The 248,062-nt window shown below is 59.0% G+C and overlaps 10 protein-coding genes across 24 annotated transcripts; 7 read left to right on the forward strand and 3 right to left on the reverse strand.

Moving 5' to 3' along the window:
- Positions 1–4,488: 4,488 nt before the first annotated feature.
- GADD45B (growth arrest and DNA damage inducible beta) lies at positions 4,489–7,639 on the reverse strand. Its single transcript, XM_005278922.5, has 4 exons — positions 6,441–7,639; positions 6,211–6,312; positions 5,731–5,947; positions 4,489–5,291 (listed from the first exon to the last, which is right to left on the reverse strand). Exons 1-4 carry the CDS (start codon positions 6,482–6,484, stop codon positions 5,178–5,180), a joined length of 477 nt encoding a protein of 158 aa, XP_005278979.1. The 5' UTR covers positions 6,485–7,639; the 3' UTR covers positions 4,489–5,177.
- Positions 7,640–23,027: 15,388 nt separating this feature from the next.
- Positions 23,028–30,057, forward strand: LOC101935840 (survival motor neuron protein-like). Of its 2 annotated transcripts, XM_024108110.3 has the most exons (10): positions 23,028–23,194; positions 24,714–24,785; positions 25,147–25,272; positions 25,749–25,946; positions 26,481–26,675; positions 27,182–27,307; positions 28,101–28,169; positions 28,739–28,861; positions 29,255–29,344; positions 29,768–30,057. In XM_024108110.3, the coding sequence occupies exons 1-9, from the start codon at positions 23,147–23,149 to the stop codon at positions 29,336–29,338; spliced, it is 1,041 nt and encodes a 346-aa protein (XP_023963878.2). In that variant the 5' UTR covers positions 23,028–23,146; the 3' UTR covers positions 29,339–29,344; positions 29,768–30,057. The 2 variants fall into 2 exon arrangements, with proteins under 2 accessions (XP_023963878.2, XP_065434593.1); XM_065578521.1 differs by lacking the exon at positions 28,101–28,169 and having other exon boundaries at positions 23,032–23,194.
- A 5,936-nt stretch (positions 30,058–35,993) lies between these two features.
- On the forward strand, positions 35,994–41,890 carry LOC101945477 (cocaine- and amphetamine-regulated transcript protein-like). Its single transcript, XM_005278923.4, has 3 exons — positions 35,994–36,253; positions 38,873–38,956; positions 39,852–41,890. Exons 1-3 carry the CDS (start codon positions 36,131–36,133, stop codon positions 39,957–39,959), a joined length of 315 nt encoding a protein of 104 aa, XP_005278980.1. The 5' UTR covers positions 35,994–36,130; the 3' UTR covers positions 39,960–41,890.
- A 3,367-nt stretch (positions 41,891–45,257) lies between these two features.
- Positions 45,258–53,572, reverse strand: LOC101936114 (zona pellucida sperm-binding protein 4-like). The gene is made up of 12 exons (XM_065578299.1): positions 53,344–53,572; positions 52,261–52,382; positions 51,093–51,177; positions 50,085–50,240; positions 49,567–49,754; positions 48,625–48,722; positions 48,176–48,303; positions 47,537–47,726; positions 47,307–47,454; positions 46,726–46,813; positions 46,033–46,152; positions 45,258–45,437 (listed from the first exon to the last, which is right to left on the reverse strand). The coding sequence occupies exons 1-12, from the start codon at positions 53,516–53,518 to the stop codon at positions 45,283–45,285; spliced, it is 1,653 nt and encodes a 550-aa protein (XP_065434371.1). The 5' UTR covers positions 53,519–53,572; the 3' UTR covers positions 45,258–45,282.
- A 6,208-nt stretch (positions 53,573–59,780) lies between these two features.
- On the forward strand, positions 59,781–84,448 carry MAP1S (microtubule associated protein 1S). 3 transcript variants are annotated; one of them, XR_010594906.1, is made up of 7 exons: positions 59,781–59,985; positions 67,197–67,298; positions 72,898–72,980; positions 73,322–73,462; positions 74,569–77,932; positions 78,791–79,261; positions 80,005–84,448. XR_010594906.1 is itself a non-coding variant. In XM_005278925.4 (7 exons), the coding sequence occupies exons 1-7, from the start codon at positions 59,832–59,834 to the stop codon at positions 80,158–80,160; spliced, it is 4,218 nt and encodes a 1,405-aa protein (XP_005278982.3). In that variant the 5' UTR covers positions 59,781–59,831; the 3' UTR covers positions 80,161–84,448. The 3 variants fall into 3 exon arrangements, 2 of the variants coding, with proteins under 2 accessions (XP_005278982.3, XP_005278981.3); XM_005278925.4 differs by having other exon boundaries at positions 78,791–79,008; XM_005278924.4 differs by having other exon boundaries at positions 78,815–79,008.
- Positions 84,449–84,865: 417 nt separating this feature from the next.
- FCHO1 (FCH and mu domain containing endocytic adaptor 1) lies at positions 84,866–116,402 on the forward strand. 6 transcript variants are annotated; one of them, XM_065578301.1, is made up of 29 exons: positions 84,866–89,700; positions 96,109–96,178; positions 97,947–98,031; positions 101,486–101,577; positions 101,746–101,820; positions 102,137–102,278; positions 102,574–102,726; positions 102,947–103,051; positions 103,287–103,385; positions 103,973–104,069; positions 104,260–104,304; positions 104,593–104,665; positions 104,775–104,796; positions 105,235–105,292; positions 106,739–106,920; positions 107,401–107,425; positions 108,066–108,128; positions 108,569–108,620; positions 108,939–109,030; positions 109,322–109,906; positions 110,714–110,826; positions 111,541–111,646; positions 111,837–111,948; positions 113,116–113,271; positions 113,381–113,513; positions 114,196–114,395; positions 114,941–115,005; positions 115,421–115,585; positions 115,935–116,402. In XM_065578301.1, exons 3-29 carry the CDS (start codon positions 98,005–98,007, stop codon positions 115,955–115,957), a joined length of 3,060 nt encoding a protein of 1,019 aa, XP_065434373.1. In that variant the 5' UTR covers positions 84,866–89,700; positions 96,109–96,178; positions 97,947–98,004; the 3' UTR covers positions 115,958–116,402. The 6 variants fall into 6 exon arrangements, with proteins under 6 accessions (XP_065434373.1, XP_065434374.1, XP_065434377.1 ...); XM_065578302.1 differs by having other exon boundaries at positions 96,112–96,178; XM_065578303.1 differs by lacking the exon at positions 84,866–89,700 and adding an exon at positions 89,756–91,237.
- Positions 116,403–116,544: 142 nt separating this feature from the next.
- B3GNT3 (UDP-GlcNAc:betaGal beta-1,3-N-acetylglucosaminyltransferase 3) lies at positions 116,545–146,938 on the forward strand. 6 transcript variants are annotated; one of them, XM_065578309.1, is made up of 2 exons: positions 116,545–121,482; positions 133,898–135,821. In XM_065578309.1, the coding sequence occupies exon 2, from the start codon at positions 133,904–133,906 to the stop codon at positions 135,050–135,052; it is 1,149 nt and encodes a 382-aa protein (XP_065434381.1). In that variant the 5' UTR covers positions 116,545–121,482; positions 133,898–133,903; the 3' UTR covers positions 135,053–135,821. The 6 variants fall into 6 exon arrangements, with proteins under 6 accessions (XP_065434381.1, XP_065434384.1, XP_042717873.2 ...); XM_065578312.1 differs by lacking the exon at positions 116,545–121,482 and adding an exon at positions 121,508–122,009; XM_042861939.2 differs by lacking the exon at positions 116,545–121,482 and adding an exon at positions 123,313–123,448.
- JAK3 (Janus kinase 3) lies at positions 146,525–171,146 on the reverse strand. Its single transcript, XM_005278926.5, is given in 25 exon segments — positions 146,525–148,432; positions 148,533–148,553; positions 148,555–148,644; positions 149,805–149,922; positions 150,754–150,926; positions 151,280–151,404; positions 153,914–154,103; positions 154,813–154,952; positions 155,346–155,496; positions 156,668–156,819; positions 157,272–157,410; positions 158,202–158,335; positions 159,189–159,273; positions 159,422–159,553; positions 160,292–160,413; positions 160,910–161,096; positions 161,691–161,796; positions 162,819–162,976; positions 164,125–164,247; positions 164,998–165,295; positions 165,667–165,812; positions 166,519–166,630; positions 167,445–167,568; positions 168,396–168,610; positions 170,929–171,146. Coding segments are annotated over 25 exon segments (3,465 nt in total). The 5' UTR covers positions 171,036–171,146; the 3' UTR covers positions 146,525–148,315.
- A 14,830-nt stretch (positions 171,147–185,976) lies between these two features.
- Positions 185,977–203,129, forward strand: SLC5A5 (solute carrier family 5 member 5). Its single transcript, XM_005279065.4, has 15 exons — positions 185,977–188,084; positions 190,819–190,884; positions 191,287–191,338; positions 191,842–191,909; positions 192,518–192,672; positions 193,162–193,302; positions 196,154–196,283; positions 196,910–196,998; positions 197,574–197,686; positions 197,973–198,043; positions 198,902–198,988; positions 199,315–199,520; positions 200,250–200,353; positions 200,967–201,076; positions 201,585–203,129. The coding sequence occupies exons 1-15, from the start codon at positions 187,713–187,715 to the stop codon at positions 201,798–201,800; spliced, it is 1,980 nt and encodes a 659-aa protein (XP_005279122.2). The 5' UTR covers positions 185,977–187,712; the 3' UTR covers positions 201,801–203,129.
- A 10,338-nt stretch (positions 203,130–213,467) lies between these two features.
- On the forward strand, positions 213,468–236,353 carry CCDC124 (coiled-coil domain containing 124). 2 transcript variants are annotated; one of them, XM_042861941.2, is made up of 6 exons: positions 213,539–213,669; positions 214,602–214,752; positions 216,882–217,053; positions 231,288–231,474; positions 231,946–232,060; positions 233,863–236,353. In XM_042861941.2, the coding sequence occupies exons 3-6, from the start codon at positions 216,895–216,897 to the stop codon at positions 234,065–234,067; spliced, it is 666 nt and encodes a 221-aa protein (XP_042717875.1). In that variant the 5' UTR covers positions 213,539–213,669; positions 214,602–214,752; positions 216,882–216,894; the 3' UTR covers positions 234,068–236,353. The 2 variants fall into 2 exon arrangements, with proteins under 2 accessions (XP_065434595.1, XP_042717875.1); XM_065578523.1 differs by lacking the exon at positions 214,602–214,752 and having other exon boundaries at positions 213,468–213,669.
- Positions 236,354–248,062: the final 11,709 nt, after the last annotated feature.

Here is a 248,062-nt window from a genome sequence, read left to right on the forward strand (position 1 = left end):
CCCTGGAGTAGACGATGACCCTGCCTGTAGCAGGGCTAGGAGCATGAGTGAGCAGCGCTATCAGATGTGCTGGCTGCGTGGCCACTGGGCCTCCCCAGAGACCTAGCTTCTGAGCTGCTATCCTAGGCCCCACCCTGGGCTTCCCGCTGCACCTCACTCCTGACCTACCCACCCTGGGATTGTCCAGTCCCGGGCTCCCCGCTGCACCTCACTCCTGACCCTGCTCCCAGGATAGTCCCAGGGGGAGCTGGCTAATCAGGCCAGATGCTGTGGGCCTGTGTCAGCCAGAGGGGATAGGCTGAGACCCACCAAACCGAGTTACACGTGTGAGGCTTTAGGGGCTGAACAGAAAGAGTGGGGCTCGACCCCCAGAAGGGCCTCCTGGGTGAGGGCTAAGCCGGAATCAGCTGCATCACTTCCTTATTGGCTTGTTTGGCCACCTGGCTCTATTTGCGTAGCCCTTGCCACCTGTTCGGCAGCTGCTGCCAGGCCAGGCACAGAATGCTTCACGGCTTTGCGTGTCATCCTCTCCCTGTTGCTTCTCCCAGGGGAATCCCCAGCTCTCCCTCCCTTCCTGAATGCTTCCAGCCCAGCCTTGGTCATGGAGTTTGTGCTGGGGAAACCGGCAGCACTGGTGCCTGAGTCATGAAATAGCTACACTGCACCGCCGGCGTCTTGCGACTGAGGCACTCAGAGCACCATGTAGCCTTTGCTCCTTCCCCAGGAAGAAGGGAGGGTGTGTGGGGAAGGTAGGGTTATCGCGCCCATTTCAGCGATGGGGAAACTGAGGCACGGAGCAGGGCTGGGACATCCCCAGGGTTACGCAGTGAGTCAGTGGCAGAGCGGCGACTGGAGCCCAGGAGTCCTGACTCCCAGGCCCTTGCTCTGACCACTAGACAATGCTCTCCCCTCCCCCGCAAACCCTCTCCTTAGGCCCTGAATGGGTGCAGCAAAGGCTGATGTCCCTCATAGCCTGCTCTATGCTGGTGGATCTCAGCCCTGCGTGGCAGCCCTCTACCTGCCGTAGGGCCAGGAGGGGGCTTTGTCTCCAGGGCTCAACTCCCCACCCCGCAACACAGAAGAGCAAAGCCGTGCCCCATACACTCATTCCTCTGTGCCACCCGGTCCCCTCGGTCTGCGAGCGCGGACACACCTCGCCGCCCTGTTTCTAACCAGCCTCAGGGCAGGGCAGGAAGAGGTGGGCACGGCTCCTGAGTGGCTGCTTCTCTTAGGGGGCCTGATCCAGGGCGGAAAGATTCCTGTCGGCTGCCGTGGGTTCGGGGTCAGGTCCCCAGGGAGGGCATAAGGCTGCGGGGACGTGTCTCTGGTAATGGGGGTGTGGACACCCCCTCTCCTCCATCCCTCCCTCCCTTGGCCCCTGGGGATCAGATGGTGTCAGCCTCCGTCTCCCCTCCGTCCCTCCGGGCTGGGAGCATCACTCGCTGCTCAGCTGCCTCCGGTGTGGTTGGTGGTTGTGGTGACTTCATCACGGAGACACTGGGCTCCGAGTCCCTCCGTCTGGAGGCGGCGCAGGGGATTTCTGCTGAGCCCATGTGGCTGGGAGAAGCCCTCCCAAGCACAGAGCGTGGGCGCGGAGGGGGCGGGCATGTGGGTGCCGAGCAGCCAGCAGGTCTGCCAGGAGCTTGGGGGGGGTTCCCTGGCCCGGGGAGGATGAGGCAGCCTGCTACTGGCAGGGCTCAGAACCACCCCCTGCCCACACAGCCTGGGGGAGTTGTGCTCAAAGGGCGGCTTCCTGCATGGCAGTGCCCGCCACGCCACCCCCTCGTTCCCCACGCCCACGAGCCGGGGCCTGCCCAGCCGGGGAGACGGGCGGATCTCTGGATGGGAGGGGTCACCCCCTGGAGTCCCCCTGGCTGGAGTCTAACCACAGGCTAACTGGGGGAGCAAGGCTTCATTGCCCATTCCCAGCCGCCGGGGAGGGGGTGGAGCTGGGAGTACATACTGGGGCCTTAATGACAGGAGTGCAGGGGCAGTGGCGACTGCAGGCCAATACACACAAGACGAGCACACGCCCATGGACACCCACACGCACGCATGCCCACGGGAACACGCGTGGGCTAGCACGCACGGAGCTGCACACCTACGGGATGGGCTCACCCTCAGGCTGCAAACAGGTGCTCAAGTGCCCTTGCCACTGCTGCATGTGCAAAAGTGTGTGTGTGGGGTGGGGGGGTGGTGCACACAATGACCCCCTCATCTACCTGTGCAACTGCATATGTATTTTATACACCTAGCCTTTTTTCCCCAAACAGCCCCCACCCCATTTTCTTCCATATTATTTATTTAGGTTCTTCCAGTTTGGGGAGATTTGTCAGTTTCATGTTTGTTTCTTGCGAGTCCCACTCGGTTGCATTTCCTGATTTTCAAGCTCTGGCACAAAGCTGCAAGGATTGGGGGGGGGGGGCTGCAAATCTTGCAGGTTGGGGGGGGCAGGGGGAGTATTTTTGTGCAGAGGAACCCGGACTCCATTAGATTCTCTCAGGTCGGCTTCCTAGAAACCCTCCTCTTGTCTTAGCTCTTCACAAACACTTTGTTCCCTGCAGAAGCACCAGGGTTTCCCCTCAAGCCTGACTCCCTGCCCCAGGGAAGCAGCTGTTCAGTCTGGATTTCGCTTTCTAGATGCAGGTCACACTCCAGAATTGAAAGCGATGCTGTGCCCAGGGTCGGCTTCACCGCAGTCCGAGAGGGGACACGGGAATTGAAGGCAGCTCTCACCGGCGGGGGCACAACTTCTCCTCAGTGCTGGGTGTCCAGGGCATGGCCCTAGTGCATGGGCTCCCTATGCCCATGGAAAGATGCAGGCCCACCTATCAGTGTGTGTCTCTTCCCTGCAGCCCCGGTGGGCTTGCGAGTGTAAACCATCGCGGACTGGCTGCCAAGGGGACTAGCTGCAGCAGTGGAGAAAGGCAGATGCCGCTGGGCAGCCAACCCTAGCATCCCCTCCCCCCACTAACCCCTGGGTCAAACAAGCCCCCAAACCATGGGGCAGCTCACTGCTGTATTTCCTCCTGACCCATTACCTCAGCCAGTCAGGAGGAACCAGCATGAGGCTCAGGAGACCCAGGCTCCACTTACCCCAGTCTTGCCCCCCCTCTGTGCCTCAGTTTCCCCCCTGCAAAATGGGGACACCAGCAGTGGAATAGATTTAAAGCACTAGAGCGTGATCTTGATTGGGTGGGACAGGCCCCCCCATTACACTGATGCAGCAGGGGAGGTTAGGCCAGATCTCCCATTAGCTGAGCCTGCGTGCACGGCTTGTTCAAATTAAAGGCTATTTTTGCCAGCCAGTCACTGCTGCCTGTAGCCCACAATTGGGGCTGGTGCCCTTTTAAATACCGGCAACTAAAAAAACCCCAGTGGCTAGTTCCCTGTTTATGCTGCACAGGTAGGGGCTGGTTTAGCTGCCCCCACCCTGCAGCAGAGCCATGGGGGGGAAGAGGGGAGAGACTTTTCTGCCCACAAGGCTCAAAGCAGGAGGAGAGAAGTGTATTTTCCCCTCTCAATCTGCACGCAACACTGGGCTAGGAATGCCCCAGCACAGGCAAACCACAGGTATAAGGACTCTACCTGCATGCGGTGGGGGGGGGGGGGGTAGGACCAACCCTGCCCCATACTTGGGGCCCCATCTAACCCTGCTCCATGAGGCCCCAGAGCAGGGTCTGGACCCGCTGCCATGGCCCAGCTAGCCTGTGCTAAGCCAAGGGCTGGGTGTGCCTGCCCCCGTTGACCAGCTGCTTTGCCAGGAAGGGGCTAGCACGAGTTAGGGGCTTGTTCTGTAGCTGCTCCGTGCTTCCCAAGCTGCCAGGAGTCAGTGGCCGCCCCGTGGAACCAGGCTGCTGTAGAAAGAACTGGAGGCAGAAATACATCTGCAGCAGCTGTGGGGGCAAACCCTGCACAGGAAACATACAGCCAGCAAGGGCTGCTTCCAGCTCAGCCGTGCGTTGTGGGGTGCACGCTCATTGACAGGGAGGGGCTGGGAGAGAAACTTCTGTGCACCTCAGGAAGTCGAGTCAAACCTACAAGCGGATGATCTCAGATCCCACTTTAGGGGGGGGGGGCAAGGGGGGAGAAAAGGAGGCTTTGAGTGTCAATTTAAGGACCTAATTAGCACTTGGCTTGTGCTCCTTCCTCCACACCCTGAAACCAGACAAAATCCTGTTTCGCTGCAGACTAGGCAGGAGGCTGCACCAGCCAGGCGCTCACATGGCATTTTGCAACAGGCCAGCCCTTAATTGCTGCTTGTTTAAGCCTCTTTGTCAATTTACAGAAGTGGTGGCGCCTCGCAGCCAGAAAGCCGCAGTGTTTTGCAAAGAGTGAGAACAGGGCTGGCTCCTGGAAGCTGCGTTAAGAACACAACTACATCCTGATCCGATCACCGAGTACAGGACATGCTGCTCTGATGCAACATGCAGAGACCGGGAAGTGTCACAGCTGGGGGGGGGAGGAAAAATGCAAGAGGAAGTGATATTTAGATTTCAGAAAATTTATTGCAAGTTCATCGTACAAGAATATATAGAATCAGACTCTTTTAGTGGCTTGAGTGCAAAGAAAAAAATTGCAATCTTGAGTTTATAAATATAAGACATTCTGTCCATTGAAAAATAAAGAGTTCATTTGCAACTGTCCTTTTCAGTCCTCACATCTTCCATCCACAACACAAAGCAGATGCAAAAAAATAAAAATCCAGTCTCTTCCCCACCCTGCCACATTAAGTCCTTGGCAAAAACGTGGCCATGCCCGCTCCCGCTGCAGAGAAAGGGAGCGGAGGGAACGCCAGTCCCTTGCCATGGATCAGTGGCATCCACGCCCCACGCAGTCAGAGAAACACGTCGTGCCTTGCGTACAGGATTCAAGCGCTCCTCACATCCAAGGAGCGAGTCGCCTTGATTCAGTCATTCCCCCAAGCGCATCTCCTGCCAGCCTGCTCCAGCGAGCTGCTCCTTTAACGGTCTCGACGCAGTCACAGCCCCTTTGCTATGGCCAGTCGCCCGGCGCACCTCCCTTTCCACGCACACCATCGCTGCCGGCCCATGCTCGCTCCTCTCCGGTACTCCTTAGCTTTGATTTTGATGGGGTGGTTTTTTATTTTTTAAAATGTTGTTTTTTTTGGTTAAAAAAACAGGAATTCAGCACAAAACGAGAAGGCGGTGCCCAGCTCAACGCTCCAGCAGCGGGACGTAGGGGACCCACTGGTTATTGCCACGGCTTTCTTCACAGTAACTGGCCACTTCCTCCAGCCCTTGGCTCTTCCAGGAATCAGTGTGGGGATTCTGGTGGGAGAGAACACAGATCCAACCGTTAGCAACAAACACAAACTTCCTGGACGTCACCCCAGCCCATTCACGAGACATATTTGAGCGGTGACCCACACCACTGGCTGTTCGGGAATACACACACATCACTGAAGCAACTTGGCTCAGCCCCAGGTCACGTGGCTGCCAATTTTAGCCCTGCATCAGCACCACTGCACAATACAAGCGCTCCCCTACAGGCGGTGGAATTGGCTCCCAGGTGATGGACACCCACCCTGCTCGGCAACCTCTGGCACCCAGCAACACAGGTAGGGTGACCGCACAGCAAATGTGAAAAACCGGGACAAGGGGTGGTGGTGGTGGGGATAATAGGAGCCTATATAAGAAAAAGGCCCCAAAATCGGGACTGTCCCTATAAAATCAGGACATCTGGTCACCCGAACCACCGGGGACTCACCGTCACTAAGATGCAGTGCAGGTCCCGGGGTTCGCTGTTGTCCTCCGAGCTCTCCCCGAGGACCTTGGCCAGCCGCTGCATGCCGGACACCCGCAGGATGTTGATGTCGTTGTCGCAGCAGAAGGCCTGGATGAGGGTGAAGTGGATTTGCAAGGCGATGTCACCCTCGTCTTCTTCATCAATGGCGAGGAGGCAAAGCACCACGCTATCTGGATCCCTGCAGGCAAGGGGAAGAAGCAGACGGGTCAGGATATGGGGGAGACAGACCCCACAAACGGTCCATCTAAGGAAATGAGTCTCATACACCCCCCCAGCTGTTCCTGAACCACCACCAATGCCAGAGCTTGTTCTCTCGCATCTTTCACACCCAGATCCCTCCCTCCGCAGCAGCTCCAACAAGGCACAACCCTCCCCCCCCCCTCTTTCCACCAGCCACGTCAGCTGATCAGACCGGCACACGCCGGGGCCAGAGATACTCACACATTCATCAGCTTGGCCGACTCATAGACGCCGACTGTCAGGCAGGCTTGCCTCTGAGCCGCCACCAGCAGCTGTTCCACCGCCTCGCTCACCGTCTGCATCCTGGGGAGAGAGGGGGGCAGAACCGAATTAAGACCGGGCGGCTCGGGAAAGGCCCGCGGGCGGAGAGACCTGAAGGAGGGTTTGGGGCATCCGCACGCCCCGGCTTTGCAAAGGAGGGAGCCACTTACTTTTTGGCGGTGTTGTCGCAAGCAACGAGCTCTTCCAGGGTCATGGTGCAATTATAATCCACAATGGCTTGAAGTCGGGAGGGAGAAGCGGCCACCCTTAGCTCCCCCGCAGCCCCCCAGAAGGCAGGAACCGTGCAATAATCCACTGGAGGAACCAGGCTGGCTCAGTCTTCCCCGCGAGGTCAGAAACGCCACCTGCGAGTCAATCCGGTGCCACTCCGAATCAAACACCCCGGCTCCCCGAAACAGTCTTAGAGACAGCACCCGCTGAAGGCGCCTTTTATTGCCTTGCCGAAGGGGGCGTGGCCTCTCCTTTCCCATTGGTTCTTCGGCCACAAAGGAAAAAAACCCGGTGCCCGCTGATTGGTTCTCGCTCTGGGGAAAATAGCAAGTGGCCCCCACGTGGGGCGGGGAAGTTTTGCAAGGGTTGGATTTGCTTAAAAAAAAAAACAACACGAGAGAGAGAGAGAGAGTTTCGATTGAAATTTCCCAGCAGTTTTTGTTCCTGTGCTGGGCAGAGGCATGGGATTTCCACAGAGCTCTGGGCTTGCAGCCGAGGGGGCAGGTCTGCAAGCTGTTTTGTCCAGGGGAAAACAAACCTAGGCGAGATCCCTCGCTGGAGAATTTGGATGGGCTATTTTGAGAGGAAATAAATATCCCAAGTGTTTGAATTCAAATGCATGCCCATGGAAATCCCCCCCACCCCCCGCCATCCTTCCCCGGGCTTGCTCTGCAGCTGTTCGGGGGCAAAAATCACCTCCAGGCGAGGATGCATTTTGCAAAGGAAAAGCAGGGACGTTTTATGCAAAGGGAGAGTCGTTATTCTCTTCCACTCCGGAGCAAATTCCGAGCTGCTGGAGTCGAGTGTGTGTGTGTGTGTAGGACTGAGCTCTGGGGCTGCAAACAGCAAACTTGTCCAGTGCATTCCCTGCTCTGCAAGGGTCCTTTGCCTCCCCTCTCCCCCATTTGAGCAGGGCGATACCCGTTCCACCTCGTAGGCAGAAAACGAACAGCACCCAGCTGTGTGTTGTGTTGTGTAGGCGGCGGAGGGGAAAGGATGAGTTAATCATGAGATTTTTCGAGCCCGTCATGGTTTCTGCAGCTTGCAAAAACGTTGTGACTCGTTTCACAACAACCCCTGCAGCGTGCATCATGTTTCCTTGGCTGGGACCTTTCTAGGTTGTCCTCTCTTTTCCCCCTCTGCAGCGCGGCTCAGACCCCAGGTGCGGGGCTGTGCAGACAGACGTTATTGGCGCTGCCAGCCGCAGACCAGGCTCGCTTCGGGCTCGCGCTCACGATGGGCGCCGCTTGGGTGGCAAGATTTATTTCAGGCAGAGAATGAACCAACCTCCAAATCCCTCACAAACCCGGGAACTCAAACAAGACACCGTGTACTTTCCCGAGCAGCGGAGCTGCCAGGAGACTTGCAGGGAGCGCTGCTGGCCTTGGGGGGGGTTGCGAGGTTCGCATAACATTCCGCTCTGCAAAGCAGGTGGGAGGTCGGGCTCGGAGCCTGAACTTTTGCAGAGGTAAAAGGTCCCCGGTGCAAAACAGCGCATGTTGCAATAGGCTCGAGGCTAACTGGGGGGAGATTAGCCCCAGCTGGATTTGCAAAAAAACTCAGAAAGTGCACAGGGCAGGTGGGCGCGTCCCCTGGCTCCAAGGACCGCCCGGGGGTTGCAATGAATGACATTGATGTGGTGCTGGGAGGGGGGGGGCGCTGGGGGCCTGGGGTTCAGGCTGCAGAGGGGCGAGTTTCTCCCACCTCTGACCCTTCCTGCCTGGGGCGCCCGGGGGTGGCTGCTCGGCGCCCTGCGGTTGGGTGTTGTCATTGCAAACCGGGCCGGGCGCTGAGCAAACCCGCCGGGCCGCTGACTTCGCGCCCAGCAGTGCCAGGCCTGCAGCTGCCACACCACCCGGCGGAGGGAGCTCGCGACGGGCAAGGCCGCCACCTAGCGGGCACGGCGCGCAGAGCAGGCTGGCGGATCGGCTTGGGACTAGTGCAAACAGCTCTGGGGGGTTGCGCCCCCCCAGCCCCCTCCTTTGATCTCAGTGGGAGTTCCGTGGGCATCGGCCCAGATCCCCCAGGCTGGGGAGGTACCCAGGCTCTGGGCCTGAGAGACAGCTGGGATGGGAACTCTAGAGGTCTGACAGAGGGATAGCAGGGTGTGTAGGGGGATGGATGGGTAGACGGATGGGTGTGGAGGGATAGATAGAGGGGTGCGTATGGAGATCAATGGATGGTTATGCACGGGTGCGTATGGAGATCAATGGATGGATGCATAGACAGAGGGGTGTCTATGGGGATCAATGGGTGCGGATGGGGTGATGGATGGATAGAGGGGTGTGTATAGGGATAGATAGATGGGTGTATATGGAGATCAATGGATGGATGCATAGACAGAGGGGTGTCTATGGGGATCAATGGGTGCGGATGGGGTGATGGATGGATAGAGGGGTGTGTATAGGGATAGATAGTGGGGTGCATGTGGGGCTGGATGGATAGACAGTGGGAAGTGTATGGGGATGGATAGATAAGGTATCTAAACACCGTGATAGATCCAGACTCCGTAGTAACCCTATTGCTGCAATTATAACAATAAGTTAATCACATGTAGTAGCCCTTCCATGGGGCTTTTATTCTGAAAGTGCCTTCAGACATTGACTCATCAACCCCTCCCTCGGTGGGGTATAGGGTGACCAGATATCCCGATTTTATAGGGACCGTCCCGATATTTGGGGTTTTGTCTTATGTAGGCGCCTATTACCCCCCACCCCCATCCCGATTTTTCCCACTTCCTGTCTGGTCACCCTAGTGCTGCCCCCGGGGAAGCTGAGGCGGTGAGATCCTGGGCAGGGGTGAGTGACCCTCGCTGAATGCTGTAGCGTTTTGGGTCATGTGAATAAGGAGGTTGCAAAGATAGGAGCTAACAGCAGGTCCCGAGGGACTCACGCTGGCCATCCCCGGCCCTGCAGACAGCCCCGCTGGTAGGCCGGGCTGTAGTGGGCGTAGGGGGAGTCACCCTCCGTCCTGGCTCGGGGATGGCTACCCCTGCTGATGAGCCATGCTCCTCGTTAGCAACCTTCCTCTGCTTTCCTTGCGGGATCGTGGCACTTCAAAGTGACTTTCCTGAGCCAGGCCTGGTGCTGGACAGACACAGAGTACTGCCGTCCCCAAGCGTCCCAAAATCTGGAGTCGTCCCCCACCCCCTCCAAATCACGAGATTGACTTAAAAAATCACAAGATCCTTTTCGTTTGGCTCCTGGTCTGCGAGCCTGCAGGGGCCACGCGTTTGAGTTTTTTTCTGCCACGGGGTGGGCTACAAAGGTCCGAGCTGAGACGCTCAGGCGATAGCTATCGAAACGCTCCCCCCTGCCCCGAGCATGACAAACCTTTGCGTAGCTAAGGGGTGATTCGATCACAGTCTGCGAGTACCAACCCAGGGAACAAACCTTTGCTAATGGGCTTCCCCCCAGCAGACAATGGTGTAGCAAGGTCACATGACTGTCAGGTGACGCTGGATAGTCTCGGACTGGACATAAGACGTGCATCTCGTACCGGGAGCGTAGCCATCAGAGCAATTTGTGAAGCGTCCATCGCTGGCCACTTTAAAATCCAGCCTGGCTGTTTTCCTAAAAGATCTGCTCTGGTTCCAACAGGAATTATTTGGGGGCGGTTGCAGGTGTGGGCGGGCGAGGTTCTGTGCCCTGCGATGTGCAGGAGCTCAGACTAGGTGATCATGCCGGTCCTTCCTAACCCTGGGATCTGTGCATCTCTGAGTCTTCATGCCCCAGCTCTATTAAGCGGCGAAGGCTCCGGGCCGTGTTCCAGTTAAAACCTCCTGTTGTTTCCATGCACTGTTAGTTTGCCACGCGTCTCCCCGTGTCGGTCCCCCCCGACAGCGCCATCCTCTGCAGTGGGGGGCTGGATGCCCGGGTAGGGCATGTCACCGGGATGGAACTGTGGTTGGTTGCTGCCACCTGCTGACCCAGCGTGGTGACAGCTCACAGACTCACGGCAAGATAAGGGGACAGAAAGTGGGTGCTGATTTTGGGAGTGCAACTTGAGACCTCTGGAAGGGGCCTGGTTTTCAGAGGTGCCCCTCTTCAAGGTGTCTTGAGGTGAGAGCTCCAGAACTGAGGGACTTGGCCTCCCCTTTGCTCTCTGTGCAGCTCTCTTCTGTGTAGGTTTGGGTACTGCACGGCTTGCCGTATGGCAGGGCCTTCCCCCGCTGTGCAATGGGGCAGCTCTGGTGGTGGAACAAGCGAAGGGCTTGGCTCGAGCCGTGTTCGTCGGGCTGTATTATCTAGTTAATACGAGCCGCCGGCAGGCAGCGACCCACCGAAACCGCCTCTACTTGCACGCCCCAGGCGGATCCGATTTCCCTCTCTGCTCGGCTTGTTTTTAAGGCCCGGCCTCCCCATCCTGTTGTTCTCCGTTCCCTCCGGCTGCAGTCAGAGAACGTTCTGTGTCGGCCCAGGGTAGGAGCAGGGCAGCCTGCCAGCTCCATGCTCGCTGCCACAGGCCAGCCGCGCTCTGGTTTGGCCAGCGCAGTGTTTTTCTTTAAGCTGATCGGGATTTATCCTGCAGTAAACTCGGCCCGGGAGTTGCAGAGAGGCAGCAGTCTGAGCCCAGAGACGGGGCTGGGGACGCAGTTTGCAGCTGGCATGTTTCTGGGGCTGCAGGAAGTGCGTGTGTCTGATGTCAGCCGGAGGTTCCCCAAGATGCCAGGGGCGCAGCGTGGCCCCGTGGCGAGGGCCCAGCGTTGGGTGCAGAGGGATGGCGGGGGCGGGGTAGTGGTGGGTGCAGGCATGCTGCACCGTGCCCGTGGACACTGGGACGTCAGCGCATGCAGCTGCTATCAACAGCCAGGTGGGGACCACGTGAGCAGGGGACTTTGCCCGCGGCACAGCCGGCAGGAGGCACTCAGCCCTCCCTGGGAGGTGCCATCTGGCGCCAGAGCCCAGTTCCTGCAAGGAGGCAGCTCTGGGGAGCCGCTTCCCCAGGCTTGGGGGGGCTGCGACAGACCCTGATCCCCCAAACCCTTAGCTCTTCCCAGGCCTCGGCCTGGCTCCCACCAGCCCTGCCTGGGGCCCGCTCTGCAGGGCCTGCTCCCCTGGTGCCGGAGCCCCGGTGCTTCCTGGGTGGGGCGCTCAGGGGACATCTGGGGCTCCTACCTGGTTGCCAGGGTGACAGAGTTTCCATTCACCTGCTTTCCCCGTGGGAGGCTGCAGGGCTTGGTCTGGGCAGCCAGATGGGGCTGGAGGCAGCTGGTGTGATAGCAAAGCTGTGGGAGGAGGTAATTACTGACAGACACCCCCAGCTCCAGCCACGTCCTCTCCGGGTCAGGACAGAGGCCGGAGCACGTCACCCCTCTCTCTATCCCTGTCCAGCCCCCCCCCATTTACCTCTTCATATACACCCCACCCTCTCTCTAGCCCCCACCGTTCTTGCTATCTCTGATCACTGCAGTACCCCCAGAAACCTTGCCCTCGCCTTCAGGAGATCACGCATGCAAAAGCCCCGGAGCTTTGCCAGCCACGGTGCAAGCAGAGCCGGCGTGAATGTGCCTGGCTGGCAGGTGAAGGTGGGCTGGACCGCAGGACAGCCCTTGCCCAGCTCAGCCGGGGGGCAGCCCAGGGCTGGCTCCGCTCTAGGTGCAGGTGGGGCTTGGCGAGGGAAGGGGAGTCCTGGAACCTGTCAGTTCCCTGCGTCAGTTCCTGGCTTGCCCAGAGCGGCAAACACCTTAGAGCCAGCGGCCCCCGGAGGTTAACAGAGGGGACTTCGGAGCCATCTGGGAACATCTGGGGGACCGGAGCCAGGCTGGCTGACCCCAGCTGCGGATCCAGCCCCGGGGCCCTTCACTTGGCTTTGGTCCAGCTGCAGGGGTTGATTAGCAGCATGTGTGTCTGGGTGAGTGGCAGCTGGTGCTGTCTGAGTGACCCCATTGTGCCGGGCATGTGTCGGTCCCAGCTGCAGTGTGTGCGGGGCCAGGTGATGTGTGGGGCATGTGGGGGAAGCCCCCCCCTTCTACCCTGCCCTCCTCTTGACCCCCGCCCAGGTTTTCTAGGCAACCGGCTGTGCTGTGGCTGCTTCATTCTTGTTCTTAATCCCTGGACTTGAGGTGCCTGCCGGAAACACATGTCTCTGGGCTGCCAGGTGGCACCCATGTGGGCTGCTAGGGCCCGGGACTGAGGGGCTGAGCTGGGGAATGGTTAGGGAGGTGGGGGGGCAGGCAGTGTGTACTTGCATGCACGTGGGTGGGTGGGTGAGCGTGCACACTTGCGTGCACGGTTGGCGTGGGCACTTGCTGAGTAGGCACGCGTGTGTGTTACGTGCACTCAGGGCTGTGTGCACATTGGGTGGGCAGCTGAGTGTGGGGTGCACGGGTGGCAGCAAGTGTATGTGTTGCGGGCCCTCACGCGTGTGTGTGTGTGTGTGCTCAGGTGGGCGTGAGTGTTGTCCGTGTGTATGGGCGTATGTGTTGTTTGTGGGTAAGGGTGCAGCTGTGTGTGTTGTGTCTGCTCTTGCGGGTGGCTGGCCATCCATTCCTGGATGGACACGTGTTACCTGTCTGCAGATCCTGGCATCAGGGAACGTCTCCACCTGGGAGTCTGACCCTGGCTCCCCACTGGCTGCCCGGCTCAGTGCTGAGATGAGCACAAAGGATGAGCAGCTGCAGTGGCCATCCTGCCGAGGAGTCGTCACAGGCCAGCCAGACCCCACACAGATCCTATTCCTATTCACCAGCTCAGCGCGGTTCCTAGCAGCCAGACCCCGCGGGCACCAGCTCACCCTTCTGACAGTGACCTCGGGCTGGGAGATCAGGCCCGGCCCATTTAGCTGGTGTTACAGGAAGAGGAGTTTGGCACAAACAGATGCTAGGCCCGGGAGGAACTTGTGTCTGCCACCCCACAACCCGGAGTGAAAGGCCACCTGGCCACTCGGCCAAGCGGGGCGCAGGAAAGAAACAAGCCGCTCCCAGCAGGCTGCCCCCATCTTGACCCCAGGTGGATCGTGACTTTCAGCCCCGTGCTGTTGCTTTCATCTGTGGAACTCACTGCCACAGGGGTTGAGCCAGGCAAACAGCCCTGGAGAAGCGGGGTCCTTGGTGGGGGGCCAGGATGTTGGCAGCTGTGGGCTCTCGGTGCTCACCAATCAGGGTGTGAGATGGGGGCGGGCAGGGCTCAGGAAGGAACCACCCCCCGCCCATCAGCATATAGAGCTGCAGAATTAGGGGCTTTATGGGGAGGCGAGCGTTGGAGATGGGATTCCAGGCCAGATTGGCTGGAGAAGGGATTGGCAGCAGCTGCATGAACCAGTTACCTCTTGCTATGGAGACAGACAGCGTCATCCCCCCCCATCCACCTGAGCCCTTTGCTCTGAGCCAGGTCTCCCACCCTGGGGGAGGGAGGGGGCGCTGGGGTCACGTGGCCGGCCATGCTTGCTGCCATGTGCCAGAAGGGACAAAGAAGCACATGGGCTCCACGGGCAGCTACAGGTAGCTATTAGCTACACGCAGCTGCTCACTCCCCAGTGCTTCCCAGCAGCGTGGCAGGAGTGTGAGCAGCTGGGGGGAAAGGGGGGGGGCTGCCGGGCTGGGTGTGTGCGTCCAGCACGGACACGAGGCACAGACGTGCTCCATTGTGTGGGAAGCACCTGCCCACAAAGCACAGGTTATGAGCCGTGGGTATTTATAGGTGCCTGGGGGAGGTGGCAGAGCTGGTTCACTGGTTACATGTATGTGTGTGTGGTGTGCAAGGGGAGAGCATGTGGTGGAGGATGGGGGGGGGCTTGCAAGTGTGCAAGGGCGCGCTGTGTGAGGGTTTGGAGTGTGCAGGTGAGAAAGTGCGAGAATGGGAGGACTGAGGGTGGGAGGATTGTAGATGTGTTTCTGCAGCGTGTGGGATGTGTGTCTGGAGGGTGTGCTGATGGTGCATAGCCTGAGTGCGAGGGGCTGTGCTGGGCCAGGCTGCACGGGGTGAGTATGTGCGGTGTGGTGGTGCACAGCGTGAGCGTGTGAGGGACGTGCCAGGGGATGGTGCACACCTTGAGTGTGCAAGGGGGTGTGGTGTGAGTGTGGCAGGAAGGCACGTCGTTTTGACTGTTATATTTATTTCATTTACACATCACAAAGGTCCCCGCTGGTTAATATGGGGCCCGTTTTAGAGCCAATTTTCTGACTGCAGCTCCACCTTAAAGTCTCTTCTTGTAACCACGTCTCTCCCTCTCGGTCTCTGCTCCGCTCTCACAGCCACCGGCTCCTCCACATGCGCCTTCTCCACAGCACATCACGCTATGCCCCCATCTCCGAGTGCACACCCTGCCATTCATAAAGCTGTCCCATGGCCGGGCAAGCAGATGAATCCTGGGCCCAGAAGAACACATGGAATGGAAAAACCCCGGCACTTTTAAAAAGAATAGAGCTGAGGGGTTTTCCAGGTTCTCAGACTTATGTGCTTCAATTTTGACTTTGGTTTCCAAGGGAAAGGGACTTTCTGACTCATAAGAACATAAGAGCTCCTGTACTGGGTCAGACCCATGCTCCATCGAGCCCAGTTTCCTGTTTCCTAGAGCGGCTGGTCAGAGCTTCCTGGGGAATGCACAGAATAGGGCAATTCTGGAGCCATCCACCCCTGAGTTCCCCTCCTGATTTCGGGCAGTCAGAGGTTTAGGGTCATCCCCCCCTTGGCTAGTAGCCATTGATGGAGCACTTGTTTGAACCCTGTTATACTTTAACCATCACAATATCCCACTGACAAATGGGAAAAGACATCCCGATTATGGTGAGGGTGAGGATCAATTGTTCTCTATGTCCACCGAGAACAGGACAAGAAGTAACTGGTTTATTTTGCCGCAAGGGAGATTTAGGTTAGCTCTGAAGAAAATCTTTCTAGCTAGAAGGCTAGTCAAGCATTAGGGAGGTTGTGGAATCGCCGTCATTGGAGGATTTTAAGCCCAGGTTGGACAAACACCCGTCAGGGATGGTCTAGGTTTCCTTGGTCCTGCCTCAGCGCCGGTGGCTGGATTTGATGATGTTTTGAGGTCCCTTCCAGCCCGGCATGTCTATGATTCTGTTCTGTGACGTGGATGCAAATCATTTCCATCTCGTTGCAAGGGCAGCCGGGGAAATGGACCAATCAGTGCAAACCCCCAGCATAGCAACGTTGACACCCCCAGAGTGCTGGCGAATTCCCCCCGCGGTGGAGCCTGCCCGGGATTTTTAAAAGCAGCAGCTGGTCTCTTGTGTTTTGCGAGAGCTGATTGGGACCCACGTGTCCAAGCTTCTCACCCTAAGCTTTCCAAGTGGGTCTGAAATCCAGCAGAACTGTCGTCTCGCTCCCCTGGCTGTCGACTGTGGAACGGGCCAGCGCCCCAGGTGGCATTTTCAGCACATGTCAAAGTTTCAGTTGTTTGTATTAGAGCTGGGTGGAGAGGCCCCGATTGGGACCAGGGTCCCGGTGTGCCCGGCCCTACACAGATCCATGGTAAGAGACAGTTCCTGCCCTGAGGAGTTTGTGATCTAACTAGCCAAGACAGACAAAGCGCGGGAGGAAAGGATGGATTATTAATCCAGTTCCAAGCAGGGAAGCTGAGACAAAGAGACTTGGCCAAAGTCAAGTAACCAGAAAGGGAACCCAGCTATCCCATAGCCATAGCCGGAGCCACCCTCTCTGCGTTCAGTTCAGCTTTGCACAAAGAACAGTCTGCCTGCAGCAGGGGGCTGGCTCAGTTCTAGTTCCCGACTGCATCTGACAGAAAGCGTCCGCATTTCTTCCAGAAAAGACGGGCCGGTTCCACACCTCATCCAGACCCTGCTGAGCCGAACAACCATTGTTCAGAGAGGAACTGAAAATCTCATTCACGGCTCGCATGGCAGCTTGGTAAAGGGCTGGAGGCCGATCTCAGTTACCCCGGTGCAAAGCCGGAGTCACCCCCGTGACCCCCCCCCAGAGGGAGTCATTAGTGCAATTGCATTGTTATGAAATATCCATGATCAGAATCCTGAGCCGTTGTTTCCTGGTTTGTGGTTACTTCGGGCAATCACAAGTTTATAAGCAGAAATTGCTCAAGGCCTCAACATAAAAATCTCACTTTGTGCCCGTGCTGCTCCTGGGTTCGTTGGATCAACCCCTCACTCCTCACGGCAGCACCAAGCACTAAGTATTTTAATCTCAACTAACATTCCCACCGCATTCAGTTCAAATAAGTCTTCAAAATTTACATGGATTCTCACCTTTCCTCCATGGCCGATATCATCCAGCCCGGTGTAGTCGATAGGTTTTCGAATGTACCTTACAGGACGCTCCATGTTCGCCGGCACTATAATTTTATGAGTTCTTGATGTGGTCTTACTGGTTGTCAAAATACCTGTCTCTCTGCGAGCCGCTTTCTCTTTATGGATGTCCACAGCCTTAACTCTTTGCTGACTGTGGACATCCACGGGGGGAGGCATAGCTCAGTGGTTTGGCCTGCTAAACCCAGGGTTGTGAGTTCAATCCTTGAGGGGGCCATTTAGGGATCTGGGGCAAAAATCTGTCTGGGGATTGGTCCTGCTTTGAGCAGGGGTTTGGACTAGAATCTCCTGAGATCCCTTCCAACCCTGATCTTCTATGAGTCCAGTCTAACTGAGATTAGCCTCTGGCCCGAAAGGGAGCCAATCAACATGGCTGTCTGTGGATTCCATTTCAAACCCAGACGGGCACAGCCAGCTGTGAGACCACTGGGAACAACCTGCAGCTGCCTTGGGAGGATCACGCGGAGGACCTTGGGCAGCAGGCCAGGAACTTCAGCGAGTCCTTGGAACATTGGGACAATCCAACTCCTGCCAGTCAGTTGAAAACCAGACACACCGAGCGAGGCACGGTGCAGTATTGCTGATCACTTGTGTTTTTAACTCTGATTTAAAGGGAGGGACGGACGGACGTGTCTCCTGGGATGGTTTATTGGTCTATATAAGATCAGGTTTTTGGTGCTAGATGCAGCAATGAGGATAAAGACAACAGAGCCTGATTCTTTTCTCACTGGCTTTGTGACTGCGTTGGCTTCAGGGAAGTTACCCTGGCTTTACTCCGAGGAGGGGGGTGAGACTGGAATCAAGGTGTCTCATGCAAAGGCCGTGGGGGCAGCTCGGCTGAGGGGTTGGAATTTCAGAAACGATCACTCCAAAATGTGCCTAAAATGAATAGGCATTTAAGGCTGGAGTTGGGTGCCCAGATCCCCCGGGTGCTGAGTAGCGAATTCCTTTAGGCGCCTTTGAGACTAGATTTAGGGATTGAGAGAAGTAGGCTGATTTTAAAAGGTGCTGCTCACCACGATTTCACTGAGGTCGCTTCTAAAGGACCTCCCCAGATCCAGCCACTTATTCAGGTGCCCAAATATGGACTTAGAAAAATATCACCACCGTCACTTTTCAGTCCTTGTGTCTTTTTCTTTCCAGGGTGAAAGCCTGGGACAGCGGCATCTGCTCCATACCCCGTCTCCTGGCTGTATCTGCAGTTATTTTGATTGCTCAGAACCTGGCAGGCAAGGATAAAATCATGACTCCAATCAATTACACTTGAAATAAATATTTATGACTTATTATTTTTTGGCAGGGAAGAGTAAAAAGCCTGTCCCCGGCTCGTTAAAGGAAATTAGTTGTTGATTAGTATTTAGATTAGCACATGGAGCGGAGTTTAATGAAGAGCAGTCATTTCAAATGTTGCAGTTTCTGTGCGTGTATGGAAAGCTCATCTAAAATATGGGCTCGTGGGGAGGCAGGAGGCCAAACAAACCAGAGCTATTGGGTCTGGTTCTCCGTTGACCTGCCCCGTGGGTGGGTATTTACACTATTGCAAAACGGAGGTGACACGCTGCCAGTGAGCCAGTTTGCACTAATATAAGTGACTACACCAGGTGCAAGGACATTGAGAAGGAGGCCCAATCTAGCTAGCGATCCCCAGTGTTTTCGGATTTCTGGGAGCCAAATTGAGACACCGTTCAGGGTTTGGGGGGGATTGTCCCGTTTTGACCCCCACAACCCTCTCTCCTGGTTGAAGCAGAACATTTCCCGCATTAAGCTTGCTGCATTAAAGTAGAATCAGTTACTATGAGGGAACGAAAATACAATTCAAACTGAGTGTGCAAGCATAGCCGCAAAGCAGTATTTCACTTGTGCAAAGTCACAACTCCACGTGTTTCTCCTGGGCGGTGTGACGAAGTGGGGGATGTTCTTAATGTTTTCTCTGAATACTGTGTGGGTGCCTCGGTTTCCCCTATGCATTGCTTAAGTATCTAGGTGGTGGGATAAGGGGGTGTGATTGTTGCAGAGCCCTAGAGGGCCAGTGTGATGGTGTCTGCACAGAGAATGGCCAACGCCCTGTCTCCTGGTAACTGATGGCCTGGGCCCCTCCCCTGCGAAGGTGCCAACTGAAGGTGTTGGAGAACAAAGAGATCAGGTGATCTCCTGGCCCGGGAAGGAGACAAAGGCCAGAGGAGGGGCTGGAGAGTTTCAGTTTGGAGCTGGCTGGGGAAATGGAGGGGGGCCAGATGGGGCTCTGGCCTCCCTGGCCCCAAGATGGACCTGACTGAGGGGTCCTGTTGTCTGTACCTACAAGCTCGGTTTTGGACTGTTTTCCTGTCATCTAATAAACCTTCTGTCTTACTGGCTGGCAGAGAGTCAGGTCTGACTGCGGAATTGGGGTGCAGGCCCACTGGCTGCCCCAGGATCCCCGCCTGTGCGGACTCGCTGCGGGAAGCGCACGGAGGGGCAGGGGAGGCTGAATGCTCCGAGGCCAGACCCAGGAAGGTCGAAGCGGCCTAAGCTTCTTGCCCTGAAGACAGTCTGCTCAGAGAGAGAGGAGGCTCCCCCAGAGTCTGGCTGGCTTCATATGGAGCAGCTCCAGAGCATTGCCTGGTGACTCCATGACAGGTGGTCACGCTCATGGGTTTTTTTATGACTCTCACCCTCTGTGTGTCATTAACCCCCCACTTCCGCCGGGAACGCCATGCCCAGGAGGAGTGGAGTTGTAATTTGAGAAGGAATTCAGAAAGCCACAACCGGCCGCATCGCACGAGCATTAAAATGGGATTGGGTTATCGTATCGGTAGCGGAGTCTCACATGATTAAAAATGAAACTTGAGCACAGGCCAGAAATTGCAGGATTATCAAATAAATAAATCAAAATAAAATTACCCCCCACCCCCCCGAAAGACTCCGCAACAGCCATGACTGATGAAGACACTGAGGGTTGGTCCAAGACAGAAGTGAAAGTCTTTGTCCGTTTCAAGACACTTGGCAGGCCCAGCACCATTTTCTACAATACTCAAGGGGAGGGCGAACGTCTGCTTTTCATGAGCGTTGCAGAGCTGATTTTAGTGCTAGTCACGGCGAATACAAAGATACTTCAAGACATATCGCTATGGAGAAACGTGCGAGCGGTGCCAAGGCTGCGACAGTCAAAACCATGGGCAACTTTGTTCCCATCTGCTGGGTCAAAACTGAGTGATAACATAACCAAAGCTGCAGTCTGATTTACAGAATGTCTTTTGGAGCATAACGTCCCTTGTGCTAGCAGCGATCGTGTTAGTCCTGTGTTTAAACCAATGCTCCCAGACTCCCAAATTGCCAAGAGCTATGGATGGGCTTCCACAAAAGTGACCCCTGTTATACAAGGGACAATCGCACCTAAAGCACTTGCAAATGAACATCGTGTGATTGACGGCCTTGAATGATATTTTCCTTTGGATGCTAGTTTGGACGAGGTCGGGAAGTATTTTCCATTCTTGGTTACATGCAAACACCCAGAAACATACAGTCTCACAGCTACGGAGTTTATAGATATGGTTACTTTGCACATCAAATAAATCTCAGGATTGTTTCGGAGGGAACCAACCGTGTGCTATCAAAACACAACGTTGCCTGGAATAAACGTTCCACATATTTGGCAGATAATGCTGCAGACATGTCCGGTAAGCACCACAGTGTATTATCTCGAATGAGAACTAAGCGAACAATGAACCAAGGCGCGTATGCCCCTGCCATCTCGTGCACTTAATGGCAGAGCACGCGTTGAAAATCATTGGCGAGGAAAGTTGAGGGTTCGATCATTGACATTTACGGTCACTGTCAGGGAAGTGTCAAAATGGTAGCCTCGCTGAATAAATACACGGCATTTTGCAATGCCAGCCTGAAGATCATTGTGAAGCGTGTGGAAATGCCCTGGTGGGCGTTGGGGAGATTTGAACGTACCTTGGCTACTTGGGATATGCGGGACTCCTCCTTTGTCAGTACCTTGGATGAGGAAGAGCAGAGAGCTGCTGCAGGACCACGGGAACATTGGTGAGCATCTAGGGTCCTTTGATGCAGGTGCATTTATTGTTTTGCCTGCAGTGTGGCCCATGATTAACAGGTTCACTGTACTTCTCCAAACCGAATCACTGGAGATCCGCCTTTGGCCCCAGCGATGATGATGCTATACAGAGATATGTGGGCAACGCTCTGGCATAGCTGCACGTGAAAATGTTAGAACTAAATGACAAGGGCTCTTCTGGGCAGTGGCTGGCATCTGAAGTGGTTATATGGGCTTTGGGACACGTAACTCGGCAAGAAAGGAAAACACGATCCATCCAAGCCCATATCAAACATTCTTGGTTGAAGCTGTGCAGTTATTTTTGCAAAGCACTAGGTTACATGACAAAGATGGCAATGTTGTTAGAAGACCCTGAATTTAAGAGCCTGGCTTTTGTGAATCCAACCAGTCGTTTATCAGCATCTTTCTGCGAAATAGAGGTGATAACTGATCGATTTCCTGATGTGATCAGTGCGCACCACATTTCCGAATTTAGAATGCTCAGATCTGTGATGCACTTCTGGAATATGCACTATGAGAACAGATGAATTTTGGCATAAAATATCTCCAGTGAATGACTTAGTAAATGGCCAGGCAAGATTCTCTGTGATTCCAGAACATGTAAAATTCCTGTTTGATCCCCCACAACCATGCTGTATTCAGCATTGGATGGGAAATAATAACTGACATGAGAAGTTATCTGGGAAAAAATCCTCTCGCCTAGCAACCTGGCCCCCTGTGTATGAAGCGGCGTGGATGGTGAGGAATGCACACTCGGTGCCAAACCAATATCTTTTCCCACATGAAGTGCCAGCCGCACCTGAACCGCAAAAAGGCAAAGCCTGCCACATCGCTCCGTTTGTCCAGCCACCGGGAACACTCTGCAGAGGAACGGAAGCTGCTGTTTCGCTGGGGAGAATACTTACTTTTGTTCTAGCCAAAATGGGCTGTAAAATTCATGAACGAAATAAATCTGGGTGCTGACAGTCGTTTCAGAATTGGTCAGGGGTGAAGACAGACAGAGAGCCATTGGTTGGGCTTAGTTTCTTTTGTTATTTTGAACATGTTGTAATAATAGCGGCTATACCAAACCTTCCCCAGAACGTAATTACTTGATAAACGCATCCTGCTTTAGCCACTTGAAATGTTGGAAGCTCTCAGGCACCTGGGGCCTGATTTTCATCAGGGCTGTGGACCTTTCACTCCTGATGAATTCAGAGCTCAGCGATTGCTCAGAATAGACTACCGAGATGTACAGCCATCTGGGAGCCCCATCCATGGCCCGCCCATAGCAGGCGATGCTGCTCGGACAAGGAGAAAGGGAGGCACCCCCTCCTCTCCGGCACAAACCTTCCCAGGGAGCAGTTGACTGAAGGCCACACAGAGGTGCCTTAGCTTCCCGGAGAAATTGTCCACGCAGCCTTGGGTGTTGGGGAGTTCTGGCAGCTTGCTTGACCAGGGCCAGAGCTTTCTCTTCTCCTTGCAGAGAGGGGCTGCGGTGGTCACGGCTGCAGGTTATTACATCGCCGTCGTGTTTCATGGCAGCTAGAATTTGTTTCCTATTTGTATTTACATTTCCAGGAGGGTCTAGAGAGCCCAGTCTCTGCCCCAAAGAGTTTGCTATCTAACTAGGGTGACCAGACAGCAAGTGTGAAAAATCGGGATAGGGGGTGGGGGTAATAGGATCCTATATAAGAAAAAGACCCAAAAATCGGGACTGTCCCTATAAAATCGGGACATCTGGTCACCCTATATCTAACTAGCCAAGACAGGGTCATTATCCCCGCTTTACAGATGGGGAACTGAGGCACAAAGAGATGCAGTGACTCGCCTAGCATGGCCCAGGAAATCTGCAGCAGACCTGGGCCCCAGTCTCTTGGGTTCCATCTAGTCCCCGAGCCACAGGGAAGCCTTCTTCCCAGGGGGAACTCTGTTTTTTAGCCTCCCTGTGTGGAGCCTGAGATCACGTCCTAATCCTGAGAACCCCGCCTGAGCTGAGCACCGACACAGCTCGTTACACCGATGGACGCCCTCTCCCTCCCCCACCCAGCACAGGCTGTGAACATTTCCCATCCCTAGACGGCGCCGTGTACCTCCGACCTACAGGGGGCGCTGTGCAGAACAGACCGGCGCTCCGCCTGCCTGCCCCCACTCTGTGGCGGGAGAGCAATGCTCTCTGGGGGCTGTAGTCCAAGCCTCCCCGGCTGCGCTATAGAACGCGGCCAGGGGTGAGGGTGAAGAAAACTACATTTCCCAGGGAGCCTTGAGGCAGTCCCTGCATGCATGCATGGACTCTTTGCAAGAAGTTGTGGGCTGGGGGCAGGCTGCTCCTGCCCTGAGATGGTGCATTAGGGGTGCAGGTTTCCATTGCAATGGCTGAGTGTGCGGGGGAGATAGTGTATCAGAAGGAGGGGCACCAGGTAAGTGATGGGGGGCAGGTTGCAACCCAGATGCGTCAGACTCTGGAACTGCTGGAGATCCCCACTGGGCTTCAGGCCCCTAGAGTTTGGCCTCTAAAATCCTAGGGGAGGTGGGTTCCTCCCCAGACTTTTTTTTTGTTGGGGGTGGGGGAGCTCACAGATCGGACTCAGTGTGGCGCCCCCTCCCCCTTGCAAAACAAGGTGAAGAATCTGCACTTGAAAAAGTTGGAGTCATTTATTTTGCTGCTTTACCCTAAGTTCAAAAGGGGGAAATGAGAGAGCTGGGTCTGCCCCCTCCCCAGAAGGGATTTTAGCTGCTGGGGGCTGGTTAGAATACCCTGGAATCCAGCCCTAGCTGTGGGGTGCAGTGGGGTGGTTGCACCCCCTGGAGAAGTGGGACACCAGCGGATGCAGAAGTCTGGTGGCTATTATTAGCATCAGTATAGTATTTATTTCCTACCCTGGGGATTGTACCCGATGGAGAAATGCCAATAGACTTCTTGGTTTGAATATTACAGCAGTGACACGGATTGGTTTGTTACAAAGGTTTCAGCAGTGCCAAACCTTTTTACTTGTGGGGTTTTTCTTGGCTGGGGTTTTAGAGGAGTGAATGAGCCCCTGGCCCATGTTATTGGGGAAGGGTCGGGGGGGGGGAGAAGACTGCTTCCCAGCTTGCTTTGGGATTTGTTTACAAGGGGCCCTGATCCTGCACAGAACTAAGCAGGTGCTTAACTTTAAGCCTGTGAGTAGCCCTGCTGAGTTCAGGCAGCACTCGTATTTACAGTATGGCCTAGGGGTAGAGCAGTGGCCTGGGTTTTTATTCCCAGCTCTGCCGGTTTCACGCTGCGTGGCTTTGGACTTTTCCCATCTGTAAAAAGGGAAACGCATACCTGCCTTGTACTGCATGGCAAAGCCTGAAGTGTCATTAATCTCCAGGGGGGACGGTTTAACGTGTCCAGGCTAATCAGGACTGTAGCTTTTCAGGGTAAGACTCGGGGGAGGTGCCGGCTGCTCTGGGTGAACTCCCACTGGCATGCCTTTACTTTCTTATCTCAGCATCACCAACCCCCAGCATACACAATCATGAATCAGAAAACGTGAGATTGCCTTAAAAATACTAAGATTTGGGGTCCTTTTTTTTGTTTGGCTTTCTGAGGCTTGAGATTTCTGGGCTCATGCTTTCAAGCTTTCCTCTGCAACTCGGTGGGCTAGAAACAGTTTGGATTTTTAAATGGAAGCCGAGATTCTCTTGTGATCCCGGGATCTCAAGAGCTTGGGAACTTTCAAACCAGACATGTGAGTTGGCTGGGAATAAAGAGAACGTTCCTACTTGCAAGTGCTAAGGGCTCGATTCTGCGGGAGTTGGCGTTACCAGGTCCCGGTACAGGATCGGGGCATGCGGTTGCCTCTCTGCCTGCCAGCGTATGTCATACTCTCTCTGGGGAGCTGATTCTGGTGGCTGGACGCAGCCCCGTGTTATGTAGGCGATCCTCTGTGACGAGGTGTGTGCTGTTTTCAGATTGCAGACTGCGCCGCGTCCGACGACCGGGCTCTGATCTGCTCCTACGACCGAGCCGTCCGCTCCTATAAGGTGAGGCACTCGGGGTCTCCAAACCAAACTTCTGGGGATGCTTCCCCCCCCCTCCTTGTTGGATGTGCCCCCCAAGCTGCCTGCTCCAGGTCTCGCTGACCCCAGTCCCCATAGGATTGGGGCAGAGGCTGCAGTCTGTGCTCCCTATGGGGCAGTGACCTGGCTGCTTGCCGAGGTCTGAGAGCTGCCTTTGCCCGCCTGCTCTGGGATGTCACCTCCCTCTCCATAGCTGATGCTCCCCCAGCCCAGCGGGGAAAGGTTGGTCCTTCCATCCTGTCTCAGGAGGGCGGGGAGACAGAGCAGCTGCTCCTCCCAAATCCCCATCCTTCTCTCAGCTGCCACAGTATCTCCACCATTGCAGGACACCCTGGGTGCTGGCGACAAGGACCAGGCATCCAAGAGCTCCGAGTCCTCAGCCTCCAGTGGGGCCGAGAGCGAGGGAGATGTGGAGGAGGAGGAGGAGGAGAAAGAGGAGGAAAGCTCCCAGGTGAGTACAGAACAAGAAGCGATCTGTTACCTGCTGTAGAACGAGCCCATCCTACTTCTGTTGGCTCCACCAGGACAGGAGAAACCATTGGCATCAGGTAGCAAACTCAGCTTTGGGGGTGCTGGTTTCTGTCCCTTTAAGGGGAGGGACTCCTCTTGGCTCCGCCCCCATGGTGAGTGAGGCTCTCTCATGTGCCCTCTCCTGGCCACACAGACTGTGCACACCCAGAGGGGAAGGGGCCTGTGGGAATCTGGAGAGGGGTGAGGGCAAGGAGTTATCCCTGGGGTTCTGCAGGAGGCTGCAGGATCCAGCACTGGGGTGGGGGCAGAACGTGGAATAGAGCAAATGCTGCACTAGCGTGTGCATTGCACAAGGATGGTTCATGCTGGGTAGTGTGGGCTACCGCCCATCCGTTACCTGTGCTGACGCGCGTCCCTGCCGCGGCCCTGAGGCCCTGTCCCTGTGTCTCCCCGCAGTGGAAGGTGGGTGACACCTGCTGTGCTGTCTGGTCCGGAGACGGGCTGCTCTACCCGGCCCGCGTCGTCTCCCTGAGCGAGGACGGGGACGCCTGCGTGGTGGAGTACGAGCACTACGGCAATCGGGAGGAGCAGAGGCTGCGGGACCTGTTCCCCCCCGATGGGAGTCCGGACAACTCGCTGGAGCCCCGGAGAACGGTGAGATGCTGCAGGGTGGGGCTGCGCGGAGCCACCTGGCATGGGGGGGACACTGGCGGGGTTAGCCAGGGCGGCCTGGTTCACCCCCCTTAACCTGGGCACTTTGCCCACCCTACGGGGGAACTATCTGCTCACAGATTCACCCATCTCAATGGGAGGGGGTGTGGTGTGGTGGTTAGAGCACAGGACTGGGAGCCAGGACTATTCTCGGGGGTGGGGGGAGTGTGGTTGAATGGTTAGAGCAGGGGAGAGTGTCAGGACGCCTGGGTTCTGTTCCCAGTGCAGCAAGGGGGATGGGGCCTCGTGACCAGAGCCCGGGTCTGGGATTCAGGACACCTGGGTCCGATTCCCGACACACCGCAGAGCTCTGCCTCCCTCTGACGCTGCAGGGGGAGGTGGAAGGTGCTGTCCTGAGCTGGGGTTTGGCCGGGACCCTGAGGCAGACACAGACTCTGGGGCCCCGGGGGGTCCCTAGCAGCCAGGCTGTCTGTGTGATGGGCTCTCGGGTGAGCCCCGGTTGGTGCCGCTCCCCAGTGGAAGACGGGCGACACCTGCAGCGCCATCTGGTCAGAGGACGGGCTGCTCTACCCGGCCACGGTGCGGTCGGTGGATGCCGCGGCAGGGACGTGCCTGGTGGAGTTTGTCGGCTACGGGAACAAGGAACAGCAGGCGCTGGAGGAGCTGCTGCCCCCGTGCGGGGCCGTGGATGGGGACCTGGGCAGCTGGAGGGTGAGTGGCCCCCCTTGGGAAGGGGAGTGAGGGCCATTAAAGGAGCGGCTGGGGTGTGTGTGAAGGGGGCTCTGTTAGTGAGGGACTGATTTGGGGGAGGGGAGATCTTGGCTGTAATCACTGCAGCAGCCCCGAGTCCCCCATTAACTTCCCTTCCCCTTAACTCTGCCCACTCATGCGCCCTCCCCCACCCCGTTTTTCTCTTCATTTCCCTTTGTCCCCCCGATTGCCCCCAAAGCTCAGTGCTAGCAGGTGCTGTGCTGCAGGGGGCAGGGTGGGGGGCTCAGTAGGGGGCGCTCTCCCCTGCAGTCAGTATCCCCGTTTCTCTCCCTTGTCTGATCCCCTGCCAGCTCTGTGCCTCCCCCCTTCTCTGTGGGATCCCCTGGGGCTGGTGAGGGGGGTCGCAGGTCTGGCACTGTCCCTGCTGGGTGCTGGTGGCAGTGCCAGACCTGGCACCGGGCACGGCAGGGGGCACTCTGCTCTGATCCTTGTGTCTCCTTGGCAAGGCTGAAGTGGACACCCCCGGAGTGCCCAGGGGACGCAGCCCCAGCTTCCCCCGCGAGCTGCCCCACGGCTGGAGGAGGCAGAGCACGAAAGGGGAGTGGGCGCATTCCTTCCCCCGGCTGCCCAAGGTGAGTGCCTGGGATTGCCCCCGCAGGACAGTGACCTGGGGGAGCTTAAACCGCAGCCCCCTCCCCACATGTCCCCGCCCCCCTCGCAGGGAGACGAGCGCAAGCTGCAACCTCAGAGCCCTGCAGCTAAGCAGGGTTTGGTCTGCACGGGACTCGAATGGGAGACTGGGGGAGTCTGGGGGGAAGCCCTGGCTGCTGCTTGGGAACGAGGTGTCTCAGAGAGGGGAGCTCTCCCTGGGGGGGGTCAGTGCTGGGCTGCAGGAAGTAGGGCAGGGGACCCAATAGGGGGCACGGTCCGTTTAGAGTGGGTGCTAACTCCAGTGCCCACCATGGCACTAGGGGGCGCTCTCCCATGGCAGTCAGTGCTGCCCCAGTACCCCAGGGTGGAGTTGGGGGGTGCTGTGCTGCTGGGAGCAGGTTGGGGGGGGGATGTCAGTTCTGTACCCGTGCCGTAGGGGCGCTGTGTCAGTGTTGCCATCACACGGGCGCAGTGCGCTGGAGGGCCTGGGCCCATGGCCCTTCGAGCAGGGGCTTAGCCCCTTCTCCTGCCCTGGCCACGTTCCATCCCCTGTACCAGGGCCCCCTCCCCACCTAGCCCAGACCCAGGGGGAGGGGAGGGGAAGGATGGGGCAGCCCATTAGGGTCTGGCAGCCCCACTGGGGTTTTGGAACGGCTGACGGGAGATGCTGGGATCACACCGTGGGGCCCTCTCCATCCCTGGCTCGCTGGGGTCGCATCCCTGTCCTCTCTCTGGGCTCACGCCCGCTGGGCGCACTCTCTGCCTCCCTTTCAGAGCGGCTCCTGGTGGCCCGGTCCCTTGCTGCCCTTTGGCCCCCCGCCCCGCAGATCCGCCTGCCCCCCGGTGAGTGTACGCGCTCCTCCTTGGGGGCCCGTTTCTACGGCAAACTGCGAATCCCGCCCTGCGGGAAAGGGCCTGGGCTGGAGGAGGGGGCAAACCAGTGCAGAACCCAAAGCCTGGGGGCTGTTAAAGGGCAGTATTGGTAGTCCACGGCCGTCTCTGGTAGTCCACGCTCTGGCCAGACTTCCAGGGCCAGCTGCCATCCTGCAGCATCTGATCTCGGGGTTGCCAGCCCCCCCGAGCTATGAAGCCAGTGACCACCCCCCTGAGCTTGCCATGAACCGCCAGCTTTGCCCAGGCTGTCGCTACCCTCTGTGGGACATGAGGGGGGAGCCCTCCCCCCGCAGGCTGGAGCACAAAGAAGCCACTAGGTGGTGCCAGTGGGCTGATGATTTGTGGTCACTGGGGGGGGGAAATCCTGGCAGGCGAGAGGGGGGCCCAGAGCCGCCACTCTGGAGCCACTCGTGCAGGAGGGATCCGGTGAAGCTCCCGGGGTGAGCGACTCCCCTAGGGGACGGGGGATCTCTGCAAGGGCAGGTCCCTGACCAGGAACTCTGCTGTGGCTTTTCCAGATCGTCCCTCCCCCTCCGCCACTGCTTCTGGACCCACTGTGCGCAGAGGACGAAGAGGGGGGCGCCCTGGCCTGCATGCTCCTGGCCTGGTACATGAGCGGGTACCACACTGGCTTCTACATGGTAAGGCCTGGCCGGGTGGGGATCTGCCCCCTTGGCGGTGGGGCTGTCTTGCCCCTCTCCCCGGTGCTGCAGGGGGGGAGCCAGGGCTGCACCGGCCCCTGGCGGTACCACCACCCCCTTGCTGCGGAGGGTGGCTGGCGGTGCTGGGCGTGAGCCGTGCTGCCTGCAGCTCTGAGTTTAGCCTCGTGGGATGGAGCTAAATGGGGGAGGGGCTCGCTGGGACATGGGCTGGATGTCCTGAGGGGCTCCCCTCACTGTAGGGGGCTTGTTGGCCGGGGCGCTAGTGGGCAGAGGAATGGGGGTGCATCCAGGCACTGAGCTGGCACGTGCCTGGGGCTGGATTTGAACTGGCAGCCTTTGAGTGCTACGCGTTAACCCTTTCGTGCCTTGCAGGGACTCAGACAAGGCCGGGCGGAGGCGGCGACCCCCCCGCCAAAGCAGGGACCACGGTGGAAGAAGTCGTCCCCACACAGTTAGGGGCAGGTTGGTTTGCACCGTGTGGATATGGGGGTGGGGTGGAGGGAGATGAGATGCTGGGGGTGTTTACTGGGCGCTGGCTCCCGGCTGTGGGGCAGGAAGTGATCGGGTCCGTGTGGCACAGGGCTCTTCCTCGCCCCCAGATCCGCCAGTGCCCCTCAGTCTTTATTCCCCCCCCCCCCCCCCCCAGCTATTCCACCAGGTGCCTGTGGACGTGGCCAGTTGTGCCAAGCTGCGCCGTGATGTGGCTAACCCTCCACTGAGACCCTTGGGAGCGGATGAGTGCCCCCCACCCCAGGGATCTCTAGGGCAACCCACCCTCTGCTACCTCCACAGCCTCCTCCCCTGTCTGAGCGGGGAAGCTCTGGGGGAGCCCCCCAGCAGGGGGCAGCGGCGTCACCTCGTCTCCTCCCCCGTTCCTCCTTGCAGCTGGGTCTGGCTCCTTGCTCCCCCTGGCGGGCTTGAGGCAGCGGCACCGTCGGCCAGAGGTCTCCGCACTGGCGCCGGCGCTCATGCTTCGAGGACTGGGACTCTGCAGTGCCGGGTACCCGCTCACCGGGCACCCCGGGGAGGGAGAGGACGGAAGCAGCCTTCGTCCCGCGCTGGCTCCGAGCCCGGCTGCAGTCCTGGGGGTGGAGGCATCGCTCCCCAGCGGCCGGCGTGGGCAGACGGGATGGCTGGCACCCATCGGCGGTTTCCAATAAAAGGGGTTTGTCAGACCCTGTGCTCCAGGGAGGTTATTGCTCTGGACGGGTGGAGTGGGAGGGGGGATGGCGGTGGGCTCCCGTGTTTGAAACATGCTCACTGGGTCCGAGATGGGTTAAGGCGCTGGGCTGTGCCCTACACCCGTAGGAGTTCACACCCCTCCAAGGCTGGGTGGCTTTTCAGGGTAGCGGCCATGGGTGGGGGTCACTAGGTGCAGTTCTCGAGCCTGTGACACACGGAAGGAGCAGGCTAGACGATTGGATGGTCCCTGTGAGTCCTGGGTTCGAGTCCTGGCTCTGCCACAAACTCCCTGGGTGGCCTTGATCAAGTCGCTGCATCTCTCCGGGCCTCTGTAAAATGGGCAGAATGCTTCGTGCTGTGTCTGGGCAGCCCCCAGTGCTGCGGTGCCTCAAGGAGCTGCCGGGGTGCAACGCCGCATCAGCCCCTCGCCCCGCTCGGGCCTGTGAGCATAGGCCTGGGCTGCACGCTCTCTGCACATGGCCTGAAGGGGAAGCCAAAGTCCTGCCTGTACAATCATGAGCCCTTTGTAAATGCAAGGGTTTGCCCTGGGGCCTTAAATCTCCCTGTTGCCAGCTTTTCCCGTAACTTTGGGGCACGCTCATGGGGTTACTCTTCTGGGGTGGGAGGGGTCTGTAATTCTCTCAATGTGCTGCTTGTGTCACTTGTGTTCTCCAGTGGAGCTCTCCTGCAGGCCCTAGGTTGACACACACACGTTAACAGAGCGTGTCTGAGCGGACTGGGTCAGGCAGCACTCCCACGCTGACCCCTTATGCCCCTGGACTCAGCGGGCTGGGTCGAGCAGCTCTTCCCAGCTGTCACCCTCCTATGCCCCAGGTTCAGCACGTCCCTGTCCCCTTTCACATTACAATTGTTCGGGTCGTAACCCACTTGATGAGCAAACCCCACAGGATTTTTGGGGCGCTGCAGGGGTCTTTAGCTCAGGTAGGAGAAGCGTCGCTGTAGAGTAAAACACAAAAGAGAGAGAGGGAGGGAAGCAACCAGCTTAACCATAAAAGTGATTTAGTGCCAGGAATAACCATACAAGGGGAGCCAAACAAACAAAGCAGCGACAATAGTAAATCTAGTTTAGATGTGATTACAAAAATCAAGTTTAGAAAACTACACCTAGAGTAGGAAAGAAAAGAGAGCGGGAGAGAGAGCTGGGTTCTCACCGCTCCGTGAAGCTTGGATCGAGCGGGGGTCCCAGGTGGTGGTGGTAGCTGGGGGTGCGGAGTGCTGGAGACAGGCCGAGCCCCCAGCACGATCAGTCAGGAGAAGATGAAGTCCCCATGGAACTGATGCAGAGTTTGGATCCAGGTGTCAGAGCACTTACTGGAGCGTGGGTCGGGGTGTTTGTAGCGAAAGAACAGTGGTTCAAGGGAGAACACTGGATTTGTTTGTGGGTAAACTGATGACTGAGAGGAGTAGATCGAAGTTGTTTTGTTCAGGCTAGACAATGGGAACTGCTCATTTCTGGCTGTGGATGGTGTTCCGTCCAGGGAGCTCACGAAGCAATCTGGCAGCTTCAGTAGTTTGGATCCCAATAACGGATTTATTACTAGACTCGGTCTGATAACTACTGAGCTGGGCGTGTGCAGGCGGGTTCATTGACATCTGGAGCAGAGATCCCCCATCATGCACTGCTTCTCTGCTTTTCTGGTCCCAGAGTTCTGGGCGGTTCTTGCCTTGGAATCTCTGTTCTCCATTCTGTATGCTAAGGGGCATGCCTCCCTGTCCCCTCTTTGATGCAAACGAGGCTAATCCGGGGTTTAGGCGTCTCCCACGGCCTTTTCATTGCTTTTTGTAAGTCTGTCTTCGGATCGGTTTTGGTCCAAGCAGAGGCTGGGAGGGGGATGTCCTTTGTGAGCCAGACAGGTTGGATGCTGCGCCCTGGTGCCCCGAGAACACAGAGCTGACAGGTAACTTCCTCCGCACTCCCAGCCCCACATCCTCACCGGGACGCAGTAGCCTTGGGTTGCTCCCCATCACTGCTGCTCTAGCTTGGGGCCCCAGCGGGGACTCTGCCCTCAGCCCCTGCTTGCTCCCCCCGGATCCTTCAGCCACAGCACGGGGCGGGAGCCGGGAGAGGCTGACGGAGCCGCCCCCTCGGGGACGGCCAGTTGATTCCTCCGGCACTCAGCGGCTAACTGCTGCCAGGATTTATGGCTCGGGGCCCGGCTGCAGGTGCCAATAAGGACTCAGCAAAACAAATCGTGTTTACAGCCAGCGCTGATCTCAGCCGGCCGGGGGGCTGGGGACGCCTGCCCGTGACGCACGGGGCCTGGCCCTACGGGAGCCTGCTCCGCACTCAGGCCTTGTAACCCCAGCCGCTAGTGCCCCGCCCCTGCCCCCAAATCTATTGCAAAGGAACCGAAACCCCAAGCTGCTTGGGTGTCACCAGCTCCCCCCTTGGAAGATGCCCACACGGGCCCACTTGCAAAGCAACTGTCCTAGCTACACAAAGGGCTGCCTTGCTCTCTGGCCGGCCTTCCCCGAACGCTGGCCCGGGTGAAACCCTCTGGGTGTGGGGAACTCCCTGCCACTAGATTGGGCTGATCTGCCCAGCCAGAGCAGAGTGCCAGGCCCAGCTCTTGGCATGGGGCTCCCTGGGGCAGGGGAGATGAGGCCGTGCTGCCGGCATCTGACAAAGTTACTCACCCGCGGTCTCCCTCGCTGCAGCAGGGCTGAAGCTTGCAACCATCTGCTGGGCTCAGCTCTGGGGCTGCTGGCGAGGGGGCAGGAGGCTGAGAAGTCGCAGGGCGGTGGCGGGGGGAAGTAATGTTTGCTCAGTGAATTGGCTGCCCCTGCCCTGGGAGGGTGACGGCTGAGGGGGCGTGCGCAGACCTCGCTGCTCCCGCGGGTGCTGGCTGCGCAGAAAGCCTGCGTCACTGTTTGCTCGCTCCTGGGAGGATGTTCTGGGGAGGGGGAGTCTGGCTGGTTCGTTTCATTGCAGCGCCGGGGCCCTTTGCTGGGGCGACCTGCTCGGTGGCCGCACACGGGCGTTCACATCCATCCTCAGCGCCTGCGAGGCGTGATCGGAACATGGAGAGCCCAGCGACAGCTGGCACCAGCTGCGGCAGCAGAACGTTCCTCCTCCCGCCAGGCAGCCGGGCCTCGTCTTCACCCGCCGTGGGAACGACACGAGGCAAAGTTCTAGTGAGGCCTGAGCAGTTTGTAGTTCCTCGGGTAGCAGGTCTAGGCCGACGCACGGCTCCCTGGCAGCCCCAGGACAAGCCCCGTGTGCACAGAACCGACTTCCCGGCCTGCACCCGCTTGGCGCTTCCCTGGTCTCACCCGTGGCCCAGGTGGCTCAGGCGCTGTCTACACTACGGCGTGATCCCCCTGCTCGTGTGCAGGTGCAGGGGAGTGAACAGCCATGTAGCGGCCCTGGGGGCACAGCTGAGCCCATGACAGGTACAAGTCCCCCTGGCACCGGTAGGTACCTGCTCAGCGATGCAGCTATTTATACTCACGCTAGCTCATCGGCTTGTGTGATCAGCGCGGCGAGAGCACGTGCCCCTGGGCAGGGGACTCGCCCCCTCGCTCGTTGTCACAGAGGACCTGGGCGATGCTCTGGAACTGCTCCCCACAAAGCCAGTCAGGACTCTGGGGAGCCTCCTCTCCCTCGGAGCAGACTGTCTTCAAGGCAAGAAGCTCACACGGCTTCACCTCCTGGGTCTGACCTTGGAGATTCAGCATATGCCCCTCGGTGCGCTTCCCACAGCGCGTCCGCCCTGGCGGGGTCCTGGGGAAGCCAGAGGGTCCTGCCCCCCCACTTCGCAGTCAGACGTGACTCTTAGCCAGCCAGTAAAACAGAGGTTTATTAGATGACAGGAACACGGTCTAAAACAGAGCTTGTAGGTCTAGAGAACCGGACTCCTCAGCCGGGTCCATTTTGGGGGGCAGTGAGCCAGACACCCCCATCTGCACTTCTCTCCTCTGTCCCAGCTAGCTCCAAACTGAAACTCCCCAGCTCCTCCTCTCTGGCCTTTGTCTCTTTCCCAGGCCAGGAGGTCACCCGATCTCTTTGTTCACCTTTAACTATCCCCTTGCAGGGGAGAAGGGCCCCAGCCATTAGTTGCCAGGAGACAGAGTGTCGGCCATTTATGCACACTGGCCTTTATCCTACCTCCTAGAGACTTAAGAAATGCATAGGGGAAACTGAGGCACCCACACAGTATTCAGAGGAAACATTAAGAACAGTCCCATTTCGTCACAGTCGTAGTGTAGACGGAGCGCTGGAGTGCCCGGAAGGGATGGACTGGCTGCCCACTCTGGCAGCTCAGCTCTCCAGCCAAATCCGGCCCCACAGCTCCCCTCCGCAGCCAGCCCGTGATACCCGGCTTCCTCCTGAGGCCTCTGCCCAGCATCGGCTGGGCTGATCACCTGCCCTGAGGCCCTGCCCTCCCCCAGTGTCTGTACTTCAACCTATTCATTCATGTGAAAACTATAACCTGCCTCATTGGCCCCGGGATTTTACCTTGCAGGTGTTACTGTGAGTCCTGCAAGCCCATTTTCCCCCTAGCGAAGATGCACCTATTGTGGTCCAAGCAGGAGTATGTCTAGCCCTGGGGCCCAGGATGTCCCAGCCCCTAGATCCCGGGCTCATGGGACTGCCTACAAGGGCGTGTAGCCAATCAGCGACTGCTAGCAGCAAATATCTCCCACGGTCGGAAACGGGGCACTAGCTGGGGAGGGCTCTGAGTTACTACAGGGAATTCTTTCCCAGGTGTCTGGGACTTGCCCACATGCTCATGGTCTAACTATGTGGGCTTGGGCAGGAATGTCCCCCTGGTCAGATTGGCAGAGACCCTGGGGGCTTTTCACCTTCCTCTGCAGTACGGAGCAGGGGTCACTTGCAGGTTTAAACCAGTGTAAATGGTGGATTCTCTGTAAGTTGAAGTCTTTAACCCGTGATTTGAGGACGTCGGTGACTCAGCCAGAGGTCAGGGGTCTATTACAGCAGTGGGTGGGTGAGGTTCTGGGGCCTGCGAGGTGCAGGAGGTCAGACCAGATGATCACGATGGGCCCTCCTGACCTTACCGTCTGTGAGCCCCTGAAGGGCGACGTCACACAGCCAGAGCCCCATCACTCTGCACCGAGGGATGAGCCAGGATGTAGCCTTCAAAGAGAAATCCCTTCCCTGGCCTGTCTGCCACTTTCCAGCCCCCGCCACGCGCCCAGGAAATCCCGTGCTCCAGCCTCAGGGGCTGGCTGGTCCCCGCAGGCCCATTAGTGTGTGTGGGCTGGACAGCTCCAGTGATTTACCGTCGGGGACACAGCGTCCTGGTGGATCAGCCCTGATGCTTCTTGACAAGGTGGAATCGCTTTGCGATGAGGCTCTGGGGGTCCCAGCCCTGGCCCGTTTCATCCATTGATTTTCCACCCTTTGGAGTTAAGCCGCTAAGCGTAGCACCTGGGCCTCGTCTCCACCTACTTAAGACTCGCTGAGCCAGGCGGGCTGAGTTACGGCCTGTCTCTCAAGCAGCCTTGGCCCCATCCGTCCGGGTTCCTCGCAGAGCTTAGCGCCGAAATGAAACAGGGGTTTCACCTCCCCTCAACAGGCTCCAGCAGTCGGAGTCCCCGGCTCTTTGCAAGCATCAGTAACTATTGTACAGCCTGGGGAAACTGAGGCAGGAACGGTGAGACTGGCAGCGTTAGCTGGCGGCAATGGGATTAGAACCCAGCTGGTCCCGAGCCCCTTGGCTTGCGCTGCACCCCCTGAGCCAGGCCTACTCACCCTGCTGCCAGGGCTTGCTTCAGCCCCCGGCAGGGCCCGTGCCCAGCGCCGTGCCCGGGGCCCAGCGGCAGGGTGCTCCTGGCACATGGTCACCGCGCCCCACGGGAAGCCGGATGGAGGGGCGGCGCCCTGGGGCCAGGAGGCTAAAATCCATCACAGGTGGCCTGGTGCTACCAGACAGCCCCGGCCGCCCCCGCCCCCGGAGGAGCCGTTTCCACCAATCCGGCGCCTGAGGAGGTGTCGCTCCGCATTCAAAGTGCCGGCGAGACGCGGTATAAAGCCGAGCGCCGGTGGAGCCAAGGGGGTCACGCCGGAGCATCAGGACCATGGCCAGCTCCCGCCTCTGCCGGCTCTGTCTGGGCTACTCGCTGCTCGTCCTGCTGGCCGCCGGCCAGGAGCCCCTGGGGCCCAGGGCTGCAGACAGCAAAACCCAAGAAGAAAAGGACCTGGTAAGGGGGCGAAGGAGCCAAGGGACGGGGGCGGCGTGCAAGGGGCTGCCCTTCTCCTCAAGGGCGAGGTGGGAGATGGGGCGTGTGGCTCAGGCGCTGAGCTGGGCCTCCGGGGTCGTTTCCCGGCCCTGCCACTGGCACCAGGTGCCCTTGGGCAAGTCGCTTAGGCTGAGATTTTTGTCTACGGCCGTGCCCAGCGCCCATTGAAAACCCCTGGCAGCGGGTCCCTTCACCGCCGCCCCTGGAGGTGTGATTTCCAGCCCACGCAAGTGCTGATCAGGCCAGCCCTGGGGCTAGCTGCCCCGAGCACAACCCTGCCAGGGACTCTAGGTCGATACTGCTGGTTTTAGCATGCTGGGTCTGTCAGTGCTTGCCTGCGCACCTCTACCCCGGCTGGCAATCACAGCGCCAGCTCAAAGGGTAGATGTACTCTGGTCTCTTTCCGGCCCCCGTTCAATAGCATGGGCTCAAGTCCTTTGCTGAACCAGGGTAATGCTTGGGTCTGGCAAGGATAAAGTTGATGCTCGGGAGGCACTTGCATGCTACTGCGATCGGATCAGATAGCTAGAAAGGGGCTTCCTATGTCCAGGACAAACAGGCTGGCAAGTGTCTAGGGACGTAACAGTGACAACTGGACTCTCCTCTCTCCCAGACAGAAATCAGTCACGGCTGTTGGTTTGCTAAAGGTTTTTCCGATGAAAACCAGGCACTTTCTTTAAAAAGCGGATTGGTTTTTATTGCACTGATTTGTAGCCGTTGTTTGGTTAAAACCAACATGAAACAAATAGTAAATATGCCATTATAGTTAGATTAAAACACACACAGCCTCCTGGTACAGACGGTAGCATAAAGACAATGAATGGATCCCACTGCTTTAGTGTCACTTTCATTTCTTGACCCTGGATGCAAATGTATTAGAGTGGGTGATTTTTCTGGAGCTAGTGTTTTAAACTTTTTAACTAGACTTTCAGTGCTCGAGGCGGGCTATTGGCAAAAGAAATATGGCTCAGGGCTCTGAATTTCTGAGCTTTCATGCTGTTTATTTGGTCTCCGTTTTTAAAGTTTGTCAGCAAATGGCTGTTCTAGTGCATGTAACGCTCCTTTTGTGCCACATTTTATCCAGGGTCTCAATACCAACAGGCCGTAGAGCTTCAAGGAGTTAAGGTAACAAGAGTTGATAGGGCCAGAAAGATACAAAGATACCTTCTCCCAGCCTGAGAGAGATCTACAGAGATCCCTGCTGCTCCTGGTAATAGAATGGGAAATAATACTTCAAGAGGCACTTAAATACTGCAGTAATAGGGACCATCAATACTGAGCGAGAGGGAGAGTATTTACTGTGTTGTCATAGCAGCTGGAATCCTGAACTCAGGTCAGGGCGCATTGTGCCAGGCGCTGCACAGATGCGCAGTGAGAACAGTCCTTGCTTTAAAGAGTTCCTGGTCTAAGCAGCCAAGGCCGAGAACAGGGAGGTGAAAACAAGAGGCATCACCCCCCTTTTACAAAGGCAGGCCCAGCTTTGGAAAGGTGCAGACAGGGACACGTGGGATTTTCAAAATCACCTATAGCTGCATCCTCCGTCTGGGCCTTGCCACGCCGCTTGCCCAAGGTTGCAGATACATGAGCTGCCCAGCAGGTGTTTAAGGGGTAGCAGAGGGTGGCAGATGGAACTGAGCGAGCGAACACCCTCTCTCCGTAACAGACCCCAGCACCCAGTCCGATTACACGCCCTCCAGCGTCCTCCTTCGCGGAGTGATGGCTAAAATCCTAAGCAACAGGAAAACACCAGTGCAGCTGCAGAATAAACATGCCTCCCTGCTGGGACGGGGGGTTTGAGGCTAAAGCACCAGGAGAACGCAGGAAGCACCAGTCCTGGTTTGTTGGTGCCACTGGCTGCTCCAGTCACCCAAACGACCCCCTAGAGATACTGATTCAGGGGCTTTGAAAGTCAAGTGGTTGGGCTTGTGGCTAAGGCGCAGGGCTGGCACTTTGGGGTCAGTTCCTTGGGGGAGTCACTGAATCGCTCGGAGTGCAATAATTCTGCCTTGCAGTGTGTATACTCTTTGGGGCGGGGACCATCTCTCGCTCAGGGTACAGCTATACTGCCAGTAAAATGTGATTACAGCGCAGGGCGGCACACCCGGACTAGCCTTGATCCAGCTAGCATGGGTCACAACAGGAGGGTAGCCGGGGCAGCTAGACTACAGACCCAGGCTCGCTGGTGGGCTTGTACTCTGGTTCCCAGCCCATGCCGCCATGTCCACACTCCCGCTGTTACCAGCATGAGCTAGATTTAAGCTGGCGCAGATAGGCCAAGCCGTGCTGTCCGGACAGATGTTCCCTGCGTGTCTGGGCAGCCCCAGGCGGGGTGAAGCTTTCCAGCCCACTTCAGTCACCTAAGACCCACTGACAATTCTTAGCACCCTAGCTCCATCGCTCAGGGTCGTGAGAAATTCACACCCAAGAGGACCTTCCCCCACCTCGACACTGCTAGGGGGGTGGGCGAATTCTTCCATCGACCAGGCTACTGCGGCTCGGGCAGGTGGAAGGGAAACCCTGCAGTGCTGGCAGGAGATGAGGACCCTGGCGCCCGCCCCACTCGCTCTCTCTCGCCCGCAGATTGACGCTCTCCAAGAGGTGCTGGAGAAACTGAAGACGGAGCGGCTGCCCTCCATAGAGAAGAAGCTGGGCTCAGTGGCCTCGGTAAGGAGCCTTTATTTCGGGCCCTCGCAGCTCGCTCCGCCCATGTCTGGCTCAGGGCTGAGGCTTTAACGAAGCCCTGGGGGTAAACGTGACCTGGCCGCTTTGCCCTGGGGAGGTGGTGAGTAAATCTCCCTGCAGCTGCGAGTGCCACCTCGGCACAGCCCCTGCCAGATTGCTGCGCCCAGCTCCCACGCGGGAGCCTGAATGAAGACGCCAAATCTTCTGTAGTGCCCAACCCCCAGCAGCCCCTATGGCGAGCAATGGAGACATCCCGTGTGCCCCTGCCAGTGAGAGAAGGGGGGGGGGCTCCCCTAGCCCTGCGTCCCCCCGCCAGTATGAGCAATGGGGGCTCTCCCAGCCCCCATGTTTGCCTCCTTGAATGATACGATGAACCCCCCCATTCTGCCCTGCCAGCGGTTACGCAGGCAGGTCTCCCAAGCTCTGGAAGCAGGCCAGCCATCTCCCAGCTCTCTGCAAACACAGTCCACCGTCCAGAAGGCCCCCCCATTCTTAAAGGGACAACACCCAGTAACCAAAATGCAAACAATGCAACATCCAACGTGGCTCCTGAGACAAGGTTTTGCCATATAAACTCCCTGTTTGGCCGCCGTAGATTTGTAGTTTCTCAGGCCAGCAGGGGCCATGGTGATCCTCTAGTCTCACAGATCCGGTTACTCCAAGGGCCTGACACGACAGTCGCAGCTGCGGTGTTGCTGGGAGTTGAGCGTGAGCTCTCGGGGGTGGCAGCCGTGTCCCATGCATATTTGCAGCTCTCTATAAGCCCTGAGAGAACGGATCAGTGCCTGGGAATGAGCTGTGGGCCAGGCGGGCGGCAGCTTTGAGCCAGGGGCATCCGCCCGGCTGTTCCAACCCGCGTGGCCCTTCTCTCCCCTAGTGCGATGCCGGAGAGCCGTGTGCCGTGAGGAAAGGAGCCCGGATCGGGAGACTCTGCAGCTGCCCCCGCGGGACGGCCTGCAACTTCTACATCCTCAAGTGCTTGTGAGGAGGACAGGACAGGGCGGGGGGACGGGGGCCTGTGGAGCAGCTTCTGGTCCTAATCTCTCCACCTTGCCTGTTTGGCAGCTGGCAGGAGGTGGGGTTGGTTTTTCTCCTGTGCTCATCACTTCCCCCACGGCCCTGAAGGCTCCCTCCCCATCCGAGTGCCTGCGATGGAAGGAGCTCTTTGTGCAAAGTGCGCCATTGCTTTGCTCCCATGCTGCCCTGAGGGATGCTAGGAGAAGCCAGCCTGGCCTGCTTTTCCACGGTGCCAAGCCGCTGATCTCAGTGGGGCCAGCAGCTCTGAGAATCAGCTCCCATGTCCCTTCTCCCCGCTTTCCCTGCCTGGAGATCTGGGGACAACGGTTCTCTGCTCAGTGCAGAGGGAGAGGCTGCTGGCTGCAGCCTCTCGTGTCTCTGCTTGGTCCCTGGCTGTGGGTAGAGTAGCCTGGGGGTTGCTCTAACATGGCCCCGAGGTACCAGCTGCCAGCACGCTGCTCTCTAGCCCCATCTCACCCTGCCGTGGCTCCTGCACAAGAGGCCATGAGGAGGCTAGCATAGGAGCCAGCCACAGAGACTTCAGTGCCTCCTGGGAATCTCTCATGCCAGGGGAAGGGAAGCAGGTGGACGAGCTTTGCTCCCAGGGGCTGGCAGCTGAGGCCTGGTCTCCGAGTTCTCGGTTATCTGAGCACCAGGGGCATCCCTGCAGTGCCAGTAGGGGTGGCTTTGGATTATCTCTCCCGGGGAGGAAGGAGCAGCAGGAAGAGGGGACCTGAGCAAACTATGCCACATGCAAACACCGGAGATGAGCAGAACATCCCCCCAGCCAATCATTCTCCCTGCTCCCTAGCGCCAGTTCCCTGGCTGCTGCATGGAACCTGCTTCCCCTGACACTGGGCAAAGAGCCAGGCTGTGCAGAATGGCAGGGGAGGGGAGGGGAGGGGAGGGGAGGGAGTGCTGGAGGCAATAGGTACTGAGAGGAAGGCTAGCCTGGGGGGTTAAGGCACAGGGCTGGGATCCAGGTTCAAGCCCCTGTTCTGCTATGGACTCCTGGTGTGACCGGGGCAACCTCACGGGCCGCTAACATGGATAATAATGCTTCCTTGGCCCATCGTGTCTGTTTAGACTGTGAGCTCCCCGGGGCAGGGACCATCTCTGACTCTGTGTTTGTGCAGCACCCGGACAACAGGGCCCCCATCGCAGCTGGGACCTCTGGGCATAGAGAATCAGACTTGGTTCCAGATAATCTTCTAGCATTCCCCACAGACAGCAGTCCCCGTGGGGGGGGGATTTTCTCTTGTTTCCAGATCGTATCGGCTTTAGCCCATCCCTGCAATTCAAACGGTCACCGGGAAATAACCAGAGACCAAGGCAGACCACAGCAGCAGCCTGCACCCACGGAGATACAGGGGGTGTTTGCACGGTCTGTGCTCTCAGCTGGTAGCAGCAGCAAAGAAACCTGCCCCCCGAGATACAGCATGAAGTGTGCACATTGACCACCCCTTGCAGTGAGCATCAGAGCTCCCCGTGCTGGAGCAGGAGGGCAGCTCGAGCTGCTGGTGCAACAGGAAAATGGTCACATTGAAGGCCCTGATTCTCCAGGTGTTTATTAGCTCCGGTGCCAGATGGGTACGAGAAATGTTCCCGAAGCAGCCTGGTAAAACAGCTGCTGTGCACTTTGCCTAGTTGTGCAAATGGCTGAACAAGGGGCAGGCCCAGGGAGGAGCAGCCCCCGGTGGGCAGGGAGCGTAAAGGAGATGGGAAAAAAATAGTGACATGGGCCCTTGTAGGGGTCGGTTTCTTTCAAAAGCTGCATCTGCCCTGAAATCCCACCCCTGTCCCGATTCATTTCCCAGAACACATTCAGCCTGTGGTGAGCCCACACAGTCATGGACGAGGGTGCTAACGCCAGGCCCCTATTAAATGATTTGTACTCAACCCTGTGGCTCACGCCTGCTCTTTTCAGCGATGCGCCGTTTCCACTTCCCTGCCTGCCAGCATCCCAGGGGACCCTCATCCTGCTCTGAAGGTTTCCCAGAACTCCCAGGCCTGCTCAATGCAGAGTTTGTCCCTGTGAAACAGCATCAGTTTGGGAAAACCGACAGTTCTAGCAGAGACCAGGTGGGGCCAACGCAGCATACAACATACAGGACCAGCCCCACTTCCACCCTGGGGGGTTGGACTGGTGGCTACCAAGCAGGACAGCGTGTATTTAGACCAGCCCCAGGGGTGCCTCTTTGCATCAGCGCTGGAGGCACCGTGAGGAGCTTTGCAGAGGTGTGGGCCCACGGTACCTAAATGCCCCTTGAAAGCATCTGTTGAGTTCTTCCTGGGTCAGCTGGTGTTTACGGCAGCACCTACGGGGACTGCTCAGGACCAGGGCAAACCCAGCCCATGGAGAGGTTCCAAGTGACCCCCGCAGGATGGGGAGGGTCTAGCCCCATCAGTACATGACTGTGTCCCCAGTCAGACTGGCCACACGCTGGGAAACACAGTTAGAGAAACAAGGAGCTTGTCAGAGCCTTGCCTGGGAGGAGAGTGTGGGTAACAAACGGTGCAGGTGCAACCTGCCCCTCCCAGCTCCCCCCCTCCGGCAGGGCTCACTTCCCTCCACAGAGCCAGCCCCTGACTTGCTACACAGCCTAGCCCTGGTCCAACGGCCCCTTCCATTGAATGCCCCCACCCAGGCAATTAGCAGATCAGTGAGTCACCTGAGACACACACCAGGCTCCCACCCAGTAACCACACGCTCAGCAGAGGTGTGGTGAAGCTGGAAGGGTGATAGCCGGCCCTCCCTGCTGGCGTCACTGCAGCCAGGCTCCCGGCCAAGGCCATCACTGCGTGGAGAGGCTGCTTCCCGCCTGGCCAGGGCGAGTGGCCCCTAGCTCAGAGCTGCCACCAGCCCAGGTGGCTTTGGCTGAGTGCAGGCCCTGGCAGTATATGAGCAGCACCCCCAAGGAGCCGGCACAGACCCGCTCTGCTCAGGGGCTAGGCACCAGCTGGCCTGAGCAGGAAATGCTAATGATCCTCTCCCCCCAGGCACTCTGCAACTTGTTAGAGATCCCTGCCCTCACCAGCTCCATTCCCTCCATAATGGAATAGACCCTGCAAATACCAGATGCACATGGTCAGTGCACTGCTCCAGCTCTAGAATATTAGAGGGGGAGAGAACTTCCCTTCTCCCGAGGCCACAGCCTCACGTCTGAGCCCAGAATCAAGGTCAGCAAAGGGAATTCAAACGCTCCTGCAGCAGTGTCACCCCAGGCTTCAGTCTTCTCTGGGAGCAGCCACTTCTGGCCACGTTCTCCTCCCTCTGCAGCCCAGGCCCTGCTGTCTGTCATGCCACCAGAGGACCCAGCACACCCCACAGCTGACCTAATGCACCCAGGGGGAAGAAACTGAAACCCGCTGTTTTGCCATGCAGGCCAGTTGCTGCAATTCTCTGTCACATGCCAGAGAGCAGCTGGGTGCGTTAGCCAGGCCAGGAGGCAGAGTCCCACCACAGGCCTGCTGGAAACCCCACAGCCTGAGGGAAGGGGCTGGGCTGAGAGACTAGGTCACACTGGTCCTAAGAGTCTCACGAGGCAGAGCAGCTGGAGCCCTTTCCCCACCAGCATGTGGCCCTTGGAGTGGACAGACCCCTGCCCAGCCAGTGCTTTGGTTCCCCCAGTAACAGCGTTACCAGTGAGCCTCTGCTGCCCTCACCCATGTTAATTAGCACCTGTAAGGCTCAACCTGCCCCAGGTAGCAGGTGTGCCAGAGAAGCCACCACTTACCTGCCCCTTAGCTTGCAGGGAGGGGCAGCAGAGGCCAGTCTGGCCCTGCCCCACCTGTTTATTCCAGGCCAAGTGGGATATTTACCCTAGGCCAGGTCACTTGAGCAACTTCACTCTGACTGACAAGCCTGGGCCTGGAGTAACTAAGGGGAATGGCTTCCCCCTTTGAAAGGAGGATACAAGAGACACTCCCCACTTGAGCTACAGAACAGGGTGTAGCCTTGAACCAGCCCAAAGAGACTCCCTCTTGGGGACCTGGTCCCCCTCCTCTCAGCACCCAGCAGCAGAGTGCCTGGGTGCCCTTGCTGAAGGAGGAACTGTGGGAGTTGCTTGGTGCCATGGTGGATGATGGGTTACAGCGGAAGGTCTGGCTAGAGCCTTGGCTACAGTTATTTTACTCACGGTGCCCACACCTAGCTGAGGTACTGCCCTGCTCCACGGGGAGCCCACCACAGCTGGAGGATCAGGCCTGCCTGATCCGCCACCTTCCCTGCAGCTACTCACAGGCAGTTCGATGACCAACTTCTCCCTTCCCAGACTGGGCCAGTGTTTGGATCCCTTCTCACGGGACAGGCAAGGCCCCAGCTGTCACCAGGAGCTTAGAGGTAAGTGGTACTAGAGTTCACCTCACTGTAGTGGCTCAAGGTGGAGTTTACACCATGGACAGCCTCTTTCTACAGTGGAGTCCAACCTCCCCCCCCCCCCCCCCCCCCCCCCCCCGGACTGGGCCCCAGAATAAGCCTATAGGTGAGTCTAGAGCACACATCCCATCCACCCCAGAGACAGCCAGAGTCCACTTGTTCCAACAGTGGAAATCACAACAGCAGAATGTGGCTCACAGAGCTGTAAGACCAGCCCCATAACAGAGCCCCTGTACCAGAGCCAGGCCTGCTGTGCCTTAGAGCTCATGTGTTCCTGCCAGCAGGAAGAGCGAGATATCAGGGTTGGCCAGTGACTCAGCCAGTGCAGAAGCCCCTGTTTGTCTTTCTGTAGGCGGAGGGTTTAATTTCCGCCAGAGAGCCCTGTCCATTAACCTTCCCCATGTAGCAGCTGATGAGTGTGTTCAACTGAGGGAGGACCCGCTGGGAGGGCACCAGGCCAAGGCTACTGAGCAAGTTTCAGACACCAGCTTGCAGGAATCAGGGTCTGTCTGCTGCCCCCCCGTGCCCCTCCCCCATTCATACAGGGGCCTGAGCCCAGGGTATGGGAGATTCAGCAGAGCTCTGGAACCAGCTGCCTTGGCAAGACAAGACTTTGATGAGAGGCCCACCCTGCTCTCCCTATGGGTCTTTGCCTTCTAGGTGCAGGGTCTTTGCCTCCTTTAAGCACTAGCTGCTGCCAGCCCTGCAGGTCCCCCTCCGCACCACTCCCCTAGTCAGCAAGGCCATTAGCCTTGAGCTGCCTCTTGGTGCAATGAGCCAGGCCTGCCTGGTGCTATGGGTCCCCAGTGCCAGGATTCCTTGCTTCTCCCCTGCCCCAGACCCACACTGCCGAGCAGGCTTCCCCACACACCAGTAAGGACAGGAGGCATCAGTCACTTGATCTGTTTATTCCTTAAGCACGTGTGGTCCCATTGGCACGTCCTCGCCTGCCCCAGAGCTTCCTCAGGCCCAGAGCCACCAGGACAGCAACTGCAACAGCGGCAACAGCCCCCGCCAGTGGCACCAGCACCTCTCCCCACTCCACCGGGGGCCTGAGTCCATGGGAACCTGTGGAGGGAGGGGCTGGTTAGGAGCCAGGACACAGCTGGTCACTGCCAGATCCTGCCCTAGTCCTCCCCACTGCCCTGCAGCAGCCTCCCCCCCCCCTGCAGTTCCTAGGCCTGCCAAGGCTTGGCAGAGCTCAGCCACCCCTCCACTGAAGGAGGTGCACTGCTTTGAGTCCAAGGGGCTCCCTCAGACTGATACACCTGCCCCCCCCCCCCCCCCCCGAGATTGACTGGCTGGTAGGGAGCCACTGAAGCATTAAGCAGCTTTATGCTAGGCCCTGATGGGAAGCAAGGGGCTCCTCACATCTCTGGCCTCATTGTGCCACCAGCAGCCTGGGGGCTGTTCTGTGTCCCCTCCCCTGGCTCAGCAGCCCGGCCACCACTGGAGGGAGGGACAAGCCCCTCCTTATACTATGCCCATTGCCCCTCACCCTCCTCCAGGAGAGGGGACCTGGGAGGTTCTGAGCTGGCCATTCCCAGAGTACCCAGCCCCCCAGTTTAATACTGAACACCTGCCTGGTGAGGTAGGTGGATGCTATGGTCCCATTCCACCCCTAGGAACCATTCCCTCCACCCCCCAGGGCCTGCTCCATTACCTTCTTCCTGGACAAGGTCTTCCTCCACTTCCTGGCCAGCACGGAAGTCCACAGGCCCGTCAGCGGTCACCAGGCTCAGGGGCTCCTCCCGCCATGCTTGGCTCTGGGAGTCTCTTCTTGCTGAAAGAGTAAAGTGGTGTCAAGACAGTTCTCTTCCCAGTCCCTGAAGAACTGACCCCCCGCCCAGGGCTTTGCAGACAAGGCCTATGGGGCAGCAGCCCAGTTCCAGCCCCCATGGGAAAGTCCTGAGAAAGTGAAGATGTCACTTCAGAGGTGCTCAGGGTCACAGTTGGGGCAGAGGAGGCTCCACAGAAGTGGTCGTTGTGCACCCAGGAAGGGGAGATCCATGGTCTCCCTTCAAGCCCCTTGGCTAGTGCCTGGGTGTCTTGCCAGAGGCCTATGGCCAGTCTAAGTGTGTGTGTGTGTGTGTGGGGGGGGGTGTCTTAGAGGTCCCCTGAAGGGGTAGCTTGCAGGAGGCCTGACAAGACAGCTTCAATCTAGCAAGAGCCATGACTGCTTGTAGCCAAGCCTTCATGGCCTGTCTTAACCCAGCACCCCAGATACACGGATCTGAAGGCCCAGCAGTCTGCTAAGGGAAGGGGTGAAGGGGACAGAATGGGAAAGGCCCAAGTGTTTGGCTCTCAACAGGCCTGAGAGGTCCAAGAGGCAGATGCCAAGAAGGAACAGACTTACTCCTCCCCTGTAGGCTCGTGGGGCATTGGACTACACAGCGTTCCAGCCCAGAGGGCATGCAGGCAGAGGCACTGCAGTGGAAATATACCTGGAAGCAGAGAGAATTCATGCTTGGCAAGGATGGATTAAGGGGGGGGGGGGGGATCTGCATCAGAGGGTCACTGGCCTCCCTCCACCCTAAGAACTTCCAGCTCATGACAGCCACAGGAGAGACATCCAGCCAGCTACAGTAATGGGATTCTTTGCCTCCTGCAGAGCTCTTCAGAGCAGAAACTTTTGTCATGCAGTTGCACAAAGCATGGGGCTTTGCAGCGAAGGCCAGGAGACTGGCCTGCAGGGTCATGATCGGCTCCAGACCCTGGATGGGGTCGGCTTTAGGCCAGGCAAGCCAGTGCTGGTCACACTAGGCTAAATTAAGATCTTCTGTCCACTCAGGTGCTCCCCACCCAGCTGCCAGGAGAGGGGCAGGCAGCAAGATAGCTTCAGGTCAGTCTCTGCTCCATTTGCGGGAGGATCCCTGACCCACCGGCTTGGCCAGGGCAAGTCCCAGGACTAATCCCTTCCCGGGAGTGGGACCATACCGGGCCTGAGAGCGCTCGCTGGGAGGTGGCGTCCACAAAGGTGAAAGTGCTGACAATGAAGCGCTGATGGTGAGATGGGAACTGCAGCCCTGAGGCCTCGCTCACAGGTACCAGCTGGGTCTGGTAGTTGTCACCTTCATAAGGGCACCTGGAAGGGCACAAGCAGGGATGGGTTGAGGCTTCTCACTTGGCAGTCACTGCCCTGCTCCCATCCCTGCCCACTCACTCACCCATCCACAAGGATCGGCCAGTCTGGCTGCTGCAGGGGGTTGGTGCTCGGGGTGGCCCAGCACTGGTGCAGGACTAGAGCCAGGCTCGGGTCTGTTCTCTGGAGGATACGGACCTCCACATGCACAGGGTCCCGGAGAAACTTCACCACTGGGTACTCACGGTCTGCGTAGTAGGTGCTGTAATACTCATCTGCAGCAAGAATGAAGTGAGATGACCACGTCCTGCAGTGACCGGATCACTGATTTCATGGAGGGCTTGGCAGGGCAAGTGCTGGGGCAGAATCACCCACTTCCCCTGGTTCCTATTCTCCTCCTGGTGACCAGATCCCACTGGTATTGGTCAAGTGTCTGAACCATGCCCTGGGGCCTAGCTGGGACACTGGGAGGCAGACCAGGAAAGTCATCTCCCTGAAGGGAGAGAGACCAGTGCAGCTGTGCCAAGAGACCATCCAGGCTGGCTTGGCCAGGACCTAGATTTCCTTCCCTCCCAGTGGGTACAGGAGCTCTGGGAGCAGAGCCACCCCCACCATCCAGGCAGGTGGGTCTCTGCCACCCCCCAAGGAGCAGTGATCCAAGTGGGCCAGACACTTAAATGTTTCAACAGCCTCTCAAGTGCTTGGCAGGCCTACATGCAGTCACCTGTAGCAAGCCTCATCTCCAAGGCTAGGGGTCCCTGCCCAACCGCAGGGGGCGGTGGAGGAAGGGTGGAGACCACGACATTCACAGGGAGGAAGTCCTCAGCCGAGTAGCTGCAGCGGATGGTCAGCCTGGGTGGGGAAAGAAGCTAGACAGCTGGTCCCCTCTGGACTCTCCCAGAGAGCACGCTCAGATGACAGGCTGAGACCTTGTCATCAGTGAGTGGTTAGTGCCTGCCCCCCTCCCTTTAATTGCAGGGGATCAGGTGGCCTCCCCCAGCAGGATGAGATCCAGGCAGGGAGCTCAGCAGTGGGTTGAGCATGCCAGTGCACATCCCCTAGCCCTCCCTGGGAGGGGAGGTTCCCCCTAGGCAGGGGACCCAAACTCTGCTTGGCTGACAAGGGACCCCACCCTTTCCAGCAGAGGCCTCCAAGCTTTGCCAGGCCTGTTACCTGAAGGTGCTGTCCCGAGTGATGGAGCCAGAACGGGAGGTGAGCACTTGGCGGTCTGCTACCAGCTCATTCTCATACACCCGCTGGTCTCCAGATGCCTGCAAAGGGAGGAGGAGAAGAGAGGCTGGACACACAAGAAAGGCCTTCCCATGGGAGAGCTTCTCAGAGCTGCTGAGTTCTTGTGCAAGGGAGAATTCACATGTGGGAGCCAGCTCAAACCTCCACAGCCAACAGGTCCAAGATCTAATGGCCCAGGCTGTGCCCCCCACTACCCTTCTTTTGCAGGAGAAAAGTCTTGAGGGGATGTGACTGGAGCCAGTCTGCATAGTAGAGGCCCAGCCCAACTTCGCTCATGTTCTCAAGTTGACCAGAAACTTGTCAATATACTAGGCCCTCCCCCTGACCTAGAATCTCAGGTGGCATTCCAGGACTAGTACACCCCAGTGTTCACATGCCACTAGACCACCAGCTACACCAAACAGGCTGTTTTCATGGCCAGCACAGCTTCCAGAGACACTAAGCTCATTCCATGTAGGGACCCAGACAGAGCAATGGGCACCATGTCCCCTCTTTTCCTGCCCATAGGTCCCTTTGCCTCAAGGCGATTTGGCCTTTCCATGAACCACTTTCACAAGCATTAGCAGCTGCTAGGGAGCAGGGTCTGTAGGCTGCTTGTGTTTCATCACAGCTCCGCATTAGCGGAGCTTGTAGGGCCCAAACCTTGGGAGACCACCTGTAAGCAGAGGCTGTAGGCTCAGAACCCCAGGCTGCAAGGGGCAAGTCTAATAGTCTCAGGACATATCAGATACAGCCTCATGGTGACTGTTAGCGACACTCTCCCCCGACCCATAACCTCAAGGACAATCAGGTGGCATCAGAGAGTGATGAGTTCAGGAAGTGCCTTGCCCAGCAGAGGGAGGACTGACTGGTGCCCTCCTTTACCTGGACAGTGGTCCCGCAGGCCGAGAGTGGGAAGCGATACACAACAAAGGCTTCATTCCTAGACACCGGGGCACATCTGCTGCCATGAGCGCTGACCAGGTGCACTGAGCTCAGGTCCAGGGGTGGCACGGTCACATCCCTTGAGATCGCAACTGAGAACTGGCCATCTGGGGTGCACTGCGCAGTCACTGGGGAAGAGCCATGCAGCATCTCAGCAGGGAGCGGCAGCCTCTGCTGGAGCCATTTGCCTGGGGACCCCTGCCCACCCCCACCGTGAAGCAGGAGCCTCTAGACAGGGGAGAAGACCAGCTAGAACTAGTCCTGCCCCCTGACAGTCACTGGGATGAGAGTGACAGGACAGGCCTGGGCTCAAAGGGGCAGACTCCATCACTGGGTCCTAAAGCCCACCCAGGCCCTGGTCCCCAAGCCCCAACTGGTTTCTTCCTCCCAGACACCCTCCAGAATCTGCTACAGAGATGCCCCAAGGCTCCCTGCGGCAGAGGAAAGCCTTTGCTCACCCTTGTCTCCATAGTAGCAGGGAGTCAGCCTGTCACCGGGCTGGTAGCAGCAGCCCAGCTCTTCACAGTCGCCTTGTGTGGTGGGTGGGGCAGCACACGGCAGCCGAGCTGAGGCCTGGACGGCAGAGCACACGCTAGGGCTCGGGGCATCCCGGGCTAGGGAGAGGGGCAAAGATGGGTGCTTGCTCAGACAGCCCTCCCTGTTATTCACCCTAAAGGGAGGACCAGGAAACAGCATCTCCCATGGCCGAGTCCCTCCTCAGGGAGGTGTCTAACTCCTGGCAGCTGGTACAGCAAGCCCAGAGACAAGGTGTGACTGTTCTTAATGTTTCCTCTGAATACTGTGTGGGTGCCTCAGTTTCCCCTATGCATTTTGTAAGTCTCCAGCGTGCATACATGGCTGACATGGTCTCCTGGCAACTAATGGCTGGGGCCCTTCCCCCCTGCAAGGGGATAGCTAAAGGTGAACCAAGATCAGGTGACATCCCAGCCCAGGAAAGCCACAAAACCCAGAGAGGAGGGGCTGGGGAGTTTCAGTTTGTGCAGAGGGGGTTATCTGGCTCACTGCCCCCCAAAATGGACCCAGCTGAGGGGTCCCCTTCTCTGTACCTACAAGCTCTGTTTTAGACCATGTTCCTGTCATTTAATAAGCCTCTGTTTTACTGGCTGGCTAAGAATCACATCTGACTGCAAAGTGGGGGTGCAGGACCCCCTGGCTTCCCCAGAGCCCCACCTGGGCAGACTCGCTGGGGGAAGCGCACGGAGGGGCATATGCTGAATGCTCCCAGGAGAGACCCAGGAGCTGAAGCCATGTGAGCTTCTTGCCCTGAAGACAGTCTGCTCCGAGGGAGAGGAGGCTCCCCAAAGTCCTGACTGGCTTTGTGGGGAGCAGTTCCAGAGCATTGCCCAGGGACTCCATGACACAAGGCCTCCAGCTACACCAAGCAGCATCCTTCAGGAAGATCCTAGAGACAGTGCAGTCCCATCCCTGGCCCCAGAGCCCCTTACCTAGAAGGTGGTTTGGGCACCTCAGCTCCTCCTTGTAGGAAGCCACAGGGCCTTCAATCTGGACTGTCATCACAAAGCTGCCATCCTAGGCGGGAAGCAGAGGATACACCACAGTGATGGTTCAAGCCACCCAGAGTCTCTCCCCAGCACCATGTGCTCAAGGAGAGCCAGGGGGCACGAATGATTTAAGGGGGACAGCAGGATTCACAACCACCCCCAGCCCATGCCCTGGGTGGGCCCATGGACCCATGAGTCAGTCCCACCAGGGGACAAGCAGGCAGCTGGGAGTCCTGGAGAGCAAAGATCACCCTCCCCCCAGCCTTGATACTCTGCCTTCGGTGCCATGTTCTCCCCTTGAAGAGCCAGTGGCATTAGCCAATGTCACAGACCCTAGCCCTAGTTGGCCTGGATGGATTGAGCATCTCAGGGGCAGAACAGACAAGAAACCAAGATTTGACTTTCACTCCCTGACCTAGCAGCTAGGCCAGATCACTCCCCGCACAGGCAGGCCCTGAGCCACAGGCTAACCAAGGGACAGAGCCAGCTTTACTGGGAGAGAAGAAACGAGGTGGAGGATTTCAGGCCTCCCCACACAGACTGGGGTCATCCTCCTCCCTGCATTGCTGCGGCCAAACTCTCCCTCTGCGCGGTGGACTCCACCCTCTGAGCTGGGCCAGCAGAGCAACCGATGGCCAGAGCAGCAGATCGAGGGGGCCAGACAAGTCAGCTGCAGTGACATCACTCTGAAGCAATGAGATCACTAGCTCCAGGGACAGAAGCCAGGTCAGTGCAAGTGTTTCCAAGGCAGGGGTGGGGAAAGGAGTAGAGCGAACACATGTCGAGTCCTCCCCGGCTAGTAATGCTGCATGTTCGCAGCGCTGGTCAGCCTAGGCTCTCAGGACGCGGTGCAGACAGTGGCCGTGCCTCAGCCTTCCTGAAGCTCCGGAGCAGGCTTGGACACATGGAAACTGAGGCACAGATGTGAAGAGACTTGCCCCCCATGGGAAGTTAGTGGCAGGGGCAGGATTAGAACTCAGGTCTCCTGACTCCCAGCTCCATGCACTAATGGCTAAATGCAGACAGATCCAAGCATGGTCCCCTCACACCCCCTTCATAAGCACTGCTACCCATCCCATTCACACCGAGGGGGTCCCAGACAGGGCCTTACTCTCTCGTTGACATAACACCCAGTGTAGAACGCCTCGACCACCACGGAGCCATTGGCGTGCTGCTCGACACGCGTCCCGCAGGCAGGGTTGCTCTGCAGAGCCTGGGGCCTGCCCTCTGCATCTGGAGGCCAAGAGGGGCAACAGATGAAGCACCATCAGCCCTGTTCCTCCTAGTCCCAGAGCTACTGCCTCCCCCATTGCCAGACCCGGAGCAGGGAGGCGCTGCAGAGGAGTCCCGCTGTCGGTCACGCCAGCCTGGAGGGGCCACTGACCCCTCCCTTCCACCACAGACATTTGAAGCGTGGCCAGTTAAGGTCAGCAGTGGTGATGGAGTAGGAACCTTCCTTACAGGGTACAGACTGTTCAGAGACAGGCCAGTGCCATGGACCAGCCCACATGGTTTAGGGCTGGTTTCACTCCATTTCCTCCCCTTTAGCCTCACAAAGGCCACCCCCCCCCCCTCTTTGCACCACCTCAGCAGCTTGGCATTTCTCTGCTGTATTTGGGGTTAGTTCTCCCCCTACAGCTGTAACTGAGGTATAACCTTAGCCAAGTCATTCAGCATCCAGTGCACCTCACCCCAGAGCCAGGTCTCCAGCAGAGACAGGGGATGGGTCACCAGATGATTCCCTGTTCTGTTCATTCCCTCTGGGGCACCTGGCACTGGCCGCTGTCAGAAGACAGGATACTGGGCTAGATGGACCTTTGGGCTGACCCTGTATAGCTTATGTTCACATGCATTACTGGATTAGTTAGTACACCAGCAATCAGGGGAGAGGGGGGGAGTTGACCCACTTCAGACAACTTGCCAGTTTCTGCCAAGTAACAGGGCCAATGGCTCCCAAGGTATTCCCTGGTCTAGCACCTTTTATCTGAGGAGCTCAAAGCTTTGGGGACAGTCAATATGCATTGACTTTGTACCCTCATTGGAGGCAAGCAGACAAGACCCAACACCCCAGGAAGTTACTTATAGTCAGAGACCCCACAGCACCTCCTCAGCTTTACCTGCTAGGGGATACTGCCTCCCAAAATCCCAGCAACACCTTAGAGAGACCAAAGAAGTTTCACTTTGCTCAACTTACCCAGAGCTCTCAGCACAAGGGGAGCCACCTCAGTCTGGTTTGGGAGCAGGCTGAAGACCAAGCTTCTCTGCCCACAGGTCAGCCAGCTAATATCCCAAAGAGCCCCCCCATTCCTAAAGCCACCCTGAGCCCCCCCACTCAGAAAAAATAGGCTAAAAAAGAGCCAAAACATCATGGCAGTCTCACTTCCCAGGATAACCCACCACTGCTGCTACTCACAACTTTCTGAGCCCTTCGCACGGGTCTTATACCTTTCAAGGAGCTGTGATTGGCCAGCACTGAGGTCTAAATTCCTATATGGACCAGGTGTGACGCCAACAGGCCAGCAGTCCGTTTACACCTTCCAATGGGCCTTGATTTGAAACTCACTGCACTTACTCCAAATTGATCAAAACCTTCCCACCCACCCACCCTTCTAAAGTGTTCTGTTGATTCTTGCTCATCCCCAAACCCTTGTTAAGACCCTACAGGTTTTGCTAATGCAACAGGAAACATTTTAAAAGGGGGGGAAAGTATTTGAAGGCTGAGGGGGCACCTAGGGGGCAAGGGGCTATTTATTGGCTGGAAAAAACAAGTGTGGAAAAGGAAGCAAGCCGGAATGCTTTGGAGATTGAGAACTCCTTTTGTCAGACGACTGTAAAGTGCTAGGAGGGTTTATTATTTATAGAGGGGTAAACTGAGCCCCGGTCTTATCCCCCCTCCCCCCATGTGAGTAGTATCTGTGCAAATTAATCCAATTGCAGCTTCCCCAGGCCTAGCCTCTCCTTCCCCCCTGGATCACTTTTCTCATCTCATCCCATCCCCCCACAGGTTACGTCTGCAGTGCAATCCAGGGAGGTGACTGCAGCACAGGTAGGTGTACTCCAGCTCGCTCGGGGGTGGGAACAGCGAAGCCACACGGCATGGGCTGTCCAAGCCTGCCTGGGCCCCTGGGTTCTTACTCAGGGGTTAGCCTGCGCTGAGACCCGTGCTGCTGCAGCTTCGCTGCTGTTGGTACCCACGTTAGCTAGATCAAAGCTAGCTCTGGTATGTGGAGACATGCCCTCCGTGGGCCCCGCGCTTTGCCCCTCCCTGTACGTGCGCCTGCGTCTCTAGACCCACAGTGCAGAGCAGCAAATCCGAAAAAGGAGCGGTGCCAACATATGAAGTGAAAAAGGCAGTTCTTGCTGGGGAGTCCTTTATATCCCTTCTTCACCCATGGGTCACCACCAACCACCATGGCAACTATGGAAGGTTCTCACGCCAACTTTTCATGAGCATCAGGGCCTTGACTTGCCTGGAAAACAGGCATGTTTCCTGTAGGCTGGGCTGGACCTGCCAGAGCTGCTCAAAAATGTCCCCCCCCCCTGTAAAAATTTCAATGTTTTGGTGAAAAATCAAATACTGAAAATTTCGGCCAAAACTCAAAATCTTGGAAAGGAGAGGCAGCATGGGACTCCATAGCCATGGTGCATTGTGGGAGATGCAGTGCAGCCAGGGAGCCTGGCCCATAGAGGAGAATGGGGATTTGGGGTAACCGAACTACAGTTCCCATGAGGCATTGCAGCAGCAGCAGCGCCAAACTGAAATATTTCGGTTGTCAGGTGTTTGGAGGGTTTTTGGAGCCCCCATCTCGGCACCTCAGTATTCAACTATGGAAATCCACACGGATTATGCATTTTATGCAAAGTTGCATACATTTAATGCCAGTAAAAATACACTGGGTTTTGCCTTACTGGTATGGTTCTGTCTCTGAAAAGGAGGCTAATGATGTTGAGCTACATCCTAGGGTTAGCTGGTGTTTGACTCGTGCTGTGGGTTAGACAAGTGTGGGGAAATGCCTAAAATCCACAGCAGGAAACATTTTCATTCACTTCTGAAATGAAGCAGTGGGGCCTATGGGTGAAAGCAGATGCTCGGCCGCCAGGAGGCCTGGGGGTCTATCCCATTCTGGGAGAACTTAGGCAAATCACATCCCCACGCTGTGATTCAGTTTTGCCATCTGTAAAATGGGAAGGATCATACAGGGATAGCGCACACCAAATTCCCTCGGCAGTTGGGCAGCTGAGTGAGAGTGTGTGTGTGAGTGTGTGTGTGCACGCACACACACACGAGGGCATGAGTGTACTAGAGATCCAATCTTGCACTTCATTTCTCAGTCAGATCAGCAGGTGGCAGCTGTCAATTGTATTTTCCCACTGAAGGGCTCTAGCATGCAGTGGTGAAATCAGTTTCACTTCAGCAAAGACCTTTAGATGTTAGTTGTGGAGTGTAACTACCTATAGCCCTCGTCACCCCAGTCCTCAGTTTCACTGCCCAGGGGCAAGTCGCCTTCCCGGGGATAATGGCTACAAGGCCCTTCTCCCAGTTGCTAGATTTTAAAATAGAATTGCGCAGAATGTGGCCAAGGTCTCTCGCAGAGGGGACTCGCGTGGCGCTGACTTTCCCAAGGAATGCTCCGTTCATTTCCCCCAGCACCTTCCCTGTGCCATGGCTTCTCCCCAGAGCCAGAGGAAAGAGTCTAACTCCATGGCCCATTTCACCCTCACCTCTCTGCTGAGCCTGCCGTCAAAGGGCCGTGTGTCATGGGTGCCCACCTGGACCAAGGCCCACCTAACCCACCAAAGAGCCACTGGATGGTCACAAGTTTTGGCCACTGCCAGCCTGACCTTGCGGGTTGCAACTTTTCAAACGTCATCCCCTGGGACAAGGATGTCACGTCGTGACAACACCTGCATCACAACGTCACATTGGCCCCTCCCAAGGCCACGGCTGTGGTTTATATTCCAGCAGCACCTCCAGGCCCCTTCTGAACTCAAGGAGCAGTTGTGCTAGGTGCTGGATATTCACACAGTGAGAGACGCTCCTGCCAGCACAAGAGACAAATCCCCATTGGGCGGGTGGGGAACTGAAACACACAGCGGTTCAGTGAGTGGCCTGAGGGGACACAGTCGGGGAGACGGCAGAAGCAGGAGTTGACCCCAGGTCTCCAGGCTCCCAAACCAGAAGGCCACACTCTCAAAACCAGAGAGGGCTGCATTAGCCCCAAAGGTATATCAGTTCTGTGGGTGTGTTTCCATGCAGTGTTTAATGGCTCCCGTGATTAGGGCTGGGGCTGTAGGATAACCAAATCCATATTGGGAGCATCTAACCTAATCCACCAATTGCCACGGGGCAGAAACCCACACAGGCTCCTGGCGGTGCCCGCTGGAGAATGCACCAGAGCAGCAGCAGGTGTGGGGTAAGGTTTGATAACCTGCTTTCAGCCCCGCTTCTGCAAACATGTTGTGGTTTGGGTGCCACTGGAAATGCAGAAGTGGCCAAGGAGCAGGTGACCTTTGACAGCAGACGGTCTTGCACCCCTAGCACGCACACACACACAGACACAGACACACACACACACACTCTGGTGGTTTGTTTTCAGACTGGCTTTTCTCCACCTTTCACACCCAGCAGAGCGTGGGGCTGGCTGCCAGCCAGGTAAGCTGTCTCCTGTCCTCGGCCAGCCTGTGCAGGGTGATGCAAACCGGCCTGGGCATGGGAAGCAGGGCCAGCCTGGAGGGAGTGGCAGTTCAACTGTCCTGATTGCAAAAAGCCTAACGAGCAGAACACGGGGGAAGTGGCAGCTGCAGCTGTCTGCCTGTCCTGATGCCGCTGTCTAGTGCTCTGAGTGAAGCAACGGGGAATTAGGGTGTGTGTGGGGGTGGGTGCTCACCCGGGCTGCACCCCCCTCCGGGGGAAATGCTCAGAGCCAGGCGGGGGAGTGTGCAGTTCCCAGTGCTGGGGCGTCCTCGCCAGGCAAGGTGATAACAGGGTGGGGGGAAGCTCTTGGCGGATGGCCTTTGCTGTAGCTCTTCGAACAGAGTCGTGGCAAGTCGGATGCTCCAACTTCCTTCCTTCCCTTGCAAATGGGCCCAGAAAAGAGGCCGATAGGGGAATCCATCCCCAACATAGCAGACTCCCACTCAGATGGCCCTCCCACGGCCAGGCTGCAACCCCCAGCAGCGGAGGAGAAATAGTCACCCTCATGGATGCAGCCCTGGCAGATCCACCTCGCTCCAATACTGAAAGTATTCAACCAGCATTGAGCCATACACCGAATATCCCATGCCACACAGATAGTCACCACACAGATACAAGCAGCTACAACCAGGCAAACTGCAAGCACATCAAGACACATGGAGAGCAGGATCCCAGCCCTGTTACTACAGGCCCTGTCATTTGTCCTCTAAAATATGAACACTGGCAAAAATGACCCCAGCTAAATTCCTCTGGTTCCTGAAAGGGGAAGATCAGCAAAAGACCAGCATTAAAACATAGAGCAAAGCGTTTGTCCTACAAACCTGTGCTTAACCCTGCAAGACATTTTAAGATACAGCTGTCCTGCGGCTTTTTACTTTAAGCCCCTTCTCTAGTTCTTTTTTTTTTTTTTTAATTAAAGGAGAGTTGCGGCTGTAAACTGAGGCTGTAATGTATTATTATGAATGACATGTGATTAATAAAGGGGGTAGTTTCGCTTGGTGGGAGTTTTATATCCTGTTAAACAGAAGGTGTTGAAATGCCCCCTTTAAACGAAGGTTTGGTTGGGAGAATGTCAAGCCAAAACCTTTAATCTTTAGTCAGATTTGGAGTCTGTAAATATGGCTCTGTATTCAACACCCTGGTGGATTACTCAATGCAAGGCTCTGAAGGGATGGTAGAGAAATCACTCCGCCTGTATGTTTCCTAGCTTCACTTGACAATGGGGCCGGCCTTGTGCAGCATGTCCTGCTCCTTCCCCAGAGGTGGCTGCACTTTGGTGGGGCTGTGATTAGACAGTCAGGATGTATGGGAATGAAAGATGCTATGGGAGGGTCAGAGGTCATTGGGGATAGACACAGTGGGGAGTACTGCTCTTTGCAAATGTCCCTGCCATGATGCCTCCCCCCAGCGTCCTGCTCTGATGCCCTCACTGCTCCCTACCGTGTGTTCACCTGTATGTAAGTACACTTGTATTAAGTGCACACTTAAGTATTTAAAGTACTCCACATGCTTGTACTTAAGTACCTGACATATTCTGTACTTCGTGCTTGTATTTCAATACATTCTAAAAGTACCTAAAGGATAATTTTCTTTGATCTAGGAGTACCTTTTCAAAATAGTTTTTTGAAACAATCACCTGCCTCTCCAATCTCCTGTATTCTGTTTGGTCCCTAGAACCTGGCTTGGGAGCTTCAGGCCCTGAGTTCTGCCTGCCAGAGCTTTTTCTTGCTTGGTAGAAAATGGGAAGGCGGGACTTAGAAACCGGTTTCGGAATATTTTGAGCTGTGATACAGCTGCAAGTAACAGAAGTACAAAGTCATTTGCTGCTGCTTCTGTATCCCAGTCATTTTTTAAGTTGCGTTGGCTGCAGAATCAGGATTAGAGAAAAAATGCAAAGGAACTTTTTTTTTTTTTTTTTATAAGATCTGGATTTTTGTGACAACCTCAAGCTACAGCATCCAAAGGTATACAGCTATATACACTGGAAAGGAAATGTAGACATTTATTTACATTGCTAAGAGATTTGTTCATTGTTATTCCATGCTGCCTTGTGTAGATGAATAAAAAGTCATCGCTGCTCTTTTTCTTTCTCTTCCACTATGTGCTTTTATTATTTATGTAGTTGTCCATATATTGACCAGACAATCGCAGGGAATACGGGAGTTGAGAACACTTGCACATGTACTTTTAAATACATAAGTACTGTCTCCACAACATACTTGTACTCCGATGTACTTCTGTAACGGTGTACTTGGCACCTAGACTTAAGTGCTTTTTATGGCAACACTGCAGGAGCAGCCCTGCTTCCTCCCCAGTTCCCAGCCCTGATAGTCCCCAAACTCCAGCCCTGATGCCCCCCAGTCTCCATAAGTCCTGATGCCCCCATACCCCCCAGGTCCCCCAAGCCCCGATGCCCCCCAGCCCCAATGCCTCCTGATCTCCCAGCCCCGATGCCCCGCAGTCTCCATAAGTCCTGATGCCCCCCATAGCTCCCCAGGTCCTCCAAGCTCTGATGCCCCCTAGCCCCAATGCCCCCTGATCTCCCAGCCCCGATGTCCTCCAGTCTCCATAAGTCCTGATGCCTCCCGTACCTCATCCCAATGCCCCCAGGTCCCCCAAACCCTGATGCCCCCTAGCCCCAATGCCCCCAGACTCCATATGTCCTGATGCCCCCCATACCCCATCCCAATGCCCCCCAGGTCCCCCAAGCCCTGATGCCCCCCGCCCTGAAGCCCCCCAGCCCCCAATCTATGCTGTCCCCATCCCCATCCCCTCTGGTCCCTGGGCTTTCCCCTCTGACACCCCCACCCCCATTGTCCCCTCCTAGTGGCCGGCCCCTTTAAGAGCCCCGCCCAGCCGGTCTCCCCTTCGTGCCCCCTGATTGGCCGGCGATGACATCAGCGGGGCGGGGTGTTCGCCGCGGTGACGTAAAAGCGGGAAGGGGCGGGGCCAGCCACCGCACGTCGTGCTGGAGCCCGAGCCGGAAGATGGCGGCGGCGGGAGCCGCCGAGCGCGCGAGCCGGGGGGAGGCGCCGCCCCGCGAGCCCGCCGGGCCCCGCCGCTACTCGCTGCTGGTGATCGTGGGCGGCGGCTGCCACCGGCCCGGCCTGCTGGGCGCCGTGCTGGCCGCGCTGGAGAGAGGTGAGCAGGGCCCCGCCCGCGCAGCGCCGTGCACACCCCCCCCCCCGCCGGGCCCGTGCAGCGCCGTGCACCCCTCGGCCGAGTGCCGCTGCAGCCCCGGGCAGCACGGGCCGAGGCGCTGCGGGCCCCATTCATCGCCCTGCTTGCACCCAGTGCACCGGTGCATGCAGCTCCTCTGTCCGGGACATCTCCCCGCCCTTCCCCCCCCGGCTTTCCCGGGGCTCCCCCTGGCACCGTGCACCTCCTGTGTCCGGGGCTCCCCCATGCACCGGTGCATGCAGCTCCTGTGTCCGGGACATCTCCCCGCCCTTCCCCCCGGCTTTCCCGGGGCTCCCCCATGCACCGGTGCATGCAGCTCCTCTGTCCGGGACATCTCCCCGCCCTTCCCCCCGGCTTTCCCCATGCAGGCGCCTGTGGGAGGCGTTGATACTTCAGACTGGGTGGGGGAAGGGCGTGCAAAGTCCAGTTGTGGTGGTCTAGTGCAGCCCTCCCACCCAGTTATTGCTTATGTTTAAAGGGAGTCTCTCCTATTGGGGGGGGCAGTTTATGGTGCTTTTAACCTGGGTGGGGGTGACAGCAGGGCTGGCCCCAGCTCCGTGAATCCTGGACTCTTGTATTGCTTAGCGCTCCCTTTGCCTAGGTGTAGTTCCATCCCATTTCCCCCTCTCGACTTCTGGTTGCACCTGGGCACCCTGGGCATGGAGACCCACGGTGCGGCGTGTAGCAGCAGCAGACAAAGGTTGGGGGTGGCTTTGTTAACGCTGGGATGGGCTGCGACCCGTTTGCAACTCAAGAAATGAGAGCGGGGCGGGGGAGCATCCGACATGATGGATGGGGGGCAGCTGGCCCGCGCTGGGCCTCGGGAGAGCCGTCCGCCTGGAGAAGCTTGTCTCCACTCGGGAAGCGGTCTGGAGCGCTGGTCTGTCCGGGTGTGTTCGGGCTTAGTGGGGCAGCGTGGTTTGAGGAAACGGCCAGCTAAAACTAGGAAGGGCTGAGTTGTAATGAACCCTGCTTCAGAGCTTCCTCCAAGGACTTGCTGGGGAGCTGCATTTACTGTTCCCGAGCCGGTGATGGAAACCGTCGCCTGGAGCGGGATGTCTGAACGTTGGCCGGCTGCGGGGGGTTCCGTGTTCTTAGCCTGGCACTGGCATTATGGTATTAATGGGGGGGGCCTAGAGGTGCTGTGAGCACTGAGCTAGTGTCTCCTTCTGCCGGAGGGGCTTTCAAGGCCTGGAAGGGGCACAAATTTGGAAGTGATCTTTTAAAAAAAATTCATCCACCACGCGTGAACTGAGTAAGCAGCCTGAGAAGGCTAAAACTGTTACGTTGAGCAAGGTTTATGCAACTCTGCATTTTCTTGCCCCCCCCCCCCCAATCGCTTCTAATACCCTAATCTTGCACCATCTCCCTTTGGTTGGAAGATCGTTAACCGTTCCACAGACTGGGGGATGGTGGAGGAAAAATACCGATGGATTCGTTCCCTATGATGGGCATGAGGCCGGCCTGCTAAGCTGGTTTGTAAATCACTAGACGTGACGGGAGTGAAACAGGCTGCGTCTCTGTAATCCCCGCACAGTGGCTGTACGGGGGCCTGGGGTTTGTTGATGAGCTGGGGTTAGAATTCCTGACGCATTAGTGGGCTCAGGGAGCAAACCCACTCTCCTGGAGTGGGGAGAGGAGCCCAGTTGGCTGGTGTGACTGGCCAGCGTGGGACAGGAATGAACAGATGGCTGCTGTATAAGGGCGTACGGTAACTGGGGAGGCAGAAGGCAGAGAGACGCAGCGGCTGTCGTTCGCTTTCGGAACAGCGTTTCTAATGCAGCTGATGGCTGTACGTGTTGCCTCTTGAAGGCTGCGCTCCTGTAGCCGGAGGGAACGCTCTTCTGTCTGGCTGAGCCTGGCGCGGCTGAGTCACTCCTGCAAGGTGCGTGCCTCCAGGGGAAGCAAGCGTGCACCTGTCTTCAGTGGTGAACATCAAGGAACCTGTAACGTGTTTGGAACCTGAAGGCACGTCTTTGGTGCTGCCTTTAAAGACGCTCCTGACCCCGCTCTGTTAACATCCCGTATGAGGCAGGCATGTCCCAGCCAGGCCTGCGGAGTGGCTCTGTTCTCCCCAGGAGGTGGCTGCCCAGATGTGTGGGAAGCTGCGAAGGACGAGTTGGGGCACATGGACGGGCTTCTCACACGAGAGCGGAGACTGAACCTCAGGCCGTTACGGCTGCAAAGAAACCGTCAGCATGTGGAGTGTATCGGAGCTTGGGGAGAACGTGAAGCAGTAGCTGGGGAGTGTTCATTTCGCCGGGGGCTGACTCAGAGGCCGTCAACAGTTAAAGCTGTAAGGAAGGGGGCAGAAGTGTCATTGTGAAGATTTCCACCAGCCGTCTGGGGCAGGGAGTGTGCAGCTATAAACCAAGGTTCATTGAACTCGCAGGGGAGGCTGTGAGGGGGAACGCGGCTGGTTTCCTTTCCCCGAGGAGCCGCTCGGCGAGCGTCAGGAGTTCGAAAGCCCTGGGATAAAGCTGTCTGTGGGTAGCAGGGGCGTTTGATCCTGTTGTCTTCGAGCTGACTCATCGGGAGCGTTCTGGAGCCAGTGACTGGAGGGAGTTGGGCTGTGACCCCTTCTGACCTTTCGTTTTCAAACCCGAATTGTAGAAGGATGTTACTCAGCCAGGGGTGGGGGGTCAGCTGAGGCATCAGCATGTGTCACCGGGTCCCAGTGTCTAGGAAATGCGGCAAATGCCATAGATGCTCTGACTCTGTGCGCCTAATTAAGCCTATTCCGGAGCGTAATTATCCTTTAGAGTTTTTCCTAATATCGAACCTAAATCTCCTTTGCAGCAGATTAAGCTCATCACCTCCCATCCTACCTTCAGTGGTCATGGTGCACAGTTGATCACCATCATCTTTATAACAGCCCTTAGCTGTCTCCAGATATGTTATCCGGTCCCCCTTTGTCTTCGGGGTGAGCATATTGGACCTAGTCTCCCCACCACGCTGCCCCGGGGGCCCTGATCACCCTGCGTCTGACCCACACCTCAGAACTGTCCGAATTGCCCTGGACTTTTCCCCTGCTGGTGTCCTGTCTCCTGCCCGCGCGGGACCAACAGGGTTCAAAAGCACTAGATAAGTTCATGGAGGATATGTCCATCAATGGCTATTAGCCAGGCTGGGCTGGGACGGTGTCTCTAGCCTCCGTTTGCCAGAAGCTGGGAATGGGTGACAGGGGATGGATCACTTGATGATTCCCTGTTCTGTTCATTCCCTCTGGGGCACCTTGCACTGGCCACTGCTGGAAGACAGGATACTGGGCTAGATGGACCTTTGGGCTGACCCAGTCTGGCAGATCCGCCTCCAGCCCTGTCTTCACTCAGCAAAATCCTCCCAGTGGGTTCTGTTCCCACACTAGAGGGGTGGGGGAGTCTGCTGCTTAGAGCAGGGGTCTGGGAGTCAGGGCCCCTGGGCTGTATTGCTGGCTTTGCCAGGAACTGACCTTCACATCCCAAGTGCATGTCACTGCACAGCTGTGCCTCAGTTTTCCTTCAGTGTAATAGTCTGTGAAATCATCGACCCTATTTACAAGCCTCGAGACTCAGTTCCGTGGACAGAAGTCGCAGGGACAGGGTTGGGGCAGGCTCCTGATCTCGTCTCTGTTGCCAGCACATTGATACCACTCCTGGCTAGCATCGCGTCCTGTGCCGGCGGTCCAGCTGTCCCTCTCTTGGCCTGCTGGGCAGTCACCCGGCCTGCAGCCAGTAGCTCTAATGCAAACTTGGGGGGAAGCCTCTTAAGGTACTTAAAAGCCTGGATGACCCGATTCGTGCTGGCTCTGTTCTTATCTGGCTTGCTGTGGATGTTCCTTTCCGTTTTCCAGGGCCCCATGATGAGCTCAGCCTCCGGCTGACACACTGCCCTGTCATGCAGGCCTCTCTCCTGACACCAAACAGGAAGCGAGCCACAAAGGGATCGTAGTCAAGTGGTGTGTACAGCCAAGGTGGCGACGGTTCCTGCCACGTTGGGCTGTTGCTACAGTCTGTTGGCTGAGTTGACATAGCAGTGGGGAGTGTTTTGTTTTGCTGCTGAGAGTTTTGGGCCGGGCGCTGTCCTAGCAAACTCTCCGCTTGGAATTCCGCTGGCGCTCTGCGGCCGGCTCATCCCCGGCTTGTGCAGGTCTTGGCAGCGTAAGCGCTCATTGGGAAAGGCAGGGCAGTCCTGGTACTGGGCCCCCAAGGGGCCTCTTCAATCGCAGGTGCTGAATGAGGCAGCCTGGCTCGGCTGCCTTGTGCAGGAGATCGGAGCAGTTCCAGTAAGTCTCCGAGCAGTACGGAGCTGGGGGAGAAGAGAGATGGCAGGTCGGCTGGGTTGGTAAGTGCAGAGCCCCGCTGGATGGGGCCTGGCCTGCAGACTCCGCTCGAAGGAGGTGTGGGAGCCACTGCAAACGTCTAGAGGCAGTGCAGTGACCCTGCTTTGCAGCAGGGTGTGACTTGAATTGGTTGCAAGAGACCCAGGTTAACCCAGTCAGTGCATGTGAGCAGGGACTAGTCAGTGACTCCAAATGCAGGTGAAGTGACACCCATCGCCACTGAGCTGTACTTAGCCGCAGCTGGTCAGTGACAGCTTCCCTATACGGGGGGAGGGATAGCTCAGTGGTTTGAGCGTTGGCCTGCTAAACCCAGGGTTGTGAGTTCAATCCTTGAGGGGGCCATTTAGGGATCTGGGACAAAAATCTGTCTGGGGATTGCTCCTGCTTTGAGCAGGGGGTTGGACTAGATGACCTCCTGAGGTCCCTTCCAACCTGATATTCTATGATACTGCCCTGGTAGCACCCCTTAGCCCTGCTCAGCAAAGGGGGGGCTCCTTTGCAGAGGCCAAGGACTGAACGGGCCAAGGGCGCTGTGAAGTGAACAGCTGTCCCAGGGGAGCTTGCCTGTGAGCACCTGAACTCCTCCCACGGGGGCCACCAAACAGCGCATGGTCACGACCGAGCATCTGCCCATCTGGGCCGGGGTTTGAACCTGTGACCACCAGGAAGGAAACCGAGGGACCATCTGTTTGGAAGAAGGCTGCGAAAGTGACTCCAGCCTGGAACGCCGCTGGAGCTGGTTGGTCGGGCTCCCTTGCCACTCATGTCTCTAGTTCTGGGTTGCGAGGAAGAATCGGTTTGGGAATCTGACACGGGCAGCTGCAGGTTAGGGGGCAAGAGGCGCCCTGAGCTGGACTAGAGGGGAGGTCAGTGCAGACATGGAAGAGGCTGTGTCTTGTGCCAGCCAGCCCCGTAGTCTTGTGGCCGTGGGGGGCAGGAGGGAAGGCTAGAAGTGCCTTAGCTCACTACCTCTTTTCTGCCAGACAGGTTCTGCAGAGATACTGTCCCTCCAACTTCACCCCCGTTTCCTTCCCCTCCCTCCCTCGTCGCAGGCCCGTTAAACCAGGACAGCGTTGGAGCAAGGCTGCTAAAGGCCAGGCTCGCTGGGTTGCCTTTAGCAGCCTTGCTGCTGGGTTGCTGGGCATGGGCCCCTTCTCTCTCTGGCAAGGGTTCAGGGCAGCACTCGACTCCATGCTCCCTCGATCAGCACGGGGAGCTCCTGCTCCCTTGGCGCTGCGCTGACCTCCCCTCGTGAGGCTGGGAGCGGCTCTCGCTGCCCTGTCTCGCGCTAGCCTGGCCCCCGCGGGTGTCCGCGGGCGCTTGCCCTTTCCCTGGCCAAGCAGCAGAGGGAAACGGCCTGTTGTTGCCGCAGCCGGAAGCCCTTTCCTTCCCCCATGGTTCGTAGTCCCTCAGACGTCCTTGTGTCTGTCCCAGGACACGTCCTGCCAGGTAGGAGGAAGGCTGAGGAACCTGCCGGTCTTCAGCAGTTGCGGGGCCAGTGGCAGCAGCTTGTGCCCTGGGCTGGGGCAGCGTCGCGGAGCTGTCAGGGCGCCCGGATCACGCTGTAGTTTATTGAAGGAACTCTCTCGTCTCCTAGCAGCTGCTCGTGTTTATAGGCCAGGCTTGCAGGGCTGGGCACTAGGCAGAAGAGGCGTGGGCCCTGCCTGGGAAGGCTTGGCTTGCACGTGGGAATGAGGACAGGGGTGAGGCTGGGGGGAGGTTCAGCACAAGCCTTTAGGGCCACTCCCTCTGCTCAGCCCTGGAGGGCAGGCCTAGCACGGGAGCTGTGGCTTCTAGTCACTTTATCCCCCCCTCCCTCGCTTGCAGAAGTGATGGCAACTGCGTCGTATTGCCCAGTGTGCGTCTGCATTACCCCTTCCCCTCCCCGTGCGGCGGTGGTGGGGGGTGTGTCTCTGCCCGCACTGTGGGGCCGTTCTAATGCATGCGCTGTAACCTGGGCCTCCGGTCTGTCCCCGAGCCTTGGCTGTGAGCGGCTCGCATGACCCTGAGGATTTACGGTGCAGGGTCACATGCTCCTCCCTACGGTCCACTTTGTGCATTCCCTGTTACTTGCAATGAGGGGCAGCGACCCCTGGGTGAGCTCCCATCCCTGCTGCTCGGGCTGCTAGCTGGCAGGCGTCAGGCTTCTCTCCGGCCGGGGCTGGGCACAGCGTGCGCTGCTGACGGAGGCTGTCGCAGGGGCCTGCGGTTGCTCTTCTGCCTGACGCGGATTGTTCCGCGAGGCCGTGCCGTGCCAGGGATTAAAGAGCCTGGGATGGGAGCTTGGTTCCCCCGACTTACCTGGCTGGTAACTGATCCTCCCCCCACAGGCAGGAGCAGACCCCCCACTAGGTGGCTCCCTGCTGACCCATCCCCTCCCAGTGTATTCCTCACCTGGGGCGGTTCTGCTGGTCCCGGTTTCCCTTCCCTGGCTGGTCCTGGCCTTGCAGCCGCCTGGGCAAAGGGGGCCCTCGAGGGGACTGCTCCGGGGGCTTCGCTGTCCGTGCTGCTGGAGAGGAATCTGCCCTGCCAGCCAGGCACGTCCGCTCCCTCTCCCCTGGAGCCAGGTTCGTGCAGGGTCCCTGGTGCTTGCATTCCCCAGGGGTGAAGCCCTCGGAGCAGACCGATTGCTCACCCCTGTGCCAAGGCAGCCAAAGGGAGGCAGAAGCCACTGAGGAGGAAGTTGCTTGCCCAGCCGGGGGAAGGGAGGCTGGCGTCACTGCCAAGGTCAGCCCTGGGAATCCCTGCGGTGGCTGGTCTCTGTGAGCCTGGTGCCTCTCCTGGCAGGGGCAGGGCAGGGTGGGCTCTGCACCCCTTTGAAAGCTGCGGGTGCTGATTGTTCTCTCCCCAGGAATCCGCTGCTGGGACATCGACCTCACCTCCTGCAACCTGGACGAGCAGCTGAAGCTGTTTGTGTCCCGGCACTCGGCCACCTTCTCCAGCATCGTGAAAGGTAAGGGCCATCTGCCAGGCCTCTCCCGTCTCCACCTGCCCAGCTGTGCATCCCCTAGTCCTCTGCTGGTGTGGGCTTGGCACCGCGCTGGAGATGGCTCCCTGCCTGCACAATGCAGCTTTCTGGCCCGGAATTCCCAGGGACTGTCCTGTCCCCGCACTCTGGGACACCCCGGGCTCCCCCCGGAGTATTTAAAGGAGCTCTCCAGGCTGCTTGGCCCAGAACTCGCCCTGCTCTGGGGGGAATCTATTGCAAGTCCAACTGATTGTCTGAACGTTGCTGGAGTGAGGCAGCAGCTCGGTGCCGAGCTGGCCCTGCTGTGGGAGGGGGAGGGGAGGAGGTTTCACAAACAGCCCCCCTGCTGTGGAAGCAGCATTGGGAATAACCTGTCTGGGGTACTCCAGTGCCCCCCAGTACCGCAGTATCTGAGCATCCCCCCCCGACTGCTCTCTGTGAGGCTGGGGGTGCATAGGACTAGTCCCCTTTGCTCAGGTTTTGGGGGGGGGGGGTTGTATGCCACTCAGATCCATGCTGTCTGCCCTTGACAAAGTGCTGGCTACGCCCACCAGGAGCAGATGGCAACGTGCGCCCTGACACATCCAGCGGCAGAAGCAGCATCTGGGAGCTCGTGTTCTGCTCTGCATCGGCAGAAACCTCGCGTGACCCCCTCCACGCATGCCCCTCCTGGCTCTTAGCAGTGTTTAATTCGTGTTGCAATCCGTACCTCAGCCCAGACTGCAGGGGAAAGCCAGGCCGCCCAGTGAGTTGGAAATAGACAGGGAGGCAGCACCGTCCTGCTGTGTGCGGAGGGGTCGCTCCGGGGGCTGCCGGTCAGCTGCAGACCCGGACCTTGCCCTCTCCTGATGGAGTTTTGCTGGGTTGGGCAAACATTTAGCCAGGGCTACAAAGCCTGCTTTTATGCAGAGTTGCTTGCACTCTCCCTCAGCTGATGCCTCCGTCCCGGCCCCTCCAAGCAGACAAACGCGCTGATTCTTCCTGGGGAGCGGCTCTCAGAGGAGTTCCTGGGCCGGCGGCCCTCTCCATGCGCCTTCCCGTGAGGCCTCGTCACGCCCCGGCTGGCTCCTGGCTGCGTTGCTCCACTGCAGTGTCTAGACTCAGGCCGGCCCTCCCAGACCGAGGGACGGGCTTGTTCTGTCTAACTCGCTCGGAGTGGGACATCTTGACTCCAAGTCAAAACCATGCTGTAGCCAGATACTCCTTGGCTCATCTTGTGGTGGGGGGAACCGCTGGTTCACCACATCTGTGCCTAGACACAAGTGTTGGTGGTGGGGGGGTCTCTGCTGCTCCACTGTGTGGGGTTAACCCACTTTGGTACGCCCCCCCCCACCCCCTTCTCTAAGGCTCCAGAGCAGGGGGCTCCTTGCATGAGGGTCTGAGCTCTCTGTTGCTTGTCAGGTATAGCTGGCTCCTGCAGACCATCCCCTTTCCAGGGGTGCTGAAGAGCTCGGGGACCCCGATGGGTGGAGCAGGACATTGGCCTGGCTACGCTTCCTCGTGTAACGCCCGGAGGCTGGCGGAGGGGAAGCCAGGCCTTGTGCTCCAGAGTGGGGAGAAGCTTGGCTGTCTGGGGGTGCTAGGCGCTGTACAAACAGAGCAGAGCCCCTCCCCCAAGGAGCTTAGAGAGGCCCCTGTGCCGGTAGCATCCCTCCCCTCTGGCACGGGTAGAGCAGAGGCACTGGTTGGGCTGGGTTCAAACGCTGTCGGCACCAGCTAGTGCTGCTGTTAGGGGTAAAACCCTCCCCCAGCCTCGGATACCAGTGGGTGCCAGAGAGAGTGCACGGCCATGTGCCCCGTGTGGAGCCCAGGGAGAGCTCAGAACACCAGGGGAGCTCGGATTTCAGCTGCTCACGTGCAGTTCATCAGCACTATTGTCCGTCTCGTGACCGCGGCGCAGGGAGAGGTGGCTCGTGGGCTAGCGCTGTGCGGCGTCGGTCCGGGAAGAGCAGCTGATCCCGTCCGAGGGGCTGGGGTTGAGTCAGCCATGCACCGGGGTACCGGCAGCCTACAGCCCAGGGCAGGGTCTCCTTGCTGGAACTCGAGTGCTGAGGGTTTTACGGGCCTCTCTCCAGAAGTGACCGGCCATCGGAGAGTAGAAACGCCTTCGTTCCCGACCAGCTCAGGCTGCCCTGTGTCTAAGGTAGCTGGGGCGTGGATGCAAGCGGCTGGAGGGAGAGCCCTTCCTTCGGCCTGTCTCTGGCAGTGGCTGGCCCTGGATGTGGTGGAGGAAGGTGGAAGAAATACCCTCCTGGGCTGGTGTCCCACATCTGCCTGTGTCTGGCTTGCTCGGGGATCTAATGGTCTGGCTTAAGCCCCAAAGCCATGAGGTTAAAATCCCTTCTGATGCTTCTGTCACGGCTCTAGATGCCTTTGCCTTCCCTGGCTGTGAAATGGGCTCCCTGCAGCCAGCTCCGCGGTCACGGTACTCTCCCTCCCAGCCAGGCGTCTCCGGCTGGCTCCTCCAGTCCGGCTAGACCGGCCTCCCCGGCTACTTTCCTTTGGGTTCGTTTGTTCACTCTTCTAAACGAGCTCTCTGGAAACTGGGGCAGTTGCGCTCACAGAGGCCCCTTCTGTGCACGGGGCTGGGTAGCTCGGGGGCTTGGTAACCAGATAGGGAGCCGCTGACCCCCAGGCTGCTGGTTCAAAGGCGGCCCTGGCCAGCAGTAACTGAATCGCTGCTCGCCAGCAGCTGCTCAGTGGCCTTGTGACATGGGTGTGGCGAGGGGTGTCCCGTTCCTGGTCCACGTGCTCGATCAGGCTTCGCTCTGGGGGAGGCCAAGGGTGGAAGGAACCATGGGCTGCTCGGGGGGCCTGCAGCTTCCAGCCCCGCTCAGCTTCTTAGGCCTGGACTGGGCAGATTTAACTGTGGGTTGGGGTGGGATGTCTCTAAATGGCTAGTGGCCCCAGTACACCTGGACGGTGTTGTAAAGGTGCCACGTCCCAGGAAGGCTTAATCCCGTTCCAGTAAGGGACTAGCCTCGGGTGTGAAACGCCCCACGCCGATACAGCTGCGTCGGCACTGGGAGCTTGGGCTGGCTTCAGTTGGTCCAGCGTCCTAGTGTCTGAGCCCCGCAGCCCATCCCCCACCCTTGGGAGGCAGGGAAGTCACGCCCGCCCATTGTACGGATGGGGAAAGCGAGGCAGTGACTTGCCCACGGTTAGTCTCTGGCAGAGCAGGGAATTGAACGTGGGTTTCAGAGTCCCAGGCCAGCCCTTAGCGATCCAGCTCCCCCGTTCTGTGGGGTACAGGCCTCCAGACCCCAAGGCACTCGGCCCAGCAGCCAGCTAGCTCCCAGAGAGGGAATTTAGCCGCCGATGGGCCCAGGCTTGGCAGGCTCGTGAATTCTTCATTCCTGGGTCTGAGCTGCAGTAAACAGCGGGGCTCCCTGGCACCAACGCCCTGCGGTGCCCTGTGGCCTAATTGTCCCTCTAACCTTCCTGCCCCCCTGGACTGTACATTGGCCTTCGTGGGCCTGGAGCCCTGTGAGCTGGGGCGTGCGGAGCAGATTGCTAGCAGCTCAACGGAGCCGCTTTCCTCCGTGCCCGGGGCCCCTCATTGAGCCGTCTCCCCCCCCCCCCCCCCTTCACTAGGGGGCTGGGCTGCCGGCTCGTAGAGCAGTGGGAAAGTCTCCGTTCCTTTCCTCCACACTCAGCCTCAGTTCTCTGCCCCTTTGCTGCCCTCTAGCGATGGGCAGTGCAGCTGTCTGCATTAGATGGCATCTGCATGGTGCCTGACTGCATGCCCGGGGGGGGGTATTGGGCTTGTGGGATTGCTCTTGGGAGCCTGCCTGCTCCAGCGAAAGGCACAGGCTCCCCAGGGACGCATGGTCCGAGCTCCGGCGCTGCAGACTAGAAGGCAGGCTGCAGCGTGGTGTGGGGCTGAGAGCAGACAGGGCCCCTGGCCGCAGCGTGGCCGAATGGTTGTCCTGCAATGCCCATGATGGGTAGCTGGGCCCTGCCAGAGAGCTCCCCGCCTGGGAACGCTGCGGCACAAGCTCCGGTTGGCAGGTGGGGTGAGCTGAGACCCATGCAGCTGCTGGCCGGGAGGGGTTCAGTGCCTTGGACCACCCCCAGCAAATAAAGGTGGAGTCTGCCCCCCCCCCCCACGCCTGCAGGGAGGAGGTGGGGTTGAGCTGACGGCCTCAGGAAAGCAGCTTCAGTCCCCTTGGCCTTCCTGAGCTGGGGCTGCCTCGTCCGGGCGCGGAGCAGGAAACGCCAGTGGCCGTGACGCTGCCCTCCAGCTGGGACTGCACGGGGCCAGCCCTGTGTGGCCCATGACTTTCCTCGCAGAGGGGAGAACAGCTCCGGCATGCCTAGGGAGAGGGCTCCAAGCGTCTGTTCCCAACCCTGCACTGGACTGGCTGGGGCAAGTCGTCCAGCTGTTATGGGCCGGGCCGGGCCTGTCTTCCGGTGGGGTCAAAAGTTGTGTTCGTAGCTTAAAAACAATCCCTGTCTGGCTCCGGGGGCAGAACATGGGGGAGGGGGGTCCCCCTCGTGGGCTGAGTCAGCCCCTCCGCTTCCTTCCTTCTCTGGCAGCGGAAGGGGCGGGGGGGCACCTCTCGTCCTTCGACTCAGCAGATCTGCTGGCCTCTGTGGTATCCGGGCTCACGGCTCCGCTTCCCAGCCAGCGGGGTCCTGCAGCGGCTGTGAGCCCGGCCTGGAACTCCTGCCTCAGCCTGGCTGAAAGGGGTGGGGAGGCTGGGAAGGGGGCAGCGGGGTCTGCGTATGGGCCTGTGTCCCCTGCCCGAGCAGGCTGCCTGCTGCCGGCACGACTGGTCCAGCCTGGGGTTGGCTGGAGCTCGTGCCGGGCAAACTCCCCGTTGTACCTGGGTTCTGCGGTAGCTGCCGGTGCGCCGATCCCGTCCGGCACCTCTAGCTTTAGCTGGGATTGTGGGGTGTTCCATCAGGAGTTACGGGTACCCCATTCTCTGATGTTAGCCCATCCAGGGGCTGACTTGGATCGCCCCACTTCCCAGGTGGAGAAACTGAGGCACAGACTCAGCACCTTGCTGCAGGCTACTCAGAGCCAGGGACCCAACTCTCTTGGCTCCAGGGTCTCAGCCCCAAGACCAGCCTTCCTCTGCCCCTCCCTGCGTCCTGCCGTCTCTGCATTGCACTGCCTGATAGGTGTCTCCTTAGCCCGCCTTGGCTACTGTCCAGCCCAGGCATCTCCCTGAAACCCCACCCGGCTGTGCTCTCCGTGCCCAGGGTCCCAGAGGTACCGGGGGCAGTGCTGTGCCATTGCAGGGGGGAGCAGTGGCGCAGAAGGCAGGCGAGCCGTGCACGCTCTGAACGGCCGCTTGGGTCAGCCGGGAGCTGCCTGGGGTTCCCTGCTCCAGGCCGGGTTGCGTACGTTGGGGCAGACCGTGCCAGCGGAGTGCTGCATGGCATGCTGCCAGTCTCCCCACCTGCTGAGCTCCCCTCTGGCGGCTCCTCGCTGCCTGGCCTGTGCCCTGGGCAGCCATTCTCTGTGCAGCTCTCGGGCCAGCCTGACCCTTCCCTGGGGGAGGGTGGGGGCCAAAACCTGGGCGTGACTGGGGGAGCTGGGCTCTTAACGCCAAGGCCTCTTATTCCCGGGCAGGTCAGCGGACCCTCCACCACCGGGGGGATGTCCTGGAGACACTGGTGCTGCTCAACCCTTCGGATAAGTCCCTGTGCGATGAGGTGAGCAGGTGGGGAGGGAACTGGGGTCCAATGGGGCCCTTACCGTGGGGGGGGGGCAAGGAGGTGCAAGAGCACCCTGCGGGAGTGGGGCGGGGTTTGCATTCCCCTCCGTAATAGTCTCGTGTTCTGTCATCCTCCCCCTCTGTCGGGCCAGGCACCCTGCTGTCTCCCCAGCCCGAGCGCCCCACTCGGAGCAGCCTGCAGTCCAGGTCCCCAGCCCCCAGCGCTTGGTCTCGGCTCCATTGTGTGGCAGCAAAGATCCCCCTCGAGCTGGTGTAGGCCTGGGTGGCGGGGCTGGGGGTGGGTGGGGACACCTGAACTCAACCAGTCTCCGTCCCCAGCTGCGGAACCTGATCACAGACGTGTCCCAGCACAAGCTGCTGGTGTTCGCCGGGCCCTGCGTGGAGGAGACCGGGGAGCTGATGCTGCAGACGGGCTGCTTCTCTCTGCGGGACTTCATCCAGATCTTCACGGACAAAGAGGTGTGTCCTGGCACAGTGCCCGTGATCCGCCTCTTGGCGGCTAACCCTCATGGCTGTTATCCCCGGGCCAGGAAACGCCTTCCTTCAGGCAGCTCTGGCTCTCAGCAGGCCTGGGGGAGAGGCCTCTGTGATCCCGTTACTGTCTGATTCGGAGACACGCGTGTGTCTCTCCCAGCTCGGGGCGCGTGTGCACTTTCACCTCTGGCTGCTGGAGGAAACGCTGCAGAACCTTGACACGGCGGGTGGCAGTGAAGGTGACTCCAGTGTGGGCCCCTCTGGACCCAGGTCACTTTTTTCTCACTAGCCCTTTGGATCGTGAGCCCCAGCTGGGCTGGCCGTAAGCTGACTGAATGTGCAGCTCCAGGCACCAGCAGCCCAGCCCTGTGGGAAGGGCGTGGGGCTGGCGGAGTCCGTCTCTAGTGGTGCTGATGGAGCAGTTTTCCATGGAGCTGGGTTGCTGCCCATATGGGGCCTCTTCACCCCCACCCCCACCATCTAGCAGGTGTCGCAGCAGTTTCAGTCTGGCAAGCTCGGGTCCTCTTGCCGTGCATGGCGAAGGCTTTCCTTCCCCAGCAGCCCTGGAACTGCTCCCCCGTCCCAGGCCCACGCTTCTGCGCGAACGTGGCCTTGCTTAGTGATAGCAAGCTGTGAATCCCAGCAGCGGCCAGGGCTGCTCCGCTAGGAAGTGGAGGGCAGGGCGGGCATTGGAGGACCAGGTGCGGGGTGGGTGGGCTGCTGCACTCGGAGTTCGTGGGGCACATTCCCAGGATGCAAAGGGAAGAGTCTGGGCTCGCAGTGATGCGCACCCCACTGCACAGTCATCCGGTAGCACGGACCACGGGGGGAACGATGCTGAGGTGTCATGGCCGAGCCTGCTATGGGATGGCAGCCCTCCCAGGGCCTTCCCTGTACTGGTGAAGGAGGGCGGGGAGGGACTGTCCGGTGGCTGCCGACTGGCCTCGCCCCTCTGGGAACTTGTGTCGAAGTCCAGGTTGGAGGTGGAGTGTCTGTCTAGCCCCTGGGATGACCTGCTGACAAGGGACAACTCAGCAGCCTGTCGCTGAACTCTGCCATGTGCTGGCATTGACCCTGGCTTGTCTCTCTAGGTCGGGGAGATGCTGAGCTCTGCAGACCCTTCGGCCAAGGCCAGCCTGACTGTCAGCTGCCCTGACTTCGGGGAGTGGCAGGACTCCAGCCTGGAGCAGTACAACCTCCAGGACTTCATCGAGCTGCGGATCAACCCGGGCTGCGTGTTGCCGGAGATGGAGGGGCTGCAGGAGTTCGTGGAATACCTCTCGGAGTCCCTGGAGCCGCAGTCCCCCTTCGACCTCCTGGAGCCCCCGACCATGGTGGGCTTCCTGAAGCTCTCTAAGCCCTGCTGCTACGTCTTCCCCGGCGGGAGGGGGGACACGGCCTTCTTTGCCGTCAACGGGTTCAACGTCCTGGTGAACGGGGGCTCCAACCCCAAATCCTCCTTCTGGAAACTGGTGCGCCACCTGGACCGGATCGACTCCATCCTGGTGACGCACATCGGCACGGACAGCCTGCCGGGGGTCAACAGCCTGCTGCAGAGGAAGGTCGCTGAGCTGGAGGAAGACCCCTCCTCGCAGGGTTCCCAGAGCAACGGGGACTGGGTGAAGAACCTCATCTCCCCCGAGCTGGGAGTCGTGTTCCTCAACGCCTCCGAGAAGCTGAAGGGTATTGAGGGGAACTCCAGGGTGCTGAAGAGCTGTGACGAAGCCAGCCTGACCCTACGCTACCTGGAGAAGCTGGGGGTCAGGCCCAACCTGCTCTGCAGGGACAGCGGCCCCAAGGTGGAGCCCACAGTGCTGTTCCAAAAGATGGGTGTTGGCAGACTGGACATGTACGTGCTGAACCCGGTGCGGGGCACCAAGGAGCTGGACTTCCTGCTGCAGCACTGGTCCGGCAACGGCCACCCCAGCGAGCAGGAGCTGCCCTTGCAGTGCCTTACCTCCGTCTGCGCCCTGCTGGTCTGGCATCCCGCCAGCCCTTTGGAGAAGATCATCCGGGTCCTGTTCCCAGGCTGCACCCCGCAGGGCAGGATCCTGGAGGGGCTGGAGAAGGTGAAGCACCTGGAGTTCTTGAAGCGCCCGGTGGTCACTGAGAAGGACTTGAAGGCACAGGCCGCTCTCCGTCCCGAGAAGCCGCTCACGCCGAAGAGGGCGGAAAGCAAGGAGAGCCTCAAGTCGGCGTCCAAGGAGAGCCTCCGGTCTGCTTCGAGACTGAGCCTGGTGGAGGCCGGGCCCCCGGCTCCCAAGGAGAAAGCCCTCAAGGCTGAGAAGAAGGAGGTGAAGCCAGCGCCCAAGGAGAAGGCCAGAGGGCCAGGCGAGGTGGCCAAGGCAGGGCCAGAGGAGGAGAGAGCCAAGGACCCCAGAGCCAAGCCTGACTCTTCAGCTGAGAAGCTCAAGCCAGATGTGAGGCTGAAGCTTAGCAAGGAGAAGGCCCCACCCAAGAAAGAGCCCCTGCCCCAGGAGGCGAGGAAGGAGGAGAAGAGGCCTCTGAAGAAGGAAGATGGTACCGAGGGGAAGGCGGACGGCAGGAAGGAGGTGAAGGCCCTGAAGAGGGACGGGAAAGCCGAGTTGCTGCGGAAGGATGCCAAGGAGAGCAAGGCTGAGGGGAAGGCCGCAAAGCCCCCTGCCCGCAAACTGCCCGGGCCGGAGCCCCGCAAGCTGGCCCTCAGGGCAGGGAGCCTTAAGAAATCCACTCTCAAGAAGGAGCCGGAGAAGCCCAAGGCCAAAGCGGCCAAGGAGGCAGGTGCAGCCAGCAAGGAGCCCCCGAGCCCCGGGGCTGGTGCGTCAGAAGGCTCCAAGTCACTGTCCCTGGAGGCCCTGACGCGGGAGGCGGCATGGGCGGGCGCTGAGGCTGGGCGGAAGGAGGAGTCGACAGATGAGGGGATCACCACGGCAGACAGCGAGCTGGAGCCGTCCCCGCTGGAGAACGGGGAGGCTGGGCAGTGCGCTGGCACTGAGGGCCTAGCTGGCTGTGCCGGGCTGGGGCCCACGGACTGCCAGGAGAACGGCGTCGACCCGGAGGAGCTGGACAGCCCCCAGCGGTTCCGGTACCTAGAGACCAGCCCGCTCAAAGCCATCTGGCCCCCTTCTCCCCTCGCCAAGACCCCCAAGAGCGACCGCAGCGTGGACTTTGACCTGACGCCCACGGGGCTTCTCAACCACTGCCAGGAGGGCGCCGAGGACCCATGCGGCAGCTCTGAGGAGAAGACCCTGGAGATGATGTCCCCCTCTAGCTCGGGGCCGGCCAGCGCCGGACACACCCCATTCCACCAGTCCCCGGTGGAGGACGCAGTCATGGTAGAGGAGCCAGCGTCGGGCCCCAACGACAACAAACAGTTCAACTCCTGCCGTTCCTCCCACGACAGCTCCAGCTCCTCCCAGGAGAAGCAGGCGGGCTGCTTGTCCCTTAGCCCCTTCAAGGACGAGCTCCCCGATGTCTCGCCCACCATCACCACCCCCTCCCTGCCGGCTGAGGTGGGCTCCCCCCACTCCACCGAGGTGGACGAGTCACTGTCGGTCTCCTTCGAGCAGGTGCTGCCCCCGGTGAGTGAGTCGCCCCAAGAGGAGCTGAACCAGCCGCAGGGGGGCGGGCTGACCCCGGAGTCAGACGCCTCGGTGGGCAAAGGCGGGCTGTCCCTGCCCCTCCGGCCCTGCCACCATGCTCAGCGGCTGGACAGCGATGGGGCAGACGGGCTGCGCCGGCATGGGCGTCGCTCCGACTCCCCCCACGACGTGGACCTGTGCCTGGTATCGCCCTGCGAGTTTGAGCACCCCAAGTCTGAGCGCCCCCCCTCCCTCAATGTCAGCCCCCGGGACCTGTCCAATGACAGCGACCTCTCCCAGGAGCTGGCCAAGCCCCTGGCCCAGAGGAGAGGTCAGAGGAGCCAGGGCCGCCGGCTGCAGCCACTGCCAGGCGCCGAGACCCCCCCCACCTCTGGGAGCGAGTCCCTCCCCACGCTCTCCGACTCGGACATCCCTCTTGCCACCGAGGACTGCCCCTCCATCACGGCTGACGGTGGGCTGGACTCAGACGAGGAGTCGGAGCCCCTGGCCAGAGTCCCTTCCCGGGCCAGAGACCCTCCTCCAGGCCCCCTGAAAGACCCCTGCCCCCTCCCTGCCCAGCCTGGCATCTGCATGGTGGATCCAGAGGCCCTGCCCACGGAGCAGGCCCGTGCGGGGAAGAAGGAGCCCGCCGGCAAGGTGAAGAGGACTCCCTCCCGCCTGGGCTCGGCCCCTGTGTCCCAGAAGGCCGAAACCCCCAAACACTCGACCCTGGGCAGCAAGGCCAGAGGCCCCGCGGGCTCAGCAGACAAGGCCAGGACGCTTCCCCTAGCCAAGGGCCCACGCCTCGGGGCCGGCGGGGACACCAGAGCTTCGCTCACGAGCCGCAGCGCTGGGGCCAGGCCACTCTCGGGAGCCGGCAGATCATCTCCCGCAGGTAACTGGGAGTGGGGATGGGGCGTTGAGGCCAGCTGATCCCAGGCCAGGAGCAGGGCCTGTTACTCCCATGCTAACCCAACCCCAGGCTGGGGAGGGTGGAGGATATATGGGGCCTTGCAGCCCAGGGTGCTCTGGCCTGTGGCAGGAGTTGGGTTGCTGTTGGTGCCCATGGTGCCGCCAGAGTTCCCATGTGCCAGGTGGGAGCTGCTCTGGCTCCGGGGGAGTGCACCACGGAGACTGGGCTGGCCCTGGCCCTTCGGGGCTGAGTTGGAGCACGTGAGCCTGGCAGTGAGGGGGGCCTCGGCCAGCTGTTGCCTGGGCGGTCTGGATCCTGGGAGATCCTGCAGCACGTAGGAACTGAAAGGCTGCTGAGTCCGAGTCCCATGTGACTCGGTCCCCAGATGTGTGGATTCCAGAAGAGCCTCTTGGTGTATTGCAGATCCAGCCTCCTAGGCCAGGGAGCCAGTGACCCTCCCGGGCGCAGCCAGATGCAGTGACCGTCCCTAATAGCAAAGGGAGCGAGAGGCTGGATTTAAAATAGTTAAAGCTCCAGTAAAGAGACAAGGCCGGGAGTGCCCCAGCAGCTGAGCAGGTGTACGAGAGGGAACCTGGGATCCTGGATCAAAGGTGTCCAGTGACTGGCCATTGTTGGGTGTCCCAACGGGAGATGCCTGGGTGGGCACTCAGTACTGGGCACAAACTGAGCCCTTCTGCAGTGTCTGAAATCAAGGCTCCCCAAAATCACCGATCCTACTCCAGTAGTGGGGCCCTTGTGTACCAGGCCGCCTGGCGTTCCCTGCTGGAGCCCCGGCCCTGCCCCCTGTGTCTAAAAGGCCCCCCCGTCTTGCAATTTCAGGCTCCAAAGCCCTTTCTCCCCCAGAACCGCCGATCTACTTGGATCTGGCCTACATCCCCGGCTCCTGGAGCGCTAGGACGGTGGACGAGGAGTTCTTCCGGCGGATCCGCTCCCTCTGCTACGTCATCAGCGGAGACGACCATGTCAAAGAGGGCGTCATGCGACCCATCCTGGACGCGCTGCTGTCGGGCAAACATCACTGGGGGAGCGATGTCCAGGTGGGGCTCGGCGGGATGGCAGCAGGGGGCAGCATTGCGCACGCCCAGGCAGGCATGGGGGGGCCGCGTTGGGGTCTCAGGTAACCGTATCCCTGCCCCCATGCTCCAACCCCGAGCCCTCCGCTGTGGTGGGGGATTTCTGCCTCCTGCCTGCAGCAGGACCCAGGAGTGGTGTGAATGCTGCTGGCCTCCTTCCCCGCAGTCCTGTGAGGAGAACCTGCTCCCCCTACTGGCCGGATCCAAGCAGTCCCCGGTGTGTATCGTTCGGGGCGTCCGGCTCAGCCGGGGGTGTTGCGGGGGGGAGGAGGGAATCGGCAGAGGCCACCAAGGAGCTGGACTCTGGCCTGGTCTGAACAGCGGAGTTATGCCGGCGTAGCTGTCGGCGAGGAGTGGGGGGCAATCGCCCCGTGCCAGAGCAGCTACCCTGACAACCCCACAGTGCAGAGGCCCTCGGGGGGGCAGCTGTGTCTGTCGGCTTGGTGGGGGCTGGCCGCGTAGCCGTGGCTTGGAGCAGGGGTGGCTGGGTTTTCCTGAGGCAGGAGGGGTCCTGACCTTTGAACTGGGAACTCTGTGACCTCATCTGGGGGATGGTCACTGGTGTGCCTCAGTGTCCCTGTTTGGCTCAAGTGGTGGCGGCTGGGGGCAGGGTGGCTCTGAGCTGGCACGTGGTGAGGCTGTGTCCGTATTTCGAGGAAGGCAGAGCCTCCCCTCGCTCCGGCCTCCGTCTGCCCCACCAGCGTGTCTAACACAGCACCGCCCCCTCCCCAGTTGAGATCAGAGCCCCGTGGGCCGGGCGCTGCACAGACACACCGCAACGAGCTGGGATCTGGAATAGACAGGACAAAGGACGGGAGGGGAAACCGGCAGAGACATGACATGCCCTCAGCAGGGCAGTGGCAGAGCCTGGAAATAAAAGCCAGGCACCCTGGCTCCGTCAGGGCCAACCCCACTAGACCCTGCTGCCTCTGAGTGACTGTATCAAATTGGTCTCCTTAGGTGACCCTGATCCCAACCTTTGATTCGCTGGTGATGCACGAATGGTACCAGGAAACCCATGAGCGCCAGCAGGAGCTGGGCATCACGGTGCTGGGCAGCAACAGTACAGTGGCCATGCAGGACGAGACCTTCCCAGCATGCAAAGTGGAGTTCTGAAGGCAGCCCGCATTAACCCTTTCCAGCCAGACTTGGAGGAAGTGCTTTGGACCTTGCAGAGGGGAGATTGCAACCTACAGGAAGCGGGGGGAAGGGCTTCCCCCTGCAGGACTTGCCGAGGCCCTGTTGGCCACGGGTGATTGGGAAGAGGCGCTGTAAGATTGGAATGAGCTCTCCATGGCTGCTCCCTGCAGGAGGGGAGGAGTGGGAAGGAATCTCCCCTGGACTGGAAAGGGTTACACTGAGCACTCCTCTCCTGTCTTGTGCGCCACAGTCACTCACCGTCTGGTTATTGCATGCACACAGGCCCCAGCCTCGTGCTCTGCATCCCCACAGGGGGTGGCGTGGGGGCTGGATCACAGATTGGCAGGGTCTGTAATCCCCATTGCTGGGCTGGGGGCCGAAGCCTGCTACAGGATAGCTGCTCCTCACTGCCCTCCCCAGCCCAGCCACTACCCCCAGCCTCTGCGTAGGGACAAGCACAGCCCTTTTCTCTTTGCCCTAGTGATGGGAGCAGGGGACCACTCTGCCCTCCCTGATGTCAAGCAGGGACCTTACCTCGGTCAGGTAATGCAGCAAGGGCCACCTCGCTGCAGCATTGCCCTGGGGCTCCTACGGGCAGCCTGAGCTGGGGCTCCGATCGCTGGTGGCATCCAGTGGCTTCCTCTGGCTGACGGCACAAGTGAAACGAGTTTGCGAGTCATACACCCCAGTGATGCCACTGCCAGCTTGGCCATGTGCCAGGAAGGGGGGCTGCTATTCTGGGGGGTAGTGTGGGGGGGGCTGTATCCCAGTTTACTGCCCTTCCCCCAGCTGCTATTAGTTTTGGGGGGCACAAAAAGGAGTTTAAAGTCCCAACTGTCCTGTTGCTCCTGCAGAGATGCCAGATTCCCAGGTAGAGACAATCTCTGCCCCAGATTAAGGGAGGTTGGAGTGGGGGGTTTGGAAGCTGAAATTTGTGGGGGGGATGAGGGAGGCTGGACTGGGCTGAAGGCTTCCTGCATTCCACAGCAGTGGAGCCTGGAGTGGGTGCTCCCTGGGTGGGTTGCAGAACTGTGGGCCCCCCCCCCCACTAGAGCTTTCCCATGCCAGCCCAGCCTCCCTCGCCTGGTGGGGGTGGTTGGGCTGGCAACCCCAGCCCTGCCCCACCCCATGTTGGACCTCAGAAGCACTAATGTTGCTGTAAATGTTTTAAAGCCAAATTTCATGAGCGGTTTGAAAGTTCATGTGAAGTGTGATCGCTGGGAGCAATGAGGGCTGGGGGGGAGGGGGGGAGTGTCTCCTGGGGAGGAGGGGAATTGTAGTTGTCTCATGACCCCCCCCCTCCCCTTTTCTCCAGTCCCTATGTCAAAACTGACTGGGAAGGGGGGCTCCCGACTTCCGCTAACCTCCCCCTTCTGCAAACCCTGCCGCTTCTGTCTCCCACGCCCTGCATCCCTGCTGCTGACCCCAGCCCTCTGCATAGGCCAAGCAGATCTCTTAGGGCACCGCTGGGCATGAAACCTGCTGGGGACCTGAATCCCCAGCCACGTTCCAGCTTCTCCACGGCTTTCGCCTCTTTCTTTTTCTCTAACTCATCTTGAAGAACAAGTTTGGGGAGAGAATGTGACACTAACCTGTTCTGTAAGTTTGCAACTTACCTTTTTTTGTAACTTTTTTTTTAATGAAGAAAAAAACCAAAACTGTTACACACAGAAGGTTCTTATTTATCTGATGGCCACTGTGAGGCACCAGTATGCCCACCAGGCGAGCTGCTGGGAAGGGAGGGCTCCCCAGCCCCCCCAGATTTCATCCCCTCTGTATCCAAGGCAGAAGGGTTTAATCCTGTTCTCAGTACTCGCCTGGCTGGGCTTGGAGGCCTTTTTACATTTGATTGTATTGTACTACGTGTCTAGGAGATGTTTGGGGGGTGGGTGGGGAAAGGGGAATTGAATGTTTCACCTTTTAGTGCTTTATATATTTTCTTAGCTAGAAGATGTTTTTAAAGTGGGTGTGAGGGAGGGAGCTCAGAGCTTGACCCACCTCCTCATGGCTCAAAACCTGGGGGCGTGGGGCGTGGTAGCCACCTGTTTCTCCGTCCCCTTGTGCCTCTTCTCCCAGGCCAGGGCAGTGGGTGGGTTTGCTAGAGGTTTAGGCACCGACACACACGCCATGATGTTGCACACACGATGTGATGGTTTGGTAAATGTATTGAACAAGCATTAAAGAGACACTAGCCCAACAAATTGCCGTGTGCTCTGTGGCTTCCTAGCAGGGCCGGGCGGCCTTGGTTCCAAATGCACCATAAGGGGGAGGCAGTGGGGTGTGCGGGGGTTCTTGGAGCAAGACCCAGGGGTGGCCAGTGAAAGTTCAGGGGCTGATCTGCCCAAGAACTCAAACTGGTGCAACAGCCCACAGCTGTTCACACAGGCTTTTGCACCAGTTTTCATTGATGGAAATTCCTGCCTCAGGCTCTGGGGGTTCAGCTCTCACATCACCAAGCCCCCCTCCCTGGGCAAAGCCAGGGAAGTGCAGACATCAAGCTGGGGCCTTCAGGCCAGCCCCTGATGGAATTGGCCTGTGCTTCGCAGCCTCGGCAGAGGGGGACGCTGGATTGAATTAGCCTTGGCAACTGCCCTCTGATCTAACTATTCCAAGCCAGAAGATGAGGACCCCAGGTAGGGCCAGGGCCGGGTAAGCACTGCTACCAGCAGCCTGTACCATGCAGCTGCCAGAGATAGCTGTGGTCATTGGTGCTAGACTCACCCTGGGTACTTCTACAGTGAAAATGCAACAGCTGCACTGCTGTACCCCTCAGTGTATCTGCTCACTACAGGGGTTCTCCCGTCCCTGTAAACTAATCCACCGCCCCAAGGGGCAGGAGCTAGGCTGCTGGAAGGCTTCTTTCATCAGCGGAGCGCTGTCTACACCAAGGCATGGTTGTGGATTCCCCCCCCCCACGCCTTGAGGCTGCGTCTCCACCAGCGCTCGAGGTGTAACTCCCGGCTTGGTGGTGAGAGCACGCTAAACCCCGCAGTGTCATACTGCTGGGGGCCTGTGCTGGGAGGGGCCAGCCACCCCGTCTGTGCCTAGGGTTCAGCCGGTCGCACTGGGGGCTACCTCTGCCCAGCCGTTTGTGCTGCAGCGGCTCAGCTGTTTGCAGCAGGTTAGTGCTGATGGGGCTGAAACTTGCACCTCCTGCTCCCGGGGAGATGGATTTTAGCGGCTACACCCGGAGCTCCCTTTGGCAGGGCAGCCCCTCATGGTGGGGGAGGTAGCTGCTCACTGATCCTATGAGAAGAGTAGATCCTGGATGGGAGGGCTGGCGGGAGGAGCTGCCTGTATTCAGCGTTTCCCGCTGTCCCTCCTCCCTGGCATTACCAGTTTCTCCACTGCTAGGCAGGGCCGGGTTACAACCAGGCCGTGCAATTGCTGTGGCTCCAGGAGGAGGGGCTGCCTCTGCATCCCTTGCTGGAGGCTGGCTGGGCACTGCCCTGCACTGTCGGCGATCAGGGGCCAGGCGGGTGGGGGTCTTTGCTGCGACCCTTGTGGCCCAGCAGCAGCGTGATGCAGCTGCCGGAGCTGCAGCCAGACCCCTACTCCTCTTTCAGCTCAAGCAAACTCCGCTCACCTCCCCCCTGGGAGCTGCCCGTGGAGTGAATCTCCAGTAGCAAGGGGCATTGACTGACCGAGGGGCCAGGCCCACTGAGCTGCTCGTGCAGACAGGCCGTGACGGGCGGGAGGCCTAGCGCTCCCACGGACCTGCCCCAGCTGGGTGTTGGCCCGTTTCCCCCCCCCCCCCCCCCAATCCTAGTGTGGCTGCCAGGAGCCAAGCAGGGCTGTGCCGTCAAGCTGCCATCCCCACGTACTGTACACGGGGCTCTGCCTTGCATGCGCCATGAGGGCTGCCTGCTGCGGAGGTTGCCCCACGGCCCTGGTGCTGGGCAGGTTGGGGGGAGGGCACAGGCCCTTCCATGGGTTTGGGGTGGAGGGGGATGGAAATCACTGACTCGGGGTTGGTTTGGGGTTTTTTGTTTTTTAAAGCCGAGCGAAATCAGGCCCTGGGAAGCATGAGGCCTGGGCCTGTGCCGGTGCGTTGCCATTGGCTACGTAGCCAGGGATGGGGTGAGGAGTTGCCATGGCAACCGGCTGGGAAACTTCTGAAGCTGAGATCCCTGCATTTGGGGGGGAAGGGGGGGGTGCCTGGCCTGCAGCTGTAACCACTTCCCTCCTAGGGTGACCAGATGTCCCAATTTTATAGGGACAGTCCCGATTTTTGGGTCTTTTTCTTATATAGGCTCCTATTACCCCCCACCCCCGTCCCGATTTTTCACATTTGCTGTCTGGTCACCCTATTCCCTCCCCGGTGAGGGGGGCGCTTTAGGCCCAAGACAGAGCAGGGCATGCTCCCTGCAGACCTGTTCCTGCTTCCGTTGTGGGGGGGATTTCTGGGGTGGGGAGCGGGGCTGGGGGCAGGAGCAAGAGGGATGGGGAGTTGGCCTAGGGGGAGTGAGGGAGGAACGGAGTGTGATGTTCAGGGACTGGCACATTTATAAGGTCTTGGGGGTATCTGTGCCTGCCTGGCCCTGCCATTCCTGCACCCCCGGCTACTGCTGCTGGGGCAAGAGGCAGCCACTCCACGGATGCTGAGGAGTCCCGCAGGGCCCTGGCTGTGCTCGGAAGTGGGAGTGCCCCATAGCGGCAGGGGCCGGGGGCTCAGAGCTGACTGGTTGGGCATTGCTCAGCCCCGTTAACCCGGTCTGCTAGGCCACGCCAGCCCCTTCTCTCGTCCATCCACCCAGCTGCTGGTGGAGCAGAGAGGGGCTGCCGGACAGGCACTGTCCTAGCATGCTGGCTCTTGGCCCGGCTTCTCCTGTGTCCGTTCAGCTGGGGCAGGACCTGCAGCCAGCAAGGTGGGGGTGAAGCAGAGGGATGCCCAACCCTGCAGCCTTCACCCAGCTCTATGGAAGGGGAGAAGGTTTGAATCCTGCCTTCGAGTGGGCCTGTCCCAGCCCTGCGCCTCCGAGCTCCTGCGCTCAGGCCCAGTTTCCGAAGCAGCCACGTTTCCGGTGCCCAACTTCAGAGCTGGTTCTGGGAGGGGCTGAGCCCCAGGCCCTGAGTGGGAGCTGGGGGTGCTCAGCTCTGCTGTGAATCGGGTCCAAAGGTGGTGCTCCAGCTGTGGGTGTTTTAAGTGGCATGCAGCCCTGGGCACCTAGCTCCTACGCCTCTGCTCCAGCCCCTAGCACAAGGGACGAGGTTGGGTCTGGGTTTTGCCCCCCTCCTAGCGAATCCTGAGCGTGGGGTCCATGGGGCTGTGCTGACCCCCTGTAAGCAAACTGCCTCTGTGCTGCGTAGAGACCAGCTGGCGTCCACCTGAGCTACAATTCAGTCTGGCTGCTCCTGAGGGGCTAGAAACCCCTCACCTGCACTAGCTGTGGTTGGCGGGCAGTTGGGGGATGAGTCGACCCCTCTGTGCTGCTCGCTGGAACCCAGGCTTGTCCAGAGCAGTCAGATAAGAGCCAGGCAGGCAGCTTCCCAGGCGCCAGAGTGCTCCCGCCATGGGCAGGGGCAGCCCGAGGCGCCTACAACTCTCACGGTGCATTGATAAGAGCAGGCCAGGATCTACAAAGCAATCCCCCAGCTGTTCCCACTGTCTGGCCCTGGGCTTCAGGCTGGGCCCTTTGCCCGCTGCAGCAGTGGGCAAGGCTGCTAATCCAGTCTTGGGGAGGCAGGCATGGGAACCATGCTTCCTTGGGAGGCCAGGGCTCCATGCCAGCTTCTGGCAGGGCGTGCTGTGAGACCTGGGCTTGGTACGTGTGTCCCCGAGATTCAGCAAGGCACCTCCCTGCCTTTATCTCCAGCCACCTGCTGTTAGCGCCCCAGCCCTGGGCCGGAGATGGCCACTCCCCAGCGGGTTGGATTGGGTTACGCCTTGCACAGAGCAGCTCCCAGCTGAGCCCGGCTCAGTCTGGCCCAACCCACTGAGGCCAGGGGTAAGGGAGGGAGCAGCTTCCCAGCAGGTCAGTGGGTCCCCCCACAGCCCACTACGGTCTTGGGTCCCAGCTTGAATCCATGTGGTCCATCCCCAGCAGGACCATCCCTGGTCCAACCTTCCTCTCTGCAACTATTCTCTGTCCTTGCTGTCTCTCTTCTCCCCCACAGCCCTTCCTCGAACCCTCTCTCCACCGAGTGCTCCGGGAGGCAGGATTTTCACCCAGGATTCAGCTGGGAGGGAAGCGAAAAGCTGTCGGATAGATGGGCGCCAGCTGAGCCGACCGGCCCAGTTTTAACCATCGGTTGGAATGACACCTCTTTAAACCCAGGGGCCTGCTTCACCACGGCCTGGTGCAGCCCTGAACGCCAGTGCAAAGTGGGAGTGAAATGCTTCCCTGCTGGCTGCGCGGGGCGGGAGATTCACTTCCTCATGGGACTGACAACATGAGGTGCTGGGAGCTGTGAAAATGGCCATGCTCCCCCCCCCCATGGATTCCCTGACTCCAGGGCTCAGCTGCTGCTCACAGCTGCACCCTGTAACCCTGCAGAGAGCAGAGATGAACTCAGCGTCTTGGTGGCAGTTGCACCACCTGAGTGTTAAAGAAGGGGAGGCAGCAACATTTGGGTGAACTCTGACCTCCCTGTGACCCCTCCAAAATCAACCAAGTCTTTACAAAGAAACCCCAGCTCCTTCCCCTTTACTCCTTAGCATTGGGATTGTGTGGAACAGGGGTTCTCAAACTGCATTGCACCACAAGCCCCTTCTGACAACAGAAATTACTACACAGCCCCAGAAGTGGGGATGGGAGCCTGAGCCTGCCCGAGCCCTGATGCCCCAGGTGGGGGGCCCTGCTGCGCAGGACAGGGGGGCCCAAAGCCTAAGCCGCACTGCCCCACACGGGGGGGGGGGAGGGGGGCAAAGCCTGTAACCCTCGAGCTGTAGCGTCAGCCCTGGGTGCCGGGGCTCAGGCTTCAGCTTCGGCCCCAGGAAGTCTAACACCAGCTCTGGCGACCCCATTAACGTGGGGTCACGCACCACAGTTTGAGAACTGCTGGTCCGGAATGTGCAAGAGAACCAGAACCAGCTTGCTTCTGTGGGTGAAAACGGGCTCACAATTTGGGAGGGAAAAGGGGTCCATTTAAAAGGGTTTTAAAATGAGCTGGGTTTTTTTCCTGCATCAGACTTTAAAAAAAAGAAATAAACCCCACGTACCTCAAAGTAGCAAAGAATCCAGCTTTGAGAGCTTGTTTGAAAGAATGTTTTCCATAAGCCCACCCCATGGGTCAGCTCCTCAGTGTTATTGCCAGCTCTCACAATTTGTGCGATATTGGGTGATTTTCTTAAAGCCCCAGCTCCTGGAGTCAGGAGAATATAGGATTAACTCAGCTTTCATTAAGAAGGAAATTTGCCATGTTGTAGTAGACTTCTTGTTCCAGGATATGAAAGAGACAAGGAGGGTGAAGGAATATCTTTTATTGACTCACTTCTGTTGGTGAAAGAGAAGCTTTCAAGCTTGCACGGAGCTCTTCTTCAGGTCTGGGAGCTCTGTGGAGCTCGAAATCTTATCTCTTTCACCCACAGAAGTTGGTGCAATAAAAGATATTACCTCATCCACCTTGTCTCTCGCATTAAAAAATAAGGACGTTTCTAACCCTTCTGCTTGCAGAGAAAAACTTGCCCCTGAGTGTGGCCCTGAAGGCTCAGAAATCAGAAGGCAAAGAAGATGACTCCAATGGGTCATGTTTTGATAAACTCTCATGATTTTAAAGTCACTGTCACAATTTTGGGGGTGTCTGACCCAGAGTTTTGCATGCTCAGGTCCGGCCATACAGAGCTCCACTGTGGAAGAAGATCGGTGCAGAAATGTCTTTCAGTGACTTGCCTAACAGGAAAACCTGACACAATCCAGCAACTCAAGGAGTCTGGCTGGGTTTAGTATCGCTGTTATTTGGGTTATACAGCCTAGGAGCTCCAGTCACGGCCCAGAGCCCCCCTCTGCTAGACACTGCACAGACACAGAACAAAGCACCAGCCCCTGCCTCCAAAACCTTACACTGCAAATACTTAACATCAGGCCAGCTGGTGCCGCCTTCCTTTAGCTCTCCTCTGCTTCCCCTTTTGTGATGGGTTTTTTTTCTGGCTGGTTCCCTGTAGGGAAGTACCTACAACTCAGCCAGCAAGGAGTGGTTGTCCAGCGGTTAGCGCAGGAGCAAGGAGTCAGGTTTCCGACGGGCTAGTTCTGAGGTGTGGTGGAAGTGGAGCGGAGTGGTTAGAACAGGGAGCTGGGACTCAGGATCCGGGGTTCTAGTCCTGGCTCTGATGCTGTCTGGCTGCATGTTCTCAGGCGAGTCCCTGTCCTTGTGCTTCACTTTGTCCCTCTGTTCCCGGGGACAAGTCATGCCCCAAGCCTTGGTTAACGAATGTGTTTACGTGAAGCCCGTTGAGAGGCACCACTCAGTGCAGGAGAAATAGGAGGGTTGCCCAGCCGTTAGCAGGACACGGAGACTGATGGCACGTCAGGGCACATCTGGCAGTCTAGTGAGCGCATCCTCACCCCCCTGCCCCCCCAGCAGCTGCTGAACGGTCAGTGATGGGCTCCAGCCTGAAAACAAACCTGTCCTGGTGTCAGCCGGAGCAGGGCCATGAGCTCACTTCAGGCTGCAGCCGGAGGGATGGAACGTACCAGCCAGTGTGAGCGCTGGCAGTGCAGACAAAGGCCCGTCCAACCGGGGCCACCCTGATCCTGAATATCCTCGCAGGGCCTCTGGGCCTGGCAGCGTGGTGAAATGGGACATGATGGAGTCGGGGCATTAGACCCCAGTGCAGGCGTGTTACAACCAACGCTAGGGACGCTGGATTCAGGCTGAGGAGCGTTCTAGGGTTAGGAGCCGTAGACGCAGTTTTAAGGGCATTGGCTTGTAGGGGCATTGGATCCAGCTGGGTTTAGGTATATTCGCTTCAGGGGCTTTAGAGCCAGATCTCAGTGGATTAGAGGCTTAGGGGCATTAGAGGCCGATCAGGGTGCATGATAGGTTTAGGGACATTAAATCCATGATTGCAGAACTGCTGCCCAAGGCACCTACTTCACGCTCCTCCCCTCCCCGGCAGGTGCCCAGATCCAGGTTTCAGGGTTTATTATTTATTCATTGTTTTTCCCTTGGGCCTGGCCCAGTGCCCGGCTCCTTTGGCCACTGGCAAAGGCCCCAGGTCCCTGCCCCCAGCCGCGCCCAGCAGAGGAGCAGCCCAGCTCCGGGGGGGCTGCAAGGGGGTGCCTCGGCGGCTCCCCCCCCGGCACCATACAAAGCAAGGGGGGGTGAGGGAAAAGGGGGCGCTGTCACTTTAAAGATGCAAATAGTCAGCCAAGAGCAACAGCCCCGCCGGCTGGGCCAATCAGGAGCCGCTCCTGTTTCCTTTTGTAACCACTACCTGCCCACCCGCCAATCCCGAAGGGGCCCCCGCGCGGGTCCCGCCCCCGCTCCAGCCCGGCCGGCGGCGGGGCGGGCAGGCGGCTGCAGCCCGAGCCGGGGCACTGGGTCCGGCTGCGCTCGGCGCCGGGGCTCGGAGAGGTGAGTGCGCCCTGCCCGGGGGCCGGGCTGCTGCTCGGGCCCCCCCTCGGGGCCCGGTCGGGGGTGGGGGTCCCCCCGGAGGTGCCCCCCGGAGGCCTCCCCTGGGATCCCGCCGCTCGTGACCTGCCCTCGCCATGGGGAGCTGCCGCTCCTCTGATCCCCCCCATATAGGGGGCCGCCCCTCCCTTGTACGAGCCGACTGCGCCTCCCTCCCCGCGGCCGATCCCGCGTGGGGTCCCCCTCTGTGGGTCTGGCCGGGGCGTGCACGGGGGTGTCCTGCGGAGACCGGCTGCTCTGAGACCCCTGGCAGGGACTGGCCGCCCCCCGCAAACCTCTCAGTCTGGGGGGCAGGTGCCTGTCTGTCATGGGAAAGGGAGGAAAAAATGAATTCTGTGTGGGGCCACTTTCCCCTCCCTCCTCCGGCTGGTGTCAGTGGGTGTCCGCCCCACTGGGGGCCAGATTCCCCCCTCCCCTGTTTGCTGTGGGCCAGATTTCCCCCCTCCCCCGTTTGCTGTGGTCCCCAGCCCCAGTGTGGGCCAGATTCCCCCTTTTCCACCCGTTTGGTGGCCATGGGCCCCAGCCCCACTGAAGACAATAATCCCACCAGCTGAGGATCTGGCCTGGAAAAATCCAGTGTTTGTCATTAGCAGGCAAGGGCCGGGGGAGGGCGTGAGCCGAGCCAGGTGCTAGGAAGGTGAGACTGGGGGGGGGAGCTCGTGTGTGTGTGTGGGGGGGGGGGCTGGCAGGTGCGTAGCTTCCCTGGGAAGACGCTTTTAATAATTTTTGCAGAGTCCTCTGTGGCGGCCCTGCGGCCGGGGGATTCGCTCCCGAGCTGCCTTAGCCAAGCCACCTGCCTGAAATCTTCCAGCCCTGCAGGTTCAAGGCGGCTGTCTGCGCTCTCGGGTGAAGGCCGTTGGATACGGGGACTCGGAGCTGGGCTCCCCCGTTGTCTGATCCTTGCAGCGGATTCGGATTTCTCATCCCACACCATGGGGGTGTGGAAGGATTTTAGTGTGTGTCGGGGTGTTCTTTAACCCCAACCTTACTTGGCGCGCATGCAGGACGTGATCCCCGTGTGGGGTGAGCGGTTGCCCCTTGGCTGGCTTCAGGCGGGTGCAAGATACCAGCAGGTTTCTGTCTGTCGGGGAAGGGGGGTGGGGAGAACGCCTTCCCAGGCAGTTGTCTCTGCTGAAGCCTGAATGACGGCGAGCTGTCAGGTTGTCTCCGCGCCGCGGCTTGCGTGTGGGAGAAGCAGACCCGAAAGCGCGCCAGCTCGCTAAGCGTTCTTCAGAGGCGCTGTTTAAACGTTCTGTTTCTCTTTCATCTGCCACGCACATGGAAGCACGCGCCGTTTGATATCTCTGACGTGGGGCGACAGGGAGCGCTCGCTGGATGTGGCTTGTGGGCGGCCGCCGGGAGCACTCGCTGGGGTGGGTTGTGTGCTGCACGCCCTTCGGAGCGAAGTGGCTCATGGATGGCCTGAGCTCTCCTTGCAAATGCACGGATCCTCGCCTTTGAATGAAGGGCTGACGCTCAGGTGGGTGGAAACGTTTCGGGAGGGGGAGAGCAGCTGCGTTTGTTGGCATCTGGCCTGGGATGACCCACGGTTTCCTTGACCCGTTGCCCCTGGAGCGAGTGGGCGGTGGGGGCTTTGAGGTCCATCGTGCCTCTCTGCCCCTCCCGGGATGCGTCCGCAGTGACCTTCTTGCATATTTCATTCCCTGGGGTGCTCCAGTTGTCTGGGCCTTGTGCCCTTTGTCATCTCGGTTGTTGAGGATCCTTTGAGAGTCCGCGCCGTGACTGGATCCTGGGAAACACCGTTGCTGGGGCTGGTGCTTCAGGCTGGTGGGGCTGGCTTTGCTCCCTGCCCCTTTCTGACGAGCTCCAGTAATATTGCTCCGCATCTCCCGGCTCCCACCTGCTCTGGTGCCGATCTGAGCGGGGTTTGAACCTGCGATCTTCAGCCCAGACCTGGGTGAGCCAAAGGGGTAATGCCATTAGCTGGTACCAGTAGTAGAGTGTTATCCTCCATGCACCGGCCACTAGAGGGCAACGTATTGCCCACTTTGCAAGCATGGCACATGCTGAGTGGGGAAGTGGGAAGTGCTGCCAAGTCTTGCTCTAGTCCTAGGCTGGTAGAGTAGTACAGGGCTGGCACGCAGTGGCTCCCAGACCGGGCCATCCATGGCTGTGGCTAAGGGAGGGCCCGTTTGCCTCCTCAAACATAGATGCTAGATCTGCTGAGAGCTCTGGAGCCCTGCCGGTCCTGGGCAGAGCTTTCAGGCCAGTTCTGAAGCCCGGCACCTTGAGCCGTAAAGCTCCTAGTTTGGGACCGTCGATGGGAAGGGTTGAAAGCCTCGTGGGCTGCTTTGTAAGGTAGTGGGAAAGGGCTCGCTCTGCCGCTGAGAGCTTGGCTCTGCGCTGGGGCATGTTCTCCTATTGCAGCTTCTCCCTGTGCCTGGATCTGAGCCGGGGAAAACCTGCTATGCCAGCGACTGAAGGAAGCTGACTGGCAGTACCAGAGCTAGAGCCCTGGCAGGCTTTGTGCCCTGGCATTTGGGGGGGAGGGGCAGGGCCAAGCATGCCCGGGGGCGGGGGGAGCTTCCTGATGCAAATTTGCTGTGATACCAGTTGCCCGGGGAGGTTTGGCAGCTGCTCCGGGAAGGGGGTGAGATCGGGGCCTGGTGTGCTCATTTCCTGCATCCACGCGGGAGGCACGGGCAGTGCCAGGCTGCTGAGACGAACGCTTGTTGTTTGTTTCTGTGTTAATCTGCTCCAGCGCACTGCCCAGTGCCCCGTAGGCCCAGCCCTGCGCATCTTCCTCTTGTGTCTTATTCAGGCCTTGCCCAGAGTGGCAGCTTGGCCTGGAATGACCCCGTGGAGCAGTGCAGCTTGTGTGGCTAGCTGGGAGAGCTAAATTCCTTCCCCAGCTCGGGCCCCCCCTCCCGGGGCCGGGCTGGGAGCTGCACAGCTGGGTGCTGGGTTCCGGAGACGTCTCTCCGTGGCTGTAACTGGGGCGCCTGGAAAAGCAAAGGCAGGCGTGCGTTCGTGTGCCTAGAGCAGGGGCCTCGGGATCGGGGGTGCGGGGGGTTGGAATGCCTGTGCCCTAGAGATCAGGGCATCCATGTGGGAGAGGATTCCTGGATACCGTTCCAGGCCCTGCCATGGACTTGACTGATTTCAGGCAAGTCACTTCCCCTGGCTGGGCCTAACTCGGCCCTGGCATAAGCTGGCAGGACTCTGATGGGCTCTAGGCGGAGGGATGCCTCTGGGAGCGGGTGGCAGTAAGAGGGAGGTAGCCAGCAGGAGGTCAAAGCCGTGGGAGGACACCGCAGTTTGTAGCTCTGGCTTGAGTGAGCAGGTGACGGCAAAGGACGGGAGGGAGCTCGGAAGCCTGGTAAGGCGGGTGAGAGCTAAGAACACCCTGGTGGAGATGAGGCCTAAGGGCAAAGTTTTGGTTGGGTGCTGGGCTGGCTGGTCCCAGGGTCGTGGTGGAGAGAAGCCAGCGGGGTTAGGGGATCAGGTTTGTATCCCCAAGGAGCCCCAGCGATGGTCCCGGCCTAGCGACACCTGGCCAGCTTCCCCAGGACCAGCCTGTGGGCTTTGGACGAGGCCCCTGCTCGCTGGGGCCCCTTTCTCGCCCGTCTCCTGGCCCTGGGTTAGTTTGTGGCTTGTCAGTTCGGCTGAGCGCCAGGGACCGGGGCTGGAGCGACCCAGGGCCGAGGAGCTGCTGGGCGGGGGGTGCTGGAGTTCGTCTCGGTGCCTAGAACTGCCGTGGCGGGGGCATGAAAGGAGCCAGCAGGAGGCGTCGCGTCCTGGGTTATGGTTCCAGGGTGGGCTGGCAAGCAACGTGCCCCACTCCCCCCATCTCTGTCCCCTCCTCCTCTGCTGGGGCACGGGGACCGGGGAGCCCTCCAGCCAGCGCCCTGCCCCACCATCCCCTCGCGACTCATCCTAGGATGTGGGATGGTGCTGGGCCTCTTGGATGCTCAGGGAGGGAAGGCTGGTTTGAGCGGCCCCAGCTGGAGAGAAAGGACCTAGGTGTCCAACTCCCCAGCCAGGTGCACACAATGGGCCTGATGCACAAGCCCCTCCTTGAGAGCTTCTGTTGCCTATGGGAGGGGTAACTCAGGGACCTGCACCCACTCTGCCCCCCCCCCCCAAACTGTGCCAAGTACCCTCAAGAAGATACAAGTACCTTGAACCAGGTACTCTGCTCTAGAAGTCGCTGGGGGCATGCGGCGGGGCCAGGCCTTGGGCGAGCAGGGGGCAGCGCTCGGGGTGGGGACCTGGTACTGAGAAGGGCGGGGAGGTGGCTGGAGGGAGGGGTTATCCCCATGTTTAAGGCAGGCTCTGTGCTCCCTGCCCTGCTCTGCCTGGGCTGAGGTTAATGTTTACACCCCAACCCCTGATATCCCCTGGCCGGGGCGGACACGTCTGGGTCTGGGGACTCCCTGGGGGCCGGTGCTGCTGGACCCGATCAGGCTGCGCCCCCTCCCCCCCCATGTTTGCTTTGTTCCTTGCGCTCTGGGCCTTTTCCATCTTCTGTGGGTTAACGTTAGTGCTTATAAAATGGAGAGATTGGCAGCGCGGGTGGGTGTTGTGCAAGCTTCCCTCTGCGACAGTTTGAATGTACCCCCCCCCCCCCGCAGCCCCTGGCAGAGCTCGGCTGAGGCCCCGCAGTCCTGACCCACAGCCCCCTGCCATCCCAGCGCCCTCCGTGGGCTGGCGCTGTACCTGTCCCTAAATGCCGGGCTGACTCCAGCGGGTGTGACTCCCCACCCCAGCTCCAGGCTGTGTTTGCGCCCCCTGCAGGTCAGATCCTGGCAGTATGAGTCTGGCACCGGCCCTGGGGCACCCCGGGGGAGTCACAAGGCAGCTAGGGCCTGTCGATCCCTCTGACTCCCTTCCATGCTGCCAGGTGACCAGCGTCTGCTGGGCCTGTGCTGGCGGACATGGCACCAGCGCTGACTGCTGCCCGTTGCCATGTGGGTGCCATACCGTGGCCTGAGCCACGCCTTGCCAGCCTCTGTGGGAGGTGTGCATAGAAGATCCCAGTCCGCCTGGCAAGGCGGAGGGGTGGGGGCATTGTGAGACCTGATCTGGGGGTCTTATGGCTCAGATGCAGAGCTCCAGGGTGCAGCCTGCGTTGAACTGCCCTGGGGAGCTTCCATCCCTTCTGCAGCCGGGGGCTGTGTCCATCCCAGCCTGCTGTGGGGGTTCCCTGCTCGTTGGTGTGTGCCGCGTTGCTGTGCGCGGTTAAACAGCCTCCGTCCCAGAGGTGGCTGCATTTCACCGATGAGCAGGGATCACGTTGGCCGAGGCGCGGGGGGAAAGAGGAGGGACTATAGAAATAGGAACCCTTTGGTTGGCACAGTGCCCTCCAGGCTGGGAATGGGAGCAGGCTCTGACCACCCCACCCCCAACAGTTGCAGCGGATCCTTGACACCCTTGGGACGCCGAAGCCCGTCAGAGAAGAGGGCTGGTGGAGTCATCCCCTCTGCCTGGCAAGGGGCTGTACAGGGGATGCCAGGCTGCCCAGCTCTTGGGTGCCATCCCCGCGCTGCCATGGGTGCATCGGGGAATCTCTGGCCCGTCTAGGATAGTCTTGCTGCAAAGCCCGTCCCCATTTGGTGTAAGGGTGTGCTTGGCTGGCGTCCCAGCATTGGCAGAGGGGCCTCTGGCTTCCTCCCCCTGCCCGGCAGGTGCCCCCTGTTGATTCCCGAGCCCACAGGCCGAGCAGGGCAGCGGGTTTGATCGATTTCCACGCTGGGTCATTGCTCCCAGAGTGGATTCCGCTCGGCTCCTGCCTGGGCCCCCCTCCCTGCTCCTGTGCCCGGCCCCACGTCTGCGCACATGAGGCTGCTGTGGAGAGGCAGGGCTAGCAGGGACGGCAAGCCCCATCTCACTGGGTGTCTCCGGTAGAGCGGACGGTGGTGGTGGTGGTGGGGGTGAGTGTGACTAGGCCGGAGGCAGCGGGGCGTGGTGGGTAGAGCATTGGCCGGGGACTCTGGAGCTCTGAGTTCTATTCTCGGCTCTGCTGTGTGACCTCAGGCAAGTCGCTTTCCCTCTCTGTGCCTCAGTTTCCCCTACCCGTTTTCCTCCTTTAGAAAGTGCCCTGAGCCCCGGGGATGGGAGGTGGTAAGTGTGTAGAACAGCCCCACATGTGTGGGAGGGGCAGACGTGGCTGGCGGGGGGGGGCTGGCTCTCCGGGTTGAGACTTGCCCATTCGTGTCACGCATGCGCCAGCCAGACGAAAAGAGGAGCTGGGGCGCCAGGCTGGGCCGGGGACGTGGGCGGGGGCAGCAGGCACTCACAGGTGTTGGTTCTGCTTAACTGGCCTGTGGGCCCCCCCGGGCCCCTGCAGCGGAAGTGGTGCTGTGCTAACTTCTGGTTTCTCTCTCTCAGCAGCGCTGGGTCCCCCAGGAGGACAGAGCCGAGGATGAACCAGCCGGGACTGTGCGCCTGTCAGCGCTGGGTGAGTTTGGTGGCCCTGGGGGGCCCAGGGGGCTGGCCCTGCTGCAGATGGGGCCAGAGCTCAGCACCGGGGCAAGAACCAAGCAGCTTGCCCCCCGCCCAACCCAAGGCCCGAAAGAGAGAAGGAAAAAACTGAGCACGCAAAGATTTTCTAGTTTCCTGTTTTTCTCTCCTGCGCCGCCGCGGAGGGGGAGGGGGAGGCTGGGAGGAGAGCTGTGGGGGCTGTGACCGAGTCCAGGGAATGGGGCTGCCCCCACGGACCGCGGGGAACTAGAGACCTCACGGGAGCAGGTGCTATGGGGGCGGTTACAGGCCAGCCAGGTGCGCCCCCACCCCTGGGCTAGAGGACTAGGGATCCGGCGGGCTGTGTGGGTCTCTGCAGAGTCGTGCCTGTGCATCGCCTTGTTATATGGCCCAGGGATCCCCTCTGTGCCGGGGGCTCCAGCAATCCGGCGGGCGCGGCTGGGAGCCAGGACTCCTGGGTTCTCTCCCCAGCGCTGAGAAGGGAGTGGGATTTAGTGGCTAGGATGGGGGAAGAGAGAATTGGGAGTCAGGACTCCTGGGTTCGGTTCCCTTTTCTGACTCGCTCTGCAACGCCCTGCCCCTGTGCCTCAGTTTCCCCATGGGGAAGGTGCCCCAGGCGTGAGGCGGTTTGGTGAGCGGCTGCCTGTGAAGCTCTGTGACACGGCGGGCGGAGGTGCTGCGGGAGCACAGCGGAGCCTCATTCATTATTCAGCCGCGTATCCGGTGTCAGTGCTGGCCGCGTTCTTCAAGCGTCCAGCCCCTGGGTCCTCGCCATAGCGTTTAGCACCTGCTCGCTGCCTGGTGCTGATCAGCCCTCCTTGTTGGCTTGTGCCAGCCCCGAGGGAGGCTCCCTGCGTGCGGGGACTCGCGGCCGGGGTCCAAAACCTCCTCGGGTTCGGAGAGAGCCACCCTGCACTCACCACCCGGTGCCCCAGGGCAGTGGCTGCTCCAGGACCAGAGCGGGTGTCTGGGTGGCAGGGCCGGCCCTGTTGAGGAGTGCGAGGACAGGGCGGCACGCGCAGGCACAGCCGCTCTTTGGGCTCCAGCGAGTGTGGGATACAAAGAACGGCCTGTTTCCATGGCTACGGCAGCCCGGGGTCTGGGAGCTGATTAGTTTTGAAAAGGAATGTGCACCCCGTTCCAAAGCGCTTCGCCCCCGTTAGACCCTAGCTCTGCCCCCGAGCATCACGTGGGTGCGGCTGATCCCCGCTAGCCTTCGGGGAGGCTGGCCAGTCCTGCTTCAACTGGGGAAACTGAGGCACAGGGGTGCACTGACTCATGCAGGGAGTCGGTGGCAGAATCCGAGATGGAACCCAGGTCTCCCGAGGTCTTGTCTGCAAGCTGCCCTTGTGAGAGGCTCTGTGCCTGGGGGGGGGTGGGGAAACTGAGGCACTGGAACAGTTAATCATTACAAGTCTGGTAGAGCTGGGAATAGAACTCGAGTCTGGAGTCCCAGTTCCCTCCAGCTCTAACCACTAGATCCCATTTCCTCCTGGAGTTGGGAATAGAACCCAGGAGTCCTGATGCCCCGCTTGCCTTGCTTTAACCGCTCGAGCACGTTCCCACCCTTGGAGGATTGTGTATCACACCCATTCCCCGGTGTCCCCGTGGGCCTGTCCCCTTGTCGTCTCGTTAAGCAGCTCCCCCCTCCCCCGAGCAGAGATCTCTCTGTCCCGCCGTGCTCCCTGTGGGGCGTGACGGGAAGAAGCCTGCCTGGCATCACCTGATCTCTGTGTTTGCTCCAGAGGCCGGAGAGCTGAGCTGTGGGATCCGGGAGGGAGCGTCGTCCCGCCCAGCTCCAAGATGTCCTGTTTTGGGGAACATTTCTGGGTAAGTGTCTCCTTTGGGGGCGTGGGGGGGACACACTCTGAGCTTTGCGATTCAAATGGAGCCGGGTTGTTCACACGCATCCTTGGAGGGATGGGTCCTGTCCATAAACCCCAGAGCTGAGCGGGGAGCAATTGCTGGGGAAGCTGGGGGCAGCCCAGGTGGAGGGAGAGCCTAGCAGGACGACATATCCCAGCGTGCATTGCTCCCCCTCCATGGCTCTGGTCTGCCAGGTTTGCAGCCCCTGGCGCTGGCATGGGGCTGGATCTGTTCCCACCAGACAGGGCCCTTCCCGCGGCGGAGCGCTGAGGCCCTGCTCCGGAATCGGATCTGCGTGGAGGACGGGGGGCTATGTTCCTTCTCTGGCTCCAGCTGGTGCCTGCTGCCTCCTTGGGTCCCGAAGCAGAGCTGGGCCCTGGCTGCGTCGGGTGGGTCTGGGTCTGCGCCTGGCCTGGACAGTGGCTGGGGTGGGGCTGGCTTGGGAGGCTGCTGGACACTAGCTCTGGCCAGCCCTGGGAGATGCCCACCGCGGGGCGTTGCAGGGACAGTTTGCCACCGCTAATTGATTAGACTCTCCAAGGCAAGACACCGGGATCTCGTTACTTGCCGGAAGCTGCTTTAGGGACTGGGGAGAGGCGTTTGTGTGCTGCATTTAAATCCCTTTGCCCAATGGGGCCAGGGGAAGGCTGCATGCTGGGTTGGAGGGGTCAAATGAATTCAGAGGAAGGAGTGCTGGGTTGTTGGCCAGGCTGGGCACAGAAGAGAGAGGGGTGCAGAGCCAGGCCTGGACTCTGGCTGGCAGAATCCTGCAGGGCACATGGCCAGAGTTTTCACTAGCCTGACGACTGATCGTAAAGCCCTTCCCCAGGAAAGCTACTGGAGTCTCATCCCCATTACACAGCTGGGAAACTGAGGCAGTAATTTGCCTGAGGTCCCGCAGCAAATTGGTGGCAATGCTGGGAAGAGAACCCCGGAGTCCTGACTCCCCTTGCACCGGACTCCGTCTCCTAGGCCGTGCTGCCCTTCTGTCGGTTGGAAACGTGGGGCTGAACGTCCCTGCTGCACACTGGGACTGTCCCTGTGGGTGTGGCCCAGGGGACGTAGGCTGTCCCTGGTGCAGAGCTGCGGGGAGAGGCTCCATGAACAATTGGGCTGTGGTGCAGCCCAGAGGCCGGGGGCCGTGATGGCCATGGGTCTGCTGGCCCCGAGTTCCCCGGCTTGGGTGGCTCTGACCATCTGGTGCGTTGTAACACCCCGTCTGGGCTTCCCCTCGCCCCGTCCACGCCCACTCTGCCAAAAAGGGGGATTTCCAGGCTCTCTGCTCTGGGGATGGATGTGTGTGTGTGTGTGTGTGTGGGGGGGGTTCTTTCCTCCAGCCATGGGAAGTTAGGGGCTCTCCACCTCTGCAGCTCGCTGATGGGAAGGGAAACAGCCCTGGGAGGGCCGCGGAGCTGCCGAAATACCTTGGTGATGGATGCACGTTGTGTGGGGAGATGCGGGCCCCGCTGCTGCCCTGCAGGCAGTCACAGGCTAGGCCTGGTTGCGCTGGGGAGATTTCTAACCAGCTGGAGCCGTGATGGGGGAAGATCTGCCCCAGGTACAGGTGCAAGGAGCCCATTAGACTCTGGGTGGGGGTAGATGTGGAGAGAGCACAGATCTGGGAGCCAGGAGATGGGCTATGCTGCGGTTCTGCTCCTCCCCCGCGTGGGCTGCTCCGGTGTGGCTAGCTGGGGGCGTTGGCCTGTCCAGAGACTGGCGTGCCTGGTATGGCTGCAGGGCACATGCCCGCTGCTGCCCAGTCCACTGGGATGGGAGGGGGGCAGCCCCCCGCCTGCGCATTGGGGGTGAGCCGTGAGCAGGTCTGGGTCGCTTCCATCTCTCGGGCCTGGGCTGGGTGGGCCTGGCTCGGATGTGAACCGACACCAGCCTGCTGCCTGGTCCGAGCGCGCCCAGCCTGGTGCCGCCTGCCTGCAGCCGGGCCTCACGCAGCGCCCGGGAAGTGTGGGGGGGTGTCTCCGTTCTTCCCCCCCAAAATGATGCCCCCTCCCTTGCGTTCCTCAAACCAGATCCAGTTTATAAGCAGGAGGGCAAAGTTGTAGCTAGGCAACCCCATAGCAACGGGACCTGGGTGCTGGTGCCAGCCCCATGCGCTGGTCTCTCCTTGCTGCCCCGACGGTCTGCCAGGCAGCTTTCTTAAAGCGACAGTGCCCCCTTTCCCTCCCCCACCCCCACCTGGAATCTCCAGAGGCAGGGGTGCAGGGCAGGGGGCTGCCAAGGACCTGGGGACCGGATCTGGGCCATGCCGACCGCAGCCCAGCTTGGAAAGGCTGGGGGTGGATGGTATATGCCAGAGCTGGGCCTAGAACCCAGGAGTCCTGCCTCCCTTGCCTTACCTTCCTGCCTCCCACCTCTGCCCCGGCTGGTACACCCCACTTCTTCCCCGGCGTGGGGTGGGGTCAGATTTCCCCCATGTCCTGCGCTTCCAGCCTGTCTCCCCAGGAGCTGTGGCTCCCGCTTCATGGGGCGGGAACGGGCTGGCCACGGGCACTTGTGAGCTCACCCGCCAGGTGCCCACATCCCCCCTCGGTAACCGGCCCAGGATATGGGGTGGTCTGGATATGGGGTGTGTTCCAGTGGCATTGCCCACCCATCCCCCTTCTCCCCTGCTGCAGGATGTGGGGCCCCCCCGACCCATGGGCATTTCATACCCAGCTCCAGCACAGAGCCGGGGAGCGCTGTTACCCAGGCCTCTTCCCTCCCTGCCCAGCCCTGGCCGTGGTGCCCGCCGCTTGGCCGGGGGGAGTTCCAGGAGGAGCTGAGGTAGCGGGAAGGTGCATCTGTACGATCCCCACCCCAGAGTGTGAGTGGGAGCCCTCCCAGCTTCCCGCACGGCGCTGGCACCACGTGCTTCTTGGAGCTTGGCACCGAGCAGGTGCCGGCCCCTCTCCCTGCACGGCACTGCCTGGACTCCTGCTTTTCTGCACAGCAGCTGTGGGGCAGCACCACCCCCCCCCCCGCCCACCAGCGTTGAGGGGCAGCCAAGTGGCTGGTTTGTTTACAAGAAGGCGGGAGGGGGAGGGGGCGGCTGTTCTGGGGGAAGGGGTGAAATAGTCCAGGGGATCCTAGAGCTGGGGGAGGGCAGCCCCACGGAGCAAGTGCTGGGGAGGGTTGGCAAATGCCATCCTGCCACCTTGCCCCCCACGGCCGCTGCTGTGTGCTAGTGGCCACGGGGGCTCCCTGGCAAACGCTGAGCCGGGGGGGTGGGCAGAGTTCAGACTGGGGGAGCTGGGGCTGTTGATCGGGGGGAGGGAAGGCAATGGGCAGTGACTGGGGGGGGGGACGACCCCCTGTGGGGTCCTGCCTGGCCTGTAGGTGCCCCTGCCCCTGAAGCCCACCGGAGAGCGCCTGGGGGCCGGGTCTGCCCCCTTCACCCTCTGCTCTCTGCCGCCTGCTGCAGGGAGAGAAGAACCAGGGCTTCGACGTGCTCTACCACAACATGAAGCACGGGCAGGTCTCCACCAAAGAACTGGCCGACTTCATCCGCGAGAGGTAGGGCCGGGGGAAGGGGGCGACTGGGCCCCCGCCACACGGCGTGGCGCGTCCCGCCCCGGGGGTGGAGCTGGGCCCGCCAGGGCCCTGGGGCTGTCTCTGCCGTTCCCCGCCCCCCGGGCACTGCCCATTCACTCCCCTCATGCTTTCCCCGCCCTCTGCTTCCAGGGCCACCGTGGAGGAGACTTATGGCAAGTCCATGGCCAAGCTGGCTAAGATGGCCACCAACGGCACGCAGCTCGGGTGAGTGAGGAAGTGAGCTGCGGCGGGGGGGGCTGCGTGTCTGAGCCCCGTCGCTGTGTGAACCTCCTACTGCTGGAATACCCCCCCCCAGCAGCATGAACCTTGTGGAGATGGGGGGTCCCCTCCCCTGTATCTTCCAATGCCCCCATCCGCTCCCCAATCCTGGCAGGGGGGGCACTCCTTTGGCCCCACTCAGCGCTGGCCACCGGGGGGGTGCCGATGGGACCCAGACCCGGTGGCCCATCCCAGGGTGGCACGAGGTCTCTGTTGGGGGACAGGGGTCCTGCTCTCAGCGCCTGCGTCTCCGCCCCGGCAGGACGTTCGCGCCGCTCTGGGAGGTGTTCCGGGTCTCCTCCGACAAGCTGGCGCTCTGCCACCTGGAGCTGGTGAAGAAGCTGCAGGACCTGCTGAAGGAGATCGCCCGCTACGGGGAGGAGCAGGGCAAGGCGCACAAGAAGGTACCCGCCGCCCCAGCTACAATCCTGCCCCTTACGCCCGTTGGGCTGCCGTCAGCGTGGCTGCCTGGGTGCCAGGCGCTCACAGAGCGGGGAGCCCTGCCCGGGCACCTGCCTGCACCTGGCTCTCGCTGGGCCCGTCGCCCCTCGCCTGGCAGGCTGAGATGCCAAGGGCTGAAAGGGCCCGGAAAGTCTAATTACCCGCTCCCCACTGGGGGCGTCCCTAGGACAGGGGCATTTGTGAGGGAGCTCCCCTGCCCCCCCCACGTCTCCAGGCCCCTCTCTTGCCCCCCCCCAGTCCAAGGAGGAGGTGTCGGGGACCCTGGAGGCCATCCAGCTGCTGCAGGGCGTCGCCCAGCTGGTGCCCAAGTCCAAGGAGAATTATCAGAGCAAGTGCCTGGAGGCCGAGCGCCTGCGCCGGGAGGGAACCAACCAGAAGGAGCTTGACAAGGTACTGGGGGTAAGGGGCTGGGGGTGGGCGGCTGGTGGCAGGGGGCAGAAGGGGGCTGTGGCCCATCACTCGGGGGGCTGACTGGCATGGGCGGGCTGGGGTGATTGTGGCAGGGCAGTGCCCCCTTGACGAGGGGGGATTGCCCCGGCGCCCGCTCCCCGTGGCAGGGCAGAGCAGCTGGGCCATCGCTCCCACTCCCCTTCTGTCCTGCCCCCGCCAGGCTGAGCGGAAGTCGAAGAAAGCGGCTGAGGCCCTGCGCCGCGCAGTGGAGAAGTACAACATCGCCCGGGCCGACTTTGAGCAGAGGATGCTGGACTCGGCCGTGGTAAGTGAGGAGGTGGGTGCGGGGGCAAGGACACGGTGGGGGGGGGCAGGGGCAGCCATTGGAGGGTGTGGGGGCAGAGGGCATCTGGCTCAAGTCTCATTCGGGGCAGTGTGGGGCTGGGAGGGGGGCACCATCCCGCAGGGGTCCAGCTGGGCTGGGGGGGGATCGCTGGGAGCTCCAGCCTCTGCACAGCCCACCCCCCTAACTGCTCTCTTCCCCCCCCCCCCCCGCGCAGCGGTTCCAGGAGCTGGAGGAGATCCACCTGCGCCACATGAAAGGGCTGATCAGCTCCTACTCGCACTCCGTGGAGGACACGCACGTGCAGATCGGACAGGTGAGCGCCGCGGGGGGTGTGTGTGCACTGGCGTGGGGGTGAGCTGTGGGGAGGGGGGCGGGGGCGTGCACTGGGGCGGGGGGGAGAGCTGTGGAGAGGGGGGCGGGTGTGTGCACTGGGGCGGGGGGGAGAGCTGTGGAGAGGGGGGCGGGTGTGTGCACTGGGGCGGGGGGGAGAGCTGTGGGGAGGGGGGCGTGGGCGTGCACTGGGGCGGAGGGGGAGAGCTGTGGAGAGGGGTGTGTGTGTGCGTGCACTGGGGTGGGGGTGAGCTGTGGGGAGGGGGGCGGGGGCGTGTACTGGGGAGGGGGGGAGAGCTGTGGAGGGGGGGTGTGCGCACTGGGGTGGGGGTGAGCTGTGGGGAGGGGGGTGGGTGCGTGCACTGGGGTGGGGGGGCGTTAGGGGGGCAGTGGGAAGGGGGGGTGCCGGAGAGGGCAGCTGTAACCCCCCCCCACAATCTCATCCTGCCCCAAGGAGGCGCTGCTGGGGGTGGGGAGCGAATGGGGGGGGGGCCTGGGCAGTCACCAGCAGAGATGAGCACAGCAGCCTCAGCTCTCTCCCCCCCCCCCCCCCCCCCCCCCCCCCCCCAGGTGCACGAGGAATTCAAGCAGAACGTGGAGAACATCGGCATTGAGACGCTGCTGCAGAGATTCGCCGAGAGCAAGGGCACCGGGCGCGAGAGGCCGGGTGAGGGGCACACGGGAGAGCTTGCTCTTGCATGGGGCTGAGGGGCGGGGCTTGCACTGTTGCACATGGAGGGGCGGGGCTTCCTCTTGCACGCTTTGCACGGGGCCTGGGACAGGGCGTGCTCCCCCGGGCACAGGGGAGGGGCGCGTGTCTCTGCCGGGCTGACCCCTGCCCTGCTCTCTGTTGGCAGGTGTGCTGGATTTCGACGAGTGCAGAACAGCCCCAGTGCAGGAAGGCAAGTACGTCTCTGCAGCTGGCAGCCCCATGGGTGCTGGGGCATCGCCTTGGGGGAGGCGGCCACGGGGGCAGGGAGCCGGGACGTTGGGCTCATCCCTGGGGAAGGGTTCTGGGCTGGCGGGCGGCAGAGGTGATGCCCTCAGGGAGGAGCTGGGAGCACCCGGGGCCTGGCCGTCCTGGGTCAGGGCCAGGGTTAGGGTTAGGGGGGCTCGGGGGGCGAGCCATCTCCGGGGGAAGAGGGGCTGGATCTGTGCCAGGAGCCACTCACCCGCTCTGTCCCCCGCAGGGCCCAAGAGAAGCCTCAGCAAAGCCTTCCGCATCCCCGGACTGAGCCGGAGAGACCGAGAGCGAGACGCTGTGTGAGGCCCCCTCCCCAATCCCCTTATCCATTCTCCTCCCCCCCCCGCCCTTGCTGGGCTGCTCCGGGCAGTTCCAGGGTAATTGATTCTCTCTCTCTCTTCCCCCCAGGGAGTCCCCAGACACCGACTTGGTGAGTAGCCGCCCTGGGTGACCAGCTGCCAGCTGGGGGGAAGTGGGGGGCGGATCCGGCCTGGTTCCTTCCTTTGCTGGCACCTGCCCATGGTGCTGCCAGACTCCCATGGGCCCAGCAGCTCTTGGTAGTGGGCGGCTGGGCGGCATCCGCCTGGGGCAAGTTTGGGAGTGGGGGGCAGGGAGGAGACCCCTGCTCCAGGGGTTCTGCAGCGCTGAAATCACACGTTCCCGACCCACAACCCCTGCTGTCCCAGCCCTGGGCTCTCCCCGCCCCCCCAACAGCTCTGCCGGTGCCCCTCACTCCCAACCCGCAGCCCCTGCTGCCCCCCTCACTAGCAGGCCCAGTAGATGCTCCTGGGATTGAATGGGTGATGGAGGGAGCAGGGTGGGGAGTGTGGCCTCTGACCCACCTCCCTGCCGCATTCTTCCCCCGCAGACCTGCCCAGATGTGGACGAGGAGGGATTCACTGTACGGCCTGACCTCAACCAGAGCAGTATCCTTGGGGCTGGCAGGGCCCAGCTGGGGGGTGGGAGGGACTGCTGGGGGGAAGGAAGTGGGGGACTGGGGTCAGGGCCGGCTGGTGGGGTGAATGCCCGTATGGGGCCCAGCGGGGGGTGGAGGGGGGGCAGGGGTCAGGGCCGGCTGGTGGGGCAAGTGCCAGGATGGGGCCCAGCTGGGGGTGTGAGGGGCTGCCGGGAATGGAATGGGGGGCTGGGGTCAGGGCCGGCTGGCGGGGTGAATGCCCGTATGGGGCCCAGCAGGCAGGGCGGGGGAAGGTTGGGGTCAGGGCCGGCTGGCGGGGCGAATGCCCGTATGGGGCCCAGCAGGCAGGGCGGGGGAAGGTTGGGGGCAGGGCCGGCTGGCGGGGCGAATGCCCGTATGGGACCCAGCGGGCAGGGCGAGGGAAGGTTGGGGTCAGGGCCGGCTGGCGGGGCGAATGCCCGTATGGGGCCCAGCAGGCAGGGCGGGGGAAGGCTGGGGTCGGGGCAAGCTGGCGGGGCGAATGCCCGTATGGGGCCCAGCGGGCAGGGCGAGGGAAGGTTGGGGTCAGGGCTGGCTGGCGGGGCGAATGCCCGTATGGGGCCCAGCGGGCAGGGCGAGGGAAGATTGGGGTCAGGGCCGGCTGGCGGGGCGAATGCCCATATGGGGCCCAGCGGGCAGGGCGAGGGAAGGTTGGGGTCAGGGCCGGCTGGCGGGGCGAATGCCCGTATGGGGCCCAGCGGGCAGGGCGGGGGAAGGTTGGGGGCAGGGCCGGCTGGCGGGGCGAATGCCCGTATGGGGCCCAGCAGGCAGGGCGGGGGAAGGTTGGGGTCAGGACCGGCTGGTGGGGCGAATGCCCGTAGGGGCCCAGCGGGCAGGGCGGGGGAGGGCAGGGGTAAGGGTCGTGCTGGAACCGGGGGTCAGGGCCAGCCGGGGGGTTAATCTCGTCTGCGGCTCCGTATGCTGCCCCAGCCTCAGGCGGGGCGGCCGGGGGAGATATCGGCTCAGCCCCTGGTCCCCTGCCCAGCCAGCCAGCTCCTCTCCTGCCGGGCTGGGTCCATGTCCTGGGGGTGGGGGGCAGAGGTGCCGGGCGTCCAGCTCCCCTGCTTGGCCGCAGCAGGGCAGGAACTCGGTCTCCAAACCCCCTGCGCCGGGGGGACCAAGCTGGACTCAGACCCGCAGCAGGGCCTGGGCTGAGCTCGAGGGATGTAGGCTCGGATCGGGGGGGGGGCTCCCCCGGTTTCGTGGCAGGGAGCCCCGGCCTGGCAGGACTGTCCCCAGCACGGGCCCTGTGAGCCAGGCTGGGCGAGGGTTCGGCGCCAGGCCGCCTGGGCTGGACTCCTGGGTTCAATGCAGTGAGCTGGGGTGGAGGCGACACCTAGTGGGCGTCCAGGGGAATGGCAGGCAGGGGCCCAGTGCTGCTCCTGGCCGGGGGCTTTTCCCTTGACCCCCGGCTCAGGCTCGGGCGGGACCCATGGCTGCTCGTCCAGCGACTCGGACTACGAGGACGAGGATGAGCCCCGCAAGTTCTACGTCCGCATCAAACCCCTGCAGCCCTGCGACGCTGCGGGCAGCGGCCAGGCCGCCGTGGAGCAGCTCAAGGCGACGGTGGGGAACCTGCCCCTGCCCCCCAGCACCGGGGTGAGAGCCGGGGGCTGAGCTGGGGGAAGTGGGGAGCCTCTGGGGTGCAGTGGCATGGGACCAGGCTGGTGGCTGGGAGGGGGTAGTGGTTGAAGGGGTGGCCGTGGGGCTGGGGCTGAGAGGGGAGGGGTGGGGGGGGAGTGGGGGGGAAGCCATGGGGTTGGGGCTGGGGGGGAGTGGAGGGGGTGGCCGTGGGGCTGGGGCTGGAGGGGAGTGGAAGGGGGTAGCTGTGGGGTCAAGGCTGGGGCTGGGGGGGAGTGGAGGGGGTGGCTGTGGGGCTGGGAGGGGGGGGAGTGGAGGGGGTAGCTGTGGGGTCAAGACTGGGGCCGGAGGGAAGTGGAGGGGGCGGCCGTGGGGCTGTGGAGGGGGTGGCTGTGGGGCCGGGGCTGGGAGGGGAGGGGTGGCCGTGGGGCTGGGGGCTGCAGGGCTGGGCTGCTAACTGCTGCCCTGGTGACCCCCGCCCCCCTTGTTCTCTCGCAGGGCACAGTGAAGAGACAGGTCTGCAGTAAGTGCGACTCAGCTGTCATGTCGTCGTACCCCCCCCCCCCCCCAGCTCTGAAGCAGAGGGCGCCGTGGGGGTGGACAGTGCAGATGCCAAACCCGGGTGGGGTGGGGGGAGATTGTTGTGGGTACAATGGGCTATGTGGCAGGGACCTGCCCTGCAGGGGGCGCTCACTGGGGTGCAGGGTCTCCTGGACGTGGGGAGCTCCACGCAGGGCGCCTGTGCCCCTTGCCACCCGTCTGGGGAGACGGGTGCCGATCCTGCCCTGGCAGCGCCCCCCGGAGGCTGGCTCTGCACCCCTTCCCTTGGGCAGGTCTGTGCTATCCTTTACCCAGAGCAGTTTCTTAATTTTGTGGGGACCCAGCAAGATCTCCCTCCTCCCTCTTAGCTCCGGGTGCCCTGGATAACTGGGGGCCACCCCTTCTCCATGACCCCAGCACTGCTCAGCCCTTAGTGGAGTGATTCTCCCGTCTGGGTTCAAGAGCACGGGCCCCGCTGCAGGGGGTGCTGGCGGGCACCGTGACCCCTCCCCCCGGCCATCCTTCTGAAGAGGGGGGGTCATTTTTTCACTTTGCTGTGTCGGGAGCTGTCCAGGTTCCAGTCCCTGGGCCCCCATGATGCCCTCTGTGTGGTTATTCCCCAGGGCACTTACCGGTAGCGACGACCGTCACGGTGAATGTGGACTCTGACGTGGCCCTGGGTACAGGTGAGGCCATGATGAGACAGTGGGCGGGGGGGGGGGCATGGAGGGAAACGTGGTGATTTGCAAGCCCCTCCCCTGTGGCCACATGCCCCGCCCTAGCGTGCTACAGTAGCTGGATGGTTCTTCCCAAGGCTGGGCGGTGACATTGACATGGTTAATAATGAGATCAAGGTGACCATCAGTAGGGGTCAGAGTTAACACCCATGTAAGAGGCCTGGAGGCAGCAACCCCTCCCCCCACCCCCCGTCCTGTTGGCTCAGCCTCTCTGCAGACTCAGGCAGGCAGCCCCAGAAGCTTTCACCTGCCCAAGGGGAGTTGGTGGGGCCGGCTGTGTGAGGAGAGCTGTGGCAGGTCGCTGGAGGAGTGGTTGGGGGCGGGGTGCGGTGGCTCTGTGCCCTGCCTGTAGGCTGGGACCTGGCTCAAATCCGTCTCCTTTCCTGCAGGTGAGGAGCCCGGGAAGCCGCAGCCTCCCCACCCCGCCGCGTGGACTCCCAGGTACTGGGGTGCCCTTGCCGTGGGTGGGGAGGGATGGACGTTGGAGTCCTTGTATGACGCGCCTGCTCTCCAGAGCACCCGCACCAGGCTGCTGGGGCAGCTTTGGGACCCCACGGAGCGCGGTCAGCTTGTGGAGGGCGGGGGGGGGGCTCCCAGCCCTTCCCACGCCCCCTTCGCCACAGGGCCCTCCCAGCCTGGCGTTCCCCGCAGCCAGCGCCCCAGATGTCTGGGGCAGGCGCCCTGGGGCATGGGATGGGGCCAGGAGTAAGCATGTGTCTGGGGGCCCCGCTGATCTCCCCTGCTTTGGTCCGTCCCCAGCTGCGCAGGGAAGCCCCAGCCGGACGCAGTCCCTTCCGCAGCCCTGTTCGGGCCCCCGCTGGAGTCGGCCTTCGAAGCGGAGGATTTCCCAGGTACGCGTGGGCTGCCGGTGCCCACCTCACAGGAGGGGAAACTGAGGCACGGTGCGGTGGGGACGTCCCACAGCATGTGAGAGATCCGGAGCTGGGAATAGGACCAGGACCCCTGGGTTCTGCGTTCTGGCTTCAGCTTGGAGCCAGGGCTCCCCCCGCTGGCCTTTCTGTGCAGCGCAGCCCCTGTGCTGAGCTCTGCGAAGCTGCCCCTTGCCCCTGCCCCCTCTATTTGGGGGGCAGCGGCCCTGCCCTCGCTGGCTCCGTGACGGGAACGTCGCCCTGTCTCCACAGCGTCCCGAGCCTGCGGCCTGGGCTCCAGCCCGTCTCCCTTCTCCTCCTCGTCTCCAGAGAACGTGGAAGACTCGGGGCTGGACTCCCCCTCGCACCCCCCCACGGGCCCCTCACCGGACTCCAGGCCCTGGACGCCACAGAGCCCCCTCGCCAGACGGCCCGCCAAGGGCTCCCCGCGGCTCCAAGAGGAGCGGGGCGTCCTGCCCCCCACGACGGCCGCCTCGGAGGAGCAGAGCGCCTGGCTGCCCCCGCCCGCCAGCCCCACCGGGTGGCCCCAGGACACCCCCTGCTTTGCCGCCTTCGGAGAGGACTCGGGGGCGGGGTCTCAGCACGACTCCCGTTGCCCCAGCACCACGGCCCCTTCGCCCGACCCCTCCGGGGACCCCGAGGCCTGGGCAGCCAGGCCTCCGAGTCCCGGCTCGGAGGAGGCCCTGCAGCCCTGCAAGCATGGGGCCTGCCCCCCCTCCCACTCCTCGGCCTCTCCGGTGCCCCACAGCTGCAGGGAGCCCTCCGGCCCCTCCCCGTGGACTCCCCAGGGGCCCGGCCCCAGGCTGTCAGACAGCAGCATGCCGGCGGCTGAGCCCGGTGAGTACAGCCCTGGGGGTGGGGTGGGGGGGGTTGGGTAAGGACCTGCCGCTCGGCTCCCTGCTTCGCAGAGCACGAGTGGAGCACGGCAAGGAGCAGTGACCTTCCCCCCAACTGCTCTGCCGGTGCCGCTCGATCCCACCCTGCAACCCCCTGATATCCCCCTGCTATCCCAGGCCTGGGCTCCCCCCAGCTCTGCCGGTGCCCCTCGATCCCACCCTGCAACCCCCTGATATCCCCCTGCTATCCCAGGCCTGGGCTCCCCCCAGCTCTGCTGGTGCCCCTCGATATCCCAGCTCTGGGCTCCCCCCAGCTCTGCCGGTGCCGCTCGATCCCACCCTGCAACCCCCTGATATCCCCCTGCTATCCCAGGCCTGGACTCTCTGCCCCCACAGCTCTGCCAGTGCCCCATAGTCCCAAACCGTAGCCTCTGCTATCTCAGCTCTGGGCTCCCCCCAGCTCTGCCGGTGCCCCTCAGTCCTGACCAGCGCCAGCCCCACTCTTCTCGCTCCAGGTCTCTCAGGCACTGGCCGATCCTACCCACCTGGCGCTCCTAGTGAGGAGGAAACGTGTCTGTTTAGGTGCCAGGCTGAGTTGCTTGCCCACGTGACCTGGTTCTGGTTCCTGAACTCCTGGACTGACCCCTCTGAGTGCCCGGCCCTGGCGCTTTGCTGGGTCGCGCACTCCTGCCTCTGCGTCCCCACCCCACAGCCACCTCCCGTGTGCCTCATCTCCCCCCCCCCCCCCCCCGTGTTGTGGGACGGACCTTGCCCCCCCATCTCTCACTCCTGCCTTGTACTTCCACAGATCCTCCCCCTGCCCCTACTCTGCCCAGCGCCGCCCCCAAGGTGGCCCCCCCGCGGCGATCCAGGACGAAGAGGCTATCGACGGGGCAGGCCGCCTGCAGCCACAGTGACCCGGTGGGTGGTGCTGCGCTGTGCTGGCAGGGAGCCAGAGTGTGTGTGGAGGGATGGGGAAACTGAGGCACAGAGCGAGTAAGTCATTTGTCCAGGGAGTCTGGCAGAGCTGGGGTTTGAACCCCGATCGCCTGGGTCCCAGCGCGGCGCTGTGCAGGCAACTGGCGTCGCTGACCCTTGGCGGGGACTGAGGAATTTTTCAACTTTGTCAAGAGGCGGATTCAGACTAACGGCTCTTCCCGGCCCTGCCGCGGGGCTCGGCTGCGTCTCAAGGGAAAACCAGCCATGACCTTGGGTCTCTAGGGTGGCCGATCCCCGGCCCTCGCTGAGACCCCAGAGCAGACACGAGCTCACGGGGAGGGTTCTGCACAGACCCCCTGGGGTGGCTGTTTTCTCCTGCCTGGCGGAGGCCGCGTGCTTTCCTGGGGAGTCTAACCATTAGCAGTGGGGCTGGTGCTCCTGGGTCCAGGAGGGAAGTGAGGTTTTGAAGGTAGCAGGAGACTGGGACCCAGGACCCCTGGGTTCTATTTGCAGCTCAGTCCTGACCCGCTGGATGGCCCTGCCTCAGTTTCCCCACCTGTACAATGGGGCTAACGATCCCATTTGCAAAGTGCTTTGGGATCCCAAGCCCTTGGAGTCTCCTGTCCCCTCCTTGCCCTGCCGGTGGGTTAGCCCATCCCTGGCCTGGAAGGTGACTTATCGCCCTTTGTTTTGCAGTCCCGCTCCCTGTGCCCCTCTCCCCTGTGGAATTCTGGCCCTTCCCACTCAGCTCCGGCCAGCCTGGGCGAGCGCAGCTTCTTCACGGTCTCGCAGCCGGCGCTCGGTACGTACCCCGGGGGGCGCGGGTGCCAGGCGGGAGGGGAGGGGACTGGCCCCGAGCATCGGGGTGGGGGCAGGGGGTGAACCTGTGGATAGAAGGGAGGGGGCCCAAGCCGGGGGAGGGGAAGGGGAGCTTTGGGCTGGGTTTGGTCAGAGGCTCTGGACCTGACCCCACCTCCCCTCCCACCCCCCAGGGCTCTCCCGAGGCCCCAGCCCCGTGGTGCTGGGATCCCAGGATGCACTTCCCGTGGCAACCGCCTTCACCGAGTACATCCATGCCTACTTCAAGGGTCAGGACCCTGACAGGTAAGGTGGGGGATGGGGCCCAGCCTAGGGGTGCCCTGGTTATGGGGAGGGGGAAAGAGACCGCTCGGAGGAGCGCCAGGGCTAGATATCTGCCCCCAGATCTCATGGGGCACCAGGGAGGGGGAGACAGGGACTGGATCTCTCCCTCCCTGCCCCTTCCCACAATCCCTCTGGGCGCTGGTGGGCGGACCAAGGTCCCCTGTGGTGCCAAGCTCAGAGCAGACCCTTGGGAAGCAGGGCTTGCCCCACACTGGCTGGGATCCTGTGCTTCAGTTTCACCAACCAACGTCTCGCGCCCTGTAACTGCCTGACCATGGAGTCCCAGCCCAGCCCCGGGGGTGCCCTGCTCTGTCTCGCCACCCAGGTGAGATGGTCCCTCCCGCCAAAAATCACACCAAAGCACCAGTCACTCGCCCCGGGTCAGTTGCACCTTCGATCTGGCACCGATCCCTTGTAGCCAGTCTGATCCTAGACTAGCTAAAGATTCATGAACTAGGAAAAGGAAATCGACACGCTATTGACAAGGGTAAAGCAGCCAACAAACCGGTGCCAATTTGGCTTCCAAAAGTAACAGAAGCTTCTGTGATAAACAAGCTGCGTGTGTCCTTGGGGGCTAACCCAGGCCAAGCCCTGGAGATCTGCGTCTGCCTAGCAATCCTCCTCCCCCCTTCTCCCCCCCGGAGCCCAAGCAGCGAAAAAGATCGTGTTCCTCCTCATTAGGACTTCTGATTCCTTCCTTCCTTCCTGGCTGGCGCTTTGCAGTGACAGAGCAAACACGGGGGACCCGGCCGCTTATACCCCTAATCCCCCTCCTGGCCCCGAACACGCCGAGCCCGGCCAGGTCCAGCCCTGGATCTGTCAGGGTTCAGGGGGGCCTAGGAGCTGGTCTGCCAGCGTCACACCCACATTGGGGTGGCTGGATCTCCCATCCCCCTGCCTCACCCCCGAGCCCCGGGGAATTGTGGGAATGGGGTGGGGGGAAAGATGGGAGATCCGGCCACCCCAAGGCCCTGGGGCATTGTGGGAGCTGGGAGATCCCCTCCCTCCATTCCCCCAATCCCGCGGGGGAGGGGGCTGGACTCCCCACAGGCCGTGAGGTGCTGGGCTCTCCCCTCCTGTTGCTGGGGGGGGGGGCGCTCTGAGTTAACGCCTGGCTTCCCCCCCCAGCTGTCTGGTGAAGATCACAGGCGAGCTCACCATGTCCTTCCCCGCCGGCATCGTCCGCGTCTTCAGCGGGAGCCCGTCCCCGCCCGTCCTGAGCTTCCGCCTGCTCAACACGGCACCGATCGAGCAGTTCCTGCCCAGCGCCGAGCTACTGTACAGGTACTGAGGGGGGCCCAGCTCGGCACGGAGCTGGGGGGGCCATGGGGGCTCTGCTGGGGCTCTGAGGCTGCGTCCCAGCCTGTCTGACCCGCCCCTCTCCCACCCGCAGTGACCCATCCCAGAGTGACCCCAGCACCAAGGACTTCTGGCTGAACATGCCGGCGCTGACCGGGCACCTGCAGAAGCAGGCGGAGCAGGCCCCGGCCGCCTCCTACTACAACGTGGCCCTTCTCAAGTACCAGGTGAGGCGCCAGTGGGGACGCCCCACCCGCCCGGGATCCCCCTATCCCCAGGCAGCGCCGTCAGGACTCCTGGGTTCTCTCCCCAGCTCTGGGAGGGGAGTGGGGTCAAGTGGGTTGTGGTGGGGCTGGGAGCCAGGACTCCTGGCTTCTGTCTGTGGCTCGGGGATGGGGGAGAGGGAGTCTAGTGGGTTAGATCGAGGGGGGGCTGGGAGCCAGGACTCCTGGCTTCTGTCTGTGGCTCGGGGATGGGGGAGAGGGAGTCTAGTGGGTTAGATCGAGGGGGGGCTGGGAGCCAGGACTCCTGGGTTCTGTCTGTGGCTCGGGGATGGGGGAGAGGGAGTCTAGGGGGGGCTGGGAGCCAGGACTCCTGGGTTCTGTCTGTGGCTCGGGGATGGGGGAGAGGGAGTCTAGTGGGTTAGATCGAGGGGGGGCTGGGAGCCAGGCCTCCTGGGTTCTGTCTGTGGCTCGGGGATGGGGGAGAGGGAGTCTAGTGGGTTAGATCGAGGGGGGGCTGGGAGCCAGGACTCCTGGCTTCTCTCTGTGGCTCGAGGATGGGGGAGGGGGAGTCTAGGGGGGGCTAGGAGCCAGGACTCCTGTGCTCCCCCCGGGCTCTGAGAGGAGCAGAAGCTGTTCCCAGCCCCCCACTGCCGGCCCCTCTAGCCGCTCTCTGCTCCCCTGGCAGTTCTCCAAGCTGGGCCCGAGCGCGGCCCCCCTGCAGCTGGCCGTGCGCTGGGACTGCACCGCGGCCACCACCCAGGTCAGCGTGGAGTACGGGTACAACGCCGGTGCCATGCCCGCGCCCAGGCCCCTCACCAACGTCCAGGTGCTGCTGCCCGTGGAGGAGCCGGTCGCCAATGTGCGGCTGCAGCCTGCGGCCAGCTGGTGAGAGCCGGGGGGAAGCTCGGGGGGCATGTTGGTGGGGAGGGGCTGGGCAGGGGACAGCTGGGAGTCCTGGTGGGGAGGAAGGACGGGGCGGGGGCAGGAGGAGCCTGGAGGCCCTGGCGGGTGGGGAAGAGGGATGGGAAGGGGGAACAGGAGGCGGCTGAGGCCCATGGCGGGGGAGGAAGGGTGGGAGGCAGGAGGTGGCTGAGGGCCCTGGGGGGTGGGGAAGGCGGTACAGGAGGCAGCTGGGGGCCATGGGGGGGAGGGACAGGGGGCAGGAGGTGGTTGGGGGCCATGGGGAGGGGGAGGGACAGGGGGCAGGAGGTGGTTGGGGGCCATGGGGAGGGGGAGGGACGGGGGGCAGGAGGTGGCTGAGGGCACTGGGGGGTGGGGAAGGGGGGACAGGAGGCAGCTGGGGGCCATGGGGGGGGATGGGGGACCCTGGGGGGGAAGGGAGATCAGGTAATGGCTGGCGCTGTGTGCACCCCCAGCCCTCGCCCGGCGGGATGATGTCCCCCGTCCCCCCCGTCTCTCTCGCCCCGCAGGAACCTGGAGGAGAAGCGGTTGTTGTGGAGGCTGCTGGACGTTCCTGGGGTCCCGGATCGTGGCGGTGAGAGCTCTCGGCGCTCCCCGCCGGGTTGGGGGGGCAGCTGTGTCGGGGGGGCGGGGTCTGAGCCACCTTCCCTCCAACGCTGGGGCTGCTGGGGGCTGAGCGTCAGCTGCAAACCCAAGGCCCTTGGCCCTGACACCCACAGGCCATAGCAGCTCCTGGGGGGGCTGGTAGTGGGGCACGGCGCCTCCTGCTGGCCAGGCGCCAGCTCCTGGTTCTGAACAGGGTTTGCTGGGCGAGCTAAGGGCAAGGGTGGCCGGTGGCTCTTAGCAGCTGACCCTCTTGCCACCCCAACCCCAGGGTGTGTCAGCCCCTCCCCCCGGCTCGGTGCTCTGGAGTCTGTTCTCCCCCCGGGTGGGCAGGGTCTGAACCCCCAGTGAGATCCTGAGCCCCATCTCTCGGCCTCGGTCCCCAGGCTGCGGCCGCCTCTCTGCCAGCTGGGAGCCCCTCTACGGCCCCAGCAAACCCAGCCCCGTGGCGGCCCAGTTCACCAGCGAAGGCAGCACCCTGTCGGGCGTGGAGGTGGAGCTGGCGGGCAGCGGGTACAGGATGTCGCTGGTGAAGAAGAGATTCGCCACAGGTAACCGCAGCGGCTGGGCACGTCCGTGGTTGGGGGGAGAGGACGCTTCCCCCTGCTTGCATGTGAAGAACTCCTCTCCCTCCTGTCCATTGCTGTGCCTCAGTTTCCCCTCTCATCCTTTGTTTAGAGTGGAAGCTCTTTTTGGAGCCAGGGCGTGTCTCTCTACGGTGCCTGGCACGATGCAGCCTGATTTGGGGTGGGATCGGTATCAAGCCGTAATAAGAAAGGGATCCCAGGGAGGGGGATACGATCTGAGCACAGAGGAGTGGAGGAGTCTGGGTAGGTGGGGGGCCTGTTCCGGGAGTCCCTGGTGTCTGTCTCCACCTCTCATGGTTGTGTTTCCTCCTAGGCATTTATCTGGCTGGCTCCTGACTGGCTGCCCTCGTCCCCCTATTCATGGCTGGTTTTAAAGCCCCAGTGGCCGTTGGCTTGTTCAGCCTCTTGTTGCCCCCGGGGGTTTCTCTGCTGTTGGATTTTTAAACACTGGAACAAAGTCAGATCTGGGGGGAGGGGAGTGGGGGTCCGGCCCCTGGCCCGTGAGAGGAGCGATGGTGCTGGGCTGGGGTCCGGCCCCTGGACGGGACGAGCGGCTGAGTTGCACTGGACAGAGAACAGCCCTGCTCCCTGTTTGCCTAACTCCTCCCCTGCCCCCCACTGGCCAAGCTGGGGTCTCCGTGCTGTCCCCGGGTCGCCCCCTGGCGATGGAACAGAGCCGTCCACTCTCCCAGCTGCTGTACGGGGGTGGGGGGAGGAGGGGAAGCTGGGGGTGGGGTGGTCGTTACCCTTTTAATAAACACTTTATTTTCTAATAAAACGACCTGTCTGCTTCCGCTGCCCCTTTTCGCCATCGCCCTGCCAGCCTGCCCCGAACCTGCTGCCAGCCTTATGGGGCACGAGGCTGCGCAGTGAGGGGCAGCACAGGCCAGTCTGGCCCGGCCCCAGCTCTTGGGGCTGGGTGATGAGAAGCGCAGCGGGTGCCTGGAGGAAGTCAGGGGAATTGCTTCCCCCTTTGACAGGGAGACTCCCAGCTTGTTCCAGGGAGCAGGGCTGCCTCTAGCATCCCCCCAAAGAGCCTCCCCCTTGGGGCCCTGGTCCCCCTCCTCTCTCAGCCCGGCAGCAGCAGTGGGAGTGACTTGGGGCCATGTTGGCGGATTGGCAGGTGTTACTTTACTCTCCCTGCAGTGCTCGCCTCCCTCCCGCGCCAACGCCCCCAGCCCTGGTCCTGCCCGTCTTCTCCCAGTGCCGGCTCTGGGCTCATGTTTATCTCTGACCTACAGGCTGTGCTCTGGGCCAGGCCCTGGCTGGAGGGAGATGGTTCTGCTGGAGGGGGGGGACCCTACCTGGCACACAGCCTCCACCCCCCCCCCGATAGGAGATGCCCCCTGGTCTGTTTCCTGGCTCTGGGCAGGCGGCCCTGACCCCACAGCCTGGATCCCCAGCCCCTGGAGGTGCTGCAGGAGGAAGGAGGCTTGCAAGGGGCCCTGCCGGCTGTAGCCCATCCCAGGATCCAGGCCTTGCCCCTGCTCTGGGAGAGCCCGTCTGCTTCGTGGTGTGCTCGCTGCCCCCCGGAGGGCGAGAGCCGCGCGGGGCTGGGCCAGGCCAGCTGCATAGCAGGGACAAGCCGAGGGGCTTTGTCTGCGCCTGGACGTTAATGTGGAGTCGGGTGGGGGGAGCTCAAAGCACACGAGCTGTTCCTGATTAACGCCAGGGCTAGACAAGGGCCGAGGGGCACCAGGAGGGGTGGGGAAGGGGACATGGGGCCTTTCCCAGCCAGGGGGTGCAGGCTGCCTGGGACCTTTCACTGTGGGGCTGCTCAGCCCACAGCCTTGCTGTGCCCAAGGGGCTGGCTGGGAGCCTGGGTAAATGAGGGGTTTTGGGGTGTGACGCTGGCACGACCTGCAGGCTCAGCCCCGAGGGCCAGGCCCAAAGGGGCCATGGGACCGGAGCTGGGCCAGCCCCACGGCCGCTAGGGGAGCCGTGCGTGGGGCCGGCCTGGGCTGCTCCTTGCACCGCTATGTAAGGCCATTCCAAGGCATCTCTCCCCCCCTGGCCGGGGGGCTGGGCTGATCCCCTTCTTGCTGGGGCTGTGTAGTCTCCATCCTGGGGGGCTTGCCAGCACAAGCTGGTCCTTGCCACCCCCCCTGGTCTGAATAGAGCGCAGCCAGGAAGTGCAGGGTCCTGGTCAGCCTACATCCAGCAGCTGCCCCCACCCTCCAACCCCACACACGCTGCCTGCCTCCAGCCATCTCTGCCTGCCTGGCCCCCTAGGCCTGCTGTGCGTTGCTGAGATGCTGCCCCCAACTCCCACCCCACATCAAACCCATGATCAGCGCTGCCCCTGTGCAATAGACGTGAGGGGCAGCCCCGTAGCTGCAGTGCTTGCAAGCAACTGCGCCCCTCAGGAGCTCTGGGGTTAACTTCCTTGGGGTCCCCCCCAAACTGGGATAGTGTTTTTGCAGGGCACCCATCCTGCTGTTACCCAGTGCCTGTGGGGGCAGGGTGGGAGGGCTAGAGGTGGCCGGGGGGAGAAGATGGGTCTGTCCCATAACACGTGCTGTGTCCAGGGTCCCAGGGTGGTGGCAGGGGGAACAGACAGTGCCAGCGCCGCCGCCCCCCCCCCCCCAAGCCTCGAGGCCTGTGAGCGCCAGGCCCATCACAGGGGCGTCAGGCCATGGCCTGGCTGGGTGAAGCCACGCTGAAGCGAGGGAGAATTCCCAGCTGGGCCTGGCCCAGAAGCAGTCGAGCAATAAGGGGATGGGCTCCAGGCCGAGCCCTCTGAGCTCCTGCTACGCTGGGCTTTCAGTGCACGGCAGCCATCCCACGTGCCCAAAGGGGGTGGGGGCAGAGCTGGGAACTGAAACCGGCTCTCGCAGGTCCCTGGGCAGTGCCCGCACCATTGCATCCACCTCCTCCTCTGCAACTAACTGGGCCGAGTGCTGCCAGGTGCCTCCGGCAGTCGCTGATGGATTAAACGTCCTGCCCCTCTTCTGGCCGGCTGTACGGTGCCCCGCCCGTGCCCTCCGGGCTGTGGGCAGCTGGGGCTGCCTGGCGGAGCCACTCTAGGCTGGGGCACAAGCCGAGAATGGCCCAGGGCGCTGGCTGTCATTGGGTCAGGTTACACGTTCGGCACGGTAGTGGGCCCCGGGGCAGGGCACCCCACGGCCGCCCGGGGATCAAAGCGAGCTGGCGGGAGGGCACCCCAAGGGCTTGTCTTGGGCTAAGTGACGTGGGTGCAGTGGAAGGGGATCGGGACACGTCCCACTTGGGCCAGCTGGTGGAGTGTGTTGGGGCCGCCTCTGTGCGGGGCAAAGGCCGTTGCCCATTCGGTGTCAATCCCCACAACAGCCTCACTGGCACCTTCTTGGCCCCCCGGAACGAGCCGCTGGCCCTGGGCATCGACCCGGGTTACGTAGACGGGGTCAGGGCCCTACCTCCTAACTCCAAAGGGGAGGGGGTTGAAAGGCAGGGCCAGGTTACTCCTCCAACTTCAGAGGAAGCCCCCCACCCCCACCCTGCCCACTCTCCCCTTCCTCTCCAGCGGGCCAAGGGGTCTGGTCACAGGCTCTAGAGCATTTCCTGAGTTAGCGAAAGGCCCTTCCTGCTGCTGCTGCTGAGTGGAGGCGGGTGGAGGTGCAGGTAGGCGTGCCAAGCCAGGGGAGGGGGGAACGCGTGTGTGTCCATATCCTCCCACGTCCTCCCGTGGGGGAGCTAGGGGCAGGGCCTGATCCCTCAGCCTCCCCCCCCACCATTTGCCTGTCCTGCCTTGGCGTTTATGGAAAATTCTATGGGGGGGGGGGGGGAGGCAGAGGGGACTGGGGCAGTGAGGGGTCCAGCGTTCGGCAGCTCAAGGGGGGGTTTCCAGCCTCGGCTGCCCCCCACCCCCCAAGAATCAAAGCAGCGATGTTCAGTTGTAAAAGGAAACTCCTGGGGTTTTCTCTGAGCAGCCGGGCAGCAGGTGGGAGCTGTGGGAGGGGTCCTGGGGGGCTGAGGGGGGTGGCCCAGTGTCCTGGCTTTGCCAGCTGCTGCACGGGGAGAGGAGCAAAGGGAACCCTCCTTGATGGTACCCCTCCCTGGCTGGTGGGCGGGGGAGTCACCGGGGGAAGTGCCCAAGGGTGGCGAGGAGCCCTGGACCTGGGATCCGAGTGCAAAACGTCCCGGAGCTCGGCACTGGCGTTTTGCTCCGGAGCCGCCCCAGCCCAGCGGGGATGTTCCCAGCGGGCAGCGGCTGGGTTTGCACCTCCTGACCTAGGCGGAGTGGAGGGGGACCAGCCTGCCTCGCAATAAACAACCCCCCAGGCCATGCTGCCCCACCCTGACTCGGCTGCCCTGCGTGGGCCAGCCCGCCCCAGGCTGGGTAAGCAGGAAGGCAGGTGCCGCCCGCCCTAGGGCTGGGACAACAGAGCTGGCCCCCATGGAACTAGGCTCAGGTTGTGTCCCCTGGCTCCTGGCACAGTGCAGTGCCATTCGGCCCAAGGCCGGCCCCGTTTCATTGCTGGACAAAGGGCTTCTCTTCCCCCCAGCACCAGTCAGTCCCGCCCCACCTGAGCTGGGTCCGGCTGGAACCGGGCCCTCCAGGGCACAGACCTCCCAGCCACACGCCACCTGCTCCCGGCACTAGGGCGGGCCCCTCTCGCCGGGGGATCTCCAAGCATTCCTGCTCCAGGGAGGCAGGGGCCTGTTATCTTCCCCCAGCCCTCACCAATCACCTGCCTGACTCCGAAAGCAGCGAGAGCAGGAACAGCACAAGGGCGTGGGAACAAGCTCCCCAGGCAAGCGGGAGGTCCCTGCCCTTGGGAGCAGGTGTTGAAGAACCAGTGAGGCACTGGGGAGGGGCCATGGGGGCGGGGCAGCCCCAGCCCTCCTGCTGCGTGGCTCCTCTGGGGTTAATTTGTGCAGGGGAACGACACTCACAAAGCGTCTTTCCTATCAGTTGTGTTGGCAACAAAATAGCAAGCAAGCCTCACTGCTATCGCCTAAGGGGGGTGTTTCTGTGTCACCCGCAAGGATAAAAGTCATACTACTGCTGCCAGCTAATGGAGAGGCTCCTCTTGGCCCTGCGGTAGGCTTCCCTGCTTCTTGCCCAGGTGCTGTGGTTTGTGTGTCAGCTGGACGTGGTTGTCTGTCTGCCCTCTGCAAAGTACGTGCCAGCCTCGCCGGGGCACGAGTTGGGAGAGCAGGATCAACCCCTCTTCGCCCTTGTCACCTGGGCTGCTCCTGCCCTTGGCAGCGTTGGCTTGCTCCAAAGCTATGGCGTTCGCTGAGGGGTTTCCCTGCGAAAAGCCAGATTCTTCTAATGTAGAGGAGTTTCCTCAGCACCTAGAGGCCCCAGAAGGGAGCAGGGTGGTGCCAGGCGCTGCACAAATACATGCTGAGTCCCTGCCCCGAAGCGCTTACAATCTAAGGAGGCCAGCCAGACAAAGGGTGGGAGGGGAAACTGAGGCACTGCAAGGGGACGGGGTCACGGAGCAGAAGCAGGAAGAAGGCACCAGGCTGGCGCTCCGAGCGGGGCTCTGCCCACTGGCCCACACTGCCTCACAGGGCTGAACCTCCCGTTTGACCAGGCTTTGCTCTGAGGCCCTAGGGTTAGCTTCGAGCGGCCCCCTTGAGTGGGGTTCTGCCCGGTGGCACGCACGGGTGAGGCACACCTTGGCAGCACTTTGCCAGCGGCTTCTGCCCCAGCCCCTTCCTGAGGAGCTGGCTGGAGCAGCCGCTGCACAGCTGCCAGATGAACTCCTCCTGAGTGGGAGGGGGCAAACACCCTGATTGCTTCATTAGCCTGCCGCGGGCCAGGTTCCAGTCACCTGCTGAAGGCAGCCGGCAGGTGAGAGGCGCTGCTCCGTGCCCAGCAGCAGGCAGATCCTTGAGCCAGGCGGCGGTGTTGAAATCTTCACTCTGCGGTGAGTAGCTACCCTGGGCTCAGCTGTTATAGGGGAGATGGGGGGAGCATTGCTGCAGAATAAGGGTGGAAGATACAAACACAAGAGTAACGTTATTTATGGACTAATAGTGATAACTGCTCAAGGACCTAAACAAAATAAGTACCAGAGGGGTAGCCGTGTTCGGCTGGATCTGTAAAAAGCAACAGAGGGTCCTGTGGCACCTTAAGACTAACAGATGTATTGGAGCATAAGCGTTCGTGGGTGAATGCCCCCTTCGTCAGACGCATGTAATGGAAATTGTCAGAGGCAGGTATAAACATGCAGGCAAGAATCATCTGGAGATAATGAGGTTAGCTCAATCAGGGAGGGTGAGGTCCTCTGCTAGCAGTTGAGGTGTGAATGAACACCAAGGGAGGAGAACCTGCTTTTGTAGTTGGCTAGCCATTCACAGGCTTTGTTTAATCCTGAGCTGAGGGTGTCAAATTTGCGAATGAACCGGAGCTCAGCAGTTTCTCTTTGGAGTCGGGTCCTGAAGTTTTTTTGCTGTAAGATGGCTACCTTTACATCTGCTATTGTGTGGCCAGGGAGGTTGAAGTGTTCTCCTACAGGTTTTTGTATATTGCCATTCCTGATATCTGACTTGTGTCTATTGATCCTCTTGCGTAGGGACTGCCCAGTTTGGCCGATGTACATAGCAGAGGGGTATTGCTGGCACATGATGGCATATATCACATTGGTGGATGTGCAGATGAATGAACCGGTGATGATGTAGCTGATCTGGTTAGGTCCTGTGATGGTGTTGCTGGTGTAGATATGTGGGCAGAGTTGGCATCGAGGTTTGTTGCATAAAATAAGTGACATTATCAAAGGTTAATACCTGAGGTAGAAAAGGAAACCGAGAGGGGAAAATGAGGGATCTCTCCCTAGGGTGACCAGACGTCCCGGTATTAGGGGACTTGTCCCGCGACCCGACCTTACATCGTCCCGATATCGGGACTGTCTGGTGGAGAAGGACCGCTAGCTGCCGCCGGCGCCGCTCACCTCTTCTTCCTGGGGCAGTGCGGCTCCCGGCGCCCGCCCGCTGGCAGGAGACTACAGTGCAACCCCAGGCACAGAGGCAGCGAGGAGGTCTTAGGGCTGCCGGGGGTGGGGGGGACTTGCAGGCGCCGGCAGCGGGCAGAGAGCCCCCCACCCTCGACCCGACCTGACCCGAGACCCTGGGGGGGTGCTGGGAAGTGGGGGAGATCTGTGTGTGTCAGGGCACTGGGCGGGGGGGGGGGTCTGTGTGGGGCAGTGTGTAGTTGTGGTGGTGGGGCTGTGGGGAAGGGCACAGGGAGGGAGAGGTAATCTGTGTATTGGGAAACTAGCGAGTGGGGGGTTCTGTGTGGGGTGCTGGGCAGCTGTGGTGGGGCTGTTGGTGGGGGGGCGCTGGGTAGGGGTGGTGGTGTGCACAACACTGTGCATTTGTGGTGGGGGAGCTCTGGGCATAATGGATCCAGGGGGCACTGGGCAGGGGAGCTGTGTGGCGCACCCTGGGCCCACCCCCAACAGGAAGGGGCATGCTGGTAGCACAGGGCCAGCCGGATCAGTGTGCCTCTGGCCATGCCATTCATGCCCCATTTCCCCTGGCCAGCCCCGCCCTTCCTGCTACTCACCTGCTCACTCTGCAGCAAGTAGCTACCCCGGGGCAAGATTGGGGGGTGGGGACTAGGAGGGTTTCCTTGCTATTGTTCCAGACAGCTGCCCTCTTCCCTTTCCAGATAAACTCCTCTTTCCTGGCTTCAAGCTCCAGGCAGTAACAGGCCACCGGGTTTTCCTGCCTGAGCCGGGGGCGGTCCTTCCGGGTATGGAACAAATGACCCAGTTCCTGTTTCTGATGAGTGGCTAAAACGGAGCCGGGACGTGGGGGGAGCGTCTTGGGGCAGAAGGGACCCGGGCTGTGCCAGCCCCAAAGAGGCCTGCGACGTAGCAGGGTCCCCTCCAGGTGAACTATGGACGTGGTGGCGGTGGGGATGGAGGAGATCCTCTCTCTCCTACTGGGAATGAGCTTGTGTTGGTGGGGGGAGAGGCCTGGCCTGGGATGGCACCAGAGATCATGCCAAGCAACGCGCCCACCGGGGGGATTGCCAGAGTCTGGCTGCTAAGGGGCCCGAATGGGAGCTTTGAAAATCCCGGCTGGATAGTGGGTGCCGCAGCGTTTTGGAAACCTGGCCCCATCTGCTGGGTTAGGGGGCAGGAGCCAGGCCTTGTCAGAGAAGATCTGAATGATCAGGCCCTGACAGCAGGATGCTGGTCTCGTCTCTCCCCCCCCCCCCCCCGCCCGCCCCCAGCACAGGCACCTTCCCCATACAGCTGCTCCCAGTCCGAGGGAGCCCAGTCCAGGCTGCAAGGGAGGCAGGATGGTGCAGTGGTTAGTGCAGTGGGCTGGGGATCTGATCTGCTCCAGGCTGCCTGGGTGACCTCAGCCGCCCTGTGCTGTGGTTCCCGCTCTGTAAGGGGCGTTGGGAGGAGAAAGACATCACAGATTGTGAGGCGAGCAGGTACCTTAGAGGCAGGTAGTATATTCTAATACAGCACCTAATTCCCCCCTGCCTCCGGTCTAGTCATGGCTGGTTCCCTGCCTTCCCTCCTTGCTGAGAGGAACGCGTACCGTGATTGGCTGGGAGGCTGGAATAAAACCAGCCGAAGGTACAGAAAGCCTCCTCCAGGCTGCAGATTTTCACCGTGTGTCAAACGGCCCCACGCTCGCTGTTTTCGATGCAAAGCCATCACAGCCCAGGCCCAGAGCCCAGATGGTGTCTCCTTCCTCCAGTTAGGCGAGAGGTCCCAGATCCACAAAGCCAGTGACAGGCAGGCGGAAGAAACTCCCCGAGCTCGCCCATGCCCAATGGTCCCTCTAATTTTTGACAGGCTGTGTGCGCAAACAATTTCTTCTGTGCAAATTGCTGTGCTTCTGTGCACGTTTTTGTGCGCGTGGTGTCTCGCCGTGTGCGCGGGGTTTAGTGTCTGTGTGCGCGCGTGTTGCCCCATATCTACCTGTTCCATGGGGCCAGGTCAGACTCGGTGGAGCTCGGCTGAGTGTGGCCGGCTGGGGATCCGTCCCCTTGGTTCCCCGGAGTCCGAACTCCCCAACCCTGGAATCTCTCTTCCCGGCCCCGGGGCATATTTCCTGCGGGGGTGGTGGGGGGGTGTTTGCTAATTTGCATTAGCTCCTTGTCGCAGCCCTGGGCCTGGCCCCGCCTTGGGGGCTTCCTGAGCTCCCGGCTGGTTTCTGAGATGGCACCAGCAGCCGTTTTGATTTTGTCTCCGCTCCAGGCGCATGAGGGAGCGAAGTGTAATCTGCACTGACCAGGCAGGTGCCCATCTCATGCCACTCACACGTGGCTCTGGGTGACCACTCCTGCCTCTCCTCCCCAGCTCTTGCTCCTCTATCTTCTTTATTTTGTCTTTCCCATCGCCGACGTCGCACAATTTCCCCCAGCGCAGGAGCCGCCGGGCTGTAGGGTGAGCGAGCTCCTTCCCCGGTCTGTCGGGAGGGTGAGGTGTGCTCTGAGCCCCAGGCCGGGAGCTAGCAGCAGACGTGGGCTTTGGACAAGTTGCTCAGGTCTGCTCCAGAGCATGGTAAAAGGGGTAATGTAGACAGGCCCCAGGAGCGGGGCTAGAGCCTTGGACAGCCTGGGAGACGGGAGATGAGGACATCCCATTGACCCCAAGGCTGGGTATTAAAGGGTTAAAGAGCGAAGGGCTTTAAGGGATCCAGTGGGGCAGAACTCAGCTGCCCTGTCCCCTGGGGCGGATCCTGACTTGGTTCTGGGGGCTCGGCCGGGAAGCAGGAGCGACTCCTAGGCAGACCCAGGCCTGTTGGACGCCCGGCTCACCCAGGCAGGTGGGGACCCAGGAATTAGCCGCACCAGTGATGGGGATAAGCAAGAGGCTGGCAGACTCCCAGCTGTCCCCGATGCCCGACCCACATCCTGGGACCTGGGGGCTGGGCCTGGTGTCAACAGGCTGGCACGGCACCGACTCCTATTCAGTGGCCAGGCCAGGCCAGCTCAACTTGGTGCTGCTACAGAGCCGGCTGCCCGGAGTGCCGGCCCGGGGCCCAGGCTGGGGGCATCGTGGGGCGATTCCTGCCCTTTGGGCTGCCAGGGGGTGCAGGGCAGATTCTCTGTGTTCCAGGGAGCTAAGGGCTAAGCTAAATAGTTGGGTTCGAGTGTTGTACTTAAAGTACTGCACAGGATCTTTTCAGGGGGAATAAGGCAAAACGCCACATTTATTAGTAATACATGTATTCATTAACACTGTATCATATGCATATAATATATTACACTTACACTCACACACACACACACACACAAACACACTCCGTCTTGTTGTTACCAATTAGTTGCTCCCCTTAACTTCACTGGCCAGGTGAGTTAGATGGGGGAGGGGGTGGAGCCGGGCTTCTGCTGATCCGGATCGATGCTCCCATGTTGACAAGACGAGACCCGGGGTCCTCTGCAAGACACCTCACTTTTATAGCAGCTTTCCTCTTATGCAAATTTATACCAGCTTCAAACTCTGTGTCTGTGTCCATTGGTCCTTTGTGCTGCTTTCTTTTGAGTGTTGTCCCAATGCTGCAAAGAGGGTGTTTCCAAAAGAAGGTGCTTGCTTCTAACCCCCCGAGGCCATCGGTATGTTTGCTTGTCTTTAATGAGCCCACTTGACACGTTTTATTGTCTTTGGGTCTGGCTCCCAGCCCCTCTCCAACAGTTGAGGCTGTCTGGAGGTGCTGCCTTCCATGCCTTGCTCATCCACACCTCATTCATTCAACAGGGCAATTGATTAAGAGTGGGGGGGAGAGCTCTTGTTCTACTGCTAGCAAAAAGAAATTTTTCTTCTATCTTATTCTATCCTTAGGGGCTATAATATTATACCAAGGGCAATGCAAAGTTTCTAAATGAGGCTTTGATACAAAGTCCCATGAAAACAGAGGTCACGCGTGGGTAGACCCACCACAAGGTTATATGAAGAGGCACAAAGTAAAGTCATATGAAAATTATCAGAGATTTATCTACACGGGGTGGGGGCTCTCTCCGTCCAGTGCTGCCTTGCAGGGGGGCAGTGGCTTCCGGGCCTTGGGTTGGAGGGAGGGGGAATTCCCATGCTCCATGAGGCCCTGGAGTCAGCAGAGGGTTATCTGCTGAGCCGGCGGCTCCCTGACACTAAGCAGGGCGGGGCGGGGTAAGTGTGGGGACAGGAGCCCTCGCAGGAAGGTGCTGTCTCCCTTCGGCAGTGTCCTGGTGTGAGCAGGCTGTTGGCTGACATTTAAAACCCGGGATTAACGTCCCCCACAGCCCCTTTCTGCAAAGAGCAGGGCTGTCCCCTGGCTGAGGCCCGCTCGGCTCTTCCGTTCCACGCCCCAGCGGTCTGGGTTGGATGCGGGGCTCTGTTTCGCTCGGGAGCAGCAGCGCTGTGACCCACCCAAGAGGTGGCTGCATCGCGTGCCGGGCAAGGCCTCTGCCCGGTACGGCTCTAGCCGTCAAACGAGCACGTTCCTCTGCTCTGCATCCGGCTGCTCTGGTGGCCGCTGAACGTGGAGCGTAGGTGTGCCAAGGTGCTGGGTTGCAAAGGGGCCCAGCCCTGGGCGAAGGGGGATTTTGGCGACGGGCGTTTCCTTGCTTCCACCCTCTTCAAAGCTCCCTCGATCTTGCCACTTCTGCTCCCTGACCCCTCACGCCAGGCTTCGCTGCCTCGCTGCTGGCCTCCATCTGCCCAGGGCATCCCTGAGGCTGAGCCATCCCCAACCAGGACCAGGGACAGGCCCCTCCCTGGGCTTGCAGCGTGAACTGGCCCAGGAACTGGGGGGAGGGGCTTTGTGGTTCCTGCTGGGGGTGTGTGGGGGGGTTGCTAGCCGTGAGTAGGGACCAGCTAGGCTGGTGCAAACGGGTCTGAGGCCCAGGGCGGTCCCTGCAGCCCAGCCCAGGGGCGGCGCAAGCTGCTTAGGGCCCGGTCCTGCACGAGGGCTGAAGTTCTGCCAGGGACGTGGGCTCCTGTGGGGGCACGTGGCAGCTGGCAAGGGACCCGTGATGCCTTGCAAGAGGTACTTGGCACTCCTTCGCATCAGGAAGATTCCATTTGAAGTAACAGCCTGGCTCTGCCTGTCACGGGGCCAGCTTGCTGAAGCAAAGTTTAACTGGTGTTAAGCAAACATCCTGGGAGATGCTGGCTTGCAGATCTGGCTTGGGGCTCGGCTAATTGGACAGGTATGCGGTGTGCCCCTGGAGAATAAATACACCTAGCAGGGCTCCAGCGAGTCGCGGAGACTGGAGCGGCGCAGGGGGATTTGCCAGGTTGGCATCGCCATAGCTACGGATGGGGGGAGGTGGCCCCTTTCCACTGCTCGGCAGGCCCCCAAAGTGCGGCTCTTTGACTGAAGCACCCAGCACCGTCTCTCCCGCGTTGAGATGCTGCTCTCTGTGGCTGGGTGACTCGGCCCGTCAGAGTTGGCACCCTCCGAGCTGGCACGCGTCTCTATCCCCGGTGAGGAATGTGGTTTATTACGGTGAGTGGGTCGGTGCATGGCGAGGCGAAGGCAAGCCCCTAGGCATGCTACAGCTTGAGGGTTCCCCGCAGCTCTGCTCCTGTACTATCGGCCTCTCCCTGTGCCACGGCCCTGCTCCCCACTTTGAGTGACAGTGATGGGGGTGTGTGTCAATGCCCTTCTCCCAGGATTAGCCGTGTGTGTGTGGGGGGGGAGAATACTCTCAGAGCAGTTGGTTTTGGAGTTAATAGCTTGAGATGTATGGGGCAGCTCCCCCCCCCCCCTTTGGAGCAATTGTCTCCGGCTCTCGGCAGATTCAGGCAGCTGTCGCTATGTCAGTGACGCTCAGGGCAGCTCCCACTCCCAGAGCGATTGTCTGACTCTCTGCCGGCCTTGCTCCACAGGTTGTGTTTGGAGCTTCTGTGGGAACTGTGCAGGCTAGAAACGTTTTGTGTGTTAGAGACACAGGGGTGCCTTCCTGAGGCCAGTCCTTCCATGGGGATCAGGAAATGTCCATTTTTCACACAATCCAGTGAAATATTTCCACAGCCGCTGATTGAAGTTCACGGAGCAGCAAAGCAAGAGCGGTGCTGCTGGAGAAGGTTGGGTGGGCGTGAAGGCGGTTCCCTTTGGCTAGCTTGACATGTGACGCTGACAATTGGTGTGTTAATGGCTACGAAGCTGGAACTTTTTGAATCTCAACATTAGATAATTGTCCGAGCCCCCGGGAGAGTCTCACGAATCTGAAAATTGATGATTTAAAAAAAAAAAAGGCTTAAAAATGAACATCGCTTTTCTCGGTCGGCATGCGAAAAACCGAACGCTGCCAAACCCAATCCCAGGGGCTGTCGTCCAGCAGAGGGGTTAGGAATGGGAGGTTTGAGGGACCCAGACCTAGGCTCCCAGGAAGCGGCCAGTGGCAGCCACAGGGATGAATGCAGACGAGACGGCATCTCTCGATACCCAAACGAGACGAAGTGAGGTTTTTACTCACGAAAGCTTATGCCCAAATAAATCTGTTAGTCTTTAAGGTGCCACCAGACTCCTTGTTGTTTTCAAACGAGACGGCATCCATGTTTCTGAGTCGTTCTGCTGCTTTCAGGATGATGCCAGAGAATCCCCCCTTTTCCTGATCAGAACTGCCCCCCAAATCCTCTGACAGGCAGAAGGGGGGGGCTGGGCCAAACGGGGGTGACGCACGTGGCAGCGTGCCGGGAAAGTGATCTAGTGTGGAACGCCAGGGTAAGGTGATGCCAATGCAAACCACAGAGAGCCCGGGGGGGGGGGGTGGCTCTAACCCACCAGCTATTACAGGTGGGACATTGAGAAGCACTAGGCCTTGTGCCCCGTGGGTACATCCAGGGAATGCCTGGATAGGCTGCTAACAATGGCAGAGTAGCGTGGGCAGAGGACCAGACTGCCCACAAACCCGCCCCGAGGGGACCTGCTCGGGGGAGAGGGGACAAGACCCAGCACTGCCAGGAAGCCGCGGGGGCTGCCAATGCTTGGGAGAGCCACCCGAGGATGCCAGGATCAGCTCGGCTTCCCCATATGGGCAACCTGGGCAGGTGGCACCTGTGTCTGCGCAACGCCTGGCCCAGGGTAGCCCCCTGGCCGTGCTCGGAGGTTCGCGAGCAGCGGCTCCCGCGGGCAGGCAGAGGCCCGGGAGCTGGGACCGAGCAGCAGTCCGTGTGCCGGGGAGCAGCTGGGCCAGGAGACAGAAAAACACCTTGGGGGGGGAGGAGATTTCCCTTTTTCTTTTGTGCGTTGGAAAGATGAAAATTGTTGCTAAAATGTTTTAATTTGGGGATTTTCTTTTAGTGTTTAAAAAAAATACAAAATCATCTTTTCTGAAAACTGATTTTTTTTTATTTACAGATTTTTTGTTGGGGGAAGAGAAGAGGAAAGAGAAAATGTTGAGGGATATGGGGAGGAAACCCCCAAATATTTTTACCATTTCCCTAGACGATTTGGAACTTCTGGGGCGAGCTGGGGGAAACTTTTTCAATGAACAATAAATTCACCAAAAATGCATTTTTCCCGCCACCCCCAGGCACTAAAACTATTTGCAAATTTGGGTCGAATTCAGTGAATAGTTTCAGCTGAAAAAAATTCCATATTTTCCTAAAGACGTCAAAACTGTTTCATCCATTTTGAAATGAAACCTTTCAAGTTTTTGTTTGGTGATGGTATGTAATTTAGAACGGTAGCAAATTGAAACCAAAAAAAGGGAAAAAACACCCCCCCCCCAAATTATTTTGTAACAAACAAAATGTTTCATTTGGCTTAAAACAAACAAATATTTGGTGAAGAAAAACTGGACACGTTCAGATTGGGTTCAAATTGAAACAATTTTTTTTCTTTTTCTTTTTCAGTTTGTCCCCCCCCCTCCCCCCGCCAATTGACAAATCAATTCACTTGGTTCTACTTCTGGGTTCTGTTCCTGGCGCTGGGAGGAAGTGTGAAGTCTGGTGGGAGGCCAGTGGTCAGGACTCCTGGGTTCTGTTCCTTCTACTGACTGTGACCTTTGGGCAAATCTTTTCCCCTGGCTGTAGCATGGGGCTAAAAGTGGCCACCACCTGGTGGGTGGCATTGCGAGGGTTAATTTGTTAAGTCTGTACCATGCATTGGGACCCACTGGTAGCAAATACGTTAGCAATGCAGCTTACTGAAGATCTGATTTCTGGTTTTCTTTAGATGCTCTGCCAATGTCCACAATTTGCTATTCAGGGCGACATTGCTGGGTGTCGGCAAGCTCTGCAAACATGGACTAATCCTTGCAAACTCCCGGGAAGTCGGGGTGGGTTACCAAGCCAGCTGAGACCCAGAGCGAGTGGGTTTTTTTTGTTTTGCTGAGACTGCACGCCAGGCTCCCAGCCTGCTGCTTCCCCCACTAGACAACGCTGTCTCTGGTGTTTCTATGAGGTGGCGTGTGCGTGCCAGAGCTCTGTCTGGGGCTTGGCGAGGGACTGCTCGTTAATTAGGTGCATGCTGCCACCCCGGTAGGGAGGCCAGAGGCAGAGCCTGCAGTCCAAGGAGACCAGGCAGACCAAGGAAGGACGATTACCCCGTTTTACCCATGGGGAACTAGGGCACAGGCTTTGTCTTCGCTGACCCCAAAGTGCCCGGCGAGAGAGCAAGCAGGGGGAGTTCTGTCCCTGTGAAATGCTGCTGGAGACAGGGGGCATGTGGTGCGTGCGGCTTGAGAGCGTGAGGCCAGCTCCTGTTTCCACTGTGGTTTTGCAGCAATGTGGCTGAGTGAGTCAATGTCTCCCTTGGTTTTCTGTAGTGATGGCAACGCCCCAGAGCGCTGCAGTGACCTACCCACTGAGTGAAACCTCTGGCTCCTTGTTCAGCCCCTTAATTGTAGGGCCGCCTTCTTTGTCGGTAGGCTTTGGGGGGGTGCACAGAAGGTGGCCTGGGGCTAGCGTGCTAGTGTCTGTGTGTGCCCATAGGCCATGGAGCTGGGACGGGGCGGGGAGGCACCCAGCCTGTGGCCTGACCAGTGTTTAGCATGTCCATGAGATCAGGTAGCCACCCGGCCGGTTTTGGACTGACGGGGCCGGTTTTGGACTGGCCCGCCTGGTTTTTGTACTCTCTGGCCAGCCTCGAGATGTCATTTGCTGGCGGGTTTTTTTGCCGGGTGCCTATGCAGCTGCGAGCACAGAGATCGGGCGAGTAGGAGCTGCACACATCACGGCCGGGGGCGTGCCGGGACTGGCACCCAGATCCTGCTCTGCCAGAGGAGCAGGCCAGGTCCTCACCTGCCACCTGCCAAAACCAGGGCAGCTCCTCTCAGTTCCAGGGCCAGCTGGGAAGGGGGCGGACCCGTCACCCAAGGGGTAAGGTGAGGAAGGGGCAGGGAGGGACAGCAGAGGAGCTCCCTCGAGGACTGAGACTCCAGGAAGGGGGTGGGTGCAGGGGTTACTGGGCCATGGGAGATGAGGCTGCTGGGGGGGGGAGGTGGGGATGGGGCAAATCTACACCCCACTTTAAATGGTGCTCTGCAGCTCCCCCCCTTCTCCCGTGTGAGACCATTAGGGCATGATGAGCATAGCTGCTGTGATCAGGTGTCTGATGGTGGAAGAAGAAAGAAGCTGATTCAGAAAGGAAAAGGTCTACATGTACAACTGTGTGTGTGTGTGTGTGTGTGTGTGTGTGTGTGTAGCAGAGCACAAAGTGTGAAACCACACACTAGGAAGGCAGCCGATGGTGCTAATTTAAAATCTCCTTTCAATGCAACGCAAGCCGCGCTCTGGTCCAGGCTGATGAGGGACACACCAGGAGCTGCTTTGACCAAAGCACCCTCCCGAAAGGCATTGGCTGTGGTTGGCATTTGCTGCAGCCTTTTAAACCTTGAACAAAACGGAGAAGAGCCTAGACTGTCACTGCTGCCGCTGATCAGTTTTTAAATCCCTGGAGAGCTCTCCCCTCAATGTCCTGGTCATCCCTGGAAGCCGTACCGGGCCTCTGTTGGGTGCAGCAGAAATGAGACTCTTTGATCCCGCTTCCTCCTCCCCATTTGCAGTCAGAAACGGGCAGGTAAAGCCAGTTTTGCTCTGTGTAGACTCACGAATCCTCCTACGCTGGCGAGGGTCGGTGACTGCGACGGGTGGCGTCCCTGTGGCAGAAGCAGCAGCGTCACCGGTCTTCTCAGCCGCAGGGATGGGCGAGGGAATGAATTGCTGGCTTTTCCTGGCTTTGGGGCTAGTGACTGGAGCCCCAGACAGGCCGCCTCTGGACCTGAGCTAAGTGAAGCTGAGCCTGCCTCGACCCACCAGGTAGCTCGCTGTCCTTGTGGGGCACCTTGCTTCTGCACAGACGGGGTCCTGCGGCTAGCGTGCTAGTGTCTGTGTGTGCCCATAGGCCGTGGAGCTGGGGCGGGGGGATTGCAGTGGGGGAGACGCAAGGGGGCCTGATCCGAAGCAAGTCTCTCCGTTGAGCTCATTGGTCTTCCTGGCTGACCCTAAGTGGCTGTTGGGTGCTGTGGGGCAAGCTGCTGCCACAGCCCCATCCGGTCTAGGAAGCAAAGGATTCTAGGGGTCTAGAATGCCAGGTTCCCATGCCAACGCCGAGCAGTAACCAGGCTGGCGGGGACACCTTGCATCCCCTGGGATGTCCAGTCCCTGACGGGTGTGTCTGTGCTTACAGTATGAAAGGAGGGTGGAGTCTAAAGTGTGTGTGTGTGTGTGTGTGTGTGCACCGTTGCCTTCTATTGGGTGGAACCGGAACCCCTAGACTGTGTGTCATAGGGCCTATACTGCTTCATGGAGCTTTTCCCTTAGTCTAGGTGGGAGGAGGAGCTGCCTTCTGCCCCCGGCGTTGCCGTGACGTTCTGCAGGGTGCCCTGGTCATGATGTCCAGGGTGTGCAGTACGTTTTCCCCCAGGTGTGTTGGGAATCTGATTTCCAAATCCCTGCAGCAATGGAGCGACGTCTAATTCCCGGCACTTATTGTGAGCTACTCTCCTAAGCTGATCGGCGGGGGCGGTGGGAATGGAGAAATGCCCCGAACTGGTGTTCGTGCAGTCGCCTTTTCTCACCCTGCCCATCCACCCCTCGAGTAAACAGTCAGGGGCTGTTGCTGGGAAGCGGGTGGGGATGCCAGTCTGCAGGGGATGCCAGGCTGGCTTTAGCAGCCAGGCTTTCCATCAATGACGGTGGTTGCTTGGCACCTCTGAAAATCCGGCCGCTTCAAATCAGGTGCCTAAAAATGGCTTTTGGAGTCGAGCTTTGGGGCCAGGCTCTAACCGAGGGGAGAGGAGTGGAGAGAGGAGCCCAGGGGATGCAGGGCAGCCGGCTCGGGCAGCAGGAGGTGCTTGCGCCCCCAGCAGGGCAGGGATGGGGCGAATGGTTGGAGGTGCAGCCGTGTGTTGGTTCTCAGCTCCCATCTCTGTCTCTCTTGCAGCGGAAGATGCTGTCCCGCCGGGGCTGCAAACCTGAGGTCCTCATCCTGACCGTGGTGGGGATCGGCGGCCTCCTCTTCCTCTTCGTGACCAACGAGGACGAGCACGTGAGGAAGGCTGCCACGAGAGTCAGCAGTACCAGCCCCCCCACCCCCACGCCCGGCGTCCCCACCACCCCACGTCACGTCCCCGAGTGCAAGGAGAACTCCTCGGTGGCCAACATCTCCGGCTTCGCCGACCTGCCCGGCCACATCCAGGACTTCCTGCGCTACAAGCACTGCAAGGAATTCCCCCAGCTGCTGGACGCCCCCGACAAGTGCGGGGGGGCCGAGGGCTCCCCGGGGGTCTTCCTCCTCCTGGCCATCAAGTCGTCGCCCGGGAATTACGAGCGGCGGGAGATCATCCGCAAGACCTGGGGGGAGGAGAGGACGTACCAAGGGGTCCGGATCCGCAGGCTCTTCCTCTCCGGGGAGGCGGGGGATGCGCGGGAGGCCTGGAAGCTGAACCGGCTGCTGCGGCTGGAGGCGGCGGAGCATGGGGACGTGCTGCAGTGGGCGTTCCTTGACAGCTTCTTCAACCTGACCCTCAAGCAGGTGCTGTTCCACGGCTGGCTGGAGGCCCGCTGCCCCGGCGCCCGCTTCCTCTTCAACGGGGACGACGACGTCTTCGCCAACACGGACAACGTGGTGCAGTACCTGCTGGGCATGCGGGGCGCCAACGACGGCGACGGGCACCTCTATGTGGGGCAGCTCATCGCCAACGTGGGCCCCATCCGCGAGTCGTGGAGCAAGTACTACGTGCCCGAGCAGGTCACCGCCACCAACTCCTACCCGCCCTACTGCGGGGGCGGCGGGATGCTCATGTCCGGCTTCACCGCCCGCACCATCTACAAGGAGTCGCTGGGCATCGAGCTCTTCCCCATAGACGACGTCTACCTGGGCATGTGCCTGCAGAAAGCCGGGCTGGCCCCGGCCTCCCACATGGGCATCCGGACCGTGGGCGTCAGTGTGCCCTCCTCCAAGCTGGAGTCTTTTGATCCCTGCTACTACAAGGAGTTGCTGCTGGTGCACCGCTTCGTGCCCTACGAGATGCTGGTGATGTGGCGGGCCATTCACGAGCCGGACCTGCACTGCGGGAAGAAGCTGCAAGTCTATTAGAGCGTCTGAGGGGACCCTGGAATCCGAGGGGAGGGGGCACCGGGGAGGGATGTAATGCGAGGTTGAAGGTGCTAGGGCATCGGCGGGTGATGCCGCCCATCTAGGTCTTCGCTGCTGTGCCCCGAATGCTCCAGACCCATCACCTCTTTCTTGCTCTTGAGGCCTATTCCAGGAAGTCCCGGCTCCAGGGGGCGGGACTTCCAGGAACGAGCCTCAGCAGGACTTACGGTTGACGCTCGGTTGGCTAGCATGCATGAGGTGCACAGAGATGCTGAACGGCTCACTGGCTTCTGGTCCTGTCCCAACTGGTTTGGCCCATTTGCCATTCTTGGGATATCAGAAGCTTTTCCCACAGCTCCTCCCTTCCCCGTGGCGGCGATAAGCATTTCGAGCTGCTGCAGGGATCCCTTTGGGGCGGCTACCTCCGAGAAAGCAACTGCCAGAAGGCCGCCAGACCGGCGTCTCTCTGGGGTGGAGGGGGGAATTTCTGCCTCCTTGACTAACGGGCACATTGCCACCTGGGTGCCCGAATCCTGGGGCAGGATGTCACTGGCTTGGCCGATGCCCGGACGCTGCGTCTCTGGGGCTGAAGGTCCAAACGCAGCAGGAAATGGGTAGGGTGTCTGGCATGAGGAGCTTGGCTCGCGTCCCAGGCCCAGCCCCTGTTTCACTGGCGGCCCTAAGCGCAGGAGATGGGTGTCATGCACATCCCCACTCCAGAGCTCGGGGGCCAGATCTGCCCCGGCGTAACCAGCTGTGGCCCCATAAAGTCAATGGAGTGGTGCCTAGCGAGCCCTGGGTGAATTTGGCTCTGGGGCTCCGATGCAGAAGCAGACAGTACGAGGGGGATGAGTCTGGTGTTCTCAGCTGGGCCCGCAGGGGATCTCTGGCCTCCTCAGCTCCAGCCCAGTCCCTTGCTGCTAACGGTCTGGTTGGTGGATATATTGACTGGCAGGGCTGAGAGCAGAGAGAAGCGGTGTCTGCTCCCCACCCGCCCCTGCTCCTTGTGAGTCTGTTTGCCCTATGGACTAAGCTGGCAGGGGGTGAAGGGGGAGATAAACCAGCTTGAAGGATCGGAGCGTCAGCCCCCCGGGTGGCTCTGGGGCAGCTGTAGAAAAGCTCAGGAGGGCGTGTGTGTGTGTGGCTGCCCCCCCCCCCCCTTGCAGGACACGGCTGATAGTTACTAACTGAACTGGGCCCTTTCGATTCAGGCCTGTGGCTTGGTTCATGTAGGACTTGGCACGGCCAGACGGGCACGGGGGGCTGGTAGAGGCCCAACATACAACCCTCCCTGGATCTGCCCAAGCAGAAGGCAAACCCGAGATCTAAACTGCTGTTAAACTCAACCCACCGGCAATTTCTGTTGCTCAATCAAGAAAGCTACCAGGGTGCGGCCACAGAGCTGTTTGCCTCTTTAACTGCCTGGCACATCCTAGCTCCAACAAGCTGCTGCTGAGACTTTGCCACTCAATTGCCTTGTATGAGATAACAAGCCCAAAGTTCATAGGTCACTGGCCTTGGTTTGTTGGTTTTAGTTTCAAACCAGCTCCTCAACCGTTCCACTCCCCAGCTCCACCTTGCATTCAAATGCACCCCCCCGTTCTGAACCTGGCCCATCAATTGTTCAATGTCACGCAGAGCGCTGAGCTGGAGTCAGGAAATGCACAGGTTAAATCTGCTGTGGAGAGAACACGAACACGTCCATCCCCTCCCCAGCCTGCAGTTTAAAAAAACAAACCACCAAAAACCAGAAGTGGCAGGAAACTGAAGATCTGGTTCTATTTTCAGCACATGTTCTGTCAAGAGACCATCTCCCCTCCCTGCTTGGGGCAGAATTTTCCTGCCACCCCTCCCCCGGGTGGTGTTTGTGGAATCGCTCTGGACTCTGCAACCCAGATGTGGGGGGCGAAGCCACCAGCTCACAAGCCTGGGGGTGCAAAGGGCTGATGGGGGCGAGGGTTTGCTCGCTCTGAGGTGCGTCTGTGTGGCCTCAGGTCAGCAAAGCATTTAGTGACGGGCTTCCGTCTCCCTCCTGCTCCAGCCAAGCCTTTCAGCTCGCGCTGGTGCCACAGCCGGGGCTGCGGCTGGGCAATCGGTAGTTCCTCCCCAGCGGTTGGAGAAAGTTGTTTCAATCAGCCGTGTCCTGGGCTGGAGTTGCCTGTGCTGCGTGTTGGAGCTGTGACGTGCTGCACGGTGCATCACCTGGCTCGCTCTGTTCCCTGTACCGTTCGGCCTTCGTACGCAGGCCCGTACCGGGAAATGTGTGGGTCCCTGCTCCTGTCCCCTCCAGAAACGGATTCTGCCCCTTCCCGGTGGGGCCTTAACCCAAAGACTACTGAAGCTTCCCATGGGGGTGGGTGGGTTTTCTTTGCTCTCCCTTCCTCCCGTCCCTCCACTGAGAACTGACGCAACGTCCACAGAATAAATGAGTGTTTTTTATAACAAGTGTCCTGCAGCTTGGCTGGTGGCTGGCGGGGGGAGAGTTTCCTGGGCATAGCTCCAGGCGATGGGAGGGGGGAAGCCTGGCACGGATGGTTCTGTTGTGTGTAGCGTTGCCAGGTGTCCGGTTTTCGACCGGAACGCCCAGTAGAAAAGGGACCCTGGCGGCTCCGGTCAGCGCCACCGCCCGGGCCATTAAATGTCCGCTCGGTGGCACTGGCAGGCTCTCTACTTGGCTCCACGCGAGTCCTGGGAAGCTGCTGGCATCTCCCTCCGGCTCCTAGGCAGAGGAATGGCCAATGGGAGCTGAGGGGGCGGTGCGAGAGCCGCATGTTCCCACCTCAGCACAGGAGCTGGAGGGAGATGCTGGCAGCTTCCCGGGAGCCGCCTGAGGTAAGGCCGGAGCCTGTACCCCCAACCCCCTGCCCTGGCCCCACCCGAGCCTGCCCCCCCCAGCCAGAGCCCTCACCCCCTCCTGCACCCCAAACCCTGGCCCCACCCCAGAGCCCACCCCCCCATCTCAGAGCCCATACCCCCTCCCACATCCCAACCCTCTGCCTCAGCCCGGAGCCCCCTCCTACACCCCAACCTCCTTCCCCTGGCCAGATCCCTCTCCTGCACTCTGAACCTCTCATCTCCAGCCCCAGCCTGGTGAAAATGAGCGAGGGTGGGGGATGGAATGAGTTGTGGTGGGGCCTCGGAAAGGGGGTGGAGCAGGGGCAGGGCATTGGGTTTTCTGCAAATAGAAAGTTGGCAACTCTCGTTGCGGGGTGCATGCTCGGGGAAGGGGGTGCTTGTCACAGTGTATCAGGGCCTGGGTCCGGCAGCTGACCAGCCTGTTCAGCCAGCCCCCCGCCTCTGGGATGCTTCGGGAGACCCACTGCTATGCCTAGGGGCAGCACTCGCCCGCCCGCCGCTCCGCACGGACTCCTGTGCCTGCCGTGTTCCCAGCCCCGCCACCGTGCCTGGCGCTTGGCTCTGTTCCTGGCCTCTCCCTCCTGCTCTGACCACTAGGCCGGGGCGCCCACACCCCCTTCGCGACACTGTCACTGGAGGGGATTCCCGCCATTTAAGGATTCCCCACCTAAAAGATCTTGACAGCTCGGTAATGAGGGGACCACCAGGATGCCTGCGGGCCACCTGGCAGTGATTCGGGCCGGATCCTCGGCGGCTGTGAATTGGTGCAGCTCCGAGTTCAGGATCTGGCCCTTACGCCCCTCGGCTGAAGGGATTTTAGCCTCATCAGGACGCCTGGGTCCCCGACTGGGCTGTGGCCATGGCCAGGTTACAATTCGTGGAGCATTCGGTTCTGCTTGTGGGGAAGGTGTGGGGAAGGGGGTTACATCACAGCTTAATTAAAGTGTGGGGGGAAGCGTTGGGTGATTGGCCTCTCGGAGTGCAGTCGCTGGGGGGAAACCTGCGTGGGGCTCCTGTCGTCAGTGGAGAGGCGCACGGAGAGATTTGGATCGCCAGACGCTCCCCAGCCAGGGAGCTGAGAGTTGTGCCTAGCCCAGGCCTGGGGGTGGTTCCTGAGATGGCAATGGGCTGGCCTCGAGGGGGAAGATGTGATGAACTGGGACTGTTCTTAATGTGGTCTTTGAATGCTGCGTGGGGAGTGTTGGCTGGGAAGGCAGGGGAGTGTGGCTAGGATAGTCTGCATTGGGGGATGGGAGACTGGCCATAAGGGAGGATACCTGAGCATGTAAGGTGAGCACCCAGGAAGGGGTTAGAGGCCAGGTGACACCTTGGCCTGGGAAACTGAACAAAGGCTGCGGGAGGAGACACTGGGGAGAGAGTTTCAGAGCTGGCTGGTAGAATGGCTGGGAGGCAGATGGGGCTCTGACCCCCCCAAGGGGGCTGTGGTGCCCGGGGACCCCAAGATGGACCTAATTGGGGGGGGTCCTGTTGTCTGTGCCTGCAAGACCTGTCTTGGACTGTGTCCCTGTTGTCTAAATAAACCTTCTGCTGTACTTGCTGGCTGAGAGTCATGGTGAATCGCAGGAAGCCGGGGGTGCAGGGCCTTGTGTCCCCCCCACACTCCGTGACAGCAGGATGGGATCGTCCATCTCTCCCGGCCTCGCTGGGCAGAATGGCACTGGAGCAGCGCTACACCCTCCCCGGGGAGGCAGCTGGCCTGCAAGATGGAGGCAGACATTGGCACTGTCGCTGGTTGGGCCGTTCAAGTCACTGGCCCTTCCTATCACTGGACTAGGCTGGCAGGGGGCGAAGGGGGAGATGAACCAGCTTGAAGATCGGAGCGTCAGCCCCCGGGTAGGGGCAGCTGCAGAAAACCTCAGGAGGGCGTTTGTGTGTGGCTACCCCCCTCTTTCCCAGCGCCTGTCTGGGCAGATATTCCAGTGACGCGTGTGGACTTGTGCTCTAGAACAGGACCCCACTCTGAGAAGCACCAGGAGACGGGCCATACCCCGCTGGTTTCGGGGCCCACCATCCTGTGCTGAATCAGCACTAGAGACTCAGGGTGTAAAACTGCATCTCTGGTGGCCGGGGAGGGAGCAAACGGGGGCCTCGCTTCACCTCTGGCTCAGCTGTGTCCTGACTGTACTAATAACCCCCCAACGCTGACCCCCACTCCTCCCAGGGGCACGGTCCTATGGCACCAAGGGCTGATTTCCAAAGTGCTGCCCTGTCCCTGAAAATCCAGCCTCATGCACACTCCCAAGCCCCTTGCAGGACACGGCTGATAGTTACTAACTGAACTGGGCCCTTTCCATTCAGGCCTGTGGCTTGGTTCATGTAGGACTTGGCACGGCCAGACGGGCACGGGGGGCTGGCAGAGGCCCAACATACGACCCGATCTGTTCAAGCAGAGGGCAAACCCGAGATCTGAACTGCTGTTAAACTCGACCCACCGGCAATTTCTGTTGCTCAATCAAGAAAGCTACCAGAGTGCGGCCACAGAGCTGTTTGCCTCTTTAACTGCCTGGCACATCCTAGCTCCAACAAGCTGCTGCTGAGACTTTGCCACTCAATTGCCTTGTATGAGATAACAAGCCCAAAGTTCATATGTCACTGGCCTTGGTTTGTTGGTTTTAGTTTCAAACCAGCTCCTCAACCGTTCCTCTCCCCAGCTCCACCTTGCGTTCAAATGCTCCCCCCCCCCCCCGTTCTGAACCTGGCCCATCAATTGTTCAATGTCACGCAGAGCGCTGAGCTGGAGTCAGGAACTGCACAGGTTAAATCTGCTGTGGAGAGAACACGAACACGTCCATCCCCTCCCCAGCCTGCAGTTTAAAAAAACAAACCACCAAAAACCAGAAGTGGCAGGAAACTGAAGATCTGGTTCTATTTTCAGCACATGTTCTGTCAAGAGACCATCTCCCCTCCCTGACTGGGGCAGAATTTTCCTGCCACCCCTCCCCCGGGTGGTGTTTGTGGAATCGCTCAGGACTCTGCAACCCAGATGTGGGGGGCAAAGCCACCAGCTCACAAGCCTGGGGGTGCAAAGGGCTGATGGGGGCGAGGGTTTGCTAGCTCTGAGGTGCGTCTGTGTGGCCTCAGGTCAGCAAAGCATTTAGTGACGGGCTTCCGGCTCCCTCCTGCTCCAGCCAAGCCTTTCAGCTCGCGCTGGTGCCACAGCCGGGGCTGCGGCTGGGCAATCGGTAGTTCCTCCCCAGCGGTTGGAGAAAGTTGTTTCAATCAGCCGTGTCCTGGGCTGGAGTTGCCTGTGCTGCGTGTTGGAGCTGTGACGTGCTGCATGGTGCATCACCTGGCTCGCTCCGTTCCCTGTGCCGTTCGGCCTTCGTACGCAGGCCCGTACCGGGAAGTGTGTGGGTCCCTGCTCCTGTCCCCTCCAGACACGGATTCTGCCCCTTCCCCCGGCCCGGTGGGGCCTTAACCCAATGAAAACTGAAGCCTCCCAGTGGAGTGGGTGGGTTTTCTTTGCTCTCCCTTCCTCCCGTCCCTCCACTGAGAACTGACGCAACGTCCGGAGAATAAATGAGTGTTTTTTATAACAAGCGTCCTGCAGCTTGGCTGGCGGGGGAGAGTTTCCTGGGCATAGCTCCAGGCGATGGGAGGGGGGCGGCCTATCATGGATGGCTCTGTCATGCGTAGGGTTGTCAGGTGTCCGGATTTTGACCCAGTCAAAAAGGGACCGGGCAGCTCCGGGCAGTGCCACCGACCAGGCCATTAAAGTCTGGTCGGTGCCGCAGGCAGGCTCCCTACTTGGCTCCACGCGAGTCCTGGGAAGCTGCTGGCATCTCCCTCCGGCTCCTAGGCGGAGGGATGGCCATGGGGGCTCTGTGCGCTGCCGCTGCCCCCGCCCCCACCGCCTGCTCAGCTGCTCCCATTGGCCAGGAACCACGGCCAATGGGAGCTGAGGGGGTGGTGTGAGAGCTACGTGTTCATATCTCAGCACAGGAGCTGGAGAGAGATGCTGACAGTTTCCCGGGAGCCACCTGAGGTAAGCACCGCCCAGAGCCTGCACCCCCTCCTGCACCCCAACCCCCTGCCCCAGCCCGGAACCCCCTCCTGCACTCCCAGCTGGAGCCCTCCCCTTCCCTGCATCCCAACCTCCTGCCCCATCACAGATCCCCCTCCTGCACCCTGAACCCACCCCAGAGCCTGCATCCCCAGCTCAGAACCCGTGCCCCCCTCCCACACCCCAACCCCCTTCCCCAGCCCAACTCCCTCTCCTTCACTCTGAACCCCTTAACTCTGGCCCCACCCCAGAGCCCGTACCCCCAGCAGGAGCCCACATCGCCTCTCCCCCTCACCCCCCAACCCCCTTCCCCAGCCCAGTGAAAATGAGCGAGGGTGGGGGAGAGCAAGCGATGGAGGGAGGGGGATGGAATGAGCAGGGGCGGGGCCTTGGAAAGCAGGTGGGGCAAGGGTGTTGGGTTTTCTGCAACTAGAAAGTTGGCAACTCTTTCTAAAGTGTGGGGGGAAGCGTTGGGCGATTGGCCTCTCGGAGTGCAGTCGCTGGGGGGAAACCTGCGTGGGCTCCTGTCGTCACCGGAGAGGTGCACGGAGAGATTGGGATTGCCAGACGCTCCCCAGCCAGGGGGCTGAGGGTTGTGCCTAGCCCAGGCCCGGGGGTGGTTCCTGAGATGGCAATGAGCCGGCCTCGAGGGGGAAGGATGGGATCGTCCATCTCTCCCGGCCGCGCTGGGCCGAATGGCCCCGGAGCAGCGCTACACCCATCCCGGGGAGGCGGCCGGCCTGCAAGATGGCGGCAGACATTGGCGCTGTCACTGGTTGGGCCGTTCCAGTGACTGTCATTGGAGCCCCTCCGCTGACCCCAGCGGGCCCGGGCCCGGGCGCTAACCTCCCGTTGTCCGCCCCGGCCTCGGTAGAGCCGGCTGGGAAACTGGGCGCCCTCTGCACAGCGCTGTGACGCTGCAGGCCCACGCCAGCCCGCTTCAGTTTGCGCTGGATTTTCTCCACCCAGCGGCGGTTGGCTGGGCAAGGCCGGGCGTGTGTGCTCGTAAAACCGCCTGTGTGCTCGTGAAACTCCCTGTGTGCGTTAAGGCTTGGCTCGTAAAATCCCGTCCCTGGTCTAGCAGCAATAAGAGTTACGATTATGGCAAGTGACTACACAAAGGAGTGACAAACCAGCCGGCTGTGGGCGTAGTCAGCCAGCCAAGGTCAGTGGCGCTCAGAGGGGGGAGGCTGCTCGGGAGAACTGGCTTGTGCGACAGTAGACTGCAGCTGTGAGCCACTGGTTGAAGCGCTGGGTAGGCCGCTAGGACACCTGGGTTCTCTTCCTGTCTCTGCCACTGACTCAGTGGGACCTTGGGCACAAGGCCCAGTGCCTCGATTTCCCCATCAAGCCGATGGGTACAGCACCTTAGGAAAGGACGTGGTGATTGCTGAGCTGCGATGGGCTGGGCTGGGACTCTGGGGATCTGGGTTCCAGTCCCAGCTCTGCCACTGACCTCCTGGGTAGTGTCAGGCCAGTCACATCCCTTGGTGCCTCAGTTTCCCCTCCTGCCCTTTGCCTAGTAGGCTGTGAGCTCTGTGAGGCAGGGACTATCTGGGCAGCACCTCGGGGAGCCTGATCCTGCACGAGCGGCGGCTCCCCGCTCAGTCAGTGCTTGCCAACTCTGCCAGGATGGGGAGAGTTGGCCTGGGCCTGAGAGCCAAGGGAATGGTGGGTTTTGTCCCACATCCCTTCACAGCTTCCCTGGCTCCTAACCGCTAATTGCCTGGAACGAGGCAGCGGGCGGCTCGGCTTCAAGACAATGTGTGGAGCGAAGCCAAAAGAACAACCACGCCGAGGCTGGGGCATTTCCCCGTCCGGAGAGGGGCAGAGCCCGGCAGGCCAGGGGACGGTGGGCAGCACCCCCGTAGGCTGCTGCAGCCTTGGGAGCAGGTGCTGAGGAGTGGGATGGGAAGGTCTGACTGCGGGTTCCTCCTGGCTTCACTCCTGCTGCTGGGGCGCTGTCAAGCAGCCATTAGCTATCAGCCTGCTGGCCCCGCAGCTTCCCCCAGACAGCGGGAGGCTGTTCAGGGGTCACCCAAGGCGCCCGCTTCATCCCTAAAGTAAAGCAACAACGTGGCCGTGTGAGCGTGCCCTGGGGAGCTGGGTGGGAGGATCCCAAACTGCATTCGGGCAGCAGGGACCCACCCGGGCCACTGGAGTCCGTCACGGGGCAGGTCCTTCCAGTGCCAGCCCGCAGGGTACAGAACAAGCTGTGGAAGTCCGCGGAAAGGACACGGCATGACACTAAATCTCAGAGCAGCTGGCCCTGCTCGGAGGGAACAGCCTGTCCTGGAATCGCACGTGGCAGCATGAGAGCATGGGACTGAGGATCAGGACTCCTGGGTTCCATTTCTGTCTTTCACCCGGCCTCAGGTTTCACCTCTCTTTGCCTCAGATTGCCTGCCTGCGGGAGGGAGGGGTGTGTGTGTGTGTGTGTGTGTGTGTCTCTCTCTCACACACACACACACACAGCTTTGAAATCTTTGAGGGAGGTGACGATGTGATATAATATCAGTTGTGTGTGTGTGTAGAAATCCCTGCAAATCAGGAAAAAACCCTCTGCAATTTCTAAGCCAAGACCGAGGGGGGCGGTGGATTCTCCATTGCTGGCCATTTTAAACTCAAGCCTGGACATTTTCTACCCAATCTGCCCGAGGAATGATTTGGGGGCAGCCCCATGGCATGCCGGGAGGGCGCCGAGGCGCAGCACGACTCCCTGGTGAAGCTGTGCGGCAGGGAATTCATTCGGCCCGTCGTCGCCTCGTGCGGGGGATCCTGGGGGAAGTTCTACTGGCACGCCGGGCAGGAGCCAGGCAAAGCCCGCGGTAAGTGGGGGCCGGTTCCTACTGCGGCTTCGCCAGCCCTGACGTGAACCCTGCTGCTGTGGGCCGTGCGCTCCCTGGGGCGAGGAGGGGACAGCTCCAGCAGGCCAGCCCATGACCCGTCATTCCAGCATTTAAGAGGCTACGGGGCTGGGGGCAGGGAGGGTGTCTCCCAAGCTCCCACTGCAGCCCAGGGAAGTGGTGTTGTGGGAGCCAGATTTGGTCCCTAGATCCTTCCTCTGCGCTGGCTGGCGCTGGCCTGGGTTGGTAACAGGATGTTGTTCAGAGTCACCGAGGAGAGCAAAGGGGGTGAGGGATAGAGGACCCCCCCGCCCCCATGCGCACGTATCCCAGCCCCTGTTTGCTCTGCTGGCCTCAGAGCAAAGTAGGACCGAGGGGGGAGTGAGGGCAGCGAAACCCCCAAACGTGGAATTTTGAAAGCTTTCGGGGGGGGGTTTGAAACCTCCAATGCCGACAGCCCCTTGGAATGAGATGGAGCGACATGGTCTGAAAGGGCCTGGTGGGAAAACGTGATCAAAACCCAGCCCTTTTCCCGTGGAAAAAGCTCATTTGTGATGAACGCCCCCCCACCCCACTCAAAGGGCAAAGGCTCCAGTCAGCGGCTTGGGCAGAAAGAACCATGTGGGACAATGGCCTCGGGTGCTCTGGGTGCCAGGGTCGGGTGCTAAGGGCCAGGGAGCTGAGTCCATCCCTAGCTAGCCACGCTGGGCCTTGAGTCAGGGCAACTCTACGGAGAGCCGCGCCCTCCCTCAGCTGCTGGGCAGCAGAACCCCCCGTGTAATCCACGTAACTACAGAGCCGCTGCCGAATTGGTTTGTAAAGGAAGGTTCATTAGTGATCCCTGTCGCCTTAGCTTGATGAGTGCCCCCACCCGCCCTCCAGCTCCAGGTCCAGGTGTGGGGGCACTGCTGGAGAGGATGAGCCCTGCTCCGGGGGCGTGTAAAGGTGGTGATGTGCTAACCCTGCTCAGTTTTCCCCCGTCCTTCGGCCTGAGCAGAGAAGCCCGACGTGGGGCAGCCGGACTCTGATCCCTCTGCCACCCACAGACCCACCTCCTCTCCCTCTCTCAGCTAAACCGCTCGGGTGACTGAACAGTGACCAGTTCTCCGCTGGCCCCGAGGCGGCTGAAGGCCCTGGCTCCCCCGAGGGCACCAGACACCCTGCCCGGGCGGCCGCGCTAGGTCCCCAGGAGAACCCCGGAGCTGCCCTCCTGCCCCGGCACGACATCGGCCCAGCTGCACCCGGGGCTGGACCAGAGCGGAGATGATGCCCTTCTGTTAGGAGCCAGCTGTCCAAGGGGGTTTCTCGCCCGCCTGAGTGCCGACGAAAGCCTGGAACTGGGACTCTCAAAGGCTCAGGAACCGGAGACCAATAAACAGATGCCAAAAGTAAATTTTTTTTTAAACCCACCTTGTAACTTCGGGCGGGGGAGGCGGGGGGGGGGGGGGAGAAAGGGCTGACTGGCTTTTTGAAGGTGAGGGACTGGTTTGCCAAGCCTGGATTGATTTCAAAGTCCCTTTAACTCCTGCCAAAGGCCGGGCTGACGTGTACGTGTTTCTAGTGACGAAAGCGCTCTGCTTGGCCGCAGCAGAATTCAATTTTGATTTCCGTATAATTGTGACAGATCAGAGCAATGTTCACTGGTAGGCATTTTTTTCCGATGTTTAGTCTATTTCAATCTGCATAGTTGCAAGAAATTATTGGGGGGGTGGGAAATCAGACAATAATGATTTAATGACAGTCGCCTTCAAGGTTCAAAAAGTTAAAGTTTAATCACGTTTAAATCACAAATTGGTGTCAGTGTCCTGGGTAGAAACATACAAAGTAACTCTCCTTAAATCAAACTGTTATCGTCAAGCAGCCTTTTTCTCACGTTGCCTCTCTGTAAATGTTGATTGTTATCGCTGGCAATAATCCTTCCTCGGTTTGGGTGTGTGCGGAGAAATCGACGGTTCCCAACAGTTACTGATTAAAATGCGAATCCTGCCCACCCGAGCTATGCAATCTAGTTCATCTCGAATGCGCCGGAACACCGTTTGGTAAATCGTGTATATTAACTCTTTGCAAAGCGGCGTACGGCTCAGGTGTCCCTGGGGTAAAGCGCCTGCTATGCTGTCAAACAGCTGGGTTTGGGGTAAATGAAATTTTCTGGGAAAAGGTTTCATGTGACAAAAACATTCCTACTTTTGTTGAAGAGCCAAACACATTCCAGTTTTTGGCCATGACATACAAAGGGTTTTTGGCATTTCAAGACAAAGACATGTTGATGTTTTTTAAATGAAAACCTGAACATTTTCACAGGAAACTTCCACGGCCTATAACAAAAGAAAAGTTTTTCATTTTCATTTAAACTTTTGCTTTTGGGGTGTGGGAGGGGAATTCCTCAACCACCTCTCTGCTTCAAAGACCAAAACTGTTTGCTTCACCCTACAAGAATCCTTGAATTCAGACCTTGCAGTTTTCTCTGAATAATTAAATTAACTCATAATGGTGCTGTTCTTCTGTGTCTCTCTTCAACTGGCGACGCTCTGGGTGGGTGGGTGTTGCTGAGATTTCCAGTCCTTTCCCCCCTTCCAAGAAAAGCTGGGGTGTGAAAAGCCCCCCAGAAAGGCACCGCAGCTCTCTGGGTAATACAGAGCGGTTCTAGCTGGTAGCATCGGGCGAGTACAATCCAGGTGGAGTTCCCAGCGGATGGTTCTGATTTGTGTTCAAGGACCGTGTCGCAGCGCATGAGTGAAGCACGCGGGGCAGCGAGGCCCAGCCCGCCCTAGAGCGGCGTGGGGTGGGGGCCTTTCTGGGAGGTGCTTTGGTCACACACTAGCTCCCGGGCACAGGACAGGGGTCACGGGGTGAAGTTCTCCAGCCCGTGTTATACAGGAGGGTCAGACTGGCTGGGCTGATTGACTCTGCGGCCCATCGCATTCCTCAGCAACGGGCGGCTGACTCCGTCTCCCCAGTCGCCCGCACGGGCCAATAGCAGGGAACGCGCCTTGGCCTCCCCCCTGCCAAAGCCAAGTCCTAAACTGGGGAAGCGACGATTCTGGACAGCACCAGCCGCGGCTGAGTCAAACCCGTTAGCCACCGGGCTGGGCCAGGGACGCAGCCCAGCGGGAGGGAGCCTGGCGGCTCTGGGGCTGGCAGTCCGGTCCCGGCCCCCAGCCTGCCAAGCTGCGGAGGAGGAACGTGTCTCCACAGGAGCCTTGGCGGGATCAGAGCCCTCGGCAGCAAACCCGGGACCCTTTGCTGCCCTGCCTCGAGCATGCGTCTGGCTTAGCCCCGGAGCCTGGGCTGCCAGAGCCCTCGTCAAGCCCCCTGTGTGTCCCGCCGTCCTCTTCTCTGGGGGCGAGGGCCCTCCCCCGGGTTCAGTCCCTGCAGTTTCACAGCGTGGGCCCGTGCGTGGGACCCTGCGCAGCTCATGACCCTGCAGTCAGCGGCGCCCCAGGCGTGCATGGCAGGGTCTCGCCTCTCAGGGGCGAGGGGTGGTGACAAGTCCAGACGGGAGCGGGGGGCCCCTGGGCCGCCCCTCCCCCGGTCCTGCTAGCCTCGGACCTTGCTCCGGCTGTCGCGCAGCGCCTCAAGCTTCGGCCCCAGCTCGCTGAATTTGGGCCTCTTGTTCTGGCTGAAGGCCCAGCAGCTCAGCATCAAGCCGTGCACCTGGGGGGAGAAAGGGGGGGCGGAGCCGTGAACACAGAGGGGGGAGAGGGACGCGCGCAGCAGAGCCACCCCCGCCCTCGGGGAAGCACGGGCTCCTTACCTCGGCGGGGCAGCCGGGGGGGCGCAGGGAGCCGCCTGTCGTCCTTCAGCAGCTCCAGCAGGTGGCAAATGATCGGCATGGGCTTGTCGAGTCCCATCATGCGGAGAAATTCCTGCGAGGCGGGGAGGGAAAACAAGGCAGGAAATGGAAACTCTGGGAGTGGATTGGTCTCCCTCTGCAGGCAGGAGTGGGGATTGCGAGGTCTCTTTTTAAACCGGTTTCCCTGCTTTCTCCCCTGGTCAGATGTGACTTTGTCTCCCTCCACAGGCAGGAGTGGGGATTGCGAGGTCTCTTTTTAAACCGGTTTTTCCCTCATGCCATATAGTCTCCTTGGTCAGATGTGACTTTGTCTCCCTCCGCAGGCAGGAGAGGGGACTGCAAGGCCATTTGCTTTTTTAAAATCTGATTTTTTCACCCTACTATATAGTCCCCCGTGGTCACCCTTTAGTCTATCAAAGCTCCATTTACAAAGGGGTAATCAATACCGAATCGAAGTTCTGTAAGCAGATAACAGTCGTGAAGGGAGGGCATCGGAGATGGTTATGTGCATAGCAAGGTTAGCTGGCATAGAGGCTGTTCGCAACCTATTGACAGGGTTGGACTCTAAGTGTTAACTAGGTATTAAAATATTGATTTGCCATTTATCACCTCTTTGTCAACTAGGTACAAACTGAAATTTCACATAACCCACAGCCGCCTTCAGAAGCGGAAGCTGCCAGTTTAGTTTACCGTGGATGGGTCACTTGTGTGCAGTGTTTGCTCAGATAAGTGACCAAATGGGGGGATACCTTGCAGTGGGCAGCATCGGGGCTCACCTGTGCAACTTACTGCTGCAGGATATTAGTGACGCAAGGAGCTTAGTTGGCTTCTAGGGGCTTAGATATTTATTAAGTCACAAGGGTTCTCAGCTCTCATGCTTCAGGGTACGAGCTGACTGGGGTCAGGAAGGAATCCCAGCCCCTCCCCTGGTAGGCTTGCCCCATTAGGAGCACTCTGAGGCAGGGGAGTTAAACCGTCTGAGGCATCCAGTGCTGGACACTAAGGGGATCATGGGGTTGTTCAGCAGTTCGTCCGGGGCAATCCCAAATGTACCAGGCCAAGTTCAGCTCTGGTGTAACGGGGGGCAGCTCCCAGGGGAGCCCATGGGGAGATGTGCCTGATTCAGCCAAAGGTCTTTCCTGGCAGCAGAGACTGAGACCCTCCAAACTCACGGCACCTGTGGCGCTCGCGGGAGACGCACCCCTTAGGGGAAGCTGCGGCTAGTGGTCTCACCTCGGAGGGGCTTTGGCTTCTGTTGCTGTACGTGAAGAGCTCGTAAAGGACGACTCCAAAGCTCCAGACGTCGGACTCGCGGGAGAACACGTTATCCGACAGGGACTCAGGCGCGTACCTGGCCGGGGAGGAGGCGGTTAGCGAGGTAGGTGGGTGAGCTGCAAGCAGAGGGCCCATCAAGGTACTTGTTTGAAGGCGGATGGTTGTGTGGGTGAGGGCTTCTCCCCTCCAGAGACAAGAGGGGCAGAGAGAAGGGGCAGTTTGTCCCCAGCCGGAGACAATGAGCCCAGCTCAATTGGCGTCAATGGGAGCTGCACCATTTTACGTCAGTTGAGCACCTGGCAGAGTATTTTAAAATTCAACATTTTTGAGCTCAAAGTCCCCCATGGACTGTATCAGAGAACTCCAACATCCCCCCCACGCCCAGACTCCCGTTCCCCATCTATCTAGGCATCCCTTGTCGCTACTGTATGGGAGCACCGGGGGAGACAGCTGAGTCTAGTAGATAGAGCATAGGGCGAGGGGGCAAGAATCCCCTGGTTTTATTCCCAGTTCTTTCACTGACTCGCTAGGTGACTGCAGGCCTGTGCCTCAGTTTCCCCACCTGTAGAATGGGACCGACAATACGGCTCTACAGGGCAACTGTTTAGCTGATGTTTGCAAAGTACCGTTGTTAGCGCGGACTGCGTGAGAGGTGTGAAATGGCCCCACTGGCAGGAAGGTTGGATCGTACTGTGGGTTGGGGGAGCACTCAGAATCTCCCCAGCGCTCGTAAGAGGTCTATCCTCCTTCCACAGAGGGGAGAAATGAGGCACCGAAAGCGGAAGTGTCATGGCCAAGGCTGCACAGGGAGTCTGTGGCAGACCTGGGAAAAGAACCCAGGTGTCCTAGCTTTCAGCTGCTCTGGGACCTGCAGCCCGCCCCCCAGCGGAGCGCAGTCCTCCCCTACCAGAACACGGGGCTCTGTCCCGGCTCCCGCACCACGTAGTACTCCTTGTCCTGGGGGAGCAGCTTGGCCAGGCCGAAGTCCCCGATCTTCACGTGGGTCTCGTTCTCCACCAGGATGTTCCTGCTGGCCAAGTCTCTGTGAACGTAGCGCTGGGATCCCAGGTACTCCATGCCCTGGAACAGAGACGCTGAAAGCCTCCAGCTGGAGGCAACGCACGCCAATCCCACAGGGGGCCCTAGCTCCGGCCCTGGGAACCCCGCTCCCTGCCTACTCGGAATCAGAGAGCCAGCCGGCCCCGCTCCGTGCACCTGCCTGGGTTTGGGGTAGGAAGGACGGTCGTTAGGGCCTGGGCTGTGGTCGAGCTGGGCTTACGTCCCAGCTCTGACACAGGCTCCCGGGGTGACCTTGGGAGCGTCACATCCCTGCTCTGTGCCTCAGTTTCCCGTCCCCCTTGCTGTGAATGGGGGGCACGGAGCAGAGGAGCTGCACGCGGGGAGGTGCCTGGGGGTGCAGCCGGGCCCCCTACCTTACATATCTGCCACGCATACAGCAGCAGCCGCTTGTGGTCCAGGCGCTCCTGGTTCTTCTGCAGATACTCCCTCAGGCAGCCTTTGGGCAGATACTCCATGACGAGCCGCAGGCTCCTCCGCCCTGGCGGGTGCAGAAAGGACGTCACGGCCAGTCCTGGCCTGGGAGCCCGCCCGGCACCCAGCCCTGGCCCTGGAGCCCGCCCCACGCCCGGCACCTGGCCCTGGCCCTGGAGCCCGCCCCGCGCCCGGCACCTGGCCCTGGCCCTGGAGCCCGCCCCGCGCCCGGCACCTGGCCCTGGCCCTGGAGCCCGCCCCGTGCCCGGCCCCGGAGCCCGCCCGGCACCCGGCCCCGGAGCCCGCCCGGCACCCGGCCCCGGCCCTGGAGCCCGCCCCGCGCCCGGCACTCGGCCCTGGCCCTGGAGCCCGCCCCGTACCCGGCACTCAGCCCTGGCCCTGGAGCCTGCCCCGTGCCTGGCACTCAGCCCTGGCCCTGGAGCCCGCCCCGTGCCCGGCACCCGGCCCCAGCCCTGGAGCCCGCCCCGCGCCCGGCACCCGGCCCTGGCCCTGGAGCCCGCCCCGTGCCCGGCACTCAGCCCTGGCCCTGGAGCCCGCCCCGTACCCGGCACTCAGCCCTGGCCCTGGAGCCTGCCCCGTGCCTGGCACTCAGCCCTGGCCCTGGAGCCCGCCCCGTGCCCGGCACCCGGCCCCAGCCCTGGAGCCCGCCCCGCGCCCGGCACTCAGCCCTGGCCCTGGAGCCCGCTTAGCGCCCGGCACCCGGCCCTGGAGCCCGCCCCGTGCCCGGCACTCAGCCCTGGCCCTGGAGCCCGCCCCGTACCTGGCACCCGGCCCCGGCCCTGGAGCCCGCCTAGCGCCCGGCACTCAGCCCTGGCCCTGGAGCCCGCCCCGTACCTGGCCCTGGCCCTACACCCCTGTGCATCCTGAGCAGGTTTGCTCTAGTGGAAGTTCCACCAGGCAGCGAGGTGAGCGTCTCAGCTTGGAACAAACAGCAAGGATTGAGGGACACCAGCAGGGCTGGGATATCAGGGGGCTGCGGGTCGGGGGTGAGGGGCACTGGTAGGGCTGGGATAGCAGGGGGCTGCGGGTCGGGGGTGAGGGGCACCAGCAGGGCTGGGAGAGCAGGGGGCTGTGGGTCGGGGGTGAGGGGGAGCCCAGGGCTGGGATATCAGGGGGCTGCGGGTCGGAGGTGAGGGGCACTAGTAGGGCTGGGATAGCAGGGGGCTGCGGGTCGGGGTGAGGGGCACTGGAAGGGCTGGGAGAGCAGGGGGCTGTGGGTCGGGGTGAGGGGGAGCCCAGGGCTGGGATATCAGGGGGCTGCGGGTCGGGGGTGAGGGGCACTGGAAGGGCTGGGATAGCAGGGGGCTGCGGGTCGGGGTGAGGGGCACTGGTAGGGCTGGGATAGCAGGGGGCTGCGGGTCGGGGTGAGGGGCACTGGAAGGGCTGGGAGAGCAGGGGGCTGTGGGTCGGGGGTGAAGGGGAGCCCAGGGCTAGGATAGCAGGGGACTGTGGGTCAGGGTTGATGGGCACTGGAAGGGCTGGGATAGCAGGGGGCTGTGGGTCGGGGGTGAGGGGCACTGGAAGGGCTGGGATAGCAGGGGGCTGTGGGTCGGGGTTGAGGGGCACTGGAAGGGCTGGGATAGCAGGGGGCTGTGGGTCAGGGGTGAGGGGGAGCCCAGGGCTGGGATATCAGGGGGCTGCGAGTTGGGGGTGAGGGGCACTGGAAGGACTGGGATAGCAGGGGGCTGTGGGTCGGGGGTGAAGGGGAGCCCAGGGCTAGGATAGCAGGGGACTGTGGGTCAGGGTTGATGGGCACTGGAAGGGTTGGGATAGCAGGGGGCTGTGGGTCAGGGGTGAGGGGGAGCCCAGGGCTGGGATATCAGGGGGCTGCAAGTTGGGGGTGAGGGGCACTGGAAGGACTGGGATAGCAGGGGGCTGCGGGTCGGGGTGAGGGGCACTGGTAGGGCTGGGATAGCAGGGGGCTGCGGGTCGGGGGTGAGGGACACCAGCAGGGCTGGGATAGCAGGGGGCTGTGGGTCGGGGGTGAGGGGCACTGGTAGGGCTGGGATAGCAGGGGGCTGCGGGTCAGGGGTGAGGGGCACTGGAAGGGCTGGGATAGCAGGGGGCTGTGGGTCGGGGTGAGGGGCACTGGTAGGGCTGGGATAGCAGGGGGCTGTGGGTCGGGGTGAGGGGCACTGGTAGGGCTGGGATAGCAGGGGGCTGTGGGTCGGGGGTGAGGGGCACTGGTAGGGCTGGGATAGCAGGGGGCTGTGGGTCGGGGGTGAGGGGCACTGGAAGGGCTGGGATAGCAGGAGGCTGCGAGTTGGGGGTGAGGGGCACTGGAAGGGCTGGGATAGCAGGGGGCTGCGGGTCACGATTCAGGGGCAGCTGCCGAGCTGCAAACAGTCTGCGACCGGCCCTTGCAGCGTGCTGGAGCCATCACCAGCCCCTGGTGCCTCGGTCGCTCCCCAGAGCCCGTCAGTGATTTCAGGGGCTCCCCATGGAGTTCGCTGCCCCCTCTCTCACGCTGCCTACGGCTGCGAGGGCCGGGGCTGGTCCCCAGGGCTCCTGCCCAGCCCTAGCGTTAACCCTTCCCTGCCCAGGCCCCGGCTCACCCAGGCTGTAGCACACGCCGCGGTACTTGACGATGAAGTCGTTGTGCAGGGCGCGCAGGATGGCGATTTCCCGTTCGAAGTCCTGCAGCTGCTCGGCCGAGCTCTGCTGCAGCCGCTTCACGGCCACCAGCTCCCCGGTGCTGTCGTCCAGCGGGTCGTATCGACACAGCTCCACGCTGCCGAAGTTCCCCTGGCGAAGGAGAGGGAGCGGAGCGCGTGGGGCCTGGCAGCTGGGGGGCTGGTGGACACAGCCGTGGCAACCCCCCCGGGGCCTGCATCAAGGGCACTGATCCCCACGCGCCACGCCACGTCACCCACCCTAACCCAGCCTGGCTCTTCGTCTCCCCCTAGCGGTGGCTCCGGAAACCCCACCAGCTGGATGCAGCAGTATAAACGCCTTACCCAGACTGCCACTGGGGTGTGGGGCAAAGATTTGCACAGCACTAAAGTGGCTGATACATGCCTGTCCTGCGGAACTCCCTGCTACAAGAAACCATGGAGGTCAAGGGTTTCGAAGGTTTAGCTGTGGAGGTGGCAGATGCACCAAAATAGGGCTTAGACCTTGTTTTGGCCCCTCTGCAAAGGGTGACTTTAGCCCTGAGAGAAGATCCCCCATGACAATGGGGGGAAAGTCCCCGCTTGAGGAAAAGGAAATGCACAGCCCCATGCGCGCCCTGGGGTCAGGCTGCCAACGTTAGCTGCTCCAGCCAGCCGGTACAAGAGCGCCGTGGGAGGAAGGGACCGGGTCGCCCAGCCGGGAAGCTGTTTAACACCCAAACACCAGGTGAGGGCGGTGCAGAGACGTGGCCCGGCAGAGTGACTTGGCGTGAACGTAAAGCACACGGGGAGGCTGGGGCCTGCGGTGCAGGACCTGGTTGTGGTTCCTTTGGGGGGCTCACCTTGCCCAGCACACACATGTACTTCAGGTGCCGCTCCTCATAGATGGTGGGGTCCTGGCACACTGGGCCTGTGATGAAGCCCCAGAAGCCATCCTTGGCTGGGAGCTCGCTGGGCGCCAGGTCCGACAGCAGCTCGTAATCTGAAACGGGGGAGGACGGGCATGTCAGGCTGCGTGGCCAGCTCCCGCCGGTGTCCCCCACGCCCAGCCACCTCTGCCCGCAAACCGCCCCTGCTTTCCACCGGGCAGCGGCAGTGGTGTCATCCTGCTGGCTGCTCTGTGCCGGCCCATCCGCCCTGCCCATGGCGCTGTACCCTGCTCGGTGTCATGCCCTGGAGCCATCCTGGCCTCATACCCAGCCAGGCCGGGGCTGGAAGCAAGAGAGACCATGGTCAGCCTGGTAAACGGGACCAGAGTCATCCGCGGGTGCCGGAGCTCGGCCGTTACCGCTGGGCACGTGGCTTGGGAGCTACTTGTCTGTTGCAATCCCGTGTTCTCAGCAGCCTGCCCCACGTGCGCCGGCCGGGCACTCACCTGAGGTGATCAGGCTGTTGAGGTCCCTGATGATGGCCCGGAAGGAGGGGCGCCAGGACGGCCGGTAGTCCATGCACTGGGTGATGAGATTGGCCAGCTCCGTCCACTTGGGAGCCGGCAGCTGGAGGCTGTTCTGGTAGAACTGGAGTTTCTGTCCAGGGGAAAGGGGGGGGGGGGGGGTTAGGCATTGCGCTGCCTGGGGATCACCTGGGTCCCCCCCCCGCTGGATCGTCCTTTGCTCGGTACCCGACACCACCCTCTGCTTCTCAGGTCACTTTCACACCCAGCGATCTCCCAAGGGGCCAGGCTGAGTTTGCACAGGCTGGAAACCATCCAGATGCACGTTTCCCGTGCCAGGAATTGGGGGGTGGGGTGGATAAAGGTGGGCCTGTCTGGGTAGAAGCTTTGGTGTTCGGGTCTCCCAGCCAGCTGCAGTTTCCATCTGCATTCGCCCCAGGTGCAGGGGGATGCCAGGAGGAGGGGCCCAAACACCCTCGTCTTTTTCCACGGGGAAACCATCGTTGTTGTTGTTGTTTTTAAATCTTTAAAAATAAGATGCAGCGGGGGAAGGGTGGATTTCCTTCCAGCAAATGCCCCTCCCCAAGGGCTCAGAAGGAGCCTTGCCAATTGAAATGGCTTTATCACAAGTCGCAGGATACTGGGAGTTTTTCATGAAGTCCCAGCTCCGGGAGTCATGGTAATATGTGCGAGTCTTGGCTTCCATTTAAAAAACAAAAAGTGAAACATTTGCCAGCCTTCCCGGCTGGTGAGGAACGCTGGAAGTGGGGACCCCGAGGGGCTCAGACCCCAGAAGGCAAAGGTAAAAGAACCCGACGTTTTTAACTCATGGTTTTTAAGCTGATCGCGATTTTGGGGAGCCGACAAACTCACGTCATGTGAACGCTTGGGGTTGGCCCCACTCCCCGAGCTTGGGGGTGGGTGGGGGATGCGTCGGACTCTGATTCCTGTAGCCCAATGGCACCTTAACTAACCAGAGCGACCCCGACCTTCCTGCTACGCCAAGCTTGTGGGCCCGCCTCTGCCCGCCCAGGCCCACCAGCAGCATCAATGTTTCCAATGGCACATGGCCATCTGGTGACGGTGAGCCGGAGCGGCACTGCGAAGGAACAGCTGCTCTGGGCCGGGACCCTCCGAAGAGGAACTTGGCGGAGAAGGTGTCATGGGGTTGACAGAGCGTTACTGCAGGTCAGACGCGCTCTGCCGACACAAACCAGCACCTCCAGGAAGTGACCCTTCTGGGGCTGCCGCGTGGCGCAGACCCACGGGAGGGGGGATCCCAGGGAGCAGAGGGGCCGACTCACCGACAGGGGCTCCAGGGCACTCGTGGGCATGGTGCCCCCGCTGAAGATCTCCCACACGGTGGCGCCGAAACTCCACTTGTCCGACTCGAGCGCCAGGTTCTTGGGGTCGCCGATGCACTCGGGGGCCACCCAGGGGATGCGGTCGATCAGCACTGCAAGGGAGCACACACCGGTGGGGTGAAACCAGGGTGCCCGCGTGCGGAGCTGCCAACTGTCACCAGGCATCCCGCTGCCCCCCCTGCCAGAGCCCAGCAGTTGCCTGATGCCAGGGCAGCACAGGGGTGGGGGTTAGAATCCCAAATCGACGGCTCCTTGGCGCCTAAATCCCATTTGAAAATGAGATGGAGGTGCCTACATCTGCTGGGCATGGCCAGGCTGAGCACAACAATGCCTAAGTACCTTTCAAGTTCTGGGCCTTAGCTGCCCCGTGCCTCAGTTTCCCCTCTGTGCAATGGGGATCGTAGCCCTGCCCTGCCATCCATTGCAGACTGTGAGGTGCCCAGATACTCCGGTGATGGGAGCCAGGGAAGGCCCTGAGAGGGATCCCGAGGGTCGTGAGTCGTGCTGGGAGCCAGCAAGGCACGCTCCGCCCCAGGGAACTTACTTTCCTTGGCCAGCATGGTGAGGCTGACTCCAGGGTCGCTGAGCTTTATGAAAGGGGGGCTGCCGCTGACGGCGTCCCCCTCCCTGGCCAGCAGGACCTTCTTAGCAGAGACGTTGCCGTGCACGATCTTCTTATCCTCCTGGGGAAGGAGCGAGACGGGTCAGTTGCAAACGTCAGCAGCGAACAGCCCAGCGTGTCTCTTTATTTCCCCTTCACCAGGCTATTTGGGCCTGGGGTTGTTCTTTACCACCCACCGTTGTCCGTCTTTTACAGCAGAATCTAGGGCTTTGATTTCCAGAGTACTGAAGGTGCCAGGGACGTGCAGCTGCAGAGCTATTTCTGCTGACTCACCCTGGCCGCCAGACCAGGTGGGCCCTATCACCACCCACCCAGGAGGATCAAATGCTTTGATTGCCTCGCAGAGGGAATTAAGGCTGGCCTGCAACCCTAGAAATGGTCCAGTAGCAAGGGGGGAAGGCTGGGCTGTTAAGGTAGGGTGACCTAGTGCACAGGATTGGGACTCAGAAGATTTGGCTTCTATTCCTGGCTCTTTCACTGACCTGTTGGGGGACCTGGGGTAAGTCACTTGCCCTCCCTGGGCCTCAGTTTCCCCTTCTATAAAATGGGTTGATGATCCTGTCATTGAGATTGACTGATGAAAAGCGCTATGAAGTTAACCACGAGGGAAACCCCAGGGAGGGGGTGAATTTGGACGTGTGTGTGTGTGTTAGGAGCAGGACGAGTCATTCTCAGGTTTAATAACTGCCCTGGGTTGGGGTTAAACTCCCAGTCTTTGGCTCCTTGTAAATACTGGAGTGCCTGCCTGCAGGGCCCCAGGAGGGCGTGCTGACGTTAGGTGATCAAGGGGACATTGGCAAGGTGGTTGGGGAGGGGGCCTAGGGGCTGACCGCGAGTCATCTGCCAGCTTACCAAAAAGTTGAGGGCATAGGCCAGTTGTTTGGCCACCTCCAGCTTCCAGCTGGCTGTCACCTTGCCCCCGGCTTGGTTCTTCTTCAGGTAGATGTCCAGCGCGCCGAACTTGACGTATTCCTGCACCATGATACCTGCGTGGGAGGGGCAGGGATCAGCGTCTCACGACAGCAGGTTGGGCCAGGACCGCTCAGCTACGTAGGCCGAGTTTTCCTGATTCAGCCCAGGGAGGATGGTTCCTGTATCACAAATACCTGCAAGGACCTTCTGGTTGTGTCTTAGGATGTCTTGCTGGTCAGGGGAATGGAACCCAGGAGTCCTGACCCCCGCCCCCAGTTCCAGTGCCCCACGCTGCCTTCCAACAGAAATGTTTTAGTGAGTCTGATTCATAAATCTCACCATATGTATTTTGGAGGGAACTTTAACAAGTTTTTCCTCTGTGGCGTGAAAAACGTGGACACTACAGCACTGGGGGCGGGAGCGGGGCTAGTGGCAAAAGCTGCAGGGAATCAGGACTCCTGGGTTCCCAGCTCTGGGGGTGTGGTTAGGTCTGAGGGTTAGAATGGGGGTGGGAAAGGACCCTTGGGTTCTGTCCCCAGCCCTAGGAATCGGCTGTGGGTTAGAGGGGGCTGGGAGTCAGGACTCCTGGGTTCTGTCCCCAGCCCTGGGAGCAGGGTGTAGTCTGGTGCGGGGCTGGGAGCCAGGACTGCTGAGCGATTTCTGTCCCCAGCCCTGGGAGGGAGTGTGAGCTAGTGGTTAGAGCAGGGCACAGCTGGGTGATCTGGCGATGGGAGGAGTGACTGTGAGCCAGGACACCTGGGTTCCAGTCTCAGGAAGGGAATGACTGGCTGTGAGTGTGAACAGCAAACGAGCAGCATAAACGGTGGACCAAGAAACTGGCATTTTGCCTGGCCACCTCCCCGTTGTAATGACCCAGCCACGCGCCTTCCCTGGGCAGCATCTTTTCCCGGCAGGGGCGCTACTCACTGTTTTCTTTGATGCTGACCCCGTACAGCAGGACCAGGTGCTTGTGGGAGATCTGGCTCATGGTGCTGGCGGCCTCGAGGAAGGACTGGAACGGAGGGAGACTCGGGGTCAGGCTGGGCTGGGCTCCATGTTCCCTTGCTTTGTGTCTGGCTTAGCTGCCCCACGCTGGGCTCGCTGCAGGGAGCCCAGCCCCTCGGCTCGTCCCCCTGACCCCCGAGCACCCCAGGCCTCACCTCGGAACAGTTGCCGTGGCTGCCGTCCATCACCTTCAGCAGGACTTGGGTCTCGTGGCACTCGTCGTCGTCCTGGTCCCGCTTGATGCCCCGGTAGATCTTGGTGAAGGATCCCTGGCCCAGGTTCTCGCACTGTCAGGAGGCAGAGATGGGGGGAGGGGATGAATAACCACGGGGCACCCCTCCTCCCCCATCCACCCTGGGTCATTCACCAGCTCCCCCTGGAGCCAGGGCACAATCCTTCAGTGCCCCCTTCGCTGGGAGCTGGGCACCCACCTAACTCCCACAAGCCTTCGCTGGAAATCCCCGCCCTCTGGTGCCCATCACCCTGGTGTCTGTCTCCTCTCGCAGGCAGGGGTGGCGTGGGGGCAGTGCACAGCCCTGCTGCCTGTCTCCCTTTGCTCTGGCCCTCGGCACTGGAGCAGCAGGGATGGTGAGTGAGGTACAGGACTGGGCCTGCCAGCTGCTCCTGCTTTACCCCAGAGCAAAAGGATCAGGCCCTTGCCCTCAATATTGCCCATTTCACAGAGAGGGAAACTGAGGTACCGAGTGGGGAAGGAACTCCCGCAAGGTCACATGGGCCAGAGCCCAGGAGTCCTGGCAATGCCCCCTCCCCACTCCATCCCCTGCTGTAACCATTAGCCCATGCAATCCTTTCAGAACTGTGAAAAGAGCCCAGGAGTCCCCAGGCCCCTGCTGTAGCCACTAGAACATACTTCTTCTTTCCCAGTTCTGGGCAGAGAACCCAGGAGTCCTGGGCATGTCGCCCCCTTCTGGGTTTGCTCCAGAACTGTGGCTGGGAGAGGAGGGGCAGGGACTGTCTCCCTGCCCAGCCAGACCCTGGCGTAGGGCCTGCCTCCCCCCACTTACCATCAGCAGGTTCTCCGGTTGGATCTTGTGGAACATCATCTGGTTGACGCTGCGGCGCGGTGCAGCCGGGGAGCCGGGGAGCTGGCAGCAGCTGCCTCGCACGATCAGCAGGTTGGATTTTTCTTGGAGGGAGAGGAGAGGGAAGGGGACAAATCAGCAGGGACCGCGGCGTGGGGCGAGCGGGGTGTGTGTCTCGCCATCTAATTGTCAGATGCTCCCTCACCGCTCAGCACAGGGGCTCCGCGGGGGAAGGGAGGGGGCCAACGCTCCCCCAGTTAGACCCAGGGCTTGGCCTTGGATGTGCATGGCTTGGGGGGTTAGACTGGAGACCTCCTCGAGAGTCTCCGGCTGGCGCAATGGTCCTCCGCAGTGCCCACCCACAGGGCAGCCTGCACAACTGGGCTTTAAATGTCGCTGGCCACGCCCCTATTGGCCACACCCACCGTTGTGACATCACAGACCGTTGAACGGCCATTGGTTTCCTCATCCCTCCCGCCTCCATCCCATTGGCCAGGCAGCACCTGGCTCACGCCTACGGGTCCGGCCCACCATGTGCCCCAAGTCTGGATCCGGGTGGCGCCCCCGGGGGCCACCTGCGGCATCACACCCTGGCTGTACCTTTGGGCCGGGGAGGGCAGCACGTGCCCAGGCGTAGGGCCACCCCGTCGGCATGCAGGGTGCAGTTCTGGTAGGTGCAGAGCAGCTCCTGGAGGCTGCAGAAGCGCCTGGCAACTCCGGAGAGGGAGAAGCTCCCGTCCTTGTCCCTCTGGATCAGGCAACCCTTGTAATCCCGTCCGAGGCACGTCTGCACAGGGGGAGAGGGAATGAGGGGGCAGTTAGCCAGTGGTACCACGTGTGACCCAAAGGATCCATCAGCCACAAGAAGCCACAGTCAGTGATCGGGGCCAGCCGGTGCTAGGAGCCGGGGACTGGGCTTCCCTGAGTGAGATGCATGGGCTCCCTGATGCTAAAGGCAGAGTCCGCATAGCGGGCAGGCGGGGTAGAGAGGGCCCTGGCCCATCCAAGGAGTTGGGAATCATTGGCTCTGAGACACCCCACATAGACCACCTAGGTCCATGGGGCAGTTACCTACACAGCCAGGGAGGGACCAAGGCAGAGAAATCCAGGCCGGGTCTTTCCCCTGGGGGCCATGCCCAGCATCTGTCCCAGGTGAGAACTGAATCCTCTCTCCTCCCTCTGATTGGCTGACTCTGCCTGGCCCTTTCTAGCCTGGATGGGTCCCTGGGGAATTCCGGACTGGACTCCCAGGGATCCCTGTTGGGTAGATGGGCTGGGAAGCATGATGCCGAACAGCTTCTGGGAAGCAGCCTGGTATCCCCCTGCTCCCCAGGCAGCCAGCAGAGGCCGGGTCCCGGCAATAGCGACGGGACCGTCTTACCTTGATGCAGACAGTGAGCAAGTAGCTGTCAAAGTCCTGCGGGCTGCGGCGGAGGAGGTAGTCTCCCTCGTTGTTCGCTGCCAGCTTCTTCACTGCAAACTCGGACCTGCAAAGCCCAGGCCCGTGTCAGGACCACGCTACGGTCCCAGCCGCCAGGAACCAACCAGAGCCCTCCGCCACTGGATCGAGCACGGCTATACTCTGTACTGTCCCTTTAAGATACTGCAGGCTCACTGAGCATGCTCCGCGCCCAGGCCTGGCACATGGCTGCGTGACGCTTTACATGCAACGAAGGGTTTTGCCTCCCCTCCGGATTCCGACTCCGCCGTTGGGAAGGGGAGCTGCGGTATGTGGCGCCCCCGGCGTGTCAGACAGAACATGAAAGGCAACGGGGGTCTCTCATAAGGATTAGCTGGGATCTTTTCCCCTTCGATGATACTTCCCAGAGAAGGTTCTCCGAGCCCTTTACAAATATTACTGATACCTCATAAGGAGTCCGTCATTGGTAGAAGCAACTCTAGAACCCAGGAATCCTGGCTACCTTCCCTGCTCTAACCACTAGATCACACTCCTCCCCTCCCAGAGCTGGGCATACTACCCAAGAGTCTGGACTCCAGACCCCCTGTTGTAACCCACCAGACCCCACTCCCCTCCCAGAGCTGGGAATACTACCCCCCTATAGAAAAACGCTTTCCCTTAAAAATCAGTTTCCTTGTTTGTCACGGACTCACAGATCGTGCCCCCTCTTGGCCCTGTGCGGTCCGTGGGGGGTGCCCCTTTTAGTGAGACAGCCCTTCTCAGGGGTCCACTCTCTCTCTCGGGGTCCGGCCCCTCCACCTCCTGGATCCGCACCTCTCCTTGTTCAAGCATCATCTCCCTCCTCCTATTTCAGCACAGCTCTGGTGAACAGAACAAGTGCAGTGCCCCTTCAGAGCCAAAAGGGGGGAACAGCAAACATTGTTTTTGGGTAGGTCCTACCTAAACGATTACTTGACATTTCCCGCAGAGGGTATTTTTCACTCCCTGCCCCCAGGACTCTAGAGCCCGGGGCTGCCAAGTTGGCAGGGGAGTTGTTGTTGTCTAGCCAGGCGGCGCCACTGCGGGCCAGGGTCCCATCACCATCCCTACCTGATGGGTCCATGACACTGGTTCTCCATGTTCTCCAGCAGCCGGGGGGGAGCCACTGCCTTGCAGAAATAATGGTGGGCATCTGCAGTCAGCCGGTAGTAGCCGTCAATGAGGGAGACGAAGGACAGGGCTTCCCGCAGCGTGAGGAACTCCACCTCCTGGGGGGCGCGGGAGAGACAACGGGGGCACAGCTGGAGTCAGAGTCGAGCGTGGCGGCTGCATGGAGCCCTTCCACGCCACACGCATCCCTCATGCTCTGCCAGGCCAAGCCGGTGGCACTTAGCCCTCGCCCTGCGCAGGGGGCGCTGTGGCAGGAACGGGCAGGGCACAAGGGCAAGTGCATCGTGCCCCAGGACCTGGGATGCCCACTGTCCTTTGCCCATGTGGAGGCCTGGCGAGGAGGAGAAGGCTGCCCCTGAGCAGAGGGAAACCCTTGTGAGGGGCTGGTTCTGTGACGGGGAACTCTACAGTAACAGCCGTGGCTTCATTTCCTGTGTACCGTGCCTTTCAATCTCTAGGGACACCGCTGTCTGCGGCAGGCCATTTTGAGTTGCGTCTAGTGCAGACCTCGCAGAGGAGACGCACACGGCGCGCTCTCTCCGGCTCTTGCTCGCTCGCAGAGACTTTACTTTGGTTCTTTCTGCACACAGGCAAAATGGGGAACGACTGGCTAGGCTTCAGGACTGCAGAAAAAGTTCCGACAGCCATGGTGGATCACACACTGAAGGAGTCCACAGTGTGAGACTGGTGCAAAAAAGGCAAACAGCATGGTGAGCTGTATCCCTGGCTAAGGCTAAAAGGGGTGAAAAACTAGGGTGATGCCATGGGAGGGGCCTACTACAGGGCCCAGGATTGCTCACCAGAAAGAAGAGGTGGATTGAGGCTTGTTTTTAAACAACTTTTCGATGGCTCTTAGCCAGGACGGCAGGGATGGGGTCCCCAGCCTCTGTTTGCCAGACGCTGGGAATGGGCGACAGGGGATGGATCACTGGATGATTCCCTGTTCTGTTCATTCCCTCTGGGGCACCTGGCACTGGCCACTGTCGGAAGACAGGACACTGGGCTAGATGGACCTTTGGGCTGACCCAGTCCGGCCATTCTTATGATCTTAGGTTAACTAACAAAACCATCCAAAGCACAGGACTTGGTGGTGATGGGGGACTTCAGCTACCCAGACAGCTGTTGGGGGGATAACACAGCAGGGCCCAGATTATCCAAGAAGCTCTTGGAATGCCCTGGAGACACGTTTTGTGCCCAACAGGGAACAGCAGGCAGTAGGACTGAGGCAACTCCCCCCCCCACTCACTAGGATCCTGTTATCTGTCTTGGTGACGGTGACGATCCGGTTCTCCACGGGATTGCTATCCCGGCTCGCTTGCTTGATGCTGATGTCGGCGATTTCGGGGAAGTCGCAGAACGGCTGGCGGCTCTAGGGTGGAGAGGAGGAGAACTGAGCCTGGGCAACGAGAACCGACCCGAACCGTCCCCCGAGCCTCGGAGCCTAGCTGAGGCTTCGGACGCAGCAGGAGGCTCGATTCCTATTGCCCGTGGTTTTGCTGGAGGACACAGAAGCCGAAGTGAGGGGCTGGGAGAGTGGTCCTCCCGCCTGGCTGGGATTAGACGGGGGTAAGAGAGGACACAGAAAACGACAGAGGTTTAGGGCAGCTGGGGGACAAGCCTTTTCCTGGGCCTGGTTTCCCTGAGGCCATAGACCTGCGAGTTCTCCGGCGGCCCATCGAGTTTCCCGGAAAAGAGAGAGCAAGACAAGGGCTGATCTTCGCAGGAAAGGAGAACCCGTCCGGCCTTTCCTGGCACCAGCCGGGTTTTCATTCCCTTTCCGCGGGGGAGATCGCGCGCACATGGTGGTGTGCCCCACACCGACACCAGGCAGGACTGTGGCCCCCTCTAGTGGCTGCGGCGGGACTATAGGTTTCGAAGGCGGCTATTGCTTCCCTTCTAATTAGCTCAAGCAGGAGAGGTTGGAGCTTTTAGGTCCATGGGTCCCAGGTTCAATCCAGAGGTGGGGGAAGGACGGCGAACGTGTGTGTGTGTGTGTGTGGGGGTGGCCCCTGTATAAAAAGTATGGAGCAGCCCCCTTTGCCCCAGCCCCATCTCTGGCGTTGATGGCTCAATCCCCCAGCTGAGTCATGTGGGGTGTTCGCTCCTGCCCCAGCCTCACCTCGTCCCCGCCGTGGCTCCAGAAGATCCCGTTCTCCCCAGACACGTGGATGACCCTCTGCTCCTCCTGGCCCGGCTCGCAGCCGCTGGGGGCGCGGACCGGGAAGCTCTCCTCCACCCACGTCCTCTCCAACTTCTCCAGGTCGATCAGGTACTTGAGCTTGAGGGCGCAATCGTCGGTCTGGCAGCCGCTGATCCTCCGCAGGGACTTGTGGAACTTCCTCCGGATCCGCTTGCGGGTCAGGAAGCTTTGCTGCTGGATCTGGTGCCGGAGCGTCTCCGGGATGCAGGATTTGTAGCTGGGGGGGAAGAGGAGGATGGAGGAGACCTGGTCCTGGCCTAGCCTCCCCATCCGCCCCTTCTCCAGGTGTTCTGTGAGGGGAGGGGGGGTGTTTGGCAGGTGGCCCTGGGTAGCTCACTGGCTGGGGGCCATGGTACCTGCTGGCGGGGGCACTGGGAGGCTGAGAGCAAGGCCTGGGCAGCTGGGGGGTGAGTCCGTGTGGGGGCATTTGTGTCTTCGCTGGTGGCTGCTGCTGGACCCCAGCCGGGCAGGGAAGTGGAGGGTTATGGCCTGGGTTTGCGGCTGCTTTGGGTCTCCTGTCCCCAGGGCGGGCGGGACTCGGGGCCAGACGCTCGAAGGGACGGATCCGGATCTGGCTCCCTCTCTCACCTGACGCTGCTGAAGATCTCCTCCAGGCTCCACTTCCTCTCCTTGACCATCCTCAGCATGTCCAGCACAGCCAGGCTGAGACACTCCTCCTGCAGCTGCAGGCTCAGCGCCCCCTCCATGCGCCCGCTGATGAAATCGCTGCGGGACTGGGGGCCACCCCCAAGAACACCACGCGCGGTCAGCTCAGCACCAGGCTGCGATCACAACCGTCTCCCGTCGGGAGAGCCACTTCGCCCCCCGCCCCCCAGAGCAGCTACGCTAGCACAGCAGGCTCCGGCTGATGCTCTGGGAACGCCTCCCCCCGCCCCCCTTTCAGGGATGTGGAAACGGGGTCACAAGTGAGTAAGCTTCCTTCCAAGGGACTGGGGGACGCTGGGGGACCTGGAGCCCCCCAAGAGATGCTTGATCCCGGGGTGACTCCATCCCTGGCAACGTCCCCCCAGCTTTACAGCCATGGACAGTTCCCAGGTTGCTGCCCAGGGATTTCCATGCTCTAGTTACGCCTTGTCCATAACCCAGTCTGGGTGGAGCCCGACCCTTCATGCTCCTGGTATCAGGCTGGCAGAAGCCCATGCAAGCAGCCAAGGTGCTGGGCTGGCACTTTGGAGATCAGGTGTAATCCCCAGCTCTGCCTCTGGGGCCTTGCACGGCCGTGGGCAGCTGCTCTGTCTCTCTGCACATCCCCTCCTCAGCTGTACGGTGTGTGTGGGATGAAACAGGGCACAGTCGAACCGGGAAAGTGGTTGGGAGATGCCATGTCTGAACCTCACAGCTGGGTGTTCGACGCACCTGGCGGGCGACGCTGGTACCTGATTGTAGCAACCCCCCCCCCCCCCCCGGGGCATCACTCACCTGCGCGAAGAGATAATTGATGGTGGGACAGTCTAGCACGGCGCTGGCTCGGTCGTTCAGCAGCCCGAAGCGGTACGATTTCCCCGGCCCAAACCAGTTGGGGAAGAAAAACCTGCCGAGAAAAAGGAGCCCAGCTCACTTCTCTTCTCCTCCACCTTCAGCACGAACCTCTCCGTGGGACGGCTGCTCGGGGGTGAGAACTGACCCGCTCGGCGTGTCACTTCTGCCCCTGGGGTTACCAGCTCCCCAGGGCTGATTTTCTATGGGGGGCAGCGATGTGCAGGTATAACAGCAAGGATTAAAGAGGACCAAGGAGGTTGGCAGGGTGCTAAACTTGCCTGCATCGGGGCATGAGCCCCAATCTCCTGCTAGGGGGGAGGGCAGAGGATTAGAGCCTATGGAGAATATAAGCCCATATCATTCCCTGGGAGACTCTATAGGGGCAGGTTGTCCCATAACTCTTTCCTGGGGGGCTTCTTGCAGCTGCCTGTGACTGGCCACTGGCAGAGACAGGATGCTGGACAAGATGGGCCGTGGGTCTGATCCAGTCGGAGGGGTCACGAACCAAACAACATCATCAGGAAACCCTGCCCCTGAGATGCACCATCATGAAATCATGGCCCTGCTCAGGAACAGACAGACCCCAGTGGCCCCTGGCTTGGGCGCGGGAACCCTGCGTGGAGATGCAGGGTAATTAGCGAGTGATCCCGCGAGCTCCAGGCAGGACGGGAAGGGAGTGGGCGCGGTTTGTTGGACCAGAGGGAGGTAGGGGGCTAGGACAGAGGCGCTCCTGCCTGGAACCCCCAGGGGCCCGCGCAGGTCTCTGCTGGGTTTGTGAGCTCGCAGGCCCCCGAGGAAGGGGGTGAATCCGGACAAGGCCCGGGGAGCTGGGCGCTCAGCGACTGGGGCAGGGAGTTCACAAACACCTGATTCTGTAGACGACGACTTGGCAGCTCGAATTGTCCACCGTGAAGAGGTGGTTGGGCGGGAACCAGCATTTCAGATCTTCCGTTGCCAGGGCGAAGAGGGAGTGGCAAACGGGCAGGATCCCTGCAGGGAGGGGAGCAGCAGGTGAGGCGTTTCGGCAAACCCGGCAGGAAACCGGACTAGCCCAGGCACCGGAGCGGCTCGCCCTGGGCACCGTGGGGCTGGGGGACGGCTTGTGACAAACAACACTGAGGAGGGCGGCCAGGGTGGGAGGAAGGTGCAGCCACGGCGGCTAGTTAGCCAGGCGGGTGGGCCCCTTGGCCTGGCTGTATTGGTGTCTGTCCCTGCTTTGAGGACACCTGGGGCTCCTCCATTCCCGTAGCCCTGGGGGTGGGTCTTTATAGGCTCAGGCTATGCCGTCCGCCCCTTCCCCCCCTCCTTAGGCTTCAGAGCCCGAGCTCCGGCCTGCCCCTCGCAGCCGCCTGCCGAGATCGGGTAGCAGGGCACTGACACTCGGCCCCAGGCAGGTCACAATCTAGCTCAAGGGCTGGAGAAAGGGGGGTTCGTTCTCCCCATGGAACGAAGGGGGGTGGGAGCGGCTTGCCCAAGGCTAGAGCAGAGCTGGGAATTGACCCTGGATCTCCTGAGCTGCAAGGTCCCCCCTCCACCGGACATGGTCCTTGCTCTGCCCGTGAACGCTGGTGCAAGGCGATTGTGAAGCGCCGGGCGTTGAGCTCCTCCCATCACACACAGGGCAGACACAGCACTGCGAGAGCGTCTGGCTGCTGTCCCCGCGGCCGACCGGCGCTTCAGGCTGCGGCCACCGGATGGCAACAGAATCGCGGCGGCTCGGAAAGGTGTGGCATTGCGTTACGGCGGGGGGTGGGGTGGGGCCACATCCTCCCCTCCCCCACCCCGATCCCATCCCCAGGCCCCCGCGCCCCTCTCACCACAGGCCTTGGCTGCCGCCACACAGAGCTCCTCTGCCAAGTACTCGCCATACGTGAAAGTCAGGACGCCGCCCAAGTCGGGGTCCGATCGCGGGGTGTTGGCCGGGTGGTACAGGTAGACCTGGAGGGTCCCCGACTCCATGGAGGACAGGCTGCAGGACCTGTTTCCGATCAGGGGCGTCTCCTCTCCGAGGGGGGCCATGGTGGGAGGCAGCCTGCGGTAACACCAGGCCGGGGCTGGTTAGCCGGGTTCGAGGTGCATTTTCGGCTCAGTGAGCCCCTTTTCCCTGCACCCCCTGCGCTGGGTTGTACCTCCGGGACTAAACGCTTGCACAGCCGGGCGGATCTGAGCCCAGCGGCTCCAGATCACCCAGATTTCCCGGGACAGTCACCTCCGAAAATGGACCCCCCCTGGCAAAACCAGGACAGGCAGCGATGCCACTCAGGTCCCCTCTGCTCCTGCAAGTGCCCCTGCCTGCTCTCTAGCAGGTGCTGGGTCCCCTCCCCTCCCGGCCACTTCACCCAGAGCGACGCGAGCTAGGAAGTCATTTTCGTGCCGCTGCAAAGGCCCCGGCCGCTGCATCGACTGCACCTCCCCCGCCCCGGCCTTCCTTTCCAATGTGATTGCGATCAGAAAGTCGACCATGAAAGCCGCCTCTTGTTTGCAGTCTGCGTCATTCCCCTGCGTGGGGTTTGAGTCACTGCTGCCTGGCTGGGTGCAGGACGCTAGGAGGGTGGGCACTGCAGAGGTCAGAGCGGTCAGCCTGGGGCATCCCCCACCTCCCCAGCCTCTCCAGCTGGCCCGAGACCCCTGCAGACTGGAGCCGGTGAGTTATTCAGGTGGCTTCCCCCCCACACCGCCTGCACCCGGGCCTGGCGAGGCGAAGGCCTCGAAATGCAGACACTGAAATCCACCCAGCCCGAGGAGGCAGCGAGGAAGAATTCCTCCGTCGACCCCGCGACGTCGACATCGGGGCCGTTGACGTCGGCTCGGCTCACTTGACATTTTTCACGGCCCTCCGTGATGTGGCTACGCTGGCCTAACACTGTATCGTAGACTAGCCCACGGGCGAAGAGGACAGGGCGCTCAACCTTGACTGGCCAATACGTGGGCCAGCTGTTGCCAACGTCACGGGGCGTATTGTGGTCTCCTGGCCACGCGAACCCAGGCTGCCCTCGTCGACCGCTTTCCGGGGGAGACTTTCCAAAGCGGCTCTGTCTCCCCGGAGCTCACGGCCCATTTTCAGAAGCAATTGAAGTGCTTTGAAAAAACTTGCCCTCTCTCCCTCCCTGGCCACCTGACCGCCCACTGCCGCTGGCAGTGCCCACCAGCAGCAAACCCTCCCCGGCCTTCTCCAGCCTGCCATTTGGAGGGGTGAAGTAGGGGAGCGAGAGGAAATGACCCCGCCAGCTGCTGTAAGGCCAACGACCGCTCCCTTCCCAGCGAGCTGATGCTAATCTCATTTCTCGCCTCACTCCGCTGCCTTGTAAGACGCACCCTGAGTTGAACGCGGGGGGGGCAGGTCCTTGGTTATGCTCCAGCTTCTGCGGGCACAGCCGTGCAGGGCAGCGCTGCTCTCTGGTGTAAACGGGCAGGGGAGCGAAGAATCAGGCCCCACGACTTCAACTCTTGAACTTAGAATCAGAGGCATGTGGGGCTGAAAGGGGCCGTGGGTCCAGTGCCCTGTGCTGAGGCAGGGCCAAGCGACCCCAGACCAGCCCTTTCAGGGGTTGGGCCAACGTGCTCTTAAAACCCTCCAGGGAGGGGTTGCAGGAGTGCAACGAACATGTTAGTTGTTTGCAGGCTGTGGTCATGTCAGTGCCGTATACAAGAGAGGGATGTGTGTGTGTGTGTGTGTGTGTATGGGTGTGTGTGAGAGAGAGAGAGAGAGAGAGGATTCTCGTAGTACGAAGAGAGAGTGGTACATTCCCCTCCCTCCCCGCCGAGTGGAGGAGCTGAATCCAGTGACCCCATCAGACCATCTAGCCAACGGGCCTCAGCCCACTCCACAAACCTGGGAGTTTTACAGATGGGGAAACTGAGGCACAGAGGCCAACCTGCTTAAAAAGTGGCCTGGCAGAGCTCTGGAAATCTCAGACATCTTACGCTGAGCAGCCAACTCTCTCGGCCAGCGAGGACAGATGACTAGCCAAAGCCCCCCGGGAGTCGGGGCAGAGGTGGAGCCCAGTTCAATGCCTTGACCCCAGACCTAGCCTTCCTCCAGCCCTTCCAAATCCCCTGCTCGCTGGCGGCCTTCTCCGTTCGCCTCTCGCTAGCACGCTGGGCAGACGCAGCTCGCCTCTGCGGCTGGCCGGCCACGGTCCTAAGAGACAAACAACCGTGCGCAGCTGAGCAGCCTTGGCCGGCTTCCTCCTCTGTTATTAGCCACAACCCTTTGCGATTTTCCTCTGGGTCCGGATGACCTCGGGGGAGGGAACCGAGCCCCCCCCAGCTGCTCCACGAGGGGCTCGCGAGCCCCCTGCCAGGCCCCCCTCCACCCTGCGTCCCAGCCGGGGAGACCCAGCACGTTACCTCATGCGGGGTGACGTCTCTGCGGGCGCAGCTCTGCCCTCGCCGGCGGGACAAGGAGCCAGCGGGCTCGGTTCCCTCTCCCGGGGCCGGGACAGGGAGCTGGGCATGGATCGAGCTACGCTGCCTCCATCCGGCTGGGAGAAGATACAGATTAAAGATGGGGGGGGGGAAATCCCCCTTCTCGCTTCCTTCCTGCCCTCTGTGTGTCTTGGCTTTGTGTGAACTTCCTGTCATTTGCTCGCAGAAGCTGGGTGCGTGGGATGGGGAGGGGCCCAGGCGGGCTGGAGGGGAGAGTTGCTGAGCACGGGGGGCGGGGGGACCTAGGTCCGAGCTGGGTTTCTGCTGCACCTGCTTAGGCGCTGGTTCTGCAGCTGCCCCCCCTGAGCCCAGGTTTGTCTGGGCGGAGTCGGGCCCCACGGTACCATGCTGGGGTGCGGGACGACCACTCTGCCTGACTAGCCCCCGTGTTGGCAGTATCCCCAGGCCTGAACAGCCACCCCGGCCCCTCTGAAGGGGGTCCCTGCAGGACCATGCTGGGCCCGTTCCAGGTACAAAGAGCGGCTGCCGAGCCAGCCCCTGGGAGCTGAGGCTGTTCTGACATAGGGGCTCAGTTCTGCGGCTCCCCACTGAGTCCGTCCCAGCCCTCCGAGGTCTCCTGGTGACCCCCAGTCTCTGAGCGGCGGAGGCACATGGAGGGCACGTTCTCTACCAGTGCCACGGTCTGGGCACGTCCCCCAGAGACCCCGCGGGACCCCTTGGGATCCAGCCACACGGGCTCCAGGCAGCCTCGCCCTGCTCCTGCCATGGGATTTGAAGTGTGGCACAGGGCGTTCGAATCAAAGCCCTGAGGCTCGGTAGGGAGGTGATGGGCTCTGCGATGCATGGGGCCTGCTCTTGCAGCCCCAGTGTGAGGCCCTGGGCTGGATTCTTCGGGGGCCCCAGTGGAGCCTGGAGGAGGGGGCTCTCCTGAGCTCCAGCATCACAGCAGCACCCCCTGCCAGGAGCCATGGACCAGACGCTGCTGGACGTGGCCAGCGTGTCTCCCTGCAGCCGGCGAGGGTCCTTGGCATGGCCAGAGGGAGAGGGAGGGAGCCCCCAGGGGCTTCCTGTCGAGCTGGGATGTGAGCGCGGCCGTGCCGAGCTAGTGCGTGGGAGGGCCTGACCGCAGAGCATGGCAGGGAGAGCGGCTTTCCTGTCTCGGCTGCAGCCGCTTTGCTGTGCACGCCGGTGGGAGGGAGACATCGAGACGGGTCTGGGCCAGAATCCACGCTCCAGAGAGCCACACGTGTCGTGGGCTGCTTGGAGCTCAGCTCTGCAATGCCAGGGCTAAGGGCGCCAGATGAGAGTGGGAGGGGAGAGCCCCTGCCTAGGACAGGGCAGGTAGGACAGGTGAGGACGCAGGGGACGCGAGAGGGTCGGGAATGGGATTGCACAGGCTTGGTCAACACTTCTATGGCTGCCCCCGACTGCTGGAGCTGTGCCAACCAGCTGTGCCAACCAGCCCCAGTGTAGACGCAGCTACGGCGACAGAGGGTGTTTCTAGACCGGCAGAAAAACTCCCTTGGGTGCCCGTGGCGTCCACACGAGGGGGCTATGTTAAAGAGTTGGGAAAACAATGTCAGGAAAACATTTGAAGCTGGGTTTTTATTCAGGATTTGAAATGGAGCCAGTTATTTAAAAAGTTCAGGGGGGCACCCAGAGGGTGGGGGGGCAGGAGTGTGGGTGGGTGGGTGGGTGTGTTTTCCTTTTTGCTTTTCTGAATTTTTTTTGCCACAAGGCTGCAAAGTTTTGAAAATTTCCAAAGAAGAAAATAGGAAAACTTAGTAGGGGTGGGAGAAAACAGCAAAAAATACCCCCCGTGCCATTCATTCTGTTGCATTCATAGTAATAAAGGCTTGTGGGTGGGTGGGGATGTATGTTGGGGGGGGAACACAGGCAACTTTGAAATTTCCCCGGTTTAGAACAGCAAAACATGCATTTCAATACAAAACCAAACCAAACTTTTGTTTCCCATTGAAAAAGTGCCAGATGATATTTTCCTGAGGGGACAGAGGTGAGGGAGGGATTACAATGGAAAGCCCCCCCCCCCCCCCGCCCCCCAATCCCCAGTGCAAAAGTTCCTGTCAAGAAATGTTGACCTGGGGGCAGTTACTAGTTGGCCCCCAGCCCTGTGCACTAGAGGCTCTGACCACTAGATGGTGCCACTCTCCTGCAGCTGCCCCCAGGGCTAAGCTGAGTGCCACAGAAGCAGCGGGCACGGCTCTGCCCTGGCATTCCCCCTTCTCCAACCACATGCTCCCTTGCGCCCCGATCCCGGGGCTGGTGTTGCCTGGGGGGCCCGAGACATGGGCGACGCTCTGCCGGGATTCTGCGCAGGGGGACGGGGCTGGAGACGCACCAGATGCCCTAGCTCTTTCCTCACAGAGAGCAGAGGCGTTAGCCGTTCTGCCCTGGCGCTGGGACCCCGTGGATGGTGGGAGTGAGGGAGCGGACTCCTGCCCCCACTTTTAGGAGCAGTCTGCATACAGAGGCTTGTCCCATGGCAGCTCCATGGTCTGGGGCTGATTGGCCTAGAAACGAACAGCTGCTCTCTGTCCATGGGGCAGGCGCAGCGGCTGGGCAAACTTCACAGCCCCCTCCCTGCCCCACGCATGCTGCTCACCTGCTGGAGGGGCTCGGGCGGGACTGGGTTTGGTGGCTCCGGGCCCACTCTGCTGTGGCTACCCAGGAGGGCGCCGATCTATGAAAGCCGATTCCCCCCCTTGGGCATCTGCAGTCCTGGCTGGGAGATGCCCCCCCACACCCCAAGTTAGCAGCCGCGAAGCCCACGGCGGCTCACTGAGCTGGTGTCTCTGCTGTGATCGGTTCAATGCCTTTGCCAGCCCATAATGTCACATGCACAGTCGCACGGGGGGGTGGGGGGGCGTTGGTGTCTGAACTGCTACGACCCCCCTGGGAGAGGAGCCGCAAAGAGGGAAATGCAGGGGTTGCCCCCCAACAGATTTTAAGCCATGGGAAGGTTGTTTCGAGCCCCCTCCCTCTTGCTTGGTTTCCCTGCCTCCTGCTCCCTGCTGGGTCTTGGGGCGGGGAACCTCTTCAGAGCGGTCCGGGGGGCTTGGTGTGTGTAGAGGAGCGCCCGGCATAGAGACGTGTGCTTTCCTTTCCACCCCCTGGGGCCTGCGACTGAGGTCGCTTGCCCTGCTCTCGGTTGAAACACGACGGGCCTGATTCACTATGGCCCAAGTGCAAGACACGCCCACGCTGGCTGGGTGATACTCCCTTTGCACGGATGATACCGACCCCGGCGATACTGATGCTGTGGGAGCCCCGTGCAGCGTGGCTTTATTGGTCCCAGGATATTGGAGAGACAAGGCGGGACCACCCATGGCCATCGCCAGGTCCTGCGGGTGCTCACCCCCCACACACGCGCAGGCCCGGCTTGGCTTGGCAAGGGCAGCCAAAGGCCGTTTCCCAGGCCGCAGCTTCCAGGAGGGAAGGCAAGTGTGCCCCAAGCAGACGCTCTCGGCAGCCGGAATGTACCTGATTGTCTGGTGCAGGAAGGGAGGTGAGGAAGCGGGGGTGGGAGAATCGCTCTCGGGCCTGGGCACTGAGTCACTAGGCAGCTTGCAGCATGGCTTGCAACAGGGAGCTCCTTACAGAAGAGAGGTGCTTTCTGCTGGGTTTCCCCCTGGGCAGGTGTGTCAGCGCTGGGCTTAGGGGGGAGAGGCATTGCAGGTGCTTTGACTCATCTGCTGGGGGAGACAAGCGCCGGGAGCCCTGTGACAGGCAGCGGCCTGCAGGGACGGGGATGGGCCTCTGGCTGGCTCTGCTCCCGGCTCGGGTGCTGCAGGAGGGGTGAGGGGACTGGGCGGGGGAATCGTGAGCCGCTGAGCAGCTCACACTGGCGGCCGCTCAGGACTTGCCGGTGAGCAGGGGAGCGAACCTGATGGCAGGGGAGGCAGTGTGGTCTAGTGGCTAGACTAGAGCACAGGGCTGGGAGTCGGGACTCCTGAGCTCTATTCCTGGCTCTGGGCCGCTCTGTGATCTGGGGCCAGTTGCTGCCTCGCTCTGTGCCTCGGTTTCCCCAAACGGAGGCAACGATCCGTAGCTCCATCGTAAGGCACTTGGGGGGCCCCCAGAGGAAACGCGCCCTGTCAGAGCCAGGGGCGGACTTGGTCCCTAGCGGAGTGACTTTCTTGACTCCAGCTTATAAAGACGGGGTCAGTGGGCGGAGGGGAGATCACGCAGGCTGGGCAGCACTGGTACAGGGTCCTTGGGTGCTTTAAGGGGAGAGAGGGCTCAGGCCCCCTGCGGCACAGTTAACCCGCCTCCCCAGGTGGGGAAAATGAAGGTCATGTGCTAGGTGGGTCATGTGACCCAATCAGGCCCCTGGGGTAGATAAGGGAGAGGGCTGGGGGCAGATCTTGAGAGCCCCAAGTTGTCTAGTGGCCCCAGCTCTGGCACCTCTGTGGGGGGAAGGACTCCAGGTAGGAACACTTGGGGGTAGCCATGGCAGGGTGGGGCAGATGGGGCCATGAACTCGGTGGTGGCGGGAGATTGCCTGGGGAGCTGGAGGGTTATGTTGACCAGTTTGCATTAATAAACCAGCCGCTGGCTGGGCTGTGAGAGCCTTTGTGTGGCTTGGGGGGTGCCCAAAGAGTCCCTCTGTGCCATGCAGGGGCGGGTGGTCTCCCTCTGACACTCCTGCTTTATTGAGGACTGTGGGTGGCAGGTTTGTAGAAATTTTGGTGGTGCCCAGAACCCACTCTTCCCCCCCCCCAACTCTGCCCCCCACCTGCCTAAGGCTCTGGGAGGGAGTTTGGGTGGGGGGAGGAGGTCTGGGGTGCAGGGCTGGGGATTGGGGTGCAGGGTGCAGGCTCTGGGATGGTGTTTGGGTGGGGGAGGGGTCTGGGGTGCAGGCTCCGGGCTGGGGCAGGGGGTGGGTATGCAGGAGGAGGTGAGGGGTGCAGGCTCTGGGACAGAGTTTGGGTGCAGGCTCTGGGAGGGAGTTTGGGGGTGGGGGGTGCAGAGGGGGGGAGGGGTGCAGGATCTGGGAGGGAGTTTGGGGATAGGAGGGGGTGCAGGGGTGAGGGTTGTGGGGCTGACATTTCATGGTTGGCCAAGAGCTGCTGCCCCTTCCCTGGGCTGGGCTAGGAGCACTGGGCCAAGCTGCTGAGAGAGGCTGTGGGAATCCGGGCCAGGGAAGGCTTTTTAAGAACCTGTTAGATCAGGACCTGTCAGGTAAGGGGTGCTTGGTTTACTTGGTCCTGCCCCAGGATGTGTGGGGGGCCTCGCTGGCCTCTCGAGGTCCCTGCCAGCCTAGGGTGACCAGATGTCCTGATTTTATAGGGACAGTCTTGATTTTTGGGATCTTTCTTATATAGGCTCCTATAACGCCCCCGCCCCTGTCCCAATTTTTCACACCTGCAGCCAGCCTGACGTTTCTATTATTTTGCCCCCATTTGTCAACTCCCGAAGCAGCTTCCGGCTGACTCCGGCGCTGGCGAGGACGGGCCATGGGAGCGGACCTGCCGCCTAGTGATTCTCTCGGGAACAAGCTGGGAACAGCAGATTTGCCTGTCCCAAACCCCAGCCTGCTCTGGGCTTGCAAGCCTCACTTGGCGCGAACGACTCCTGGCTAGCGAGCCAGACCCTGAGATCTGACTGTCTCTGGCCTTTGTCCATCTAGGGATGTCCTGGCTGCCCCCCGAAACTGCCCTGCAGCCCAGGGCTAGCACTCTGATGGCCCTGCCATTTCAGCTAAAGGAGAATCTAGAGCATATGACACACAGCAGAGCGGTTCTGATTCTATCCAGCAGGGGCCGTTGCATGTACACTCTTGGTATGTCCCTGAATTACTCGCTGCTCCCCGAACTCCCTTCTCTTGCAGTTACCCGTGAGGGGAGTTAGAAATGTGCTTGATGTGCTCACATCAGTGCCTTCGCTGACGCACTGAGACTGTCCACCCACGTAAAGCAGGAGGTTGATTCTCCGAGATCCTCCCGCGTCTCCTGGTGACTTCTGAGCGCCCACAGCTCCCGCAGCACCCCTGCGACTCAGGCCCGTAAGAACCAGATTCCAGGGAGCGGGACTTTAGCTCTGCCTAGCTGGCTGAGTGCCTGGGCCAGCTGCTATTGACCTGGGGGTCGCAGGCTTGAGCTCAGTGTGTTTATTGCATGTTTACTCAGGAGAGATGCTGGGAGGGGGCAGCTGGGTCAGGCGAAAGGTCCCCCCAGGCGTTGGTTTCTGAACCATAAGACACTGATTCACAACAGCACTCTGCTCCCGGAGCTATGTCCACAGCACCAAAGAGCTGTTGTGTGCTGATAACGCCTTGAGCCCGGGAGCTCGGCAAACATGAATTCATCCAGTCTTTCCATCTCCCCTTTGCAGACGCCCCGTCCGATGGGTCAGGTCTGTGCGATTTCCCCAGCCAAGCTCAGTAAAAGAGCGAAGACTAGAACCCAGGCGTCCCGGCTCCCGGAGCGGGGCCCCGAGCCACTGGAACACATGGATGGATCTGTTGAGACGGCGGGGTGACGATTAGCCCCTGTAGTGGAGTCATTGCCACCAACTGAACTGGCTTCTCTATCTCTTTGCTGTGCCAGGAGCGGCCCCCCCAGAGCCCGGTTCCTTTCCGGAATGACCTCATTGACAATCGATCCGGTTGCTTTGGAAGGAGAACTCGGCCAGCGTGTTTGTTAAACCCCTTTGCAATAGGGAAGCAGGAAACGGAGCTGCAGCCAGCCGAGCGGGGCTTTGGGGTGACTGCGGGCGATTAAGTTTCGGAGCTGCTGTTTATGTTGTGTGGTTGCCCCATGTTCGCCTGGGCGCTTCCCTTCCCTGCGGATGCCTGGGCCTGGGTTCGGATCTTGCTCACAGCTGGCGTAAGCCCACTGAAGCCCGTGGGTCTGAGGATGATTGGTGGTGGGGGTAACGCCCAGCCGCCCCGGCCACGGAGCAGGACCCTGCTGCGCTGGGTGAGGTACAAACCGGACCCAAAGCGCTCTCGGACGCCGAGGTAACTATGCGCCCACTGAAGTCAATGATGTTGCTTTCTAGTTACACCGGTCCGTGGGAGCAGCATTTGACCCCTAGATGCCCTCCTGACCCCTCAGAGCTCCCTGCCAGGCAGGTCCCTGTCCCTGGCTCACATTGGTTATCCTAAATCCTTCCACTCATAAAACAATCCACTGAGTCCCAGAGCTTCCCGAGGCCAGCCGTTCTATTTGAAATGCAGGGATGTCTCCCCTCTCTGTGCCCTGCCTGGTTAGGCTGAAAATGCCCCGTGATCGTGGGCTGAATCCAGCCTTGGGATCCCCCTGAGGGTGCCAGCGGCTGCCGCATACCTGCCGCCGAGTGCAGGAAAGGACTAAGATGGGCATTCTGGAGTGGTCGGAGCTGGGGTTAACGTTTCAGCAGGTGTTCAACCCTCATGCTTCAGGGCACCAAACAATCCCCAGCAGGGGGCAGGAAGGAATTGTGCATGTGCACCTGGCTGGTGCTACACAGCTGGAGGAATTATGGCATTTTTCACGGCTTCCTCTGGCCAACTTCCGATGCACTCTCTGGGGGTGAGGAGACAAGTCATCGGTCCCTCCTGGGCAGCGGGGGCGGGGGTGCTACGCCACATATTTTTAAGTGATCTATCAATTCAGTCTTTTATTTCACTTCTGCTCCTCCTGTGTCCTGGCCAGGTTTCTTCCTGCCAGCCCCAGCAAGAGCAAGGAGGGTTAGCTTGGAGGACTACCTATATCCCAGGCCGGAGAGAGGCGCTGTCTGCCTTCGTGGGCTGGTGGAACTGAGCAGGAGAGGGCCATGTGGTCTGTTAACCCCAGATTGGCTCACCTGCCAGGGGTTGGTAGTGGAATGTAGGGGAGCTGGGGGTAGCCCCTGTGACACTGCACCCCGTAGTCTTCACAGCAGTATTATTATGGTATGATTATGGCATAATAGCTCATGTGACAGATGGTTGGAAAGGTTCTGATTTACTGAATCGGATTATTCTATTTGTACGCATGTCTCAGTTTTGTATCTGAAGTTAGGAATATTGACTATGTAGCTCTATTACAAATGTGTTTACACTTGGGCAACACCCACCAGGTAAAAGCCTGTCGGTCTAGATGGCTGGCTGGGAAGGGCTCATTCACGTTAATGAACCGTTAGGGAGATTATTTCCGCCCCCCCTCCCCCCCGGGATCTTCCTGAGGACACTACAGACAGGCTCCGAGCAATGGCAGCTGTGACACCACCGGGACATGTGACCTGGGGCTGGACTCCATCTTGGGATAGGCGTGTTTTTCCCACTGACTGGCGTGGGAACCAAGCTTGGGAACCAAGGGTTCCCGCCATATGCAGAAGCCACATAAGGCAAGGGAATGATATCGTGGTTCTTCACTGATTCCCCACCCAAAGAGACTCCTGGAAACACCTGAGGAACAAGGACTGACCTGGGGAAGAGCTGGAGCCAGGTTAGAGGGATTTTTAGCCTGTGAAAGGAACACCCTGGGGGGTTTAAGCGGTAAGCCAGTGCAGCTGGCCCCTGACCAATCTCTGCAGCCTGCTTGAATCATTCTTTAGGGTGACGCTCTGCTACTCATATCCGGCCTATGTAGTATATTAAGCTTGGTTTGCGTGTTTTGTTTATTTGCTAGGTAATCTGCTCTGATCTGTTTGCTCTCCCTTATAATCACTTAAAATCTCTATCTCTTGTAGTTAATAAACTTATTTTTGCTTTGTCTAAAACCAGTCTGTGGGAGTCATAACTCAGGGCAGAAAGCTGTTGCGTATCCATCTCCACATTGTGGGAGGGGACAAATTTCATGAGCTTATGCTGGACAGATCTGTGCCACGCAAGACGGTATCATTTTGGGCTTACGCTCGGGGGGGGGGGGGGCACTTGAGTAGCTGGGTAGTTCCTTAGCTGTAGCTGTCTGTACCACAGCGTCTGTAGGTACTGCAGTGGGGTGTGTCCCTACCTGTGCGTGGGCTTGGCAGGCTGGTCACAGGGAGCCCAGGCTGGTGGGTCAGAGGGCTCAGTGGTACCCCAGTCCCAGGTGGTACCTCAGCCCCCTCAGTCCTTTAGGAGCCCCCAGAACATAGCAGAGCAGCCGGGTACGTCGCTAGGCCTGCCGTGCCTGTGTATAGTGAGGAAACACGGTTCTCCAGAACCCAGCTGTGGCCTGGAGGCTCCCTTGTGTTCTTTATCATAGAATCTCAGGGTTGGGAGGGACCTCAGGAGGTCATGTAGTCCAACCCCCTGCTCAAAGCAGGACCAATTCCCAACTAAATCATCCCAGCCAGGGCTTTGTCAAGCCGGGCCTTAAAAACCTCTAAGGAAGGAGATTCCACCCCCTCCCTAGGGAACCCATTCCAGTGCTTCACCACCCTCCTAGTGAAAAAGTTTTTCCTAATATCCAACCTAGACCTCCCCCACTGCAACTTGAGACCATTGCTCCTTGTTCTGTCATCTGCCACCACTGAACAGTCTAGATCCATCCTCTTCGGAACCCCCCTTCAGGTAGTTGAAAGCAGCTATCAAATCCCCCCTCATTCTTCTCTTCTGCAGACTAAACAATCCCAGTTCCCTCAGCCTCTCCTCATAAGTCATGTGCTCCAGTCCCCTCATCATTTTTGTTGCCCTCCGCTGGACTCTTTCCAATTTTTCCACATCCTTCTTGTAGTGTGGGGCCCAAAACTGGACACAGCACTCCAGATGAAGTCTCACCAATGTCGAAAAGAAGGGAACGATCACGTCCCTCGATCTGCTGGCAATGCCCCACTTATACAGCTCAAAATGCCGTTAGCCTTCTTGGCAACAAGGGCACACTGCTGACTCATATCCAGTTTCTCGTCCACTGTAACCCCTAGGTCCTTTTCTGCAGAACTGCTGCCTAGCCATTCGGTCCCCAGCCTGTAGCGGTGTTGTGTAGAGAGCGAAGATTCACCAGCTGGAGGAAGAGACCTTAGCTCCAGGCCCATCTCCAAGAGATTCCCCAGCCATTCCTCCTACAGGCGAAATCTTTCAGTGGTGCCCAGTGCTGGAGACAAGGATCCTGGTGGACGTGGTGAAATGGGCCAGCGGGAGGAGCCGAGAGCTGAACCTCCCATGTGGGTTATCTTAGAACTAGTAGGGGGGACAAGACGGGTTAAGCCCCTCCTGGTAGCCAGGCCAGGCCTGTCGCCCTAGCACATTGCCTAGCATTCGGTGGGGCTGTGACCACTTCCCCCGGGAAGGCGCCTGGTTCAACCCGGAGAAGAACAGAGGTCAGGACTCCTGGGTTCTGCCACTGATGCACTGCGTGGCCTTGGGCAAGGGGCTTCTTTCTGTGCTCCGTTGGGCTGGGCACGCCTACAAGGAATGGCCGGTGCGTGCCCCGAAGAGCTTGCTGTCTGTGACAACGCTGACCCATTTTACAAAGCGCTTTGAAGCCGATTGGGGGGGGGGGGGGAATACTGCAGTGGGGCCCTGCTCCAGGGCTGAGGTCTGGCTGCTCTGAGAACACAAATAGTATCAAAAGGCTGAGGCTTGTGGCTAAGAATAGATGCCCTTTGCAAAAAAGGTTCCTGTTCCTCCGTCTAAATTTCCCCTTTCTTTACCGTGTCCCATTCTTCCGTCTGTCAACACCCACTAAATTCCCTCGCCCTCCTTCAAATATTTGATCACTAAGGGGTTAGGTTCATCCTTCCTGTAACTTTGCTGCATTCCAGGGAGCTGCACAACGGATCTGTTTGGCCCTCACCTTGAGTCATCATTTAACTGTGTATTTAGCGCTCAACTTTTTTTTCTCTTAGTTCACTGGTGAACAGACCAGCTAAGCCCCCGGAAAATCGCTGCACCCTTCCAAAGCACACATGGGAGACAAACCATCAATTGTGCTGGAGGAACGAGGAACCTGCTTGTACTGTAGTTTCCCTTTAGCAATAGGGAGCCTGCTCGCATGTCTTCAGTTCTTTCAGGAGCTCGGAGAGCTTTGGGGGTGAATTCTGTTGCTGTCATGCAGAGCCGGGGTAAACACATGCACGGCCATTGCCTGCTTTTACAAACCATTGCCTCCCGCCTTCAACAGCAAGACTACGCTCGCTGCGCTGGGATCGGAATTTAGCAGGCCTTTGTCTCCAACCACTAGCCCGTATTCCCTGCCAGAAACAAACCCAGGAGTCCTGACTCCCCGTTCCCTTCATTAACCACAAGCTGGCATCCCTCCCCACCAATCGGTTATAGTTTAGAGTTCCTCCAGGAAGTGGTGACCCTCCGGATCCATCAGCTTTGTGGTCTGTGGGGACACAGCGTTACTTCCCTGCGCCCTGGGCAATGTGACAGCGTTTGTGTTGCAAAGACCCGCCGGCGTCTTGTAAAATCACTCTTCCACCCTGGGCACCCTGCTCCTGAATGCAGGCAGCCCTGCCGATTACGGAACACGGATTTTCCCTCTACCACATGTCAGTCTGGGTGACAAGGATTTGGCAAGCAGTGAGCATTTCTATTGTTCCAGACAGGAATAATTACGCAAAACATCCCTTCCATGCAAATGCCTGAGAATTGCACCTGACGCGGCGAGGCAACGCCCTACAATAGGGCCGGCTTATCAGCAGAATGTTCTACACATATTGGCTTTGTGGTCAAGTCCTGTTTGCAGCAGTGTGATGGCCCTTGCAGATACCACACAAGTAGGGTGGTTAGCATTGTGCTTCAGAAATAAGGGACTGTTTTCGTAGCGCCCCCGCCCCACCCCTCTTCTGATATTATTATCATAGTTATTAGTATCAGTACTACTAACCAGCACTCCCCTACACTCGCCAGGAGTATTTCTTGCTGCTTTTCATGGCACTCAGCAACTCCTGATCTTGTAAAGAGATGAAAAATAAGGGGTGTCCCTTGTAATAAGGGACTGTTGGCAGCCCTAAAAGTGAACCCTTGGGCTAGAAGTAAACCCAGATCCTCTGAAACGGGAGGTGCTTATTACAGAAAACGAGGACGATCACCATGCAGCCAGGCTCCCACACAGCTCGCATTCCAGCATGGTCTCTTTCGTTTACCAGACAACATACCTATGCAGCCCCCAGGGACAGCTAACGTACCATTACACCTCAAAAAGAGCAAGGGCAAAGTACCAGATGTTGGTGTTGGAGCTTCAAAATTTTGCCAGCCACAAAGGAAGCTAGACAAAAGCAGAGAGGAAATAAGGCGTAGGTTTTTAACAGTGAGGGTAATTAACTAATGGAACAACTTACCCGGGGTTCTGGTGGATTCTCTACCACTGGCCATTTTTAAATCAAGAGTGGATGTTTTTTAGAGAGCTGGGATTAATTCAGGGAAATTCTATGATGTGGAGAAGGGCTGACTAGATGATCCCAGTGATCTCTTTGGGCTTTGGAGTCTATGAACTCTCAGGAAGTGTGTGTCGGCAGCTAGGGGGCATGGGACGCGTGAGGCACTGGCGAGGGGGCAGGGTTGTGGCAAATAGCCCGGGGCACACTCAAATCGGAAGGCTCTTGCCTCAGGTGGGTAATCGTTATCCCTGCTCTGTGGAGGGGGAAAGGGACTTGCCCAATCCCCCAGCCCCGCCACCTGCATTTGGTGTCTGGCGAAGCACTAGCCAGGAACGCATGCACTTGGCAAACGTGAACCCAGTCTTGAGGGAATGGCTTGATTGGCACATCTGCAGGGAAACAGACCTGTCTTTCTCCAGCTGCATGTGTCTGGGAGGGGCTGGCACAATGCCACAGCACATCCGGCCCCATCAACATCTCATTGCACAACGAGAACTGCTGCAGTCTTCCTGCCCCACAGCTGTACAGAGCTGACAATGCGCCTGCCCTCCAGGATGAGAGATGCGAAAGTATTTACGGCCTCTGCAGACTTTGTCCACATGAAGCCGCTCCCCGCCGAACCTCGCTGCTGATATGCAATCTGTTTCTGGGGTGGCACCAGCTAAGGGAGCTCAGCAGCCCTGGAGGACAGGCGGTGAATAAAGAGCTGAAGTCACAGGGGAGATGTAGGGAGGCAGAATGTAACCGCACCAGCTGGAACGGGCTTCCGTTACTCAGGTTAACACTCCATCTTTTGGAAATCGCTCTCTTCCTGTTTCTCCGATGATTGCGGATTTCTAGGTTCTGTGTTTCCATAGATTGGGGTAATGCAGCCCCCTCTCCCCCCCAGATTGATCTGCCCAGCTGGACTACAGAGCGAACGTGCCCACGTGGAGGATAGCGCGTTGCCAAAGATGAGGGGCCAGGGCCCATTCGCCTGCAAGTGTCTTTCAATAGCTGTTAATATCTGGGCCCTCCAGAAAGCGAGTGTCCCATTGTCTGAGGCTTGGCTGCAGCTGGATTCAGCGCCGGGCACGCAGACAGAGACGCGGGAGTGATTTTGTGCGGCTAAGAATAGATGTTGGAATCAATGACCCAGACTTGGGAAGCTCCTGAGGGGCTGGGAAGGTGCTGAGCTCGTCAGAGCAGCTCCAGGGACAGACTGAGGCAGGGTGGGAGGTTCTTTAAAAAGGAATGAAAATAGGGAACTTCTGCGCCTAATTCTCAGCATAAAGAATAAAGGGGTGTAAACGCCATCCCTGAGCATCTTCTGTCTGTGACGGGGGCCTTCCTGCTTGCAGCCCCTGGCGTAGGGGGTATGTCGGGCATGGGGCCAGAATGCATTGCACTACAGCAATTCTCTGCTCCCCAGGGGCCATGGATGCAGAGTGTAACTTAGAGCAGCCTTTGGGCTGCTCTAAGTTACACTGGCGGCTGGGGAGGGCCCTGCACAGCCCCCGAATGCAAAGCCACCTTAAACCACCCACTCCACCTCTGGCCCCAGCAGAGGAGCCGAGTAACTAGGACCCAAGCTCGCTGCCTCAGCATTGGGATTTATTGAAATCAAAGGGGCCAGGCGGGAGCTGAAAGTGTTAACCACTTACCTGCTTACACTTGCTTATCCAAAAGTTGGGCTGGCGTCTTTGCACAGACAAGGCCTTTGGGTTGCCCCTTGCTGCGAGGTTAACCCAGACTCCCTGTCCTCCTCAGAGTCCAAACACAGATAACAGCTCTCCAGGGACTTTTTAAATCTCTCTCTCTCTCTCTCCCTTTTCACCCAGTTTTCCAGTGGCTGCGGTGAGGCCGGACCTGGATCTGGTCAGGAAACCCCCCCCCCCCCCCCGCCACCCGTCAGTGAAAACGCCTCTAAAAGGGACAGGCGCCCAGTGTCACAAAGCGAAGGGCCCGACAGAGGCAGTGATGTGAGGGGGGTTGGGGGGAAGATGCACTGTCCCAGGGGAGGGCCTGGAGGGCTTATAACGAGAGCTGGTTGGAAAATGGGTATTTGCCACAGGAATGTTTGGCTTTCTATGGATTTTTTTTTAAACTGAAAAAAAATTATTATAAACATAAAAAGTGTGACAAAACCTGAAACGTTCCAAGGAGAAAGAACGAGGCGTCCTTGTGGCACCGTACAGACTATCAAATTTATTTGGGCATAAACGTTCGTGGGAGAGCAGCTGCTTCCCCGGAGAATTTTCATCTCGTCGAAACCCCCCAGTTCTCGGTATAAATTAGGAGGGGAACTTTTCGCCCAGTGCTGCTTATTCTGCCTGCACAGGGGTGGCTGCGGAGGGGCTAGCCAGGGAGCCCGCCGTCCGCACTGCAGAAGTGCTCGAGCCATTGCCTTGCCCTGTCCTGACATAATCCACCAAGGCGCTGCCAGTGGAAATGCGCAGGCAAAGTGTGGAGCACCCCCTGTAGAAACTGGTCTGTCCGGGGCTGGATGGACACTTGCTGTGATGAAGATCTTGGATTCAAGGGCTGGTCAATTTTCGTCTCTCTCTCTAGTCAGTTTCACGCTCTGGCTTTGCATGGAGCTGCACCAGGTTGCTGGGTTTCCTCTCTGCTCCCTCCCCGGCGTGTCTCTCTTTCCATTCCTCCCCTCTCCCCCGCATCTGTCTGGGATTTACTGGGTGGGGGAGGGGTGACATTTTGACTCCTGCCCCCTTGGGGTGCAGTTGCGCAGCAGGGCCCTGATATCTGTGATCGAACAGGGAGCACCCACGGTCACTCAGTGCCTCTCTGCCTGCGCTAAGGCATTGCAAGCAGAGCTTTGGGCCCCGGGGCCTGGCCCTGCAGGATTGGCGATGCAGGAGCTCCCCTGGGGAAGCAGGCAGCCAATGGGCCTTTGGAGCATCATCCATCGCTGCTCACGGCCTCCTGCGGCTGTGTGCGTGTGTCCCTTACAGCCCGATGGAGTCGGACAGCTGTGCAGAGGGCGTGGGGAGCTCTCTGCTCCCTTCTCCAGTGGCAGCGTTTTGCAGCCCTGCTCAGCACGGCTGTAAATCACTGCGCCCGTGCAAGGTGGTGGGGAGTCCCTGGATTCTTTTTCCCACTCACTGATTCCTCTCTTCTCTCCTCTCCCCCATCCTGTGATCCCTTACCAGGAAGCACCTGAGACTTACCGCTCAGAACCAGCCCCAATTCCCCTTTGCTAATTACACTTTCTCCACCACTGTCAATGCATTGCTCATAACCTGCCACCACGCCCTGAGCCCTGGGCTGGAAAGTGCCTTTAAAAACTTCCTCCTTACAACTTCCACCTGCTCTTTTAGCCCCAGCACTGAAAGGGTGCCTGGCATTGGAGACACACTCCTTCAGCCAAGCCTGGGTGACCTTGGTCTCCCATCAAATAAATCAACACCCCTCTGAGAAACTCTAAGCAACCTCCTCCCTTATCGCAGTCCTGCTGGCTAAGTGACTCCTGAAAAACGCTCCCAGCCCAGAGCTGCCCAGGTAGACTGAGACGCTGCTTCATCCCAAAGGGATCTAGGATCGCCAAGGAGTCTCCCAGGACATCCCAGCTCCTGCCGGCAGCAAACTGTTTGCTCCTGTCCTGCTCTTGTTTTCCTAGCAGTTTAGTGGGGTTGGATTTAGTTATTTATTTACCTGCTTATGAAATGTACGGTAAAACAAGGCTTTTAGGAATCTTATATATATTTTTTAAACACAGGGGAACCTTTTGCTGAGCACAGCACAGGTTTGGAACCTCCTGCCTTTTGATCGTCTCACCTGTAGCAATTTAACGGGTCGCTCTTTTTGATTTTTGAAGCTGGGTATTTTCTTTCTCATGCCATCGACCTTTCGGCTTTCCAGGCACTGGGTGGGAAGTGCTGAGAGTCGTTGGCATTGTTTTGAACAGACAAAACAGGTTTGGTTTACTTTTTTGATCAGCCTCAACTGGACTTGCTTTAATTTCTAACCACGTGTTTTAAAATATTGAAGCTCTCGTCCCTTTCAGTTTGTAAAATATTTTGATTTTCCAGAAAGGATCCAGGCCAGAGGTTTTTGTTTGTTTAAAAAATAGTTGTGCCCCGCTGATTCTGACACCGTGAGTGTAGAGACTTTTCTGCAGTGTGGGTCTTTCTGTGTCCTGGATCCAAACTGTGAATTTCAGTTTCTGAAACATTTTGATTTTCATACACAATTTGCTGTTTTTGTTGGTTTAAATAATTATTATTTGTTCCTCTCTCCCACGGTGAAATTCACGTGGTGAATTGTAGGGTTTTTTTTACAGCCTTTTGCTGCCTATCTGTGTGTCTAGATCTGCAATTGTCTGTCTGTCTGTGGCCCTATCTAGGCGCGTTCCAAGCTGCCCCTGTTTTGCTAGCCGAGCTCTCGGGTGGCTGTATTGGGCTAGCAAGTTACCGCACAGGGCCCCCTTGCAGGACTAGCTGCTGCTACCAGTTGATTTGCTTGTGGGGGGAATATTGTGGGGCTGAGGTCTGGGCGTGCTTGAGGCTGGACCGATGTCCCAGATGGGCAGCATGGAGGTTTTCATACCGGAGATGCTAACGTTCAACCTCTGGGACTACGGAGTATTTGGTCTGATGCTCCTGATCTCCACGGGGATCGGGCTTTTCTACGCCCTCTCCAAAGGCGGGCAGAAGACCAGCGACGACTTCTTCACCGGGGGGCGCCAGATGTCGGCCGTGCCTGTGGGGCTCTCGCTCTCCGCCAGCTTCATGTCGGCCATCCAGGTGCTGGGTGTGCCCGCGGAGGCCTACCGCTACGGCATGAAGTTCCTGTGGATGTGCCTGGGGCAGCTTCTCAACACCCTGCTGACCGCCTACCTCTTCCTGCCCGTCTTCTACCGCCTGGGGCTGACCAGCACCTACGAGGTAAGGGAGCCTGGCGGGACACAGGAGAGAGGTCTGGGCAGACGAGGTGGGTTTGTTCAGGGCCACGCTCGGTGCTCGTGAATTTGAGGGGCTGCTAGGATTGGTGAGGGGCATTTATGGGGCAGCAGGAGCTGGGCAACCTTCCCCTACACAGGAACACAGCCCTGGTGGTGCCCCTCAGTCCCGACCCGCAGCCCCCCGCTAGCCCAGCCCTGTGGGATAACACCATGGATAACAGGAGCTGATAAATCCACTGTCCCCAGATCTCAGGGTGCCGGGGGTGGGGGTGAGGGGCGTGTCAAAGGGTGCCCCCTGGGATCACAGTATTTCCCCTCCCCTCTTTCAGCCTGAGAGGCAGGCTTGTCCTGCTCGGGGGCGGATGTGGTTAGAACAGGGGACTAGGAGTCTGGTGTCTGAGTGCCGAGGGCCTGGCCCCGGAGAACAGCTGCCTGGTTTCCTGGCCCTGCTATTATCCCTGACAAACTCCAGGGCTCCTCACTGGGCTTCCGGGGAGTGCAGCTGCCGGGACCCGCAAAGGAGCCCCCCCCCCACGGTGTGGAGAGGGCTGAGGTCAGGCGGTGCATGCTCCCTCAAAGGGCTGGGGAAGGAGGTGGGGGTACTGATCGCCTTCCAGAGCTGGGTGGGTGCAGATCGCAGCTTCCCTAGAGCTTGGAGCAATCTGGCCACCCGTCTCTAGCTATGTGACTTGTTCCCCTCGACCACTGGCTTCAGTCTGGGGGAGCGGATGGGGAGGGTCCCAAATCAGAGCCCCAGACCCAAAACAAGTCAGCTTTGGGGCGTTCAGATCCCAGCAGAGGTTCCCCCATCCAGGAAGAACATGGCACCCTGGTGCCAAACCAGAAAGGGCTCCGGTAACTGTACGGCCTGCGGGCAAGCAGGCGTGGCACCAGAGGGTGAAAACTCCCGGGACGCTTGAGTTGTTGGCACCGACGCGCAAACTCGGCCAGAGCTGCCCTGGAGCTAAAAACCGAGGTCGGAGAAGTGAAAACAACCATGAGTGGCTGGGCCGCTGGGAGCTGCAAAGCATTCTGGGAATCAGCCCAAGCCCTTGAGGCTGACGCTGACCGTTCCCGAGTCTGGGGGGTGCTCGGAGTTGGGGCTTTGTTCCACTCCAGTTCTGTGCTGCCTGCCTGGCTGCACGCTGCCTGCGCTGTTCTTCATCCCTTCACCCCCCCCCGTCCCTGACAAGTCTCGAAGCTCGGTGCCAGCCTGTGAATGAGCCTCTCTCATCCCTGGGCTCTCCACGCCCAGTCTGCAGGCACCACAGGCTTTGGGGAGCTGCCCGGCTGCCTGACCACCCTGGAGGAGGCAGCCCTGGGGGGCTCAGGGGTCCCTCAGTGCTCCGGGTGCTTTATTCTGTGTCTGGTTCCCACTGGCGGAGCATAACAACCAAAGCTTTCCCGTGCCATGCTCAGACTCTGTCTGGGAAGCTCAGCCCTTAAAGGCCCAGGCCCCAGGATCACAGGCCCTGCTGGCCAAGTGCCTCATCTAAAGCCCTGGCGTGGATTCCTGCTCTTGGCTCGCTGGAGCATGTGCTGGGACGTGTGTTAGCTGCGTCTCTGAGTGGTGTTAACAGCGCGTCCCAGGAGAGGGGGCATTAGCGAGCCATGCAGTGACGCGCAAGGCGGAGAGCCGGAGCCACCTGCGAGGGAACCCGAGCTCTGCCAGCTCCTATGCTATTTCTTGGGACGTGGGGGTGGGGGTCCTGGAAGGAGGCCTTGTGGTTCAGAGGCTGTCGGGGGACTCGGGAGATCTGGGAGTTCCTGGCTCTGCCCCAGACCCCCTTCCTCTCCTGTTGCCTCAGTTTCTCCTCTGTCCAATGAGGCTGATGTCACGTCCCTGCCTTGCTGGGGAGCTGTGAGGACAAATGCATTGGGGCGGGGGGAGCCCCTAGTTCTAGTCCTGGGACTGGAGTGCTGCCTGCCCCGGGGCGTCCCCCACAGAACAGCGAAGGAATTCGGGTGCCTGATTACCATGAAACCGAATGGGATCTGGGAGCCTGAATCCCACTCTTTGCCTTAAGCCACGGTGCCCGGGACCGGCTCTGCTCAGGGACGTTCTCCCCCTACTCACGCCCATTTATGCTCTGAGGCCCATTCGCTGTGTGGCGGTGGAAAGGTGGCTGCTCCCCAGAGCGCCAGGGGCCCCCCTCTCTGTCCCCCCCCCCCCACACACTCTCTGGCTGGTGACTCCACGGCACCCTTGGGCAGCCAAGCCCCAGGGGCGCTGGGTCTGTGTACTGGCCCCTGAGCGGCCAATGCTAATCTAATCGGAGGGGTCAGAGCTGTGGTTTGAACTCTGCTCTGTCCGACGTTGTTACCCTCCAACCCAGCACTGCTATAAATCGGGGGGGAGGAGGGGGAGAGCTGCTCTGCAAGGAGCAAAGGGGTTTGCAATTCTGCACCTGTGCAAGGTGATGGGGGGAGGGGAGGGGGCTGCACCGACCGGCTGAGACAAACCACTGCAAGGGAAGGGAACGGGTTAGATCGGGTCCCTTGAGGAACCGGACTCCTCCACGACCCTCAGCAGCGGCTGGAGGTGCCTGTCCCGGCGGGCTCGTGCTGGGGGTAGCCAGGCGAGGCCGGGGAACTGCCCTGAGATGTGTTGGCTTGCTGAGCCCCCTCCTATGGAGGAGATGAGCAAAGAGCTCAGCACCCCCCCCCGCCATATCTCACTCCCCCCCTCCCCCCCCCCCCCCTGTTCTCTCTTGCAGTACCTGGAGCTGAGATTCAGCAGGAAGGTTCGCTTGTGCGGGACCATCCAGTACGTCATTGCCACGGTGCGTATCCGGGGGTCTGGCGGGGGCGGAGTGGCGTGTCTGGGGGTGGGGGCTGCACAGGCAGAACGGGCTAAGGACATTGATTCCACGTGGACAGACGTGGGGTCTGAGCAGACACCTCTGCCGGGGTCCGAACTACAGGAGCTGCTCTGCAGCGTGGCCTAGTGGGTAGGGCACAGAGTGGGGAGCCAGAGCCCGGGGGAGTCTAGCCATGGGGCAGGTCGTGTCCCGCTGGGGGGTGCCCACGTGAACGGCGTGAGAGTGGAGCTGGGCCTCCTCCAGCCCCGGTCCCCATTGTCTGATGCCCCCGGCCGTCCCGCTGGGGCCTGCGCTCTTGCTGCCAGGGGCTTGGCATGCTCTGTGCTGACGGTGGGGTTGGGTCGCTGTTTGTTCCGCCTGCAGATGCTGTACACGGGGATAGTCATCTACGCCCCAGCGCTGATCCTCAACCAAGGTACGTCCCAGGCCCCCCGGTCTCAGGGTCCCCAGGAGCGAAGCCTGGAAAGGGGCCTGGCCGGTGTTCTTTAGTATTTCTGTTCCCATAGCGCCCAGGCGTGGCCCAGCCCCCCATCGCGCCGGCTGCTGCCCTCTGGGTCCTGCCCCAAGCCGCTCACAATCAAAGCCCTTCTTCTATTGCCTTTGCTGTGGCTGCAGGGGCTTTGTCCTCCCAGCCCCCGATTCCCACTGGCCCCATCGACTCCCGTGGAGCTCTGGCCGCTGTACACCAGCTGGGGATCCGTCCCGTTATCTCTTGTGAGCCGCTGTCTGACCGGCTGCAAACGTTGGGCCTAGAGCTGACCCAGGCCCCGAAGTTTCTGTGTGTGTGTGTGTGTGTGTGTGTGGGGGGGGGGGGGGGGGGGGGAGAGAGAGTTCTGTGCCAGGCCCGTCTCCCTGCGAGCCGCACGGCTGTGTCAGGGAATGTCTCCCCTTAGCTGACCGGCTGCTTCTTTGGTTTAGTGACAGGGCTGGATATCTGGGCGTCTCTTCTCTCCACTGGAGCCATCTGCACCTTCTACACCACCATAGTGAGTACCAGCTCCCGCCCCCACTGCTGGCACGTGTCCTCCAGCTGTTCGCCTGGTTCCAGCAGAGATCACAGAGACGAGTGGGATGGGGCTCGCCTGGGGTATCCTTGCGCTGTGTCCAATGCAAAGGCTCCAGCAATGGGGCCTCCATCCTGTGCCCTGCGGGTCCCTTCCACCATCTGCTGGCAGGTCAAACCAGCGATGACAGGAGGGGAATACTAGCTCGCTGAGCCATGTCCCTACCCTGGTTGGGACAAGCTCCCCCTTGGGGCCAGGGCAAATCGGTGTCGCTTCATTTTTAATATGGAGATATCCCTATCTCATAGAGCTAGAAGGGACCTTGAAAGGTCATTGAGTCCAGCCCCCTGCCTTCACTAGCAGGATGAAGTACTGATTTTGCCCCAGATCCCTAAATGGCCCCCTCAAGGATTGAACTCACAACCCTGGATTTAGCAGGCCAATGCTCAAACCACTGAGCTAGCCCTTCCCCCATTGACGTCAGTGGATCTCTGATTTGCTCCAGCCCAGGCTCTGGCCCCTGGGGGCTCTGTGATGTCACTTTGGTACTGGCTGGCCAGGGCGCTGACCCTCCTCTTCTCCCTCTGCAGGGTGGGATGAAGGCCGTCATCTGGACAGATGTGTTCCAGGTGTTGGTGATGCTCTCTGGATTCATCGCCATCTTGATCCAGGGGACACTGCTGGTGGGCGGCCCCAGCGCAGCCCTGGAGATCGCGTCCAACCACTCCAGGATCAACCTGGCCGAGTACGTGCCTTTCCCAGCATGGGTCTTTCCCACCAGAAACCCACTAACTCTGGGACACACCGACCCCTACCTCCAGGTCCCACTCCCCTCCCAGGGCTGGGAAGAGAACCCAGGAGTCCTGGCTCCCAGTGGTGTCCTCGCGGAGCAGGGCTGCTGTCTGCCCCAGGGCTTTTCCCAGCCAGTTTTCATTTTTAGTGGGGTGATTCTCTGGGCTGGCAGTCTGTGTCCCACACGGGATATTCCCACAGCAACGCGGTGTGACCCTTCCCGGCCGTTCATTGTACCATGACAGCACCGAAATGCCAGCCCATGACACTGAGATGTCCCAGCATGACTGGGGTAGGAGGTGGAATTGCGAAGATGGTAGCCTAGGCCCTTCAGCCCCCCAACCCCACACATTTATGGGGCTGGGTAAATAGTCTGTGTTGGGAGACTCTCCCCCTGCGTGACTGGCTCAGTCTGTGTCTCGCCCTCCCCTTCTGCCTGCAGCTTCGACCCAGACCCCAGGAGCCGCTACACCTTCTGGACCTTCACCTTTGGGGGCACCCTGGTGTGGCTCTCCATGTACGGCGTGAACCAGGCCCAGGTCCAGCGCTACGTGGCCTGCAAGACGGAGAATGAGGCAAAACTGTGAGTCCCCACTGCCTAGGGGAGGGAAACTGAGGCAGGGTTTAGCTTCCTAGGGAAGCGAGAGCCTGGCTGCTGGGGAACTCAGCACAGAGGGATGGAGGAAGAGGGACCCTGGTTGAGTCCCCTCACGGTGGCTGTGGCCAGTGCTGGAGGCTGCAGGGTTATGATCCAGTGTTGCCACGTAAAACCGCACGTATGGAGCAGATAGGACTAGAACCCTTGATCTTCTGTTCCAACGGCACGAGCCTCTATCCTCTGACCGGTGCTGTTGCCTCCTGGCTGGCATGGGAAGCCCAGGGTGCGGGTGGGAAGAAGGTGCCCTCGTCCCTCCTGATCCACCACTGTGCTGGGGGGCGATTCGTCCAGGGTTCATTGGCTCATGCAGGCTACTATCTGCCCCGACGCTGGTATCTCTAATATCAACATGGCACTGCCATGCAGCCTTACGCGCCTTCCCCCTCCTCCTGTGTGAGTCTATAGACACAAGCCATGATCCATCAGCCACCGATAACCCACCCTGGCCTCCTCCAGTGCTCTGATAATGGCCAGGGGAGACTTTATCTGCCCCACCCGGCTGGCTGTGCCAGCGCTGGGACCCGCCCGCACCCACTTATCGGTGGCCGAGGTTGTGCCTGTTCCAAGAACCTCGTTTCGTGCCGGGGCAGAAAACCAGCAGAGATTAAAGCTCTTGGCCACGGCGATCTCTTGTGGCAGTGAGTTCCCCAGGCCATTGCAGTAAAGGATGAACTGTGACCATGGGGACTTGCTGGCTTGGGGTGGGGCTTAGTGAGGAGCCACTTGGGTGATGGGGAAAGGAGGTGGGGGAGAGGCTGGAGCTTTGTCAGGCTCTGAGTGGGCAGTTGGGGGGGATTGCGGCGAGGAAAGTGTCTGAGCTCACCAGGGCGAAGTGTGGGAGCCAAGAGGGGATTTGCCCAGCCGGAGGGCCAGGGTGTTGTACTTAAAGTACTGCACAGGATCTTTTCAGGGGGAATAAGACAAAACGCCACATTTATTAGTAATACATGTATTCCTTAACACTGTATCATATGCATATAATATATTACACTTACACTCACACACACACACACACACACACACACACAAACACACTCCGTCTTGTTGTTACCAATTAGTTGCTCCCCTTAACTTCACTGGCCAGGTGAGTTAGATGGGGGAGGGGGTGGAGCCGGGCTTCTGCCGATCCGGATTGATGCTCCCATGTTGACAAGACGAGACCCGGGGTCCTCTGCAAGACACCTCACTTTTATAGCAGCTTTCCTCTTATGCAAATCTAGACCAGATTCAAACTCTGTGTCTGTGTCTATTGGTCCTTTGTGCTGCTTTCTTTTGAGTGTTGTCCCAATGCTGCAAAGAGGGTGTTTCCAAAAGAAGGTGCTTGCTTCTAACCCCCGAGGCCCTCGGTATGTTTGCTTGTCTTTAATGAGCCCACTTGACACGTTTTATTGTCCTTGGGTCTGGCTCCCAGCCCCTCTCCAACAGTTGAGGCTGTCTGGAGGTGCTGCCTTCCATGCCTTGCTCATCCACACCTCATTCATTCAACAGGGCAATTGATTAAGAGTGAGGGGGGAGAGGGGGGGAGAGCTCTTGTTCTACTGCTAGGCAAAAAGAAATTTTCTTCTATCTTATTCTATCCTGAGGGGCTATAATATTATACCAAGGGCAATGCAAAGTTTCTAAATGAGGCTTTGCTACAAAGTCCCATGAAAACAGAGGTCACACGTGGGTAGACCCACCACAAGGTTATATGAAGAGGCACAATGTAAAGTCATATGCAAATTATCAGAGATTGATCTACAAGGGGAAGGATTGTTCCTGGCTCAAGGGTCAGGGTCAGGGTTGTGCTGCACAGGGAGCCGCTGGGCATGGCTCTGCCAGGAACCGGAACTGGCTTTTGCTTAGTAATTGTGACCCTGCAGCTCTGGGTTGTCCCGCAGACAGTTAGGACGTGTGTTCCCCAGGGAGCTGTGTCCCATCCCGGGGTCTCCCAGGGACCAGGCCAGTGGCAGGAGGCCGTCGATGAATCCAGAGCCTGGAAGGCTACAAGTAGCTACCGCAGATCTTTGGGGGAAGCAGGCGCCAGGGGAGAGGAGACCGTTGTTCTCTGCAAAGCCAGCCCCAGTCCCTGGATTCCTCCTGGTCCCTGCAGCTGGGCCCTGCGTTAGAGGGCATCTCGCCGTGAGCCCCCCGGGCTGTGGGCCAAGCCCTCTGGGATCACTCTGAGCGGCGTGGGGCAGCCGAGGGGCTCCGCCCAGTGCGGCGAGGGGAGGGCTCTCCTTGGAGGTCGGGATCCTGCCCTCGAGCTGGGGCAGGTTTTGGGGGGAGCAAGCGGAGCCCTGTGCTGAGGAGGGCGAGGCCGGATACAGGCCTGACCTGCTGTGCCCGGGCCCTGCCCTCCAGAGGTGCGGAGCCCCTGGGGCGCCCACTGGCTTTGGCTGGCGTGGGGGTGCTCTGCCCCTCTGCAGATCAGGCCTGGGGCATCTCAAAGCAGGCTAGCCCCCCGAAGCACCAGGCTCTGTCGGCTCTAGTGCCCCGTCTGGGTCAGGGTGAGGAGGGCACATTGCCGGGGCCCCTACGACGGAACCTCTGGGAGTTAGGCACCCAAGTCCCATTGAAATGGGGCACCTCCCTTCCAGCCTGAGGGCCTGGGAAGCTAGCCCTGTCTCTGCCGCAGCGGGGGGAAGGGGGGGACACGGACCACTGGGGCTGCTGACGCAGCACAACGGCGGGTCTGCCCCGGCCCGGCGGAGGGGAAAGCCGGCTCCTGGCCGGACGTCACCGTGCGGTGTTGGCTCTGTCCCGGTTGTGATCTCTGCTGCCCGTGTGTTCGCAGGGCTCTGCTGGTCAATCAAGTTGGCCTCTTCTTCATCGTCTCCAGCGCGGTGGGCTGTGGCATTGTGATGTTTGTGCTCTACAAGGACTGCGATCCCCTCCTGGCCGGATACATCTCTGCCCCCGACCAGGTACCTCCGCCCCCGCTGCAGGGGAGCCCTGCTCTAGTGAACCGAGGGCTGTTTGAGCAGCCAGGGTGGAGGAGCTCAAGGCAAGAGGCCAAACTGAGGGAGCTTGACGAGCCGTCTGGTGAAGCCCCTGCATGGATCGTTCATTCTTTAGAGGCTGTGGGCAGAGCACGGGCCTGCCCTGGGTTCTTTCCCCAGTTCTGGGAGGGGACTATTCCCTAGTGGTTGGAGCGTGGGACTAGGAATCAGGACACCTAGGTTCTAGTCCTGGCTTGATCCGGGGTGGGTCCCTGCGCCTTTCCGTGCCTCAGTTTCCCTATCTATAAAGCAGGGCTGATGCTTTGCAAAGTGCTCCCAGGCCCTGGGATGGAAGGTGCCATGCCCAGCGCTCGGTATTATGCTGTTAACCCACTTCTCTGGGGCATCACCTTCTCTGTGTCCTGTTCGACGAGTTTAAGCTGCTCTCCGAGGAGGAGGCAGCGAGTGGGAGGAGCGGGGGCCTTTCCCCCGCCCCCCACCAGCCCGCCTTAGAAGAGGGGGTTTATTCTCCCTCTGGAATAACCCCCCGGGAGCTGCTCCCTCCTCCCTGTCTCTGACTCCTCTGTAACGTGGCCGTCTCCTCCCTGCAGTACATGCCCTACATGGTCCTGGATATCTTTGAGAAGTACCCGGGCGTGCCCGGTCTCTTCCTGGCTTGTGCGTATAGCGGGACCCTCAGGTAAGGGGCAGAGCCCGACCCCCCCAGCAAAACAGCGCAATAGTGGCTGTAGCCCTGGGCTCCGTTTGGGGGCCCAGCTATCCCACCCCCGCCCCACTCCCCTTTGTTATTCCACGGCTCGGAGCTGGCTCTGGGGTGGAGCTCGTCAACTCTTTAACCCCCCCTCCGCTCCCCCACAACTGTTTGGGACAGGAAGTGAGGAGGAAAGTTGCTGTGTCCAGCTGCAGCTAAAGGGGCAGTTCCAGGGGCAGACTGGGGTCGCCGGCACTGGGGATGGATAGGACTGTGGGGCAAGTGCCCCGTATCCTGTGGCACGGGCAGTCAGCACTGACTCCAAGGGAGAGTGCCTTTTACCGAGCCACCCACCCAGCTCCCTGGGGCACAGCGCCCCCTAGCAGCGTGCTGGGGCATGAGCACCGACCCAGAGGGGAGCGCACCCTCTACATCACGTCCCTGTTGGTCTCCCAGCCAAAGATCCCCCTGGCCCAACCCCACCTAGCCTAGGAGACCGGAGGATGACAATCCCGTCAGCCCGGCGTGCATGACTCTCCCCTGCTCCCGCCCTCTCTCCCCAGCACGGCGTCCACCAGCATCAACGCCATGGCCGCCGTCACCGTGGAAGACCTGGTCAAGCCCAACATGCCCTCCCTGTCGCCGCGGAAACTCACCCTCATCTCCAAGGGACTCTGTAAGTGTGGGGCTGGAGGGGGGCGGGAGGGATCCTTGCATTTGCCTGCATGGCAACGGGGCAGCCGCACATTTGGTGTTCGGCTGCCCGGGCCCGCGGCCCAGGGGTGCATTTCACCCTGGCTGCTTAGGGCTCCATGGCTAAAGGGGGGGGACACATCAAGGCGACCAGCTCCCCAGCCCCACGCTGCTCCCCGCCCCCCCACGATGCCTCAGCCCCCTGCAGGGTGTGGGTCTGATGCGGCTGTTTCCCCGGCCTGAGGCTGTTATTTTCCTCCATTCCGCAGCGTTAATCTACGGCACCTCGTGCATCACAGTGGCTGCCTTGTCTTCCCTGCTGGGAGGCGGTGTGCTGCAGGTAAGCTCCCTCCCCACCCCACCCCGCCGGATAGGGCCATGCTCCGGGGTTCTGGTTTGATATCCGCAGGCTTTGTCCCTGGGCCCCGTCCAGCATCCGCTGCCCTGGGTCCCCCGGCTCCAGCTTGTTTCACATGCGTCGTGGAAGAGCTGTCGAGGTGGCAATGACATAGGGGTCTGCCAGCCCAGGGCTCTGTACCCTTCGCCCACCCCCTAGCCCTATGGTCCTGCTCCACCCCATTTCCCACGGAGCATCAACCGCTCCAGCTGAAGTCAATGGAGCCTCTGAAAAGCAAGCTCCGGCCGTCTCCCATTGGACTTCCAAAACTAGCCGCTTCCCAAAGCATTTGGGAAAACTTGGGGGCTGTGTCGGCACCGATGATGAATATATTAGTGCCAACACACTGGAGTTTGGGATCATGGCTCACAGGTGCCCCTCAGCGGCAGGATCCCACCGCAATTGCTGGGTTGCAGCTACATAGCCTGGAGATGGATCAAGTTGAAACTCAAGTCCCCTCTTTGGAGTGCATGAAGGCAGGAGAGACCTGTGGCTCCTGGCCAGACCCTGCTGATGGGAGCTGGTCAAAAACCTCGTTTCTTAACAGAAGATGAAAGTTTCCACAAAACCCAACTTTTATTTTGTGATGTTGGGGGCGAGGGGGAGGGGGAAAACCACTTTTGGTTTTCCATGAAAATGGAAATTCTCTCCCGAAAACTCCCCTTTGTCGAAAAAGCTCTTTTTCATTTAAAAATAAAAGTTGAGCTGGGAAAGTCTTGACTTGCTCTCCTCCCGGGACCCCGAGTGCCAAACCCCCTCCAGATCCCGGCTGACCCCCCCACCCCGTCTCCATCTCTCCAGGGTTCCTTCACCGTCATGGGAGTGATGAGCGGCCCTCTGCTTGGAGCCTTCATCCTTGGGATGTTCATACCCGCCTGCAACACAGTCGTAAGTCCTGCCGGGGCAGGGGGGGAATGGAGGCTGCTTCGGTGCATCGGAAGTGGGAAGCTGGTGCTCACGTTGGCTCTGACCCTGCAGCAAAGGGAGCGGGAGATCGGGGGCATCCGTGGGCTGTAGGTGCGGTGTGGGCTGCCTGCTGCCTTGTTCGACGCCGGTTGCCTGTGCCTGTCCCAGGTTGCTCCCGAGAGACACAGAAGATGCTGGCCCTAGGAGCAGGCTCCCGGCTGTGTGCGTGGAGATGCCCGAGAGCCATGGGGAGGGGGATGTCTATTGCCCAAGCTCTGGCTGAATCCTCGTTTCTTTTCTGCCTCTAGGGGGTTTTTGCAGGCTTGGGGGCTGGTTTTGTCCTCTCCTTCTGGGTGGCCGTGGGGGGCACGATCTACCCACCCAGTGAGGACACCATGGGAGTGCTGCCCTACTACGGAGACCTGTGCCCGCTCTACAACGCTACCGAGGGGATCAACAGCACCATCGTCCTGGGACCCCTGCCTCCGCGGAACGTCTCTGCGCCCCTGGAGAGGTGAGGCCAGGAACGAGGGAACCAATCCAGCAGGGGCTGGCTCCCGGGCTGAATATTCCCAGGGCTGAGGGAATTGCCTGGGTCGGAGGGTGTCCAAGGAAAGAGATGAGGGCCAGCCTGTGCTTGTGAACTCTCCCAGAGCCTGGAGGTGTTCGGCTCAGACCCATTGTCCTCTAGGGTTTGAATGGTGGTGGTGGCGGGTGGTCACGGGGTTAGGGAGTCCGGTTTGGGGACAGAGTTGCTCCCTGAAGCTGGGCAGTGGTGCATGGGCGGAGAGCTCTGGCAGAGGGGCTTGGCTGCCTGTGACGGCTCTGGTCCAGGACGGGGGTAGATCGGGTAAATAAACCGACAAAGTATGGGACACTGATTTCTCCTCCTGCAAAGCCCCGACCTCATCAGATGGGCAACTCTGTTATTGGCAGTATTTGTATTTCGCACTGACAGCGTGGTAGGACCTACAGACCTCAGGCATGTTGGGCCACAGTGCGCACTCAGCCCTGACCTGAAGACGTTCCCTTCTACGAGCCCAGAGGCACAGGGACTGAGCCAGGCCGGTGGGCTGGGGGAAGGCAGGGCAACCAATATCATAGGGGGTGAGCAATTCTCAGCCGTGGTGATCCCCAGGAATAGAACCGCCCTTGACCAGCCTAGATGTATCCGGTCATGGTTTTCTTTAGCCAATCACCATGTCCTTTCCTCTGCTTTACTACGATGTCACTTCCTTCGCAGGCCGGCCATTGCCGATGACTTCTACGCCATGTCCTACCTCTACTATGGGGCTTTGGGGACGCTGTCCACCGTGGTGGTGGGGGTGCTGATAAGTTACCTGACAGGTAATGCCAGCTGCAAGGTGCCAGCCCAGCCAACGGGCAGGGGTGCCATATGTTGGGTTGGCGCCTGGCATCCCATGGAGCTTCAGCCTGGGTGGAGGGCAGGAGAGAGAGGGGCAGATTTGGATGAACTAGTGAGAATGTGGCACTGGTGCAAAGGGCCAGACGAGGGCGGTGAAGGAGCAGGTTTCCCCCACGGCTGGACCCAGCCCCCATGCATGGAGAGGGTCAAACGAGCTTCTCCTGGAGTGTGGAGGCCCCGGGACAGCGAACTGACCGCAGGCCTCCGCTGGGGGAGGGAGGATACTCTTGAGATTAAACTTTGGGAGGGGGAGTCAGGACTCCTGGGTTTCATTCCCCGCTCTGTCATGGACCCGGCGTGTGACCTTGGGCAAGTCTGGGGTCTCCGTGCCTCAGTTTCCCCATCTGTGACATGGGGAGAATGCTCCCTGGCCTCCTCAGTAGGTGATTCAGCGTCCGCCAGGGCTGGAGGGCGTCGGAGGTGGGCGAAGGACTGGCACAGCCACTGCTCTGCCCTGTTCCATGGTGTTTTGTTTAGCCAGAGTTGTCATTAGACAGGGACTTGGCCCATCTGGTTTTCATTGTTTTTCGCTAGGTCCTACCAAGAGGAGCCAGATGCCCCAGGGAGTGCTCTGGTGGGACATTATCAAGGAGACGTCTTTGCCAGAGGGCGGGAAAAACCCCTTTGAGGACAGTCTGACCAAGGTAACGGAGTCAGGGTGGGGCCTGGGGCTCGGGGGAGGGCAGGAAGGTTCTTTGTCCCTGTTCCCTCCCAAGTTTCCGCCAGCCCAGTTGGCAGCCTGGTGGCTGCCTGGGCATCTCTGGGCAAAACCGCACTTCAGTGCAAAGCAGGGAGCCAGCGCGTCCCTGGCCAGACACCAGAGCCGGGTGTCCCCAGCAGGGACCCTCCGCCTGTCCTGCAGGGCGTCTGCCCCTGGGTGTCCCAGGGCTCACTTCATGGGAGGCAGCTTTCACATGGTCTGTCTGGCTTGGGGGGCTGACAGCGGGGTCGCCTCCCCGCCCCAGGAGCTGGGCTGAGTGTGTCGCTTGTGGCACACGGCACGGCTGGTTCGCTGGCAATGCTGCCGCGACCGGGCAGCCGCTGCTGGGCAGGAGGCTCGCACTGGACACGTAAGGGCAGCGGGAGGGGGGGTTTCCAGCGTCAGCCCCCACGTCAGCCCCACCTCCTCCATCTCCGCTCTCCCCCCCGCAGGACTCGGAGGACTCCCCCACTCTGCAGGAGAAGCCGTTCAGCTCCTCCACGTTCCTGCTGGCAGGGCTCACGGGCAGCGAGGAGGCCGACCGGGCGCTGCTGACGAAGCAGACGGAGGCGGGCGCCCCCTCGCGGTGCGACTCCGAGGAGTTCCTCTGGCTCTGCCACCCTGTCGACACCGGCTGCTGCCACCTGCTGCGAGAGACCAACGTCTAGGGCCGGGCAGCGCCGTGGGGCTGGGCTGACGCCGCTGAGCTCCGGCCCAAAGGGGTTCAACCAGCCACGCTCACCCCAGAGCCAGCATGGGGGGAGGGGAACGAATCCAGCCCCCCGCCCCAGTGAGGGAGCAACGGACAGAGCAGCCCTGGGCTGGCCAACCCCCCCAGCAAGGACATTCGGGGGGGGGGGGTATTCTCAGCATAACCAGGTGAGCAGTTACAGCGCCCCCCGCCCTGCACTGGCCCCCTCCAGGGGGTGCCCGGGGCTCTGACTGGCCGGGCAGAGGCTGACACTGCAAAGCGGCTGCACGAAGTCACCTGGAGGCTGCAGGCGCCAGCCAGGCCAAGCCCAAGTAGGTTTGGGAAGGCAGTAGCCGCACGGGGGGGGGGCCAAGCTGCCGCCGGTGCTGAGCCCCGTGGCCGTGACAGAGCAGGGCCTTGTCTAGAGCTGCCCAGCCCCTCCTGGCTGCTAACAGAGCGACAGATGGAGCCCTGGGATTTAGGTCGGTGATTTATGGGGAAACTGAGGCAGGGAGCAGGCAAGGGGCTTGGTAAGTTGGAGGAAGGGCCATAGAAAGAGCGCTGGAGTCCTGTGCTGAGCACCAGAGCAGTGCTCGCCACCTCTGCTATGTAGGGGGCACCGGGGGGAGAGCCCCGTGCCGCCTGCCCCTCCCTTCAGAATCCCTGTCCCAGGCTGCCCGCGCCCTCACCTCTGCACCTGGCAGGGGATCGTCTGCGCTGTGGGGCCGATAAACCCCTGCTAGGCCAGCCCCCATGCTAATTCTGCCTCTGCCCCCCGAGCCAGGACCAGCTTCTCTGCCCCCCAGCCCCACTGCGGCAGCAACCGGCAGCTGAAGCCACCGGGCACTAAGTGCCACATCCGCTCATTGGAACCGGCGTGGGGCAGGGTTAGGCTGAGCTCGGGGACAGATGGGGTCGGGTCAGCTCTGCCCTGGCCTCTCCGGCCAGCAATCCCCAGCGGCGGTAAACAGGTGCTAGCCCCGCTGCTGTCCCGATGTCCAGCTGGGGCTGCGGGACGAGCTCTCTCCTTGGGCAGGCTCAGGCGGCGCCGGTCAGGCCCGACCTGGGGATTTTCGGGAGTGTTTGGAGTTAACAGTGACTCGCTCCAGGCACCCTCTGGCAGCGTATCAGCCTGGCTTCAAGACTCCTGCTGCTTGCATAACTCCTCTGGGCCCGAAGAACTTTATCGACCCATCACAGACTGGACCTGCTCACGAAATAGCTTATCGGCCCACGCTCTATCTTATCGCGGGCACACAAGTGCCTGTTGACTGTAAACACCTTGCTCCAATAAAGATTGTGAAGGAAATAATGTGTGTGTGTGTGTGTGTGTACGGGAGGGGGGTAATGCTGATTCTAGCCAGAGCAGGGCCAAGGGAATCCCTATGGGGAAGGCCTCGTGGCTGAACAAACTGGCTGCTGAGGGCTGCTCCTAAGTGCTAGGAGATCTCAGGGGTCAGGCCCCCACAGCCAGCAGGGTCCCTTTGCCCCAGCTCTGCCCCGACACAGGGGGAGAGACAGCTGCTGCCACAAGGCGCTGACAAGCGAGAGGAAGGAAGCATCGTTATCCCCATTTTACAACTAGGGAAACTGAGGCAGGTGCAGGGACTGGCTCAAGGTCACCCACCAGAGCAAGGACGTGAACCTTGATCTCCTGAGTCCCAGCTCAGGGCCTCAGCTACCAGCCCGCCCTGCTCACTCACCCCTTGCCAGGGTGAGTGTGTTGTCCATGCTGAGGCCTCATCTGCTCTAGCCCCTGCGGTAGCTTCTGTCTTTGTGTGCAGATGGGATTTTCCTGAGCCCCTTTCGAGACGAAACCTGGCTCCAGACGGCAGGTTTGGTCCCTTCCTGGGCCGTACTCCTGTCTAGTTGCTGAAGCTCAATAAAGGGTTCAAGCAGCCAGCAGTTGGCCCCAATCCCCTCCCCGTGGTTCTGTCCCCCCTCTGCTGCGGTTCCACCACGCGGAGCCCTGGCTCTGAGCGAGCAGCCGGCCGGGGCTGAGAGCACAGTGCCTCCTGGGCGATGCAGCGCCGGCAGAGGGAGAGACATCACACTAAGGCCCCTTGGTGAGGTCCCAGTTCTGGGCTGGCTGGGGGCCGTGGCTGGCTGATCTCAGTTACCGCCATGCACCTGGGCTGCCCATCTAGCCAAGGCTCCTCTGGGGCCCCCTTCAACATAACATCTGGGCACTTTGCCAGCCTCGGGGTGTTTGTCCTGGCAGTGCCCCTGGGAGGCAGGCCAGTGTTCAGATGGGGAAACTGAGGCCCAAAGCTGAAGCAAGTTAGCCACAGACTCTTTGGCACAGCAAGGTCCCAGGCACAGGCTGTAACCCCACTGCACTGTCTTCTGCTTCCTAGAATCGCTCAGAAATAGAAGGGCCATAGTGCCACATCCTATGGCTCCACCCCCAATAAGTACCACCCTGATCGGCCCCACCCCTTAGCCCAGGGTTTGCTGGGAAAGCTCACGATGCATTTCCCCCCAGGTGAGCCGTGGCGGGGCGCACGTCTGGGGCTGTTGCTTTCTGGGGCAGCGCTCACTGGCGGTGTAATAGGGGTGAATCAGCGGCGGCTCCAGGCACCAGCGCTCCAAGCGCGTGCCTGGGGCAGCAATCCGCGGGGGGCACCCTGCCAGTCCCTGCGAGGGCGGCAGTCAGGCAGCCTTCGGCGGCATGCCTGTGGGCAGGGCCGGCTCCAGGCACCAGCTTGTCAAGCAGGTGCTTGGGGCGGCCACTCCGGAGAGGGGCGGCACGTCCAGGTATTCGGCGGCAATTTGGCGGACAGTCCCTCACTCCGGCTCAGAGCGAAGGACCTCCCGCCGAATTGCCACCGCAGATCGCAATCGCGGCTTTTTTTTTTGGCTGCTTGGGGCAGCCAAAACCCTGGAGCCGGCCCTGCCTGTGGGAGGTCCACCGGTCCCGCGGATTCGGCAGCAATTCGGCGGCAGGTACGCCGAATCCGCGGGACCGGGGACCTCCCGAAGGCGGCCTGCCTGCATGCTTGGGGTGGCAAAAAAGCTAGAGCCGCCCCTGAGGTGAATTACAAATCCAGAGAACTAAAAACCAACTGTGGGCAGCAGGATCAGCCAGCAAAGGCCCGGTTGCTCGCGCCCTTGGAGGAACACCGTTCGGGGCTCACGGGCGACCCCTCAATGGTGGGGGGCAGACGGGATCCTGTGACATCCAGCGCTCGCTGTGGTTTGGCAGAAGGCCCTTTGCCCCTCCAGCCTTGTCCATATGCCGCATGCACCCACCCATGCGTCAGGCGTAGCCTTTGATGTGGCCTCGACAGAATACCCAGAGGGGGAAATTCACCCTCGTGCACAGGCCCCCACCCGTGGCTGTGTATTGCATTTGGTTTATCACCCACTGGAGCCGGCTGAGTTCTGAGCTGGGACTAAATGATCCCGCTCGTTTGGCCCTTTCCAGCCGATCCTGCTGGTCCCTTCGTCAACAGCCGGCAGGTCGTTGGGAGAACCACGTTTCAGCCTATCGATTCCTGCTGCGCCACGTCACCTGGTTGTTGTGGGTGACGGGTCACCGAAGCCAGGCGGTGTCCAGTCAGGGAGGCTGCCCCACAGTCCCGCTAATGAGCTGCTTTGTGGGTGAAGCTGCTTGGTTGGATGTTTCCTTGATCCCTCGTGCGAAGGAAAACCCAACCGTGCCGATGTTCACAAGTGCAACAGGAGCATGGACGTGGCTGAGTTGAACGGACATTGGCCAAGACCCTTTGCAGCTTCCCAGCGGCTCTAGGGCCCCTCTATCCACGCCGCAGACACGACTGCCGCGTTGGCTCAGAGCTGACCGCTGGGAGACCGAGTGGGCCCAAAGAGACTGGATGCAAACAGCCCTTCTCTACCCTTCGCTCCAGCTCTGCCTCTCGCATGGGACTCCGCTAAAAGTGCCCGGTGACCTATCACTGCCGTAAAGTGTCAGCCGCCTGCCTCCGGTAAATTATTGCTGGATCTGAGTAATCTGCCAGCCCCATCATTGCATAATGTTAGCCCTGCCGCTTCCTGATTCTCCACGCCCCCTCGCTCGCGTATCTCTGCCGCGGATGCTCCTACATTTCTTAAAATGGGAAAACCCACCTCGTGGCAACTCCTTGATTTGTCCTTATCACAGCAGGTGAAAGGAGACGTGATGCAAGTGTGGGATTATCAGCTGCTGGGAGTCCACCCTGTTAAGTAACTACACGATTTGAATTCAATCTCTGGGAGCTCTGAGCTGTGATTTTATTCCACCTGCTTGATAATCTGACATTCAGAGGGCTAATCGGGACAGGTGCCTTGTCTAGCGCCGCTGGGAGCTGCGGACTTAAAGGGAGCTGGAAAAGGGGTGTGGGGATTGCGTAATCTCTGGCTGGGTTTTGCTAGCAGATAACAGCTCGATAGGGCTGTGGGGTATGCCAGGCCATTGGGCAGGCTGGAATGACCCCAAGGGGGGCTGTTCCAAGGACAGGGAGGTCAATCATAGAACTGTCTGGGAAACACTAAACTCCCTTTTTTTAAAAAAAAGGTCAATGCTGGTTTGTGTCCCAGCGTTTGACATGACTCGACTGCTCCTTTTTTAACATTTAAACGAACGTTATTGATTTCATGTTTCTGATTGATTTTTTTTAAAGGAATGAATTTGTTTTGCACATTTTTTTGGACAATTTTCGGCCCCCTAAAAGGCGAAATCGACTCCAGAGTAAGATCCCAAGGGGGCAGCAGCGAGCAAAGTAAGATTAAATCCAAACCATGTTATTCTTCAAAGCCCCACCTACAAAGCGAGCCCATCCATTCATGGCATCAGAGTGAGACACGGCGAACAGCAGACTGGGCAGATCTCTGTCCCTTTCCTGTCTACACTACACAGCTTTCGGCGGCATGGCTGTGTCACCCCAGCCATGCCGCTAAAAGTCACCCAGTGTAGCCACTGTTCTCGGCTCTCCTCCCGACAAAAAACTTCTACCCCCAACGAGCAGCGTTTGTGTTGTCGGCAGGAGCGACAACACACTGTTTACACTGGCATTTGTCGCGGCAAAACTTTTGTCTTTCGGGGCGGGGGAGGGTTAACACCTCTGAAGAACAAAAGTTTTGTCATTCAGTTGCCAGTGTAGACATAGCCTTGCACTCTTTGATCAGTGGTGAAATCATTGGCATTTACCTTGTCATCACTAGGGTTCAGGGTAAACACCCCCATTGACATGAAAGGGACACCACATCCCTCTCAGAGATACTGTTTTAAACTGGCCACAGACGGACAGCTGTCATCGCATCGGTTATATATGGGTCACACTGAAGAGGTGTTTTTTTTGCATCCACAAGAACCGGAGAGAGACACTTTTTTTTTTTAACCTGAAAGCAGATTCTGAAGCAGAAAAAGCAGCCACCAGAAAACAACCCCGGATGAATGAACTGGGATTTCTGCAGACTTTGCTCATTACTAATTGTAACGTATCAGGGGGTAGCCGTGTTAGTCTGTATCTACAAACACTTCAATCTCCCTGGTCATTCTATTACAGATTTAAAAGTCACTATCATTGAACAAAAAAACTTCAGAAACAGACTTCAAAGAGAAACAGCAGAACTAAAATTCATTTGCAAATTCAACACCATTAATCTGGGCTTGAATAGGGACTGGGAGTGGCTGGCTCACTACAGAAGCAGCTTTTCCTCTCCTGGAATTGACACCTCCTCATCTATTATTGGGAGTGGACTACATCCACCCTGATTGAATTGGCCCTGTCAACACTGGTTCTCCACTTGCGAAGTAACTCCCTGCTCTCCATGTGTCAGTATATAATGTCTGCATCTGTAACTTTCACTCTATGCATCCGAAGAAGTGAGGTTTTTACTCACGAAAGCTTATGCCCAAATAAATCTGTTAGTCTTTAAGGTGCCACCAGACTCCTTGTTGTTTTTACTAATTGTAACGTAAGCCAGGCAGGTGGCTGAGAAAGCCTGTGGAGTCAGGCTGTGGCTAGTCCCCCTTCACTTTGTTGTGGCCACCTCTAGCTCTAGGAGCTTGTGATGCTTTCACCTAAGTGCACCTGGGCTGATGAGAAACAGCCACCATGGAAAGGCAGGAAGGAAACTGGAGGAGCTGCTGACTCCGCTACAAGCTCCTTTTCCTCCCAGGCACGCAGAGGTGCTGCCCAGAGACGGGGTCCGTGACGGCAAAGCACCCTCCGGCCACAGTGCAGGCACCGGCTCGTTTAGCGCTGGGCACTGCTACTTCAAACAGAGCTCAGCTGGGGTTCTCGAGTGACCCTTTCATGCTGCTCGCTCAAGCGGCTGTTCAAACATTTCTGCCGCATGATTCCATTAAATAAACCGGCCGGCTCCCCCGTTGTGCTTTGCCTCTCTGGGAAAACACCAAATAGACCAAAACACAGCCTGGTTTAAGAGCAGAGAGAGAAAAGGCCTGAGCTGTAGCTGCTGCTATCCCCGGCCTCGACTCCTTCCACACGAAGCTTTGCGGATGCCCTGCAAGCCTGACCCGCAGCCCCCTGCCAAGCCCACTAGCTCGGTCTTAAACTCCCTACGTAAGACTCACAGTGCATTGCAAGCCAGGCCTGAGGCCCTGCCTTGCCAGTTCTGCCTGCTTTGAACTACGACCACTAAGTTACCCCAACTTGCGTGGCAGCTTTGCAGCGCCAGCCATTGCCTGCTACGGCCAGCACCGAGAACGGTGAACTCCTGGCACTCGGGTATGAACTCAGATTTCAAAGAGGGTTTTTTTGGTGGGGGCGGAGGGGGAATTTGGGGTCAGTAGGGAATTGTCTGGAGGGTTTTCACCTTCCTCTGCAGCTGGGATCATCTGGGTAAGTCAATTCCCTGCCACGGCAGGGGCCTCGGGCCCTGGTGCACCTCGGGGCTTGTCTACACTTGAAATGTACCTATGCCGGCGCGAGGCATTTTCCCTTTGATGCAGAAAATCCACCTCCCCGAGAGATGGTAAATTCTCCTGCTGGCCCAGCGCTGTCCACATACGAGGTTGGGTCGGTATCCCACGGCACTCGGGGCTGCAGGCTTGTCACACCTCTGAGCGCCGGAGCTGTCCCGATGCACAGTGCCAAGGCATGGGGCTCACCAGAGGGGTAACTGGGGGAAGCGCTGTGCTACAGAGGAGGTTGGACGAGACTGGGCCCGTCTAGCCTGGGACCGCTGTGGTATTCCTGTCTCCTCTTGCTCGGTTTCTGTAGCAGTCCGGGGACTTTTTGGAGAGCTGGGATGGCGAGACGTAGCCTTTATCGCCCCCTGGTGCCACAACGGCCACCAGCAACGCGAGCGAGGCTCAAACTCTGTTCTGCTTGGTCGCTGGCCCGGTCTGGCTGCAGCCCCCCACTGGACCGTCACCCACCCCACACCCCGAGGTGGCTCTGGCAAGGTGTGATGGGTGCTCAGTAGCAGGACAGACACCGGGGGCTGTGTTACTGGAAGGTAGCGTGGTCCCGCAGTTAGGGTTGGAAGCACTGGGTTATAGGGGCCCATGGGCCCACCAGTATTCTGGAAAGCAGGCCCAGCCCCTCCCCCGCAGTGTTTACACCAGCGGCACAACCAGAATTGTGCTAAGGAGGGACCCAGGGTCACCTGCCCACCTGCGGGCTTGACCCCATCCAAAACATTTACAAACCTGGTGCCTATGGTGGGGGCAGTGAGAGTCAGGGGACCTGGGGTCTATTCCCGGCTCTGCCATGGACAAGCTGGGTTATCTTGGCAAGTCACTGCCCTGCTCCGTGCCTCAGTTCCCCCTCCTTTCCTTTGTCTGTTTAGCCTGTGAGCTCTTCAGGGAAGGGCCTGTCTCTCACCATGTCTGTCCAGCGCCCCACATAATGGGGCCCTGAGCTCTGTTAGGTTTCCTAGGTGTTCAAGATACATAATAACGTTCTCACTTCCTGTCTTGGATTTTCAGCCTAACCACATGGTGTTAATGCTGGGGTCAGGGGAGCACAGGGGACTGGTTCGATTTCCCTGGGGTTGGGTGGATTTTATGTGGCCAAGTGTTAAGTTAACCCCTGCCCTAGGCTTAAATCACCTCTACGAGAGTAGCAAAAACCAGCTGGATAATTTTAATGACCCCCTGCTGGCCTCCCCGACACCAGTTGTAGCTGCTTGGATCATCTCATTTCAGGCTCCAGGGCATGAGTTAATCCTCACAGAGGCCGGGGAGGGAAAGGTTGCCGGGGGCACAGAACTCCACAGCTGGCTCTTTGCGGGCTGCTCCCATCCTGCCATCCACAGAAGTTGCCCATGGAGCGAAGGCCCCTCCTGCACTGCTTTGCAAAGCCAGCGGCAGCGGGAATACCTCCTCTCAACCCCAGCCCCAATTCCCCACCTGCAGATTTGATTCCCTGTCGAAGTCAGATGCTCAGAACGAGCTTCCTCTGGCGGAGGAAGATGCTGACTAAGCCTCTGGCCCTAAAAGAGGATAACAGCCTACTACTGCTACTAGTGGGACAGCAGCATTGCCTAGTGGGTAGAGCATGGGACTGGACTTTTGGGCACCTGGGTTCTATTCCCAGCTCTGCCACTGACCTGTTGGGTTATCTTAGGCAAGTCACTGCCTCGCCGTGTGCCTCAGTTTCTCCATCTATAAAATGGGGCTAATAATACTGGCCTGCTTTGCAAAGCGCTCTGAGCTCTACTGCTGGAGAGCCAGTGATTTGTATTCCTACAGCTAACAGAGCTACTCCTTGAGCTCAAGAGGCAGAGTGGTCCATGAGTGCTCAGTAACCCCGGAGGTGAACATGGCTGCGCAGCCAGAGAGAAGAGACTTGGACATGGAAGTCCTTGCCCTGGTCACTTCCTCTGCAAGGGTGAGTGGGGTGGATACAACCAGTCTAGTTAAACACCAAGCAAAGAGCAGCTTTGGGAGCCCCGGCACCTCCACAGCTTCTCCTTAAAGCTGCCATGGTCCCTAGTCTAGAAAATCTGAGCACTGAAAGGCCTTGCTGGTTGGAAGGCTGTGCACACGCAGAGAGGTGGGCACACTCCATTCCCCAGGAACAGAGGAGAAATCAACCCCTTTGGCTGCCGGGTAAGGGGGTCAGACAGGCTGGTCACTCTTGGGGCTGATTCAGGAGGGGGGCAGGTGTTTGTTGTTGTTATTATGAACAGTTTAGCAGCTCATTTAGCACAGAGACAAACAGGGCCTTTCCCTTCGACAAGCCAGCCCTGGGAGTCACAAACAGGCTCCCAGCTCTTGACCTAAGACGACCGGTGTGCTTCCTGTGACAAACAGGGGCCTGCATTTGCCCCACTTGAGTAACTCCCATTCGCTTCTCATCCCCTGTAGGCTGGAGTCCAGAGACCTCCCCATCTCTGCTGGTCAAGTCTCCAGGTCAGCTTAGAGGGCAGGTGAGTGGAATCCACTTTTGAACCAGAAGCCCTAGCCCTTGCTTTTCCAGCAAGCACGGGGTTAACAGCCTGATTTAATTTCACACAGATGCAGTAATGTGGCAGGGCTGGGGATGTGAAGGCTCAAGCAGGCTTGCCAGGAGCATATAGGGGAACCCTGTATAAACAGCTGTTTGAGAGACTCCTGTAGCTGTCCGGGGCTGGTTGTATTCCGACTGCCTAGTCTCTGGCTATCCCCCACGCCCAGCTCTACCCTAACCCAGTGCCTGATGCCTTTTGCCTTCACCTCCAGTCAGCTGGCCAGGGAGACTCGTTTTCCCTCCCAGCCTCTCCTCTTCCTGATCCATCTTACTGCAGAGCAGGGTCTATGACACAAAGCGTTCTGTGCATCTGGCTGGTGATGATAACCAAGGGGCAGCAGCCACCATGCACCTCCTCCTTAGTGAGCAGTGCTTCAGTGGGAGGGCAGGTGGCAGAGAAGAGGAGCTGGAATTCAGAATCTGAGGCAAGGTTCATGGACATACGAAAGAATAGGGAGGGAGGTCGCAGCAATCGCGGCTTCGCCTGGGCTCATGCATGACACAGAGCAATCCTCCATTTGGTGCACAGATGGAACGAACGTTCCACAGGTAGGGACGGAAATCAGCTCCCATAACTGCTCTCACTCAACGTCCATACCAGCGTCTCCTCCCCAGTACAGTTTAACCACATTGTTGCACGCCTCGCCTGCCTTGGGCTTGGGATGCGGCAGACCCCAGGGCAGTTTATCAAGAGATTCTTCATTTTACATGGGCAAAAGAAAAGGTTGCTTTTGGTGCGGTGGGAGGCAAAAGCTTGAACAGATGTCTGTCAAGCCAGGAACCGACTGACCGACCGACCCTTGACATATTTTTTTCCTTTCCTAAGATCACATGAGAGCAAATGGAACCCAAAGTCACCTGATCTCATCAATGTTACCCAGATCTACAGTACTTGCATCTTCACAACTCTTGAAAGTTCCTCAAAGAGGCGTGGGAGGGGAAGGAAACTGACCAAGGTGCAAACTCAGCTTTTATCATCCCATGAACAAACAAGTCTGACATTTTAAAAAGAGGGTTTTAAGGGGGAATCCCAGCTTGAGAGGGGCTGTCTGGGGGGACGTCTACACTGCGATAAAAGACCTGCGGCACGGGCACGGCTGGCCCAGGTGAGCTGACTCGGGCTCATGGGGCTCTATAAAATGACAGTGTAGACGTTCAAGGTCAGGCTGGAGCCCAGGCTCTGAGGTCCTGGGTCTGAACATCTAGGCTGCTATTGTATGGAATACCAGGGTGGGGGATGGGGGGTACACGGCAGACTGGGGGGAATGGGGGATATATGGAATACCAGGGTGGGGGAAGGGGGCGCACAGCAGATGGAGGGGGAATGGGGGGTACACGACAGCCCGGGGGGGGGGGAATGGGGGATGCACGGAATACCAGGGTGGGGGAAGGGGGCGCACGGCAGACCGGGGGGGGGATGGGGGGTGCACAGAATACCAGGGTGGGGGAAGGGGCTGCACGGCAGCCTGTGGGGGGGGGGAAAGGGGGGTGCACGGAATACCAGGGTGGGGGAAGGGGGGTACACAGCAGACCGGGGGGGGACAGGGGGGTGCACGGAATACCAGGGTGGGGGAAGGGGCTGCACGGCAGGGGGGGGAATGGGGGGTGCACGGCAGACGGGGGGGATGGGGGGTGCACGGAATACCAGGGAGGGGGAAGGGGGCGCACGGCAGACCGGGGGGGGGGAGGGGTCCGTCTCTCGGTCCCAGCGATGGATGGGCTCGGTGGCTGTGCGATCCAGGCGCAGCCGCCCCTCCAGGCCTCTCGCTCGGCCCGCGGATCCGGGCTCAACACTCCCCCTTCGCCCTGTTGTCCTGCTCCGGGGCCGGGCTCCCCCTCGGGCCGGCCAAGCTAGTGTGGAAGGAGCTCCATCTCCATCTCCATGGCGACGGGGCGGGGCGGGGCGAGACACGTCCAGAGAGAACCGCGGGGGGGGCGCAGCCGCTATGCCAGTAATGGGCAGCCGGCGGCGGCCATCTTGGTGCGGGGCAGCACAGTGATGACGTAGGGAGGAGTCCACCATCTTTGTGCGGGGCAAGAGGAGGAGGGTTATGGAACGGGGTCTTTCCCCATTAGCCGCTCCTCGGCAGCCGCCTACGATCGGGCTGCTGGTCGCGTTCCCCCGCACAACACTTTCAAGGGGTGAGCGGGCGAGAGAAGGGGGACGACAGAGTGCCCCGCACAAAGATGGCGCCCGCCCGGGAGCGCGTCGCGGGCGTGGAAGGACCCAAGGGGTGGAAGGACCCAACCGGGCCCCACCCACGGGCCTTCGCCTCCGCCTCCCCCTCCCCAGGCGTCCGTGCTCCCTTCCCCCAACCCCACCGTTCACGGCGGCAGGGGCCCGGCCACTACCCCTCCCCTCAGGCAGGGATAAGGCGCCCCGTGACGGGCAAAGCGAGCGACAGCCGGAGCCGGCAGCAGGTCAGAGCAGGGAGCGGGGAGCCGCTGACCCGGGCCCCGCTTCCCCCGGGCTCCCTGGTCACGGGGGGTTGTGGACCCATGGGGGTTACCCCCCTCCCCCGGGCTTGGACCGGGGAGAGCGCAATTCTGTGGGGCGGAGGTGGGAGGGAAGGTTTGAAAGAGATGGGGAGGGGGGAGCTGGGTGTCAGGATGTTGGGGGAGTCTGGGGGGCGGGGCCCCCACTCCGGGGTGGGGGGCAGGGTCCATTCTGTGGGGTGGAGGTGGGAGGGAAGGTTTGAAAGAGACGGGGGGGGAGCTGGGTGTCAGGATGTTGGGGGGGCCTGGGGGCCGGGGCCCCCACTCCGGGGTGGGGGGCAGGGCGCAGGTTCCATTCTGTGGGGTGGAGGTGGGAGGGAAGGTTTGAAAGAGGTGGGGGGGAGCTGGGTGTCAGGATGTTGGGGGAGCCTGGGGGGCGGGGCCCCCACTCCAGGGTGGGGGGCAGGGTCCATTCTGTGGGGTGGAGGTGGGAGGGAGGTTTGAAGGGGGAGCTGAGTGTCAGGATGTGGGGGGCAGCTGGGGGGTGGGTTTGGGGGGATGGGAAGCACAGTTGGCTGGCTGGGTTTGGGGGTTCAGTGTATTAGAGCTGGGGGTATCTGGTGTGGGGCACAAGGGGTGGGATGGGGGGCTAGGCCTACTCCAGCGTGGGCCTGGCCTGGGCTGGGTTCCTTGTAACCATTCTTTCAAAGCAGTCTGTGCTTTGAGCGGGAGGGGGGGTGGGAGTTGACCCCCATCAAGAGCCATGTGACTCAGAGGTCTTCCCACCCCCAAATGACTCTAGGGATGCTGGGTTTGTCAGGCCTGCCCTGGGGCTGGTGCACAGTCTCAGCTCTCCCTGCTCAGGTGGTGTCCTCTTCAGTTCAGGCAGGACCAACCTGGGCTCATTAAATCTTTAGAGCGTCTTTGCTTCTGCTTTCTGAGAAGACTCCGATAATATCTCCTCAAGCCCTGGTTTTAGTTCCACTGCCCGCGCGTGTTTACTTTATGCCAGTTAAATGTTTGCACAGTGCTTTGGAAAACAGGAAGCGCTTCATAAATGATGACCAGGTAACTGGCTTCACACCTCTCTGTATGCTCGTACCCTGTTTTTCTAAAGAACGCTTTGCAGCACACAAGTCATTCTGTCTGCTGAATCTTTACTTGGCAAATGTATATAAATTCTGACAAGGCTTGTATCAACTGACGCTGTAACTGACAAAATACCATTGTCTTGCCTAGAGTGAAATTTAAATTGTGATGTTAAATATGTTGGGCAACATGCTTCTGACATGGTGTAGTCATGATAGTGTGCCTTAACATGTGTTTAAACTTTGAGTTAAAGTGTTCCCCCTAGGGTTCACCCCCTACCAGCTAACACATGTTAAAATACAACTTGTCTTCTGTAGAGTTTTAATGTGTTATCTATCATGACTTTAAAAACCTCTTTTATTCTAGTGAAGATGAGGCCTGTGTGTGCGTGTGATGGTTGTTTTAACATAAGCCAGGGTCCCTGACCTAAGGAGTTTCATCTTTAAATTAGATATGATAGTGACAAGAAGTTAAGTTGGGGTCTGGGGGGGGAGGGGGGAGAAGAGGAAAACAGGCTTATACAGGAATGGTGGCTTTCTTGGGATTTTGTTTATATGCCTTGTATTCCTATTTTAACTTGTGTACAAAGCTAGATGATCTGTGATTTGTGAATGTGTTTGAGATGTTCTGATAGAGGAACAGGGGTCCAGGACAGGAAAGACACTTGTGGGCTTTCGTAACTTTCCTTTGTCCCATAATCTCACTTTTGTGGAATCCTGTTAAAATCACTTGAGGCAATTTAATAAAAGCTTTGAGGTTAATGTTGACTTATGACGTGGAAGGCAAGATGATATAATGAACATTGCCAGTGGCAGACCTAAGTTCTTTAAAGGCTATGAGAAAAACCACAATGCAGTGGGGTAGGAGGGAGAATGTGTAGGATGAAGCAATTGCTCCTTCTGTCTGCTCTACATCCCAAAATGGTAAAGAGGCTTGTGTTAAAATGCAGACCATGTGCACTAGCTGTGCTATTATTGAATCAGAAGGTCTCTTGCTTTGCTTCCACTTATGAATTCTTGTAGAACAGGAAAGCTGTCACGCCTTTTCCTCTGTGAGTGACTAATAGGGAGAATCCTCAGCACAGATGCTTAATAGTCACCAGCGGCTATGTGCACGTACGCAGGCGTGGATGCACTGTGTCTGTCAGTCGTATCTGAGTGAAGGGCTAGACTCAATCCTTTTGTTGTATTTTGGAGGTTGTAGTTTGCTCTAAGAGAGGAAATACTGGTTTTCTTCAGAATGCACAAACAGGACCTCTAGTGCAGTAACAACTGCTTACATGACAAAAAAATCTTTGTTTTTCCAGACCTTTGGCTTTGTTGGATAATTGAATTTTCTCTGTAAGGGTCAAAGTCTCTAAGGAAAGCTAGAATTTCATTTTGCAATCATAGCAGACTGTTTTGGTTTTTTTTATGTAAGTTGGGTGGCTTAGCGGACAGGAATAAGGCCAGTCTGTCGGTCTTAAATCTAAATTGTGACGGAAACTAAATATTCTATGCGGCGGTTTCTCCACAGATCAAGCCACACTAATGTTTGACATACATGTTGCACTTTTCATTTTCTAAGCACTTTACAAATCTTAACTAGCCCTTGCAGCATCCCTGTGAGCAAGTTAGTATGGGTGCTTGTCCCCACTTTACAGTGGTGGGGGAGAACTGGGGTTAGAAGTTGAGTTCTTGGCTCTCAGTTCTGCTGTCCGACACCAGTCTGGCCTCTCTGTGATTTCGAAGCAGTTTGGCTCAGACTTGGTCTACACTTAGAAGTTCTGTCAGCATAGCTACGTTATTCTGGGGTGTGAAAAACCCCACCCCCCTGACCAACATGGCTGTGCTGACAAACCCCCCAGTGTGGCTGCAGCTCAGTCGATAGGCTGCTGCCGATGTAGCTAAGCCGGTGTTCCTACGCTGACAGACACTCCATCAGTCAATGCAGGCTGCATCTCTGCTAGGGAGCTCTACCAGCCTAGGCTCTTAGCATAGACAGCCACAGCTGGAAAAAGAAACTTCCTCGATGGGATTTGGGATCAGAGCTGACCCTGTCTGTCAGGCACCTGAACCCAGGGCCCAGGCAAGCACTCTGGCAATGCTTTTTCCCCCTCTTCTCCGCAGTGCACCCTGAGGGATGCCCAAGAAGTTCCAGGGCGAGAACACCAAGTCGGCTGCTGCCCGCGCAAGGAAAGCCGAGGCGAAGGCAGCAGCCGATGCCAAGCGGCAGCAGGAGCTGGAAGATGCCTTCTGGAAGGATGAGGACAAACACGTCCTGAGGAAGGAACAGAGGAAGGTAAATGGATGGGTGGTGTGGTGGGAGGGAATGTGTGTGTAAGGGAGCCTTGTGGCAAGTCCTTGCATTCACACCTGGGAACCCCAACTTCCCTTGCAGGGGCTGCTCCTGTTCTTCTGTTCCAAGGCTACCATTGGTGCCAGAAGCACTGTCCTGGACTCTTTCAGGAACGGTAGCTAGAGCTCAGTGCTACCCTAGGAACGAACAGAAGCAGAATGTACTGAGGAGATGAATGTTAATGCACAACTCAAAGCTGTGTTAGATGATAGAGCTGCTCCCTCAGGGAAATGGTGAGCGCCCCATTGGAATAATTTAAACTGAATTGGGTAAAGTGCAGAAGAACCTGGTATAGGGAACAGTCCTGCAGGAGCCTGGACTACATGGGCCCTAATCTTTTGTCCATCTCCTGCAAATCAAAGAAATATATAATCCACAAAGGATAGCTTCTGTTTGCTAGAAGCTGGGAATGGGCGACGGGGGGTGGATCACTGGATGATCACCTGTTCTGTTCATTCCCTCTGGGGCACCTGGCATTAGCCACTGTCAGAAGACAGGATACTGGGCTAGATGGACCTTTGGTCTGACTCAGTCCGGCCGTTGTTATGATTGCACATGACTTTTTTTCTTGCCTATTTCACACCTTTGTAACATTGGTTTTTTGGGAAAGAGGAGTTTTCCCAATTAGATTCTAATCCACTTACTGTGCTCTGTATGTAAATCATTTAGCTGTTCAATGGGTGGAACAGTTCAATGTTAACTCCTGGACCGTTCAGACTTGAAGGTTGTGTTGTATGTTGTAGGTCAGGTAAGTTTCCCTCCCATTCCAGTAACATTTTTATTTGACCTACCGTGTCAGTTTGAAGCTATGAAGTTCTCACAATCCCCATGCAAGCCATACACAAGCAAGTGCACATCTTACTACTTCCATGGGTTTCCTAGAAACTTAATTGCCACCATTAACTGCTAGTAGAACTTGCTTTTCTAAAACAGGATTTGGTTACCCTGTTGATATCCTTTCCTAGCCCAGGGAGTTCTGTTGGAGTCCTGGAAATGAAATGTGTGTAGGTCTGCTCTCACTGTAAACTCCATCAATGGAAGCTAAGCGGGTGTACTGAATATATGGGGCTGGTCTGATCTCTGCTCTAGTTTGCCCATTCATTTACATAAACAAAAACATTAAAGGCCTTTATGCTCCCTTGGAATAATGTATTTTGGCCTCTCCATTGCAAAGTACATGTTACAGCTTCACCATTGTTGCAAAAAACTAGAGTACTCTTGTTCATTTAGGAACCCTGGATACATTTTTTTCAAAAGCATCTTTTTTTTTTTTTTTTTTTTTTTAAGATTTGGGGTTTTGCTGTTTTAATTTTGCTTTCAGCTGAAATGGCCGATCATAGAATCTCAGGGTTGGAAGGGACCTCAGGAGGTATCTAGTCCAACCCCCTGCTCAAAGCAGGCCCAATTCCCGACTAAATCATCCCAGCCAGGGCTTCATCAAGCCTGTTCAACAAGTCCCATAGGAATCAGAGTTACGAGAAAATAGCCACACAAATGGGTTAAGTCTCTTCTGTGGCTCTTAACTCACTGATTGAAAAACTTGTTTTTATGGCATCCTGATGCTTTTTCCGACCTAGTTTAAAAATCCCCTCTTCACCACCTCCACCCCCCCAAAATAGCAGTATTGGAAAACGTCGCTCTTGGCTGGGATGCCAGCGCAGAGACCGATTTCTAGGTGTGCCGTCCCAGGGGGGTAGCTCAACTGTCTTTCTGAGTTAGCGCCCAAAGGGGTGTTTATGCCTGGCCATCACTTCGGCCAGTGAAAGGCCTGGTGTCTTGCAGCATGGCAGGTGGCCGTCTGGCACCCTTCGTGCTTCAGTAGCATGCCTGCATGCGGTGCCAAACTCTCTCCTGGCCAGCCATTGCTGCCTAGTGGCGTAGAGCCTCGCAGTTGTGTTTACCCTGAGATCAGGCCATAACCAGGTGTGGGGAGCATTGCAGTGGGTAGGCAATAAAGCAGAAGGTCATTGAGCCAGTGGCTCTATTTAAGTTGCATCCAACGTGCAGCACAAGCTCATCACTGGGATGGTGATTCTAAGTTACTGAATTGCAAAGTGGCTCAGCTGGGGCCTCTGTTTCTGCCGTCTTGGCTGAAGCAAAGTACTGGGAAAACCAAGTGAAGGGAACAGTCCCCCATTGCCGAGGGAGATGGACTAAATGGTTGGTGTTCTAGGCTTCCTCTTGCGACCTGATGAGCTGCTGTGGTGGTCCACCACAGCCAGCTTCCTGTTCAACTCATCATGCAGCGTGGGCCGTTGTGATCATGAGAGTGAGGGTTGGCGCAGATCCGTGCTGGGTTAGAGTATGCACAGCAGACTGGGTGGCAGAGTCCTTGTCTGATCAGGTTGGGGGTGCTAGGACCAGTGGCTGGCTGCTGTAGGAATACCTAAGAGTGAATTTCCATTTCTAGTGTCTCTGATCTGGAGATATCCGCTTTTGCTCTTTAATGCCCATCGGTTCATCTCTGGTCTCTTTCCTGCTGTCTTCCATGGCATGCTGCACATTGGGCGTCAGAATGAGAAATAAGCCCCATGTGTTTCATGGAGCAAGAGGCTTGAGGTGCCTGTCTATAAACACTTTTTTTTTTTTTCCCGTAAAGAAAATGTTAGCAAGGAATTGTTTGACCTTCTCAAACCTGGGGGCGTTGGCTGCACTCGGCATGTGTAGTTTGCTTTTTCTGTCTCTGCAGACAGAAAATTGTTACTGAAGTAATCCTAGCTTAGCGAGCCGCTTGGTTCAGCTTCCCTCTGAAGTCTTAATGCTGCTAATGTACTTTGACTGAGGACGTGGCCATGAGATGCGATCTTCCTCAGCTGAGCTGAGAGCGCGTTAGAGAAAATGTAATATTGGAGTCTCTTGGCATTTTCCCCCCTCTCCTCTTTTGTCTCCTTTCCTTCACCCTTCGAAACGTCTCTTTGCTGAGCTTAATTTAATCGCGATCTGCGTCACATCTTAATATGTGCAAGCATAGCCTGAAGATGCTGCCCAGGCCGCAGTCTTAGGAAGCCGCTAATCAGTTGTGAAAAATCTAAACTAACGCCTGGCTCCATGAGCATCTGAAATTTGTGGCGGCGTCGACCTTCTGTCTCTCCTTAGGGAGAGTAGACCGTGCACTTTCCACAACTGCAGCATTCTGCTGCAGCTTTAAGATTATCCGTCGCACATGGGGACATGGGGTAGTTTTCGCTATGCACCGGGGTTGTAGTTTGCAGTCACTGCACATAAAACAGACCCCTCGATTTCAAGGCCTGGGCATGCTCCACTAAAATGTCATGTCTTTGCAGTTTACTCAGTGGCCTTTGATGGATACTTTGCCCTCCTCTCGCTGCCTTACTCTTGGGGACTCTGGAAATGTCCCATGAAATCCGTGGTGCAGCTGGAAACAGAACCTACATTTCTGGAGTCCCTGTCCAGTGCCTTCACCACAAGGCCTCCTTCCTCTCTCTTATTGTGGCTGTGTGGAGACCTGTCCACTAGGAGCTGGACTGAGACCATCTCTCTCTTTGGCCTGGTGTACTCCTGAAACGCTTCGCCGGTATAGATCTATTCCAGGGGTGGCCAAACAGCGGCTCTTGAACGGTTAAAGTGTGGCTCTGGGAGGGGCCCCCCCCTTTCCGCCTAATAGACTGGTGGGGAGGAGAGCTCGGGGCTTCTGGCGGGACTCAACCCTGCCAAGCCCCGGCAGGTGCGCCCGGCTCTTGAGGCGATGAAGATTATCGTATGTGGCTCAGAGAGTCAGTAAGTTTGACCGCCCCGATGTGTTCATCGAGCTAAACCGTCCGTCTCCCTCGTGGTGATGCAGCGTATAAAGGCAAGAGTTCCATTGCTGGTATAACTCCTCCCGTGCCCCAAACAGGGTCCGCTAGCTGGGCAAAAAGCCTCTTTTGCCGCTATAACTGTCTACGCTGGGGCTTTTTCTGGCCTGGCTTTGTTGGGCGGGGGGGAGGAATCGTGCCCCGATGACATAGTTTTGCTGGCAAAGCTTTGTATGTGTCGCTGAATAACCGTCAGCAGTTAATGACTGAATTGTCTGGGCAGGATTGGGGTAAAACCGAGAATTTATATGGACTCTGATTTTAGGAAGGCAGGTGCCCAAATATGACTCAAGAATCAATCAAACGTGTTTGGACGGGATGTGCCAAAGGATGGTATCTAGCAGGGGAATAGCCTCCCTCGGTGCAAGAGGGACTTGTGCTGCTCTCAGTTACAGTGCGTGTAGGGGGACCGTCTCTAACGGTAAGTCTACATTGCAGTAAAACACCCCCGGCTGGCCTGGGGCAGCTCACTCAGGCTGTGGGGCTATACAATTGCAGTGTAGACATTCGGGCTTGGGCTGGAGCCTGGGCTCTGGGACTCTCCCCCCTCCTGGGGTCTCAGGGCTCAGGCTCCGAATGTCTACACTGCAGTGTTCTAGCTCCAGTCAGCTGACTCGGGCCAGCCCTGGGGGAGGGGGGGCGTTGCAGTGTGGACATGCCCTTAGCATCTTCTTCATTCAGGACCAAAACGGCTCTCCCCAAATCTGTCCAGGTGGTGGCAGTAATGTATTACTGCATGGGGCTGGCACAAAGACCCATTACCTCCTGATTTCCTGCACAATAACAAACTTCCTCGGCTAGAAAGAATGAATGACAGCCGTGGGGATAGAATGCTGCAGGGTGTGTTGGGTTTTTGGTTTTTAAAACGCCCCTTCTCCCTCCTGTCCCTGGCAGATGCTGACCCCCAAAACCCTTGTGTTGTGAATTAGGATGTAGCGTGCTATTTTCCTCAAGCTGCTGCCTCTCTGAGTCATTTCAGGGTTCAGTGACTCTCTGCACAAAACGATTTGGTGGGCTCGTTTAAGCACTATAGACACCGCCCGTATGGCGGCACCTTAATATCTGGTCATTAGGAAGTTTAATGTCTAAAAGGCAACATCAAGGCTTGACTGATCGGCTGGTGCCTGTCATTGGATGACTCACCTGTGGCATTTGTCTTGCTGTGTCTTTAAACCTACAGCGTTTTGAGATGATCTCTGCTAATGGAGAACAGTGTATATATATCCTGGCTTTGCTGCATAACGGAGTGTCTGAGCTAACATCAGGCATCGATTTCTAGTCTCCAGTATTTCTAGCAACAGACCACTTCTTGTCACTCGCCATAGGGGAGTCTGGCTTTTGTGCTCATGCATGAGGGGCAAATCGTACAAACTAGACCCAGGCGGCAGGGCCCAGTGGGTAGGGCACTGAACTGGGATTTGCACCTGGTTTCTGTTCCACTCTGCGGCTGCCCTGCTGTATGACCTTGGGCAAGTCCTGTCTCTGCATCCCTTCCTGTCTTTTGTTGTGTCCATTTCAGATTGAAGCCCTTGGGGTGCAGTTTGTCTCACCATGGCCAGGCGCAAGGGAGCCTGCACGTGCAATTGTCCATAGTATAGATTGTGGTAGTGCCCTTACCCCCTAAACACCGCTCTGTCCTGTGCCTTTCAATCTTGACCTGGCTCCGTACCCTGCCATTCCCGATCAGAAGGCCGGAAATGGAAAGGCCCATTATGCAAGGTTGGGGTGTAAATGTAGACCAACCAGGTAAAACATGTCTGTTCTACGCCTCTCTTTCGTCCCCCTCCTCGCTCTCCCCTGCCCCCAGCACAAGCCTCCTCATCTAAAAGCCAGCCTGTTGCCTCAGTGCATTACCTTAGCCCCGCCCTGCTAAAGTGTCATGTGTTTTTCCTCTTGCAATTAACTAAAGTGCAGTCTGGCTGTGGAATACCCTTGAATGCTGAAGCAAGGGGTGAGGTGAGTCTGCAGGGAGCTCTGAACAGATCTACCAAGTATTCGGGGAAGAGTCGGCAAATTGACTAAATGTCTAAGGCTCCTGTGACACTCATAATGTTGCATTTGCTGAAAGCACAAAGCGAATATTCAAAATGCTGTCCAGATTCAGAGGTTTTTTTTAAATACATCTCTTGAGAGAAAATGTTCTGCAAATAAAATTATGCTTGGAGGTATGGAGACACGGCAGAAGGGAAAATGAGCACTAAGTGGTGGTCTTGCATTAATCTCATTTACAACTTGGTACATCCAGCACCGCAAAAATGCGGCTGCTTCTGAGGTGGAGGATAACACATGGCAATGCTGCACCACTGTTGAGTGGGGATAGAAATGGTAGCAAGAAAGCTTCTCCTTCCCCTGTTGGAGGAAGATGCTACTCAGACATCCTGGAGATCTTTGAAATCTGCTCTGTGCTTAGCCAAATGGTGGGCTGCTCCAGCCCTCATTGCAGATATGATTAAAGCTGGCTGTGTGTAGGAAACTCAGCTGTGGTCCTGTGCCATCTTGGGAGAACCATGCACTGTTCTAATGGGGAAAAAGATCTTGGCTGTGAGCCGGTCTATCGGTACCCTCACGGGGGTGTCCTCTCTGCTGGGTGGGAGTGTCCTTTGGAGACTGGCCAGACTACCCCTACCCACTCCTCCTAGGTGGAGTGGAGCCTGCTACTGGGCTCTGGGGAAAGAGGGTGCGTATGTCTGGGCTGGTGGGGTGCTCCAGAACCCCCAAAATACTCCATGCCAGTACACACGCACACCTGTCTTCATTCCTCCGGCACTGTCCTCTATTTGCGAACTTGACATATGGTAACCCTACAGGGGCAGGGTGAAAAAATGAGAATCAACTAGAAGACCAGAGGGGCAAAATTGTCCCCTAAGATGTGCCCAGTTGGCATGTGACCTACCCAGACTGAGACGCCCAACGAAAGCATAACGGAATCAGGAACTGGGTTGTAGTAGGGGTTTCTTTAACTCACTGCTCCTGGGGGAATCTCTTTTGTTGTCTGTATTGTTAGACACTTGTTGACAGGTATTTTGCAATAATAAATTACCAGAGTAATTGAAACTGGCGTGATTATATTGTGTTGTTTTGAGAAATAAAATAGGCAGAATTTTTCAGACTTTTAAAATATTGTGTGCGGAACTTTTCATTTTTCGGTGCAGAATTCCTCCGGGTGTGATAGCTGTCCTCCCGGCAAGGGGAGGGGCCGTTTAAAGGGATTCAAATAGTGTTTTGACTGATCTTCCACTTACTGGCCGCTTCACGCTGTGCTTCAGCTAAAGGCCGCTTTGGAGTGCCAGGAAAGCCATTCCCTGCCATGGGTGACCTATGCAGCCAGCTGCCTGGAATCCCTTTTACACTCTCCCTCCACAGCGCGTGTCTGGAAGTGGAAGTACCACGCTGTGTCCCTCCACTTCTCTCTCTGCTTCGCAGGCCTCTTCAAATGTCAGGCTTCAGGAGGTCTCTCCCGTTCGCTTCTGCACCCCAGTTGGAATGGAGGGAATCCGTGGCCACCTCCTTTCAAAGAGAACAGGCTTATTGTGAGAGCCAGCAAATTAAAGGTCTGTGCATTTAAGACCTCTTTCCAGTGATGGATACAGTCATGTGTTAGAAGGGTACAGATGTCTCCCAAAGCTCTGCTGGCATCTGACTCCTCTGACGCTCCTGGTCATATTAGTCTGAAGCTTGGGGTACAGGTTGGCCCCTCTGTACACTGATCTCCTCATACTGTAGTGTTATCGCAGGCAGGCAAGTTTTGGTTAAATGGACTGTTAAACAGATGGAGTAATTAGGCCCCACGTCCGGGTGCTGAGGCGGATGCTCGCTGCAGCTACAGGAGCGGCACTGAGCTTGGGGGTGAGTGAGAAATGAAGGGGGAGTGGGGTCTGGTGGCAAGCACGCAAGAGGACTAGGAGATCTGGGCTCAGGCCTAAGTGCTAATTCCAGCTTTGCCACTGACTTGCTGTGACTTCCGTCAAGTCCTGAGACTTTGCCTCTGTTTTTCCCCCCATCTGTAAAATGGATCTACGTTGGGGGTTTTGAGGGCTGATCAATCTGACAGACGTGGAGAACCTCAAAGGCCCATATGCACGCTCCGTATTCTTATTCCAGCTTGCTTATACGCCCCTCTCCTGACCGTATCCGACTTGGCATTGCCTAGTTCCTCTGCTCTGTGAGAAGTAACGACTTTGCCCTTCCAGCAGAGATCTCTGTGGTGTGCCTCCGAGTCTCCCGCGAAGAGGTTGATTGGGAGCACAGCCACTTCATTTGACCATTTGCTCAGAGCCACATGGCTGTGACCTTTCTCCCTCCATCTAGGAGGAGGGAATTCATTGTGAAAGTTAATGAGTCGGTTCTCGCTTGGCCAGTTCTTTGCAAGGCTGGAAATTTTATTTTGAATCGCTAGAAAGGCGTGTGAGCGGAATGTCCGGCCAAGGAAATTTTCCTTTCCTGTGCCCTCTTGACTCTGATGTTGTTGGGGGTTTCTCTTCCAGCTGGCTGCTTGCTTTGCTTGTATGTTTCACTTGTAAAAACTGGAATGTCCCTTTCATTAGAGCACTCATGCTGATTCATTGCGGTGATACACACAACTAGGAGTTACTTCTGGCTCAACCGGATGAAGTATTTAAATTCCTTTCTTAAGGAGCTCCTGTGAGTCCAAAACAGAAATATAAATTGTACATTGTCTCTAATGTAAGAAAAGCCCCCTCAGTGGAAATGAGACAGCCCCATAACTATTTAAACACTCATTCTTGGCATGGAATTTCAGCTGTTGCCAATCTGTAGAGACCTCTTCCATAAAGGCTCCTTCCCCTGAACGACTGACCTCTGCGCTGTCAGCCCATTAAGGAAATTGACATTTGTACACTCAGGAACTTGCTGTGAATTGGTTAAACGCTGGTCCTCATGTGCCCGCAAGCCTTATTACTCGGCCACCCGTGATTCAATTCCTGATGTCACTGCTGTTGCTGCAGACTTCCCGGCGCTGCAACAGGGTCTTCCAGCTTTGAACCCTACTAAAGGCCCAGAGCAGGGTGGAAAGCCAAGTGCTGATCGTGTATATTTTGCATGCCTTGTGACAAATTAGTAATGATTTGGGCTTGATTACTTTCTGGAAGTGGAGCCTCTCAGTTGTAAACATTAGAGAGCAGGGAGTAGTGTTGGCTAGTGGTCAGAGCAAGGAACTAGGAGTCGGGATTCCTGGGGTCTGTCCACTTAGCTACTAACTTGCAGCATGAGCTGGAGGGAAGAGAGCACAAGTTGCTTCCCTTCTCTGCCTCAGTTTCCCCATCCTGTAAAATGAAGCGGGCCGCTTATTACTCGAGGATCCTATTTTGAAAAGGAATATAGGAATGCAGAGAGACCAGTGGAGTCGCAGTGTAGAAACCCGTGTCAGAGCTAGCTGTCTTGTAGAACAAGTTACCCTACTAGCAAAGGGAATAAAATATACATTTTCTCTAACTACAAATAATGTTTCTGTCCTGAAATGTCGGGGTTCCCTCCCTCAGCTCATTAGCACTTGTATATCCGCTCCTTATCTGCCTCTTGAATTATTCATACCTACAGCCAGGCTGGTAGTATCGCAAAGGTGCTTACTGTGCCAGGGATTTCTTTTGGTTACCTTGTTCAGTCACACTTGCGCATCAGAGAGAGGACAAAGCGGTCTGAGAATAGTTTCGCTTTACAGTAATCCGTGTTCTAGACACACAACACCAGTATCCTGAATACTCTGCTGGTTCTCCTGTGTTCACTCTAGGTCTAATTACATTACTTACGCACGCTCTCAGGTAGCTGTTGTGGTCAGTGATTTCTTCTGCCTGTGGTGGCACTGTAACACGGTGGTTCCGAAGATGTGACATTGACGGGGAGCAGAGGGAACCCTTGAGTGGTCGTTTAGGCAGGCGGCAGAGAGCGCACAGGGCTAAGGCTGCCACTGACGACTGTTGTATATAACCTGCGTTGTCCTGCCATGGACCCACCTGTCCCTTCTTGGTACGTGACGTAGTGTTCGAGGTGGCTCCGGCAACGGTTCTGCCAACCCTAATCCATGCTCTTGGACCTTCGCCTCGATGAGGCGTGCGTCTGACCAGGCTATGCTCCCCGAGCCTCTGCGTGAAAATATTGTTGAGAGACCTTGGAGCTGGTGCATGTGCAATGAAGAGCTAGGAAAGAACAAACACAAGTTGCATCACCTCTTAAGCGGGCGTGCCACTAGAGTCTGCTGTCTCTCGTGATACCATTGCTGTATCTGCAGCCCTGCCCAGTTAGCTTTAAGAGGAGCAAACGTCTGTCGCTCTTTTATTAGCAAGCGCATGAAATGGAATTGCAGCACTGCCGGAGTCGGTCTATTTCATGCTCAGCAAATCTGTGTCAAATGGGGAGTATGTGTGGCTCTTCTTTATTCAGAGCAAATACCGGGATGAATCTCTCCTCTTCGTGGTTTCTCCAGATACACTAACCTTTTAAAAGTGAATGGAAGGCTGTGAACCGTTTGAAACAGATTCTAGCAGGCTACTCAGGACTCCCAGTGTGAGTCAGCTGTCTAACAGAGCTGCCTTACCCCGGAGAAGTGGAAAGATGCAGGAGCAGTGAGTTAAAGGGAGACTTCTGTCTGTGGTTACTTGCTCAGCTAGGCTTAGGAAGTGCTGTGGGGGAAAACTTCAGTGAGTGGCATTGCAATCCGGCACATAGGGTAGCAGTACCACTCAGGTTTGGCCCCGCAGCCCCTCTGTCATGGTGGAGGGGCCATGGGGCCAAATTTCAGTGAGTGGTGCTGTGACCCCCACCTGTCACGGGGTTTGAGGCCCTCTCAAATGGAGGGCCTGGGGTAAACCATCCCTTTTTGCCCCCCCTTGCCTCCAGGCTGCCTTGTTGAGAGAGACACAAGCACCAGGACGGGGGGGTTGAGAGATGCATTTCATACGGGACCTGCTCATCAGAACTGTTCCCTGCAATTAGAGAAAGTGCCAGATTGCTTGTGGATTTGACAAAGAAACGGCAGCTGTAGCGAAGCAGGATGAGGGCTGCTGGATGCAGCCCAACGCTGTCAGTTCTCACAGCTGTGGCCTGGAAGCGTGGCTTTGGATACGCTGTGGTTCACCGACAAACTGCTGTTTCAGGATGGAGAGCTCCACTTGTGTTTAACGGTGACCATATGTGGGGGCTTTTAAATCCAACTGCAAGTAAGATCTCCTACGGCGGAGAACATCAATGTGTAATAGACTCCTCCTAGCGTAATCTGAATTTGTAATGAGGGCTTTAAAATCCTCCGTTGTGGCAGGGCCAGGCTTCAGCTTCGTAGTAAGCAGTTGGTACTTGTAGGAAAACCTTCTGCTATTAAAGTCAGAAGTTGCTTAACAAGATTTTTAAAGCTTTAAAAAAAAAAAAACCCACACAAACCCCCATAAAGCAGCCCTGCAGTGAATTCTTCTAGCTGCCCAGAAATACAGGGGTTTGGGCAGGGAAAATCCCCTACAGGAGGGTGTGTTGAATGGGACTTGCGCGAGAGCAGGCAAGAATTGAAGAGATTTGAGCTTGCAGAGGAAAGGGCAGTATCGGGGCAGAGAGAACGAAGTGTAGTGACAGCAGAAATAGTACCTTTGTGACACACCTACTGCCACAGCCCTTCTTAGCCGTGTCCACTCTGCGGTGGTGCGGTACCAGGAGAGCTGGATTTCATTCTGCCATCTGTTAATGGGCTAAATGCTGATGGGTGAATCTGTCCTTGCATCAGAGCCAGTGAAAAACGATGAATGGCTTTTGGTTTTGGTTGTTCACCCTGAACTTAAAGCAGGGGTCGGCAACCTTTCAGAAGTGGTGTGCCGAGTCTTCATTTAGTCACTCTGATTTAAGGTTTCGCGTGCCAGTATTACATTTTAATGTTTTTAGACGGTCTCTTTCTATAAGTCTATAATATAGAACTAAACTATTGTTGTAAAGTAAACAAGGTTTTAAAAATGTTTAAGAAGCTTCATTTAAAATTAAATTAAAATGCAGAGACCCCGGACCGGTGGCCAGGACCCAGGCAGTGTGAGTGCCACTCGCGTGCCGCCTTTGGCACATGTGCCATAGGTTGCCTACCCCTGACTTAAAGCATTAATGCAAATGACCTGGAAAGACCCTTCTATCTGTGACGCTCTATCCTCTTTAATGGAGTCTGAGGAACCTGCTCATCTAAGGCGGTTGATCAAATAAGATCAAGAAACTGAATGGAGAGAGGCAATGTAAAGCAAGTGGGCTCCTCCAGCTCTTGTGGGAGCCAGGGAACCTACTTAATGTGTTATGAGGTGACTCATGCTGGGACAGGCCAGGACTGGCTGAGCCAAATGCTAGAACAACGTCATGTCATCTCCAAAGGCATCGGAACAAAGCACTTAGTGAGCAAGAATTTGCAGCCTGCCAATTGTAATAAACTTCATCCCCATAGTGGCTTTTTTCCATCCTGGATCGGAGCTGCTCTAAATCTGAGGTATGCTAGTAGGCTACTTCCCAGCCTGGATTGAAAGGCTTATCTGTATTGCATCAGACTGATACGGTGGCTCCTGGGGCACATTTTATATTGCTGTCTGTCTGATCTGAAGCTCCTTACGTTCCCAAGCTGAGGAATGGCTTAATGAAAATTGTTTTTCCAAAGTAGCTCTAAAACCCAGCCTTCTTTACAGTCTCGAAAGTGGGCATACATAATCCCATACTCCTTAAACACAGTGAACAAGGCAGGGTGCATTACTGCTTCAGTTGTTCTGCTCCGCAGCTGCCTTTCAGAGCAAAACCCATGATTAGTTAGCTGTACCGTCCCCGTGAATAATGGATGAGACCCATAATTAAGAGTGGCCACGGAACTAACCGAAGTACGGGGCTGCTATTTGGGAGTGGAGTCGCTTTGTGACCCTGGCAGACAAAATCCAGCTGGACAGAATGACGGTGCTGTTGACTGTGAAACTCTCTGGGGCTTTGACTCCACTATGAAGATAAAACTCAAAAGCTGCTAAAGTCTTAGTATCTAATTGCCCTATTGTCTCCTAGCGGCGCCTTCGCCAGCAAAACGGAGGTTCAGTGTCTTGAGTGAAATTGGCAGTGTTTCTTGCTTAAGGACTACAATAATTGCTTCAGTTTAGAGATTCAGATTAGCCTTTTTATTCTCTCTTAAAAAAGGAGAACGCCGAGAAACTGCTCAGCCTTTTGATCTGAATGTCAGGACTTCTGAACTTTCAAACTTTGACCCTTTCACTCTTATTAAAATTAACAGTGGGAAAACTTATCCTGATTGTTAACAGTCTTGGTCGGCATCTCTCTCCTCCATTGACGGGTTATATTTCACCACGCTGACATCACAGTGAACCAGTACACGATTACAGATGAAGGTGGGGGGGGGGGGAATTGGCAATCGCACGGGGAGTGTGAAATTACCTCATCTAATTACTATTTTGAGATGGGCTTTGAAATCCCAGCATGATAGGCAAAATTCCTGGCCCACTTTTTGTGAGGTAGCCTGGGGAAGGGGCCTAGAATATGAGTCTAGCAGGGCTTCAGTGAACTCTGCTGCAAACACTGGTGGGGACCCCATGTGCCAGCCCATGTTGCATGTCCCCTTATTCTCATGACTGGATGGGCTGAATGAACTCTGTTCCTCCTGGGCAGCCAGCAGGGGTCGTTGTTATGGTGATTTAGCAGAAGTTGATGGGAGACCAGAGTTTGAAACTAAAAGGTTACTGAGCAAACATAAAAGCAGCAGTGTGATAAAGAGATGCCTTAACACCCCTCCCCTCCGGTCCCTTGCACTGGGGGTGATGCACTATTGTAATCATCTCTCGAGTGGAAAGGCTGGGTACCTTTGTGTTCCCATGTTTTATTACTTGTCCTAAATGCAGACCGGCGCCAATCTCCTTCGGCCTGGTGTTCCTCCTCCAAATGCAGCGTGTGCTTATGGCATGCTGCCCTAGCAACTAGGGGGTCTCTGGATATAAACAAGGGATCTCTCATGTTCCTGCATGTAGTAGCAGAGCTACCAAGTCTCGCTCATGTTCTGGCTTCGCTCTAAAGCTGTTCTTGAGCATCTTGCTCTGAGTGGAAGAGGTTCTGGGAAGATGACTCAATTGTCCATGATTGGTGGCTCTGGTGTATGATATTGGAGGTGAGGGGCAGGGAGAGCAGGTGGGCTGAGATTATGAAGAAGCTAGATGCCCATCTCCATACAAGTCATTTACCCTCCGACCCTAGCAGGAGGGTGGACTTGACTGAATCAAAATGAGTCTCTTCCATCTGTCTCCTGTGATCCTAAGTTGCTATAAAGTGGCTGATTTGATAGTTGAAGTGGGCATTGTGGGACAAGAGGCCTGGGGCAGGAAGTGACCTCACATTGTCTCTCCCTTCCAGGAGGAGAGGGAGAAGCGCCGTCTGGAGCAGCTGGAGCGCAAGAAGGAGATGCAGCGCCTGCTGGAAGAGGAAGATGCGAAGCTGAAAGGGAAGTTACCGAAACCAATCACCCCAGGCAAGATCACCAGGGCTCAGATTGAAGAGACCATCCGGAAAGACCAGCAACAGAAGGAGAACGGAGATGAAGGTTTGCTGCTTCCCCATCGTTATACCACTGAATGTCCCCTACTAGCACAAGGGTTTGGTATGCCTCACAGGCAGGCTGCTCAGGCCCCGTGAGCTCCCCAGAGAGCAAGCCACATCTGTCTGTCTTTGGCAAAGTGCAAGATGTCCTGAGGACTAGAGAACCCCGACTTCCCATGTCCCAATGATGCACCCTTGTTGCATCCCTGCTAGGTTCTCCTAGCTGCTGTGTCTTAACTGGTCCCAGTATCTCCAAGCCCCAGAGAGAGAGGAGAGGTTCCAATCCTAGGAGGCTAAACTAGCATTTCCCTCTAAGTTGCTGTTGTGTCACTCTGGACACCAGACTTGTTTAAGGCTTCAGGTATTGGCCTTCTTCCGAGTGCCAGCCAAATGAATACTCCTGCCCCGGCGTGTCCGTACCTCTCAAAGGCTTCATCTAGCTGCGAGCTGAATTTTTTTTCCCTTCCTATTCCAGTGGAGAAGCAGAAGAGCCACCTGGATGTTCCCTTGGAGGAAAACATCAACAGAAGAGTGTTGGAGGAAGGCACGGTGGAAGCCAGAACCATTGAAGATGCCATTGCAGTCCTCAGGTATTTGGCCATAGCTTCACAGTGCTTCCCTTGGAAGGGACTGGTTTCCTTCGAGATTCCCCAGAAGCAGCCCTGCCCTGGAGGTGGCAGCCCAGGCACCTTTGGGTGTTTTTACCACTTAAAAAATGTAGCTATCCACCTCTGATGCAGCAAGAACAAGGCAAGTCCATCAGCCTCCTGCTGCACAGCCTCTAATCCCTGCCTAAAAAGCGAAACTTCCTGAAAGCAGGTAGTGGGTCACCACTGAGGATGCCAAATTCAGGACGAACTGCTGAGAAATGGGGCAAACGCAACCCAAAACTGGTGGTTATTCTTTGATAAGATATACCAAACAGCCACAAAATAAACTCCTGTTTCACCACACTGGCTAACAAGAAAACAGAGAGGCAGTTTCCTCAGGTATTCCAGTTCTTGTTGCCACCAATAGCACTGGGTTCAGAGATGAATGGTGCTTTACAACCAGTCTTATCAAATAATAGGTTCTTCTGATCCCAAAGGACCAGCCACACACCCAAGTCAATATAGAACGTAGATCTTATCCAAAAATCACGCTGATGCCAATCCTTTAGTATCTAAAATCTAAAGGTTTATTTATAAAAAGCGAGAGGAAAAAGGTGAGAGTTAAAATTGGTGAAATGAAATCAATTACATCCAGTAATGGGAAAGTTCTTGGTTCAGGCTTGTAGCGGTGATGGAATTAACTGCTGGCTTAAGTCAAGTCTCTGGAGTACATCCACAGCTTGGATGGGTCCTTCGTCCTTTGTTCAGAGCTGCGGTTTGTAGCAAAGTTCCTCTAGAGGTAAGAAGCAGGATTGAAGACAGTGGAGATGTTTCCAGGGCCTTTTATAGCTTTGTGCCCTGTGGAGGGCATCCCGTTGTTCTTACTGTGGAAAATTACACCTGCAAGATGGAGTTTGGAGTCACGTGGGCAAGTCCCATGTCCATGCATTTTGCCTACTCACAGCAGGAAATTTCATTAAGTGGAGATGGGCGTCTCCCATGGTCCGTTGTCTGTTAAATGTTCTTTCGATGGGCCACTCCATTTGAATAGTCCCTCCAAGATGTGCTGGGCGCTACCTTCTGGGCGGTACCCCAGGAGCCAACATTTGAAATCCAGGTATAGCGCCAATACTTATAATGTCACATACAAAAATGATACATGCATACAGATAGCATAATCATAACCAGCCAATCATAACCTTTTCATAGACACCTCACTCGACAAGATTTGCTGCAGATATATAACAGTGGTTGCAACAACGGTCTATATAGTCGTATTTTAAACAGGTAACGTCACACACAGTCAGTCAGAATAACGAAGGGGGAGCATCATTGCTTTTTCTGTTTGTCCTTGGAGGTATTTGGTTTGCTGCATTTACAAATGGGGCTAAGGCCTCCTTTTGAAACTCCCCTGGGATCAGAAAAGCCAGCTGTCCTCTTTCTGCTTCCAGTGTCCTCCTGAACTCTGCCAACCCTCCTGTTCGATGCGGGAGGCTTTCCCGGTGCGCTATCTACTGTTCTGCGCAGGGGTGAGAGCTGGGGTGTCTGAGTGGGCAGACTGGAGATGCCTGGGGAGCAGAGCTGGCATGTGCCTTTCCAGCACCACTCTTCTGACTGAAGCATCCTCCAGACACTGTCACTGCTAAGGACACTCAGCCCTAGATGCCGTGGTTAGAACTGGAACTGGCCAATGATCTAGCCCAGCCTCTGACCGGGATAGGGTTCTTCCCAAGGGCCTGGGCTGAGCTGGCGCCAGCTAGAAGCGACCGAGGTTCTTATTTCCAATATTCTTCTCCCAACAGTGTTGCTGACGACCTGGACCGTCACCCAGAGCGCCGGATGAAAGCCGCCTTTGCCACATTTGAAGAGATCAACCTGCCACGCCTGAAGCAGGAGAACCCCAACATGCGCCTCTCCCAGCTCAAGCAGCTCCTCAAGAAGGAGTGGATGAAGTCCCCAGACAACCCAATGAACCAGAGGCACATGACCTACAACAGCCAAAAATAGAACTGGAAAGAAGCCAGCCCATTCCCCCGAGGCCAGGGCTGAGACCTAGGGCTTCCTTCAAACACGTAAGAAAACCAAGCCACCCAAGGAACCTTGCTTCATTTATTCCCCCACCCCCGCTCCATCTCTTTTGTGCCCTCTTGTTGGACTCCTAATTAAACGTGAGGCTTCCTGATCCAAACAGATGCGTGCAGCTCTTCTCGGGGCGCCCCAGGGAGCCTGGCTCCCTGATCTTGGCTGGAGCCTTGCCCGCTGCAGATGTTCTGAAACTGTCCGTTGCACACAGACCTCTCCAGAGCAGCCCCTTTTTTTATATCCTTGGGCAGCTGGGCCCACGCAACCCAGATGGATTAACTCGATCTTTAACTTTTAAAATCGTGGTCGTCAGTTTAGAAAGGTCACTCCTGCCCACCCTGGAGCGCGGAGAGTATTGTACCAAATGGGGCACTCCCATTGCCCTCCATGACTGTCTAGACACCTGAACTGCCTCGCACCACGTTTAACCCCCATTCGAACTGAAGTGTCCTCTTTTTATCCCTGTCTCTGCTGGAGCTGCCCTAAGACCACCTTTGCAATGCAGAGCTGGTGCCCCGTGGCAAGAGAACAGGGTGAAGAAGGCAGGTCGAGCAGCACTAGGTGGTTCTGGGAGGAGGTAATGGGCTAGGAGTGGGTTTAACCCTAAGTGCTAGGCCACTATCCTGCCTGTTGCTGTTCCCTCGGTGTCAGTCAGTGACCCAGCGCGGGGGGAAGTGGAGTCGAGGCTGTGGACAGGATTAGTGGGAACTCTTCCAGTGCAGCCACTTGTCGTTCTCTGCCCTCCCTTCCATCTCCAAGGGAAAAGCAAAGGATCCGTGCAGCATGTAAGGTGCTATCGCTTCTCCACGCAGCTTTCCCCACGGCCCGTGTGCGGGAATCCTAGGGCTTCGCAGCGGGAGATCAGAACGGGACTTCAGAGAACGCTCCGCAGGAAGAGCAGGCTGGCGCCTGGGGTGCGTTTTGCCCCTCGCAAGGGGAATGTGGATCTTGTACCACGGCAACTAACGCAAGGGGTCACAATGACTTTCTCCCACCTTCTGCGTGAAGGCAGCAGTTCGACACCCTGCTCTGCGTTGCCCCAGCCCTTTAAACGCGGCTCGCTGGCCCAATCAGCAGTGCCATTGTGTTTTGTGAATAGTCCTAACCCTCTCCCTTCTGCACGATTGGAGCTAGGGAATCAAATATCCACCATGAAACACCAGGCTGCGAATTCCCCTGCGAGCCCTGCAGTGCTCCTGGGAACACCAGCAGCCCAGCACCAAGGGGCTAACATGGAATTCTAGCCCTCACATTACACATACAATGCTTACCTCCCCCCCCCGTCCTGCCACCCTGTGCTCTAACCCCCTCCTTCTGAAATTAAAACCTACCGAGGTAGGTCCGAGGCCATCACCCTGACTTTGTGCTTAGGTTCTAGGATTGCAATCAACTCTAGCCCCTCACCTGTGCAACGTCTCTGCCATGTCAGGCCTAGGCTACTGTCATCTGGCATTTAATCCTAACCCGCTAGCTGGGTGAACGAGGAGACCGTGCTCCGCTGGCGCTGGCATTCTTTGTAAAGCTGCTCCGTGAGCCAGCTCATAACCCTGACTTCCATCGCCCCCTACCCCAAAGCACTAGCCTGTAGGCAGCCTCCCCAAACTTCTTTGGGTAAACCTGTGCCTGCCGTGGATGGAAATCTGACTCCACAGGTCAGGTTTAGGGCTGGCCTCCACTGCAGTAGGAAGAGGTGGGGAGGTTTTTTGTGGAGTCCCTCGTTGCCAGACCGCAGGGGTGGGGGTTTCCTTTAATGGCAGTAAACACAGAGACGAAGCTCCCCACCCACTGCACTGATTAGGGGTGGCCTAACCGTGCCCACTTGCTGTTGCATTTGAAGTGGCTGCTCGTGCACTGTGGTAGCTCTGGTTGGAGCTCGGTGAGACAGTTGGGTTTGCATTGAAAACCCTTTTCGATGCGGCTCACGTCTTGCTTTGGCTTCATATCCAGCCAGGTATTCTTCACATCAACCTTTGCCCTCTTCACACCCTACTCAGACTTGCTTCAGAAACAGAGGATGACCCAAACCGTCCTGCCCCTTCCACTATCCCCAAGAGTTCAAAGAAATCCAGCTGGCACAAGGACCGGGAGAAATACAAGATTGCGTCTTTCCCTCCTTTTAGTGTGAAAAGCTCCTATTTTTGTTTTAATCTAATATTAAAAATGGAAATCCCAACCTGTAAACTATGGAAGAAATAAAGCCTTTGAATCATGCTGGCATATCTTCCCCCTTCCCTTCCTTTGTATGTATCTGTTCCAACTCAGCTCACCAGTCAACACTGACCACTTCCTGCCTGGATTCTTTTTGGGCCAAGCACAACTGAAATTCTCTTGTCTTATTCCTCTGTCTTCCAAGTGCCATCCAGGGCTTGCACCACTGCATTCCATCAATTGAGATTGGTCCTTGGCAGAAAAAAGGGGGGGAGCTGAAGTGGTTTGAAATCTCCCTTAAGTGTGCCCAAAGAAGTTTCTCTGTTTAATGAGCCTTCTCTTAGGGCTACATTCAGGCGGAAGTTTAGAGCCTCCCCACCAGCACTTGCATGGCACAGATCAAATACAAATCTATTGGTTCCTATTTCAGCAGCTGTTCATGGGCTACTGCTGTGAGCTTTACCAGCAAAGCATGAGTTGCTTTCTGAGGGCCAGAGAGAAATGGCCGTTTGACCGTCCGCCCCTGGAGGAGCTACCCAGGATGGGGAAATAGGAGAGAGGCTCATGCATTTACACCCTTCGCTCGAGGTTTAGCTTCCAATGCAGCTTTGGTTACAAATTAAAATGAGTTTTTGTTTTCAAGTCGGGCCCTGGGAACCTTTGGCCTGGCTCAAAAAGCAGAATGGGGGAGTGTGTTCGGGTAAATTAAGAACTGCCAGAGCTGATCCGTCCCGTGTAAAGGTCTGGGTAACGCTTCCACATCCCTCTCCCTGCTAGGGCCCCTTGCTTGTCTGTCTCTGCCAAGTAGCAGAAGTGCTAACCTGTGTTCCTGGCTCGGCCAGAGATTTCCAGGCCAGTTCTGCAGCACTGAGGGGTGTGGAGAAAGGACTGAACGGGCTGAGGCCTGGCCCTGCCCAGTGCTAAAACTCACCTGAGCGGGCGTGGCAGTCTCTGCCACACCTAGCCCTGCAGCAGCAGACCCTCGGGATTGAGGAGCGGAGTCGTGGGGGCAACCCTGGCCTGGGCCAGTCGCGGGGCGTAGAATTACAGTGCGTTGGAAGAGAGGGAGGGCAGCAGAGAGGGGTGACGCTCATACACTAGTCCCAGAGCTGCCCTGGGGCTCCTGTCTACCTTCTGCAGAAACCGGGAAGTGAACAACGGTGAGTCCCTTCCCTACCATGGGGGAATATCAGTCACGGTGAAGTAGGGAAGGGATTGCTGTGCATGGGGGGGAGAGGGGAGAGAGCGGAGGCCAGAGGTGGTGATACTGTCCCTGGGCTGCAGCATACGAGGAGTGGGATCCCCCCCTCGGCTGGCCCATTAGGGATGACTGACCTGCTTTGCTTTGCAAACTCAGCAGAACTGAGCAAGTGGAGAGGAAGCAGCGGGGCTGGGCTTCCCCCGGCACTGCTCCTGGGGCCGATCTCTGCTGGCTCTGGCTGCGTCCAGCAAGGCAGAAAGCTCACTGGAGCGGTGCTTAAACTTCACTGCTTATTAATTGCAGTTTATCAAGGCGGTTAGACACGACGGGCAGAGCGTGTGCTGTGGCTGAGGGGAAGCTCCACCCGTTCAGCTGGGGCCTCCACATCGCCTCTGGCTGGACTTGCTGCAGTACTTTGGAAGTGAACTCGGCACAGGCGGCGCCCCCTCCAGGAGAGCAGCATTAGAGCAGGGCAGGAGGAGAGGACCCATGGCCTGGCCAATCTAGGGTCCCTGGGCCATCTACTCTAGCCCCGTGTCTGGCAGTGGCCAACACTGTGCGTGTGTGTCCATCCAATGACTTGGGCCCTTGAGTTGTCCTGATCACCCGTGTGGGTTCTGGTAGCCCCGAGCTGTCGCTTTCAGCCATGGGACCTCTGCCGTGCAACAGCTGAGTGTCTCCTCTTCCTGCCAGAAGATGAGTGTGACGGGTTGGATCACAGAAACCCCCGTGGGAGCTGCCACTTGATGTGCCCAGACTACTTCGACCCCTGCTTTCCCTGCCAGCTCAGGACTCCAGCACCCTGTCTTGCTGAGCCAGACATGCCCGTCTGCTCCAACAAACACCCAGGGGCTGAATGACTTGCCCCAAAGCTGCAGGTTTACCTGCAAGCAGCTCACAGAAGGGTTCCTGTCTTTAACGCTCAGCTGCCCAACTCCCAATGGGGTCTAAACCCAAATAAATCCGTTGTACCCTGTATAAAGCTTATACAGGGTAAACTCAGAAATTGTTCGCCCTCTATAACGCTCACAGAGAGATATGCATGGCTGTTTGCTCCCCCAGGTATTAATACATACTCTGAGTTAATAAGTAAAAAGTGATTTTATTAAATACAGAAAGTAGGATTTAAGTGATTCCAAGTAATAACAGACAGAACAAAGTAAGTCACCAAGCAAAATAAAATGCGCAACTCTATGTCTAATCAAACTGAATATGGATAAGATCCTCACCAGTTCCAGAATGTTCCCTTTTACAGACTAATCTCCTTTTAGCCTGGGTCCAGCAATCACTCACACCCCTTGCACACTGTCCTTTGTTCCAATTTCTTTCAAGTATCCTCAGGGGTGGAGAGGCTCTCTCTTTAGCCAGCTGAAGACAAAATGGAGAGGTCTCCCTGAGGGTTAAATAGACTTTCTCTTGTGGGTGGAGACCCCCTCCTCACTCCTATGCAAAGTCCAGCTCCGAGATGGAGTTTAGGAGTCACCTGGGCAAGTCACATGTCCACGCATGACTCACAGTTTTTACAGGTAGCGTCCATTATTTACATGCTACCTTGAACGTCCTCAAGTAGTCTTCTTATGTGGATTGGAGCATTCCAAGATCCATTGTCCTTTGAGTGTTTCTTGATTAGGTCCTTAATTTCAACATTCCTTTCTCCAGGAACTGACCAAATGCTCTACTAAGGTTATCTAGAAATCAAGCCAGTACACAGCCAACATTCATAACTTCAAATACAAAAATGATCCATGCATACAAATAGGATTAATACATTCAGTAGATCATAACCTTTGAGATATGTTACATGGCATATGTAGCATAAAACACATTCTAAGCATATTTCCAGAAAGCCTTATGGGAGGTACTGTCCCAATGCAGACACCCTATTCACGGGTGAGCTGGGCTGCTACCGCCACCTCTCTTCAGGGCTGGGGGTGGGTAAGAGTAGCAATGCCTCCTGGGAACTGCATCACAAACAGCTCTAGAAGCAGGCTCAGAAACCCCACTCCTGCGAGCTTCTTGCTTCTCCGTCGCATGCCTTGCACTATGGGCCTGACGTCCATTGCCCCATCTGCTCTAGGCAGCCGCTGCCCCTCGCCCTGCATGGGCTGCAGTTTGGCTTGGCTAGCTGGGATCTGGCCTCGAGTCCTGGCCTCCCACACTTGATCCTACACCCAGTGCTTCCTGCCTCTCTGTTCCAGAGGCAGGTGGGGGCCTGGGGCGCTGCTGACGGGATGGGAGATGGGCCTCTTCGCTGTGGCAGGTGCTTGCTTCGCTGGGTCCTGCCCCTGGCTCTCAGCTGTGCTTCTGGGCCAGGTGGCAGTGAGTAGCTGCACCATGGCGGGGAAGAGGCTGGGTGTGAGAAATGTCGTTGCTGGGGGAGATCAGTGGAGTCACCGTAGCCTGTCTGCTTCCCCACCGCGGAGCCAGTCAGCCCCGGCTCCACCCTGTTTGCTGCTTAACTAACACAATGAACTGCATCTCGGGGAGAGCGTCCGCCCTGGCTGGTAGAAAGAGCCGTGCTCTGACTGCACAGCCATGGCCCATCCTACGCTGTGTAACCAGAACACCCTGTGATGCCTGGAGCAGGGAGCTGGGCCCAGCCCTGTGCACCAGGGCACAATGCCGCTCGGTCTGGGGGCCCTTTCAAATGGGGGGTGGGGGGAACTGCCACTTTTGCTCCCCCGGGGCAGCCCTGCAGGCCAGTAACCGCCCCATTCGTTTCCCCGTTGCTGTTCAAACTTGGCTGCCTGGCCCTGTCGTGACTCAGGTATTCTCCGCTGGCTATTTGATCCTTAACTATCGTTCAGTAAAGCACAGGGACAGCACCCCAGCCCTGCTCTATCCCCTGCGCTCCAGGCTGCAATGTCTCCTCGGCCTGGCAGTTACTGATTGACCCCCCCGGCCCCCATCATTCCTGGGCCCGTCCCCAGAATCCTCCCAAAGCCGAAAGCACAAGAGCCTAGATTTGGTGTTTGTCGCAGTTCTGGCCCCCCTACCTCCCAACTCTGCTGCTGCCCATCAGTCCCAGCCCGTATATCTCCTGCCCCCACTCTCCCGCCCCCACTCTGCGACTGCCCCTGCGTCCTTGCACCCTCTGCTATGCCAGGCCGCCAAACCCCATGGAGGATCAGAGGCACAGACGCGCCCCAGAGACTGGAATGAAAGCGACAAATTCATTTCATTTCTGATCTAAATGTGGGAGAGCCTGCCCTGCCCTGCCCTCCCACCCGCACCCCTTTTGCTCCCTGCCTCCCCAGGCAGGAGTCCAGTCCCAGCGCCGGCAGCTGCTCCGGCTGGGCTCTTGGCCAGACGGAGCAGCTCAGACGCCCTGCGGGCTGGGAGCCCACACCCGGCTGCATGTGTGTGCGCCAGGCTCCTTCCGTGACCTTTACCCGCATCATCGCTGGCAATCCTAGGAGCTGCTGGGATGCTTGGGCCCAGTCCCGGGGCAGCAAGCGGCAAAGCCACCAGCACGGAGACCCAGCACCGAGGGGCACTTAGTGACGGGGCCCAGGGAGGGAGGGTGAGGAGCCAGCAGGAGGAAAGGGAGCAGGGCCAGACCTGGAGTCTGCAGGGCGATAGGGGCTGGCTGCTTTCTGCCCCATCCCCCGGGTCTCCCCCAGCCCTTCCTTGGGAACCATCAATTCTGGGGGCTGCCGTCCCTCCTGGTGAGCTGGGCTGGGGAGACTGGATCCAGGAGGGAGGAGGGCGGGCTGGGAAAGGGCCATGGACAGGGAGGCCCAAAGCAGCTGTAGCCCATGGGTCATTCCCAGCGCCCCCTCCCCAGCTCAGATCAGCTCTGCTGCATTGGGAGCCTCCAGCGTGTCAGCTGGACTGGGGGCTCTGCCCCCCTTCCCAGGTAGCTCTGGGGAGCGGTGGGGCAGGGAGCGCCAGGGCCTATGCAGGGGGCTCCCCGGCCGGGCAGAGAGAGGCTTTTCTGTTAGTTCCCCAAGGCTGATTGGTGGAGAAGTTGCTCAGTGTCAGAGGCTCTTCTGCAAACACCTGGCCCACCCCATGTCAGCAACAACGGGGCCCCTTGGCTCCCAGCCTTTCAGGGACCCTTAGGAACGGGGCTGGCAAAGCCCTGTTAGCTCTTTGTAGTCCAGCCCTCCCAGCCGTACCAGGAATCTCCTTGTGTTACATTCAGCAGGGCCCCATCTGGGATCAAGGGACGGGGGCTTCCCTGGAGTCGCTTTCACAGCCTGAGCGATCACCATCTTCCTGGTACCCAGCCCAGCAGCCCGCAGCCCCAGCAGGCTTTTCAGATGGGTTCTGGATGCTACCCAGGGGGCATTGCTGATCGGAACGGTCCCTGGTGGATAACAGCGAGTACTGGTGGGTATTTCTGGGTCAGGGTGGGTACTGATCGGAACGGTCCCTGGTGGATAACAGCGAGTACTGGTGGGTATTTCTGGGCCAGGGTGGGTACTGATCGGAACGGTCCCTGGTGGATAACAGCGAGTACTCGTGGGTATTTCTGGGCCAGGGTGGGTACTGATCGGAACGGTCCCTGGTGGATAACAGCGAGTACTCATGGGTATTTCTGGGCCAGGGTGGGAACTGATCGGAACGGTCCCTGGTGGATAACAGTGAGTACTGGTGGGTATTTCTGGGCCAGGGTGAGTACTGATCGGAACGGTCCCTGGTGGATAACAGCGAGTACTGGTGGGTATTTCTGGGCCAGGGTGGGTACTGATCGGAACGGTACCTGGTGGATAACAGCGAGTACTGGTGGGTATTTCTGGGCCAGGGTGGGTACTGATCGGAACGGTCCCTGGTGGATAACAGCGAGTACTGGTGGGTATTTCTGGGTCAGGGTGGGTACCAATGGATGCTGGTGGGATTAATACCCAGTGGGTAGAGTACTGATGGGTGGTGTTATTGGTGGGATACAGAACTGGTGGGCAGTGGGGGGTACTGGTGGGTATCTGGGGTAACAGTGGATGTGTTACCCTGTGGGCATTTCAGGGCTGGAGTTCTCACCACCCTGACTCTCCGGTCGTTCCCAAAAGGTCTTTGCGCTTCCAGACACACTCTCCCCTGAAGGGCCTGGGGCTGATCCTTCCCCTTCTAGGGTCCCCCTCCTCCCTGCCCCATGAGTGATCAGTCATTCCATTAACCCCTTCACTGCTGCAGGCCGGGCCATCCCACAGTGCCATCTGCCAGGAGGCTCCCGCTCCCTCTGGACGATCTACCCCGAGGAACCGCTGCTGGTGCACAGGGACAGCCGGGGAGCAGCAAAGGGGTTAACGAGAACGACGGGGTTAGGAAATTCCCCTGCTGCCCCCACCCAATTAGAGCCCGCGATCATTCCTGTCACCCAACGAAGTGGTGGCTAGGCCGTAATCATGGCAACGTAACAGGGCTTTGCACCAGCCCGGGAAGTGCCCCTGGGACGTAACTCTTCAGGGGCCTAATTCTCAGCAGTCCCACTTGGGGGGCAGGTGCCCAAATCCCCGTCTGTATTGGCAGCAACGCTGGTAGCGGCAGGCCCCCTGAGTTGGGGTGTGAGTGGCAGTGGGACCAAGGCCTGGACCCTGGGTGTGGATTCCAGCCAGCGCTGTGCTGACGGCCCTCGGATCACATGGGCAGCTTCTCCCACCCTGCCCTGCCAGTGACGGGGGACGGCAGATGCCACCCTTATCCCTCCGAGGCCTTGGCATCTGCACCGAGACAATGGGATGGGGGCCAGATCACTGCAGTGAAGGGCTTGAGAGCTACACAGGGACAGGGCCGCCAAGAGCGGGTTCGGGCCCCGGTGGAAAAAAATTTTCAGGCCCCGCAGCAAGGGCGGACCGACTAAACAGGGCTGACGAAGGGGGGGAAGCCGGGGCCCGGGTCTCCTTCCAGACCACCGGGCCCCGGTAATTTGTACCGGCTTCCCCCCCCTCTTGTCGGCCCTGCATGTAGATAGTGCTAGAGAAGAGCAGGCCGCTGGGGGTATAATTATTTGATATATTTGCTACATCGGCATGTCGGGCCAAGCCAAACGGTGGCGTAACTCCCTTGAATACAGGGCACAGTTCTGGTTCTGCGGCTGGAAATCCGCAGGGAGGTGGGAGTTTATCCCGCTTCCCTAGCAGCTGTGGTTGCCTCTGTGACCAGCCCTAAGTCTGCACTGGCCCTTTCCCAGCATGCTCGCTGGCCCTTTAAATCTGGGAGACAGGCGCAGCTGTTGCCCTTAGGGTGTGCTTTGGTTTCCCCGGTGCAGAGAGATTGCAGCTCCTTGCCTTCCTGCTCGTGAGTACTTGGTGTGTTTGTATTGCTGTTGTCTCCTGCTTTGCAGCCTCTCTCCAGCGCTGTGCAAAGCTGGGGCTGCATGTGGGGGCTGATTCATGCCTCCTTTTGCTCTTCGTGGCTCCAGACCTGTGCCCCATTGAAACCGATGCCTTAGCAACAAAGGGCACTGGTTCCCCAGAGCTCTCTGAGCCCTGAGGTTGCAGAATTGTTTCAAACCACAGCAGGTCTCCTGCAGGGCCCTGATCTTCTCCTGGTGCCTTTCACTGGGTGGTTTTAACAGGGCTGCACTGGTGGGGAGGTGGACAAATCCCCTGAGTGGTTCTAATGGACAAGAGACTGGCTTCCGCCGGAGAGCCATGCCTGCTGGGGACTCCATGGGGTCCTGGGATGGTGCTGGGGTAGGGTGCCATGTGGATACCAGACTTGGCCGTTCTTTGCCTTTCCCCTGCTGGGATCTATCACCCCCATTTAGCAATGTGGGGAGGACAGGGTGATGGTGAGCTAGCGAGCTAGGACAATAGCCCCTTGGTACCACAGCCCCCCTTGGTATGGGGCCCAGCTTCCAGCTGCAGCACAGGGCCCGGGGTGTTTCCGTGTGTGGAGGAGGTTTCAAAAGAAAGGCGAAGGCGTCGAGTCCGTCCCAGTTAATCGCCATCTCGTCTGCCATGCTCGTTCTCTGCCAATCTTCATTTTAAATCTTAATCCCGGATCAGGGACCCGGGCACTTGGCAAGGCACCTCTGGCCATTCCCCACTGTGGCAGAAGAGAGACAGGAGTGGTCGAGAGCACTCTGAGGGTGGGGGGTGCGACTCGAGCTCAGCCCCCTTTCAAGGGAGTCTGGTTTCTCCCCACTTTATGCCTAGAATGGTCTTGTGGATAAGGCACTGGGCTGGGACTCAGGAGATCTGGGTTCAGTCCCCTGGCTCTGCTGCAGTGTCCCCATCTGACCTTGAGCAAGTCCCTGCACCTCTCAGGTTCTCCAGCTGTAAAATGGGTTTAACAATCCCTCCTATGCCCGTTCTGCCGGTGAGCTCTCTGGGACAGGGTCTGTCTCCCCTGAGTCTGGGCAGTGCCCTGGTCTGGGACAGGGATTTTAGAAACTCTTGGAATATAAATAATGCTGCTGTGTAGATGCCGCTGCAAAGGGCGCTCTGTGAAAACCTGTAGGGGGGCGGCTGGGCTACGAAAGGGACAGACCTTGCTGCTGGCGAAATCTGCCGGAATATTGTTCCTGATCGTCTGTACCGAGGCCCCCTTGTGCTGGGTGCTACAAGCACTGGCCAGTCTGTCCCTGCTCCCAAGATCTTCACAGTTAAGGCCCTGATCCTGCAATGACACTGGCACGTGCTTCTCCAGCGTTCGAGTTAGACACATGCACGGCTGCCTGTGGCGCTGGGGCCTGCCTCGCCTGAGGGAAGCAGAGGAGGCTGCATCTCGTGCAATGGTTAAAAGCTACCAAGGAAAAGTCCCCCTGACCCAACCGGGGGCTCGGATCACGGGACTCTGATTTTCTGCTTTGGGTTCTATTTCCCACTATGGGAAGGAGTATTGCCTAGTGGGTACTGGGAGTCCGGACTCCTGGGTTCTCCCCACAGCGCTGGAGGTGGGAGGTAGAATTTAGCTGAGTGCATAGAACGAGGGAGACCGGGAATCGGGATTCCTGGGGTCTCTCCCAGGCTCTGCTACCGACTTACCATGTGACCTTGGGCGAGTCATGTCCCCTCTGTGCCTCCCCGTCTCTCTCCCTCTTCTGTAAAATCTTTCCCCTCCAGCTGAATTGGTTGCCTGAGCGCTGAGCTTCCCAGCTGGCAGGTGTTGGGCCAGGGTGGGACAAGGTCAGTAAACAATTGCTGGGGGTCTTTTAAAGGGCGCTGCGGCCTTTGCTCTGCGGCTGGCGTCTTTCAGCAGCCGCCCTCCGCCTGTTGGGCTCGTGCAGGAGATAACCAAGAGGAATCTGATGCAGAAGCGATAACGATGCACCAAAAGCGCCGCCTTCCCAAAGTCAGGCCAAGGACACGTTCTAATCCTGGAGCTAGACCGGGAGGATTTAGAAGCCGTCTCGGCCCGGGGGCTAAGGGGCTGCAAGGGGTTAATGCCCGGCCTCCTCCCACCTGGAGACCCGCCTTCAAATCTGGGGGGAAGGGGTGTAAGTGAAATGAGTTTGCAGAGTCTCAATGCACTTGGGCGCATGGCATGAAACCAGCACAGATGAAGCGTCAGGACTGAGATCTTGGGGGAGGCTGCAGGTCGGGACTGCGGAGCTCTGTGTGTGAGGAGCCCGGGGCGGGAATGTGGTTCAAGACTGAATGGCGTTGGCAGGGCTGCGGGTTGGGATTGAAGGGCAGGGAGTGGGCAGAGTGCAGGGGGGGGGGTCTTACTTCTCGCTTCTCCCAGCCCCAAATTTCCTCTAGCTTGAAAAATCCAGACAGCCCAAGCCTGGCCCCCGGGCCTCAGAGAACTCAACGGGCGACCTGGCTGTGGGGCAGTGTCAGCTGCTGGAGGGGGTTCCCTTCACCGGTGACGAAGTGGGAATGTTCTTAATGTTTTCTTTGAAGAGCGAGTGGGGAGTGTTGACCTGGGAAGGTTGCAGGGGAGTTTTGCTGGAACTGGCTGCATTGGGGATGGGAGACTTTCCTTGCGGGAGGAGACCTGAGCACGTAACAGGAGAACCCAGGAAGCGGGTTGGAGGCCAGGTGACCAGGGCCGGCTCTGGCTTTTTTGCCGCCCCAAGCCAAAAAAAAAAAAAAAACCCTGCGGCGCAGCTGGAGCCAGGGTGCAGGGGGACTCCCTGCGCTGGTGCCCCGGCTAGCGGGGGGGAGGGCGAGGGAGCGGGGGGAGAGAGAGAAGGGGGCGGCCAGGGCTTCAGTGGGGCGCTGCCAGTGACCCCAACCGCCACGCCGCCTGCCGGGAGGGCTCCGCGCCGCGGTCGGCTGGGAGGGAAGGACGTGGGTTGTGCCGTGCCACCCTAGGATTGGGTCGAATGTCGCCTCGTACAATCTGCCGCCCCAAGCACCAGCTTGCTTGGCTGGTGCCTGGAGCCGGCCCTGCAGGTGACACCTTTGCCCACAAAGGCTGGGGGAGGAGCCGGGGGGAGGCGGAGTGAGACGGCTGGAGGGAGTTTCAGTTTGGAGCTGGCTGGGAAAAGGGAGGGGAGCCCAGATGAGGCTCTGGCCTCCCAGTCCTCCCTCTCCCCTGGACCTAATGATGGGGGCGGGGGGTGTCCTGTTGTCTGTACCCGCAAGACCTTTCTTGAATGGTGTTCCTGTTGTCTAAATAATCTTCTGTTTTACTGGCTGGCTGAGAGTCACGGTGAATCGCAGGGAGCCGGGGGTACAGGGCCTTGTACCTCCCTGCACCTGCCACGGTGCCTGTTCTGGGAAGTGGCAGGGCCCAGCGGGCGGGAGCAGCCCCGCACCGTCAATCCTGTTCCCCCCGCTTTACCTTGTGTCCCTGCTGCTTGTGCCAAACACTTCTGAGCCCGCCCGGGGAGGCGCAGCCCAGCACCCCGGGGATGCAGCACGGAAACAACCGGCTCCCGTGCAGCGGGATGGGGCAGGGGACACATTTTTCAGACCACTTTAAGCACCGCCTTATGCGAGGCTTTGAAAACGTCTGGTCCATTGCTTGAAGCAAAATGGCAGGTGGGGAGCATGCGGGGGGGGGGGACTGATTAGTTGGAGGGGGGAGCGCAGGGTGGGCAGAAGAGGCTGCCCTGCAGGGGACTTCGGGGTAGGGGAAAATTGTTTTCCCCCCCGTGGCCTGGTGCTTGGAACTGAAGGGGTTAAACTCTGCAACACCCTCATACACCCCCCCCCAGTGAATGGCTTGTAAATTACACTGAGATCAGCAAAGGGAGCATCCTATGACCCTGAGCCCCAGAGCACTGACCCTACCCCAGGATTGGGCCCCGACGCCCCATTATTCTGGCCTGGGGTTGGGGGCGGTTGCTGTTGGTGAAGGCCGTTAATCTGCTAAACATCTCGTTATCCACCTCGTTATCCCCAAAGTGAGCTGCGCCTCCGCAGCGTGATTGATGGGCCCCGTGAAGCTTTAATCCCCCTTCTTGACAGCAGTGAAGGATGAGCGAGGCCTGGAAGCGGAGAGCAGCCTGGCTGGGCTCTCTGCTTACCCCCCTGGCTGTACACGGGGCAAGTCCCTGGGGCAGCAGCCCGCTGGGAATCTCCCAGGTATTTAACACCTGTCTCTCCTGCAGCAGGGGCTTGTGCATATTACTTGTATCACAGCAGCATCTGGAGGGTCCCAGGGCACTGCCGAGAGACATAGCAAGAGACAGGCCCTGCCCAAAGAGCTCACAGTCTGAATAGATGAAT

The sequence above is a fragment of the Chrysemys picta genome, chromosome 25, assembly GCF_011386835.1.
Source record: "Chrysemys picta bellii isolate R12L10 chromosome 25, ASM1138683v2, whole genome shotgun sequence".
Taxonomy (NCBI): Eukaryota; Metazoa; Chordata; order Testudines; family Emydidae; genus Chrysemys; species Chrysemys picta.

Coding starts and splice junctions, on each gene's coding strand:
- FCHO1 (XM_065578301.1), top strand. CDS start 98,005: ATGTCCTGTTTTGGGGAACATTTCTGG. Junction 105,293..106,738: donor GCCTGACCTCAACCAGAGCA/GTATCCTTGGGG, acceptor CCCCCGGCTCAG/GCTCGGGCGGGACCCATGGC. Junction 106,921..107,400: donor CCCTGCCCCCCAGCACCGGG/GTGAGAGCCGGG, acceptor GTTCTCTCGCAG/GGCACAGTGAAGAGACAGGT.
- MAP1S (XM_005278925.4), top strand. CDS start 59,832: ATGGCGGCGGCGGGAGCCGCCGAGCGCGCGAGCCGGGGGGAGGCGCCG. Junction 73,463..74,568: donor AGATCTTCACGGACAAAGAG/GTGTGTCCTGGC, acceptor TTGTCTCTCTAG/GTCGGGGAGATGCTGAGCTC. Junction 79,009..80,004: donor ACTGGGGGAGCGATGTCCAG/GTGGGGCTCGGC, acceptor TGGTCTCCTTAG/GTGACCCTGATCCCAACCTT.
- GADD45B (XM_005278922.5), bottom strand. CDS start 6,484: ATGACCCTGGAAGAGCTCGTTGCTTGCGACAACACCGCCAAAAA. Junction 5,948..6,210: donor TCGGCCAAGCTGATGAATGT/GTGAGTATCTCT, acceptor CCTTGCCTGCAG/GGATCCAGATAGCGTGGTGC. Junction 5,292..5,730: donor TGCACTGCATCTTAGTGACG/GTGAGTCCCCGG, acceptor CTCTCCCACCAG/AATCCCCACACTGATTCCTG.
- LOC101936114 (XM_065578299.1), bottom strand. CDS start 53,518: ATGATGTTTTGGCTCTTTTTTAGCCTATTTTTTCTGAGTGGGGGGGCT. Junction 51,178..52,260: donor GGTGTTATGTCAACGAGAGA/GTAAGGCCCTGT, acceptor CTTCCCGCCTAG/GATGGCAGCTTTGTGATGAC. Junction 48,304..48,624: donor ACTCGGGACAGCACCTTCAG/GTAACAGGCCTG, acceptor TTCCCCACCCAG/GCTGACCATCCGCTGCAGCT.
- LOC101935840 (XM_024108110.3), top strand. CDS start 23,147: ATGGCTGAGTGTGCGGGGGAGATAGTGTATCAGAAGGAGGGGCACCAG. Junction 26,676..27,181: donor GGGACCTGGGCAGCTGGAGG/GTGAGTGGCCCC, acceptor CTCCTTGGCAAG/GCTGAAGTGGACACCCCCGG. Junction 27,308..28,100: donor CCTTCCCCCGGCTGCCCAAG/GTGAGTGCCTGG, acceptor CCTCCCTTTCAG/AGCGGCTCCTGGTGGCCCGG.
- CCDC124 (XM_065578523.1), top strand. CDS start 216,895: ATGCCCAAGAAGTTCCAGGGCGAGAACACCAAGTCGGCTGCTGCCCGC. Junction 217,054..231,287: donor TGAGGAAGGAACAGAGGAAG/GTAAATGGATGG, acceptor TCTCCCTTCCAG/GAGGAGAGGGAGAAGCGCCG. Junction 232,061..233,862: donor GATGCCATTGCAGTCCTCAG/GTATTTGGCCAT, acceptor TTCTCCCAACAG/TGTTGCTGACGACCTGGACC.
- B3GNT3 (XM_065578307.1), top strand. CDS start 127,822: ATGGGGGGAGGTGGCCCCTTTCCACTGCTCGGCAGGCCCCCAAAGTGC. Junction 127,990..133,897: donor GGCACGCGTCTCTATCCCCG/GTGAGGAATGTG, acceptor TCTCTCTTGCAG/CGGAAGATGCTGTCCCGCCG.
- LOC101945477 (XM_005278923.4), top strand. CDS start 36,131: ATGGCCAGCTCCCGCCTCTGCCGGCTCTGTCTGGGCTACTCGCTGCTC. Junction 36,254..38,872: donor CCCAAGAAGAAAAGGACCTG/GTAAGGGGGCGA, acceptor TCTCGCCCGCAG/ATTGACGCTCTCCAAGAGGT. Junction 38,957..39,851: donor AGCTGGGCTCAGTGGCCTCG/GTAAGGAGCCTT, acceptor TCTCTCCCCTAG/TGCGATGCCGGAGAGCCGTG.
- SLC5A5 (XM_005279065.4), top strand. CDS start 187,713: ATGTCCCAGATGGGCAGCATGGAGGTTTTCATACCGGAGATGCTAACG. Junction 196,999..197,573: donor GCGTATAGCGGGACCCTCAG/GTAAGGGGCAGA, acceptor CTCTCTCCCCAG/CACGGCGTCCACCAGCATCA. Junction 199,521..200,249: donor GTCTCTGCGCCCCTGGAGAG/GTGAGGCCAGGA, acceptor CTTCCTTCGCAG/GCCGGCCATTGCCGATGACT.